Genomic DNA, 282020 nt, shown 5'->3' with positions numbered 1-282020 from the left:
ATCTGGGGGCTTCTCCACCTGGGTTTTGCCTCTCAGGCTACAAACTGTACAGGCTTTTGTCAGGACCAGGAGCAGCCTGACGGGAAGTTCTGCAGACACTATTCAAGGCCGAAGACAATACTCCTGCATCCTTTTCAGCTGTGGCTAGAAAAAATGACTTTATATTTAAGTTGAGGTGAAGCAACCATTAATTGACTACCATTATTAACAGAAGCACAATACCCAATTTTACCATAATTAGTAGTGGTCACCTAGTTTTAGTTCTTAGAGGTAGAACGACAGGGTTCGTATGCAAGAATAAGCACATTTGCAATAAAAGTTTAGCCAAAAACACCCCCAGAAAATAACACAACTTACAGGCTGTACAGTCTGTAAATCTTTTATGCCATAGAAATGTATAATTTAAAAGAAAAGAGCATGTTAAGTGTGCTGTTTGAACCACACACAGCTAAAAACAACAAACTAGCTACACAGCTAAAGCAAGAGAGCTAAATCCAGTGAAAGCCAAGTGGAGATAGCTTTAGCTCTAGCAAAATACACAAAGCCTACTTTTAGCTGTTTCCTGAAATTAAATTAGAACAATTTTAATGAACTAACGTGTCAATGATGTAGTTCGTAACTGACATAAATGAGCTAAATCCAGTCAGCTAAATTAGCCCTGTTTAAAGGTAGCCTACACAGCTAACGCAAGAGAGCTCAATCCAGTGAAAGCCTTAGCTTCAGGTTAAAACACATACTTTTAGCTGTTTCCTGTCATTTAAATATAACAATTTTAATGAACCAACATGTCAATTATTTATCTCAGTTTATCTCAGTTATCTCACATGAATGACGTAGTATCTAAATCCAGTCATGGAGGATCAAAACAGCTAAATTAGTCCTGCTAAAAACCAGCATAGCTTAGCAGGCTACTTAGCAGTAGCTGCCATTAAAGCTTTTGACTCTAGCGTGGTTTAAATCACATATTCAAACACATTACATTGTATATTAATCGATTACCTTCATTTGAAGGTAAATACACTTGATAAATAAAAGCTGAGGAACACTTTTTGTATAGCCTATTGACAGTCTGCTTTCTACTTATATTATCTGAAGTTTTTCCAAAAGTCAATGTTTTTTTGTTGTTTTTTTGCTGTAAAATAGCTCTATAATCACATTTTAAAAGATGAGTCATAACATCCTTCATGTATTACAGTTTACTCAGACTGAAACTCGAAACCATTTTTTCTCAGCTTTAGCTTTATTGTATCCCCGTTACTGCTCTCTGCAAAGTGTAGTAATGCAGTTTGTTTGTTTTTTCACATTGTGAGTTACAGTACTACACGTACATTGTAAATGGCTCAGTACACCATCAGCCTTGACCAGCCTGCTTTGCCACTGCTTGAATAAAAATAAAGACAGAGTGAAGTCATCTCCAGCTCAAGTCTGCCACCTGTAGGAGAGGGTTTGACACCCAGGAAGTTTTCTGTCATAATTCATTTTTATGTCTTGTTATACAGGGACAGTTTTTATCATCCTCTATCCATCCTACTTATGACACGTATCTGTGCATTGTGTCACTTATCAGGATGCCTGCGTCTGTACTTCTGGCCAATCCCTTCTTCTCTGGTTATCTCTCTTTTCTCCCAGCCCATCCATCACCTCTCCCTCCTCTCCCTTGTCATCGCTCCACACCTTCATGTTTCAGCCATTTTTCTTCATCTCGTCTGTCTCTCAATGTTCATAAATGCACCGTCTTAAAATGTAACTCCCTGCACGTCCACCTGTCCTACAGGGCTTTCTCTTTGTCTTTCCTGTTGCTTCTTCTGCTTCTATGTCAAAGCCTTTTGTTATAGGATTTTTCTTAAGCTGAATCGAGGGTCTGAAGGGAGACTGTCATGTTTTATAGCTTGTGAAGCCCTCTGAGGCAGATCTGTGATTTTAGGCTGCATATCTAAAACTGACTTGACTTTAGAGAAGAACAAAGGTGGATAAATGATATGTGGCATATCACTTCCACATATCATGCTTATCACCCACCTTTCACATCAGGGGGTGGAGGGATGTTCAAATCACACCACTGGATATTTATAAGGACACCAGGGGACATCTCCAGCTGTTTATGTGGTGACCAAAACTACTTCTTCTTTTCACCGGACGTCGAACCATCTCCATCCATGACGGTGGCGACCACTGGAGCCTCTCATCTCTCATCACCAACATAGGCCAAGTATAATAAACATGTACAGAAAAGAAGGTGACCACCTCTTTCAACTGTCTCATAGGTCATTTTTAAAATGCATCATCCAAGTTTTTACAAATTAGTATAAAGATATATTAGATGTATTCTGACTTCCTTCTTTCTAGGATTTGGTCCACGTCACAGAGACAGTAAAGGAGAAGAGGAACATCTTTTAACGATGTGAAAATGGCACATGCAGCACTTTCACATCAACAACTGTCCTTTATTTATGCAGACAGACAAGTTGATAACAGAGGTTATGGTTTATGGCACAAAGTTAAGCTGATTTATGGCGAAGAATGACACGTTCTTCATCACAGGTGGTTATGCAAGTGAGATATAGTGAATATCTACAGTACCGAGACATTACAATCCATTTGAAAAGCATATGGTAACCTTCGAAACACAGCACCATTAAAACTAAGACACAGTGTAAAGCAGACTACCCTTCCTCTCCCTTTCCACCTTCCTCCTCCTCCTCCTCCCCCTCCTCTCTACAGTATGTGGAGCAGAATGACTAATGATCAGTTGCTCAGTCACACACCAGAGACTTTCTTTCCCTGCAGCCATATCCAAAATTAGCGCGCGCACACACACATGAATACACAAAGGCACAAATGCACACAGACAAACAGCCAGATATTCAGTGGTAGGTTCATGCACACACACACAGACAAGAGAAGCAGCTCCACCAGAACACTTTGACCTGTTTAACACTGAACAAGACAGAATATGTTATTGTTGTCCGGCCTCGTGTGGTTGTGTCCTGCATGGAGAGGCTGTGCTGTAACAGAAAGGTCAGAAAAGGAGACTTTCACTTTATTAAAAGCTCTTTCTTTCATTCTCTGGAGGCTGAGAAAAAGACACAACCTCTGATCACTGATACAGATGCTGCACAGCAGGAGTATCCATTTGGACCTGAAGTCCTAGTTCTGCTCAGTCCTTGACATTGTTCTCTGAGCTGCAGCTCTCTCTGCTGGATAGACGCAGTCAATACAGATTTCATTTTACTGGATGCCCTGCAGGGAGACATCAGCCGGATTCTTGCTCAAGGACACTTCAGCAGGATGAGAAACATGGCCATCGCAACCTGCTCACTAACTCTGAAGAAGCTCAGAGATCAAACACTTTCATGTTTCACACAGGCCCAGATAACTCTCAGTAATAAGATGATCAAACATCTATAACGAGGGCTGTGTCTGTAAAAAGCTCGGAGGGAAAAGATTTTGTGAGATGTGAGGTTTTGTGGTGCAGATCTGCTCCGCTCACGGCCGTTTGAACAGGGTAAAAACTGAGTAACTACACGTGGTTGCTTCCTGTTTTGACAGACACAGATGAGCTCTGATCTAAATCGTAAGATGTAGGAAGATAAAACCTCTTCTCCTTCCATGTAAATATGCGTCACTGCAGAAACGGCAACAACATGTTGAAGAAGAGGCAGCAGAGAAAGATGTAAACGACTGTTTTATTAAGCTCTGATGATGGGACAAATGCTGATTTAACATATTTACTTCAAAACAATTCAGTTCACATTATTGGAGACTTTTGGACTCTAACAAATTCGCAAGTTTTGGAGGATTACATTAGTTGCATTAAAGGTGCAATGTGTAAGAGTTTAATAAAATTATCAACAGAATGCAAACAAATGTCATTTCACATTGATGTGTTGTGTTGCAGAGATATCTACTGAAGTTAGCATGCTACCCAGCTAGCCCCAGCCTGTACTTTTTCTTAATACCACTCCCAGCTCCCAGTACGGACCACTAGCTGCATGGCTAACTGAGCTAAATAGCTAACAGCAGCTGCAGTTAGCAGCAGTAAGCGCTTACTCTGCTGCAACGAGGCTGCACCTATTTGTTTGGTGTTTTAGAGGTGGCCAATGCTTACATATTGCACCTTTAAGCAAAGAATATAATTTATTTTGAGTTGAATTAGCTCCATTCTGGTTAATCCAGTTTAAGATAATTGTCCTCCCACTCCTGAAACAGGCAGGTCTGTTTGGCTGTTGAATCCTTTTAATATATGCACATATTTTGCATTTAAAACTGATCAGACTCCCATCAAAGGGCCAAACTTAGCTGCTAATTCTTAGTTTAGACTTTTGAGAAGCTCACTGAGACTCGAAAACTTCTCTTTTCCTCAAATATCATCACCAAAATATCTTGTTACAGTAGATATATACAAATAAACAGAGTAGCGTCTGTATGCTATCTTTCACACCATCCTGATATTTCACAGTGTGCAGTCACATGAGTGTCAAGTCTAAAATTATCAACATCAGATGGTTTCCGACAAAATTCTGATGAAGTCTGTGGCTGATTCAAAAAGTAGAAACAGGAAGTCATACGGCAGACTGACATATATCTGACCGTGATGATTAGATAAAACGCAGTGATAAGATAACAACAACAAAAAAAACAGGTCAGTGAGTTAACATGCAGCTGCACGCTCAACTCACAAAATGGAGATTAAACTTCGTGCCCCAGCGGTGGAATAACCTTCAAACTCCGGAGTCTCTTTCCAACTCCCACCAGAGGTGAAAACCTCGCCTCATGAGTGTCTCTCCTCTCTGCTCTAGTTCACTCTAATTGCTATCCAAACATTCCCTCTACCGCTCGTTCCATGTGTTTCGTGACACTTCTCTTGCGTAGTGATTTTGTTGGAGCGCCTTGGCTCTGCCCTTTGGGTGGATATTTTTCGGTGATCTCATTTTCGTGAAGCTTATACTGTTAAACTCATCATAAGTCACTCCGGATAAAAGCGTCAGCTAATGCCAGAAATATGTTCTGAAATGATAAATGATTCATCAGCAGTGGAAAAAGGTAGGTAATAGGTCGAGGTTTTATAATGTCAGTTTTAAACAGATCAAAGTGTCATTAAGGTCAAATTCTGCATGAATCGTGAATAAATGTGCTGGTTTTTAAAAAACAACACCTGTGTCATGACAGGACAGCCTGTTTAGAGTACTTTAACCTATTTGCTCATTGTTTCATACATAAACTATCACAGCAGTGAACTATTAATCTTTTAAGGCAACATGTTTAGTCACATCATGCCGAGAGTCAGATGAGAAGATTGATACCACTCTCGTCACAATAAGTACAAAGCCAGAGCAGCAGCCAGTTAGCTTAGCTTAGCATAAAGAATGTAAAAGGGGGGAAACAGCTAGCCTAGCTCTGTCTGACTGTATCAAAATCCAGCTACCAGCACTTCTAAAGCTCCCAAATTAACTAAAGTGGGAGATGTAATATGTGATTCATGAACTTTTAAGGTGCTGGTGGACAGAGCTAGGCTAGCATTCTTTATGCTAAGCCACAATAACCATCTGCTACCTGTAGCTTCATACATTACAAACATGAGAGTTATCTCGATCTTCTCATCAAACTCTCCCAGTTCACCCAGAAATGAAAATTCTGTCATTATCTACGCAAGTTATTTATACCTGTTTTAAAGCCTAATTGTAGCTGCTAAGCTATAAGTGTTAGCACATACCCCCTCCGAAGTAGGTTGGTATCATCTATTCAAATCAATTTGGGATCTCAGGACTTCCGGAGATTTGCATTGCACAAGTTGAACTGTATTGAGCCACTATGCTTTTTGGGTTGTTTTTTATCGTTTTAAAACAAGTCCCCATCTACTTCAGTTGTTTAGGAGAACGCTGCAATGCTCTTTTGCTGTGAAGCTCCAAAAATGTTATGTGGACTATTAAACTTTACTTGCCTTTTCCATCAACATGAGGTTGATTAATAATGACTGAATTCTCATATATAGGTGCACTGATCCTTTAAATCAGCATGAAGGGTTGGATTCAACATAAAGATGCAATTTTGTGAAAACTGGACTGTCCCTTCACTGAAGAGAGGGAGAAGGAAAGAGACTTTCCATGTCCTTTATAACACATCTGACCAAAAATAACTAAAAACACCTTCAAATCCAGCAGCTCACTAAGAGGACACAGGCCTCAGGCAATATGGCACCGTCAGCACAGCGGGACATACATACAGTAATGAGGTCAGCTCCCAAATGGCACCCAACCATTCTTCAAACAGCGGCAGCATTAGGCTCCATTTGAGCCGTCACCTACATAATGTAGTGCACTTCGTGGCGTTTTCTACACCAAGGCCGGCTTTCTTCATAATGTATCAACTCTGAACTCTGATGTAGCGGGATATCCTCTTTATCGCTGAAAATTTAATCAAATCCAACGGGAAATGTGGAGGAACTAAGAAGCTGTGGAAGCTGCTCAGTGCTGTGTTGAGAGAATAAAGGACATAGTTGCTCTCCGGATCGCCTCTACTAGCTACAAAAAATATGAATCTGATATATTCCAGAGGCTTCTGCATGAATAAAATAAGAGCTCTTCATTGCCTTGAGTGGATTTCAATCTGTATATTTACAATTTTCATCCTGTTAAACTGTTTATTACATTCACTGTTTTCTCAGCTACTAACACTGGTCAGACTTTTTGGCACTATTTTGTTTCCCCATAATATCCCACATCATTACATGTTACACACAGACACCGTTCAGAGGGACCCAGAGGACACACACCATTAAAAAAACAACTGCAACACACAGCCAACCAACATTTTGTTCTCTTCACAGCCATCAGAGGGAGCAGGAAGTGACGTGAAGACAGAATTCAGATTACTCTCATCTTCTTTTAGCATTACTGAAAATAAAAACAACAGGGGGAAGCGGCTGCTAATGCAGAGAATCATAATAACTCCATAGAGGTTTGACATTAACTTTAAGATATACTACATGAGGCTCATGATGCTCTTCATAATTTGAAATAAGTATGTATGTAAGTCTGGAGCTTTGCCAATTCATATTAGCTGGAGATGGACTGGAAAGATTTTAGTTTTAAAAAGTTATTTTGATCTTGTATGTGTGTTACTAATGAAAAACTGTATGTAAAACAGTGATGTCATTAGTGGCTAAGTTGCATTGTGGGTGATGTAGACAACAGGTTTTGAAAAGCAGGTAAATTGACTGACATAAAAAAGGTGATATCTCTGTTGTATAGATTGACCATTTGTTTTGAATCTGTTTATAATGAGTCCAACAGTGTTTTAGTCTACATTACCCATAATGTAACTTTGCCACTGAGTGACATCACTGGAGGCAATTAACAGATTACATGCAGCTTCCTCTGGAGCCACAAAAGGCTTTATACTACTTTTTTCACATATGCAGGAGTGCTCCCCAAGACCTGTAAACACACTTTAATGTGTAAAATTGGGGGATTACCCTTTAACTGCTCACTTCTGATATGTTAAATAATGTCAAAAAAATCATTTTATATCAATTTCCCTCCCTTTTCTTGTCCTATAAAACATTTAAGCCATATACATCAATGTATCCATTCAAATGCTATTTTGGGTGACTAGCTAACATTGGCTTGTGGGTCATAGCAGCTAGCGTAGTAATGTGATGGGTCAGAGGTTTTTGGGGCTCAGTTCAAAGTCCACATATTCCATTACACCCATAAATATGTCACATTACATGAGCTGAACGTGTGCTAACTTCTGTTCTGCTGTAAATTGAATGGGGTTCCCTTTAAGTTGCTTTTGGTACATATTTCATAATATTACCTGAATCAAACCACCATGGCTGTAACTCACTGTCCAAAAATCCTGATCATATTTTCATCGGAGTCAATGATAATGAGGAAACAGCTGATCTAGAAAACTCCACACCGATCTACTCATCTCTCTCTTCTGAGTATCAACAGTTCTGAGAAACCATGAAATGTAACATACTGTGTGTGACCTGCGACACAAGGTCCTCTTCCTCCCCTGCAGCAAAACATCACTTGACTTTACACTGTACAAATGTCAGCCCATCTGTTCGCACACGCATGCAGACGATAATTTCACTGTGAGACACCCAAAGGGCCCGCTGAGCTTCCGTTCTTCAGCTCCAGGGAAAAGTTCATCACATCAGAGCCGAGACATTTGAAGGTCACCGGACCGCCTGGCTGGAGAGTGAGAGTGGAGAAGTCTGCTACGTTTTTTTACTGTCTAACATCGTTTTCTCCACTACTTAGTCCAATTTCTTTCTCTTCTTTATCCAATGTGCCAAATCAGAGCATGAATCAGTCTCTCCCAACATAAACATGAACCTTTTAACACTTTTTACAGATGTCTTCTTGTCCTCTGCAGCTGGACTTGAGTCCATCAGTCTGCGCTGCCCCTCCTGACCAGGCTCTCATGTGTGTAAATGGCTGCAGGTGTGTGTGTGTGTGTGTGTGTGTGTGTTTACATCTATGTGTGTGTTTTATTGTATGTGGACATTCAATACCCAGTACCATTTGCGGGTATGTGCATGTTGAGTGTGGAGAAGCGTGTTCCTGATCCCGGAGCGGTGAAGCTGTAAGCTGCGTACGCCACCGCCGAGCCCACCATCAAGCCTGTCATATAGGAGACTGTCATGGTGTTCCCTGGAGAGAGACACAGAGAGCAGACAGTGACTGTGGAGCTGATACAGACAGAGAATAAAGAGCTATCTTATTCAAAGTGAATGGTGTTAAACAAAAGACACCCCTGGGACAGAAAGGGTGAGACAGTAACAAGACTAAGCAGCCACGTTAGCAGCTCTGTCAGGCTGTAATTAGCTGCAGCAGTGCTTTTACGCTAAATGCTAACGTCAGCATGTTGTTCCTGACTGAAGTTATACTGTTTACCATGTTCACTATTTTAGTTAAGTGTGTTAACAGGTCTTGAGGAGTGCTTCTGCACATGTGAAAAAGGTGGTATAAAGCCTTTTGCGGCTCCAGGGGAAGCTGCATGTCTGATAAATTGCCTCCAGTGATGTCACTGACTGGCTAAGTTGCATTGTGGGTAATGTAGGCACCAGGTTTTAAAAAGGAAGAGGAATGCATTAAACAAACAGGCAGCTGCTGTATCGATTTGATCATGTGTTCTTAAACTGTTTCTATTGATGTAAAAGGAGTGCTAGACCAGTTAACTGTTTTCCATACTTGGGGCCTACATTACCCACAATTTAGCCACTGAGCAATTTATCAGATTACATGCAGCAGCATTTGGAGCCACTTGCTATACTACTCCCTAAGAACTGTAAACATACTTTAATGTGTAAAATTGGTGGAGTTACCCTTTAACTTAACATAAAGAATAGAAACAGGGGTAAACCAGCCCAGTCACCAGAATTGGCATTTTATGTTTCTGCAAACCACAAATACTTTCAATTTTCTACATGTTAAACGTATCATAGTAACATGTCTATGATCTGTGTCATATCATATTCACATTACATCTAACCTATATGAGCCAAGCCAGAGACCACTGTTTGATATAGTGTTTCAACATTTGCATATTTCTTTATATTTGGATCATTTTAATGAGAAATTGGGCCAAATTCCAGCTGTGTTTGTGGGGACAGAAGCATGTAAGCATAACATTAATTTTTATTAAAGTGGTTATCGTTCTAACCAGACCATAAATGCAGCCTTGTTGCAACATAAAATCGAAAACCTAAAGAAAGTTGCAACATAAAAAATTAAGAACAAAACAAAAATTAAAATGGCCATAAAAATGTATTTGCCCAAAACGCCTTTTGACTGCTTCATTTGACAAACCAAGAGTGCTAGACATCTTCCAATTTGAGAAGGTGGAAGCAGTGAAAGCTTTCGGTTGTTGCTCACTAAATGACAAGAACAATTACTTCAACAATTTTCTGTCAATCAGCTAATCCAGTTATAGTTTGATGTGTTATTTTCTGACTTGTTTCAGTCTGAACGTAAACTAAAAGCTGACAAAGAAATCAAAATCCTTTCAATGTTTCCTTAAGCTACAATTATTTTTCCCTCACGGTGAACAGGTCTCACCTGCCAGCTCCCTCTGTTCAGGCGGCACTTTGCCAGCAGCTTGGATCATCGGCACCGACCCAAAGTAGCCATTGGTGACTCCCATGAGGAGGGAGAAGAGACAGGGCCAGGCGGGGTGTGACAGGGTGGGAGCGCTGGCCGGGTACACGCACATGACAAACAGGGGGATGAAGACCACCCTCAGGCAGGAGAAGAAGAGCAGGCGGCCTCCAGACCAGTCGTACGGCAGAGCTGCCAGGATCTGAGGAAAGAGCAGGGGGGTGCTTTAGTGATGCTGGGGGTTAACTCCTCTTCTGCTTTGTCATCAATGCATAAAGTTATAGTTGAAATGAAATGTAAACTTGCACTTTTCTTAACGTTAGACCCTGTTCTGCAGTCATTCTCCTTAGGTCTACTAGTTGCTAATGGCACTCCTCAGAGAGCAACAATAAGTTGAAATGCCACAGAAACAATTTATTTCCACTCTATTCATTGCTCTTTGTTATTGTTCATCCTCTAAGCTACCTTAATTTTTCTTTCCTATTGTCTATCTTATTCCTCTTCTTATCTTTTTCCCCCTCGTTTCAACAAAATGCTAAATTTGCCGTGAGGACAAAAATTCAAAGAATAAAATCAGAATAACTTTCGTTCAGCCAACTTTTTTCCCTTCAAAGTCAAAATAATGACTTCAGGACACCAGATAAGGGTTTCATTTCTGAATATTCAGATAAAGCCTTTGAGCTAAGTGCAATTATCCCAAAATAAACCAGGCTTTTTTTCCCCCATCCTGCGCTCAGGTTTAATAAATGGAGCGACTCCTTTAACAATCTCACAAGGTCAGCTGCTGTGTTAAAGTGTGACTTTGTCACTTTTCTGCTTCTTAAGTGCTGACAAGCCTGACGTGCAATAAAATACCAGGATCTCAGTAAGTGTGAAATGAAATGGGGTCATTACCACTTTTTCTGTGATTGCCAAGAACTACTTGAATTTTGACAGAACATAAGAGATGAGGTAGATAATTATGGATGTTGACATCCCATTATTACAAGTGTATTTCATACTTGAACGTAACAACGCGATTTTCACGAGGGGTGGGGTTGGGTGCATGTCCTCCTCAATGTTCAAAATCCTATTAATGTCTGCCTCACTTTCACAATTTCAATTTGATTCATTCACTAGAAAGACCTCTAAACCCTGTCCTCTTACTGTCAAACCTCCAAAATCCAGTTAATCCAATCAGAATGTTAAAATGTTCATCTGAGTTGTCTTCAGTAATTACAACACACTCACAAAAAATTTTTTTTTCTCATACTGTCCACTGCTGCAGCACCTCTATTCACCCTCTGACTGAACGCACAGTTTTAGTCCCTGTCGCTTTAAGGCTCCCCTGCTCTGATTGGTCAGCTATCACAGGCCTGAGCAGGCACCGCCCATCATGTCTGCACATCCTCTCTGCTGCTGTTTTTGCAACCAGGGCCATGTTAGCGGCATGACTGAGGGCGGTGACCCTTACAGAAGTCCTGATGGCTTGTTTGAAGGCACACTTTCTGAAATAGCATCGAGACCTGCTTTATAATAAAAAACATGGAAACCTCACTTTCTACAACAACGGTCTTTTAAGCTGTGCAAGCAGTAGTGAGTGATTAAAAAGCTTTCTCTCATGTAGCAGACTAGCTTCCCCTTCCTTCTTGGTGGAGTTTGTGGGGTTGTATGCAGCTTGAGAGGAAGGGATGAAAAAAAACTACCTAAACTGCTCTGAATTTTTAGGTTAAAAAAAATCAATTAACTATTTTTAATTACAGATAACTCGCCTAAAATTATGCTACAACTGATTATCAATCAAAGATAAAGACAACTCTCTCCGTAAGATAGATAATAAAAGGTTCATTGTTAATATTTCAAATGGAAGTTTGATATAATAACGATATTTATGAAAAAGAGTCAGGTCTCTTTCAAGGAAAGTTACTGGGTTTTTGCACCATATCAAATCTATTCTGTACATTGTAACATTTTTATTGAACCAGGATGACAAATGTTATCATTATCGATTATTTGGTAGAAGATACACATTTATATAAATGAAGAAAATAACATTTATTTCACTTGTAAAACTATTGTTTTTTGTTATTGAGGAACCTCCGACCTCATTGTGCAATTCTTAAATCTGTTTTTGTTTTGCCACTTGGGGGCAGCAGAAACAAGCTGTGAACACAACACTGACATTTTATCACCCTGTTAATGGATGTGGTGACTGTTTGCAAAGAGGTGCCTTTTTACACATCCAGCAGTCCTGTGTCTGGGTACCGATCAATGAAAGACCAATATTCATCGTCTTTTGAGTCTGTTTTTGGTCTGTAACTCGACATCGTTGTAAATGAGGGCTTCGAGTTTAAATAAAGGTTTGAGTGAATGAAAGAACGAATGTGTTTGGTCTCTAGCGACTCCTGAGGGAAATATTTGCTAAGTAGCTGCTAAATGCTTTGCTGTGTTTGGCACCTTGTCACTGACTGTGTCTCTCTGCTGTTTGATGCTGAGCAGGTAGTGTGAGAGAGGCTTTTCAGAGCTTTTCACAAATAATTGTCTGCTGAAGCCAAGGACAAAGATACTATAAGAGCCATGGGAATGAATCAAGACTGTGAAATTGTGGTTTAAACAATGAGCTACAACTCACTAGAAAGCCAACTGGAGCTGACACTTTTCATATACGAGCAGTCCTGTGATCCATTGTTGAAATAGAAATATTGATGATAGCTGCTTTAACTTTGTCTTTGAAACCAAACTGGAAACCCAGCGCAGGATTTTCTATATCAATTCTGTTTCATTCTATTCTTAGAACGAAACAGAATTAATCCAAAGCTGTACAATCACTGTTATAAAAGGTAAGACCTCCATCTGAGACCATGTTTTATAACATTTACAGAACACATGAAGGTCAAAAAGGTTTCTAAGGGTGTGATTGTGTAAATGCTACATAATACTGAAAGACACCTGCATCTTGTATTCATCTTTAGATTTGGCACTTTCATTTATTAAGGCTGATTAAATTAAATCGGCTGAAGTCGGGTGGAGGGGTGCTGGAAATGACATGAAGTCACAGGAGTCCATGTGTTGGTGAAGTCAAGGACATGTCAATCAAACACAGTCTGTACACAGATCTGTGTGTTCACCATGGGCGTGCAGGGACTTTAAAGCAGCCATCGTTAGTTACCATAACGATAACATTTGTCTATAAAATCATACACTTTCTTTTAGTGGTGAAAGCACCTGAACTTTTGTTATGCAGCTGGAAAAATTCAGGTTGCAGGTTAAGTTAATGAGACAATTAAGCTTGTCTAAAGAGAGAAACTTGAATTCAGAAGTGGTACGGTTGTATTCTTCTGTTTATTGAGGAACATAGATGAGTATTTAATTTCTTGAGTTTATTTATTGCACTAAAAGTGAAGCTAAGCTAAGCTAAGCTAAGCTTGTGAAACGTAAGGACTATGACTGGCACTGAAACTGGCCTCTTAAGGTACAAAGTGGTATTATTTGACAGGATGGCTAGCTGGTTAGCATGCTAACTTCAGCACACATCTCCACAACACAATACATAAATGTTTTTACCATAACTTCAGCACTTTCGCTTCAAAAAGGCCATTTGTCTCACCTTGCCAACAAAGTCCGACATGTTGAAGGTGGCCATGATGAGGATGGGGAGCCATTCGCCTAAGGTGGGGTTTTTTATCTCTGACTCCAGGCCGGGGAACAGACACAGAGTGATGCTGTAGGTCACTGCTATAGACAGCATGTAGGCCCAGATGACGCGGGACACCACGTAACGATGCAGGATCATGTCTGGTTAGAGGAGACACAGGCAGGTTGATGTTTAAAAAACCTTAAAACTCCCTCTTGAGCAGGTTAATTCACTAAGAACTCCCCCCTCCTCCCTACAATCACCAGGGGATGCATTTAAATTTCAAACCCATCTGTGAGAGTCAGAGGGTAATTGAGCAGTGAGTACACGGGATTAAAACAGAGAGTACCTCGGACGCCGGGCCAGCTTTTCCTTATCTTGGCTTTCGGGGCGTCGAATCGCACGTATGTCCCACCAGCAATGTCCTCGACGCTTTCCTCTGTGGATGGCAGTCCTGTCCCACCATTTCCCTGAGGAAGACACAGAGATATTCCATTTTTTTAAAAACAATTTCAAGGCTTTTTGAAGGACATGAACAGTTCATTAAGAAAACACTAGAGGTAGCCATCATGCAGTAAATAACCATATTCTCTTGCCCTGGTTTGTACTTTTTAAGCTTTTCCAAGGTTTCTTCTCTCCACTCATAATGGCTTCCTGGCTGCATGACATCAGCTTTTTATGAGGATGGCTGTAAGTTGCTGCAGGTTGACGTAATGATGAGACTGCAGATCGGACTGAAAGCAAGCCCACACACACACACACACACACACACACACACACACACTAGCACGGCTACAAACATTTCTTCTTTATCCAAACATATAGACACGTCCCTCTCTCCATATGTCTCTGTCCAAACACACACTTTTTAATATGCACATCACACAGGCACATGCCGCACACACACACACACACACACACACACACTCCTATCCATTAGTTGATTAGAGGGACTTGCGGGCCAGAAGGCACTACTCCTCTTGATTATCTCATAATATAGAGTGCTGCCTCGGTTTCCCCCGGCAACCAGAACAAAGAGCTGCCTGAATCAGCCCCCAGACTCAGATCCGCAAACACCAACGCACGCACACACCACTGTGAAACACCGGGGGACACACGCTTGTCTTTTGCGTAACGGCGCTCAAACACAAACACGCACACATGAAAAGATGAGAGCCTGAGGTGATGTGTCATCCTTTCATGGCTCTGAACACAAACACAAACACAAACACACACACACACACACACACACACACACACACACACACGGTCTGATGATCTGCTCCATGTCTTCAGGCTACAAAGTGCTGCTTCACCTTCTCTTCTGTCATTTCGGTCTCTCATTGCCATGACTGATCTGCTCCCTGCCTTCTCTCCTTTCCTTTCTCGCTCTCCTTCTGTTTTAACTGTAATGTTTGTGATGATCCCTCACTCCTCCTCCCCCTGGCTGCCTCTGTCTCCCCCCTTCTGTTTCACCGGCTCAACAGTTTTCTCCCAACCGTTTTCTCCTCTCAGTGTCGTGACTCTCATTTTCTCTCTGTTCGCTGGAGGCCTCAACCTCTCCCTTCCTCTCTGAAACTCCATCTGTCTTCATTTTTCACCCTGCATAACAACTCTCTACCTCTACATACTTCAACCCTACTAACCCCTCCCAAAATCTCTTTCTCTTCCTCCATCAATATTTCTCTTTCTGAGTGGTAGCCAAAAAGGCAGCGCGCATCTTAAATAAATGATTCTGCATTTTAAAAACGCACACAGCCCTCAATCTTTGTGCACACACCCGGGCTGAAACAAGCAAGTGGCACACACTGCTCACAGAAACCAACAAGGAAAGGGAGTTGCATGACACCGCAGTTTAGAGGCCTGACGTTTCCTCCCTGTCATGGTTCAGAAACAGTTTGTTGGTGCAACATTTATGAAGGGTTTAATGAATGAAACGTGTGACTTTAATGACAGAATCTGCTCCTCCATGTGTACAATCTCTCAATCTGACTTGAAAAACTGCAAATTATACACAGTAAGCTGAAGGAAAAATGGATGCTAATGGGTGGACGGATGATGGATTTCAGAGGCTGACCACTAAAATAAAATGGCGGGGGTGAATTATAGTGCACTGTAACGTAAATAGAGAATTTTTGGACATGGACGATGAGTCATGCAAGCAGCTCTTTGGGGCTGTACTTGCACACAGGAGTGCTTAATAATGAACAACAACACAAGTGAGCATGCTAAAAACTAAAAAAAGACAAAATTATTTTTTTAAAATAACACGTCTACTGAGCTTGTAGAAAGCTCTGTAGATGTTTTTTTCCTTAAAAACATTGTGAATCAATAATGTTGGTAATACCAACATTATTAATTCACAATCTTTCACAATTGATCACTGTGGAAACACAGTGATCAAGAGTCTTGATAGTTGCCAGTTTGTGATAAAACACTAAGGAATGGCTAAGTTGCCGTATGCCCCAAGCATACTGTAACGTTCCTGCCCTAATGTTAGCTAGTAGCTAGCATTAGCAACGTTAATGTTAGATTGCTATAGCAACAAGAGCAACGTAAACGTTGGCTAGCCAGTGGAAGCAGCATTAGCTAATGCACAACCTGGCAACCACTTAAGGGGGCAGATCACAACAGTGAAAAAACATTCCTAATTTCAAAGGTTTGTCTTCTGGACACAAGATGTCTCCTACACCACTGTTAAGTCCATTCACAGTGTCTAGTTTCCACATCTCACTTGTGTTTGCTGAATATTGGACCAGGATTGGCTCCCAAACTATTTGTGATGTAACAAATCATGCTTGTAGGCCCGCCTCCTAAAATCTGATTTCCAATGAGCACAGAGAAACTGTACACTTTGGGCCACGAATGTGAAAACAGTCCTCTAGTGTCAAACTCTGCACGGACATCATTAACACAGTGATGCTCAAACATTTGACAGTAGGAATAAGAAGAAAAACCCATTTTGGACTTGAGGTGGACTTTAAAATCCCGAGGGAGACATGAATGTATGTATTAATGTTAAGACATTGCACCAAAAACCATAACTGTAACCCTCATGGCGGTGCTAGAGGAAAAGTGAAGGGATTAATAAAGTCAGCTGGATTCATCCTCCGAGGATCGTAAATGTCTCTACAAAATTTCAGAGCGATTCACAGTAGTAAATATACCAGTCTGGACCATAGGAGAGGAAGAACCAACCAGTTTATAGAGCCAGACTAGTGACATGACTAAAAATAAATATTCAGTAAACTGACTGTAGTCAAGAACCTGCCCACAAACTTACAAATCTTACTTCCTCTGCGGTGACATCATGGTGAACGCGGTATCCGGCCCCGTTGTCACGCGGGTCGTGACACTTGCCCGGACCTTTGCCCGGTGTGTGGCTGGTGTAGTAGCGGACGAATCGGGAGCGGCGCACCAGCAGGTGAAGCAGGAAGCAGAGCATCTCCATGCTGATGGAGACGAGGAAGAAGATGAGCGTGTTCCTCCTCTCGTCGTTGATCAGCAGCTTGGTGAAGATGCGAGACAGGGAGATGATGACCCCCGCTGTACCTGGGTGAGAATAACAGAGGAGATTAAGACGGATGAAGCGAGGAGAAAATGTAAAAGTGAGAAATGCAAGGAGAAGAGAACGAAAGCAGGGATGTATGTGTGCGTACTCACTCTCTCCAGTCATCACCCCCTGTGTGTACCTCTTGGGCAGCATCCCCATGTAACCATAGAAACTGGACTGCTGCACTGGGGAGGGAAGAGGAAGTGGTTATCACTGCCCAACAGTCAACATTGTAACAACACCATTTATTTAGCAGCACAGCTTCCTGAACCTCCACACGCCGCTCAAGCGGAGCTGACTGACCTCTGGACCTGAGCTAATTAAACTGCTCTACTGCTGCTGGCTGACAGGCTCTGTGTTCACACTCGCAGTAACAATGAGGAGACTGGCTCAGTGTATGCAAGACATTAGCAGCAGCTGAGGGCTGAAGCCTCAGCTGTGCTTGTCCTGTCACTGTTGCTTGTTCATTTGACAGCTATGAGTGATATTTCATTGGAACAACAAAAGCACCGACATTTTATATTACACTGTGTTTATACAAGAGGTGGACAGAGTGTCAAAAACTGCATTGTAGTGCAATAAAATGACACCCCAGGCATCTTTTTCTGCATTTTAATCTCCAGAAATTGTTCATAACGACCCATATCGGACAACATATACGCCAATACTGATTCATCTGTGATGATATCAGCTGATAATATCGACCATCAGTCGGGCTCTACTCCTGAGGGAAATATCCGACTCTTTATTATCATGTTCACCAGCTAGACACTAACTTTGTCTGTCAGCTGTTTGGTGCTGGGCGGGCAGCATTGTTATTAGTAGTACCTGTGCATCCGAAGGCCACCACTCCCACGGACACAAGGTTAACGATGTATGCCTGCCTGGTGGTGAACTTGGCCAGCCACACGTCAAACACGCTGACAAAGATCAGCGGCCCGAGAGCCAAGACGTAACCTGCAGAGAAAGAGATGGACAGACAGACAGACAGTGAGGACAATCCACGAAACCAGGTCACGTTCTGACTGCATGACTGACCATATTTTTGACAGGCCAGACGTGCGGAAAGTATGGCTTTCATCTGGAGTCCGATACCGAGTTTATTAACTCCTCGAGCTCTCGCGCAGACACCACACTTCAAAAGACATTTCCTCAAGGATTCAGGAGGAGCTATTTTAAGCTGCAGAGGGTACGATAGTGGAACCTTGCTCGTACATGCTGTATATGTGTAGAGATATCAAACTCCTCCTCGGGGAACATACATTTTTAAAGAGGATTTTTTCATTTTTTGCTCAAAAATATTTTTCACGCTGGGTAGGATGAGCAACTAGAATATTTTCACGTTGCTCTCTGATATCACAGTGTCTTACTGAGAATTATTTACACTGCGAAGATGAGTAGCAGCTTAAAAAAACAGCAAGTTAATGAATAATTTTTGGCCATATTCAGATTTCTCCAGTCTCAGGCTTATTCTTTCACAAACCTGATGCAAAATCTGACTGAATGTGTATCTTAAATAGAATAGTGAGTTCCCTTTCAATGTGTTTGGAGAGCTGAAAACAAAACTGGAGATGACACAAGATTTTAAAAAGTTAAAAGAAGAAAAGAAGGAAAGGAAAAATACCCACACTCTGGAAAGACGGCCCCTCGTGAATTCACAGTCTTTGGCGAAGTTTGTTTGAAACATTTTACGAATAAAAAACCACAGGAGAATTATGGCAGAGTGTGTTTTTCTCTTCCTCTTTATACTGTCTTTCAGCCTTGAGGTTCCCCAAAGGGCCATTATTAAATGAGCAACAGCACAAGTTGCCATAATGAGAAATTTTTCACAATTAGAGCTCCCTCTGTGAGCTGCTTCCTGCCTGACTTACCCACAGTGATTCTGGTGTGCATGCTTAGTCTCTCCACCAGCACGTTGTTGAGGATGACGGCCAACAGAGCCACCAGGATGTACGTCAGACTCATGTCGAACACGATGGACGTCCCTGAAACACACACACACACACACACACACATACACACAAGAGCAATGACTCATGGGAGCTTGGTATTTATGTGTCTGTGAAATTCATGTCCTCTCTCTAAGCACATGCACCGCTTTACTCATCCATATTCATACCTTTAAACTTGTGGTGCAGGTAGTCCACATCCGTGATGAAACTGTTGTAGGGAAGCAGGAAGCCCACTCCAGCCAATAACATCGCAAAGTAGATGCCATGGTAACGGTCGTCAGGAATCGGCTCCTCAAAGTCTGAGCGGGAAGAGAGGGAGAGAAGTGTTAGAGAATTTTAAACACCGATGGGGATGAAAAAAATTGACTTCAAAACATCTGAATTAGGTCTGAAGCAGACTCATTCGATCTTCATTAAAGCTAATCAGGACGAATGGAGCTGTAGCGGCAGCAGTGACGCCTCGGCTCCACTGATGGAGCAGCTAACGCAGCACAGGACCTTGTTCCTGGTGTGTTGGTGGTTAAATTGATCGGGGAAAGTGCTGATGGTGGACTAGCTGCCCGACTGGTTTCAGCTGAAAGCTGGACTTCTGTGTTCTGCAGCTGATTCAGTTAAATGGTTAAAGTGTGATGTGCAGCGTCTTTATATAACTGCTCATAATCCTTTTCTAATCCAGTGAGCCGACTATTAACGGCTCCAAACCATTTCTGACCATTTATATTTTACTGACGACGAACAGGGGGGAAAAAACATGAATCTGTGACTGTTTATTTCACTTGTTGATGTTTTATGTAATGTATTATTATGGTAACCGGGGCTGGTAAATTGTTTTCCTATTTGTCTGCCAAGGGACTTATAATTTGCACTTAGCTTGTCTGCAATTACATATCATTTTCTCATAAATAGATACTGATTTTTATAACCATATACGCAGTGGCAATGCATACACAACACTGCTCCTGGAAGCGTTCCCTTTTCTGCTGTTCTGGTGGCGTTGTTTTTTTCTGGGTTAAGTAAAGGAAGTGAAGCAGTTCCGGCTTTCAGCAGAAGGATTGCTCAGAAAAAAGCAAACTGTGGAGTTAGCATGAGCGGCGAGCATCACCATGGCTGCAAAGACTGAAGGGAAGATCACCGCCTGCAGAAACTCAAACCTCATTAACTGAAAATCCAATGAAGACGCAGCACAGCCCACAATGTGTGACAGACGTTTCAGTGCAGAGACGGCAAAAACCGACAGCGTGGAGGTGTTTTATGATTGATTTTGACTTTAGATGTTAGAGGGTTGTGCAAAAATGATTGGGGTGTGTGAGGAAGGAGGAAAGCAAGATCCTCCACAGGTTTATTCGTGTTTTGTTTAAAACCCTTCCCTTAAACATACAATATGTCATTTCTGCCTTTAGGAGTCTCTCAATCAAAATGAAAGACATAGTTTGATGAAGTAGTGTAGGATCATGGGAGTTGTTGTCTCAAACAAACCACCATTGTAAATGAAAATCTATCTGACGTGACTTAGGCAATTATCAAACACATTTTAATGCGGAAGTGTTATACACTTTGTCTTTAAAGGTCATATAGATAACAAATTGATGGACAAATCCTTTTTTAAAGATACAGAGCTTGTAGAGGATGGTAGGATGAGCCACTTTTTCATGTTACTCTCTGATATCACAGTATTTAACCTGCAAAGATGAGTAACAGCATCAAAAAACAGCAAGTTAATGAATAATTTTTGACCATATTCAGATTTCTCCAGTGTCAGGCTTATCCTTTCACAAACCTGGTGCAAAATCTGTCTGAATGTGTATCTTTAATAGCATCGTGAGCTCCCTTTCAAAATGTTTTGAAGGCTGAATGGCGGTGATGTAAGTTGTCTTTTTGATGTTCCTGTAACTAACTATAAAGCAAGAGAACGCTGAAATCAAATATCCTTGTCTCCCAAAATAGTCAGACTACTCATCCTTCAGTAAAATAAAAATGACACCACCGTCTCCCTTTTCTGACCCCCTCATACTGTTCCTGGGATACACACAGATTGTTGTGTATATATACATGCAGGACTATAAAGACAGTCAAGGATTAATTCAGTCTTTGAGTCTGCCTCTTCACTTCCGTTCAGTCTCTGTAGAGAACGCTATATTGTTGTCTGTACACTGAGATATGAAGACTGATGGTGTACAGGAGAAGGAGAGACGGAGCAGCAGACAGAGGACCCTCGCTGTGCATCCTTGGTCACTTGTGATCTGATTAACATGCCCTTTGTGCAACCTGAGTATCCAGGCAACACAGCAATTTGCTGTTAACAAGGCTCGCATCCTGTTTTTACATACACTTCCCTCATTCTGTCTGTGTTTTGATCTCTCAGCCCCCAACACTGTCTACAAAGACACTGAAAACACGTCCTTAATACAAATCAGCCTGACTTGTGTTTCTTATAAAAACGTGTGACTTGTTCTCTGATTGTTTTTCCTGGGATGTTTTGAAAGTAGAACTGAAATTTGAATTCTCCTCACTTCACAGTAGGAACACATAAACATTAACGCTACTGCAGCTATTGTCTGTAATTTTCCGCCTTTTCAACAGAAGATAAAACCGTTTATGGACGTAATTATGGAAATAATGGCTTCAAACCTCCGGGTGGGTGTTTCCTGATTGACATTTAAGCACGGGTGTTGCTAGGAGAGCGCTGTCTACTACTACCTTTTCAACAAAAGCACCCACGGCTTTGTTTTTGTATCACGTCGTACGTTCATCAGCTGTCTGTCCCTTTACAACACTCACACTCAGAAAGGTAGAGCTAGCAAACTAGGCTAACTAACTTCCACCTGAAAAATAAAGCCGGTTCTCTTAGCATGCTAATGTTAGTGCCGGTTCCCACTAGTTTACACATTATTTGTTCGGACAATACACAATGCAATGTATTGGTAGGGGTTTTTCAGTAATGCAATAGAGTTGCAGCCCAGGAAAACTAAAACAATGAGCTGAAAGTAGCTAAAATCCTCCATAGAGCTGTGAGGAACTGCTGCAGGTGCTAGCACTCTGCACTGGTTCCCACGAGTTTAGACATGACTTTTCATGCTGAGTCATCAGCTTAAAGCATGAATTATATCGCCTGAAGGAGGGGGGCTAGCTAGCATTTGCTGTTTCGTTGTCATGGGTTCAGTTGTTGTTGTGGTTAAATCGCACATGCGACTATAAGCTCAACACCTGGAAAACAACCTGAAGTGATATCAGGAGCTATTTTGGTGCCTGCCCACAGATATCGCTCACATGATAGCACAGACAGACACAGGAACAATACTGTAGACAACAAGATCACTGGAGAAAAATGAATAAAACTTGAATTTCTTCATTTTGTAATTATAGTTCTCACCTAAAAAACACACGTCAAAACAAACAAGAATAGACTGTATTTATACACTGATTTCACAGCAAAAATGTTCTATCTATCCATCTATCTATCTATCTATCAACATACTTTGTTTTTCCTGGTGTTGAGTAGAAGACGGATATCGGTGTGGGATTCGTTTTTCACCTTGATAAATTGTTGTTGTTGATACCTCTATCCTTCTTTCCTTGTGTGTGTCTGTCTATTTATAAAACCAGTACACACACACACACACGCGCACACACACACACACACACACACACATAGTGTGAATAGATAGAAACTCCCTCACCGGGCTCGGACAGAGCCAGCACTCCTCGCTCCGGGGCATCTTTACTGATCTCCTCCTCCTCCAGCTGGTATGAGTCGAAGCTGTAGCTCTGCACCACGCCACTCTCTCTTCCCTCTCTCCAGCCCTCCCTCCCTCCATCCCTCCATCCAGCTCTTCCTCCATCCCTCCACACATCCCTCTCCTCGGGCATCTGGACCGGCGTGGGCCTGCGGCGCTCCGCTCCCACTGAGCCCATCTTTGCGACTGAAGTATGCACACAAATACACACACACACAAGCTACACACTTCACTAGACACCGCGAGCTACACAATGTTGTGAGCGTGCATTTTAAAAACAATCACGGTGACACACAGTGGGAGAGAGGCAGGAGACCTTCAGATGATGGAGGATCTGCGGGGGAAACAGACGCAGAAACAGAATCGAAATGTAAAAGACAGAGGGAGAATAAAAAAAGAAACAATCTGTCAGAGTCACGGTAAAAGTGATGAGAGTCAAGGTTAGACACCTCAAAGAAATGTAGCTGGCTGTGTGAGTGTTTGTGTGTGTGTGTGTGTGTGTGAGAGGCATATTAAATGAGAAGAGGAGAGTGACAAAGGATGCATGACTGGGTGACAGACAAGGTGAGGGAGAATGCAGCTCTGCATTCAATAAACAGGCCCTGCAATATACAACATATATAACTGAGCAATGTAGAAGAGAGGAGGAAATGTGTTCGTCAGCTGATACAATATCATTCAACCGCAGTGCTGATGGTGAAATAACCAAAATATTTACTGGTTGGAGCTTCTCCTGTGTGAGAACGTTCTGTTTGTTTATGTTTTATAACTTTGCATACTGAATATTTTACACTATTTCCTAAACTAAACCAACAAACAATCATCATATTCATTGAAAACTACTATAATTGTTATTTGCAGCCCTGTAGCATACATAACAGTATTGAGATAAGTAATCTGTTTGAGTAAGACTTGTAGTATAAAGGGTAATGAGCGAGAACGCTGAACAATAAAGTCGTTTTAAATAAATCAGCTGACATAAAGCTGTTTAATTCTGGGAAATTCAAAGTGAAGGTAACCAATAAAAACCAACAGTGTGTAGTAATGATTACATTTATCATTATGCAGCTGAAATTAAAGGTCCAGTGTGTACGATTTAGTGGCATCGTCTCACCCTTCCCTTCAAAGGATGTAGAAGAATACAGCAGCCACTAAAAACATCAAAAATGTGAAAGGCCTTCTCTAGAGCTCGTGCTTGGTTTGATCGTTCTGGGCTACTGTAGAAACATGGCAGATTTTCTCTGTAGATAGAAAAAGCCCATTCTAAGATAAAAACAAAGCAAAACAACGATTCTTAGTTTAAGGTGATTACACAAATAAAAAACCTAATTATGATTATTATATTCAATTTCTTTCGGTTGGTTGGTTTGTGAGCAGGATTACACAAAAACCGCTGAGCAGATTTCCACGAAACTTGGATGCAGGATGTGTCTCGGCCCAGAATAGACCCAATTATCTTTTGGTGCAGATCCGGATAAAGGGATGGAGCCAGTCATTTTTTTGTCACTTCCTTTAACATTGCCGGATAGGGCAATTTTTGGACATTCTCTTTAATCTCTCGGGGAATATTGCCTGGTTCTTGATGATGCTGTATGTTTACAATAACAATATTCATAAATTCCCATTGAAATCATTCTGATTGAAGATTGCAGGTCAATTGTCTACATGGCATGGGATCAGTAGGGTCGGGTGTTACATGCAACAACAAATGAGTGATGTTGCGTCATGCATTCCTCTTCCTCGTTGGATATTTTGTTTGACCAGCTCCCTGTCCTGAAGATGGATATCTATCATTTTTTTTAAATTTTGTTTTAAACCAACTATGTTCAGAATTTAAGCCTAATGAGTGAGAACAAAAGGGGACTGTTGGGCCTTTTTGCATTAACATAAATGAAAATATTTGCATAGATCACGAAAATAGTTAATTGATCATTTCATCAACTGTCTTACTGATTCATCGACTAAACATTTAGCTCTGTCATGCACCATCTTTACCCGCCCACCAAACATGGCTGACAGTGTATTCTCCCTTCTGTCATTACAGCAGCTGACACACGGCTCAATAACCTGCTTTCATTAACTGCAGTCAACAGGGAACAACTGTTGAGGAAAATGTTATTATTACAAGCTCGATCAATAGAAATGGGTATTGACACTGCTCCATATGCAAACACAGACACAAAGCTCCTCTATTGTGTGGACCTGTGTGCTGCCACACACTTCAGCTCATCCACCGTGTGGCCCCTGATGACCTGAGAGACACATTTCAGAGACTCAGAGAGGAACTGCTGTGTTTTTTTTTTTTAGTGCCGAGAGCTGAGATCCTATTTTAAACCCGCAGCTGTGTGGAAAGTGGCAGGATGGGATGATGTAAGATGGTTATCATCTCTGTAATTTGCGCTCATCCTGATGCTGATGCAGGGGAACAGGTGATTAAACACAGCCTCCCTCTCCGGGACACGAAACAGTGGAGGAGCCGCTTATTGAATTGCGTGCTGGTTTGAAATCAAATCATGAAGCCAAATTCACTGTGGTCTCCAGTGAGGTTCCGTGTCCGGACTCGAGGAGGCGCTCTCGGCCCTCCTCGGTTCAAATTAAAAGGCTCCAGCCACAGAGCCATAATTGAATTGCGGTCTAATATCACAATGCAGTTTGTGATGCTCACTCACGGAATAATAATAAGAAAATGAACACGCAGAGTGAGAAAAATCACTTTCGCACCTTTATTTCCCAACACACATCTGGGTAAAAACCAGATGTTTGCTTTAAACGCGTTGATTCCAAATCAATTAAGCTCACGTGTTACTACACAGGCGCGCGTGAGAATTATAAACGGTGGTTAATTAAAGGCAACAAACACGACGGCTGAGCTGTGAGGACACACACAGCTGCTCTCTCAGTTATTCCTCTCCAAAACCATCATTAAAACGACCTCCAATCAAGTCCAACAAGCTTTAAAATGTCGCTTTTTCAAATCCGTCCTTGTGTTTTCGTCTGCAACGCCCGCGACCACCGCGCGCTCTCCCTCAGACGAACAACAAAAACACACAAACAACAGGTTACCAATGGCCCCTTTACCTCCAGCGTCTCCCCTCTCGCTCCCCTGTGTCGCGTCCGCTCCTCCGGCTCTGGCAGCGGCGGGGGGGGAGCGGGAAGTCCTTCCTCGCAGGGTCCTCGAGAGGTGGGCTCTGCCGACCGGACCTGATGGTCTCTCCTCCTCCTCCTCCTCCTCAGCCCGTCTCCATCAGACAGAAAGGGAAGCCCCCGGTGCCGTCCTGCGTGCGCTCCTGTAACGCACCATCCAACAGCAGAGCAGAGGAGAGGAAGCGTGGATGGATGGGTGAGGGAGAGAGGAGGAAGGGGTGAGGGAGGGAGGAGGTGGAGGAGTGGGAGGAGGGGGTGGGGTGCTGCCGCTGGCTGCTCGTCTTTTCCAATCAGTCGTTTCAAAGGCAACATGAGAGTGGAGGATGGTGCCTTGGAATGGATGTGAAACAACTTTTTTTTTTTTTCTTTTAATGCAGAACACACTTTTTAGACGTGCTTTAAATTATTAAGAGTATTTTTGTAAGGAGTGGGTGTAATCACACTGGGATTAAAAAAAAAAAAAAACATTTAAAGGAAGGAAACATACCAAATCCGTGACAGGTTTAAAAATAAAAACTTGTTAAAACTTGTGTTCAGCAGAGTGTAATCCACCCAGCACACCTACACACAGAGAAATCTTATCTCTGCAATATATTTAAAAAGCTTATTGCCTCAGCAAGAAATCAAATATGAATGTTACGGCGATGACAGAAGCTCTGCGCATGAATCCCAGGAGCTCCCGCAAGAACATCATGAAGTGTTTCTTCTTTTGAGTCTTTTCATTATTTTCCATTCTGTTGGCTTTATTGGAATAAATGTGAAGTCATGTGCTGCCACAGCTTATAGATAAGGAAAACAGTGGGAAGAAGAAAAAAAAAAAAAATAAATGGGAGAAAAATCTGTGATTGACACTTTTATCAGTTCAATATGCTAATGCTTTATTATTGGCAGGAGCTCTGTCACACTGCACACCCCCACTGTTGCCATAGAGGAGCGGAGCCAGATGGGAATAAGCTAAATGGTGGAGCTGGATTTTTAGGTGTGCAGCACAACAGACCCGCGATCTGCTGCTGCAGCTGCATTACAGGCTGTGAGGGATGTGAATTTGAATCTCAATCCTGTAGTCCCTTTGCAGACTGCCTGATAAAAAAATAAAAAAGGCTGGATGTGTTGACTCCACTGATGCAAAATGTAGTAACTTTTGGCTCAGCGTCACAGAACGCATCAAAGATCAACCGTGTCAAATGATGTAGTGCATCATGTTTGTCTCATCACAATACTGAAGCTGCTCTTTGGTGAATTTTGGTTTTTACAAATAATGTCATGCTGATGTTTAATAGAGGATGTACAGCGAGCATTCCCCCCGATACTCTGGATTTCTAACATCCTGCATACTTGCGACTGCTGTAAATGTTAACGAGAAACTGCACAGATACACGTAGATTTATTAAAATGTGCAAAAAAGGTGATGATACTCATTCAGTGTGTGAATGTACAAGCTGTAGGTATCAGCATACTGCACATGCTTAAAGGATCAGTCAGAATCTACTCACCCCGATGTCGATGGAAATTCAGGTGAAGTTTTGTAGTCAACAGAAACATTTCTGGAGCTTCACAGCAGAACAGTGTTGCAGCATTCTCCTGAACATCTGACTAAAAACCAGCAAAGCAACAATTACATACACAATATATAATGTCCATGCAACGACAGTCCTTACATAAATGCTCATTTTTTCATTATCTTCTTTTTCACCACACACGACTCTTTACAGAAGTTTCTAACCCAGAATTAACCAAAAGTGATGCATACAACTCAAATCACATGACTGTGCTACAGCAACCTAAAACACCAACAACAGAGCAGAGACAGGTTAATGTCAGATAAAGACGACTGGCATGACTTTATTATACAGAGTGTACTTTGCTGCTGCACATAAAGACAAAGAATCAAAGACAATAGTAGAGCGAAAGACAAAGCTGTATTCCAGCACTGTCATATTCTCCAAAGCCATCACAGCTTTGGAAAGACAGCAGACACTATGGTACTGAGTGTGCTGTTGTCACTGTCCCTCAGTGTGCAGCAGCTTCATCCTGACTGCATGCTTCATTGTTGTTTCTTTCACACTTTGAACACAGTGGGTTCAACTTTCTCTCAGTTTGACGGCAGATTTAGAAGGAAAGGAGTTTTACATTATTGACTTGAAGCTTTACTGCAGAAGCCCTTCAGAGGAACACGCTGTATCTTACCTGCTGTGGCTTAACAAGCTGCTGTCTTCCTGTTTGTAGCTGGCTCTAGATATGGCAGTGCTGGTCGGTCAGGATGGATTACTACTAGACAACTAGATGGATTCAAGCTGCCCTCAGAATGTATTGTAGTAACTTTGGAGACTTTATATCTGCTGCCATCATCGGGTTAAAACTTTTAAAAATACTGTGTATTGACAAAATACCTGGTTTAACAAATGACCTTCCCGTCAGCCTCAACGGATATTTGTTTTTTGTGCTAATTGGCTAATGTTAGCATGCTAATAGTTAACAGTATACCTATTAAACATCAACATGTTAGCACTGTGTGTATGTTAGCATGCATTTCCTCCCTCATAAAACATTTGCCAAGGTGATTTTTTACATCCAGCTCACTACCCTCTTCTTCTTCCCCACCTGTGTTGGTGTACTGTAGCATATCCTGGTGTGCGACCACCACCTGTTGGTCAGCAGAACAGTGACAAACCGTTGGCTGGACTGTGAACTACGTCACCCGCGTGCACAAGCAAAAGATAAACAAAATGGGGACCGACTCCACAGCGCTACTAGAGGTCTAAAACTCCACAGGGAGCCTTTAATTGCAGTTCTTGTGTGCTAACTGTGTGAAGAATTAAAAAACTGCACTTGCAACTGAAATACTAATACTTACTTAATACTAAAATCACCTGGTCTAAATTCTCATGTTTTACAGATACTTTTCTTTTTCCTAAGTCTGCTCAATTAAATGAAGCACAATTTAAAGTAACAGTGACGAAAAGATCCAAAATTGCAGCAGTGGAAGACAAATCCTTTGAAATGCCGACCGTTCTTGAAACAGTGCTGTCCGGACAATGAGGCAACACTAATCTATGATTTATCAACTGAGCTGTTCTTTATGAGACACACAAACGCATCCAGTGACACAGCAGGTGTCTTGACGCTGGACCAGGAACACGTTCTTGAGATGAATTTAATCTGCGTGAAATCCTCTGGATCGGGGGGGGGGGGGCGATGTTTCTGGTTGTCTGCCTGCTTATCTCTTTAGCTGGCTGCTTTCTTTTTTTCTTCTTCTACCTGTCTGCCCCTCACTTTACCTGTCTGTGTGGGTTACAATTGAGTTGCCAAATTTCTGTCATCCTGCCGGTGTAGCTCTCCATTTGGCTGCTCGCCTTCCTTCCTTCCTTTCTATCTCTCTCTCTGTTTTTATCTTTTTCTTCTCCTCTGCTCGGCTTGTGGGGGGGCTTGCGGCTCTGGATTTATGCTGCGTGTTGAATAGTAATAGTTTGTCATCCTGTTTTAGCCCACAGCAATCTGTCCAGAAAAGAATGAGATACTGTTGATTTCTTGGTGTGTGTGTCTGTGTGTGTGTGTGTCCCATAAGTATGTTCCCTGGCAGCTCTCTGTTATGAATGTGTAAAAAGGTCAGACCATGTTACGCCTCCTTCACTCAAATAGAATTATTTTTTCTGTACACCCCGCGGGACCGTACTGACAGAAGTGTCTGTAAGTCTGTGCGAGTGTGTGTGAAAGTGCTGCCGTTCAACCATTTTCTGTGTGTGCTACTGCATTAATTTCATAATGATTTATTATTTGTGTATCCTCTATGTAGTCTCTGGCGTTTCTAACAGTTGTGCGTGTTTGTTTTTGTGCGTCTTTCCCTCCATCCACTCATCCATCCCTCCTTCCAGCCTGGTAAAGATGCTGAGCCTCAACAGTGTCTATATTTAGCTGCTGGTTCAATCAATGACGGCAGAGCCACAGCACCATGACTCTGCATACTGATAGTACTACCGCCCATCGCCACCTCCGCTCACCTCTGGAGAGAGAGATAAAGCAAGACGGAGTGAGAAATAGAGGGAGAGAGGCAGGGAAATGGGCAAATTAAAGAAATGACGACGAGAAAATGAGAGCAAAGCCACCAAAAATGACCCAAAAAAGATAATTCAAAGAGCGAGAGAGAGACAGATGGGCCCTTAATCCTATCACACGGTTAGAGGAAGACAGGGAAAAGCCAGAGAAATAGGCAAAGGAGGGAGAAGAAGAGGATGTAATGATGTGCAAGGCAGCCAGGTGAAGAAGAAGAAGAGGAGGGATGAAAGGAAGGAGACAGGTGTAAATGCAGAGGCAGAGGTATCGAGGGATGAAGACAGATGGAAAGGGGTGCGAGGGGGGGGGGCGAAGTAGAAAGAGGAGGTTCACACGGGCTGAGATGAAGATGTGGGGACTGAAGGGTGGATGAAGACAGAGAGAGAGAGAGAGAGAGAGAGAGAGAGAGAGAGAGGAGAATAGCTGCAGTGTCTGAGAAAAGAGACAGAAATGAGTTTCTTACAAATGGAGAGACCGAGGGAAGAGAGAGGGAGAAAGAGATTCCAGGGGAGGAGAGAGGGAGAAGTTCACACAAGAGCAAGTAGAGAAAGATGTAACAGACTGCAGTGTTTTTCTACAGCGAGAGAGCAGAGTGTGCTGCGAGTGGATGGAGGGGAATGAAAGTAGAGAGGCGTATAGAGGAGGAGGGAACAGGTACGCTGAGGGAGAAAGCATCAGGGAGAAAGCATCAGGGAGAAAGAGAGAGTCTGTTGACACTAGAGATGTGACAAAGAGACTCAGAAGATGAAGAAAATGGACACTGTGGACTGGAGAGAGAGGTCAGGATTGAGCCACTGCTTGCCGGTGTTACACCAAATTCTGTCATCCATCAGAATCTGTGGCCTTTTTTAAAAAAAATATTACTTTATCACATCTTCTATTTTGATAGCTGTCACCAAACATGGTTTCCTCCATAACATTAAAGGAATAGTTTAATGTTTTGGGACACATTTGCGTATTTGCTCTTCTGCTGAGGGCAGGATGAAAACATCAGTACCGCTGTCGTGTGTGTGCTTAACACATAGACTGGAAAAATCTAAATTCATGTACCAGCAAGTCAGAAGCTCACTAATTAAGTCTTTACAGATATCGTTTGTTCACACAAATTAAAGAGATGATATGTGTTTAAACTGTTAATTAGTGAGCTTTGAAGATGTGTTAGGATGGAAAATGAGGCAAATATTACATAACAGAGGCATCCACACAAGTTGAAATTGCCTCAACATGATGAAAACCTTTGTGCTCATCACAGGGCTTTATGAATCTGCATCATTAACATTAAGAAACTAATGAAAAAAGGAGAAATAACAGAGATAACTGGAGATCAAGGGGAGTTCTGAGTTCAGTCAGAGGCTGAGCTGAACACGAACACACAGGTCATTCACACAGGTGGGCGCGACAATTGTGAATGTTGTGAATGTCTCAACTTGAGCAAATCTTTGCGCTCATACTGGGGCTTTATGAAACTGCTTCGTGAACCTGAAGAGATCAAAGGAACGAGGAGACAGACTGGAGGGAAATAGCAGAAAGGACTGAAGATCCAGGTGAGTTCTGAGTCAGGTCAGAGGATGATCTTAACAAAAGCATACAGGTACGCTCACATATACATATATGATCGGTATCTACGTTACCAGCTAGCTTAACATCCGTTTGTATACTGGCTGCTATAAATATACAATATGTGTAAGAGTATTTGCAGTGGTAATACGGTTAAAATTCCTAACTGCGTCACAGAATCTGATGGGTCACACAGAATTACTTTCAGGACCAGCTTTTATCCTCATCATTGAGTGTGGGAGCAGATCTCTCAAAATATGCGTAATATTAGTGTGCACAGGCGGACACACACATACAAACACACAGTTGTGTTCTTTCTATTTCTGTTTGCAGAAGGCTGCAGAGATTCACACTCACACAGGGCACATAATCTCTCACATGCACAAATAATCTCTGTATCTTTTTCTCTCCCAGGACTGTACGCATAAAAATGCAAACCCCACTCAAACAGAAGACAGACACAGACTCCTGTGCACACACACAGACACACTTTAAGTCGCTGTGAGAACTAGAAAGCGCCTTAAGCACTTGGAAAGCGCTCACTGTAAATCCACACTATTGTTATGTTTGGCTGTGATCTGTTCTGGGCTGCAATTACATGACAACACAGGCGTAGCCCAACATCTCTCTCTGTCTTCTTCTCTGACACACAAACACACATACATATACATATACTGTATATAAATACATTCAGGTGCAGTCAAACAACACATATAGGTCATGTATTCCTATAGGATAAACTATTGACTACATTCTTCCTCTACACGTCAACACTCCCATTTTTTCCAATTAAGATTACATTAATTCTTCACCCAAAATCTTAAACTTACGTCGGCCATTTGCAGAAACACACTTCTAATTCTCTTTCTTGCAGAGAGAAGGACATGTTACAACTCTCGTGTCTGAACAGTAAATATACGGCTACATCTAGCACCTGGTTAGCTTAGCTTAACAATGGGGTGCGAGGGGATGCCTCAAATCTTTCTTTTCTTATTGTTCCTTTATAAGAATGAGGTTTGTGCTGTCTGGCAAAAAAAAAAAAAAAAAAGCCAGCAGTATCTGCTGCCATAGCACTGGACTACGAGACAGCTTCTGCCCTCAGGCTGTGAGGCTCCTGAGCTCATCCTCAACTTTCCATCATAAAAAACATTTTGTTTGTTTCTCTACTGTAGCATAAAGACTTACATTTCGTTCGACAAGCCTGTGTTGTAGAATGACAATTAAAGAAACTTTGAATACCAGAATGGTATAAATCTTCTCATCATATTCTCATCCACCCATCCATTTTGGCAACATGCTAAGCAAGGTAGTCAAGGTAAGTGAATAGGTATACAGTATTTCCTTAAAAGTCAAACTAGTCCTTAAACTAGATGGATGGATGGACCGATGGACTGATGGATGGATGGATGGATGGATGGATGGATGGATAGATAGATAGATAGATAGATAGATAGATAGATAGAAGGCTGTGGAGAGAAATCCTCTTTAGCAGCTGAGATATTTCTATTCATAGCTCTGCTGCTCTGTTTTGCTGTTTCCTTTTCAAATCTCATCCATGCTCTCTGGAGCGGTTTGTTGCTGTGTGTGCTTGTGCTTTTTTTTTGTTTTTGTTTGTGTGCATGTGTGTGCTTTCTCTCTTACTCAGTTCGAGCTCTTAGTGCTTTGTTAAACACGCTGTATCATCGCACGCACACACACACACACACACACACACACACACACACACACACACACACACACGCAAACACACATCCATAACAAATCCCTGCTCTGAAACTCAACACTGTGTCACCAAAGCCTAGTGGACTCAGAGTTCAATTACTCCCTCCTCTCGCTCTGTGTCTCTCATTATCATTGTCTCCATCTTACAGCCGTTGTTTATTAAAGGTTGCTATGTAACCACCAGCCGCTTTACCATTTCAATTACACGGCTCTGTCTGTGCGTGCACGAATTTGCACCCTCGGTGTGTGTTTTAGTGTGTATTTTAGTGTGTGTGTGTGTGTGTGTGTGTGTGCACTGTAATTTCATTTTCCTCTGTCCTCAGCTGGAGTATTTCACAGTAAAGCAATAGCACCAATCTGTGTCTAATCTGCTGCAGAGGCTTAGGGCCAGGTCAACTTCACCTTCCCCTGCCATACAGACACCGCTCTCCCAGTTCATTCTGTCCTGCACTGTTCAGTTAGGAAACAAGATACTGCTTCAGAATTTTCTAATATGCTGATGATTAGCACTAACCCTACCATTTTCAGCATTAAATAAGTTTAACATCTGCTAATTAGCACAGCTGAGGCTGGTGGGAATATCATTAGTTTTGCCAGTATTTGGTCATTAAACTATTAGTTGAGTTGAAATTTTGATCTGATGATCTCATTTTGATCTGATGATGGCGCTAGAGGAGAGTTACGGTGCAACAAAGAAAGTACAATTGATCCTGAGGGGCATATGAATGTCTGAACCAAGTGTCAAGGCCGTCCATTCATTAGTCGTTGAGACATTTTACTCAAAACCACAAATGTGAAGCTAATGATCGTGTTGGAGGAGAAGTCAGGGGAACACTGAAGTCATTTGGAATAATCCTCTGGGTACAATGAGTCCATTCAGTAGTTGTTAATATATTGTGGTCTAGACCAAAGTGGTGGACCCACTCAAACACATTGCCATCCCTGGAGCGTCAACACCACTGTGGATTTTTTTATTTTAATAGAAGACTTTTTCAAAATAGAGGGTTGAAATGGGTCCCATTTTTCTTCTAGGCAGCCACACCTGTCTCTATGAATGTCATAAACATAACATTAATATTTAGAGATTTAATGTAGGAACCATAAAAAAATCAGTGATAGTATATCCAGCTCTTTATCTAACGGTCTGTGAAGATATGTTTTATAGAGCTATATAACTGCATCATTGCAACATCAATGAAAATTTCCGTTAGGTTTAGGGAATAACAGGGCAAGGGCATTAAAGGGCCAAAGATACCACAGACAGTTTCTGCTCAGGATGATCAACTGAAACTTATCTCTGAGGAAGAAAGTAGAAAGCGTGATCCCAGGACACGCTCTAAGCTTTGATACTTGCACTGCGATCTAATATGATTAAAGTCATTTATTCCTTCACATTTAAACAAAAATAAGGCCATTGATCACTTCGAAAACAAAAGATGTCTACTTGGAAAAGGCCAGTGGTGACAGGATCTTGATGCGTGTATGAATGTTTAAAGGAAATGTGGCTACAGAATAATTGATAAGTATTAAAGTGACTCTGCTATAAGCCACTTTGGGGCTTTGGTTAAATCATGAATCTTGATATATCCTCTGTTGAACAGTTAATGCAAAATGTAAATGCAGTCTGCAGTGATGGAAGCATCGGCTCCACTGAGGTGCCCTTGAGCAAGGCAGGGTAAGTATACAGTGGCTGTTTGACTTTAATTAAACTATACACATTCCTTCATCATTCAGTCAAGTATATGTGATAGAGTCTGTGCCCATGAAAGTCACCCTTGGATAAACCCTCTCATTAATCAATTTGTAAATTACAGCAGCAACAATCGATATTTGTGACAAGGACAGTTTATCAAATAATTATGTGTAATGTGAAAGTGGTCGCTCATCATGATGAACTCCCAAAAGTAATCAAACTGAATCTGCAGCTCACGTTATTGTGGATGCCTCTGGCTTTCTTGCAATACCCATCCTACTCCATCTCTGATTAGCTCAATCTATTGGTTTTCATATAACAAAAGCATTAACAGCTTTGTGGTCCCTGTACTCTGTGCTAAAGGTTTTTCAATGGGTCAAGGCAAGAAAAGTGGCAGAGTGGATTGTGAGTTGTAGTTTCCCTGGTAAACACACAATCTCCTCAGCTGTTACAGCTGCAGGCCAGCAGTGGGGCCCGGTCTGTCTGCTCTGCCTAGCACAGAGACACTGGCAGCAAAGGGCAGCTCCGGAGGATGAGTGACCCCGAGAGGGGCAGCAGAAGACATGGGATGATGCTGTAGATTTTGGTGTGTTTACCAGGGAAACTACACCTCATAAATCAGTGGGATCCATAAAAATGCTGGCGTTCCCCTCAGCTCTTCAGAGCTTTATAGTATCTTACAGCACATTGTTTTGGGGTTTTTTTAAGCTCACAACTATAAGCTATTGGCACTTATAGCATCATCTTTGTCAGCTGTTTCCCCCTGCTTCTAGTATTTATGCTTAATGAAGCATAGCCCCTACTGGCTTGAGCTCCTAATTAGAGATTAATATCAATTTAAAACTGCAACATGGTTTCACACATAGCATAATGAGGCTTTGTGCATTCAAACAATGTATATTTTTTCAACTGGGTGTCATTTCAAATGAATAAAAAAAGTCTGAGTTGTACTGTAGGTTTGCTTTTCATCGTGCTGTTTCATATTCTGCAGAAGTGTAGCCTCGATTAGTCAGTGTGCCATTAGCGCCCATTACATTTAAGTGTGTGAGTGAATGTGAATGGGAAAGTTTGATTTAGTGGCTAAAGCTATTATCGTTGAGGAATGAAACTGTCCCTGTGGAGTGTTTCCACACATGTATCATCTTTCTCTCTCTCTTCAAACCTCTATGTCTATCTTACACACACACACAGACCCATACCTCCTCTGGGACCCTCATCAGGCCAGCGAGCTCCTTTTAGCGGCTCCCCTGGTGATCTCCATATCTCTAATGAGATTATTGTAGTAATAGGAGAGTTGATAAACCCATTACCCACAACCCATCCCTCCTGCCTGACTGCCTGTCTCTCTGTTTGTCTGATTCTTGCCCGTCTGTCCTCCTGTGAGCTCTCGACCAGGACAAAGAAGAAGAAAAAGAAACATTCAGGTCACTGAGAGGAGAAGGAGGAGGAGGACGAGGGGGAGGAGATGACATTCATGACAAGGAGGTAGTTAGAAAAAAGAAGAGAGGGCAAAGGAGCAGGAATAGAGAGGAGGAGAGAAATCAATGTGGGAGAGAGGAAAGAGAGGAAACAGGAAGTGTGAGACAGTTACAGATGGGGTCGAAGAGAAATCGCTGACAAGAGTAGAGAAAAAAGTGTCGATTATAAAAGAAAACACAGGGGGGAAGTCTGAAAAATGACATGAAAGAAGATGTGGCGCATGAAGGATGGATGAACAGGGAGCGACTGTGGAGAGTGGCTGTTTAAAGGTCATGTGTATTAGAGGACTGTGTGCGGAGACATGGGCTCAGTCCCTCCTCTTTCCTCTCTTCTATCCTTCACCTCCCTCCATCATTCTCTTTCCGCTGCCAGTTTCCCCTTTTGTACTTACAGTCTCATCCTCTTTCATCCCTGTCTCCTCTCCCTGTCTGTCTGTCCTCCCCCCTTGCACAAACCAAATCCCTCCCTCCCTCCCCCCCATCTCTCGTTCTTTCTCCCTCTATCTCCCTCCATCAGCTTCAAAGAGCTGTCTGTGGCAGACCTCGAGGGCACCTGCCTCTTGAGGTGGAATAAAATCAACCGTCCCCTAGTGCCTTTGTCTGTGTGCGTCTGTGTGTGTGTGTGTGTGTGTAGCTGGTACAGACTCTGAAGTGCAGTGAGGCCCTAGGCCAGCCTTATAACAAACAAACACAACCAATGAACAAACAGGTGAACCTGGACCAAAGGGTCGTTTCTGCCTATGGGTCTACTCCCTAAATGAGATTATGTTACAGTGTAGTTTCTGACCTTTACAGCCTTAATTAAATCTGCGTCGGTGTATGTGTGTTTATGTTTGTGTGCATATCTTTCTCTGCATGGCTGCTGAGTGTGTCAGTCTGTCACTGTGTGTTCACCTCTCTGTATGTGTGGATCTGCTTGTGTGTAGGTGTTTGATGAGTGCACCTGGGAATCTGCCACATCTGTGGGTGTGTGCTGGCTGCTCAACAGCACCTAGTGAGATTGGATGAGAGCTTCTGGCCCACGCCGTGTGTAAATCAGACAGACGCAAGATGCTGGTTCGACCAAGTGTGCGACTGAGTGTGACCTTTGTGAGGAGAGGAGACGAGAGGAGTGGTGTTGCCAGACTGGGCTGTTTTCTGTCCAGCCGGGTGGCTTTTTATTTGATTTTGAACTACTACAGGCAGCAATGTGTCTCTATGATCCTCGGTTTTCCACGACTTCACCTGTCACTTGATCATGAAGGTGACACTACTGTACAGAGGATATAGGCTGCAGTATAGGCAAAATCTGTCTGCTACTTCAGCGCCATGGATCTCTCAATACACAGCACAGCCCGGCTACTCGTTGCTATAAACTTGTACAAGGGTATGGAAAGTTCAAGCTCATTGTTTAGTTGTGTGGTTCGTAAATTAAATCAGGAAGCTGGTTTCAGCAAAAAAAAAGGTCCAAAAAAAACAAACATTGTACACTAACTGCTCAGCACCACATGTCTGGCAGGCAAACAGAGCAACTAGCTAGAGAAACATAGTGGAGCATTTAGCGGCTAAAGAGATAGATGTTTCCCTTTTAGCTGAAAACATTAAAAATAATAATAATAATAAATGAAATTATCAACTACAATATGAAGAAAAAAGGTTATGATGTTCAGGATGTTTGTGTGCTGTGTTGCAGAAATATCTAAAGAGTTATCTGAAGTAAGCATGCTAGCCAGCTAGCCCCGGCTGTCTTAGTCCAAAGCTCCCGTGCTAGTGACATAAACACGTTAGCAGCAGTTAGTTGTACTCTAGTGGTATGCTGCCCTCTATTTGTTTAGAGTATGAATTCAACAGGTAGCAAATCTGTAGTGTATAATCTATAATATAGCCCAATTAATCACAGGTCACATTATATTACATGCACATTCCTACTATGTTTGTTACTGATAAAACCCACACACACATATTATATTTCATGCATGCACACTTGTATTACAGTTTTTCTCGATTGTTTACACACATTTTCTGAAAGCATGCCTCATACTCTCAGAATTCTACACACAAATCAAAAAACACACACACAATGGGCAAAACCCCTCACTTCTCCTGCAAAATGAAACTTTACATTCAAAACAATGTTATTTCTTCTCAAAATGATATTTTGTTTTCAAATGACACACACAAACCATCATATGAATAGACATTTATAAGAACCAGCTGAACTCTGATGTGCTCAATGTAAAACACTATGATGAATGAAAAACACTTCTTCTCCATTCATCATTCATCTTTTTTGTTCAGTGTTACACTTACTACAGACAGTGCATACATAAGTGTGTTGTAAAGTATTTTAGAATATTGTTTTTATACTCAGAACACACAGTAACAAATATATTTTATTTTTCCCACAAAAACAATGTACACGGTGTACATCCCAACCAACACAAAGTTGCACATACAGTGGTCGACATACAAAACAACAGAAGAATTTGCAGTTACAATAAAAAAAATTTTAAAAAAAACTATGCTGCATCCTCTCTTCGGTTTCGGTCGGGCCACAGCACCTCATCCACATTGCATCATCATGTTGCCCTTTTATGCTAAAGCTCTGATTGCTAATTGTAAAACTGTGTGACAGGTGTTTGCCCATGTGATGAGTCAGTGTGCATAGTGGGGCAATTAACTTTAGAATTTTGAATAACAGTGTGTTCCTTGTGAAAACAAGAGATTTTCTCAATGTAAATTGTGCCAAATGCAGAGAATTGTGCGTAGTGTTCTGAAAAAAGTGTTTTAGAACTGCAATTTGAGTGTAGAGCAGGAATTGTGCTTGTAGTTTAGCAGAATTGGTTCAGGGGGTTGGTGCACAAGTTTCATGTTGAGGTCATTGTGTCTCAAGTACCAGTAATTGTGTCTAAACAATTGAGAAAAACTGTAAATGTCCTTAAATGGCCTCAGATATTGAGCAAAGCCTGGCAACATTCAGTCTGTACTCAAATAACCTCCCTGGCAGATGTTTCATGTGTCCACTTCTAGTTAAACAGGTCATTGTACTAAAGTATTGAAAAAATGCTTTGTTTATGCAAAGTAAAGATGAGTCATCTGCAAAAATCTTATAATAGGGAGTTAGTTAAAGGTGAAGGCCTACGTCCGAGATAGGGAAATTCATGTTATTGGTCAGCTGTGAACTGTATGATGGGTGTCTGAAAGCAGGACAACAGACTCCATTGGTGGAGAAACTGTGGAGGGAAGAATAAGCCAAAAAACTAAGTGTATAAATGAAACTGCATTTTGCTATGTTCCCAGGTTCCATAGTCTGCAGACTGTGGTGCTCATTCTTTGTTAAATAAATAATTAAGGACAAGAGGACAAATTCTCACAAATTGCACCTTTACAGACAGTAAAAATTGGATTTACAGTAGTCAAGAGAAGAAGAAGCAGAAGTAGAAGAGGAAGAAGGAAGAAGAGGAAGAGGAGGAGAGCTAGATACGCTCAACATGCAAAACCAAATGTAATTTCAATTCATTAGCTCTAGGCCTTTAATTATAGTCCCAAGTCGTAGCTCTCTAATAATACATTTTTAATAAAAGCTTCCATCTGTTCAAATAAGTGAAGACTGTTTTTGTTCAATGTCACATTATCCGACAGATTTCCTGGTGATCATTTTTCAATAAAGTCGCTGTAGTGTCAGGTTCACCTAAGTGTGAGCCTGGCACATACAGAAAAAACCCATCTGCAATAGAAACCAAAACATTTGGGCTACTTTTAACGACAATTAGGCCGGTTGAGGGCTCTGATTTGGCTGTTTGGTGTCAAAACTGGCAACACTGGAGAGAAGAGGAGAAACATTTGGGTTAACACGCAGGAAAGAGCTGAATCATCGACATGAAACTAAACCTGGTGAAGATTCATCCATGTTCAACACACACAATGTACTCATGTATCCACCTACGTAACCCTCCCCTCCACACACACACACACACACACACACACTGCAGAGACACTGGCTGTCTCTGCCACGCAAAATAAACTGCATGTACTCTACCGTAACTATAAAAATGTATCAAATTAGAGTGATGTTGAATAACACTCAAATCTATGTCTGTGTATGTGTGTGTGTGGTGAGGGAGAAAAAAACAGATGGGTGGGTGTTGGACATCTATATGAGTCCTCCATCTAATGAAAGTCATTAGAGTGAAGCAGGAAAATCAGTCTAATAAAGAAAAGAGGTTGCTGCTCAGTCTTGGATGAAGGCCAAAACCATCACACACCGTTATTCACTCAGTGTGTGCGTGTGTGTGTGTTTGTGTGAGAGAGAGAGAGAGAGACAGAGAGGGAGGGAGAGAGAGATGAGATGGGATAGAGAGGGGTGTATTGATCGGTGGGCGTGTAGAGAAGGGACCTGAACTACCACAGCAGCACCACCTCCACCACTCGCACACAAACACAAACAGCAGCCTGCATAAGCTCTCAACTATATCTTCGGGTATATTATGTACAGCAGTGCTACTGGCTGCTGTGTTGTGCATTGATCGGCTGCTCAGTCTTGAAAAAAGTATTCCTCTGATAGAGCGTCAGGAGACAAGAGTGTAGTAAACCCTTCAGGTCATGCTGTTAAAGGAGAGAGGTTGAACATCGGGTTGCACAAAAAACTGAGGAATCAGAACATGTTTAGATTCTAGGTGAAAGTCTTTTCAATTTACAGTATATTATGGTATTTAAGATATATTAAGGCATAAATGCAAAACTTACATATGTATTTATATGATATCTATCAATATCTGAACACAAAAATACAAAAAACAAAGCTGTGTAAACAAAAGCAGGCATTGAGACAGTGGTTACCAACCCCACAATACTAATAAATGTCATTTCAATCCATATTTTAGTTGATAAAATGGTGAACATGCTAATTAAAGGTGTTTTTGTTAAATTTCCCAACCTATGTATATAAATAAAGATAGGCTAAACATAAAAAAAACACCTCTCTGTATAATGCAATATAACTCAACAAGAAAACAAACTACATCCTCCAAAATGACCCTACAGATGAAGCAACACCTCTCTAACAAAGTTTCAACAAAAACTGAGCATTATAACCATAAATGGAGGATTAATTGCAGGGCTGTTTTAAGCTAGTTTTAGCTAGATGTACCTAATAACCTGATCACTTTTAAAACATAACTGGAGGGGTTCTTAAACAACTTGTTTGTTGTTGCTCCAGGTTGTTCTGTATGTAGTGTTGTGATAGTGAAGCCATTGGGTCGAGTCCTAAACCGTGTGGTTTCATTTCTTCTGCTGCCCTCTGGCGGATAGATGAAAAAACTACATCTTCTCCCATAATGCACTTCGTCCGTTTTTATACCCATCATTCCCTGCTGCGAGCTCTCTGCACCAGTCAAGATGGCGGACAGACCAGGTAAAACATCGTGTCCTCTGCTTTAAAAATCACAATTTGTCTCTGTTATGCGTTTTGTTGTCGGTATATTTTCACATATTGACAAACGCTGTGTGTTTGCCTGACTGACAATGAGTTCATGACTCATTTTAAGCTCTTCGTCTGACCGAAGGCCGCGCTCAAACCTTTGAGTCACGTCAAGGACTTTGCGTGTCATTGCCAGTGTTTAAGTTAACATTAGTCTGCGTGCCGCTCTTGGACATTTAGCTAACATGTCATGTTCACTCATTAGAAACTGTAGCTTTTACCTCCAGCTCAGACGAAGTTATTACAAATAACCTGTCTTTGCATAAGTTATGTAACGGTTTCTTTTGGCTAGCTTGCACAGTAGCTTGCAAACACGGTGTCTAACGTCACTGCAAACTCTGATATTGTCTGGTTAATTTAATCCTAAAACCAATTAACGGTTTAAAAAATAATGAGGAAAGGCCGTGCTTTGATTTACAGTATGTTTTAAACGGTGGTCTAAGAGTATTTCATTCATATTGTCATGTTGTAGCTACACACCTGCTAAATGTCAAATGTGGCCCCAAAGTGTAAAGTTGGCTCCAGAGGTGGAGGGTAACGTCAGGTGGTGCGTTCAAGTGTAAATATGAGCAGATGCAACTTTATTTAAATACTTTGGGTTTAAAACTATGTAGAGAATGAATAATGTTGACTACTTTGCTTTATTTAGGGCTGGAACTGATAATCTTTCCAGTACCTAGAAGCCTGCAAATTATTTTTTATAGAAGAATGGTAGATTTATCTATAAAATGTCATTAAAAAGTTTTTTTTTTAAATGCAGTCTCAACTCTTTAGGGTCCAAGGTGACTTTCACATTCCCTGTTTAAAGACAAATCTCTTCAGTTAGTCACAATTAAGACAAACACGTGCCACACATGTTTACATTTGAGAAGTTGGAGCCAGGAATTGTTCATATTTGTACTTGTTAATTCATAATTTGAACTTTTTAGATTAATTTATGTCAATGGACTAATGAATGGAGTGACCGATCATTTCAGCTCTGGCCCATTTACTTTGTAGCTGCAGATATTGTTTTATGACTTATTGATGATTTAAGTGTTAAATTACCCCCTGCCTACCAGAACATACACTACCAGAGCTACAGCTTGTTTTGCTCATTATGGATGACGTGTAATCAAACTGTCGTTGCTGTTTACACCAGTTCCCATTATTGAGAAGCGTCTGATGGACGTGAAACTGGGTGAGCTTGGAACCTGGCTTGGAGGTCGAGACTTCACTCCCAATGGCCTCATCGCATCTGTCCGCAGAGGTGAGGAAACCTGTTCGGACTGAAACTTTGTCGTGGATCTGAGAAAACATAACTCGGCAAGAAACTCCCTCGTTGTGATTTTTTTCTTTAGTTCCTGTTGCTTTAAGCTCACTAACATTTAGTATAGTTTACGATAAAGGTGATGTGTGAAATAGACTTTTTTCAAATGTTAACTATTAAGGGAACATAGTTTTTGTTTTTCAGCTTGCACAACATAATTTTCCCAGCCACTATTAGTAACTGATATCAAACAGTTGTGTGTTCAGCATCTTCTTTAAGGGCAAATCATTAGCTGTATTGACAAAACACTGTGAAGCGACAAGTAGTTCCCACCTGGGAGAAAAACACAAATAATTCACAAAGCATTTTAGCTCCAAAACTAGCTGGTAATGTTAGAAGTTGAGGGACTTACAGAGAACTCTTAAGTAACCAGGACCTTCTGCTCGACAGATTAGTATTTAACCCAATTTGTTCAGCAGGTCATTAAGTGTGCATTTAAATAATCACAGCTACAATAAATAAAGTGGATTTCATGACCACCACTAGATTGTCCAGTGTTGTATGTATAAATACCTCATCAAAGAATAAACATTTGTAACTAGTTTTTACTAGAAACACTTAGTTTGGAACATTAAACTGAAGTTTTAATGACATTAAGGAGGGCTCTTTGTATGATACGATACTCTGTGAATACTGCCCCAGTGGTAGTTGACAAATGCAATAATGTATTGACTTTCCCCTTTCACCGTGTTCACTCACATGTAAAAAATCAATGCATGAAGCTTCTGTATTCAGGCCATAAAGAAGAGCTGTGGTTAGCGCATTGTTTTCTTGTCTTCCAGGCCACGACAGATACTACAACAAGTACATTAACGTGAGGAAGGGAGGCATCGGTGGTGTAGCTATGCTGCTGGCTGGCTACGTGGCCCTCAGCTACTTTTGGGAATACGACCACCTCAGTAAGAAATGCAAACACTCCCTCACTGCTTGTTTAAGAATGTCCTACAAGAAAATGTGAACTAGACATTTACATCAAAACACTTTCTCCATCTTTTTTCCAGAACACGACCGCTGGAGGAAGTACCACTGAGGCCCTTCAGCAGCCATCAGACCTTCAGGGGTTGAACTTGAATCTCTTTGTTCCTCCTGCTCTTTCTACTCTCAGCTCTCTGTGTTGAATATATGACTGTTGTGACCAATAAACAATAAGAAGATTTAATGCTGGATATTCTGTGTGTGAGTGTAAGATTCACCTTTCAGGCACATAGCTCCCCCAACACTTTATAAACTGATGCTACCACGCTGTTGTATTGACATGAAAGTATAACAGGCCAGTCTGTAACAAGAACATTTATTTGTACAGATTGTATCCACACAGCAATGAAATTAAGTACTTTTTTTTTTATGAGACAAACTGCAGTACCAACTCGCATCCTTTTAGGTCAAATCTGATTGGATCTGTGTTCAGATCTAACACACGTCCTTCACACACAGCTGAAAATTAATGAATAATTCCAGGATATAAAATACAAATGTGTAGTTACGGTAAGAATCTAAAAATTGTCAAGTGTGACGCTGGCAAACCAGAAGACTTAAAGTGATGTAGCAAGAACATCCAAACAACTGCAGGATGGATTTGGGATCTGATTCATTACAGTAGTTTGAGTACAAACATTAATTTACATTCCTACTACCACTTTTTTATTATTCCATTTACACTGTCAGATTTTTTTTACATCTAGCAGGATAGAAGAGGTCTGGTGTCACTGATGCAGTTACATGACCTGAGGAAATGTGAATATCCTGTAAGAAGCGGCAAAACATGTTACAGCACTGCACCTCTGTTGGACCCTGGGTGTGATGTGTATTTAAATATTCGGTGCGCTATACAGTACAAATATCATAGAAAACTGTAGACTAACCCACGCGTCATTGTCATGAATCCATAATGGAAAAATAGAAATAGTAGCTTTGTTTTTTCCTACTGCCTGTGTCGGTAAACACACAACAGTGGCAGTTAAAGTCTTTGTTCAACTTCAGCCTGTGGAGCAAACAGGCTTCCTCTCCTTTGCTGCTCCTCCTCAGTTCACTTCAGGAGGGGGGGGGGGCTCAGCTACAGCACTGTGGTGACCTCCAGGCTGAAGGTTACTGTCCACTCAGGAAGGCAAGATGGCCTTTAGTGCATTTGTTGGCATAGTGGCCCTTCTCACCACACTGCAGACACGAGGAAGAAACAAGAGTGAGGATGTTAAAAATAAAGCTGGAAATGGCACAGAAAAGATGGAGTGAGTGTGTGTCTTAAGTAGAAATAATCATCAATGGATGGTCAAGTGTGTTCGAGTTGGCACAAAAGCAAATCCTCAAATTTCAGAAGACAAAGTTTCAGCTTTGATCCACATGAGGACATCTGAGCAGGTTCATTTTAAGTACCATAACACATACATTTACATTAAACTGATAGAAAATGATCAAAATGTGTGATGAATCATACAACTGTCCCCAACAACTGATGTTGATTACCAAAAAGCATTGAAGAAAAATCAAGATTTGCTTCCATCCCCACCAATATACTACTCCTGCTTTCTGGCCAAGAGCTAGACAAGAAGATCAACGTCACCCTGATGTCTGAACAGTAAATATGTAGCTTGGCCCAGCAGCCAATTAGCTTAGCTGCTCTGTTTACAGGCAACAAAATAAACTCTCTAATTAAAAAAAGTGATAATTTACAGTTTATGTGATGCTATGTGCTGCACTATTTTTGGGCTGGGAGGTATTTACAGGTATTTAAATGTATTAAATGCACAGTATGTCATTTCTGCCACTAGAGGTCTCTCAATGAGAACAATACAAAGACAACATAGTTCGATGACTTTGTGAAGTAGCGTGGGATCATGGGAGTTTTCGCTGTTAAACAACCACCACTGCCGATGGAAATCTATCTGACGTGCCTCAGACAGAAATGTTTACAGTTTCATTCAAGTTATATTAAGTCACATTCACCAACTTCCTTTCTCACTCTCTGATGCATCATCTGATGTTTCACCAGAAGTTATAGCGACAGGCGACAAAATGAGTTAGCTTGAAATGTTACCTTGAGTAAAAATACGTATTTCTCTGGGTTTGAACATTGTTGGAAACATTTGGGATTTTATTAAAATACATTTCATTTATTTAACTTCCTTTTTGTTTTGTGTGGAAATAACTTTGGTGGCAGCTTCATATTTCCTTATCATATATAAATGGTATTGATCTTGTCATCCAACTCTCCGGCACAGGCTACGGTGAGAGACTGAGTGTCTCCAACAGATTTTGAAGACACACTGGCAGGTTAGCACACTAATGTTCAGATGGCTCACCTTGTAGCAGGTGACCTGGTCCAGTGGCCGAGGCCCTCTGTTGCCAGTCATGTTGTTTTGCTGACTCATCCCCATTGGTGCGTGGTTCTGCGGCCGCTGCCCTGGACTGGAGCTGGTCAGCTGGATGAGAGAGAGCGACGAGCGGCCGATGGTGGGCACAGGCTGCAGAGGGAAACGCACACAGAAATCATTTTTAGTTTTGACCGGACGCTGCATTCTCTGAATGAACGAGACGGCCCGTCGTTTATACATACAGATGTGTGGGTGTTTGTGCATGTATCCTCTTACCTTTGTCTGGTTCTGGGTTTGCTGTGGTAGAGGAGGCTGTTCAGAAGCTCCCATGGGCAACTCAAAACGAGGGCTGTAGAAGAGCATCTCAGTGTTAAATCGGTAAGGTGAAGAAATAGGGCCGCTAATGCTAAAGTAATATTACACACTAAAATGTTTCTATTATGTAAGAATCAAATGAAAAGGAATACATACTGCATAAATTTACAGGATTTTCCTTCTGGACAGAAGCCCACCAGGTAGTTCACACAGATCACCCTTCTTGTGTGTCTGTGTCTGCAGTCAGGACCTGAGACAGGATGGAAGAAGAACAACAGAAAGGAAAAAGTATGTCTAGGTGTTAATATCACCTCTGCATCATCACTACAGGAATGTTCATGTCCACCATAGAGCAGGACGTACCGTGTTTGCAGAAGCCTCGGTCATACCAGGGACAGTCTTTAATCTTGGACTCGGGATCAATGTGCAGGAATGGACATTCCTTGTTGCTACACTCACCTGCGAGGGTCGACACGGGCACATTAACAGAGAACACTCTGGACGAATACAGTCATTAAGCTTATCTGTGTGATTTTATGAAACATCGAGTCTACGAACCGAACTTGGAGTAGAAGTAGCATTCAGGCATTTTGGTCATGTCGTATTCGTGGAGAAACTCGCACTGGTCTCCCTTCTTACACAGTCCTCTGAGCCAGTGCTTACACACCACCGTCTTCTCTCCGCTGATGTGACGGAACGGACACATCCCACCTGGGAGTGGAAACAAAAAGATACAGCATGACAGATGGCACAACTCTCCCGGTGATAGTGTGTCACTCAAAACCACCGCCAGAACTAATCATTCTCAGTTGTGTGCTACAGCCAAGATTTGGTGTTAGATTAATTACAAGCAATGTAAATAAAATAGAACGAAAACGTGCTGTGTTGTAATCAGCTGGAATATTTATATGCATCGTGATTTGAAAAAATGTATAACTAATTCCTCGGATTATAAATGTAAATGGGTTAGTTTGATCTTAATGGGGTGAAAGTAAGCTAAAAGCATGCTTTAGATCTTAGAACTACAAACTTTGCTGAGAAAAATGTAAGATATTGCTTTGTTTTGTGTTTTGTATTTTGGGGTAATCCAAGCTGGTCAGATCTTACATTTTTATTCTGTATATTGTATTGGTAATGTTTTAAATATTTAATGTGCTTTGCAAGATACGATTATTACTATTTTCATTATTATTGTGAGATCTAACACCCCTCCTACACATCAAGATAAAAACACCTTCTATTTTGCACATCCTCTTTGGAGGAAAACCACATCGCAATGTGCAAATCACAAACACATTATCATTCACTGTGAGACAGTGTGAGCCTTCCAAACCTGCGAAAGATTACTACTATTGACCTGTTTTCTTGAGATCTACTCCTTAGGATTTGATGGTTTTTTCCCATCACCCAGCCCTACTGCAGTGTGTTCAAAGGGGCGCTATGTAGTTTTGGAGAAGAAATTCAAACTCAGAATATTTACAATATTAATGAGGTAACAATACAAACTCAGAAATATTTACTTCTCCCATAACTGAATAAACAAGCTGTTCTCAGAGGACAATAAGGTCCCCAGAACACTGTTTGAAGCTAGAAAGGTGGCAGGGTCCGCCACATATAAACAAAGTAAGACAAATTGTGTTGTCCTTTGAGGCCAGTTTGTTTATTCAGAGATGAAATCGAGGAGCATTTGTTTTGTTTTTTTATCAGTGATAAAAGATGATATTGGCTGCATTATGGGAAATGTAGGATCGAGTGTTCAGTCAGTTATCACCCCACTGTTATGTCAGTCGACTTTATTTAGTCATATTACTATTATTATGAGATACTACTGCTAATGCCTAAAATGTTCAGCACACCTGTATGAAGATGTTTCACTGATGTTGTGTTTTTACCTTTCACACAAGCTGCTCTCATGAAGAACTCACACACAGCAGATCCGGATTCTGCAGAGACACATTAGCACAACCTTAATAAAGAAATTAGATCATGGCTACACAAAGCTAACATGAATAGTCACCATCGTTCAGGTGTCGTTGTGAAACCAGCCGTTAGTTTCCATCAGTGTTACCGTTAAGTGTGGTTATCGTTCACCTACAGCGGCTAAGCACCAGCTAGCATCCCAACACTTACTGTCCATGCCGGGGAAAGGCAGGGGCTGCGCTCCTAGCTGCTGCTGCACAGCGATCTCCAGGTCAAACTTGATGTGATCCACGTTAGCCAGTAGGTCCTGCATGTCTGCGTCGGTTTGCGGTGCCTCGATCAAAGAAATGTCAGTTTTGGTTAGCTAACTTGAAGTTAAGCTAAAGCTAGTTGTTAGCTATTTCTTCATCAGCCAGCTAAAGTGGCTAACGAGGCTAGCTAGGCTAACCGATACGCTAAGAAACAAACCACCGAGCTCCCTGATGAGAAGCCACAATAGTTGCTGTTCTTTTGTAGCTTTGCTGGCCTGTTTTAAAGAAAAGACCTGACTACTGGTCGATCTGTAACTTTTGTTGAGTCGCAAACAGCTCCTTGTTCTCTGTGGATGGATTGGAGGCGCGCGCACTGACCTCTGACCTGACGGAGTAAGGCAAGACTAATCGATCCTCGAGCGGTTTGATAAACTCTCACCACATTATGGTGGCCTCACTGCTGATATAAAGAAGTGTCCCAATATTTATGGAAGCAATTAACACTGAAAAAAAAATGCCATCACAGACTTTATGGAGACAAATAACAGGACCATACTGAAATACTGAGCCTCAAAGAAATATATGGAGCCTGAGAGGTGTCATGGAGAAAAAACATTGGTGCAGATAAAAAGGCTCATTTTCTCAAGATAACAAAATAATTAACTTGTGATCATGAGATAATATTTAAGTAAAATAATTGCAAGCACAGTGGTTCTTCACTTCCAGAAGTACAGCTTCATCATTGTGAACTTGTTAGCACATGCTGCTTCTCAGCAGCTGTGAAACAGTTATGTTTTTAACTCATTATTCAGGAAAATGCTCAGCCTCTTAATATTTCAATCCAGGATAGAAAAGTGGAACTAGTCTGCACTAGTTTGCAGTCAAATTGAAAGATCACACACAGTTTCTGTTGGTTTGTTTATTATGGTTATCATAATTAAATGTGACAATTGTGGTTTTATTGTTTTCAAATTGTATTTATTATACTGTATATGGACACAGGATGATGTACAGCAGTCAGTCTTCGTTCTTCTTTCTGCACTACAGTAACTTTGGATTGTAATTGTAATACAAAGATTAAAGCTTAAATGAGATCATAACATTTGAGACCAAAGCTACAGATGAATACAAAACCCAGTCTAAAAACAGGACAGGCACTGTAGCATCAATAACAGGAGGACAATGAGGTCCGAAATCTATCTTTGCGTTAAGACAAATCTGTTCCAATCTAAATCTGTGGTGAAGTCATGATGAAATGTATTGATTTCACAAATTTAAAGGTGTGCACTCAAAGAAATATACACACAAAAAACACACCACAAAAATTGGCAAAATAACTTTTGTTACAATCATCAGTCAAGAATCCTTCAGTGTCTCTACAGCTCAGGCAGGCCAGGCATGGGGAACTGACCGGCAAAAGCCTCCACCTCTGTCTTAATTTCAGACACTCGCTGCTGGAACTTCTCTCCCTGAGCCAGAGCCCGGATGAACTCTCTCAGAGGGGCCTTTGGATCCAGGCTTCTCTGCACCTCCAAGGTCAGCACAATAGCTGCAGAAGAAGGGAGCACACCACAGAAATGTTAGCTTTGTGACTGGATGTTTTTTTTTTTTTTTTTTTTTTTACCAAAGTGCTGCTTGGGAGGTGTAGTTGACTTCTCCCCTTATGTTTTTATGTTAAAAAAAGTCTTTAGCACATTAAGGTTGGACAGTTTAAAAGCAATGAGGCTCATTTGAGTCACTTCTGTTTAACATGGTGGTTGATTTAGGTCAGCTGCATATCGGGAAGTGTTTTGTTACTCACATCCACACCAACAACCTTATATTTATATATTATATTGTATTAATATATTTTATATTGGCACCCACATTCAATGATATGGTCACCTCAGGTCAAAAAATGTTTTTTCAGAGAATATATGGCTAAAAAAAAGAAAAAAGAAAAAAAAAGATTACCTCTATGGATGAACTCGGCCACCTTCCTGAAGTCATCCTCCACCAAGCCTCTAGAGGTCAGAGCTGGAGAGCCAAACCTCAGACCACTGGGGCGCAAAGCACTCTTATCCCCTACAAACACATGGATGTAGAAATATTAAGAATGGCTTTCTGTAGGGAAAAAAGGACTTTCACAAGAATCAGTCACAAAGACAAAGGAACCACTAGGGGCTACACTCGTATGCAAACAAAGCTGTGTATGTAATAAACAGTGCTTAAACACTCAAACTACCTGGACAGGTGTTCTTATTGCAAGCAATGGCACAGGCTTCCAGGACCTTCTCAGCTCGGCCTCCATCAGTTCCTTTGCTGCGCAGGTCCAGCAGGATCAGGTGGTTGTCAGAGCCGCCTACACAGGGAGAGAAAAAGGGTATCAGACATTGCAGAGACTATGAAACTTACAACTGCAACCAGAAATCTGGCATCACAACTCATTTTTCATCACCTAGCAATGCACTGGTACTTACCAGTGACAATCTTGTAGCCATGGTCAATAAGAGAACTGGAAAGAGCTTTGCAGTTAGCAAGAACCTGCATCTGGTAAGCCTTGAACTCCGGTGTCATGGCTTGTTTGAGAGCCACAGCAACACCTGCCAATAAAAAACAAGTCCTAAATGAGACTGAGGCTGACATCATCGAATGACAGCTGAGATGAAACGAGGTGGACAAATTAAAAGGGTGATGATGCGATGTACCTGCAATAGCGTGGTTGTGTGGTCCTCCCTGCAGCCCAGGAAACACAGCCTGATTGATCAAAGACTCCAAGTTGTACAGAATCTCCTTCCCCTTGGCATCCACACTCCGCACGCCTGGAGAAGGGTAATGGAAAGATACAGTGAAGGAAAACAGGAAGCTAAAGAAATCACTGAGTAGTAGTAGGTAATACAAACAAAAATAATATTGATGATAAATCAGAAAATGTAAGTGGCTTGTTTTGGCAGAAGCATCATTATTCCATTCACACCTTTCCTGTAGAAGATGAGGCCAGCGCGGCAGCCACGCAGCGTCTTGTGTGTTGTCGTGGAAACAATGTCACAGTAGTCAAAGGGTGAGGGCACGAGTCCAGCAGCCACCAGTCCACTGATGTGAGCCATGTCTCCCATCAGATAGGCACCATTCTCATTAGCAACCTGCTTCATGCGGGCGTAGTCGAGGTTTCGGGAGTAGCAGCTCGTTCCTGGAGAAGAGGGAAAAAAACAAAAGGTGAATGTGATGGTTATTTACAGGTTGCTTCCGGATATAGACTCCTCATTTCACTGAATTTGTTTTCATTACTGCAAGTTAACAAATAATAACAGAAGCTGGCATGCATCGTGTGTGCATGTGTGGGTGTGATAAAGGACCTGCAATGATGAGTCTGGGGTGGAACAGTCGAGCGTTTTCTTGCAGTCTGTCGTAGTCAATGTAGCCAGTTTCTGGATTCACCTAAAAACAGGAGACCCAGTCTTATCAAATACACCAAAACTGCACCTGATATACACAACATAAGCACAGCACAGCAATATGTCTAAGATCTGTGGTAAAGTTGCCTACAGAAGATGTGGAGTGAATAATTACAAGGTGTTTTCAAGTTCAAGTTTGATTTCAACTTGTTTTTTCTTTTTCCAGTTTCCACCTTTTTGTCTGTTATTTCCCTGAATTGGTCAAATGATGGCCGTTTTGTCGTCCCTCTCCAGCTCTCACGAGGAGCCACAGGTCAATGCCATGTGCACATACTTGCACTAATGAGGAATAATCTTGTTTAACCTCGTCCTGGACTCCATGATCGAGAAACAACTACTACAAACTCAAGTTGTGTTTCAGAAAGCCACTTTTTAACCTAGAATGAACTTTTCTAGAAGACTTTCAAATAACCTCAGTGAAACTTACAGTGACAGAGTTTTAAAGTAACATCTGAAACAAGAGAAATGAAGTATGACTACAATCCATTTTATCCATCAAAGTTTTACTGTACATATTCTCAGTCTATGCTGTTTGTACTACTTCCACATCGTGCCTTGATTCTTATCTATTTAACAGTTATTACTATTTTTTTTTAGTATGTTAGTATTTTGTATACATGTTAAATAGTGTGCAGTTATTGTTCACATCTTTGAGGAATTTCTAGCCGACTCTTGGGACTTACTGTATGCGACTATTTAGTACCTTATACGGCATGGACTCAAAGAAGATGGACGTTGCTGAGATTTTCTTCTTCTCCGTCATGAAGCCGTGTGTCAGATGGCCTCCGTCAGGAAGGTCGAGTCCCATGATCCTGCCATGGGGCTCCACGATCGCCGTGTAGACAGCAAAGTTGGCGGGTGAACCTTAAAGAGAAGCACAAACAAAAGTATGACGGTAAGACAGAGAGACGAAGGAATGAGGAAGAAGTTGCGAGAGGGACAACAACATGAGAGGAAACTGAAAAAGTAAACGCGTAGAGTTTGAGGAGTGAGAAAGTTAAAACATTGATCAGTCAGGTTCTACCAAACAGTTTTAAATGTTAAATCACTATTTTATACCCGAGTATGGCTGCGCGTTGACACCCCATTCGTCGGAGTCCAGCCCAAAGGCCTCCAGCGCCCTCTTCTGACACAGTCTCTCCAGCTCATCAACATGCTCCGTACCACCGTAATACCTGAACACATGGATCTCACTGGTTAATACTGCTATAGTGATTTGCTAATAAATGGACAGGATGAAGCAAAATGATTGATGATGATGATAATAAAAATGATGATGATAATAAAATGTACCCAATCATTGGCATTTCAAGCACAAACTTGATTACTTCTGTACCTCTGACCAGGATATCCCTCAGAGTATTTGTTGTTCATACAGGAACCCAGAGCCTCGAGAACCGCTCTGCTGGCAAAGTTCTCTGACGCGATGAGCTCCAGACCGTACGTCTGCCTGTGCTTCTCATTTTTTATGATGGTAAACACCTAAAACACAAATACTGTATTATTTCAGGGCACAATAACAATTTGACGAACAAGCAATTTAGTGAAAAAATGCATTATAATATAAAACTCAGTTGATATCACTGTATCATCACTGCAGTTAAGACCTTCTCAAGTCCAGTGAACACAAACCTCAGAGTCGCTGACGGACAGAGGCTCCAGCATCATCTTGTTGTGTGAATCCCATGTTTCTTTGCTTATACTGTGGCCATTTGTTAAAGACATGATTGCTGTATCTCTGGTCACGCAAAGTGGAAATCTGAAGAGGAAGACAATTCTTTTATTGAGAGATTAGATAAGAAGACAAGACAAGACAATCAAGACATAAAGCCATAAAAACACCCCAAGTGAGGCAAAATCTGTCTCCTACAAGCTGCATTAAGAAAATATTGTGGCTGCCTTATGGAAGAGTATATAATGAGTGCTGCTGACAAACTTGCTCCTGCCATACAGATCCATTATCACAGTCCTAAGCCTTAAACAAAGGAGCACACATGCAGCATCATCTGTGCTGTCTGCCGCAGTGTTGCAACTCTTTCTCTGTGGCAGTGTATGGTCTCATCGGTTAAACTTTGGACCTGTCCATGGGCTGATAAGCTGCAGAAACTCATAACACGGGTTATTAGGTAACCCAAAATTACACATTTTGCAACTCCATGAAGTTTACAGTTGTGTTTACAGTTGCCAAATCTTTATCAGAGTTTGCTCTGTCCTGCCTGTAAAGTTTAAAGTCATTGCAGGTCAGACATGCCGACTGAGCGCCTGACACCTATTACTGTTACTGGGTCTGGTCGACTGACCCAGAGAGTGAGCAGCAATGAGGGAAAACAACAACGACTGTACATGTTGAAACATATAACATTAAGAGTGAAGTGACCTGTGAAAAAACACCGCTAGCGTCAAAAATATCCACATAGTAACAGTCAGAAAAACTAACTTAGCTAACGTTAGCTTGCTACTTTTGACAGGACACACCTGCACAATGCTAGCACACAAATGTCCTGTCAGTGCTGCGGTACAACACCGCGGGAAAACAAACAAATGAGAGTTTAAACACCAGTTTAAAGTTGACTTGTTCTTCTTGAAAGGCTCTGACAGCACAAACACCAGCCTCCAGTGTGTTTACATCCCCGTGTGCCCATGAAACATTAACTAGTTATGTACCTAGTTGACTCACCAGTTGAGTGGAGGATCCGGCCACTGTCACATGTAGGGCTGGACTGATAACATGTCGCGGGACTGCAACAAAAAAAGCTGCTGCCCTGCGGAGGATAAAGTCCGCCAAACTTTCCACCAATCAACTCGCTTACTTTTCTTCTTCTTGAGTTGATAATCCAGCACATTCAGCGCATTACCGCCTCCGTCTGGTCAGCGTGCAGCCCAGGGCCCACTTTCCCCCTTTTCATACTGCAACAGTGTCAAATATTATAACACAGTGAAATCACAGCTAATATTATTTGCAACTTTTTGTCAGAATTACACCATTTTTGGTAACATTTATCTAAATAAAGTACGATGAAGACATCTGTAGATAGATCAAACTCCTAATTAGATCACAGGATCTGAAGGGTTACAGAATTTGCCGTAACACTGGTATGTATAACTTCTGAAAATGGCCTTAAAAGTGGTCCTTGACAAATTAAAATAAAAACAATGAGAAACAATAACCATTTCAAGTGAGAATAATACCTGGAGGTCCTATCAAATGTATGCAAATGAAATAATATGTTTAATTGATTGTTTTTTCCAAAATAGAGAACTCAAGGGTGAAAACATTAAGATGATTTATTTAGGCTTATTTTTCATTTCTCTGTTTTATAATTCTTTGTCTTTCACACAACTGAATCCTTCACAGCTCATTCAATAAAACACATATTGCACATTTAATCGATATGGATGTGGTGAATGTGAAAATTCGAGAAAAATCTGACCAATGTCAACATTTGATTGTATCAATGTTGAATCTCTCAACGTCACCAACTTTTTTGCACTGCTTAGGAAGTGTGGGTATCGGACCCACTTTGTCTTCTATTAACTTATCATTATACATTTCCAAAATATAGACGCTGTAGTTGCTTCTCATCAATTTTAGCTGTTTTAAGAGACCTCTCTTAAATAATTTGGGAGCTGAGACCAATTCTTAACACTGAGGAGCATTTATGTAAGGCATTTATTTTTAATTGTAAGAATAAGGCAAAATTATTGACTGAACTCTGAGAAGCTTTATACATTCTGACCCTGAGACTAAATCCGACCCTTTAATCCTGTCTGGCTGAGAAAATAAATAAAAAATAGCTTCATGTACCACTTGATATGTTCATCATCATCTGCATATTTACATCTTTAAATCTAAATCTTCTGTTTTTTTCTTGATTATACCACTACTGAGGTCAGGGCCATTTTTTCAACTCATTCATTTAACCGATAACTGTTCCTGTCCAGTTATACTTTTATACATTCTGACATCTGACGCATTCTAATATTGCAAATTAAACATCTGCTATATTGACTCATCTCATTTTGACACAAGTTGACAAGCTGGTTGCTTTAAAGCAGTCACAACAGTTTTCTCACAGGGAACTAAAGCAAATAAAGAAATGGACACATTCCACTGTTTCATCATATTAATCTGAAATATTTCCATAAGTCTGTTATATACAATATTAGATCCCCAAATAAAGAAAGTGGCAAAGCTCAGTTAGCAAAGTGGGAATTGTACAATAAGTATATCATTATTAATACCATGTACAAGATCATAGGTTAGAAGAGGTTCATTCCAAGTGTACGCGAAGACCGTCAGATTATCAAATGTAGCTTTACCTCCAGCAGGGATCAACGTGGCCTTTACTCCATGCCGAAATATACACAACCCCCTCTCCACTGGTGTCTCCTCAAACGTTTTCCAAATGGACATATTTTACAGAAATGTCAACACCATAGTTCCTCTTTTAAAAATAGTCAGATATATATTGCGCCAGTCCATGAACATGTGAAAGTGCCTCTGATAAATACTGTGTATCATTTCAGTGAGAGCGAGTTTATTCCTCTGGCTGCTGCTGCCGCTGCGTCTTTAGCTGTAAGCAGAAAAGAAAACCTCATCAGCTTAACACACTGGACATAGACATTCATACAGTGGTAGTATGTAGACTGTGGCTGCTGTTTGAGTTCTGCATGTAAAAAGTTAGTTACTGTTGCTGCATTCAAGAGTTAATCAGTTACATCATAGATCATACATTTAACACCAGGGTTATAAGTAAGATCTGACAGATGTCAACATAAAGTCACCTTCTTCGGCTGCTTTGCTTACATATCAGACGATCAAGACAGAGGTTAGACTTCTGGTTTATTGTTTTGTATTTTCAAACACATCAATAATGTGTTTGACAAATGTACTGTAATGTTACCCTGGATAACAGGTTTGGCCGGGCCTGCTGGAGTGTTCACTTCCTCAAATCTATTAGAGGAGTACACAGCCGCTTACATTACCCTGCTGAGCAAAGCTGCTCCACTTTGCTCAACTATGACTGGACAATCGCTGCTCAGGGCAGAGGTTTAGCAAGCAGGCAACTGCAAAAAGTCAAGCTCCATTATTCATATTGAAATATTCGTATATACATATATATCTATATATCTATATATAGCAGACTGAGACTGCAGTTGTGGAGACGCACAAAACTGCCCAGATTCCAGTCATTAAGAGTAACAAATAAATCAAATATATTTTATATCATTTAACTCCTCCTGCTTCACTGGGGCACATTCTTGAGATAAGAGAATACTGAATCCCCACACGCCACAAGATAACATGAGACAGCAGTCCATGTGACCTGCCCTATTTTGTGAAGACGGTTCAGTTTCTTCAAAATAATGAAAATATGCCTTCATGGCCACATCAGAGTTCTTATCAGGTAATACAACTTTGAAGCCTTTTTCTGGCTCTGAGCACTCAATATATACTTGGTTTAATGCAACAATTAACCTTATTATTATTATTATTATTGTTATTATTATTATTATTATATGTTTTGCTTACCTTTTTTCTCTTCTTCTTTCTTTTTTGCCGCATCTTCTCTCTGTTTCCTGATGATGGCGAGGCGAGCGAGGTCAGCTTTGGCCTGGTCCGTCTTCCCTGCCAAGTGCATCTTCATGTAGCGCTCCTTCGCTTTCTGCTTCTCGATCTCCTCTCTGTGCCAGAATTTGAGTGTGTGACAAGGCGGGGAAAGTGACATCAGAAAAGTCACAATCAAACATTTTTGACTGGGAATTATTGAAACTTGATGTCATGGACACAAAAGACACACCTTTCTCTCCTAGATAGTTGCTTGGGCTCATCCAGCTCAATCTGCGTCACCTTCTTGGACTTCTGAGCCGCTCTGTTGGGGTTCTCGATTTCTATCAAGCCCTCCACACCTGCTCTCCTCCTCTGCAAACACATCACAATAGCTTATACAGTATAAATTGATTGCTATGAATGTACCACACAACTAAATAAATACACAAACACTTTTATGAATGTGCCACACTGAAAAAAACTGCAGAACGAGGTTCTTCTTAAAATACAGTAATAGTGATATAATAAATACTTTATTATATAGAACTGTGTGTGTGGCAACAGAGCAAGGGAGAGACCGAGACATCGTACCAATGAATTTTCATCATCGCTGTCCTCTGATCCTGATCCAGGTAGCTTCTCCTCTGCCGTGTCATTCGGAGCTGCACCCGCCTCTTCTGCCTCCTGCTCTTGCTTTATATAATGACAGCCAAGCAAGCAGACCACACACAGGAGAACAATATTAGGACAAAGCAACAGGTCGAACACAAGCGGGAATACCTCAAACACTAAGTATGCAGGTTTTATCTCCATCCAAACATCACAGCCCTTCTCCTCTGGCTGATGAAGTATTAATGAGTGCAGTGAGGAGTGGTAGTGTTTTGGGTCTCACAGGGTCACTCCATCAATGTTAAACTCAGTGGTCACTGCACACACTTGGGCTGTTATGGCAGATAATTGAACATACTTAGTGGATGTACACTCTGTACCAACCTTTTTCCTCTCCTTCTCTTCCTTCATCTGGGCGTCTATCTCCTCTGGGCTGGTGTACGTCCTCATGCGACCCTTGTGGCCACCTTTCCTACCTGCAACCATGATGAAAAATAACATCACACACAGATTTTAATAACACATTGTACGACAGGTGTCAGGGACAGCGAACAGACAGGTGTCAGGAGTGGCAGAGTGGTTTATAAACGTACTGTCAGTGCTTGTTAAGTGTTTTAATACGCCCCAAAGCAGAGACATGTAAGTTAGCAAAGCTATTATTACTCTACAGAGGCGTTACGCCTGGATCGCTGCCTGTTGTTGGGTGGCTAACAGCAGGCTAACAGATGTCCAAAGCTAATTTCAACAAAATGTAGCAGGTTAAAGATATTCCTTACCTCCTCTGGGCATTTTGACGAAAGAAGCCTTTTTAAAACTCACTGACAAGAAAATACTGACACAAAACACAAGTGTTAGGGCAGCACCACGAACTGACAGCTGGCTAAACTCACAGTCGAGATGAGTAACACAATACTGTTTGTAGTTCAAGTATTTGCCTTTACAAAATCTTTGGTAAAAGGAGATTTTCAAGCATTAAGTAACCAGATTTGCTACTATAAATGACACACAATGCAGAGATATCCAAATAATTCCCAGATACTTGATAAATAACGTTAGTTCTTAAATAAAACAACCTAAATCCTGTTTTTTTATTTTCAGGCAATTTGCTAGTGTGCTTAAGTGATGCAATATGCCAGGAACGACAGAAATAAATCTTCCTCTACGTAATCTTACTTAACATTTTCAAACTGACCTGAATAAGTGTTTTTATAAACGTATGCAGTGTTTTAGTCTAAAATAAGATATAAGAAGTGATTAAACGCCGATAAATTGAGTATGTTTATTTGAGGTGGTGACGTCGGTCTAGAGACGACAGGGTGAAAAGGACCCCCGCAACAAAATTACGTCAAATTGTAGCGCCTGAGACCAGGTTCGCAAATCACAACGAAAACAGCGTTAGCTTTTGTTCGTTGTTGTACAAAACAGAGCAAAATGCCCAAAGTAAAGAGGAGTCGGAAGCCACCTCCAGACGGCTGGGAGCTCATTGAGCCCACTTTAGACGAGCTGGATCAGAAAATGAGAGAAGGTAGGCCGGTAGAAGATGATGGTCCTCAAACCCATGGCCGTCGGGATTTAGCATTAACGATGTTGTGCAGTTTGTGGCGGTGCAGTAATTTTAACCCTCACTTCGCGTTGTCCTGAACTGTTTACAAATGACCAATTCAGTTTTGTTTTACCACTGATTAGTCCTTGTGTCCTCCTGGGGAAATTACTATTATTATTTTTTTTTGTTGACATTTTGAACATCGATATACTAATGAACAGGCGGAAATTCCACTGGTGGCGAAGCGGCTGTAGCTCAGGCAGATGGCAATGTTAGATGTTTCTGTATTTTAACTTGATTCTTGCATTAATGCAGTCGTAGGTCAAAACTACTGTATGCTAACAACTACTTGACCGTAATATTGTCAACACACAACTGATTTGGGCTTTGCCACTTGGATCCAAATAAGTGAAATCTTAATGTCATTGTATACAGCTGTTAGTGTGCTTCTGTTTTTTATAGAAGAACAGCTGGTGTAAGAATTAATTCTTTGAATTAAAGAAATGTTTTTCTTAGTGTTATGTGGAAGAACTCAACTAATCTTAAGCCCATCCAACACCTTTGAGATGTACTGGAAGTTCATCTGAGACCCAAATCTTATCAATGGCCGACCACTTTTGTCTGTGAATGGGACAACAAATCCCTGCGGACAGGTATTCGCAGAGGAGTGGAGTCAGCATCCCTATTTATATCTAGCCCAAAGAGGCATCTTAATTCCACAAGCCGGTGAAGCATTGATTGCATATCTTCTTACCGAAGTTAACTTATCTCATTTTCCTCTGTCTCTCAGCTGAAACAGAGCCTCACGAGGGAAAGCGAAAGGTGGAGTCCCTTTGGCCAATTTTCAGGCTGCATCATCAGCGGAGTCGATACATCTACGATCTCTTCTACAAGAGGAAAGCCATCAGCAGAGGTAGACAGAGTTTTTACTCTACCTATTGAACTAGTTCATATCTAATGTTTCCGATTTCCTCTTTGTTTATTCCCCCTTTTCTCTTCTGGCTACTTCAAGATTTGATACAACCAGTCCTGTAATCTAGCATGATATATTTGATATCTTCACTAAATTTTAAAAAACAGTTCTTTAATGTTTGAATGATATTTAATCTGTGCAATGTCTGTGATGGACCCTAAAGGATTTGTAAAGTCTGTTAGCTTTTCTGCAAAAATATTTTCCATCTCCCTTCATTTAAGATGTTTATCCCCTTGCTAGAAGCATTTTCCTTTTTTGTATTTTTTCAGACGAATGAAACCCATTTATAGGTATACTCCGTGTACTAGATAGCAAACTGATGTTGTCTTTCTATGTTTGTCTGCTGACAGAGCTGTATGAGTACTGTATAAAGGAAGGCTATGCAGACAAGAACCTGATTGCCAAGTGGAAGAAGCAGGGCTACGAGAACCTGTGCTGCCTGCGTTGCATCCAAACTCGAGACACAAACTTTGGAACCAACTGCATCTGCAGAGTCCCCAAGAGCAAGCTGGAAGTTGTAAGTGTGACATAATTTTTGTGATTCTTGCTAAAGTTGTCAACCTAAAGCATTTTTTAAAACAATCTCAGTGAGAGCTTGTATTAAATATGTGTGAATGGCTTAGGTTGCCCCCTCTGTTTTACAATATTCCTGCTGATGTACAGACATGAGTCAGTACATGAGAAACACACTGCAAAAAAAGCCCACGTTAGAGAAAGTAAACACAATGCTTCACCACTGCACTCTGACAAAGATTTCTCATTCCACCAGATAGTATTTCAGGCTCTTTGATTGGATGAGTGAAGCCTGAATGCCCACTAGTAACTGTGTCAATACTCACTAATCATTGACAGGCTTTGCCAGTACAGGAAGCCACTGTAAAGGAAATACAAAAACATTTTTTTAAAGTTGCAGAATCTTTAGAAACAGGATATTTCTTAAAGGAAAGTAAAAGTTATCCAGTAACCTTCCCAAATGGAGACAGTATGGCACATAGGATGGCCTGTTCATTCATTGTGTGTCCCTGTGTCTTAAGTTCCGCTGTTCTTTCTCTCTGCAGGGAAGGATCATTGAATGCACCCACTGTGGATGCAGAGGATGTTCTGGTTAAGTGCAGTTTTTGGACTGATCTACTTTCTGTTGGCCTTTGGGGCTCACCCAGCCTCCATTTCTCACATCTCCAGAGCAGCATTGTCTTGTTTCAGTCACTTGCATCAGAAACAAATCTCTAATATCTTTAACACAGGGGAGCAAAGGAGAATCCACTGAGAGGGGCCATATTGTATACTTAAATTTGAGGGTTTTTTTTGTATTATTATAATTGCCCTCAACTCCAAAAGTAGGCAGTTATGGAAACTGTTTCTGGATCAGGCCTTTCATTCCAGCTAGGCATACCCACTGTGAAGGTCTTTTTAAATTTGAATGTGTTTCATTTCATTAAAAGGGCTGGGAGGGATATGACTTTTGTTTGAAACGTCATTGTTTTAAACCATAGTGCTGTTTTTTTTTTTTCCATTATTGTTCTTGTAGTCTAATTTTAAATAAAACCATCCTGATTTACTTACTCTCTCACTTTTTGTATTGTATTATGAAAATGTGTGCTGTTTTTTATAAGTGCTCTTCATCTCTAAGCTACTACTCCACTTCATTTAATGGATGTTTGATGATGAATATTTAAAAGGCCGTTGTTGACTGTGGAGTTGGATTTTCACATACTTCATTACATTTAGTTAAATGTCTATTCTTCTTGGCATATCATCCATAAATAGTCAGTTTTTATCTTTAAGTGGAAAGGCACACTTGTTTGCGTCATGAGTCAAACACACAGATCTGCCCACTCACTCCCTGCATATTATTGTAAAGAGTGAACAGTACTGTTTCAGACATTTTCTCGTGTCATTCAATTACTATTTCCTCTTCAGTCCGACACCTTGCCTTCTGCTGCTCCAGCAGGCCAATTAGATGTTTTCACAGATACGCATGTATTATTCATGACTCCTCAAATGCTCACACATCCGTCATCACCACAGTGAGTCACACAGACACGAGTCTGTCTGAGTATTTGTTGTTTAATATTTAATGCTGATCTGTAGGTTGGATTGGTCTGTTTCTTCCAGTATCTCACAGTGAGATCCAGCATAATCATCACGATCACCTGAGCTCCGGTGTTACCCAGGCATCCACACACAAAATAAATGGATTCAAATAATTTAATGGAATTAATGAATATCATCAACATTACATGAAAGCATCAAGACATTCACAACGTGCTTTATTAAAACCACTGGCAACGCTGCCATCGTACAGGGCTGGAGCGACCACGACGCCCCCTCGTGATGAGATACAAAAGGTAGACATGATATGGCAACATAAGGACACTGAGTGACGACATGTTAAGCACACTGTGGTATGGCTTCTTCAGGTTACATTCACCTTTTTGCATTAGAGGAACAATAACTAAAAAATTACATCAGAGCAGAAAAATGTTATTCAAGCAGTAAAAAATAAAAAGACACAAATGTGGCAAAAAAAGAATCATAAAGCCCAAAATGCAGTTCAATAAAGTAATACAGTAGGTGGAATTAAAAATGTGAGGTTACTGTTAACAAGTAAAAGAATAAGCCTTAAAATGAAAACTTGTCTTGTTCGTACAGTAGTAGGAAGGACAGCAGTCATGATCCCACATTGTTTGACCTTTTCACATTAAAACCTTGACCATGCAGTACAGTTACAATCCTAGATACACAAGTTCAGCTCCATCACTGACGCCACAGAATTATTAGGAACAGTAAAATCTAAAATACTCTCAAAGGCCCATGTAACAGAACTTTAAACAGAAAGGTTTTGTACTTGTGAAATTCCTACAAAGAGGAAATCTGGGCGTACTCAGCTAGTTTTTTGTCTTGACGCAATAAATATAGAACCGTTGAGTTTGATATAGTTTCATAAATATAGGCAGCTGTCCTAACTCGAGTGTCAAGCTTAGAGTTTTGCGTTTGATGGCACGGGAAGTCAAATTTTCCCATAATAAAGTCTATACAAACATAACATCACTGTCTCAGCAACATCTCCACAGCATCTTCCTCCAAATATAACAAAACAGAAATATCAATACGGTGATTCACCCCGGCACAAGACAGTCTCATGCTAACACCACAACACCACAACACTCTCACACAACTGTAAGACAACAGTGAAATTCAATACATTTAGGTTAAGTAGCTTTAATGCTCCTGACCGAGTGAGTAATATCCATGAAAATGCTCGCCAGCGGCTGATATCGACAGGTTTTGGCTGCTGCTGGCCCTATGTGGGGTGAGTGTGCGCGTGATGACGTTACTTCTCTTCACATGCAATATCAACGTGGAGCCGACTGGGTCCAATTCACACAGCCAATACACTCTCTCATGCACCACAACCTCCGGGGAATGTTTACTCTGCACTCAAAGGTCAAATCTACTCAATCCAACATCTGTTCTCTATTCGGAATAAAACTGGAGATTCATCCATTTCTGCAGGAATGTGGCTTAAATTGGAATCACAAAATAAAAAACTTAAAGTGGAACAGAAATAATAATTAAAAAAGATAGACTTCAGAAAGGTTTTGGCCTTTGGAAGTTGTGTGGCATGTTTCAAAGAACGAGGCATGTCACAAAACCGGCTGTAACAAGCCTGCATGGTGCTAGTAAGGTGTCATGGACAGATCCAGAGAATCATCTGTTCGCAGCAGGCAGAAAATGTGTGAGTTTGTTTCAGTGATCCTGAAAAACATGTTTACATGTAGCTGATATCATAGCTGACATAACTGCTCAGTGAGCACTGGGTGTTAACACAGAGCTGTGATTGAAACCTGTTAGCGGGTCGCCTGAGGTCAGAACAGCACTTACAACACAAAGACAGCCATGTTGGATTGAGTTTTGTAAGATCAAGTGCGTGTGCGTGTGCGTGTGCGTGGTGAGGAGGTTTGAGGGGACTGACCTTAAACAAGCAACATTTTCCTTCAATGGAAGTGAAAAACACACACAAATGACTCGCAGGACAATAAGTAGAGCTGACCTTCGTCCGCTCTGTTATGTGTGTTTGTGAGTGTCCACATGCTCTGGAACAAATAAACGCAAGTAAACACTCACTGACATTCACCACTTGCTCCGTCTCCTTTTTCCTGCACACAAAGGAAAGAGCAAGACGAGAGAAAAAGACAGCAAGGCAGAGAGAGACTAAAGAATAACCAGTTCAGAGTTCGTCCTGAAACTAAAAGACCTTTTTAAGATCCCCTTTGGTCCAGGAACCAAAGACGTCAAAGATGATTTCTGCTAAAACGTGTGTGGGAATCCTCCTCCCAGTATAATATTAGATCTTGTAAAAAACGCTGGTGGTGTAGTTAAAACTAAAACAAGGAGCTGCCGCGCTGCTCCCAGTGGCGGGTCGTAGATACTGCTGAGTGATGAGCTGGCTGAGGTAGAGCAGTATCTGGCTGTCCTCCTCACCCAGCCCCAGCTGCTCCTGCAGGAAGCAGCGCCGGCGGCCCTCCACGACCTCGGGTCCCTCCGTGAAGCTGACCGGAAGGTGGAGGTGGTGGGTGAAGGTAAACAGGAAGGCCCTGGCTGCCAGACGACAGAGCGTGCTCTGTAAGTGAAGAAAATAGGTGGACCCACGGCGGATGTAGGTGCGGTGGTCAGCGATGTTGGCAAGGAGTTGGCCATGATAGGGCGGACAGCGCAAGGTCTTCTGGTCTGCATCTAGGATGGAGATGTAGCGACTGTAGCGGGACAGCGAGTAAAGCATGCTGGAACCCACAGGGGACGCTACTCTGTACGGGACAGATAGACAGACAGACAGGGAAATTCATATTTTTCCAAGGAGGATTATCAGGTTCATCACCATTTGTTTTGCACATTTGCAGTACTAAGATGTTGTTCTTCAGTAAAAGTAGCAACACAGTTAAGAAATACTATGTTACATGTAAAAGTCATGCATTTTAATATTTATTGAAGTAAAAGTACCAAAGTATTTGCATAAAATATACTTAAATACTAAAAGTAATAGTACTCAATATGCAGAATGACATATTTGAGAAAGCTGTACATTATTGGATTATAACACATTCACCTGTAAACAGTGATTAAACTACTATATATAGTTGACCTGCTGGATATCATCATCATTTATTTGTTTATTTTATCATTTCACTTAAACTGCAAAGTAACTAGTAACTTAAGTTGTTCAATAAATAAGGTTATATAAAATAGCAGAAAATGAAAATACAAGTACAATCCTAACCTTCAAAATTGTACAAATAAAGCACTGTACTTGAGTAAATGTACTTAATTACTTTCCTCCAACGCACATTTGAAGTCAACCATAAATACAGCCTGTATGTCCAATTCTATCTTTATGTTCCATTTTTTATAGCCATGTTTGGTCCAGAACTTTGCCACTGGAGGGCAGTGACAAAATATGAGAGAGTTAACTAAATCTGCACATTGGATATATTGGATATATAATATATGAATATAAAGATTTGTCTGAACAGATATTAATTATAAGCCAGGGGTGTAAAGATGGAGAAAAAACAGTTTCATGTGTCACAGTGGCGTCACGATTCAGTACATTTTGGATACAGCTAAGTGCCTTTAGAATTCTCATTGCATTTAATTTCTCATCTTAAATGTACCTTTAAACTCGTAGGGGAATACTGTGAGGCTCTACAATCAAGTGGTGGAGGCTGGCTTCCCATCAGTGTCTAACAATACAGCATTTTTTTATAAAAGCCAGAAGTGTAATTCTTTGGGGAAACTGGCAACCCACTCTGTCGTAAGAAAGATGAGTGGAAGTGAAAAAGATTCCAAGGACAGACGTTAGGCTTGAGGTTTGGCAGCTGAATAGCTGGTTGTTTGAGTCATCCAGGACTGAGTCAGAGCAGATGAGTAACAAGTGCATTTAAGTGTGATACAAACTACAAAGAGGAATATACCTTTGTTCAACTTCACATTGATGGAGTGTCAAGCTCAATGTTTTAATAAATCTATGTTAGTAACATCATCATTGGTGTAAGAAGGTCCGGTCGCAGGTAAATGAAAGAGTAAAATGGGACTATTTACAGAGACCCGTCTCCACCGCTTCATCCCGGATCAAGCTGCTGCACTTGATGGGCGGACCATGTTCGGAGTGGACAGAACGCAGGATTTTGTTACGTATGATGACAAATAAATAAATATATCACCTTGCACCATAAATGCTTAAAATATAAATTAAAATTGGACATACCTTTGTAATCCAATGAGTTTCCACCTCTGCAGATCAGTAAGGGCAAAGGGACACGACAGCCAGGCTTGAACCATTTCTCCACACTTTCCAGGACCAGGCACAAAGAGGGCCAGAGCAGCAACCAGTCGGCGGACTCTCCCCTCGTCTGCTCCGAGCACCACCAGGGTTCTGCCGCTCAGCAGACACCACAGAGCTTGCATGGCAAACGGGTACTGCCGCACAAACCTCAAGGCTCCCTGTCCAGCCCTCTTCCTCTGACGCAGGGTCACCACCCCTCCATAGCCAAGAGGTGAGGCAGCCCGATCAGACCCAGTAGAAGCACTCATGGTACAGTCCGACCCATCCTCCACTGAGGTACGGGAAACTGCATCTCCAAGGGGGCCCACAGGCAGCTCCAGCCCAGCTGCGGGGCTATCTAGGCATGCAGAACCCACCGCGTAGTCGTCTTGGAGTGGGAGTAGGGCCTGAGGCTCCTGGTTGACCACTAAAGTTTGATCATGTTGTAGGTTGGAGTTTTGGCCAAGGCGAGGAACCGTCTCTGGGGCAGAAGCCTCGTAAAGGAAACCCTCTTGGGCCATACAGCATGCTGTTTCTATTGGAACCAACAAATCAGACTCGATCTCACAGGCCCCATCGGTTTCAACCTCACACTCATCCTCCCTGCCTTCCAGCTCGGACATCACCTCCAGCAAAGACACAGGTGTCTGGTCACCCTCATCCTCCCCAGCAGTGGTCTCAATATCCTCACTGCTGCTCTCCCTCTCCAGGTCAGTGTTCTGGTCAGGATCAGGGGTCAGGTCAGAGTCAGGATCTGGACCTTCTGACGTCATAGCTAGATTCTGTTGTCCCTCGGCTTGACCCATCCCGCTCTTATCGCTGCTAAAGCTTCCTTTGGTTTCTTCCGAGCTCTCCTGGGTCTCCAGGGTCTGGTCGGAGGGCGAGGACTCTAGATGGCTCTCCACAAGCCCAAGCTCAGACTCTTGGGTATGGCTGGTCTCAGAGGCTGGGTCCAGAGGATATGGAGGCTCCAGAGCATCTAGTTCTAGAGGTTCTGGTCCTAGAACAATAGGAGGTGGATTTAAAGTGAGTGTAAAGTTATCTACAGCGTGGTTCACAGCACAGAATGGTCTTAGTGTTCCCCCTTCATCTTCATCATCTCTGAGGTCTTCCTCAAACAGGAAGTTGGTAACTCTTAGTTTCTTGCGTAGCGCCCTATCCAGGCGGCGTGTGTGCAGGTAGCTCAGGTCACCCCGGAAACTCCTCTCCGTGTCCTTCAGGAGCTCTACAGTGGCCTCGTAGAAAGTATTATCACACAGCTCTTGCAGGGTCTTCAGGCGCTTGTCGAAACACTTCGCAGACTTAGCTTTGATCAGCTGCGGCGTGTAGGACGGCCTGCGTTTAACGCCCTCGTCTTCCTCCTCGTCCACTTCTTCTCCTCCTTCATGATCAGTCTGACCCTGCCCTTCCTCCCCCTTCTCCCCTTTGTCACTGTAACTGAAGGGTTTGGCAAGTTTGGCATATTTTTCTAACAGCTTCTCACACTCACTCACGCACTCTGTGATACACTTCTGGCAGGTGACGGCGTGAAGATCTCGGCGGGGACGTTGATGATAGGAGCTGATCTGTCTCAGCAGGTCTCTGTGTTCATAGATGCTCTTTTCCACGTTTGCGAGCTCGTTGGCCTTTTCCACAGCGTGAGCGGAGTACATGCTCTGAGGCCCTGCCTCTCTCTGCAGGCCTTCTTCCCTCTGCAGCACAGAGTGAGTGTACCTGAGGGGAAGAAAACAGAGTTACTGATTCACATATGTATAGCGCATTCCTCCACCAAGACCTAACAGTCCCCTTTAATTCAACAGGCCTAATATTATATAAAAAAAAAGCCTATTTCCGATTAATGGGGTCTATTCTGGGCCGAGACTCATCCTCCATCCAAGTTTTGTGGAAATCCATTCAGTAGTTTTTTTGTAGTTCTGCTGACAAACCAACCAACCAACAAACGGACACGGGTGAAAACATAATAGATATACGTCAGCGTAACTGAGAAACCACAACACAAGGGAAAAAAGGGAACATCATGAACTGTTACATAAGGCTTGGTGTTTATTAGCCAGGTATGTTGTTAGCCATGCTAGCAGCACTATGGATGGCAGGGCAATCCCTGACGTTTCCTGTACAGTCACAAGCGGGTTCACATTATTGGCTTTTATCAAGAAATATCTTGACAACAATTCAATAGATCACTATGAAATTTGGTAAAGATATCCATGCTCCCCAGAGGATGAATCCTAATGACTTTGGCGATCCCTCTGACTTTTCCTCTGTCAACATGAAGTTTGCATTTGTGGCTTTGAGCGAAATGTCAAAGGATGATGAGGCTAAAATTATGTTACTTTGGTTTATTACCAAGTACATCCAAAACTAATGACATTCCCATCAGCAAATGTTAACATGCTAAACTAAAACTGTGAAAACGGTAAACGTTAAAAGACCTTTTAATCATCACTTTTGGCAATATGAGCATGTTAGTGATTTATCTAGGAATATGCACCATATGAGGATATTGTAAACTGAAGCAGTAAAGCTTGTAAAATTGAGTCTGACACAGTATCCCTCTACCAGACAGTAAGCAATTGGCCAATAATAGTGCAGTTACAGGAGCTCTCCCTCATAAAACTTCAGTATTATTTGATATTGTACCTTGGTGCACAGGCCATAAGAAACTGCATTTAAAGAAAGTACCAAAACCAAACCTAAATCCTCTGAGCCCTCATGGAAGTTGCTCACTTTAAGTTCAGTTAGTGATCCTTATTTGTGCTTTTGGAAATGTGTCCAAACTTTTGATCAGTGTTCTTAATTTGGTCTTCAAATTTTACCGACATGTAAGAAACTGAAATAACCAATTACAGATCAGTTTGACAAGAAGTCCTACAGCCATGCTAGTACCTCTATGAAACTAACTGCTTTGAGCTAAATGCTAACATCAGCATACATTACCACAAACTAACTGACACACGCAAATCCTTGGAGTCTGGTGTCTAGACGTACAGTCAAGCTGCTCTGTATAGTATATAGCAGTGTGCGATACACAGAGGACAGTAAGTGTGAGGTAGGGGTAGGGGAGAGGGGCCAAAAGCAGATTTCTGCTCAATGACTGATTAATCCGGCCTATTCATTATTTACCTAAATAATTCAACAAAATATTTGAGAGGATTCATGTTAAAATATGAGATTTGGATTTGATAAACTGTGGAATAGCAGTTAAAAACTTGAAGTTCTTACTCCAGGTCCCGGAGCTTCCTCTGGAGCTCCTTGGCAAATGCTCTCCGGTTCCCAGACTTCAGACACTCAGAGGCCTGTGAGAAGCGGAGGGACAGCTCCTGAAACTGCAGCATGATTTTCCTCTCATCTGCTGAAACGTAGGCCATGCAGAACGGTCGCACAAAGCCCCTCGCCTCCAGGTCGTAAAGGGTAAGGTGATGGACATAGGCGAACGCCCCCTCCTTTGAGTCGCCCAGCACCACCCTTGAGTCCTCCACAAAGCTGAGCCTTGGGTAGCCTGTGCCAGGTGGATGTCCCACGAAGGAGGCCTGGTAGTCCACCGACATGATGCGCAGGGAGAAGTAGTTGAGATCAAAGGTGCCACAGACTTTGGGGTCATCAGGGATGGTGAGGAGCGGCTGAGGGCCCACCTGCTCAGAGAACTCAGAGATGAGGATGAAGTCTTTGGTGAACTTGGCGTAGGAGGTTTTGGCCCAGGGGTTGGAGTCACAAGGTGGATGGAGAGGAACAGAGAACTCCTTGGGGAGATCCCAGGGGTCGGGACTTGTCTCCCCATATTCATCCTCTTTAGTGAAAGCCACCACGTCAGGTGAGCCTATCATAGTGGTGTTGTTGAGCAAGGCATGAGAGACACAACACACAGTGCAGCACAGCTAGCAGTCATAAATCAGCTGTCAGAGCACTGAAGTGGAGGCCAGCCACATAAAGCACAGTCAGACTGTCCCTTCTGCGGCACATTTGTTACTGAGGTTAAAATAGCTGTTGATTCTGGGGACCAGAGAGAGAGAGAGAGTCCACAAAAAAAAATTAAACTGGTTATATAATTTAAAGGGGATCCCAGAGCAGAGTGGGCCCAGAAATACAGCTGTGTCCCTACAGGAGCCAGTCCACTGAACAAGAGTGCTGATATTTGTCAGATAAATTATGAATAACCAGTGTCTGCTAACAAAAGCAATTATCCTGCGCCAATCACAGAGTCCGGACAGGCATCAGACCATTAATGCTGTGCAGAGAGAAAACCCATAAAGCAGCATCAGTGCAGCGCTGCTCTCCTGCTGCTCTTCCTGTCTTCATGCGTGGCGTCCATCGCGGTACTGTGTCCTGGGATAAAATGCGGGACGTCGGTGTGCCAGAGACCGCGTTAACAGACAGAAGCGATATACATGTAATTTTCACATCCAGAGACAGACGCCATGTTTACCCAGCTGGTTGTAGTCTTGTCAGGTGACCAATCCACCACCCCATCTGGAGAAATTCCACCCTAAAACAAATATTTGACATATTTTTCTAGGCCGACTGTACGTTATACTTGATGTGATCACTAAGACTTTTAAGTCACTTAGTCATTCATTGTCAAGCTTCCAGTTTAGGTGGACATGTACAGGGTTTTAGAAATAGCTCATAGAGGTCCCTAAATACATCTTGACATGTTTTATTATGTGGATTTTATTCATAATGTTTATTTAGGTAGCAGTACTGTTATATTTTCTGCAAGATTTATTTAAGTGGAACATTTCCATGGGTCCTGGCGCTTCTCTAGAAATAAAAAACAAATAAAAAAATTCAATAATACAGAGCTACATAAATATCTAAAACCTATCTCCAAACATTGTCACAATTTTGTCACTTAGTATTACATTACATGCGCTTTTCTTCTACTGACTAAATTCTTGTGAAATCACAGACTTGTAAAATATTTTACATTTATTTCACACTGTTTTATTTCTATAACTGATGGCCTTTTCAGAGCTCTCTCCACACTGTAAGGATCAAATTTTGATGGAGCAACTCTAAATAATGTATTTAGCCAAATAGCATTCAAATGTATTACTAAACAAAATGAATATTTTTTTAAATGTAGAACTGCTTAAACACCTAATTCCCAGAGGACATTATCATATAATCAATCTGTTTGTGGTTTGTAGACGTTCAAATGGCAAAATGAAAGATTCTGATTTAGGGTGGATTTTCTCTTTGACACTATAATTCAACAACTATCTACATTATAATTGCTGTTGCGATGATTTTATTGTTTTAATAATACGACATTTGCTACAAGTTTGAACAATATTCAATTTAAATAAACTAAGGTACTTTTAATTATATACTTTTCTAATTGAACGTTTTGCTGGTGACATGATTTTACGACAGTTTTGCGACCTGGATTACGGCAGCATTTGACAGGCGGGCGGGGAATTTGTAAACAAAGCTAACAGCTTCGCTTGTAGAGCTCGATATTGCTCCTCATTATAGTTTTAAATCAGCATTTTCATGTGTTTAGAGTTACTTTTCTCTATTAAATTTATCGGGAGTGAATTTAATCAACTGGTGACCACTTTTCAGCTCTTCTGTAAAAGTTTTAGGGAGCATGGCGTTAGCTAACTACGTCAATGTAACTTGCTAACAGAGTAGCTTGACAGCTTCAGTGAGGCTGGCTGGAGGACACCGGCTCCTTCATGTGAGAGCGGCCAGGCATGGTAGTGTACCTACTGGGGACATCCTTGCTTCGATCAGGACTACAGCGACTAGGGCTCCAACGGAGGTGTTTCTGTGCGGCGCAGAGTGTCCTGAACACGGACACTCCTCATCAGGCAGACATGATCCGCAACCGGGCTCAGATCAAGAGGGTCCTCTGCGTAGCCGAGAAGAACGATGCAGCCAAAGGCATCTCAGAGATCATGTCCAACGGCAGGTCCAGGAGGGTCAGTCAAGTCTTCACACCATCTCAGGGCACTGTCCTACACGTAATGCACATAGTGTAACTTGTGGTGGTGATTTACTTTTGCCAAGTCAGCTGACTGACAGTTCAGGGAGCAGTTTGTTTCCTCAGTGTCAGTGAGCCTTTCCAATTTGTGGCCCACCCCACACTGTCTGCAAGATCACCTTTACATACCTTCATACCCGGACATAACTACATGCATCATGCAAACTTAAATGCTAACTCCACTACACTTTCACTGATATTCACTGATATAAGTCACATCCTCCCCCAAATACTCAATGGAAATGGGTGATTTAGATAAAAAGTTTTCATAATTAGTTTATAAGAAAAAATGCCCAAAAGAATCACAGGTTCTAGCCTCTGAAATGTGAATAATGGCAAGTTGTTTTTGTCCTCTATGAGAGCAAATATGATATGTTTGCGACCTTAAACTCTGAGAAACTGTAGTGTAGATTTTATAGTCCAAACAATGAGTTGAGAAAATAATCTGCTGATTTAACTGGTCAAACCAAGTATTAGTTGCATCCTAACATGCATAATTATCTTTATCAATATTCACAGCAAATGTTAAGTTACTGTCTATGTTATTATCAATTCATATTAAGTCATAGACATTTTTCTGGTCTAACCTCTGTCACTAAACAACTGATCACACATCCCTCAATAGAAATCCGATCATTTACCATCCATATTAAATATTCCCTGTCATAACCTGGCAGATCACTCCTTCCACCGAGCTCAAAAGACTCTCCCATTTTCCCCGAAAACAGCGGATATTAATAGAAATGATGAATGAATTAGATTCTTTCATTTCCCTACGGTTGCTCTAGCACTGATTGTCTTCTTTTCTATTTTAGAGGGAAGGGATGTCAAAGTTTAACAAAATCTATGAGTATGAATATCATCTCTTTGGTCAGGTGAGTGAATCCTATGAAATAATAAGATACGCTCAGATGCAGATGTGTGTCTGTTCTTTTGTCTTTCATGTTGTCTCTGATTTTTCTCGTTTCGTTGTGTCTTCATCCTGCTCCAGAATGTGACAGTAACAATGACGTCAGTATCAGGCCATTTACTCGGTCTGGAGTTCAAAGCACCGTTCCAGAAATGGTAAGTGACAGGTTTCTTTTTTTGTTTTTTTGAAGCGTCACACAGTATTACAACAACCAATATTATTTGTATTTTTCCCCTCCAAAGGCACAGTTGCAAACCAGTGCTGTTATTTGATGCTGAGGTAGAGAAGTATTGTCCAGATAACATGATGCAAATCAAGGTATGTTTATTTACCGTCACAGAAATATAGAAAAATAAATCTTTACCGTGTATTTAGATGAACCTATGGGATCTGTCACGCTGTCTGTAGCCCCATTGTGTGTGTTAGAGTGTTGTTTGATTGATATTAGTATGTTAATTGTGGTAATTTTAGTATTTGGACACATATTCACTTGTAACCAAATTTCAGTACACTTTTCCCTCAAAATCAATCAACACCATTTATGTATTTAGAGTGTTGTTGAATTGTTATTCAAAGGAAATAATGATGAATATGGCAAATAGAAAAGGACTACAGATTTTTCTTACTTCCTCACTCTCCGTCTAATCTTCTTCTTACATTGTTTTCTCCCTCTTTTCCCCGTTCCACTCTGCCTCTCCAGCGGACACTAGAGAAGGAGGTGAGGCAGTGCCAGGCCTTAGTCATCTGGACTGATTGTGACAGAGAGGGAGAAAACATTGGCTTTGAAATCATAGATGTCTGCAAAGCAGGTATGATAGTAATATGTGTGGGTTGTGTTTGTGCAAGTGAGCCTGCGTCTGAGCTGCCTTTTTAAAGGAATACTTCAACATTTTTTTAAATACCAAATACTTCAATATCAGTACTGCAACATTGTTGCATGAATGACTATTGGTACTAAAATATTAACACAATGAGATAAATAATGACCAGTAACGTGGATATAATGACTTAGTGGGTAAAGGCAAGTTTTAGAACAATTAGTACAACAGTCTTGTAAATTCAGAAAATTACATCACATTACTGTAATCCAGCGTTTAAAACCAGGAAAAGACTAAACTTGTGCCATATCGCTATATAAGCACTTTGTGCTGCACGTCTGTGTATGAAAAGTGCTATATAAATAATGTTTGATTGATTGATTGATTGATGTAGTGATATCCAAATTCTAAGATTATGTCGATATAGTAAGCTTAACTTAGTACAAAGACTGGAGCAGGTGGAAAGCCTTGCTCGGCCCAATTGCAACAAAGATCCACCCACTAGTGCCTCTAAAGCTCAATATTTAAAATGTTATATCTTGTTTGTTTAATATGATCAAAAACTGAAGAGTAAAAGTGACATGTTATAATTTCTTGAGGATTATGTGCCAGGGCAGCAGTTTTCTCCATATTTCCTACTTTGAGGTAAAGTAAGTTATGCTAACTATCTAGGCTGCTGTCTGTAGTGTCATATTTACTGTACAGACACTAGAGTGGTATTAGTCTTCATATCTTCTCATCCCAAAAGGATGAACTATCCCTTTAACAATGTACATTATGGCATGTAGAATTAAAATGTTTATACTATAAATGAATATGTGGAATTAGCACCTATGACTGAGTAAACCAAAAAATAGCAGTTTTTGTGTATGTCCACAAATTGCCTCTGCTAAAAATGTGCGTATGTCTGTGTGCTTTTGTTTTGTAGTGAGGCCCAATTTACAAGTCTTTCGGGCAAAGTTTTCTGAGATCACCCCCAACTCCATTCGGAGAGCATGTGAGACTCTAATGGCACCAGATGCTAACATCAGTGATGCTGTCGATGTGCGTCAGGAGCTGGACCTGCGGATAGGTACGGCAGCATTCTGTACTGAGTACATCAGGATGCACTAATGTTGGATGTTGTCAACAGATGAACAAATAGTGACAAATAATGGCATAATCACAATTTAAAGTCTGGATGACGACTTTTATGGAAAGTTCTTAATATGACCCCATCTCTCATCTTCATCAGGTGCGTCCTTCACTCGATTCCAGACGCTTCGCCTGCAGAAGATCTTTCCCGAGTCTCTGGCCAATCAGCTGATCTCATACGGCAGCTGTCAGTTTCCCACTCTGGGCTTCGTGGTGGAGCGCTTCAAAGCCATCCAAGCTTTCATACCCGAGACTTTCTACAAGATCAAAGGTACAAACTCGTCTTTGCACAGACACACAGATCCAACGCAGATTCAAGTATTGAGGTTGTAAACTGACTCGCACTCATCTTCGTTTCTTCCGTTCTGTGTGTCTGTCTTTGTGTCAGTGCTGCACGAGGTGGAGGAGGACACCGTAGAATTCAGCTGGAAGAGAAACCGTCTCTTCAACCACACAGCTTGCCTGGTGCTCTACCAGATCTGCATGGAGGTATGTGCCTGTTTGTGTGTGTATGTTTTATGCTGAGCACATTCATGTGTGTAAATATGAATCTCTTCTATGTCATGTGCTCTCTTAGAGCGTTATAATGAATTAAATCAGGCCTAGAAATCTCTTTAGATCCTCTAATGTAATAGAGTTTTTTACACATGCATATCTAAGATGCCTTAGTACGCTTGTAGGTCAGCTGATGCTGTCTTTCTACAGAACAGTTAACTGGACAAGCCTGAGCTTCTTTCATTGATTTCATACGTGGTGTGTGCTGTTAAGCAAAGGTTTAAACACAAATGAGTTGTTGACATGTGCAAGGAGAGGCCATATTCTTGACTATCATAAGTCTTGTAAAAACAGTCACGTTATTAATTTTCTTATGTAACATTTTGTAGTTCATGTTCGCAAATTTAACACTGAAGTTCTTTTGTCTTATTTGCCTCCTTATCCTTTAGTAGGTTATGGTATAATCTTGTCCTATGCTAATTAAACGTTCCCTAAACTGCAGTGATGCTTACAGCTGCACGCTGCCCCGCTGTAACCACGTATGTTGGTTTACAACAACACAGGGCAGACTCTGCCTCTACAAAACTAAAATGGAACTAAATAACCACTTTACATCTTTGTGAATACGCAACATGTACCTACTAGCCTCCTCAACCACACGTCATTGAAGAAGTAAAGAATTATTACCTTATTTTATTTAACCACAGCATTGAAGTTTTAGTGACAAAATATTGGATAAATAGAAATAAGGTTTTACATCATCTCAAGATCTGTAAACATTTTAAAAACAAACACGACTCTAACCCTACACACTAAATAAACCATTAAGGATCACCACAAAACTGTGTTCGCCAAATCAGGTCAAAACACTCACAAAGTAGTCAATTATTCCATCATCTCATCAAATCTTTTACCTTAATTTATGCATATCAGTTATTCTTGTGATATTGCATTTATAATGATAATAAAGTATGACAGTATCTTTAATTGTTATCATACTATACTGAAGTCTGAAAACACAGCCACAGTTAATATCAACCACACACACTTTTTGATCATTTACAATGATGATTACGTTTTGGTTTTGTTATCATTTGTTTGACAGCGTCAGTACATTTTGTTGTTCAGAAATCTTATGTTTGTTGATCTCGCCTCGGCGTGTTTTTGTTTTAAACCCTGCATGCTCTCAGTTACTGGTAACAGGATGGAGGTGTCGTCTGAATTTATGACTGCAAAACACTCTGGCTCATTATTCGCCGAGATGCTCATAGCTGACGAGCATGTAATTATCACTTCACCCATGTGACTGTCAGGAGCCAAACTCAGGTCGGACAAAAAAAGATACACTATGTCCCTGTACACCAGGGCTCAATCGACAAGATGAAAAAGAGCTCCTTGTTGCCCTCGGTTTCGTGAGTAATACATAATGAAGGAAAACAATAACATTATTGTGTGTTTGTGTTAACACTCTGAAATATTAATAAAACTATCATGTGCATTTGTGCATATTTAATATTTAAATTTTGTCCATAAATTCTACATTAAAGCTGCATCGATTATTGTTTTTACACTTAGTGGATCAAAGTAGTTCCTCACAAAACTATGCAGTTCCCCTCCTCTCTACTCAGCACATTTCTGTATCAAACTGGCAATTTTCTTTTTTTTAAATCAATTAATGGCGCTTTTCTTGTAAACAGAGTTTTTTGTTTACATTCACTAGCCTTTACCAAAACACATTGTGTGTATAATTAAGGCCTAACAAATTTGTACTTAATTTCCCATAAAACATTTGCAAAGCTTCATTTTGAAAACTGCATTGTTTCCATTCATATTTCTGTGCTAGCATTCTTCTTCTGGCACATTTCTGCGATTCTTGCCGCATTACTGCCACCTGTCGATTAGTGTGAATTGTATGAAACCATTGGCAGGAATTGTGTATCGCATCACCATCCAGGTGTTGTGCATTTCTAGTCTCACATGGCCAGACCTATCTCCAGCACTGTGCCAGTTCTCTAATGAGGGAAATACATTTTGGCTTGTTATTTTTTCTTCAAACGAATCACAATCATCTTGGGCGGCACAAAGCCCAGAATGCAACGGCGTTCCCCTTCAAAATAGTGTCATGTCACAGCCTACATCCTGTGAGTCAGACCAGCGCATTTCAAAAACAGAACAGACCCCCACTCATAAAACCATTGTATCACTGGCTACTAGTGGTCAAATACTCCACAGAGTCATTAAGGAGGCTGCCGTCACAAGGTGGTGGCTCTGTTTTTTTTCCACAGGGCTGACTCTTCTTTGATGTTGTGGACTGGTCAGTCTTAGATATATGTATTTGTTGACAGATCCTGTTACCACTGAGTGAAATTATGCACATATGAACCCTTCATGATCTCAAAGAAGTTCAGCTGTTGTTAGGAAACGGAGCACCACTGCTAACAAATACAGCCACAAAGCTCTTGCATAACAGGTGCAAAATGTATTCATACTGAAACGCAGCAGCAGCAGCAAAGCAGCAGGAGAGTGAATTTGTCTTGACAACATATTGATGTGGTTGAGTGGTGTGGTTGTCCTGATCATGCAAATTAGTGTATTTATTTGACATAAATGCAAAAAAACAAACTGTGTTTGTGTGTGTGTATGTGTGTGTTAGTAAGTAAATCCAAACATGTGTAATCTGTCCTCCACCTGCAGCTGTAACCTCGGGAGGACACAGCAGTAAATTTGGATGTGTTGTCGATCCGCCTCAATAAAGTGGGCTAAAAGCCATACATGTAGAGAGGTACACAAGAGAATATCATTTCATTCATTTTCAGGATCCCATAGCAACAATCACCTCAGTAACCAGCAAACCCAAGAGCAAGTGGAGACCGCTGCCTTTGGACACTGTGGTAAGAATATACAGTCAAACACAATACACATGCTGCATCTCAGAACACATCTGTTTATGGTATAACGTGTGTGTAGGTGTTTTCCCAGAACAGTATTTTGTCCTATTCAGTGTCCTGGGTCCTTGTATTGAGAACCCATTCCAGCTCTGAACAGTCCACCTTTATCTGACCAACAGGAACTGGAGAAACTGGCATCACGCAAGCTAAGAATAAGTGCCAAAGAGACCATGAAAATTGCAGAGAAACTCTATACCCAGGGGTGAGTGCATGTTAGGTAATGTGAATGCATGCTGCTATCCACACAGCAAAGTATTGTCTCGGTGCATACATATGCTAAACGTCCTCATCAGTTTATCCTCCCACAGTAATTCTGATGTTTCATTTGAACTCAGATAACTGGCTTACAGCCACCTTATTAGAGGCTTTGTGGTGTCAGTGAAACGGTCAAATGTAGTTTTTGTTTACCGGATTGTTATACCACCTCAAAGTCGAGCCTATTTTTATACATGAAAAGACACCATCTGGCAGCCGTTTAATAGATGTGTTTACCCGCAATGTCACTTCTCCAAAGCGTTCACTCTGCGTTGTTTGTGTGAAGATGGCTTGTGACAGTGTGTGTGTGTTTATTTTTTTTCCACTTAGGTATATCAGCTACCCTCGTACAGAGACAAACATTTTCCCCCAAAACCTGGCCCTCAGCCCCCTGGTGGAGCAGCAGAGACAGAGCCCTAACTGGGGGACGTTCGCCCAGCGGGTGCTTGACCAGCCTGGAGGTCCCAACCCACGGCAAGGCAAGAAATCTGACCAAGCCCATCCCCCCATACACCCCACCAAGTACAGCAACACACTGCAGGTAAGTCTGCGAACACATGAGCTCAGTTTGTGCAAATGTTTTTTCCCTCATAATTTTTGCCCCCTTTTTTCTTTCTTTTCCACCTTTTACCATTTTGAATCTTAATCAAATATTTTAATAAAATGTAAATTATTGCTGGCAGGTCTTTCTGTGGTCAGCCTGTCCTTGTCATGCCCTCAAATGTTGCTATTTGTTTAATAATAAGATGAAAACAATTGGCTGAAAGGTTTTACAGATTGCCTACGGCAGCTCAAAGGTCACAAAAGCTGTATTCTTGTGTGATTAAAAAAAGATTTTTTGAAAAGCAGCATTTTTAGCACCCATGTCCTTTTTAATTTGTTTTGTGAACTTTGAAGTACACGTGTGTGAAGTGTCTCAACAAACATAAACACACTTGAACAGGTGATCATATTTTATGCATATCACACAAACTGGTATTCGTAAGTGAGCACAGACAGTGTGAAGTAATGACTTACTTTTTCTTCTGTGTCCAGGGCAATGAAGGACGTCTGTATGAGTTCATCGTCAGGCACTTCCTGGCTTGTGTATCCCAGGATGCTTTGGGACAGGAGACCGTGGTGGACATAGACATTGCCCAGGAGAAGTTCTCCGCCTCGGGACTCATGATCATTGCAAGGAACTACCTGGATGTTTACCCGTATGACAAGTGGAGCACCAAGGTATGGAGTCTGTGTTTGATAATAGACTATGCACTCAACATACTGATGTTTTTGTTTGAACACATTCACCAGTTTCCTGCTGCCTTTTTCTGTTGTGGGAGATATGTCCTTGTAAACCTGCCGTGTGTGTGTTCCAGCTGATTCCAGTGTACGAGCAAGGCTCCCAGTTCCAGCCCTCTGCTATCGAGATGGTGGACGGACAGACGAGTCCTCCGCAGCTGCTCACTGAAGCTGACCTAATATCACTGATGGAGAAGCATGGCATTGGTACAAGTGTAAACACACACACAGATGGAAACTGTGGGTTTTTTTGTGTGATCCGGACCACTTACAGATCCTTGCGTATGAACACTAAGAGTCGAAAATTGGACTTCCATAACCTTATATATAGTTTTACAACATCAATATACTGTATATTGTGACATTGGCAATCACTACCAGCAGCCCCGCATTCCTTGTGTTTATAATCCTAATAGTACGTTTGGGTGGGGACAAAAAGTAAACTTACAGTGCCGTCTTGCTTCTGCTGCCGTCTTGAAAAATCAACCCGGGATGCTTCCGCCTTGAGTGCTCGGGCATGGCGGTAGTACTGCTGTGATAAGCCATTTCTAATTTGCAACGCACATTAGCACATTGTTGTTCGGTCTCTGCTTAGAACACTTTAGATGATCGTGGGCAAGGGTTTTTTTTTGTTTCAGCTTGCTCATCAGTGGAGTCTATGCTCTGATTAAGCGCAGCCATCTTACATCCTCCACATTGCACCAGCACTAGACTCAGCAATCAAGTATTTTTCTCCGGGAAGTTACATTTTTGTTGCTTTAAATTTAACTGTGAAAAACATTTACATTTAAAAAGGCACTTTGTTTTGGTCAATGGAATACCTGATAAGTCGACGTATTTCCTCACACTGATTCAAAAAGTGCCCTACATTCGATAGATACTATTTAATACATTCCCATCAGCTTTGCACTTATAGCCATAATTCAAGTCTGTAGATGTTTCCCTGTTGGACCACGTATGTGCCCCTGGATTTCAGTCCACATCTGCATGGCCTGATACAAGTTTTTATACGTGCATTGGGGTGTCTTTGGTTTACTTTACAGCACCTTTTTGAATAAAAGAAGAAAAACGTTTACCAAATGCCAACCTTACAACTACTTGTACCAAGTTCAACTACAGTATTTTAGCCCTGATGCCTTGCTGTCCCCGAGCAGACAATCATACATTTTCAGTACAAAAATCACCCTTGCTCGTTGTGCATCAACGTTTTTACCTGTATTTTCTTTTTCTTTCATGTTTGTTTGTTTTTTTAAATTTTTTTACTGCAAATCAGCACACAAACAACTTGTACTATTTGGATCGCGTCATTCCTGTGTCACGTCTCGCATGTGTGTCGCTAATAAGTCATCGGCCTGTCGATGATCTGAGGACTTTGAAAGTCGTGTAGTGTTTAAGCCATTAGTAACCCTTTTGTCCAGTCAACATAGAATTGTTTTGCTCAGGACAAACTGTTCGGTGTCTGATGATGTGTGTTCTTGTATGACCTGTGAATATGACAGGCACAGATGCAACCCACGCTGAGCACATCGAGACTATAAAGAGTCGCATGTATGTGGGCTTGACAGCTGACCAGAGGTTTCTCCCTGGAGAGCTCGGCATGGGACTGGTGGAGGGTATGTACACAAACACACACACACACTGCATACCACATTATCCAGCAGGTTTTAATACATCGGATCTTGAGAGGCTCCCTTATGCCGCTATCCCTGCCATTCAAATATGTGTGTGTGTTTGTTAAGGTTACAACTCCATGGGCTATGAGATGTCCAAACCAAACCTGCGTGCTGAATTGGAGGCCGATCTCAAGCTGGTATCGGAGGGAAGGAAGGACAAACGGAGCGTGCTGCTGCATCACATCCAGAAATACAAAACTGTCTTCATCGAGTCTGCCAGGAAGGCAAAGAAGTTAGTTACATTTGTAGAATTTTTGATGCCTGTACCCAAATGAGCAGAATAATGCGTCATATTTTACGATGATTGATTAGTTACACCTGTCCTGTAATCACTGCAGGCTGGTTGTTGTGGTGACCCTGATAAGAAGTTGTTTTCTTTTGTCTCCCCAGGTTAGATGAAGCCCTGTCTCCATATCTGGGTGCAGCTCAAGAGATCCCTGAAGCAGAGGAGCAGGATATGGAGATCCCGTTGCCGGTCAGGAAGTGCCCTAATTGTGGCCGGGACATGGTGTTGAAGAAGAAGAGGGAGGGAAACGGGTGAGGCCAGACCCAAAGCAAAAAAGCCTTAAACTATATTATCACAGGAACAGAAAGATGCTTTCTGTCTCCTAAATATTATGTTTCTGTTGACTTATCACACATTAAGTCAACAGAAACAGTTGGTTTCATAAGATTGTTCCCATTAACTACATATTAGTTTTAGTTTAGTTTATTAGTAGTATTTTAGGTCAGAGTGTTTCCTTTTTGGTGCTGCCACAACAGCACCCTTCTACCTCAACAGTCTATCTAACTCGTGTTTTATTCTTACACACCCATCCACAACCAACACAGCTTCTTCTGTCCTGTCTACCATGTCTCTGTCCCCCTGTAGTAAGTACCTGTCCTGCGTGGGCTTCCCGGCCTGTAAGACAGCAGTGTGGTTCCCTGACACGGCGCTGGAAGTCAGCAGAGACAGCAGCGTTTGTTCCACCTGTCAGCCGCGTCCTGTTCACATGTAAGTGTGAGCGTTTAATTTCATTTCACACAGCTGTACACTTTACATCAAATGCCGGACACACAACCATTTATGATCAACAGAAGTTAAGACTCTTCACCTGACATTTTTCAGAAAGATTTTTCATTCCACCTGCATATTAATGTAAAAAAAATCACAAGTCCTCCTCAACCTGTGAAAACAGCTGTATAATGTGTGCTGTGACTCTGGAAGGAGCTGTCTAAAGTTTGAAAATATAACATTCTCCTAATTAGAAAATGTTACCATGCTAACACGCTAAACTAAAATAGTGAACATAGTAATGATTATACCTGCTTAACATCCGCGTGTTAGCAATGTGAGCAGATTAGCATGTAGCTGAAAGTTCCACTCTGCCAAAGTACAGCCTCACAGAGCAGATAAATAGGTGTAGACTCAACAGCATTCACGCTATTTCTATGCCTCCGTAGCGGTGACAGTCGTAGCCAGAGGCAGTTTTCAGGTTGACCGTCTGTCTGTCTGCCACATTCTTGTGAAAGTGATATCTCAATAAATGCCTGGAGGGATTTTCTATTCATCTGGCACATCCGTCAACTTTGACACAAGGATGAACTGATTACATTTTGGTGGTCAAAGGTCATTGTAACCTTACAAAACATTTTTTTCCGTAACTTCGGAATTCATGTGCTGATTTTGACAAAATCTCACACAAAATGTCTAAAAGGATAAGGTGATAAAGTGATGATGTTTTATATCCAAAAGGTCAAAGGTCAGCTTCACTGTGACTTTTCTGGCCATTATTCAACGCCTCTACTCATGAACAGAGGGGGAGATTGTGACCGTATTTCACATGTGGTTGGTTGCTGATTTGATGACACTAATTTTGGGTGCCCACCTTGAAGCTGGTTATTGTTTGGATCTAATGAGCTGCCAGGTTGATCATCTGTGAAGCTTTTTCATTTTACAATTTGTAGCTTCTTCATGTTTTATCAGAATCGGCCAAGCATGTAAACACTTACAAGGAGTTTGATTAATTGGTTTTGCTGATGTTGAGCTTCAGGTGATTATTGATGCACCACTTGATGAAGCTCTCTATCAGTCCTCTGCACTCTTCTGTAAAGGTAGTCTCTACATGAAGACAACATGTCTCTCACTGGAATCATGTCAATATAGTGATAACTTTCATTTCCTTCGGAAAACACTTTTTTATTAAATTCCTTCAAAGTCTTCACCACATATACTATATGAGTCTGAACAGACATGGAAGTAAACTGCAACTTGACAGGTTGGCGGAGGCATAAAACCACGAGGTGGTAATTCTTGTTTAATCTGTCTCTTGTGAATCCCCCAACTTCATGGTTTTATTTGTTTGCCTGTAATAACCTAGATGTAAAAGCCTCAGGCTGCGAATGAGCTTCAGCTAGACGCCATACATCCGTTGAATTGCTTGTCTTTATGTAACGATGTTTACCTGCCTGGTCCCTGTTAAATAAACAAATAGATAAAATGCCAAAGTAAAAGACAGCAGTCGACAGTCTGTTTGTTACAGCAACTCTTGAGAACATTTTAAAGAGAAGGAATTGAATTATATCAAAGCATCTAAATATTATAGTTCTGAAAAGTTGACCATCATTGCCAACAAACGCTCCTTTTTCAGTCCCTGGTTGTCATGTTTAACCCGATCAGGAAATAAAGCAGAATTTATGGTTATTGGTTTGAATGTTTCTGCCCTGGTTTCTTCTTGTTCTGCACTGTGTTATAAATACTGTGTGATAGAGATTCTTCATCCATTGGTCCACATCATTTTCTCTCGGCACATTTCAGAACCAAACCAACTATATGTAACAGACTTTGAAAACATTTTGTTGTCAGTGGTCACTTCAACGCCAAGCTTTTTACCATGAGCACACACACAGCTTCCCTGCCTCAGATTAATGAGAAGTGTATGTAGGCTGCACACTGTGCTGTGCAAACACATCAGCAAACCCAGATGAGACTCACAGTGGCCTCGGCAGTGCAAGAAACTTGTCCAAATTCTTGTTTACACAAGTGGGCGTTAACCCCTTGAGCACGTGCCTCAGTTCAGTCCAAATATAGGGCACGCTCACTCGCATCCAGCCAAAGTGCTCCACACCAGCATCTGTTACCATAGCAACCAATCTGGTACCGAGCTCAAAGTTGAACTACAGCACTTACTCTAAAACAATCTCACTGTTTTTTTAATCAGGTCTCACCCAGCAGTTTGAGCTTGTTGGATAACTTCACGCTGTTAACATTTGATGTGTGCAAACAAACATACTTACAGTATTATTTCAAAGCAGCTTTCTACAAGCTGCTTTTACACAATATATGCAGAGTTTACTGCATGTACTGTGGGCGTTAAATGAGGGTATATTACAATTTCCCTGTGTGGCGTTTGCATGTTCTCCCCGTGTCTGTGTGGGTTTCCTCTGAATACTCCAGCTTCCTCCCACAGTCCAGAGACATGCAGGTTAATTGGTGACACCCGTAGGTGTGAATGTGAGTGTGAATGGTTGTTTGTCTCTTATTTGTCTGCCCCGTGATGAACTGGGAACCTGTCCAGGCTGTTGTTTGGATCAGTTTTCATTGTGCTGAAATGAATTTTCTTTAAAAATCTTTCAAAATTCATTAATTATATTTTCACTTAAACTCAACCAACACCAAAACTCAGTGAATTTACAGTCCACCTGTCACATAAACAGTTACATTATACAAAATTAGAAAATAAAATATGTGACACAGAATTACTGTTAATTAGACAGCAATGTACTACAACGTGTTAAAAAAAAGATAGAAAAGACCAACCACTGTTTCTCATTCGAGACAGAAATGTCAGAATATGATAATAATGCAAATACCTTGAAATCAATACAACACGTGTATCTGTATCTGATATCTATGACAAGCCAGCATCAGAGAGTAATTTCAGTTTCAAGTAGACTGGTTTGGTTTGTTATTGTTGAGGTTGACTTCTTTAACATTCCTCTCCCGTGTGTCCTACATTCTGCAGGTTGAAGTTCAAGTTCCGCAGGGGCAGCCTCCCCCCCATGATGCCTTTAGAGTTTGTTGGCTGCATCGGTGGATGTGATGAGACACTCAGAGAGGTGCTTGACCTGAAATATCTCCGAGCAGGGGGAGCAGGTGGAGGTGGAGGAGTAGGTGGAGGAGGAGGAGGAGGAGGAGGAGGAGGAAGAGGGGGAGGAAGAGGGGGAGGAAGAGGAGACGACCCTCGTCCACCAGCTCCGTGGCCCCCCAGACCTAAGCCACCCAGAGCCCAAAGTTCAGATCCCCGACCTTCCCTTCCTCCTATCCCCTCCTGGACCCCGCAACCGCGACCTCCACCAGGTGGCGGAGGTGTTATTGCAGACACCAACAGTGATGCCATCATGTGCAACTGCGGTCAGGATGCACTCCTCCTGACCGTGCGAAAAGACGGTCCCAATCAAGGTCGCCAGTTCTACAAGTGCGGCGCTGGAAGCTGCAACTTCTTTCTGTGGGCGGACCAGCCAAGTCAGCAGGGCGCGCCGCAGACCTCTCAGCCCCCGAGGCCCTCTTTGGGTTTCAGGAACACCCCTGGAGGAGGCATAGGGCAGCAAGGGGGTGCAGGGGAACATGTGGGCCAGACAATGTGTAACTGTAATGAGACGGCAGTGACGCGCACGGTGCAGAAGGACGGTCCAAACAAGGGCCGGATGTTCCACACCTGCGGGAAACCCAGAGACCAGCAGTGTGGCTTTTTCCAGTGGGCCGATGAGAACGCACCTCCACCAGGCAGGGCTCACACACACACACACACACACACACACACACACAGACACAAACACATAATAATCTCCAATACTCGGTCAAGTCTAATCCAATATCAGACTTCATAGCTCTGTATCACTCAAAATTTTAAACCACCCATAACTTCTTAACCTTAATTTAAGCTCACCAGATCTAGGATCTGCAACAAATTGTACTCACTCTTTAATACCAGCCACCTAAATACACCCGATTCTTTTCATACAAGGTGTAATATGTAAAAATTGGCCACCTGTCAAATTCATACTCAAAGGGAGGCAGCATATCTCCAGAGTAACCATTAACTGCTGCTTTGTGTAGTAGCTGCTGCTGGCTAATTTGCTCAGTTACCCCCATTTCCACTGCGCCCGTAATGGCCGGAATACACAATGCTCATGTTTCACCTGTTACAGCACAGCGCATTTCAGCCGTGTCCCACAAGTTGCTCTCCGCTCTGCTCCGCGGAGAACACGCACCAAGTCTGTTTTTGAAGAAAGGGGACCGCAGCCGCATCAACCTGCACAAAGCAGATCTAGCTAGTTAGCGGAACAGCAAAGTGCATCCGTCCATTTTAAAATGAAACACCCGGTGCCGACTTGGGCTCTACAGCGCAACAAAGTTGGAAATATTAACAATAAACATACTTAAGACAGACAAATAACTAAACGACACACCTATGTAGCCTTCTCAACCACAATAGAAGCACAAAAATCAACAAGTCAGCAATATCAGGCAGGCATGATGCTCCACTTCTGAAATGCTCCCGGTGGGATATAAAAAGACACAAGGAGGACAGAACAAAACAGCAGTGTACACACCAGGTAACAGAGACGTGCCTACTGGAATCAAGGGGTTAGCAATGTAGCTAGCGGCACCTTTAAGATCCATGAATTATTCCCTGAGAAATCAATGAAAATGTTGTAAACTTCCCTCAGTCTGCCCCTTTATCCGGATCTACACCAAAAGTTCATGTGGACTATTCTGGGCTGAGAGCCATCATCCATGCAACTTTCATGGAAATCCATTCTGTAGGTTTTGTGTAATCCTGCTGACAAACCAACAAACAGACAGACACAGGTGAAAACATAACCTCCTTGGAAGCTTAGTCTTATTAAGTGAGATGTTATTCTGTATTTACTTTAAATGTTTAGCAGCTACATTGAGTTGAAACTGGGCTACTCATTCTGACTGTATTAAAAATAGATCACTGAAACCCATTGGTTGCATAAAGGACTATAGCCTCCTTTCAAAATAAGAGTTTTGGTATTGGTACATCTCCTGAGGTTATTTTGACCAAGAGGGAACTTTGAGAAAATCCCTTATCAGATTCTTTTGGTTTTGGTTTGTAGTACTTCTCAGGTACTTACTCTTTACCGTTTACTTTCTCTGAAATTTCCCTTGCAGCACAAGCGGGTCCTGTTTTACATTTAGGGGAAACACCCGTTCACACATTCACAGTGTCTGACTGCATTAATCAGGCCGTCAAAACCTTTCCACCATGAGCCTGGTGACAGCTGATGCTTTCTATATGTGTTTTAAAACCATGTTTTTGAAATATATTTTAATGCAAGCGCATAAAGCAGAAGCGATGTACACTCGGATCAAACACTGTAGAGAGAGACAGATCCTTCTCACCTCCATACTTAACAATAATAAAGAAAAGCTGTCACGACTCATAAACAAACACTCCCACTGAGACCTTGAGGCATCCACTTACCAGGCTGACACAGTGCCGTCAGTCCCAGTGCACACAGAAAAATCTTTGGTGATTTTTATCCAGTGACCTCTAATGCCTCATGCTGTGTTCAACCTCTGTTCCCCATTTCAGGTGGTTTTGGTGGTGGATTTAACGGCGGTGGAGATGGAGGGAAAAAGGGAAGGAAGATCATGGGTGATGCCACGGCGAACAAACCCCCAGCTGCTAAGAAAGCTCGTACCTGCGGCATCTGCCACATGCCGGGACACACCCGAGTCACCTGTCCCCAGCGGTGACGGCTCATTAGAGACACTGTGGAGTTATCAGAGTCTATGACTTGAAAGTGTGGAGTGAGATTTGATTTTTCAAATATGCAACAGCTCAGACTGTAAGTACCTACTCACAAATATAACAAAGACTGTGTCCTTCCTGTAAAGTTACATTTTGATAATGGTTCTAAGAGGGCAAAAACAGCTTTGAGCACAAGACTGGGGTCTTGTAATGACTTTATATCCCAAACCTGCAGTTTTGCATTTGCCATTTCATGAATTACGATTATTCAGTCTATTTCCAAGTGTTTGATGAGAAGATTGATACAACTATCTTGTCTGTACAGTAAATATGAAGCAATGCCAACAGTTAGCCTAGCATAAAGGCTGGAAACAGGAAGAAATAGCTAGCCACGCGGTGTCCAAAAGTAAAAAAAAGAATTGCCTACCAGGACTTCTAAGACTTTATGTATTGTGTATACTGAAATTTCACAAGTCAAAAGCCAAAATGTCAAACTTTTCCATTAAAGCTTAGTGCAGCATTCATAAACACTATGTGCTATTTGCTGTAAAGTCTGTTGTTGCCACAGGAAAAGGTCTGAGTGCAAGAGGAGCACATTGAGAAGTTGAACCTCGTAAGAAACAACTGCAGTAACCTGAACAGTTAATGGGAGCTCCAGTCAGCTGCTCTTGGATCAGATGAATCCCCCGTCTGTTCTGTTTATCTGCATCCATAATCCTGAAATCTTGAGATCAGCTGGAGGAGGGTGATTTGGACACAGAAGCTGTCTTGCCTGAATAAATGTGTATTTTAAAAAACAAACTTATTTGCACACAGTTTATTCATAACTAACGGTCTGAGTATTCATAATAACATCATGTGTCTCAGTGATTAGCCAGGTATTTTACATGTGTTGATTTGTTGGAAGAAACTGCAAACTGTGCTTTTGCTCTCTAATTATAATGAGTGCAAACAAAAAAGCTAATTGGCTGGCTCCTCTCTTGGTAATCTGGGGAATTACCAGTGCCAAAGATTTCTATTTTAATATTGATGAATGCTAATAAAAATTAAAATGCTGTAAACTTCCATGTTTATTTATATGATTGTTGGTTTTGGTTTCATTTTGAGTCTTCTTTTTTTTTTAAATGTTCCCTTTTTTGTTCCGATGCTTTTGGTTTCGGATCCATTTTGAGTTTACAACTTTCAGCCTGCTAAACTTTGGAAAGAAACCAAACGCAAAACATCTGTGAGTAACAAAATGAGTAAATAAAAACCCATTATCCCATAATGCATTTTGCACAACATATTCAGATTCCAATAACTAATACTCATCATTGATTGTGAGTTTAGTATGGTCAAGATGGAGCAGAAAGCACTTATATGATCATATTTTCTGTCCTGACAAGACTAAAAGAAGTACTAGTATGTTGATCCTTTATCCTTTTAAAGTAAAAGTAGAAATGCAGCTGGATAAAGGCACTGGGATTATAGGCACATGATGAGGGCTTCCTCACCACTAGGGGGCCCAGACAGCGGGGAGAGTAACATCAACTATCAGTATTGAAGGTAGCCATCAATTTTACACAGTGTGTTTATAGATTTTGGGGAGCACAACATCATATGTGAAAAAACTGCCTCCAGTGATGTCACTCAGTAGCTAAGTTGCATTGTGGGTAATGTAGGCACCAGGTTTTGAAAAAGATGAAGAATGCACGTAATAAATTAGTGATATCTCTGATTCTTCTGTCGATTTTGATTGTTTGTTTTTAAACTGTCCATAAGAACTCTAACAGTTTTATAGCCTGCATTACCCACAATACAACACAGCCACTGAGTGACATCGCCGGAGGCAGTTTATTAGATTACAAACAGCTTCCTCAGGAGCCACAAAAGGCTTTTAACTACTTTTTTCTTCCTGTAAACACTTTATTGTGAGGAATTGTTGGAGTTACCTTTTAAATGTTTAATGTCTTATAACCTTTAAACTGATCTCTGATCTCAAACTTTATTTGGATGTTTATTTATTTTTGAAACATACACAAGAGTTAGTGCCAGTTTGCAGGAAAAGGGTATTTCAGTGGTTTCACCTCATTAAAAGTCATGTTTGCAGCACATGTACATGTAAGTTGTCTGAATCAGTAAAGACACATTAAAATGAAATGTAAAATGTATAGTGAGTATATGAATACTGAAATATATAAGTATATATAAGTAGACAAGTTAAAAAGTATAATAATAATAATAATCATATGGCAGTTAAGTCATTTTGTTTGTTCCCTAGATTGTGCGTGTGTGTGTGAGAGAGAGAGAGAGAGAGAGTTGTGTTATCAGTTCATTATTACCACTGACGCATTCATGTGTTTTCACCAGCTAGAGCAGCGTTTTACTGCTCCAGCTGATGATAATCCAGTGTTTTGTATGTAAACCTGTAATCTTCCACAGCTGTCAGATGTGGTGGAGTTAAATGTACAGCACTTCCCTCTGAGCTGTGGCGAGGTGGAAGTAGCATCAGTGGGAATACTGGGAGTACTTTTCCACCGCTGCTCCTGTATTTTTCCTGCGAACATGCTCACTGTGGGTCTCACTGACACCAAATGAATGTTAATAAGTCTGTAGCACAAAAAGAAACCGGTCAGGAGATCACACGCGTTATCAGATCTGAAGCCTCCTCTCACACAAAGTTTGCAGCTTCGTGTTTCACTGCACGATTTCAAATGGTTTGATTTTCCCAGAAGTGCTGCTTGTTACTGTTGAAGCCAAATAATGTGCGAGCCCCGCGGCGCAGAGAGGCTGGGACAAAGGGAATTTAACCAGAAACGCGTGGATTCCCGGCATTAGGCTGTAAGTTATCCTCATGGTTTTTTTTCTCCCTCTCTGTTGATATTCCAGAGAAGTGGCGGAGATTTTACCGTCACGTTTGGTGACTCATACGTGAGTCATTACATGTGGGTGGGAGTGAGCGCTGTGATCCGTCCTGCCGTGTTGTTTTCTCCATCCTCAGCTCCCAACTCCGCCACAGTAGTATCCGGGCAGATAACAAGTCATGTGATTGCCCTGTTTCTTTTCTGAATTGCAGCAGATAACCTCCTCCTGACGGGAAACGCACACTTTATACATCCCGCATTACATCTGAGACTGATACGGTAAAGCTGCTCCCCCTGGTCTCACTATAGGACTACACTTCTACACTGTAATGCACCATGAGATCACCAGAACTGACCGGAGCTATAAGAAGAGCATCACGGATCACTATTATCTCTGATCAGATAGTCTACATTAATGCCTCCACTCAACTCTCTGCAACTTAAAGGACAACTCCACCAATTTTACACATGAAGTTCAGTTTTCTCCCTGTGATTAGTGCTACATGTAAAGAAAATGCATTATGTCCTCTGTGCTGCTAAAGAGAGCTGTGCAAAGTTGTTGAAATTAACCCCGATGATGTCATGGTGATGTCATCAGGGTCATATCGGTTCGGGCTTGAGATAAGAAAATCCTCAGCAGAGATAGTGTCACAAACTGGAGGTGTGAAGCGTGGAAGACGTGGGTCTTTGCCAGGCAGGAAGGATCTGATGAAAGACACTGTCCAGTTGTATTGTGGGAAATGTAGGATTTATAGTTTTTGGAGAGTAACCAATACTAAGGACTTTAAATCACGGCTCCGCTGCATTGATTTTCACTCTCGTTGTTTTTAACTACTTTCTGGAAGTGACTGACTCACCAACGAGATGCAGACACCAGTGAGGTCAGCAAACAATTCAGTATCCCACCACGTGCACTGTAAAGCCGTCAGGAATAACGTCACATCATTAGAGTTGAAGCATGATGACTTAAATTAAAGCTGTGAGAAGTGTCAGAAAATTAATCCGCAACTGTTTTGATCATTGATTAACCATATTTTTCATAATTTTTAAGCAAAATTCTGATTGCAGTTTCCCACATTGTAAAGAGGCTCTGTGGAAATTCTGTGTTGCAGAAAAGTCAACAACTTAAAGGTGCACTCTGTAGTTTGGGGAAAGAAATATAAATCAGAAGAGAAGGATCTTCATTGACTGATTTTTTCTGCCTAAACAAACTAAGTAAACAAACTCTCTTTGTTTTCACGACTGAATAAACTGAATAAACAAACTGACCTTAAAGGACAACACAGTTTCATACTGTTTTACTTTATTTATATGTGGCAGACCCTGCCACCTTTCTAGCTTCAAACAGTGTTCTGGGACCTTATTTTCCTCTGAGAACAGCTTGTTTATTCAGTTATAGAAAAAAATATATATTTCTGAGTTTGTATTATTACCTCATTAGTATTGCAAATATTAAAAATCGGAGTTTGAATTCCTTCTTCAAAACTACACATTGTCCCTTTAAATGACTCATCCACAGGCTTGTTTAGGCAACTGAGAGTGACAATCTCATTTTCCACGTCACATTACAATCTGCTCACATATGGCCAATAAAATAGTGACTAATACATGTAAATTGCTACAATATGTTACATAGAGCCTCTTTAGTGTTTGGTAATATATTTCTGGTTTTCTTGGTACTGGGTTCTAATAAAAGCTTGATGAAGGGAATTGTGTCGCAGACAATTTTAATAGATCAGCTTGGACTCCTGGAACAGGTCAGGGCTGTGAAAATATCTGCAAGATTATATTGATAATGAAAATAATCATTAGTTGCCGCTCTAATTTATATCTTACCTCACCAGAACGGATACAGACGCCTACAGATTTTTTATTTTAAAGCCTGTAATCACTATAAACTGATTTACTGGACTTAACACCACTTATGTCGTTGGGTATTTCAAGAGTATCTGCTCGGGCTGCTTACATAATGTCAGAACTAAGCGGTCAGAGGTCACAGTTGGGTCAGTGGAGGTGGATCACTCTTCAGCCCTGACTTGTTCATCAACTCTTCCTGCTGTCTCATCATCATCGTCCCAGCTTTTCACCGGTCGCCGTAGAAACAGTTGCCATGACACCCAATGCCCGTAAGTGATGCAAGTGTTCCAGGTGCAGAGAGACCACGGACCGTGTGGAGGGACTGTGTGTGTGTGTGTGTGTGTGTGTGTGTGTAGTTACAGAGAGTTTTACTGTAAACTGATCCACGCCAGCCTCAATGATAGACAATAGGAAATTGGCTCTGGGCCTTTTTTCCACAGCAGTCATTTTACCTTCCTGAGTTGGTCCCACCTGGGGGCAGGACGAGTGGATGTTCAAGTAAAAAGTTAGAAGTGTGTATGTGAATGTGACCGGTGGCTGTGATCACAAGACCGGACAGAGATTCTGAAGAATAAGTCCTCTGTGATGAATAAATGTCGGCTGCAGAATATCAGCATTCATTATCATTACTGAGATCTTCATCTGTGTTGTACCAGCTCGCCTCTCTGCAGATGTGTTGCTTAGCATTTGAGATGTAAAGACTTTCAGCAAGAGTTTAGCTGTTTAGTTCCATATTTGGATCAAACACAACTGGAGGGGTGGACATTTCCACCAGAGAGTGAAGAAAGGCCTTCATCTCAATTGCAGATTCTGATCTGTCCTGCCTTTACTAGTGTTACATAAAAATACATGAGCTCACACTCTGTTTCCAGCTCACACTGGAGTTCAGTTTCTCAACTGCACAACCTTGATTGACTGATTTCACCTGTGAAAGACCAGAACGCCTTTGGATCCATCATAGTAGTCATATTTGTATATCAAATATTTCTGTTATCATACCAGCATGCTGTTCTGTTTCATATTTTAAAGGACTAGTTCGACGTTTTGGGAAATGAGCTTATTTACCTTTTTGCAGAGTTATGGCTTCAAGCAGCAGCATCTTTACCTTGACCTTTAGAGGGGCTAATAGGCCGATTTTGTGACCTTTTGACAGAGCCAGGCTAGTTTGGTTTCCTGACTTTATGCTAAGCTAGGCTAACAGGCTGCTGTATCCACCTTATATTTACCCTGTAAACCTGCGTTTATTGATCTTCTCAACTCTCTCCCCATGAATTAGAATAAGCTAAACTGTTTAAGAATTCCGTTAAAGGTGCACTACGTAGTTTTGGGGAACACATTTTTTCGCGACGTGAAGCAAAGGGCCACCAGTTGGACTCGGTGCAGCAAGGACAAGGGCTCCGTACACGGGACGGATGCTCCACCAACTGAGCTACCGAGGCACCCCGAAAGGAAAACAAGTTTCATGCTGTTTTCCTTTGTTTGCATTTGGCGGACCCCGTTCTGAGGACCTCATTTTCCTCCGAGAACAGCTTGTTGCATAAATATTAAAAATTCTGAGTTTGAATTTCTTTCCCAAAACTACCTAGTGCCCTTTAAAGCCACAAAACGTAACTCCCTGGGGAAAGACGGTTGATTGTTCAGTCTCGTCCCAGCTATTAAGTGGTATTGCTAAAGAGTAAGGTTTGAAAAGTTCATGAAACACAAATATGAGTGAACGAGAGTGCCTTTGACACTCACTTCAATTATTAATCGTGTTTTAAACGGAGGAATTTTGGTGCCGTCCCTCACTGTGCCTCAGTGTTTACTCCTCTGACTTCAGTCTCATGTAACCTTGCCTCTCTGACCCCTCCTCCCTCCTCCTCTGTCCCTCTCCTGCACTCTGCTCTAATTTGCGTGCGCGGCCCCGAGCGCGGTCACGCACATTGGGGGCTCGGCCCTACGCAATGGAAAGGGGGCGCGCCCGGCTTAAAGCAGCGCGTTGTCCTGTGTTGATGTGTCGCAGATTTAAAAAGTGAGGGAGGCAGGCAGCTGGAGTTTGGTGAGAAGGAAGCGCGGAGGCTCGGCGCTCAAAACAAAGTGTTCAGAGCGGGAGCGAGCGGCTGCAGCGACGCTCCGAGGGTTTTCCCCTCGTCCCCTCCAACTAGTTTCATTTCGGCTCTTCGACAACAACAACAGCGCGGATCCACATCCACACGTCCACTTTGTGTCCTGTTCGGAGCGTGTGGAGGAGCGCGCGGCGATGGAGCTGTCATCCATTGGCGACCAAGTGTTTGCAGTGGAGTCAATAACGAAGAAGAGAGTGCGAAAGGTAAGCGAGCACCTGCACTTCATTTAACTTACGCACAACTTGTCCCCCTGCGTGTTTTTGGTCCTAACGGAGCGCGGTGTGCAGCGCAGCATCGCCTTTCGTCCTCATGCGCAACGAAACTAGGCTACGCAGTTTTCCAACTATTTACGCAAATTGGATGCTCGAACAGTCTATGCTTTGAATTATTAACTGCACCGAAGTTTAACGTTGTTGAGTCACATCCTGTACCCGTCCTGTGCAGCCGCCGAGATGCTGCAGCATGAGCGTGTTTTGGAGGAGCCTACGCAGCTGTAGTAAACTGTTAAAGGGGGTGTGTGTACGGTCAGGACCGGGGGAGCTGCGCACTTGATTTAACTTGCGCCAGCGAGCAGAGCGGCGGCTCCTGTGGGGAACTGCTGCGTAATGTCACCGACTGCTGCGTAACGGTGACCAGCTGAGTTTACAGTGGATGAGATGTGGACAAACAGTCTCCACGGTGCGAGGAGTGCGTGTTTGGCGCAGCGTGCTGTGAACATAGTGTACATCCTGTAAATGCGAGCAAAAGACGACAAGCGTCGCCCCCTGCCTCTGATCGTAGGAGCCTGTGATAAAGTTTGGTTTGATGTTATAAAATGCTGAAAGCGTGTGAGCGACGCGAGTCCTCGCAAACAAGCGGCTCTCCTCCACGCCAGGTGAGTGTTCCAGTTGTTTCTCGCTCGGGGTGACTGTGGTGATTGTGTCAGGCTCGCTGGTTGAGCGTTGCGCAACGCCACGTTGTTTACATGTTCATGCCCCACCTATCCGGGCCGACGAGCCCGTGCGTGGTTGAGACCGGCTCGCGTGGCCATGTGCGGTCACGTCACCGCGACTCGGGAGAAAAGCTGGTGTTTGGAGGCCACCCAGCCCCGCTGTCATTGACGTCATCCCAGAGAAAAACACCGTTTGAAAGGGAGAAAAATGTCCATGACCCTCCCCTCCGTACTCCCTCCACGCGTTAAAGCGACAGTCCTCCTTTTCTCCCGCAGCCGCTCGGAGCAGCTTGTTCCTGCAGCGTGCTGGATCCGATCTGAGACGCAGGTTGTGTGTGTGTGTGTCCGGCTGTGTGCTGTATCTCCTCTAACTGCCCCCTCCTGTCCGTCTGTCCTCAGGGTAATGTGGAGTATCTACTGAAGTGGCAGGGATGGTCCCCAAAGTGAGTAAGCCTTGAGTCATCATCCAGTGACCTCATCCCCTCAATATACACTCAGTAGCCTTTTAAAAACATGCTCATTGATACCTGAACACCATGTCAGATAGATAGATAGATAGTTAGATAGATATAATTATTTATTATTCTGTGTGTGTGTGTGTTGGCAGGTACAGTACTTGGGAACCAGAGGACAATATTTTGGACCCGCGCCTGGTCTTGGCCTACGAAGAGAAGTGAGTAATCATAGAAAGCTCTTTTTTATGCTTGCAAAGCACTTTTTTCAGTTTTCTTTTTGTTCTCTCGCTCACAGTCTGTTTCCCTGTGTCACTTTGTCTCTGTCCTCTCCCGCCCCTCCTTTTCCTACCTCTCCCCCAGTCAGGAGAAGATCAGAGCTCTGGCTTATCGCAGGAAAGGTCTCAGACCCAGGAGGCTCGTCCTGCGGGTAGCGACAATTACCTTTCTTCTTGTCTCACCGGTCTTTGTTCTATCCTTTTTTGTGCGAAGCATTGAAGGGTCATTGACTTAGTAGTGCCCTTATATAAAATTGGGGGACTCACAGTAGACAGATGGAAGCAAGATTAGTCAAACTGAAGCAGCAGAGGCCGAGTAGCGTGACTTTTAGTCCCCAGTGTGGGTCAAACTCATTTCCCAAAATGCAACTTTAGAGTATCCCTATATGCTCGATTATTCCTAACTTCTTTCAGACCCCATAAGTTTAATGCAGGGCGTCCGTTGTAAATGTTAAGTCTGAAGAAAAGTATGGTATCATCAGGGTAATTACTAACTAATACAGCCTCAATAGACCAGAATGCAGTGCAGCGTTTGGGAGCGAGGGGTGTGGTAAAACGGACACTCTTGTTCTTCCAGTGTTACTATCACTTTCACAACGGCTGTTGCTCTCCGATTACACCCTCTTCAAGACAGTTTAATGAAAGGAGTTCTGGCACCACTGATGTTATCACGTTGTAAAGTCTTTGACCGAGCGTTAACTCGCAGGCAGGGCTAGCAGGAGAAACACTTACTATTTTATATAACTATGTCGCTATTATTTTATTTGTTTATTTTTGGCGCAGTAGTTTAGTCTGGTTTCCAGATTATAATACAGCAATGACCAAACTATGTCAGGCTTTTGATTTACAGTCAATCTTTGATCCATTTAGTATTTTTTTTCGTGGGTTTTGTTTAAAATAAAAAAACTGTAACATATATCACAGGACTAAGACTACATTTCCCATAAATGTCGTTTCTGTCACAAAGTTGTTCAGCAAGTAAATTTCTTTGCGGCCAGTTCCTCAGAACTCCAACCCAGATGACAGAATTGTTCCTGGAGACAAACTTTTGTAGCTGTTATCTCAAATTGAACAAAGCTAATCTTTCACCTTTGCTCCCCCCCCCAGAACATCTTTGCCATGGACCTCCGCAGTGCCCACAAGGAGAAGCCCCCGCCTCGCCTGCGTCTCTCTCTCACCCGTGCCATGAGCACAGATGTGGACCAGGGCGAGCGGGGCGGCATATCCATTCGTCAGGCCTGGAGGAAGAGAAGGCAGAGGGCAACCAAACGGAGGTCGGAGGGACCTTCACACAAACCCCTCCGTCCACTGAGGAAGAAGGAGGAGCCCATGGAGGAGGACTGGGGTCGCACCAGCGAAGAAGACAAGCAGGAGTCTGAATGCACCACTGAGGAGAGACATGAAGACAGCTTATATGGTTGGTTTGTCAAGTTGATCACTTAGAAACTCAGCAGCCTGGTCTTGAACTTTGACCTTTTTAAAGATGACGTACATTTCTCTTTCTCTCTTTTTCAGGTCAGTCAGAGTGCAGCTCCCCACCCCTGCTGGAGCGACAGGACTTAGAGGTGGAGGAGAAGGTGGACGCTGACCTGTCAGGGGTAGGCACAGAGACATGGACTGACAGAACAGGCAGAGGGACATCGGTAACAAGACAGAACCAGACACTTGCGTGTGACCAATCAAAGGACAATGCCTCGGCGCCTGAGGCCAAAGCAGGAGATGCGATTACAGTGGGTGACGGGTCAGATTGGGACAGGTTGGGTGAGGAGGGCGCGGAGTCAGTGTCGGAGTGTCCCACATTAGAGAGGTGCGTTTGTCAGACCTCTGTGATAGTGTGCGTTCAGGGGAGCGGCGAGATGGCAGGTGACGCCACCGTCTGCTCCACTGCTGAGGCGAGGAAGGAGGAAGAGGATGGTGACAATCAGTCGTTCAGTCAGGCTGCTCCCGCTGCAGCAGAGCATGCTAGGAAGGTGATTGTGACAAACGTGACTATCAACTCTCTGACGGTGACTTTTAAAGAGGCCACGGTGGCTGAAGGCTTCTTTAAGGGATATTGAATGGTGACAAAACAAAATGGAGGGAGATCAAAACAACCATAATTAGACTTGCCACTCATTTTGTACATGTAAATAGTCGTGTATGTGAGATATTTCCACATGTTTACATAAACTCATTTCCTACTGAGTTCGATGAAGACATTATTGCCTTTGAATCCAAAAATGAGTGGTAATTTTATCATTGTGGCTCATTTATAAGTTGTGATAGGAAGCCTGAGGCCCCCAAAATGGGCCCTAATCATCCATTGCAATCCAGGGGACTAAATGGATCTCAGTGGCAGGTTTCAGCCGCACGGCCGCTGGGTTTACCAAAAGCGGGAGACAGATGGCGAGACAGCGGTTGAAGCAAAACGTCACAGTCCACAATACTACTTCCATGCAGCTACTTTTTTCCAGCCGTCCTCAGTGCTTTCCAGCCAGACACCGGTCTCTCACCCTCAGATCACTGCTCGGGGCCCTGTTTCAGCCGCTCCTCTTTCTTACCAGTAACATTTTGTAAAGATATTGCTCTTTTCTTTTTCAGTATTCTCACAGAGCCAACCGCATGCCCTGTCAGTCTGTGCCACACATGCACAAAGCCCTGTCCTGTGGTTTGTTGAAGAGGTTTATTTCTGTCACAAAAGGAATAAAAACAAAGCGAGAGAGTTAATGCCTGCCGCTTAGATGCAGTCCTGTATTTCAAGGAGGATGGATGCACAAAAAGAAGTACACAGTTGTGTTTGCTGTCTGTCTGTCTGTCCTTTTACTTTTCAAGTATGAAATGCTACCTGGTTCTATTTTTGTATAACCAATTGATAGTACACTCTTTTCACTAGCCTTTGTGCATTTCAAAAGAGCTGATGTCACGCTGTGTAAGGTAATGTGCAAATGGAAGCAAATGTACGTTAGGTCAGACCGTAGTGAGCTATTATTTATTGCATGTCACATGTATAAGCTAAACTAACTTATGTCACTTAATGTGTCAGTGAATCAGTCTTTCTCCGACAAAGATGAGCTGTCAAACATGTCTTCTCTTTAAAAATGAATTTTTATTTTCATTGCATTTCCAATAAATATGTACAAAACCATATTTCTGCCTCTTGGAGCATATTTATTATGTTCTCATGTAAATTAAATATCAGATAGAAGGTCGAGGAAGGAAGAAAATACATAGAAACCTCCCACCACAGCACAACTTTAAGACACTTTTACTTCAAACAGGCCTTATTGTGTGGTGATTCTAGACAAAGTGCACCGAAGCATGAAGGCACTCCTGATATATGAACCCATCAGAGCAAGCTACACAGTTTGTTTTGCAGTCAACAGCGCCCCCAAATCCCAAAGCTACTTCTTCTGTTTTATTCATCATAATTTGGAGCACTCTTGAGCAGCACAACTGGGGAGAGCTTCTTGACAGTCTAGTTTATTCAAGTGAGGTTTTACTGTGGGAGTACAGCACACTTTTTGTCAGCATCAGATACTTTAAACTGTGTCAATGACCTGTCGGCAAACAGGAGAAGAGTCATCTGGGTTTCTCTTCAAACCTGCTATTCTGACATAACTTTTTTTACTTTATATATATTTTTAAAACAAAGCAAAACAAAATACTGAACTCTTTTGGATAATATCTGTAAAAGCACTGAGTGTGTTGTCCATCCATTATTACTGCCTTCATGTTGAACAAGCGTGCTGCCATGTGTCACCATTAGAGGGCATGTTCCCCTCAGGAAAGACATATTACTGTAAGTGACGCCATCAAGTTAATAGTGTGAATCATCAGCTCAGTGTATTTGAACTGTGCAGCAGTGGAAGTGAGGGGGTGGAGTGTGTGGGGAACTAACAAGAATCATTTAGGAGACATTAAGCTTCTTGTTCAGCCACAAATTCACCTGTGTAGAATCACAAGATCAGTGAACATCGTGTCGGTGCTGCAGCTGTTTGTCCTGCTCTCCCTCTTGTAACTGTGATGTAAAGCAGCTGTGATCACAGGGGTCTGGATCAGACCTTTGTGGGGTCAAGGTGAATCTACTGCGTAGGGTTACGAATCAATAGTTTCTACATGGTGAATGAATTGTCTTTTGCTTATGTTTTAAGACAACAAATTAACACCATCTTAATATTTCTAAAAAGTTGATGTCTTCGATTATTGATTAAGTAGGCCTACACTAACATTTGAAAGGAATCAAGGTTTTTTTTGTAGTGCTGTGTGTTTTGTATTTCGCTCAAGGTCTTTTAGAAGTATTTAAAATCCTACAAAATTCTATAAATCACAGATGCAGTTGGATAAACACGATACACCCCCCCTCCCCAAGTTTCTATTCCAACAGAGCCCCATCCCTTTTGTACTGTTGAGTAATCAAACAGAAACAATTTCATAAACAACTGCAAGTACATATAAATAAATTGAATGTGACAGAAATTGATAGTAATTATATATGAATAATAGTGGAAAGTAGGAAAGTAATGGTAAAAAACCAAAAGAAATTAATTCCAAAGTTACAAATAAACAGATTACTGTAACATAACAGTACCGTACAACAAAACTGAAATATCCGTGGCGACCATTAGCATACCATTTCAGAGCATATCCTCTTATAATAAAGAAAATTTTATTCAGTGTCAAATGATGTATTGAGTCTTTAATCCATGGCTTTAAGTTTTAAAGAAAGGCCTAGCGACTAACATGTCCAGTAGATCTTGTGGAGCTCCTCCAGGGATACTTCCAAAACATCTGATAAAGGTTTTAAATACTGATTGCCAGAAGAAGGAAATCAAGGTTTACTCAGCAATAATACTCGCAGTGCTTCTTCATAATGTTCTGCTGATGAGGAGGCATATTTAGAAAATTAGTGAAAATGTGTGGAGACTCAAATTCTTGGCAATAATAAACAGTTAGTTTGTTAGTGGAATAAATGAACGCCAATTTAACAGCTTTCAATATTCTATTATGAATTTATATCAATTTAAAGCTGCTATTTGTGACTCCAAATAGCCTAAAGCCATGGACAGATTGTGAGACATGGGTTGGCGGGGCTTTCACATGTCTGAATCTAGTCCTTGTCTCTTCTACATAGGAGCAAGACACAATACTACAAGACGCCATGTTGATTGCAGTCTTTTTGCATGTATTTGTGGTCCTTTTGGCCCCCACCTGGAGGGGCCCAGCCAGATTTCAGGAGGGGCCCTTGCTTTCCTGGCCACGCCCCTGGCTAAGACTATCTGTTAAGTTTTGCATTTTGAATGTTCAGTAGTATAATGAGTGCTTTTGTTTAATTACTCATGATGAACAATATTGAATATTTATGTGACTGCCTCTTTCTACTGGCAGTGCAGAGAGGAGAGGAGAAACTATGTTGATTATAAATTAATCTCAAACCCAAAAAGGTTTTTTTTCTAATAAAGGACAATATAAGGAAGGGATGCGCAACGATAACAGCATGTCATTAGGATCAGCTGATAAAGGCTTTAAAGGTCCCATATTCTCTTGTCTTTGGTGTCTACCAGAAAATGTTTATATCCTTTAATGTTCAAAAAACTAATTTTCTTCCTCATACTGTCAATGTGCTGCAGCACATCTATTCACCCTCTGTCTGACCACTCTTTTTGTGCCTGGCTCTTCATGGGCCCCCCTCCTTATAAGCCCAGTCTGCTCTGATTGGTCAGATCTCACAAACCTGAGCCAAATGACTCACCATGTTTCTGCATGAGCTCTGCTGGTGTTTTTGCAGCAATGGTCATATGACATACGACAGGCCAAGAGACGCCCTGATTGTGTGAACATCACATGTATTTCAACCTAAGAAGTTTAATTACTTGACCATGTGAATGTGAAGACCCCATCTGTCAGTGGGTCATCACAGTAAGAGTAGGCATAATATTATGTTAATTCCTTTAAAGGAGACTTGACGGTCTCTTGCACTAGATGGAAAAAAATACTTGCATATATCAGCATTGGCCACAGTGAGTTGGAAAATATCGGCATACTGGATATTGGCAAAAATCCAATCAAACATCTAATAATAAGGTACTGATTTTAGTTCCATCATCATCACAAAGTTGCCTTATGTCATTCACAGTTGGGAATAAGAGTGTACCATTCATACCATCACTGCTGAGAATGACCCAAAAATGGTAAAATACTGTTAGTTGTCTTTTATTGTGTATTTAATGAAGGAAATTATGCCTTGGTTTGACATTTAGTGCATGGGAGGCCTTGAACAGCAGCAAAATATTAAAAAATATTACTTTTTATTACTTGACTTTATTGTTAAGTCAGCATGTCCCTTTGAGGATCCTGCAGAAATGATATCACTCTTGCGGTGATCTGATTGGTCAGTTGTTGGCTGTTGGCAGGTTTTCATCCGAGAACCACAGATAGTTGGATGACGCACTAATTTCAGTTGGTGATACAGGCACAAAGTGTGTTTGTTGAAAGGAAGATGTATGATATGGCACACGGCTCCTAATCACCAATCTTATTTGTAACAAACAGCCACATGCAGGACACTCACTGTTGGTAATTTTCATTTTATTATAAAAAACAGTATTTGAGTCCACAGTTTGTGTTTCCTTTGTACAGTAAAAAATATTAAATTAAACTCCCAAAGTTCTTAGCAGAAAGATAAAGAGGATGGAGTTTGGGGGGAGGGAGAACAACTTCCCCCATAGGAGGAGGAAGCGGAGGAGGAGGAGGGTATTTAAAGTCCAAGGGAAGCAGCAAAGGGGACGAGGCCGAAAGAGACGGAGACTGAGTGCTCATGTCTCCTCATTTCTCCTCATTTCTGTGCAACACAGTTCATTTGGATCTAAATCTTCTGTTTACTCCAAACAGCAGAATCCTAAAAACACTAAAAGGAGCCCACCCCACCCACTTTTTTCACATCCCAGCCCATGTACTCAAAATGTTACAGGCACACAGGTATGCACCCCCCCTCCCCAAGCCTCCACTGCTCCATATTAAGTGTCTTTAAAGGAAGGAGTGCACACACATTCGAGGGAGAGGGCTTGCATGTTTGCGAGGGAAGAGTCCCTTCCAGCATGAACCGATGTCCAATACAGAAGCTGGCCGGGATGTCACAACATGTCCGTTCAACATCTCACAGCAGACCCTCAACCACTGCAATAAAACACTGACATTTAATTATTCCCACCTGGACAGACCCAACTAAAGACATCTGAAGTGAAATTAAATCTCCACTACCCCGTCTTAACAGTCAATAACAAAAATATATTTCTATACGAATTGTAGCAGTCTCAGGATACATAACACCCCCGCCCAACCCCCCAAAGAAAATAAATAAAGCAAACCCAAACATTTAAAAACTAAGATATGCATCATGTTTGGATTTACATTAATAATAATAATCCACATCACTCTGCAGAACAGAAATAGACAGACTGAATGATGGGAAATGAAACCGATAAAAAAGTTCTTTGCATTAAATCATCTCCTCTTTAATTCTTGACCACTTTTAAAATCTTAAAAACATTTCTTAAAAAAGGCAATTACTCCTATTTACCCCCCAAAACCCCGAAAATATCACCTTTCTTGTATTCAGCAAGAGGTGGAGGTGAGGGGTGGTGCTGAGAAACCATCCCCCTCTTTGTCCACAATTGGCAAAAAAATATATTAACAGCAATAACTTACAATTCATTTATTCTAATTTATTTAACGACTGCTTGATTTATTGTTCATCTCCCATAGGAAGTTCAGTTCAATGCATCTTTATTGAAAACATTTTAAATAACATTTAATAATAGTATAAAAAAGAAAGGCTAAGTAATAACAATAACACTGTCCTGGGTGAGTGCAGTTTGTGCGAAGAATCACGGAGCATTTCAGCTCCACTTGACACGTTAAGCAGACGTCCTACATGATGTCTAAAGGGTTGTGATTCATATTCTGGCCCAGCGGGTCCTGACCATTGCCCCCTGGCCCGTGGAGGCCTGCCATGCCGCTCAGCTGAGACAGCATGGCGCTCTGGTCCGACCCAAACTGCTCCATTGAGTTCTGTTGCTGGGTTGTTGGCTGTTGTTGTGGAGGGACCACCATACCTGGGTGGTGCTGGTTCAGGTGGCCTGGGTGTGGGGAACCCGTCTGCATCTGGGGGGAGATGTGATGTGGGGAGGGCTGGGGCTGCATGCGTGGGGATGGGCTGGAGTGTGGCGGCTGGGACTGCGGTCTGGGTGAAGGCTGTGGGGACCGCACCTGGTTAGCCAGCGATGTGGGCAGCGCCTGGCCCTGCAGGTGTGGGTGTGGGGACTGGGCCATCTGCTGCGGCTGCTGAGGGCTCATGGGATTGCTGTGCTGGGCTGGTGACCCCCCAGGACCAAGATGCTGCTGCTGCTGCTGAAGCAGCCTCTGGTGGAGAGCCTGTTGGAGCAGAGCGGCTGTAGGTGGGGGGCCAGTCTGAGTGGGCTGAGGACCCTGAGGTGGCTGTTGAGGACCTCCTACACCCCCCCCACCTGCATCACCTCCTGGCAGGCCAGCCATCGCATTCTGCTGCTGCATCTGGAGGTGGTGCTGGTGCTGTTGCTGTAGCCTCTGCTGGAGTGCAGCTGCTGCCTGCTGCTGGGCCACTGAGCCTGGATAACCTTGCCCCTGCTGTCCTGCGGGACCCCCAGGCTGCTGAGGGCCAAGAGGCGGACCCCCAGGTGGACCCTGTCCCACTGAAGGAGGCTGCATTCCAGGCTGTCCCATGTAGCCCTGCCCCTGTGGCGGCTGTGGCTGCTGGAACTGACCATGATTGACTCCCATTTGCTGCTGTTGTTGTTGTTGTTGTTGTTGTTGTTGCTGTTGCTGCTGCTGTTGCTGTTGTTGTTGTTGCTGCTGCTGTTGGAGATGCCGCCTCATGAGCAGCTCTCTAAACTGGGGATTGTTGAGATTTCCCATTTGTGGCCCCTGGCCCTGCATGCCTCTTCCTCCCCCTTGCTGTTGTTGCTGCTGCTGCTGCTGCTGCTGGAGAGCTGCCACTTGCTGTTGTTGTAAACCGCTGAGCATCGGCCTCTGCTGCTGCTGCTGCTGCTGCTGTTGTTGTTGTAGCTGCTGCTGCTGTTGCTGCTGCTGCTGCTGGACTTGCTGTAGCTGCGCCATAGTGGCCATGTTGACATTCGTCCCTCCCTGACCCCCCATGTGCATACCTGGCTGGCCAGGACCTGCAGCATTCATGTTCACCTGTGGGCCCCCTCCTGCCATTACATTACCAACAGGACCCCCTGTGGGTCCAGGACCTCCAGGGACACCACCGGGTCCACCGGGGCCTCCCTGCACCCCCTTGTACTTTGAGGCCCTCTGTTTGATAAAAGCAGCCATGAGCTGTGGGTTGGAGCGCAGGATGTTGAGGACTTGCTGTTGCTGGAGCGGTGAGCTGGGCGAGCGCAGAGTCTGTAACAGCTCCTGGAGGGCTGCTTGGGGGATGTTTCCACCCGCAACACCAACCCCTGGGACACCGGTAGCTCCAGGGACCGCACCGCCTGGCACCCTGCCACCTATACCTTGCTGCTGCTGCTGTTGTGCCATATTCATCAATGCAGCATGGCCCTGAGCTTGTTGGTGCTGCTGCTGTTGTTGTTGCATTTGCTGCTGCTGTTGCTGTTGAGCTGCCATCATGGCTGGATGGCCCATGTGGTTCATCATAGCTTGCCTCTGCTGAGGTGGCATCCCCTGGCCTGCCCACTGCTGCTGCTGCTGTTGAGGGTTTTGAAGGGGAGCACCCAACCTCTGCTGTTGAAGCTGTACCTGAGGGGGGAGCTGGCCCTGGGGCAGGTTACCCTGCTGAGGGGGTTGCTGCATGGGCCCACCAGCGCCAACCATCATCCCTGATGGAGCACCCTGTGGTTGATCCATGTGAGCTCGGGCAGCTGCCACAGCTGCTTGGCTCTGTGGTGGCATACCCTGGGGCCCAACCATCCCTACTGCCCCTGGGTGTCCCATGCCCATCTGTTGACCCTGACCCTGCTGATGGTGAGGGTGGGGAGGCATCATGCCTGCAGCTGCCTGGGCCGCTTGTCTCTGCAGAGCCATCTTTCTCTGAGCATCGGCTACCTGTTGGATCTTCATGGCAATTTCTACTGCTGCAGGTGGAGGGCCAGAGGAGGGGTGCTGTTGCTGCTGTGGAATGGGAGGCTGGCCCTGGGGCTGACTGGGAGGTTGTGGGCCCCCAACACCTCCAGGCATGACAGCGCCACTAGGCTGCTGCTGGGGAGGTGTTGCAGAGCCAAGGACCGGTTTGCCCTGGGACTGATGGATTGGGGAGGAGCCCGGGGGTCTGCTGGCATATGGAGGCAAATTGTTTGGGTGCTGTTGGAGCTGTTGAGGGTTGGTCCCTGCTCCACTTTGCTGCTGCTGCTGGACCTGAGGAAGCATTTGCTGCTGATGTTGGGGAGAGCTCATTATCCCCCCAGCCCCACCTCCCCCACCTGCCATCTGCTGGAACTGGTGGTGAAGGGGGTGCTGAGGAGGCATGCCACTTTGTGCGGGCATCCCACCTGGCTGCTGCTGTTGTTGGACTCCGGGTCCAGGGCCTAGTCCCTGCTGCTGGACTGGAGGCATGGCCTGAGTTGGCGTCTGAGGTGTTGGGGGTTGGGTTCCACCAGAAGTTGGGGTACTGGGCGCTGTGGTACCGTTGTTCCCTGGCGATGGAAGTCCTACAACAGGTCCTCCGGGTGGCCCTCCTGCTGGCTGCCCCACTCTCTGCATGCTGGCCATCCTCCTCCTCAACATCTGGGCCTGCTGGAGCCTGTGCTGCAGCTGCTGCTGCCGGAGCTTTTGCTTGATGTTCAGACAGAACGGGACGGGACATTTGTTCTCCTGGCAGTGTTTGGCATGGTAACAGCACAGCGCGATGAGCTGCTTGCAGATGGGACAGCCGCCATTCGTCTTCCGCTTGCAGCTTTTTGTGTGCTGAACGACACGCTTCATCTTCTGGCAGGACGGAAGCGAACAGTTGGCATTGCGACACTGACATGCATGGACCAGAGACTGGATGCAGCGCTGGATGCTGAGACGACGAGAGTCTCCCGGGCTCTGGGTAGCTGCTGCCGCCTGGTTGTTGCTGTCATCGTCCAGTCCAAGCCCCAACTTGTCCATCTTGTGCTCGTGACCTTTAATATTGTAGCAGGTGATGCACAAGTCATAGTCCTGGAGAAGGAAAGGAGAAAAAGAGGGATAAGAAAATAAATATGGGTGTTGCTGGATTAACAATTCTGGTTTATACTTCATCTTTCCAACCATTCCCTACAGCAACATGCCCACACAAACACAGCCTTTTTGCAATGTTTTGCTATTGTAGAAACGCTCACACCTAAAGTAAAAGGAGTGATTCTTCTCAGTCTTCCTGTCTAGATTTTCCAACCTTTTATCTGAGAATGCTAAGAATGAGCACTCCAGCAAAAATAACTATTATTCGGACTGTCACGTCTGCAGCAGTATTGTGTTCCACTGTGCGTTCCAATTAAAACAACTGGCAATGGTGGGAAGACAGTGAGGGATCATGTCTTTCTCACTGCAGTTGCATCGAAAGTCAAGACACTGGTGTGAAAGCTGGGGGTGCTACTGACTCCAAGTGTATCAAAGGTTGCACACGACTTCCTACAAGCTACCCAGGCCAACAGTGGATATAACAAAGACAATGACTACACTACAATGGAATTTGCTGTTCCAAATCAGAGGGGAGAAAAAAGTACATCTCTTAAACCACCAGGCTTCTGTTGTCTGCTTTGAACTAAAACCTCTAATTTATTCAGCTAAATCTTAAATGAAAGAGAAAACCAGTTGATCCATGCTTTGAAATATGGTGTTCCTATATATTACTTGCACTTTTTCAAAGTAGAAATCCAGTGTTACTTCTAAGAATATGGCAAACAAGTGATTAAAAAAAAAAAGCAACAAAAAGAAAAAATCCTGTCTCAGCTCTGTTGGGAGCAAACGAAACAGGCCAGCAGAACAGTACAATGGTCCAGTTGCTCTTTAGGGTCCGGTCCAAACTTAGCCAGACAAATCTTAGGTTGTTGACTCTGAGATGAGAGAGCATTAAAAAATGCTAAATTTGTTTGTCTCTCTCATCTTCTGGTTAACAAAACAAAACTGTGGACAGAGAGGCCAAGTTACCTCGCCTAGCACGTTAAACCTCATGTCACCTCTTGCTCTCGCAGTCACTGCTGAAAATGTAGCTGAATACGCAATTCATGAGGTCTCTTTGACAGAATTTCCAAATAAAATCAGAAAACAATTAAAGAATAAAACATTGATTTGCCCACAGCTTGTAAATGCTACCCATTAACTGAGGCAAACAATCTGAATGTGGAACAAATTGCTGTTTTATGGTCACAATGAGATCATAGAAAAAAGCTGTGATTGGCTATACTGACTTTCAAAATTAGGGATCTCAGAGAGTTTCAGGGGACAAAGAATGTATTTGAGTGTAATAAGAGCAGTTTTGTGAGGAAAACTGAGAGGAAACTTTATTATATAATTTAGCTGGCTTGTTGCGGGCATGCTCACCTGATGATGTAAAACACACTGGAGTATTTAAAATATGTTCACTGTTTTCATGCTGCAGTGATTGATCTCCAGTTAACTTCAAAGAGAGAAACCCCGACTCTCACCTCGCAGACAGTGCAGTGGAAGCGGGTCTCCACGTGGTGTTTACACTCATTGCAGGTGTAGACGAAGCGGTCCTGGCTCTGATTGTGCAGCTCCACCAACATACACATGGAGCTCCACATGGACCTGCGGAGAGAGCTGAACTCCAGGTGCTTGTCCCTGGCCAGAGTCAAGAAGGCGTCGCGGCCGTCCATCAGGTCACAGGCCATCAGGGGGTCCGAGTCAGTGATGGGGGGCAGCGAGTTTAGGGTGGGGCCAGCAATGAGACGGATGACAAAGAAGACCTGGGAAAAAGAGTAATGAGGAGCAACGAGAAGTTTTAAATCAGGCCCCTTTCCTACATACAGACTTTTATACAAATGCCATTTTAGATTCATACATTCATTCATTCATTCCTTGTTTAATGTAGTGGAGTTATTCTTAAACTAAAGCACCAAAAGTGCATCACATGCCTATTATAGAAATTAGATTCAGACCCTTCACAAACAAGTGTCATCTCTAAATCGCAAACATGTCAAAATGTAAATGGGAAGACAAATATCATTCATGGGATTTTGTCAGAGCACTTAGAAACATCGAGGAACTCCCACAGTGTTTTTCTTCACAATAGCAGTCAGTTTGCTGCTTTTTTCACCAGAGATATTTCAGTGCAGAACAGTATGTCATTGTTCTCTTGTAGTTTGTTGATTAACAAACTCAGCAGTCACTTACAGGAAATGTTAGCTGAAAAATGCAGGTTTCATACAGCTTTTTAAGAGTAAAGTTTAAGCCTTTTCAGGGTAACTAAACCAAATATTTCTTGAAGCTTTTATCATCACATCGAAATTGTTTCTGTACATGCAACTGCAAAAAATAAACTTTACGGAACTCCTTCATACCCACAACAATCAATGCGTATTGTCACTTTGTTTATTTTGAGGAAGAGTAGGCTGGTTACATGCACATCACATAGGTGCAAAGTTATCAGAAAATCAAGTGAATGAACCGAATGAAGACTGAAATGGTTTTATTAAACTTCTGTGGCATCAAGTATGTGTGCAGGCATTACCCTATGTTAATTCACACTGTTTATTTTACCGGCTTTTCATATTAACTTAGTCATGTGTTTTGATCATGATTACTTAACACTCGCTAATTTCGATGTCAGGAGACACACTAAGATGCTAGAGGAACGTTTCATTTCAAATATCAAAAGATCAGCATAAGAAAAAAATCCAATTCGGGCATAATACTAACCTTGAAACTATGAATGGTCTAAGTTCAACCCTTTTTTCAAACTTTTAAGACTTTGTATAAACCCTGAAAATGTATAACGTATTTTTGTGATGGGTGAAATCCATTGTTTTTTTGTTTTTTTATAATCAAAGTTTTTTATTGATTTTTGTTTTTCACAAGAAACACATAATATACCATCATATTAACAACTAACACTTTGCGCTATATACGCACTTCACAGCCATCTGGGCAATAAAAACAGAAAGTAATACGATTGCATCATGAAATCCATTGTTAATATGAAAGTATAGATTACAGCTGCATTAAACCAATGACTTGTCTGTTGTCAGTAAAGGATATTTCTACTAAGCTTAGTATACGCTGCATCTTCTCCGCAATAAAACGGCCGAACATTTTCAGACAGCTGCAACAGAAGTGCAGCAGCTAAACAGCAGAGTTTGAATGGAGCATTCAGTGAGTGGAGTCAACATGACATCTCTGAAGACATAAGTCAACGTAATGTTCTTATAACTCGGCCATATAATCCAATAAAAGAGTAAGCAGCTATTGCTATAATCAAATTAGCCTTGCATACCTCCTTATGTTTCTCCATGGTGGCGTAGAGCTTCTGGGAGAGGTCATTGGAAACGTTGGGCATCCCTGGTTTCTTCTTGTTGGCTCGGCTCAAGCTGCTCTTGTTCTTGCTTGTCTTTTTATTGTTCTTCTTTTTGGCATTCTTGCTGTCTCCTTTTGTGGCCTGTGAATGTTTTAATGTCAGAGTCAGTGACCTGCTGTGAAACATAATGATGATAATGACGTGAATTCTTACTCCACTTACATCTGTGCTCTCATTGGAGGTACTGTTCTCCTCTCTCTTCCTCTCCTCCTCCTCTTGCTCCAGCTCCTTGATGCTCTCCTCCAGTACGTTGGGCCAGAAGTCACCCTCAAAGTACGGCAGCTCCTTGGCACTGGTCAGCCGGTCTTCTGTTGCCTGCTTGAAGACGTCCTGAGAGACAAAACGAGAAGTGTTAAAGTGTCCTCATGAGCTTTTTCACTCTTTTAGGAAACAACAAAACATACTTTAGAGGTTTATTCTTGCAGTCGAGAAAACAATCTCAGTTATCATAGAATTATTCATATCCACATTTTTGTTTTTCCTTTTTTTAAAAATACAAACAAGCTGATTTATGCTCCAGAACAGATAGTAAATGGAGCTTGTGGTGAGACTGTTTTCTCAAACAAAGCGGTAAGGCAAACTTCAAGACAAAATTCTTCATCTTTTCCAGCAGTTTGACAGGGTATCTAAAGGTACCAGACACTTAAATTGAATGCGTTTAAAGGCTTTTGACATAGTGTTAACCAGATTTAAGACTCTCTGACAAATAATCTTTGTCTTATTCACAGGTATCTAGTTTATATGTGGTCCCATGCAGAGGTAGGCATTAAATAGGAAGATGGTTATTAGAGTGAGTTAGGCAGGCTAATCTACAGTTTGTGCAATAATAAAGTAAAAAGACAGTGTTGGGTTCAGTGGCAGGTTTAAAGATTTCAGAATTGTTGGCTGTCATGCAGAAAGCCTCAATCACACTGACAAGAATAAATTTAAAGATGGTAGATACAATGATTGTGGCAGTTAAGACCCCTCAAATTTTGATAATTTCCAAGGTTTGATATTTATAAAATTGAATTTAAGACATTTTAAGGACCTCCAGACACCCTGTTTGATGCCATTAAGGACTATGGATGAGTCTGAGTAAATTTTTTGGCAGTGATTAATGCATTAATTCACATTCAAAAACAGAAAACATGTCTCACTTTGTAATCATGGACAATGCGTTCAGAAACAGCCTTGTCCAACATCTTCTTGTACCACTCCTGCAGGCGCTTTGGCTTGGGGATCTTCTGGTCCATTGGGTGACAGTGGAAGATGTAATCATCCCCTTCACTGGGTGGACAGGCCCAGATATGACCCGTTGTAAACCTGACACAGGGAGAGATGCATTTCCTTTTATAGAGTCTGTATGCTTATTATCTGAAAATGGTCTGTAGCAGCACCTGGAACACAAAGCCTAATGGGTACACTGCATAATGGGCTTATATTTGAACGCCTGTACAGCTACAGTGTTATAATAAACTTCAATTTCAGCTGCTCAGTTGAAAGGATTATGTTTCAGAAAGTCTTAATGTTTCTCTCACCCCTGCCTCTTCACATACTCCAGGTAGCCCAGCAGGATCTCGTGGTAGACAGCAGTCCTGAGGTGTCGAGGTCTGAAAAAGTGCACGCTGTCCAGGTAAGAGATGTACACTCGTCTCTGATTGGGAGGCGGGCAGTCCGAGCCATACTCTTGAACGTGCATGCCGAAAAAACACACGTCTGCTCCGTCGATGTCCTCGAAGGCAAACAGGGCTTTCATCCTGTACGGGAAGGACTCGGACATCTCTCCGTTGTCGACAAACCTGGAGGGAAAAGAAACGCCAAGGTGAGGAAAACAGCTGAGATTGTGGCAAAAATCTAAAATTAATCAGCGAGCAATCATCCTAAATATGTTCACTACGTGCTCAAACGATCTCCTACCTGGACTTCATGCCTGGCTTGACCTCCGTCACCTTGTCTGAGACGTGGACCACACGGATGGTGACCTCGCCACATTCAGGGTGGTTCTGCCTCTTGACAAACTCGTTCACTCGTGACTCCAAATAGCCCCCCAACTTTGTCTGAGGAAGCCCTGCAAAGGACAGTAAAAAGGATGAAGAAAGAGGTGGAATACAGTGAAGGACAGGAAGATACGAGAGAGATATGTACTGTTTGTGTCTATGCTCATTGCAGGCGGGACAGAACCCTTGTCTGACAACGTACAATAAACAAGGACATTTTCCTCATTAAATTTGACAATTTAAGACTTTAAGCATTTAGCCCCTCAAAACAGCTCCACACAACAAGTACAGCAGCTGAAGTTCAAAGGACTAGCACTGAAACAAACGCCGCTTCATAAATAGGTAAAAAAGAAAATAAAGAAAAAAAAGAAAAGTGAAAGCCAGGGTTTCTTGCTTGTAATAAGTAAACTGTAATGCTACTTTCTAAGAGATTGTGCCTCATGGAGTATAATGAAATATTTTTTACTAGAAATTAGACGAATATACTTGCAAGATTTAGAGTTTTTACAGTGAGTTCAACATGTTTAATGTGATTTGTTGTCTTATGTCCTTACAGTAGATATCAAGCTATAGCCAAGGAGAAACAGCTAGTCTGGCTCTGTCCAAAGGTAATGAAATCTGCTTAACAGCACCTCTAAAGCTTATTACAGCTCATTATTAACCATAATTAACCACTAATTACAACTCTGTATCTTGTTTGTTCAATCAGAACAAACTGAAGTATAAAAACAGCTTTTTGAGGTTGTAAATGGTTTATATGCCAGACGTTTTCTTGGCCAGACCCAGGAACTCCCGTCTCTGCTGGTTGCCAGGTAAACTCATGGTGACGACAAGGCTTATTTACTGAACAGACATGAGAATGTTATCAGTTCTTCATCTATCTCTATGCAAAAAGTGAATAGGTGTATTCCCTAAATGTTGAACTAATAAATTAACTTTAATATATTATAGATCACATGTATCCTGATGATTGATTTGATCCCTAATATTGCATTTAAGTATCAGGGAATAGAATGATTGGAAACTATCCAAGGAAAAGTTCCACATAAATAAATTGATGACGACTTTAAAGCGATGACTGGCTCTGAAATTAAACAACTGGTTGTACTGCAAGTGATATTTCCATGAGGGAGAAGGGTGCATAAGGAATCTAAGTTGATTATAAAGACAACAAACAGGCAAAATGTGTTCACTTCATGAATCCAGATCCCCAATCTGGGTAAGAAGCTATGAACCAGGCGGCTATGGCAAAATGATTTAAAATAGCCACAACAATGTAAAGAAACAAATTAATTAATCCCTACTCTAGCTTGAGTTCTCAGAAATGTTGGCGACTGAAAGAGAAAGGGACCAAATCTAGGATGCAAAGTGATGAAAACACAAAGTCTAAATCAAAGAAAGCAGGCAGGCATGAAATGAGCTGAGCATTACTCCACTTACTTTTGGATGCATATTTGTTCTCTTTCCGCGTCTTATTGGCCTTTTTGAGGCAGTTGTCACACACAAAGCTGTGGGAGGAGGAGGAAGTAAATAGAAAATGGTTAAATTCTGGTTCTGTCATAATTAACCCCAATCAGTGATTAGATGACTTTAATCAAGAAGACGACTTAGCCTTGCATGGCAGTCTTCCTTTCTTTTTAACAACTATAATGACTTGCATCTTCAAATTACAAGCAGACCACACACGAAAGAGACTCAAACTCTTATCAAGCTGTAGTACTTTGCAAACATGTGCCACACTGGCAGGCATTTTCCGTCCTGATGCAACGATCATTCCTCCTACTCATTTTCAGTTTCAAAACTTTGTCCAAACTGCATCTCAAAATGTGTGATCTTAAGCAACTGGCATGGAAGTGTGTATTCATGTGTGTTTGGACTTAATAGTTGTACTTTTCCAGCACCTTTATTGATGTTTTGGATCATTCTGAAGCTTTGAATGAATACAAAGGCCAAATCCATTTTCCAGACCCAGTCATGCAACAGAATGTACAGAGAGAGTTTGTGTGTGAGTGTGTGCATGATAGCTGGCTCACCCTGATGGCCATATGGTTTCATGATGCAGCACGCAGATCTGGTGCATTTTACGACCGCAGTCAATACATTCCACAAGCCTGAGCAGAGAGAAGGAGAAGACAAAAGACAGACACAATATTTAAAGTTAATGAGGCAAGAGCGTCACGCATAATGGAAATACTCTGTTCCTCTACACAGGCTACACAGGTGCTACGTAAGTTAGTAAAAGGTTCTGACATCCAAAATACTATTGGGAAATAAAAAACAAAAACTTCTATCTAACTTGAGCCGCCTAATCCAACTGGCTCAAATAAAAAAATGTAGCTTACATCATGATAATAATATAATTGACAATCATAGTTAAATGAAAGTTAATGAGTTCAGAACAGGACGTACAACTCAGGGTCAAGTGTGTCGTTCTTCTTTCGCTGGAACTGGTCTTTGTTGATGGACCTGCAGGAAGTATCACAAACCAAATTACAGTACCGAACACAACAAGGTAATCGCAGGACACTGTGGGCTTTGTGCAGAGTCATCCATCTTCAGTTCAGAAAATGCTTTGAAAATTTCAAGGAGACCTATTAGACCAACAGAAGCTCCCCTCTCCCACAGAGACCACTGCTCCTGAAACGCCTCATCAGTAGTTCCACCTTTAATTCTGTGACTTCATGACATCACACTACGTCACAGTCACTGTTGTTAGTGATGCTGGGTCAGACATACATACTGACCAATCAGAGCATACTGGTATAAAGAAACAGGAGCTCCTAGAGCCCAGAGTGACGTCTTTAAAGTGCTTGTTTTGTCTAACCAATAGTCCAAAACCCTAAGACTCTTCATTTAGTATCATAAATAACAAAGTCAAGCAGCAAATCCTTACATTTATGATATAACCAGCAAATGTTTGACATTTAAAAAAAAAATCTTGAAAAATTAATAGAATGATTAATCTATTATCAAAATACAGTATTTGGCAATTTCCTTTTGATTGACTAATCGGTGCAGACCCAAGTCTTCACTTTAATCATGATGAACTGGAATAAGCTGACACAGAATATATATGGAATACTACACATTGGAGATATGAGATGCTTTTTCTAATCCTAAACCTACTTAAGGGGAAATAAAAGGGGAATACTGGATGTTAAAGGGTTTTGAATTCATGCTCGTCTGTTCTCTTTTGGGGGGTTACATAGATTGATATTCAAAAATGATGAGTTTATAACAGCTGTTACATTCAATCTAAGATGTTGCTAATATCAGAATTACATAACTGTCTATCTGCTGTGTGTGAGAGGAAAGCAGAAGGGTTGATGATACTCACGTCTGAGGCTGGGAGGGGTCGTCCCCCAGGGAAACACTCTCGCCTTGGATTTCGTTGAAACACTTCTCACAGAAGTGGTACCTGTCAGCAAGAAGCCCATATTTTGGTGAACTACACGTTCGCCATCAGCACAGCCAATCACAGAGAGGGCACGAAGAAGCAGCCGCCAATCAGGGCAGGGCAGGGCAGGCCGGGGGGCGGACACACAGGAGGAGGCAGAGGGCAAGGTAGGTCGTCGCCAGGAGGAAGCAGCCAATCGTGATGCAGGGTTTTTGTGTGGGCGGGTGTTTTGATTTTGCGCGTAAATTTCGGAGTGGATGATTGGTCACACCAAAACAGGCCAATGCAGACATCACAAGCGTTAAAAAAGGAGGGAGAGAAGGGGAGAAGGGGGAGGGAGATGGGGGAGGGGAGGGGAGGTCAAAATGAATATTAAAAAAGCGTGAAATAAATCGTTACAGGTCAGACGAGGACAATGGAGGGGGGACAGAGAGGGACAGGGGAGGGACATGGAGGAGGGAGGGGACGGACAGGATGTGAACAACAACCAACAGAGGACAGAGAGCCAAGGCAAAGCAAAGATTAGCGTCAGACGTCCAGTGGTAAACAACAACAACATTACAGCAACATGAGAGACCACTAGGAGCTGTGGAGGAGGAAGGGAGTGAGGATACGAGTCTCCAAACATGACAGGGTGGATGAGGAGAAAATAAATAAAGCAACAGAGACCCATCATCCTTTCAGTTCATTTATAAAGTGGGAACCTTTCTTCTGCTGGTGAGAATGGATAACCCCCCCTCCACCCCGCTATCTATGCAAGTAAATATCAGAAAAGGCAAGCTGTCATGTATAGTGCATGTAAATCTAAAGAATGGTGCAACAAATAAAGAATAACTGCTTGAGAAGACAGGAGCCCACTTTATGAATGACAACATAATGGAAATTAAAACGGTGAACTGTGAAGATGGAGATGGTGCCAGGGTAACCAGTTGAAGCCAAATTAAAACTCATCTGTGATTGCACTGATTGATTTAAAACAGTTCCTACAGCAAAGCATCAATGTGAAAAGTACAGCAAGACATGTACGGGCTCATCTCATTGCTGTGTTTTCACAGCAAAATGTCTCAAAATCTAAACAGTGTCTGAATGCTGCTGGTCTGTGATCTGTGTGTGCTTGTGTTCAAATGTGCCCACAGCCCTTACCTGTTCTGGTAGCTAAAATAAGCAGCGTCACGTTGGATGGTGCATAATTGTTTTCCATAGCAGCATAGAGTTTGGGGGGAAAACTCATACTGTAACAATAAAGAGACAAAGAAAAAGTTGTTTGCAGACTTGTTGGACACAAACTTAAAAGATGTCACTTCTCACGCAAGCATAGAGTACAAGGATCCACAAAGACAAACTCGTATCTCAAAACACACCTACATGTTTGTTTGATTTTTATCTAACTGCATTTATGTGTTTACACCTTGCCGCTAATCTTCTCTCTCAAGGGACAGTTCACCCCAATTATATTTTTCTCTCTCTGACCTGTAGTGCTATGTTTTAGTGTGAGGGACTGAGTTTAAGAGATATCCACAGACGTTGTTGTGAGCAGTTTCACGTAGGAACTATTTTCTTTCTATTGAACCCCAACTGCCATTAATCGCTGCACAGACCGAAGCATGCATCTCCCTTTATTGAAGAGAGGCTCATAACAGCGTGGGATGTAAACAATAATGGCTTCCTCCTCGGTTGAGCTGCAACATTAGCTACTTAGTTAGCCATCCATGAGTAGATGTACACTTCCTTAAGCGAGGTGACACAGTTGATGGGTGTGGTGTGGTAGAAAGAGAATAGTTCCTACGTAGTAAAGCTCACAACAAGCTCTGTGGATTATCTTGAGTATCTTGGGTCATGATTTCTGGGAAGAGACATTACTGTCAAGTTTTTCAAATGCAACTCACACCAACACATGGTAATTGAATAAACAGCACACAGGTAAGAGGAAAAACATGTTTTGGATTTTTGGATGAACTGTTCCTTTGAAGAAATAGTGTGACTTTTCAGGGAATTCTCTTTCAGGAGGAGAGTAAGAATAAAAGGTTGAAACCGCTCTTTTAATTGTCCTTTTATATGAAGCTTCAGCCAGCAGCTGGGTAGCTTGCATAAATTGAAGAAACAAAGAGAAACAGCAAATCTGTCTCTGTCCAAAGGTGACAAAATCCAACACCAGGCACCTCTCAAACCCTCTAATTAACAAGTTACATCTTGTTTGTTCAATCTATTTCTTGGCTGGGAGCCGTTGCCGGGCAATCAGCACAGACTACAGAAAGTTACTACTCCTAGCCAAGAAATAGTCACGCACACGACCCCCCAAAAATGGCCAATTGTTGGTTTTACATGTTTTTGTACGGACTAAACAAATGAGATACAACATGTTAATTAATGAGTTTCAGAGGAGTTGGCAGGTGGATTTTGTTACCTTTGAACAGAGCCAGGCTGGCTGTTTCCCCATTTCCAGTCTTTAGCTACGCTAGGCTAATTGGCTGCTAACTGTAGCTAAATAATTACCATGAGAGTGGTATCGGTTCTCTCATCTAACTCTCCAGAGTGCGAATATGCATATTTCCCAAAACTTCAACTTCAAAACTATTCCTTTAAAACACAATCCAGACCATAAATCAGCTCATCTTAAAAAAAGACAAGTGACATTTCTACTCTGTCTGAGACCACATGAGTTTAAAAAAATAAGAACACATGCTTTATGGCTCACCTTCCTCCCACAGCAGTATCCCAGGCCCTGCATGACAGGATCAATCTCTGACTCAAACACCTCAGCCAGCTTGGAGCAGTACTTGTAGACGCGGGACGTCTTGCGGTTGTACAGCCAGGCGTTGTTGAACATCAGCCAGATATCCTCCACATACTGCCAAGGCTCCTGGTACTGTCCCGTGTCCAGCTTCCGCTTGATGGTTGACAGGTCCATGGGGTTCTTCACTATGTCAAAGTAGTCCTGGTTTGGGAGAGGCGCCGTCAAGATTTAAGTGGCAGGTCGAGGTAAAAGTTCAGGAGTTGAGGAAGAGAGCAGCAAGATGGTGGGAGGGTTTGGTCGTCCGAGAGAACCAAGATGAGAGAGATGGGGAAGAAGAGTGATCGTCATCGTCATCATCATCATCATCATCAAGTGTGGTCGTCAGGTGAAGGTGTGATGAAGGCGTCGACCGGGTGGGACCAGAGTAGGGAGAGAAGAGGGTGCAGGGGGACAATGTTGTTGAGCGCTGTAGAGAAGAAGGTTCGCGTGCAAACAGAGAGACATGACAACTTCTGCCCTCCAGCTCTCTGCTTTGCACCCTACAGTTTAAGTCCCTGTCTGTACTGCAGGCAGGGACCAGGCGACCGCCACAAGTCTGTCCAGTCCTCTGCCGCACATATAACCACAGTCACAAAATTCTAAAGCAACAGATAAGATTGCAACTGAAGCCAAGCCTTCTGAAAATCATTTAAAATTTGCTCATTTTGCCCCACGGTGCAGAACACTGTGGTTCTCTGCTTAAGACTAAGAGCAAACAAAGCTTTCAGGACCAGGAAGCGATCAGGGTGCAAAACCAAGAAAAACAGAGCAGTGGCAACAGCAACAGGCAGACAGAGATTTACTGTTTTTAGCAACAGAGCGGTTGGCATTAACAAAGCCAGCAGCGTGAGTGGCCACATGATGGCAGAGTTAAAGCCAACAGTGCTGAGGTGAAGCAAATGTAAAGAGGGACGCAGTCTTTGAGTTGTTTTTCTTTTTCCCGTCGTCTGCGCTCTGCGTCCTCTTCGCCATTTGTGAAAGGAGCAGAGAAGAGGGCGAGGAGAAGAAAAGCTTTTCGGAGATTCAACCATAAAAAAAAAAAAGGAGGAGGTGTGAATTTCAAAGAGCAGGGTCCATCTCGGTGTCACCATGGCAACAAGAGTTAGGAAACAGACCCCCGTCTCTGAACGGAACCACTCACATGAACAAACAAGTGATGCATATTTCCATGTCAGCCTGCGGAGCCAAATTTATATCACAACCTACAGTTTTAATAAACGGCTGAATAAATATCTGAAAAATGGTGCTCAATAAATTACACAACAGTGGAAAGTCACATCACTTGACTGTGGAGGTTCCGGACGAGAGGTGAACCAATAGCCTCGCTCATAACTGCTCTAAAAATGGCGGTTATCAAACTTCATACTGCATGGCGCAGCGAGCAGACGGACTCGGTCACTCTGTTTTTAATACAACTATGATTTTCATGAGCACATACTGAGGCTTATCAAATACTCATTACCCCTTGATTTGGATGCAACGAGGGTTAAGATATTGTCCCATCTCTACACACTGCCCACCCGAACACCAACACACTACTACTGGTGAGGAACTGAACTAGAAAGCTAGCGATGGCGTACTAGGATGAAGACTACAAAAAAAAAAATCATGATTCAAACCAAAACCTAAAATTTGATGTGAAGAAGGCAAAAGTCAAACAAAATTAAAGTGATAAATGAAAGCAATTGGCTCATGAACTGCTGTTAAAGCACATTACTGGAGTTGAAATACACAATGTTGTCATGTCTCCATAGTCTCCTTTTAGTATTTGGGGTGCTATGAAAGACAAACACCTGAGAATTATAATTATTCATCATTTCACTGTCCAAATCTGTAATTACTCAGCCAATTTTTTTTTTTTATTATAATTTACTTTTTGTCCCTAAAGGCAAATGTTCATAAGAGTCATTGCTTTGATTTACAAATGACAAGAAGTTTCAAATAAGAGAGCAAACACACACACGCACACTCACACAAACAAACAAACAAACAAACATACACACACACACAATTTGAAAATCTCATTTTCGTAACTTCTGACATGCAATGGGAGAAAAATCAAGATAAAAAAAACTGGAAGCAAATATTTAAAATAAATTCAGAAGATATGACAACTATGACAAAATGAGAAAAAACATATTCAAGATGAAAAAAGGAAAACAAAATAAAAGCTACGTTTTTAGAGGAGTTGAAGCAAAATGGCAGCCAGTGCAGTCCCTTACCAGGTTAGTTTTGTTACTAGTTCGAATACGTACGGGTATTCCCAGTAACTGGGGGTCCACCGGCTGACGGAAGGGAAGGGACTCAGGGTCCTGCCGGTACAGAGCTTCTAGGGTGGGCATCAGAGCCTGACGCAGCTCCTCCGGCTTAAAGACTGGAAGAGAGGGAGTGAGAAAACAAATGATTTAGAGATGGAAGGTAAAGGGAAAAGGAAGGGAGAGGTACAAACTGAAAGGGAGCCTCTCCTCTCTTAATCTGAGGATGCCTGGCAGTGAAACTCAACTGGCAGCATCATGTAGTGTTGTGTCGTTAAACGACGGCCGAGGAATACCACACAGAGAGACAGAGTATAAAGGATACAGGATCCAAGATGTGTCAGTCCGGGGAGTGATTGTGATAACAGTGGTGCTTTTCTGGTGAATTTCAGTGCATCACGACCCAGTCAGTGTGTAGGACTTCACACAGACAAAACAAAAAGGCACAGGTGTTTTCATGCATATCCTACTCTGTTGGCAACAACGCCACAACTGAATCGCTACAAATTTTAACGAACCACTATCATAAAGTTAGCTCACTTTGAACACAAACATGAGTTTGGGATGTTTAATTCATTTCTTCAGTAGGAACTTCAGTTCTCACAGAGGGAGTTGGCGAGTTAACCATTAAACACAAGGTATGTATTTTCTGCCACTATGGATCATCACACAACAATGAAAACAGAAGATGTAGTTTGAGGATGTCATGAAGTAGCATGGGATCATGGGAATTGTAGTCTTCATTGTTAGATAACCAGTTTTATAGGTGTAATATAGGTCTTGAGCAGATCCTCTGATTGTGGTGATTTCAGTGGAGTGAACTGACTTTGCTGCAAAACCAAGCCTTTTCAAAAGTTATCATATTTAAGTCAACGACACAGTGGTGAATCAAAACTTACTTTTCTTCTTGCTCTGAGCGCTGGCTGGGGAGCTGTTGGTGGCTGTTGACCCTGATCCCTCCTCTTCCTCTTTGGGCTCTTTCTTCACCTCTGGCTTCTTGTCTTCACTTGATGTTTCTGACGATGACACCGAGGATGAAGATGTATCCATTGGCTCTCCTTTACATCCATCTCCTGACGGCTTCTCTTTCTTTATCTGAGAGGAAGATTCAATCGTCAGTTTAATGATTACCTTCTCAATGTGTTTCTCAATAATAAATCTGAATACAAGACCCCAAAAAACTACATTTTCTCAAAACCCTTTAGGCCTCATCAGTTTAGACAATTTAGGATTTTATTTTACTTTCAGACACACAAATTTAAGTGTCGGTGTGGACAATCTTACCTCAGGTTTCTCCTCCATCTTCACGTCAAGCTGACCCTTTCCCGTCTTCCCCTTGCCCTCGCCTTGGCTGTCAGCCCCGTCGTCGTCCTCCTCCTGCTTCTTCACCTCCATTTTGACGTCTTCCTTGCTGGGAGCAGGACCATCCGCCTGGGCGAGCTGGGACTTGGGTTCAGTACTGCTGCTGACCGAGGCTGGAGAGGACATCGGTCCGTCGGCTGTCAGAGAAGGCTTCGCAGAAAGCTGTGACAAAGGGACAGAGATGAGATGTTAAATAGCAAGAAAATGACCCTGTTGTTTTTTGTTGGGTTCCAACACTCACCAGTGTTTTGTAATCCAATTCAAGGACTTTTTGATAATCTTATCCTTCCTAAAACTCATTTGTCCTTCAATACTTTGAAGGACATTTTTCAAAATTTTCAAAAGTTAAGTAGCTCAATTACTACTCAATAGCTTGACTTTTTTTTAAGTTGAAAAACTTTCCTAAACTTTTCCTTTCTTTTTGATTATCTTGTATGCATTTCTCATATTCCCTCTGTGTAACTCTCTGGAGAATAACTCACTCACAGAACCAGAATAAGCAAGGAGATTAGAGCATCACTGAATGCAACTTACACAGGTGGTTTAAGGAAAGGGAGTCAGGATTGGGTCAAGTAATAAAAGCAGGGTCATCTACTCACTGGGGTCTGTGGCAGCTGCAATGGCACATGAGTATTCTGGGTAGGCACTGAAGAAGCCTGACTTGCTTGGGGGCCTGAGGAAGCCCCACCCCCAAGCGTTTGCTGTGGAAGCTGATTGGCCTTCTCAGAGTTCACCGCCTGGCCTGATGGCGGCGGCTGCTGCTGTGAAGCTGGTTGTTGTTGTTGTTGTTGTTGCTGCTGCTGCTGCTGGGGGTGCTGTGGAGGGGGCAGCTGGGGTGTGCCAGGAGTCTGTGGCTGTGGGGTTTGAGAACCAGGTAACGTGGGTGGTGTTTGATGGGGTTGAGGCGTTAAGCTGCGTGCTGGTGAGGGAGAGTTCGTGCGGATGGGTGGGCAGTGAGGGAAGGAGTTGGGCTGCGTGGGGGTGGAGGATGGAGGCAGGTTGGGTAGGGGCCCAGCACTACTGGCACTACCAGGCCCCATGGAGCCTCCAGGGGCTCCTGAGCCTGGAGCGGAAGAGGCAGACTGTGCTGCAGGGCTGCTGGCTGGGAGCGAAGGCGGCGTTGACATCTGGTTCTGCTACAGAGGAAAGGACACAGAGGTAAGGGAAATGCCAGGGATCACTGCTCTTCTTAAACTAGAAAACAAATCTTTATTATTGGAACGCAAAAAATGGATCTCCAGAGTATGGGAGAGACAATTAAAAACAACATGGGTCCGGCTAATTATAGAGAAAGTTTTTACCAGAAACACAACTGTGGAAGGTTTGAGTCACAACACTTTATTTCCGATTGGTCTCTTTAAAACGTGAATTAATGATATAGGGAAGATTGCCAAAAAGCACAAATAATCAGTCTTAAAGCTTCTAGAGAGCCAGTAAAGAACTGCGATCCATTTCTGAGCAGAAAAGACTTACGTGCCAAAATCCTGAAGACAGTTCAGTTAATTATACAGTATTCATCACTATCCATCAATTTCTGCAAAGCTGCTCTGAGAGTTGATTTTTATGTTCATCCTCATTTGCATTCATTCAGCAGGTTTAACTAACTGAAGATATGTTTGAATCTCATAATATGACATACTCTCCACTTTTGTAAAGACCCTCAGCTATCAAAGTCATCTCTACTTCACAAGGTACTGTAACTCAATCCTTACCGATGGCACAGCGGTCTGTGCTCCTGGCTGGTTCATGCCAACAGGACCAGAGCCCCGCCCAGGACTGGACCCAGGAAACTGGCCTGGTGGGAGGTACTGGTTTTGTAACTGTGTGGCATTGGGCTGACCCATCCTTGTTGCTCCCATACCCATCTGGTAACGATACAAGACAAGTGAAGACTTAGATAAATTAAAGTAAAGTAAGTTAAAAGTAATTTCAGCAAACAGTGATTATTTTTCCACAGGTATGCACTTGAAGCACTAAACATGATTCTTCTGCTTGTTGTCTCTTTGCCATGTGCGTACCCTCCTCCACACATATAAGATTTTTCACCGTACTTAGGTTAAGAAAACACCATTGTCTTAGCCTATAGCACGTCTCATTACAGCAGCTCATATAATACCAAAGTAGCCTGTGATAGAGATGGTGACAGTGTTGCTAACCTGGTTCACTGGAGCATTTAGAGGAAGAGGAGGTGTCGATCTCTGACCCATCGACTGCATCCCCATCTGACCAAACTGGTTCATTCCTAGAAGTGAAGGAGGACAGAAGTGAGAGGTAAGGAGAGCAAAAACATACCGTGTTCACACTGGGAACACTTTTTATTTGAAAGTCAAAAACTCTTGTGTGTGAGGAATGTGAGGAAAAACTCTGATCGGTAATGGTCTGTTGGAATTTAAAAATGTACAGCGGGCTGCGCTTCCTATTCCAGTGAGGGTCAGTCTGACCCGTTGCATGCTCTGTTGCTTATCAGTAAGCTTATGAGCATATGTTGCTCAACAAAAGGCAGACTGTAGTAATTACAGTGGCAGTGAAGTTCTCAAGTTGGCTAGCAAACTGTAAAACAGTAAGGTTGTAATGTTTTCATTTCATGTGTTTTAAGGCTGATATAATTACCAAAAGAAAAAAGAAATTGCCACAGAACCCGCACAATACCTTATATCTGCAGATACTGCCTACAGAGTCTGCCCTTGTAAGATCTTGACTGCTCTGAGAAAATGGAATATCTACCAGCAAACTGCGTCCTCTCAGATGTAACTGGTTTTGTTTTACGATACATACTTTGGTTATATACAGTCCATGGTTTGTAGGAATAAAGTATTTTGGAGTTTCCATCTGTTTGAGTACTTTTAATACTTATTAATTCATGCATTTAAACGGTAGCTTTAAAACCAAAACACATGAAACTCACAAGAGTAAAAGAATGAGATGGCACCGACTGAGATTTGCTAAACAAGCTACCTTTAGCATTTAGCTAGTTTTATTTCTCATGAATTATTTAGGTGTTGCCTGGTTAAAAAACCCAAGAGGAACAGTAACATCAGCAAGTCAACAAAACTTAACATGGCCAGAGAGACCGGACTTCACGTGGTGAAATTTACTTGCATGCTGAGGATAAAACATGGTCAGGGTTGTAAGCATAAACATGCTAGCAGGGTAACAACATTATGCACACTACTCATTATTCATTACCCTCTCCAAATGTCCTTGTAAACTAAACTTCTGTAAGTTTGGCCTCAACAAGCCTCAGAAAAAATGTCATTAACATTTTGGAGCTGTACCTGCTGGGTTCTGCATCCTGCTGACCATCTGATTGGGTCCAGTCGGTCGGACCATGGACGGATCGGCGTGAGGACCATCTGATAGGGAGAGAAGAGTTACACGAATCACAGATCTTGTCTTCAGAAAAAACAGAGATGACTAAAAGATGTATGAATGAATGAATGAATGAATGAATGAATGCATGCATTCATTCATTTGTGTCTATGCACATACAGAAGTGTGGGAGGGAGGTTAAATGGTATGTTTGCATACTTGGAGGTTGCCCAGGGGCCATGGGCAGCTGTCCCATGCTGGGCGGCCCCTGAGGGAGGCCTGGAGAGGCGATGCCAGGTTGTCCCGGCATCATGCCCTGCTTCTGGAGTCGTGTCCTCCTCTTTTCCTCCAGCTCCTTTTGGATCTTGTATATCTTCTCTGCCAGTAGGTGGTAATACTCCGCCTAGAAGGGATGTGACACAAGGGAGAGAGAATGTTACAGGATACATCAGACAATGCACAAAATAACTACTTTTATTTTCTCCTCCTTTAACTATAAACTGATGGTTATACCAGAACACCTCACTCTGTGTTGGTTTCTTACCCTACTGTTGGCTGACTCATACATGTCTCCCTCGACTTTACGAGCATAAGCCACCAGATTCTCCATCCGTCGATCTTTCAGCGCAGCTGGATCAGGAGTGGGGAAGATTGCCTGCACGCTGCTCTCACACGTGCACAAACAAGAAGAACACACAGCTACAGTTAAATTGTGGACAGAGGCACCCGGCACTGAAAATGATCTCATATTCAAATTAGTTTTATTTCATTAGCTACAGCCACATCCACACAAGGTTGTGGGAGGTGCTTGCTAGAATACTCACAGCTTGTGGACAAGGTGGTTGCGGAGGTCCTGTGTGATGTCTTCATGCCAAGACTTCCTCATGCCTGCAGCAGAAGGAGGAGTCGCCGTGGGCATGGAGCCTAGGTTCCCCACACCATCATTCATCAAGCTGGGGAAGGCAATAAACAAGAAGGGAGGGAAGAAAGGAGAGAAGACTTTAGCCACTACAGAGCTAATTTTGACTTGGTTTAAATCAGTTATATGAAAGCAGCCTGAATTTAAAAAGTAGCTGTGACCAAAAAGCAGTTCTACCTCTGTGCATTCATGCTGCTGTGCAACATGGCGTTTGGCAGTAGGGGGGACTGCTGGTTGGGGGGTTGCACACCCACTCCACCATTCACTCCCATAGAGTTTCCTCCTGGAAAGAGAGTTATAGAGATTGAAGGGTACAGTTTGTAACTGGGAAATACTGACAACAATGTGGGAACGTATCATAAACAAGATAAAGGAACAATGTGAATCTATCGCCTGAAATTCAAATCAAACTTGTGTGACAAAGTCATCAATGAGGAGTCAATGGTCAGCTTTTTTTTCAGATTATTTTGTCACACATGAATGGTCGAAAATTAAAACCCCTGCTTGCACTTTCTGTGTGGGGCTACATATAATTTCTGATATGCACATTGCAAACTAACCTATGGAGTTCAAAGTCCTCATCCCAGGCTGGCCCTGTAGCCCCTGGTTCTGCATGTTGGCCTGCGATGGCTGCTGTGGTATCTGGTTGCCCTGGTAAGTGAGACCGAGCGCAGCGTAGGCCCTCTCTATGGAGCTGGGGTCGATCTGGTTGGGAGGATTCACGTTCGGAGTGTTGGACTGTCCACCGGGCACCCCTGAGCCTAAAGAGTTCATTAAACCCACCCCTGCACTGTTAACAAGAGCTGTCAAGAAAACAAGAGGGGGAGAGGGTTGATGGAGACAGGGTGGGGAAGAGATAAAAGGGTGAGCATCTGTGGATTCAAGCCGACTGTCTTGCACTTTTTAGTTACAGGATTCTCTGACGCTTCAAGGTAGATTCTGTATAATAACTCAATAGTAAGAGCCGTGTGCATGCATACTGTTCAAAGACAGGCAATCACAGAGGCACTCACATTGCTGATTCCTCTTGTCTCCAGCGTTTTTCAGTGGCAGGCATACAGGACAGTCGTGTCGTGTGCAATTCTTCCAATGAGAGATGATCTGTCTGGATGAGGCACAGTGCGCCACTGGGAGGGAGGGACAGAAATGGACAGAAGTTAAGAAAACGAAAGAAGAGTGAAAGAGAGAAGAGAGACAGAGAGGGAGAACAAGTGAGTTGAGAAATTGTGACAGGGTGAAGGAGGGAGATGAATAATGAGACAAGAAAAGGATGAGAGAAAAGGATAAAGTCAAAGGGAAGAGGGAAGCCAGAGACTGAGAAAGTTATTGTATGAGTCATTCAGTACAATAAAACTATGTCCAGATGAGAAGGAGAAAGGAAAAATTACAGCAGAACAGCCAGCTAGAGAGAGAGAGCAACTCTATCTGATAAAATGAAAAACTGGGGGCAAACCAAGAGGGGCATAAACAACAAACAGGAACTGACAAAAAAAAAAAGAAAGGATGAAATGCTGCAGATACATGACAACTTTAAACACTGCCTAGTGTTTATGATATAAACCCCACACCGTAGAACCAGCAATCAGCATAATTCAACGTCTCACCCTGGCAGGACTTGCCAGCCTGGCAATGAGTCATGTGGTTGAGCACGTTCTTCATGGTGCGGCAGTGGGGCAGGTTGCACTGCCGCACTTCCCCGTTGGCCTGCTCCCTGCGCTGGCACTTGTGCGCGTGGAGCAAGAGGACCAGCTGCTGCTGGATCAGCTTCCGTTTCTCGGGGTCTGCTGTAGGGGGCGCTGTGCCGGGACCCGCCCCCACGGCATTGAGCCCAACCTGGGCCCCTCCCACTGCTGCTGCACCGCCGACGGATACGCCACCAACTGCTCCAGGCTGCTGCTGCTGGGAGGCCTGGGGACAGAGGAGGAATATGGAAAGAATTATTTACAAGACGGCAATCATCAGGTTTTATAGGAAGACTTCCAATGACCAATTTGGTTGACAGCTAATAAATCAATTCAATAATTAAATGCGCCAACAATTTTTGGTCACATTTTCAATGTGTTTACATGTATAGTAGATTTTCTCACTTGAGAATAACTAGTCTGCCCATTTGTAGATACACATATGGATATAGATGAGGGAATAACAGGTCTTAAGGAGTTAAGAGTTAAGAGCAATGATTCAATGATTCAAACGCTCTAAAATAAAAGTCAGTTTCAGACCCATGCTTCCAGCAATTCTGTAATTAACAACAACCACCTGAAGAATGAATGAATGAAACTGTTCTTGTGTGGAAAAAATACATACAGAGCCTAGCTTTGTTTAATTACAGCCAAACAGCAATACGCATTATTAATAACGTAGGCTTGTAATGCAACAGTGCAAGTGACACAGTGACCACTGCCTCATTGATCAGTACTTCCCTGATGTCCAACTTTCATTTGAATTACAGCTTGACCATTATTCAATTTTTGAGGCAGACACACAAGCATTTGAAAGATTTAATTACAATACATGTGCTGATAGGAATGACTTTTAGGTAAAACATAACACTAACAACAATCTTCATACAGATACCTCAGATTAGGCTTCTTTTTTAAAGAACTGTGACCAAGATGCATGCCAAAAGGGACATTGTACAGTTGAAAAATCAATCTCTCCGTCATGGAGACAATGCTTCTAATTAATCTCAAACCTAGTTTGGTTTTCTGCCCTGGACTGGCTGAAAAAAACAACAACAACCACCCCGGTACATTCACATACAGTAGTCAGATTTGAACAGGGAAGTTAGTAGTGACTCACTACAATCCGACAGGGCTGTTCTGGGGCGTTTGGTTGATGTTACTTCAAAAGGATTAATTTCACTGAGGTAGGTAAGATTATTGTAATGACGATTTGAGCTTCTGCTTTACTAAAATCCCAACCATGATGATGATATCCCTCCTATTCAGCAGAGAACTCAGCGTGAGCTGCTTCCCCTAAAATGTCTGTAAGCTTATTTGCAGATGATTTAGCCAACAGTTACAAATTTCTCACCATCTTTTTCAGATTTGCCTATTAGTCTTTTCCTAATGCACACCTGTACACTCCTGATCAGAGAAAAGATAATACAACGGAAATGTCTTATATTTCGCACACACAGAACATTTTCAACATCTTATCCTAAAAACTTGTTCCAACTCAGATTCACAAAACACTCAACAGCAAAACCTTGTCAGAAATATCTAGTTTCTACTTAATAATTGTCACCAGTTAATGAGAAGGTCTGCGTTCCGTAGATTTAATCATTAGCATTAATGATGCCCCAAAAGTTACTATAAATGCTAACAGATTAGCTCTGTTTGGTAGTCAAGTTGCATATGCAAAGAGTGAAACGAGGTCCTTCACACTGTGAGGCTAGAAATCCTATTTCTCAGGATTTAGCAGACGAAAACAAATTTATCATTGTCAGCGGTGGTATTAAAGCACCTGAAACAAATGACCGCAGTTGTCAACACTGTCATCACAGAGCTGTACTGTGACAGAAATAAAGATGGAAAGTTTGACATGCAGTTAAATGCCAACACACATCTTGCTCAAGCAAAGTCGTCCACGACTTAGACGGGTTAGTCGGGTGCAAAAGAGGGTATTCAGCTGGACAGTGACTCGTATACAGACCCTGGTGCTGGCCTGAAATATACCAATAACATCTTGAATCTAAAAAAAGGGGTTTTATCTGCAATTTGTTTACAAGGTTTTGGTTGTGAAGGAAGTAATTCTACTGCCTCTTCCATTCAAACAGGTCCTCACACACTAATAGCATTAAGTCACAAAGGCGCATAGAAAAATCCATCACATAATCTGCAGCAGCATCCGTGGTTGTTTTGCATATGACATCTCGAAGCCGACAGTAAAGATAATGTAATAACATTTACACAGGTGTGTTGCGACAAACTAGTTTATCATCTGATCACTTCTGAAGGAGTGTGCTTACAGCTGTTGCACACAGCCACTATGAAGGGGGTTGTTCGAAAAGCCTGCAGTCATACAGAGGGTGTATTAAACTTGTTTGTGACTTGTTGAGAGAAGTTGTCAAAATTGTCAACACAGAGAAAGTTACAGAACTTGTTGGGTAGTTCATTGTTGGATTTGGGCTTCTGACAGTAAGAAAATGATTGAGTATCATCAGGCTTATCATTTAACCAGAAATTGGAACAGAGATGGAATATAATAAATTGTGTGATGATAAAACATGTATATTTAGTTTAGTTCAAAACTGAGTTTAATCTACATTAACATAAATGACTTCTATGTGGCTACAGAGTTTATCCACCAGTACAGAACAGAAACAACTTCCTACCATCCCAGGCATCCCTTGACCCGGAGGTGCCTTCTTGTCCATGCTGAACTGGTTGGCCATATTGTTGGGCATACCCGCCTTATTCTGGAGCTGTGGGCCCAGCCCTGCTCCAGGCAGCCCCTGGCCAGCAGATTGGCCGTACGGACCACCATAGGGGCCCGCATTGGCCATCATATTCATCTGGAGAGCAGGGGGAGGGGAGGCAAAATAGTTAATGAGAAAGATGAGAGGAGGAGAGATGAATAAAAGTAAGAGAGGAAGAAATTAATAGTTTAGAGTATCACGTCTATTACTTTCCCTAGCCTATGAGAGCACAATTCAAGCAGCTAGTAAAGTGAAATTCAAGTCTGGTATTACAGTGCCATCTTACATAAGTTTGAAGACGACATAGAATCCTACATTAGACTGTTGTAAGATCGACAACAACACTGAAAGGTGCTATGGAGACGACATGGAATCACTTTCCAGGTACTACTAATTATTATTATTCCTCCTTCATAATGACTTTCCACTTTGTCCATAAGGTTACAATATTGCTTTGTCGTTCTCCCAACTTTACCTTGCTGTCCACAATAACTTAACAGAAACAGGTTCTAGGCTTTGCAAAAAAGTTCTAACAACCTTCAGTATTTTCAGCGTAGCTACTTCAGTTTCGGGACAAACTACTCTTTATTTTAACAGCAGCAGCAATGTGAAAGGATTGGTTAATTGTTGTTAGAGTAGAATAAAACTCTTCATCCCTAAGTCTGGACTTCATCAGCTTAAACTACACTGAACATGAATAATGTTAACACTTCACTGATACATATTTTAACTACAGGACAGGAGGAAATCCTGTGTTAGCTGGTGCACACTGCAGCAGTAAGGCAAAGACAGTTATGCTACTACTTATGCTAAACAAGTTAACACAGCTGTTTGCAATACTGCCTTCACACCTTTAAAACAAAATCACAACTGTCGTATGACATATTGACTAGCAAAGAGGTTAACCATCAATACCACAGAGCGAACGGTGATGCTGCTGTGAATCCCAACACATAACCACACTTACGCCTGCACCTGCTCTGGGAACTCGTCTGCGCCAGTCTCACATGAGTAACTACTACCGAGTATGAAAGGATGTGTCTGCCTTTGGTGCCATAAACATGACAATATTGTTGAACTGAAATAAACCCAAGTGTAAGTAGCGTTCTGTGGGGAAAACACAACGACTTTTCCTTTTTGAATGATTTTACTGAACTCGAGTGGTCAAATTTATTAACACATTTCCCCCAATTTTTAGCAGCAATTTTAAACTTGTATATTTTACATTTGTGGGCTATAACAAGCACATGCCCAATAAGGATTTTACATACGTGTTCCCACTACTCCCCAATATCCATGGGAGAGTGTGTAAATTGCACTTACAATATACAGTAGAATTTTAACAATGTCATAACATTTATAATGTAAAAGATTTTGTCAGCAACGGGGACGTTTTTCTATCTGAAGAGACTCAGCAGAGCAAAACCACACTTTGTTTAGACAAGCATTTGGCCATAAAAATGTGTTTTTTCCTTCAATGTTTATTATAAAATAATTGCTACTAAGATGTCAGTTTCTGACTGTAATGCCCTTTAATACCTCTGTAACGCTTCTGTAAGGCCCTGGACCAGCTGAGTGTGCTTACCTTGTTCAGTGCTCCGGGTTGCTGTGGTCTCATCCCTGCCTGACCCCCGGGTCCCATTTGCTGACCGCCCTGCTGCTGCAGGGTCTCCGCCAACAGATTACTGTTGTTACCCATGCCTCCACTGCCAGGGTAACCCATTCTTGGCGAGCCATTCATCACCTGCCCCCCCATCAGGCCTTGCTGCTGCTGTCCAGGATTGCCCTTCTGGGCACCCATCATGGCAGCTGCCCGATTGAGTGCTGCCACCCCTCCAACCATCCCAACCTGCTGCATTAATCCAGGCTGCTGCTGCTGGCCTTGGGGAGGCATGCCCTGAGGTCCACCAGGGGAGACACCGACACCCCCCATCATCCCCATGGAAGCCCCGGGCGCTGTGCTGTTGGAAGTAGGGCCTCCCTGCTGTGCTGGTGCTCCTGCGCGCAAGAGTTCAGACAGCTGTTTGTGTTTTGCAGCTGCATCCTGGCCTCCCAAACCGAGGCCTCCTCCGAGCCCTGCAAGACTGGTATGGAGTTGGTTGACATCCCCTCCGTTAGTCAGCCCCAGGTCCGAAGAACTTATGAGCTCATCTGGGAGGTCGTGCTCCAAGTCAAAGAGTGAACCAAAATCTAGGCACGGAGGGAAAAAAAACAAAAATCTTAACAACTAGAAAAATAAAGATTTAACTTACAATGTTGACAACTTGGAAATTCAACAAAACACACTGATCACAGCCTCAGTTTATGAAGGCTAATTGAATTAACTTGCATCTTTTAAGTGTGACACAGCTCTGACTTCAGTTTGAAAACGATCAACCATTAATCTGGAGCCCATAGCTGGACAGCGCGAGCAGGGGTAGCTGCTGCCTCTCACAGCTTGGACCTCTCTCCTGGGCATCAGCTTGTGGTTTGATGGGGAGCCAAACATGGAGAGTGAACGCAGTAGGGTCAGAGTGAGAAGCCGCAGAGGGGTAAACACTACGGAACCTAGGTAGTGTGTGCAATGGATCTACAGTTATGTAGCGCATGAAACAGAAAAAGGTATCAGACGTCTTGTCCACTGGGGGGGAAATTGTCTGTGATTTCTTTATACTGTAGTGTACTCAATCATTTAGTTCTTTAATCCTACACGATACAGAAAAAGCAGTAATGTCTCTACTTTAACGGTCACAAACTATGCTGTTTTTTCTTCAGATGGCCCCACAAACATATTACTTCAAGAGTTTGACTGTTTTCCCTTTTGGCATGTCAACATCTCTCTAAACTCTCAACATTGACGCCACTGTGTAAACATGCTGTGCTGGTGTTTGACCTGATGCACTGGACTACAGTTGCATCCCCTCCTGACTTTTCTCTTCACTCAATGCTTTCAGTACATTAGGAGCCCACATACTGTAGGAAACTAAACATGAATCAGGCTTGAAATCCACATTAATGCATTTTCTGCCATAGTGAGAGAGTCAGTGTTGTGGCCACCAAACTTTGTACAACTGACATTGAAATGAGTCAATTCCATTAAGTTTCCATGTTATACTTTAGAAATTGATTGTATGAAGGTAAACGAGTGGGATAAAGTGTGAACTAACTGCCTACATCATTAAGGGCGCCTGTGTCTCGTTTTAAATGGATGCAACAAGAGGAGGTGATGCCAAGAGTTTACAGCCTCATGCTCAATATGTGTAAATCAATTCGTTTGCTAAAATAGTTTAATTCACAGCCGAGCTGAAATGAATCCATGTGGTCCGTTTTGATAAGTGTTACATCATTTCGAAAAGTAAACTGCAAAAAAGTGCAGCGCAGTGTCACCGTGCAGAGGCAGACAATGGAGGGGGAACAAGAATGGGCTTTCGTCGGTAGCACAATTGAGAAACTACAAGCCTTTGAACAAAAGACATGAGGGAAGACGTTTCAGAGCCGCTGGCTCAATTTGCCCTTTCATTTAAACGCGGTAATAGTTAAAATGGACACACAGCCACATATTTGTCTGGTAAACAGGGCTTTGCGCAACTTTAATGAAGTGTCGAACAATAGCTAGCTGGTATACAATAGTTCACTACAAACAGTGTCGGCTAACAACACTTGAAGCACACGAAATCCATGGCCCCCAAAGGTTTTTACTGCAACAACGATAGGGGTTAGTACCCACAGAGAGAGTTACTGCTCTGACCAATAATGTTTGACTAGTTATCCATCGTTTATTTTCTTTGCTAGGCTAAAAACCGAGCTCAGCTGAGCCGACCCGGTGAGGTTATCTGCCTAGCTAGTTAGCTAGCCCACTCGGTTACCGTTACTTTCTCCTACAGCTCGTTTAGAAACGACCATTTGTCTCAATGTTTACGGAGTTTTTACGAGGCCCGTTGTTATATGCGTTTGTGCTCCCATCCTTCTGATTTATTAACTTTTTTATAGTTACTTGACAACTTGAAGCAAAATGGGGTGACTCGACTCTTCCATTGTTTGGAGGTGGACCTTATAGTTAGTAGCTAGTTAGCCTGTTGAGGCTAACGCATCAAAACATCCCTGCTGCAAAGTTGCTGCAGCCGCCAACACTACATCATACTTTGTCTTTAGCAAGAACAATTCTCAGACTGGACCTTTTTAACCATGCTACGGATATGTTAGTGTTTAAAAGCATTAGTTGTGGAGCAACTACGTCCAACTAAGTTGGTGTGCAACTCTACAGGGACTTCCAAGACTGACCAGTAATTAATACACAAACAGTGGGAGCTGGTTCATGTTTTATCTCCAGCTAAGTAATGCATGCAATATATTTACCATTTCCATCACTGGCAGACACCGAGAGAGCTGGAGAGGACAGCTTGGGCCTCTTGGCTGAAGGCGGGCCGGACTCCAGGACATTATCGGCCATATTTTTGACGAATTAAAAAAATGCTGTAGATCCACGGAGGGCAAACGTATTTCCCTTATTTGCGTCTCCTTATCCCTTTAAGAAAAGCTTCTGATCGTTCCCCCACCGCTTGGGGGGACGGTAGGGGAGAGGAAAGCAATGTTGAACTCTTTCCCTCACAGTTCTCCCTCTCGATTTATTCCTCTCTGCAGATATCAGTCCCCCTCCCCTGTCGGAGATTTTGTTTCTTCACAGATTTGAACAGGAGGAGGTGGGAAGGTGGAGTCGGCGAAAAAGGCAAGCGTGCGGCCCTCTGTCAACCTCATGTAGCCTCCTCTGCGACTCAAAAAATGTCCCGATATCCGTCCTCCGTGCTGCACTCAGTCCTGTCCGCCATAGTCGGCGGAGAAATCCCGTATTTCAGGTCTGAATCACTTCTGTGGAGAGTCTCTGTCAGGACACGAAGATGATAATGGTGATCCGAGCACACAAGCCAGGAGTATCCCTGTGTTAACTTCTGGAGGCAGTCCTCTCATGCAACAGTTACGAGACCCTCGGTTGCATTTACCATTTCTCTCACCTGACCAGACATCTCGCTGCTGGCAATACCAGCCTTTACGTCTCCAGAGCCATGAAGGCAAGTCCACCGGTGTGTGGAGACCACCAGCAGTAGTTTTTAAAATACAATTAAAGCGTCAGTGGTGCTCTCGAGTGCAATACCGAGAGAGAAAAACTTGCATTGGCTTGTCAGTAACTGAATAAATAGCAAAACAGTTCTGCAAAAAAGATGAAAACACTGGAGTCCCACACTTGCAGTTACTCAGATAAAAAGAAAGTCTATTGCGGGTGTGTACTTCCATGCATGAGTTTTCTTTTGCATGTGCATGCCGACTAAATTGTGCACTTAGTGTTTGACCATGCAAGGCACTGGGTCAGAAAGAGCAGACTCGTATTGCACATTTGGTTGTTGCAACCCTTTTGCGCGATTACGCCTATTGCAGTCAGCAGGGGGTTTTGGCAAAGGTTGGAAATCTTGTCAAAAATCAGTCCTCTCCTGCAACCTCTTCTGGTGCAGACTTTATTTCTTTGACAGATTAGTTCTTGGGGGCAATCACAGCGCGGATTGCCAATCAGCAGCCAGTCAGATTGATCCAATTAGTTTTATTTTGCAGAGGACGATCTGTGGGGTTACTTATCTTGTGCTCCAGCAGAGAGGTTCCTCCTCCGGCTTTCGTGTGGTTTGAACACTTGATATCTCAGATCAGGAAAAGAATGATTAATACTCTTAAAAAATAGATATCTCACCCACTGCTCACAGGATGTCTTAGCAAGGCAAGAGAAGAGAAAAGGGAAAGATCTGAAGCAAAAAAAACCCGGAGCACAGCTACGGCGACAGGCGAAAATGTGATAAAAATTGACGCTGGGTCGCTGAGAAATTATGGCTATTTCGGAAGCGGAAAGCTTCAGATCGGCACACTAATGTTGACACCCCCCCTCAAATATTTTGGGCTGACAAAATCCTCTCATTGACTCTTTGTGATGGAGAATGCCCCCCTTCGTGTTGATCCTGGCAATTTTCCCCTTCTCTTTAAACCCGTCTTTCTTTCCACCTCTCCCTTCTGCCCGGCAGCAATTTATTTATATAATTGTCTATGCGGACTCTTTCCTTCCTCCGCGACGGACACATAATGATTTTTCATGTTGATGTTTTCCCTTTTTCGCAGGTTTTTCCTCGTTATGATAATATATTGCCCTCTTCCGCCTCTCCTCTCTGTCTCCGCTCCGCAAAACACCCCCTTCCTTGGATTTTTTCGGAGTATTTCCTTCTCATGCACACATATATATCACCGCCTCGGTTTTCCCTCCACTGACGTCTTATCTTTTTGGTGATGCTTTCTCTCTCCTGATAACACGGACAGGATCTCGCCACTCTTTCCTCCCGCGGCGGTTCCCGGAGCGGCTGCAGTCGGTCGCCGGAGTCGCTCCTTCTCTCGGTTATCTCCTCCTGTTTCTGACGGTCTGTCCGCACAAACAAAATGGCGGCTTGTTGTTTCTACTCCTCTGATACGGGGGGAGGGTTGGAGGTACAGCAACATTAGGCGTGAAGGGGAGGAGGGAGGGAGGGAGGAAGGGAAGAAGAGGGGAGGTTGTCTTCGTAGGTGTTCGGGATTGTCCGGAAACCGGTTCCGTGCTCTTCAGGCAGTCGCCGATGTCAATCTGTAGGGGACGGTGGCGCTCCACCTTTCCCTCCCACACTGATGAGAAGTAACTCCCTACATTTACTCAAGTTTAAACTTGCTCCACTGCATTATTTGTGGGAAATATAGCATACTTTTACTCCACTGTATTTATAGTTAGTTGATGAGACTAAGATTTACCACATTTGATCAGTCATTACTTATATAAAATGGATAAAATGTGTGTTTAACAATAATCCTTGAGTAAAAGTAAAGAAAACCTGTTAAAATATTACTTTGGTAAAGGTGAAACTCACCCTTACAAGTAGTATTTGAGCAAAAGTCTCACTGATGTTAATTGTATCAAGTATCAAAAGTAATTTCCTGGTAATAGATTTACTTGTGCACCAAAAGCATAAGTAAAAGTACATTTACTTTCATGTATAAAGTGTATTCTCTTTGTTTTCTATCTGATTGCTGATAAAATACATGAATTTTAAAAATATATATTAACTTTGGCTGTGATGCAGTCTGTAACCGGCAAAGTAACTTGAAACCAAAGTCGTCAAATAAATGTAGTGGAGTAAAAGTACAATGTTTGTCTTGAAAATGTAGTGGAGTAGAAATATAAAGCAGCAGAAAGTGGAAATACTCAAGTAAAGTACTGAAGCACAGGACTTCTGAGTTACATTCTATCACTGCAATGCACAGACAGCATGAAGGACATGTATGTTTTTGGTCACTAAAAGTATAACTCAATGCTTCATTGAGTCAACTGAAGATTAAACATTTAGATTCTATGTGAAAGCAACAAGAAATGTGTAATGTTATGGCAAAATTAGCTGTATGTAATTTCATACAATGTTCAAAAATGTATTATTTTTAAATATTATTTTTGCATTCAAGGGTTTTGCCAAAGCAATTGAGAATAAGTGCATCACTTGTCTGATAACACCCTGCACCTACAGTATGACACATTCATCTTGTGTTGTCCTGCTGAATGATTTTCATGGACACCTGACAGCCAATCAAAATTAAGTCTTGTATGTTTGTGGTAATAACACATTAATCCATAGACTTTGTTGTGAACAGTTAATTCCCAAAGTGTTGAGTTAGCCTAAGCCTAACCTAAGTTCTCAATGAAGACTGTGATGTGACAATGTGACAATGACAATTAAATCTGACTCAAACTACTGGCAAACCGTCTTTAATGTGATTCAATTCCTTTGTTTTGTCAACAAAAAGGAAATGAAACACATTTATTTGCATTACAAAGCATGCAAGGGAGAGCAAGTAAAGTAAAGAAGACCTTAAGACAAATCAATAACATATTGCTTCCCTGCACCTCTGACCTGAAAGGGAAAACAGTCAGATAAGATCCATGGCAGTGCCTGTAGTTAGTCGTCAACGACATGTGGATCACAATTTTTAAACGTGGAGGTGACGGTTGTGACCAAAGCCAGTCATAAAATGTGAAGTCTGAAATAATGAAGCAGACAACGGACACCTTTCCCTCTAACTGAGTGGATGTTCATACCCCGTCAGCACCCAAATCTACACCTATGTGACCATCTAACCCTGAGGTTAAAGGTTAATTTCCTCTGGTGTTACAGTCAATGATTTGCAGCCATTATTATTTTTATCATCACCATTTTCAACATCATGTCGTACATCATGAGTAACCTGAGTCAATACAACACAATTTATGTTACGAAAGAAGGAATATTGAGATCTTTTTAATACATACAAATCACATTTTTCTCTCTTTCAAAAATACTTTCCCACACACATACACAACTACACACCAACTCTCGTCAGTGTACACTTTTTAAGCTATTTCAGTGCATTGGTGTAATCATTACCATCATTCCTGTGTTTTTCACGAGCAGCTGTTTAAGATTCCTCTCTATTCATCACGTGTGCATTAAAATGGTAATGTGTTGATTTGACATACTATATTCCATTCTGACGATCACAGAGTACAGTGAGTGCATGTTCAACATTCAGTGTTTGATGTTTTGCCCTGTAGCTGATGTGCCATGATTGGGAAAACCCTAAAAAAAATCCTGATGTGGAGCAAATACTGTAGGTTTAAAGAATGAAAATGTTTACCGGTTGTTGGATCTATTCATTGTGTCTTCAGCTGAATATATACTTGATACAAGTGGTTATCTGTTGTTCCTAGGTTTGCATCTATAGTCCTGGTTGGATTTCACCCACTGACAGCACCATCACAACACAAGATGGTTTAAAGTACATGATCAGAATGTTACACATGGTATTGCTGTAGCCCTGATGTATAGTTACATTTTTCAGGAGGAATACATCAGCTACAGCGCATGTGTGCTTAGGCTCCAAAGCTACACCGTAACCCCCTAACACACAACTAAATCACATTAATCAACTGGTTTCTTTTAACATTTAGACAGACAACAAAAGCACCCACAAAATCTATGATCTTTAATACCAGGCTTCTATATTTCTGAGGCCTTGCCAAGTCTAAAACCAGACTCTTGCACTGTGCTCCCACCTTTCATGTACCTGGGCCCTGAGTCTGATGATGTCATCACCATGGAGACAGTTGAAAAGCACAGCACACGGCCTGCCATCGATTCCCGTGGCTCACTTGGTCACTTGTCTGTCTCTCTGTCCTATCTCTGGGCACAGGCCTGCTCTACATCAGCAATGGTCTTTGGTGCGTCACGGGACAGAATCAGAGGGCCTCCCTTGTCTTGGATCACCACATCATCCTCAATCCTGACGCCCAGGCCGCGGAAACGCTTTGGCACCTGGTCATTTTCCTCGCAGATATATAACCCTGTGACAACAGAGGAAAAAGGAGGAAACATTATGAAAGCAGAAAAGCGTGAAACATAAACTAGAATGAATCTGGCAATGTAAGAGTGGGCTGTAACTGGTAGGGATGAGAGTATTCACCTGGTTCTATAGTGATGGCCATTCCTGGCTGCAGAGGCTGTGAGCGGGACAGCTCAGGAGTGTCATGGACGTCCATGCCCAGGTAATGGCCGACATGGTGGGGGCAGTACCGCCGTGCAGCCTGGGTTGAGCATAAACAAAACTATAGCTTTAAGCTGTTGCATAAAAGTTTGATAACATGAAATTTAGGCCTGTCGCTGACTGAAGGGGTGTAACTGTGGTCAGATCATTTTCTAACTGCCTTAATAGAGCACAATTGAATCCAGGAGCATCTAAACAACAACAACAGAATGGAAATCATGCAATTAAGAGGATCTCTGCATATGAGATCATTTGGACATAAATTTGATGCAATAATTTCAGAATAAAACATTTTTGAATCCCAAATGTAATGATGAAATCAGAGCTTGCCACTGTTTTTGAACAACTTGGCTATTGTTTCAGTCAAAACAGCAGGAAGTAAGATTTCCCTTTAACCTGAAAACCTTTATAAGAAAGAAGGTCAACTAGCACTGCTTGTGATGCTGTGGAGCTCAGAGATACTTGCCAGTTTCATTTGTCAACTATTATTCCTGAAAAGGGAAATTTCAATGACTTGACTTCACCACATCCGCCTCTCCATTAACATCTGTTATGAGAAATTGCAGTGCAGTGCACACAGAGAGTGCAGTTAAGGATGACGTGAATTTCATGGGTAGCTGGAATTTGGTCATAAACCAAAGTACTGGATAACTTAAAAATACATGGAAAGTTAAGGGATCCCCATAATTATTACAATATATCCTGATGGGGGCACGTTTGTTCCAGATTTCATGGCAATCTCTCAAATAGCAGTCGGGACATATCGCTTAAAACCACAAATGTGAATCTGATGGTGGTGCTTGAGGAAGAGTCAAAAGGTCACAGTGTGATACATAATCTGGCAGAATTTGGTCCAATCTATCTCGTAGATGTTAAGACAATGAAAACTTTGACCGGCTGGTGGCAGCAGAGGTCAAATCAAAGGGTCATCAAAATCAGTATGATTCATCCTCTGGGACAAAGAATATCTGCACAATGCCGGCAAAACACACAATAGTTAAGACAGGACCAAAGTGGTAGACCAGAGGGCTGACAACTACGAGTACCGCTTAAAATAAAGGTCTCTCAAAGGGGAAACCCATCATCAATGTCAGCTAATCCAAAAGTGTGCAAAGTTTAGGATTCTTTGTCTTGATGATGAATTATTATCTCAGTCTGCTGAGCATCTTAAACTAACAAATCCATGGCTGCCAAAAAAGTATTTTATTGCCCCACAGTACTTTTTTTTTTTTTTTTTTTTTAAAGAGAGCAACCGGTTGAATACATCTACATTCATCTTTGGCTCGGCTTGCTCTTTTTATTTCCCTGAAAAGAGCCACTGCAGGAAACGAGTGCCTCTATTATTCAGAGTTATACAAGCATATTGTGTTTCATTGAGGGCTGTAATTAGGTCATTTCATCATTTACATTGGCTGAAGGAGCTTATGGCTATTTCCTGACCACAAACCACTGAATCTAAACTCTACCAAGTGTTTAAATTCAGTGCCCAGCTTACATGGTTACAGTGATAATCTGATCATGTCTCGCTCTGGTGTGGTTGATTGATATTCAGCGGCAGGGCAAGACTTTAATTTACATTAGCAATATTAAATCACGAAATACTGTGTGTTTGCCGGGTCTGTACACAGAATGGAACAACTTCTTTGTTCTAAGTTATTAGCAGAGTGAAATATGATCTTGGGCTTGTTTATTTTTCAGAGATCATTTATTCACCAGACCTCTGAACTTAAGGAGCAGCTGAACCTTTGGATCTGGGAAAAATAGCCTTCTTGTCCAGCGAATAACTTGCAACTCATCTTGAGAAATCTTGTTACTTGCAGCACAACAAAAACTTTGTTTTCCAAAAGCCAAGAGCTGCTTATTAGTATTCGCAAAACTGATGAAAGGAATTATCTACCAGCTGACATCCAATTCAATTCTCCGATTATTACCTTCAGTACATCAGCATCACTGGTGCTGGTCTTGACGATGCCTAGCTGCCTGAGCTGTCGTCCCAACAGAGCCAGCATGGTACTATAGATGTGATCCAGGCTGACGCCTGGGGAACACAGAGACAAACAGGAGCGCTGGACCTCCAGGACGGCTTCGTACAGCTCAGCCTGGGCAGGGCTGAATCTGACAGGAAGGAGGTGAGGACAGCAGAGAGTTAAGACATGTTTTACTTTAGGCAGTGCAGTGTTGCTTCATGTAATGTTTTGGCATCTTCATAGTAAGGACACCATAACGTCTGTGGCCTGTGAGGGTAGATGTAATCACCCAGATATTCTTTATTAACATTATTTTTCTTTAAGCAGTTCACCTTACTGCTTAAGAACATTTGGTCAAACTTACTTTCCATTCACTGGCCATGTTCGCGTGATATCACTGACATAACCGAAGTATTCACAGCCCCCATCAAGCAGCACCATTTCACCATCCTGATGGAGGAGAGGATGAGGGGGAACATTTTTATATACAAGTAATTTAAGCTACTAAATCATTACTTTAAATATGTTACCACTTACATCATTGACAGAATGGTTAATGTGGATGTTCATTGCACCAGTTAAGACAGGACAGATCCTTTAGCACATTCAACAGTCTACCTTTACCTTGATAATCTGGTTGTTGTTGATGTAGTGCAGAGTGTTGGCTCGATTCCCTCCAGCAACAACAGGGGGATAGGCAAGGAAGTTGGCGCCATGGATCCGATTCTCAAAATCAAACTGGAAAAAATAAATTATGTTTGAATGTTTTAATGGGACTGTGAGCTTCAAGTTTGCAGTCATATATACTGACCTACAACAGCAAAACGTAGTAACTACATATTTGGTTGGCAAGTTTTACAATATGAAAAATATACTATGGTATAATAATGTGTAATTCCTGTGAAAAGACATTTTTTTAAATTTGCAGTAACTACAAAAATGGAGCTAAAAAACTGCACTCTGTTGTTAATCTCTGAGCTCTAGACACTGTTGTCGAACTAACTGCATTATCTACCGTGGAGAAATGCCAAATAGACCGCCAAAACAACAGAGCTATATCAAGCTAAAGCTAGCTGGTGAGATAACTGGTAAGTTAGCCCTCTTAAGCTAAAACTATGTTATTGATTTTTCCTAATTTATCTGTAAATAAAAAAACATAATTTTGATGAAGTGACATCTTGGGAATGTAGATAGTTATTCCACATAAGCAGTAGCTACTGTAAATTCAAACAAGATGAAGAATAATTACCCCGGCTAATAAAATAATTTTAATCCATTATTTTATGTCATGTCCAGTCCACTACTTCTGCATTGACTGAATAAATCAATGAATAACAATTGAGGTAGCTGTAATTACATTAAAAAGCTGCATCAATTAAAGGTGTGAGGATTATAGAAGCCCACACATGACAGAGAAGCAATGAAGAGCCACACAGACATCATTAAACATTTTACCTTAGCAAAGAGCACAGCTTCATCCATGTCTCCTTGAGACAAAGCCATCGTCCTCCTAAAAGCCTGAAAGACAAGGATTCAAGTTGGGCCAAGTATGCTGTGAATCTGTCTTAAAAATAATCCCAAGTGTTGGAGGAAGTGTTAAAGAGACAGTGTGGGACAGCAATACAAAGTAATGAAAATGTTGTGCTTTTGCAAGCATTTCTTTGGAAATATGATATAAACTATAATGACATTGGCACTATAAGCAATGTAAACACCAACCTGTGCACTGATGTGACCTGCTTCTTGCATGAGCGCCACCTCGGCTGAGCTCTTGACGGCCCTGAGAGAGTGTATGAGGGGCCTGAGAGAGTGCGGCATCGACCCTGCCTCCAGCACGGGACCCACGTGAGTCTGGTGGAGGCGAGGGTGGGTGGGCTGAGAACTATCGTACCACAGCGTAGTGCCTGAAAGAGGATCAGAGCAGAGAGAAAATGGGAACAGTGAAGTTAAGGTCCTCATTAGTTTGTTGTCAAATGTCAGCTGCTGAAACTGCAACTAGACACAGCAGGCCTGCTAAATTTTGGATTTCCCCACATGTTGATGCGCTGTGTGTGGTGGTGTAGTAAGAGCCACAAGCAGCAAAGAGTTTGGATGGTTATTGTTTTTTAAACTTTTTGAAAACCACACTCCAAATCCAGCCAAAATTATTTCAAATATCGCCACATTTGCAAAACTGAAAGTTTTATTTTATGATCATCCTTCAATCCTTTTCTCTTTTAAAAGTGAAACACACTGTGAGAAAATACTAAGATTAATCTAAAAATCCGATCTCTTTGTTTCTTGTTCAAGTGTGTTTTACTATAGTAAGACTTGAATCCTTCCAAGGTTATGTCTGAGCAAATAACATTTTTATTTACAATATCTAGTTTGTCCCCTCTGGGCTATTGTAGAAACAATGCTGGTGCAACATGGCAGACTTCGTTAAAGAGGACCCGCTGCCTCTGGAGATATAAATGGCTTATTCTAAAACAACGAAAACAACATGAAAAGATTAATTATGGGTATTGTATTCCACTTCTGCCAATAGATCCCCCTAAATCCTTCACACTGGACCTTAAAGACCCTTTGGCATGGTTCACATTTTAAGACAAATAGACTCGAAACATTTAAAAGTCAGCTGGGGATGGAAACTTTAGTCTACTTGAAGAGTTTTAGCATTTCCATTAAAATACTCGAGCTAGCTACAGTTGATAAAATCTGCTTGCGTCAGTCTTTATTATAGCAGTCAAATGTGGCTGTTCACATGAATCAACAAAACATCTTGTTAAAAGAAAAAAGACAACAACTGTAGTTCTGTGAAGAGATATTCCTGCTGATGTGTCCTCAAACGCCCATCCACCCACCTTTAAGGCTCTTGAGCACGAGACCCAGTTCTTCGGTGCTATGAACTCTCTCGATGCCGGTCAAAGCAGCCGCCCCATCCTTCCCTGACCGGGGCCCGTCCCACAGCTCTCTCCCTGGGTCTCTACGGGGGACGAACAAGATGGCCTGGTCTGGTCGCCCTTTCCCATAAAGGACCAAGGCACTGTCAGGCTCTAGGATGCCACTGAGGTAGAGGAAATCCTGAGGAACATTAGGCTCCAGGTTAATTAGTGAAGCCTCGATAAAAACACCATCCATATAGACAATAAACTACAAATAAGAGCAGAGTCACACGTAAAAGTGTTCACCTTTGTGACTGAAGTTCGCTAATCTTAAATTGTTACTATTCACCAGCATGTTGTTGCCCAGCAGGGCACAACATGATTTAACAAAGAATGAAGAAAAGCAACTTGAGACCAAACGCACCTGGTTCTGGTGGAAGGGATAGGGGATGTCATTGGTCATATAACGGGTTGGATGAGACAAAATAATGACCACATGGGTGCTAGAGGAGGCAGAAGGTCCCAGCCTGTCTGCCTGGGCCTCGATAAGTGAAGCAAGCCTATGTCTGCGGAGCTCGTATTCTGTCTGGCTCAAGCCTGGGGTCACCTCACCTGAGGAGAAATGATCACATATGTGGTGTTTAACAGCAATTCATCACCAACCTTTACACTGTGCACTGCTATTTGTCTCCTTGTGGTGTAAAACATGGTGTAAAAGCACTCTATAAATAAAATGTATGATAAGCATTACCATTTATTATCATTTCTTTACATGACATGATGATGTGAAATATGTGAGACCAAAAGCCTTGAGTTGTCTGTGATCTACAACGGCTTCTTCTCCTATTGCTTTGTGCTTTCTGTGCTTGACCAGTTCCAGGAGCATGAATCCTAAGTCTTAAATAAATGACTAAATATTAAGCCTTTTGCTGATGTGACTGTACCATATACATTGCAGTTTTCCCTAAAAAGTGTAAATTTGCTGCACTGTAAACAACACTCACCATGTTTGAGGAGGTGTGGATGGGTGAATGGGCTGGGCTGGCCCAGGTACCGAGTTGGAACTGTCTTTGGTTTCAAACCTCCTGGTTTTACAGAAATGTTTCTGCACGGGCAACACACACATCCTACAGACAGCAACACAACACAGATGTTAAAGACTACTGCACTGAACACATATGATGCTGCATGCAGCTGCTTTAAACATTCATTCTGTTTCAGTCAAAGGATGTTTTACAGAGTGGAGCTTCACAGGTGGATGTTTTTATTTACCACAGATATATCAATGTGGCTGCACTGTATATGTCAGCCGATAATTGACAAGACACTGCAGTACAGAAATGTCAAAGATAACGTGCCATGCATCTCTTTAAATAACTTTTGGACTGCAGTATTTAAAGTGTTTTCATAAGTCTGTGAAAAAACAATAGATCCAGGCTCTTTTATGACAATATGTGGTCTCCCTTCAACACCTTAGATCAGTCAAGTGCAAAAGCATTTGCTTAATTTATCATAATCCTCCCTCTTCTATACAATGTATGTGTGAGTGGGGACTGAGGTTTCTCTTTAAAAAGATCTCTTATTGCATCAAACACCAGCATTCAAATTCAAAAGTACCTAGAACATAAGTATCATCAGCTAAATATATTAAAAGTATCAAAGTATTTTTTGAGATTGTTTGATCAATCTGTGAGTAGCACTTTACTGTTGTCAGTGTACATTTCTGTAGTTACGTCCAGTGGTTACAAAACAAGGGGTCAAGTCAACCCCAGAGAGGGTTACGATATAAACGTGACAGGTTATGAGATGATTAGTGCAAGAGGGAATTTAAACAAAGTTTTGCAGTAGGCCTACAGATTTACACTACTCAAAATTAGTAAGGGGGCCTTGGGATATTTTAGTTTTTCATTCGATTGTTTAATCTGTGACATATCTGAATTTTTATTTTGTGTTTTGTTAATAGTTTTGGTCCACAAAAATAATGCAACACATTTATTTGACTTTTATTGCATATTCATGCACATGCATATATGCACTCATATCCGAATATCCCTAACTAATTCTGAGTAGTCTATTCAAACTTTGAACTTTTCACTAAGCTTAACTTTTTGACTTGAGATTTTTATAAAAGGACATGTTAGGGAAACGCTGGTTTTGCAGAGAGGAAATCACTCTCAAGGGTCCCAAACTACACACTGTTTTATGGCAAAGGGTCACAAGCTAAAAGGCTTATGAACTCCTGACTTACACTGTCTTACAAAAGTCTCTCATGTGTTTTTTATATAAAACTTAATGTGAAGACCATCAACTGTCAAATAAATGTAGTGGAGTAACGTTTAATATTAATGACGTTGTAGTTGAGTGTTTCCCTTTGAAAAAGAAGCTGTCTTGGGAGCAGTATGTAGCAGCCTTGCGTAAAATACTCAAGTAGCTAAAGTACAAGTAGCTTTTAAGTATACTTACAGTACTAAGGGACAAAACGTAACAACATTAAAGTGGGCTCACCTCGACTCCAGTTACTCCGGGGCAGCAGTCTGACAGCAGACCGGACCCAGGTGCTGGTTGAGGGCAACATTATTGCTGCAAGTGGAGGACACCGACCTCTTACAGCATGTCGTCCCACTGTACACATGAGGCACAGTCAGTGAAGTACAGAGTTGTCAACTAACAATACATATTTACGGAAACACGTAGCGGTATGTTGTTGACACTTACCAGAGTTAAAAATCTTCTCAGACAACTGTTATATTTCCCTTTAATAGACAGTCAGCCGAGCTAGCTTGTTGCCCCCATGTTGCTAGCAGCATTCATTCGTGATCCGCAGGAATTTAAGCCCTGAGTTTTGCTTCCCAGGCAGAGATTCTTCATCCCGCCTCCTCTGCTTTGATTGGCAGGCACATATCTTCTTCTGTATGGTCTTAAAGAGGAACATTTTATTAAGAAAAAAACATCATGTTCCTATTTCAATTTCTGGGGTGAATTTGTTTAATGGTGTAGAATGAAGAACTCAAGAAAAGCAATGATAGATCAGTTCAAAAAGATGAACAAAAATGGGTTTTTAAGAGGTAGAGGGAGAACAGGGACAAAACATTTGATGAGCTTATAAAATATAATTTAATGTTGCACGTGGATTAAACTATTCAATAACATATAAACATTTGCTCCACATCCTCAGTGGGACTCCCAAAGGGGGCCCTGTCCCTTTTGGTGGCCACCCCAAGTTTTTCTGTTGCACCTTTCTGGCAACATTTCTGGGGCGTCCCTGCACCTACTGCAAAAACAAGCTCATAAAACAATATCATTCAAACAGTTAATAGTGCATTTCGTGGGGGGCCACTGCAGGCTTGGTGCTTTAGCAGGACAGTGTATTTATGTAGGATTGTTTGAGCATAATAAACTACAGGAACCATGCTCTTGGTACTGAAGGAACGTGTCACACAGTGCAACAATGTGGCTCACAGATTTGTTTTTAATAGTTTTTGAAAAACATTGAAGCTCTGTGGCACAGAGGAATAAGATATGTCTTTATACCCCAAAATACAATCAACGCTATCAATTTATTGTTGGTTTTCCTATTTTTCAGGAGATATTGACAATAAGAAAAGTAAAGTGTAGTTTCCACCACTAGACCTTTCCTTTCAGATAAAGAGCTACAGGCCCTTGAGTAATGTATCCTGACTTGGTCCAGTGGCAGCTCACTGTAATCGGTGTGATGAAAGCTATTACTTCTTATCTCCTGAACTTTACTATTGTCCATTCAAACATATATTACATCCAGGTAAGAAGAATATTAAATATTATTGATCTATATGCACTTGAAAATCTGACTTTTAACGCAAACTTAACAATATGATTGGCAGAAGCTGTCTGGTGAGTGACTGCATGAGGGGCTACCTGAAAGCCCTCATTCAGGGAAAATAAATACCCACAACAGAGGTGAGTGACAGTTGGGCGGTAAACTGTGATTCCCTGAATTTGGCCTCGCAGGGAGCTCTGTATTTGCACGTAACAGCAAGCCCCACCAATGACACGCTTATGTGAGGCTACAGGTCATGCAAGCACAGACATTTTAAAGGTCTTTATGCCACTCATACTTACATGACTACAAATCACAATGTGCTTACTTAAAATTGTATGAAAAGTGGTGTCATACAGTGATGTAAATGTCATTCTATGTGATAATACGGACGCTTTAATGTTAAAAAAGCTTTTAAAAATTGTACTTGTTATGAAGAGACAAGATAGGACTCGACACCATACAATGTGCGTCATTTAATAGTTTGAAATCAGCCACTAAAATACATGAATGGCATAACTCAGCTTTTATAACGTTTGAGTTTCAGCCTGACAGGCCAAACCCAGGGCAACAAATCCTCCAGTGTGCTCTGTCGGTCTGTCCGGCTACTCGCCTGAATGAAAACACAGGAGCGACGCCACTACTGGAGTAGCTGTGTTGTAGTGATTTAAAAAAAGACAACTGCAACCTCACTCTGCAGTTTTTCTACGCGGGTGTCAACGGTGTGCGTCTTCTATCAGGTGCGTTTCCATTCGCGTTTTAAAATGCACTGGCCGTAGAAACGAAGTGTTCATCTTGAAGTTAAACACGGCCCGTGTTGCAGCTAGCTAACGACGTTATCATGCGTCAAACAGTTACCGCGTCACGGCAGGATTGTCATTTCTAGAAACTTCTGGTTTGCGACCATCATATAAATGGTGATTAATGCTAGCTGTGGACGGTTGCTTCTCCGCCAGTGTATTAATTGCACATATTGTTGGATTTACGTGGCGTGAACAAAGTGAGGCTCTAACGTTAGCGCACGCTCATTCAATCCCTGCACGTTAGCTTACATAGCCTACGCTGTCATTAGCAGCTGAGCACGTAAACAGCAGTCTTGGCTAATAAGTTGGTGATTGTGATTTCTTCTCGCTGGTTTTCCCCACATGCAGCGCGCTGAGTGCTGGGCGTGACAGAGCAGTATGGACCCTCGAAAGGTTACAGAGTTGAAGGCCTTCGTGCAGATGTGCGAGTCCAATCCCCAGGTCCTGCACCTGCCAGAGATGAGCTTCTTCCGGACCTGGCTGCATGGGTCAGTACACCTCAGAGCATAACTTCAGTGAAGCCTGACCTGTAATTGGACTGCACAAGTATCTTGATTACTACTGAGTATTTATTCTGTAATTATGTCACAACAGTAGTTAGATAAAGTCTCAAACACACTGCAGGCTTACCACGTGCCTACCCCCGTTAGTCATGCCCACCTTTGAGTTAAACAATGGACCACACGCTGTGCACACGTGTGTGTGTGTGTGTGTGTGTGTACACAGAAAAATATCATGTATCACAAAACCCATCAATCAATTAATTTTCAATTAGATTGATCAATTAGTTTTAATTAAATAGTCGATCAGACTAATCAGAATATTAACCTTACTTTCTACGCTTTTTGACAAAGTGATTTGAGACATAACCATGACTCTCTATAGATATCTTAACATTGTAATGCTTACTGATGTTAATAATTTGTGATATAAAGTACTTTTCTGGGAAATCAATTGAGAAAATTATGTCAGATGGAATAAACACATTTGATACGTGTTTTGTTCCATCCTACAAATAAAATATCTGCAGAATCAGCCTCCTTGTATTCTCACTGATTTGATCTCCATCATTTTATATTTCAGCATGGGCGCAACGATCCCTGCCCCACCCAGCACAAAGGGTTCCTGCCAGGTAACACATCAAAATTGTCGTAACACAGAAAAACAAAATATAAGAAAATATTTGGAGATGAATTGTATTCGCAGCTGACAAGTAACCTGTAAGTTTTTACACATGTAACATCATGTAACAGAGCGGTCTTTCACTTGTAGGGTGGCTGTCCTTGTGGCCCTTCACCTACATCAGCTACACCTCCTGAGCCTGAGCCTCCTCAGGCTCCGCTGTCTGAGAGTGAGGAGAGTGAAATAGGTACCGTATGCCCATCTCAGCCTATAACATAGTGTTTCTTGGATCACATGTTTCTTGGATTAGATGTAGATATATAGATTTTCTACAGCCTGAGAATGAAATGAGCTGATGATGCTTGATATCACTCTGGAGACAGCAGCTTCTTAACTTAGCTTAGCATAAAGACTGGCCTTCGGTCTTTTATTTATTCTGTAAATGCATGTGTCTAACCCTACCCCTAACACAGCTTGCAAATATGTCCCCACTTTAAAACGTATGCTGCTTTGTAAGTCTAGTATCTGTTTTATTTGATGGCAGTTTCACCAAATTTAAGCAAAATGGTCTACCTATATTGCTTGAAGAGTAATGGATATGGTTTGTGTGTCAACTGTATCATCTGTTTGCCTTTTCAGAAATCGACAACGAGGGAGTGATCGAGCCAGACACTGATGAACCACAGGAGATGGGAGATTTTGAAAATATTGAAGTAAAATGTCTATATTATCTCTGAATAATGTGCACATATACTCATTCAAACCGTTTTTTTCAAGGAAATTCCATTCCTGGTCAAAACAAGCTAAGCTGTTACCACTTCAGAGAGGATTTGTTTGAACATCAGTGTCCAATTTTTTTCCTCAGATCACAGAGGAGATGATGGATCAGGCCAATGAGAAGAAGATGGATGCCATCAATGCTCTAGGGGAAGGTCGGTTGATATTCTGTTCACAAACTGAAAAGTGCAAACAGACAGTTTGTGTATTATTTAGGTCATTAGGAAGATGCTCAAGATAATTGTTTTCACACTTTATTTTCTTGTATAGGCGACCTGCAGAAAGCTCTGGATCTTTTTACTGAAGCCATCAAGCTGAACCCTTGCCTCGCCATCCTATACGCCAAGAGGGCAAGGTGAGCAACCTCAGTGTCATTCATTCACTTACTCATGAAAGCGCATTACAGTGATACCTAAAAATAATAAATTACATTGAGGGGCTTTTGGTGTCTCTTTGCTTTTATAATTACTCTTTCGTTATGAATGACTGAGTGTAATCACTTGTGCTTTTCATGTTAGTGTCTTCATCCAGATGCAGAAACCCAACGCAGCCATAAGAGACTGCGACAGAGCCATCAGCATCAACCCAGACTCTGCACAGCCCTACAAGTGGAGGGGAAAAGCTCACAAGTACATATCTATTTAAGAGATCTTCCACAGGGCAGACGGTTTCTAATGTGTAAAGTAAACAAACACCTGACTTGGAGCTGCACCTTTTACACATGCATGACATAACCAAACCCTCAGTGTAAACACTCACAAGTATGACACACCTTATTTTGTTTGGCAACTGGCATTTTAATATTTCACCAGCCGACGGCCTGAATCTGAACCCTGAGTGTGTCAGAATTGTCGGACCGGATTCTCACAATGTGACTGTCGCCACAACCCATCTCTACAACGCAACCAATCCAAGTACAGCGAGAAATTAAGCAGAAATCACATAGTAAACAAGACAAATGTTCAATCATGGCTGAAGATTGTTTTTCTTTCACTGCCATTTTAAAACATGGGAGCAGCACAGATGGACGACATGTCTGTGCTTTTATTTTGTTATATATATTGCGCACACATGCCTTAAAATTAAAACCACAGATTGCAACCAAATTTTTAATAAATTGATCGTACAGTGTGACGTTGCAATGCTGTTAAAGAGTACAACGTAAAATATGTTTGAAGATGGGTGACTTGAACTAATGAAGCCAAGATTGTCAGTGAATTGATGCAGGTCTTTCTCTGTGCCATCATGCTGCTTGTGCCATCTGGTTAGTAATCTGATGATACTATATTTTGTGTGTGTGTGTGTGTGTGCGTGTGCTGCTGCAGGCTGCTGGGCCACTGGGAGGAGGCAGCCAAGGACTTGGCCACAGCCTGTAAACTGGACTATGATGAGGCAGCCAGTGAGATGCTGAAAGAGGTCCAGCCTAAGGTATGATACTAGACAGGGAATAAAAAAACACTTTTTAATGTGTTTGTAGTAACCGTGATACAGATGTTATTTTGATGCATTTCAAGCACAGAATAGAGGAGTTATTTGTGATCTCTACACGATCCTGACACACAAACTGTTCGTTCGATCACAGTAGAAGCCTCTAATGGCAGAAAGAGAATCACAGATGACGCTCCCAGCTCTGAGTTTGTGGTATTTGTGGTCATTCATGGCATGGTTCCCTTCTTGTTATCAGGCTAAGAAAATCGTGGAGCACAGACGCAAATATGAGCGCAAAAGAGAGGAGAAGGAGATCAAGGAGAAACAAGAGCGGATAAAGAAAGCCAGAGAGGAGCACGCACGGGCTCAGAGGGTGAGTTGCTGGTGGGGTTTCCTATTTCAGGCAGGGAAAAATACAATAACTGGCCCTTGAAGTTGGACGATTATGAAGTATTATGACCAAACACTTTTGCTTGTATGTTTTTGGTTGTCGAAAGGCTCTAAAAAAAGACACCCAAACTCTTAATATACAGAGTATCACTCATGCACACCTTCAACATGTGAGAAAACTATATCAGACTTGTTGTGTATAGTTGTGGTTGCTAAGCCAGGATTGGACTAAAGAAAAATGGGTTTAGTAAATTGTCAATTGCTTTCTAATTTCCCACCTCGGACTACGAACAAATCCAGCTCCAGGCTATGTCTCTCTACATCATCTCCTTTAACATTTCCACAATAAGAGTTTTTCAAAACAACAGTAGAAACCACCCGTAGCTCCTGAATGCGTCAAACATTTGTAGACTTATAAGCCATTCTTCTGTCTGTCAACAGGAGGAAGAAGCACGACAGTTTGGAGGAGGATTCTTCCCAGGTAGGAGCGTGGAAACAAGCCGATTCATTGCATGATGGGATGAGACGAACCCTCCAGATGTTATTATATGAGAGACTACAATTAATTAGCCTCACTGTTGTTCTGCAGGTGCTGCTGGGTTCCCAGGCGGAGCCCCTGCTGGCATGCCGGGTCTGGGAGATTTCCTGAAGGATCCTGAGCTGCTCAACGCCATGAAGGTGATTTAACTGCTCAACATTATTCCTCTGTATCCCATCACTTCTACAGCTATGTCCCATGACGATCATACAGATCTGTAAAATTCACTTTCTTGCTGAGGGTAAATATTACGCCAGGAGATGGTTAGAGTAACTTTTAGCATAAAGCCTGGAAACGAGGGTAGCATGGCTGCATTTAAAGGTAACTAAATCCACGCACCAGCACCTGTAAAGCTTGCTAATACAAAACTGAAGTCAAATACGCTTTAAACACTATGAAGGCCCTGTGAAGAGTCAGTTTATTCAGACATACAGTATTTCACATGTAACAGGTTGTTGCGGTCTGTCTTTTTGAGAGTTCAGGACAACAAATCCAAAATCATCATCCCCACTCACACAGGGGGAGGAGGGTGATGAGGGGACGGACATGTTTTAATTCCACACACCAGAGTGTGTATTTGAGCCTTTGGCAGTGGCGCATAGAGATGGACTTAGATGCATTATCCTGTTGTTTGCTCAAAGAGATTAAAAAGCGAGAGAGGGAAGGTCGTTTCTACACAGAACAGCCAGGGTACTCTCACAGCCAACGCGCCCTTAGAGGCAAACTCGGTAAGCTCCAGCTGTTTTCTACCCAGAGGACAACAGCTGGAAACAACAGTGTTTTACTGGGTAGAAGCCTGTATATCACTGCCACTCAACCTGACTAACTGGGATGTTAGCTCATGTTCATTTCGTCAGTGTTATTGCTGCTGGTGCAGGCTGGTTTAAGGACAAATGTAGACCTGTAGGGTTTTAAATGACGAGAGGAGGATGGACTGCCCCACAGTCTGTGATCACATTTTATCAGAATTTTGCATGCACCCCTGACAGAGAAATGAGTCATCTCAATTTCCATCTGAAACAGACGGAAAGGGTGAGTGGGTTATGTAAAAATAGAACATGCATTTTACTGATGTACTAATAGATGGTAGAATGATACATGAACATGTTCATGGGACCTTGAACACTGCTCTATTTTAGGTATTTAATAAGATTTATATAAAATATAAATCAAGAACATTCAATATTGACTGAAAAAGCAGCAATAAAAGTTAAAGAGGAGCTCAACTGTTTAAAAATCTTTACATTTTGTGAAATTTGATAAATTACCTCAAGTGATGTCACTTGACTTGGCACTGGTTCATCTCTGCTTGTGCCGAGCTGCCTGAGGCTACATTAGCTACTTCTAGCATAACATACAGACTCTCTGACCAAACTGTCAGTGGCTGTAGATGTCAGGTTTTGACAAAGACTAACAAAAGATGCTATCGTCATGTTATCGCTCAGTTACTTGCATTCTATAATAAACAAAGGAAGTGAACCACAAAGAAAAAAAGAGCCTGGGCCGGCCCAATAAAATGAATACAACCAAAAGAGCACTCACAAGTCAGAATTTGAACAAGTCTAGCTGACTAAATGAAGAAAGAATAGAAATAAAACTCAATCTGAGCTGCTCTGCTCTTGCCTGTCTGAAACCAAAAACATCTTTATTGGATTTCAGTGGGTATAACAGAATAACTAAACCTGGCACGGTCGAATGCCTGGGTTGAAATTAAATCAAGTCTGACCCACGGTAGTTAAACACTGATCAAAATACAAACACAGCTAGAGAGTCAGTGGCATGTATTTGATGGATTAATCAGTAAAAAGGCTGAAACTGCCACTTTAATGGGAAATGGGGAAAAAAATCAAAATAACAAATGAAAAGAAAGTCAATTCCACCAACAAGTTTAAATATACTCAAGAAAAAGTAAACAATGAAGATCATTCACTTTTGGTAAAAGCCTTTAAACATTTTAATTTCATAGATCCATTCCTGGCCTCAAAATCAGTAAGATTTATGCCATTAACTGTATTCAGGTTTAAATAAAGGAGATGTTGCCTTTACTAATCCTAGTTTGTTTATTTTTTACTAAACAATGAGGTACAGCAAGAGCAAATTCCTGGAGAAAATTATTTCGAGAGCCCTAAAATGTTTCAAGGAGACATTATGCTAATTTTCAGGTTCATTATTTTATTTTGGGTGACTACTAGAATAGGTTTACATGCTTTAATGCTCAATAAACACATAGTTTTCTGATACAGCAGCACTGTCTTCCCCCTCTGAGACTCTGTTTTAGTTTCTGTCTCCTTAAGACCCCGCCCCCAAATAACCAGTCTGCTCTGATTGGTCAGCTCACACCCCTGAGCCAGCACAGCTCACCGTGTCTCTGGTTGGTTCTGTCGTGTTTTCAGCGTCCAGTTAGCTTCACTTCTATTGTGATTATAAGCATAATTTATGTAAATGTGTGACACGGTGACAAAGTGTGATGTCTAGAAGTCAAGGTATTAAAGGCGGGACTACTGACGAGACATTTGGGACACTTCAGGAGCAGTGTTTCCTGTAGGAGAATTTTTTAACAGGAATAACATTTTTTAAAGTATATTTTTTTTACTTGTTCTTACTTTAGCTAGCAATAGCAGCCACAAGCTTAGAGACCAGGCTGAACAAGGAGCAAATTAAAAAAGGGATGGGCCAGTTGGACCACCAAAATGTAAGAGTGACTTAGCCAATATAAATGGAGCTGTGAAAAACCTTCACCCACACGACCCGGCAACGGAACAAAAAAAAGAAAAAATTCATAACTGTCTTTAAAGCTGATTTGGACATGCACTTCGTGAATAAAGGTTGACCATATTAATCTGTATCTAACTCCAGGACCCCGAGGTGATGGCTGCCTTCCAGGATGTGGCTCAGAACCCAGCCAACATCTCCAAGTATCAGAACAACCCCAAAATCATGGCCCTCGTCACCAAGCTGAGTGCCAAATTTGGAGCTCCACCACAGCCGTAGACAGAAAAAGGACCAAAGCTGAGAGGGGAGTGGATACGTGGTGGAGAGCTTCAATGCTTTTCAACAATTATTCCACTGTGTGCAGATCAAACAGGGGGAGCGGGTGACGGGTTATTTGGTGTGTTGTAGAGAAAGCGTGGCGAGTTCTTTTTTAAATGTTCTTAATCAGCCTGTTAGCACTGTTAGCAATGTCTCAACAAAGCAACCCGATGGTTAGGGGTCAGGCGTGACAACCACTCCTGACCGGTCTCAGCTGGGACTTCACTTACCTACAGGTTGACATTTGTTAACCTGCATCTGGAAACGCTAAACTGGGAGCTCAAGCATTAAGACACTAGCTCAGAAACGTTTCTACAGCCATTTAATACATGGTAATGTTTTAGCTACCGGTCTTTTTTTTTTCTCTGAGCAGAGCCGAACTCTCACACACAACTTTCAGTACCTTTTTGTTAACAGATTATTAAAAATGCAAAAAAGTTACTGATCTTGATGTCTATGTTGGAAAAAAATGATCCACAATAATAAAACCTCTGTTGCTGCAAAACAGGTCTGACAGTAGGTTTTTGTTTGTTTTGTGTTGCATGTTGCAAAGCTAGACAGCTTTACAGAACGACAACATGCACAAACACTGTTTGAATCACAAGTGATTCAGAAAAACGTGTATTAAGCATAGATGGATGTGTAGTTTTAGAGTCTTACACTCATAATCTCACTTGAAGACTTTCTTGAACTCATTAAACCGGATAGATGTCTGAATTTACACAAACACCAGCTCAGGTCCTGGATAGATATGGTACCTACTCTAAAAGTTACTCTTTTCATTCATCATCATATACTAGTTCAAGATTCTTCATTAACTTGGGAAGTAACGGTAGGCATGTCAGTATTTTCTGATGTTAAAGCAATTTACATGTATTAATGAGATTTTTATTGGCTATATGTGAGCGGATTGCAATGTGAAAATGATACCTTGCCCTTTCAGTTGGTTATATGAGCCTGTGGACAATGTATGGTGTTAAATGCTACTGGACTGAATTTCTTTGTGAAGGACGGGTCGGATTTTCTGTGAGTGCCTCTCTGCCTTTCTAACAGAGCAACAGTAGCTAAAATTTTCATCATCAGTCAATCTGCTGATCCCGCCATCATTTGCTCAAGGATATCAAAACAGTTAAATGTTTTTCATAGTTTCACAAAGCCTGAGGTACGTCATCAAATGACTTCCTTTGTTCGGCCGCTTTGAATGTCTAGGTTTTGACGTGTTCAGTTAACTAGCACAGTACAGAACAGTTTTGAGCAGGAACTCTGAATATACAAGGGAGTACCTACAGGTGCTGCAGCATGAATCAGGCCCAGAGGGAGAGTGGGTCACCAGGCCACTTAATCCTCCCAGGGCATCTGCGTTTCAGCCAGAGGATTACTGCTCTGTAACACATGGTGGGTCCCGGCTCTCATGGAGTCAGTCTGAATCACTGCGTAAGAGCTGATCTGACTGGGCAAATTTTTCACACTGAAGAAAGCCTGTTGTCCACCAAAATGTTGCTTAACCATCATCCAAGTGGTGAAAGTGAATGTTGAACTATGGATTTTCATTTAATACAGTCTCTGGCTTCACAAATCAGCACACTGAACCATCAAAAAAAACCTACTACCAGAAGAAGTAAGACATCTGTTTTGTGACAACATTTAGTTTTATTTGTGTACTTACAATATACTAAAACAAAGACATGGGTGTAAAATAACGAGGATTACAGGTGGGAGGGAACAGAAGCAGTAAGGGTGACTCTTGAAGTAGCCAAGAAAAAGGTCAGCAATAATACAGCTAGTGTCCATATCTGCAAAAACATGACAAACAGAGAGAGAGGGGACATACTGTCAACACAGCGGTTCATTTCAACAAATATTCACAACCAAAGTAAGATTCATTGAACTGTTACAATAATACACAGACATGCATGAGTACCACACTATGAGGTACGGATACTCACTTCTGAAACTCCCACTCCCTGTTGTCAAGAGGGCACACCTGTCTGGTTTTCAGCCAGCGAGAGATACAGTGGAAATGGAAGGCATGCTGAGGAAGAGAAAAATTAAAACAGAGCACAAAGACACGTGAATACATGCACCATACACCTGAGCACAAACAGTAACAGTTTAATGTAACGTTCTTCATAATAACCAGTGTTTCCAATACAAAATGCAACAATTCTCCTCTTTTACTTTAATGTAATGAGTTTGTTTGCATCATTTATGTTTGTAAATACAGGAAGATATACCGCCTATAGTAAGTGTAATTGCAATATTGTAAGCAGTACTCACACTTGTATTCTTGCATACAAATTATTTATATTCCTGAGCTTTTCATCTGCAAGTGAAAGGCTACTTTTACATGTGTCACTTTAAGCAGTTTCATGCATTTTTATAAGACAGATTTGCATCAATTAGCATATTTACTTACAAATTCCTGAAAGGCCCCTACAGTCTCAACGCTACCAACACGGCTAATTTGTCAAAAATGGTGCACAATTATTTGTAGAAAGGTCCCATCACTTGTCTTCTAGGAAACATTTAAGGTGTGTTTGGATGAAAGTGAAGCGACAGTTTGATGTTATTGTTGATTTGACGCGTGTGTGGAATTCTTCACACTGGCTTAAAATGTATCTGGAGCCGTTATCAGAGCAACATTTCCTTCAGCTCATACCTGTAAAATCCACGCTTAATAATAAAAGTCATCTGATTATGACAGAGTTTCATGTGAGTCATTTTTAGACAAAGGATGCAGATGAAAAATGATTAAAAAATTATGATTTTAGATAAGAACATGAAGGTTTCTTACTGTTTACAGGCCAATGGAACCACAATAGATGGCATTTAACTGCAATATTACAATGTGAATTTGTCATTTGAACAAAATCTATTAACTGTACTTTACTTAAAACTTACTTTATACTTTTATACAATTTATATGTGCATATGTTTACTATAGAACTATATTGTTAATGTTTAGTCTATAGGTAAATAAGTCAAAAATGTATTCTTTATTTTCATTTTGGAGATCTCTACCTCTTATACCTCTTTTGTTTGTGACACTTAAAGCATAGTTGCATTTTAAAAACTATTCCAGAAACAATGTCCATGCTTCCTGGAATACTCAATAGACTTTGTGAAAAGCTGTCATTGGGAAATATTTAGCTATGTTAGGGGTAAAAAAATAAAAATAAAATGTACAGCTCAGCAATAATAGACCTGCTGCATATTCAATCTGAAAACATGAGAGGTAGAACAACATGTCTCCTTGAAGTGTTGTGCAATGGGCTTTGAGGTATGTTTTCTCTAGTGTGGTGGATGTTTCAGAGGTGTTACACAATCAGCATCAACATGCATATACCCCCTGCTCTATTAAAAAGACCGTGCTCACAATGGACAACAGGGTGCTCAACACACCACTGTTCCAATTTTTTATTGTCTTGTCTGAACGTGCCCCTGATCAGTGACAATCAGGGGCAGGTATGGAGACTCACGTTGCAGACACCCCAGGCCACAGTGCACTCTTCAGAGGTTGCAGAAGCTTGGTTAGCCTGGCACTCTATACCTGATGACGGAGGAAGAAATGTGTCAACATGGATTTACACAAAACAGGATGATGAAGATATGTTTGATGAAAGTCAGTTTGAGCCTAACAAGTGATTTATCATTCACAGTGTGATACTGTCAAAGGAAGTGAACTCACAGAGATCCATGATGTGGTTCCGACAGATAGCACAGTTATCCACCACAATGTCCCAGGCCCACAGCGCCACAGCATTCCACTAGTGGGAAATCAGAGTCACAAACAAACATTATCTGACTGACACATTCACTGCTGGTCGTCATATTGACGCTGAGGACAAATGAAATGACAGTTTTACCCAGTTCATTTTTGAGACTCAAAAATGTTTTAACAAGCTCTTGTCTTGTTTGAGAAGCACAGCACATAATATGGAAGCAGCATGCAATCCAAATAAATAATGAGTCTACACATCTTAAAGAAGAGTTAATTAATCCCATGAGAGATTATTAAAATACTTCTTAAAAAAGATACTGTTATAAAGTACAGTGATAGCTAGCTATATTAATTGACAATCATATCCTTTAATGTGGGATTCCCAACACTATTAACTAATCACTTGGTGCCTTTAGCGGTCAGTGTGTTTGAAAGTAACCACAAAGTCAATAATATTTATGTTAGGCTGACCAACCATTCTCATATTACATCTGGAAACGTCTTGTTTTCACATTCTGACCAATAACTGTATGGTTTCGATCACTGTGGGAGCTTTCAATCCCGGTAAATGCATTTTGGCTAGGCTAGCTTAGCTTCTAGAATTAAGAGCGTTGTGTGCGGTTACGGTTTTACGTTAGCATTAGCACGGGGTTTTAATTGATTAATCCGTGAGTTGGGGCCGGAGCTCTTCGTCACATCACTACAGATTATTGGTCTTAAATAACTGGCTAGCGCTATGGGCTAGTCCCGAAAAAGAGAAGTGCAAATTCATTCCCTGTATGAGCAAGGCTAACAGCTAGCTAACCTAACTAGCGTTAGCTGTTCATACGCTAGGCTACAGTGAGTTAGCGCTAATGTTAGAATGCTAGCTAATTAATGGCATTGAGCCGTGTTAACCTAATTGACATTTTGGGTTGCTGACTGATTATACAGTTTCTTTACGCCTCAAAAATGTATTACTTTGAACTACCATACCTTCTTAACTTCAAATCGCTTCTTGCTGGCCCCACTGTTTGTGCCGCTCGGCGTATCAACATCCATAGCTGCTGCCATCTTGAAAGGAGAAGTTTGGCGTGACAAAGTAGTTACCCGGAAGAAACACAGCCATTTCCGTCGGTGTACGCACGTTAGGGTGGTATTTCGGGATTGTAGTCGTTTGTGTAATGTGATAATTATGGAGATCACTTAGTTATGTTGGCTAAAAGACGTATATTGTATTGTGTTACTTCCATTAATATGAAGTGAGGAGTGAAAAGAAAAAAAGAAACCATAGACAGGTTCCACCGAGATTTGAACTCGGATCGCTGGATTCAGAGTCCAGAGTGCTAACCATTACACCATGGAACCCCTGTGACAATGCGCAAAATCATAATGAATTAAATATTTGAAGTTGGTGATGATTTCCTTTTAGTCGAATAGTCTTAATCTAACTGGAGAGTAGTACAGGCACAACACAATGCGCACAAACAAATAAATGAATTCGTCATGCATCCATAGAGCGTATGATTGTGACTGGCTGCGTATGATCTTGCTTCTTTGCAGCACTCAGTTAAATATAAAACAGAAAAATATGACCAGACATCATATTTCTACACATACTATACATATGTTATTAAATATGAATTTATTTGATAACATTATTCATAGTGCATTTTTTTTAAAGATGTCTCTGGCAGTGTGAACTCATTGTTCAATGGGGCCTCTTGACTGTGTGTTAAAGGTCATATTTGCCAGAAAAGTTCATTTTTGAGTCTCATTCCAAACACGTCGAAAAACTGACACTTCGGGATTATAGGACAGGTCGGCCGTCATCCCAAATATTGATTTTAGAGTCTCATGAGACTCAAATATATATTTTTCTTACAAATAGCACCTTTAAAGGTGGTGGTTATACTTTCTAACCATAATCGTATTATGCTTCAATAGCAAAGAGTGCATGTAAATGCCACACAGTTATAATCTTAAGCACTTTATTAAAATTTAAAAAATCACAACATCACACTGTAATAACAAACCCACTCATATGATTCCTGGATGACCGTTTCTTTATTTATGACAGCGTCTTCTTGTTCTTTGTCACTTTTGGTGCCACAGGTTTCCTCTGAGGCTTATTCTTGGTTGGTTTGGGTAATTTAGCTTTGGGCTTCACAGGCTTAGCTTTGACTCCGGGAACCTTCGAGAAGCTGGGTTTGGGTTTCTTTACTTTTTGAGGTTTGAGGGCCGCAGCAACCTTTTCGTCTGGAGGAGAGATGCTCTCTGGGCAGGATGTGAAGACGTGGACGTCCCTGACCTTCTGACCTCTGAGCTCAGGGGGGTGCCCACAGTTGGCGGTCACCTCCAAACTTACATTCTCCATCCACCTGAGAGACGGAGACAAAGAGCAGCCAGTCGATGAATTATTGTCATAATGTAGCTTTTAACAGCTAGGTGCATTGATTGCTAGGCTTCCTTGATTCACGAAGCATCACTCAGTTCCCTTTGTCTTTCTCAGGGCTAAGCTAAACAGTAGCTCCTCTGCAGTTTAAAGGGATTGACACGACAGCAGGAGTGCCGCAAGTACAGACGTCCCCTGCTGCCGTAAATTCAAAATAAGCTTGCTTACACTTACATTTATTCACTTAACAACCCAAGTTTTTCCCAAAAAGGTAATGTCTGGCAAACTTTCTCTGCCAAATGATTTGTAAAACCCCAGACTGTGCCGACCTGCGTAGCGGCAGCAGAGGACAGTCACACATCAGGGGGTTGTCCTGCAGGTCGACCACCTCCAGGCCAGTGAGTGGGCTCAGGTCAGGAAGCTCCTCCAGCTGGTTTCCTCTCACAGTCAGAGCCCTCAGACCCGGGCCCAGCCCTGCCAGAGCGTCCCTGGACATCTGTAGTGAATAAAATTAATCCAGTAGTTAATTTCACATACTGTGACATCCACACTACACATTTACAGACAGATGTTGTCTTTTTTAGAACCAAATGCTGTATTGCTCCCATGTAGTGATGAGTGATTTGTTATCAGAGTCATCTCACTCCTCTCTATCTTGTGTTCTTGGTAGAGTCAGGTGTTACATCAGAAATGGTTACATTAAAGGAGCAACCACCATGATAGTGACATAGCATAGATTTCTTGTTGGTGAAATCCCAGTCACAACCTCTGTATTTCTTTAACGGAAAATAATAAAATGATATGTAGAAAAGGAAGGTTTATTCAGAAATGGAGATGTGGTGGGAGGAAGAATACAGGAAAAAACATATGTAATGCGTAGGAAACTTAATGTATGTATAAAAAATACATTTAAAAAAGGCTGTTGTACCTTCTCCATGCCCATCTGATCCATGTAAAGCCTCTTCAGACTTTGGGATATGGTCTGGAATGCGTTTGGTCCCACCCAGCGAATTGAATTGTGAGAAAGGCTGAGCTCCTCCAGGTTAGGGGCTTCAGACAGAGCGTTGGTCGGCATCTCCGTAAGCCGATTTGAATCCAGGTGAAGTGTAACTAAGTAAGCAGAGTCCAGGGCTCCTTTGGCAATAGAAGTTATGGTGTTATTGGTCAAGTAAAGCTCTCGAAGATTAGGTGTTACTGAGGACAGCAAACCACTGGGCTCTAGTTTGGAGATGGCATTTCGCTCCAGGTGTAGCACAGACAGACTTGGTAAGAGCGCCAGAGCTAGAGGAGAGACACAAACACACAGACAGTATTTGAGTTTTTAGTTTCAGTTGTTTGTTAAATGCAAATAGACCCGTCATTTTATTTACAGACCACCAGATTTCACTAACAACTGACCTGATCCAGGGAACTGTGCCAGCCGGTTCCCTTCCAGGTGAAGGTAGGTGAGCTCGGGGGCTCCGGCAAAGGTTTCAGGATCCAATGATGTGAGGTCATTGTCAGAAAGATACAAATAAAGCAGGTTTTTCATTCCCCGAAAGGCGCCGCCTTCAATTTCGTGGATTTTGCAGAACTCCAGGTGAAGGGAAACTACTTGGCTGGTGCCTGGGAAGCTGTTGGCAGGAAGGTAGTGGAAGTGGTTGCTGCGGATGTCAAGAAGCTGCGTCTTGGTGGGGAAGCCTCGTGGGACTTTGGTGTGACCCTGACCCTCACATGTGGCGTGCTGGGCTTCAATCTGAGGAGGGTTAACATCAGAATAGAATATTACAAACAATACATTGGAATATATAAACAGGTACTGAGATGTTTTACTCAAATTGATCAAATGTTTTGGCCAATTGGCAGCAGCAGAAACAAGCTGTGAAAACTTACAACTTACAAACTTTAACACGAAACCAAATTTTAAGTTGATATGCCCAACTTGTTTGCAAAAAGTTGCATATGAGCATGCAACATTAGTGTTCATTTGAAGTTCTGTTTATGGAAATCTGATGAATGTAAAGACATCCACTCTCCCTTAGCTGTTTTTGGCCTCCTCCATCTCCTGAGGAAAATATCTGGCTCTTAGGTTGCTAAATATTTTTCTATTTTCACCAGCTAGTTGCTACATTACTATCAGCCATTTTAGAGCTTTTTTGGCTGAAAAGAGCTGCGGAGGAAAACAATGTGAATAGAGAGATTTGAGTGAACCAAAACAACCAAGTTGGGGGCTGGAAAACTAAAACAGTGAACTAAAAGACACTAAAAAAGTACGAAGAACTTTGAGGTCCAAAAGAACTGCAGCTAAGCATCTGTGTTTCATCACTACAAGCGACCTCATTCACATACAAGTATTCATATGATCCACTGCCCACATAAAATATTGATAATAGCTGGTCTAAGTTAAAGTAGTAATGCCACAATATAAAAGTACTTCTGCAGTCAAAATATTAGTTAAACTAGAATTACTGCATCACGGTTGTATACACCAGTCAAGATGCTATTCCAGAGCTGTGGCGTGGAATAATGGTCAGAACAGTTTTTGCAGAATATTATGGTGTCACAGTGCATTTAACCTCTGACCTTCTGTGTACCAAATGTCATAACTTCATTATTTTATCCTATCAGACATTTGCAAAAAAAAACGTGATAATTTTCGGAGGAATTCTTGAGATATGGCCAAAAATCTGTTTTGTGAAGTCAAATGACCTCTGGCCACCATATTCTAATTTTATATAATACAATATTGACTTTTATCACTGATGCATTAACATCTAGAGCAGCCTTTTAATGTTAAGGTGGATGTACGCTTCGTTCTGTTGGATAGTTTAATTATAATACGATAGAGTATAAAGTTGATCCGATCTTTTAAGAAAAAATCTCAGAAGTAATTACTCATTATAACTGTCAGAAAAATGTAGTGAAGTTGGAAGTACAATATTTCCCTCTGAATTAGAGTGGAGAAGTATAAAGTAGCACAAAAGTGTACTTGAGTAAATCTACCTTGTTGCTTTCCACCACTGATAAATATGGTATCTCCTCTACAGATTTCTCTTTTACACCTGTTATCAAAACTTAGTGGTTTTCCACCGTACCTTTGATATTCTCTAAAAAACAGAAAAAACAGAAAACACTCACATCACAGTCACAGTTAACTGGACACTTGACTTTCTGCTTGGGTTTGGCAGTGGGTGGGGTGCTTCCTGCGCTCTCGTCATCCATGTCAAACTCATCCTTCAGTGTTTCCCCGCGGCTGCGGCAGCGCAGATCCAGAGGGGCCACGGCCTGCAGCGGCTCGTCTGAGAGGTGAGGAGGTCCAGCACAGGCTCCCAGCAGCTTCACTCCACCCGCACTCGCCCACTGCCTCAGTGGCCGCATGTAACAGTTACAGTAGACTGGGTTGCCTTGAAGAAAAATGGATGATCAGGATGTATTAAAGGTGACATATGGTACGTTATTTGTATGAATGAAAAGGGTCAGAAAACAGTTTCTACCAGTCAGGTTGAGGCTCCTCAACTCCTTGGGGCCTGAGAGGGGCTCCAGGTAACGAAGCTGATTGTGGCCGAGGTCCAAGTGGGAGAGGAGGGGTGCACCGGACAGAGCCTGATCTGACAAGTCCTGAAGGGACATGTGGTCGAGGTAAAGGTGTGTAAGCTTTGCCATGGAGATGGATTCTTCCCCAAGGTAGATCATGGGGTTGTGACTCATGTCCAGGCGCGTGACCTCACGCAGTCTTTACAGAGAGGAGAGAGTGAAGTAAAAGTTGAACACTATCTACGACAAGTTAACCGTTGGTAATGTTTCATTGTGTGTTCATGGTAAAACGAAGAAACATGTCAGTATTCAGATTGTCCCACCTGTTCATGGCCTGAGTGGGGAAAAACTGCAGCTCGTTGTGGTCCAGGCTGAGACGGGAGAGGGTGAACAGTCCGGCGAACGCCTCAGGGGCCAAGTTGTTCAGGGAGTTATAGCTGAGACGAAGCCACTTGATGCTGTTCAGCCCCTGGAGGAGGAGTCGGACTGTTGTGGGATCATATTGCCAAACAAAATCATGAATGGTGAAGTGTGTGTGCAGCTGCTGAATTTGAGTACCTGGAAGGCCATGTTAGGGATGTAAACCAGCTGGTTGTGAGTGAGGGCCAGCATGTTGAGGAAACCCAGCTGTGTGAAGGCTCCAGGCTGGATCTCCTCCACACGGTTATGGTCCAGATGCAGCTCCTTCAAGGAGGAGAGGCCGTCAAAGGACTCCTGCAACAGTCAGGTCAGAGGTAGGAGGTAGAGTAAGGGTGGGAAGTAAGAATGAGATATCATACCTCCAAAATGTTTCAAGAGTCAAAAAATGGCATTTAAAAGTATCAGCATTGCAGTTTTTTTTGACCAAATGTGAAAAACATCAACTCTCTCTTCATTGTTGCAGTGTTGTCCTTTACACTTACCTGGTACAGGATGTCAATCTTGTTGTAAGCCAGATTTAGGGAGACCACACGGCCCAGGGTCCGGAAAGCGCCCTCCTTCACTTTGATAATGTTGCAGCGCTGCAGGTTGAGGTGTGTGAGGTAGGGCGTGTGAATAAACGCCCCCCTGGGCAGCTCCTTCAGGTTGTTATTCCTCAGGTCGAGTTTTACTGTAATCTGTTGCAGCAGTGAAAAAGAAAGATGCATCCAAAGCAGAGGTGAAACACAATGCAGGGATAGGACAGAAATCAGGAGGACAGGAAATCATATCTTTATGATAAAGGTATGCTACAGTACATAGCTCTACAGCAGTGTGAATGACATACAAGAAATATCTGGAATGCACCCAGTAGTCAACAGCTGCCATTCAAACTTCCTTCCTCAAACAGTTGTGTGAAGTGAGAGGGAGGCACGACACTTTACATTTGAATTCCTCACCTCATCTATAGTCGGGGGAATCTCCGTTAAGCTCTTGCCAATGCAGGCGACCGTGAGTTTGGAGCCGTCACAGCTGCACACTCTTGGACATTTGCCTGCTTCAACTGGTAAAGTGAGTGCTAATATCAGCAAGATGACCGCAGCAGAGAAGAAATGCATCTGCGAGAGTGAGACATGTTAGAAATATGACATGAATCAGTCAGAGCTCCAGTCAAAAGTTTTCACCGTTCAGTGAATAAGGATGCACACACTTCACTGAAGTTGTCTGCGTACAGAACTAAACAGAAAATACTGAGTGAGCTACTTGTGATTATTTACGAACTACTTCTTGTACTTATTTTCTTAAATTCTTTTGAATTTTTGAATTGTGTTCTTCTGAACACAAGTGCAATTTTCTTGTTTTGTTATTTTTAAGAAAAACATTGTTGATTGGTTGTCAAATACCCTATTTATTTCTATAATAGCTCAAGTCTGTAGTAAAGCACAAAAGGAAGCTCATCAGGTGAAAAATGGCTCCAAGAAAGAATTTAAGTCTAACCTCAAAAACAAACTGAAGGAAAAACAAAAACAAAAAGCAGACTTACCTTCAAGCAGAATGTCACAGCTTGCTTGTTAACATGAATTAAAGGCAGGTTATATTGCAATCTGCCTGTTTAGGCTTTAGTTATCTGCCGGCGACTTTTTATTTCACTCTGACTGTGTCCAGCATACAGCCTGTGGTCGAGCTGGCTAACAAACAAGGCTTTGGTAAATTCTTCTGCAGCACCCCTGATCCCTGCGCCCCCTCACTGCAAATTAACACCTTGGCTTTACATTTTCTGGCCGCTCAGAGGCTGAAACACATGGAGCAGCAAGCAACTGACTTGTCTGTGGAACGGATTTGCATTTGGTGATTTATGTAAGAGATAAACGCACTATTTTCTTTCTTTTTTCCTTATTTGACCCCCGGCGTCACAAAGCAAGACCGATAACGTAAAATGAATCTGGATTTCTTCCTTAAAACCACCTTTTATGAGCAGGACAGAAAAAAAAAAAAATCAAGATAAAATACAGATGAATGTTCTTGTAACATTACATGAATTTATTTCTTTATAGCATTTCAGTGAGAAGGCTGTGAACGACATCCACCAATCAAATCAGCTTTATTTTCCCAACACAAATCTGAAAACACTGCATCTTGTGCCTTATGAAAGGCAGGAAATACATTTATTTCATCCCTTTTGATTGTTCTATTGTACTTTATTTTGATAACATCTATCAGTCAATACATATTTTAACAGCATTGTTTGACCATATTATCAATCTTAATAAACATTCAATATAAAACAACAGAATATTAAAAGGTAGATATGAAATATAGAATGTACAATAGCTGATTGTTTGAGCCCAGATCAGTCCTGGTCAGAGCATTTCTAGTTAAAGTGTAATCTGTGCCTCAACCAATCAGGTGTCACTAACACACAGATCTTAGGTTATGTGGAGGATGAGGCCTTTTCTTACTCACCAAAATATAAAGAGCATTGAAACCAATTTGTCAGTGCTGTGGTTATATGAATGTACATGAAGCACTTCAGCTAGTCCACACCATAAGAGCATAGTCTACTTCAAAACACAAGTCCAGAGTCCAGACAGAGGTGTGTTGCCGAGCTTGTGAAGGGGGACAGCGGTAACACAGTGAAATGGGTCCGTTCTTCTCGAGTGCTCTCTGCTTTATTTTTTCAAACATGAGTTCATGTGTGCTGGTTTCCAAAAGGTCCATCAGTGGTCAGTCAAAGTTCAGTCTGTGTGTGTGTGTGTGTGTGTGTGTGTGTGTGTGTGTGTCCACAGTCCTCAACCCTCAGACCTGACTCTCTGCAGTGTTGACTGGAGGCTGTTTCTGGCATTGCCGCATGAATCCAGGGCCTTGTTGTTTCTGTGAATGAGAACACACACAGTTAGAGTCGAGCCTATAAAAGGGACAGGACGTCTACAGGTATAACATGCTGACATTTATTACGTTTTAAGACCTTTTTAAGATAGTTTTAACCTAATCATCTTTTTCTTCTTCAAGCATGGCCGGTAAGTACAAAGGTAAGTAGTATACCGTAGTGTGGTCCCGTGCAGAGGTAGGTTTAAAGATTTGTGCAATCAGAAATGTGGACTTTCACACAAAAGAGCTTGACTCATTTTGACGAAAAGATTTTTTATTTAATCGACTTAAGACATTTTAAGCCTTTTCCAGGACCTGCAGACACCCTGTACACGCACATACACACACCCACATCGTGGCATGATGGGGAAAGTTCAATTATCAACTGATTTCTTCATTAAAAGAATGTTTGTTTGTTTGGCTGTACAGATACATTAGATCGCTGTTCTGTGGTATTTCTGACAAAGTAGCTGCTCAACAAGTGTTTGCTGGCCCCAGAATCCTGCCACCTGCTGTGTGAAACTACACAGCTTTAAGGATAAATAAAGTCCTTTGCCTTAATAAATGTCAAAGGGAAAGACATTAAATATTTGTCTCAAGTGTGAACCCACTGTGACATCATCAATCAGTTTGAGGACTAACATTTTGAATCCTTGAGTTTGGCATTACCGTGGTGTCTTCCTAGTTATTTGGAGACAGAGGTGACCATATTGAGATGAGAAGGTGGAGCAGGGGAGGATACACATTGCTATGCTCCTATCCTTATTAGTAGAGACTTGTCAAACACAAGCTAGCCACGCTGTACAGTATCCCTGTTTATCATCTATTTTACTCTAAATGGGACCATAGTTTACTAAAATGAACATCAAGCTGTACTGAAGAAGACTTAACACTAAACTCATTAAGAAACTGTATACTATCAATCAGGTGAGAAGTAGGGACAATTTCTGATAAGCTCACATACAATCGGACTTCTTTTTCAAACCAGTATAGTTGCCCCCTGCTGGCCATTACAAAGAATGCAGGTTTGAGGCACTTCCGTCTTGGCTTTACTTTTTAGACCCTGAAGTGCTGTCCACTATTAAAATAACCTATGAATTGACCATTAAAACTGAGGGGTTAAATTACACAAAGTTAACTCCATCACAAAATGAGCCATCACCAGAGTGTGTCCACCACTTTTACCATATGCACCAAGTGCAAAAACATTAGCGCATGTGCTTCATTCCTGAAGATGGGATGTTAATCATCATATTTTGTACCTGCAAGATGTCTGCTGATTGGCTCATTCTGTCACGTCCTTACCGGGACATGAAGGCCTGCAGCACAGCCACGTTCTCTTTGGGGAAGTAGTCCTGTCGAACAACGTGCTCCAAGCTGTGAAGGTGGCCGGGAACCACCAGCACGGGCTTCACCTTGTCCTCACTCTGAGCAGCCAAGAGGACAGGACAGGACAGAGGGAAGGGCGGTCAGGACAAAAAAGAAAGGAGTGAAATGTAGAAAAAAGAAATGTAAAAGGTGAAGACAATGTTTCTGTACTGTAGCAAACATTACTGAATACGTGCAGATTAAGTGTACCTTGATAAGTCCGAGCAGCACTAACAAAGATGATACAAAGTTGTAGCCTTGGAAGGAAGGAGTGGAGAAAGCTTTCCTGAGAAGGGCATCTGTGAAGAAAAAACAAATAATTACAAACTTATATTCAAGCAGTGTCAACAAAAAAGAAAATAATGTGGACATATGTGTCCTGTTAGCAGAGACTCCCAATGAGTCAAACAATCTATTCAGCATCTCTCAACACATGTTGTCGTTTCCATAACAGTGGAGTGGCGATTAAAAACAAATATTACAAATTACAAGCAGAAGCTTTCATAGACAATTAAGCAAGTGTGTTTTCATCAGGTGGAGAGTGAAAGGGAAATATGAAGAAACGGGAAGATGAATGAGTTGTTTAAAGATAAAGGAATAATTCAACAAGCCTAGTGTAAGTGTTAACACATTCCTAACTGATGAAGCTGAGAAATAATGCAACACATATCCACCCAGTAAAACATCAAATTTCTGTTTTATACTTTTGTTTTGTACGGATTAAAACGTACAAAATACAAGATGTTGTTCAGGTATTCTTCTGAGAATCACTAAAAACACAAAATATCTATATACAATAAATTAACTGGTAATGTTTCGAGATTTCCTCCTCGTCAGTCAAGCACTTCTGTCCACAAGGCATATAAAACTACCATCAAATCAACAAATACAGACCGAGTGTCTCACCAATGCTGTTCAACACTGCATTCTTAACCTCGTTATTCTCCTCCTTGTACACAGATGCAATCTTGAGGAAGGCTTCGGCTGTTTTTGCAGCATCCGACACATCCACCTTGACACAGAGAAGAGAGGAAACACTTACTGATGGCCACTCTGCGTTACACATTATCAAACTGATGCACCTTCTGTTCATCTGCATCAAGTCAACACATAGGATACATGTTAGCATCGAGACATCTATTGTAGCCTCTTATTAACATATTGATGTTACCTGCTGCTCGATCAGTAACGCTCTCTTGTCTCCCAGTTTGAGCAGTTTGTCTGGAGATGGAAAGCTGAGGAAGGAGGAGACGTCTGGTGGCCGGGGTGCTGATACAGGGGTGGACAACTGTGACAGTAAAGAGGAGACAAAAGAGAGTCAACTAACTTCCACCGTATTGTTTTTCATGCATTTCTTTGTTCTTATTGGATTGTTGCTCATTTTGTGTGCTTCTTACGTTGATGAAAATAAATAAATGAATAAATAAATCACAACACCAAAGAACAACACCAAAGAACAAACACATATTTACAAAAGAAGCTGGCGCTGCATTGAGATTGCATTTCTTGTCACATATTAAGAGCAGTCTGTTGCTGTGCAGTTTTATATTGTACTTCAGCAATATTAATATCGCAACATATGCTCCTAAATAATGGGAAAGTGAAAATAAAAACTCATAAATGAAGTATATAGTATTTTGGACTCTGCAACAATCATTCATTGCAGCTGCAGCATCAAGCTTGCTGTGTGTTCAGGGGAAATCTAAACTTCACTCAGCTCATATATGCACAGGTAATTACTGACTGCTTTAATGTCGCACACCATCATCATACAGTTCTCTGACCTTGGTGCCACTGCTTTCTTCTTCCTCCTCTTCTTCCTCTTCCTCCTCTATTTCCTCCTCATCCACTTCCTCCTCATCCTCTTCCTCATCTTCGTCTTCGTCCTCGTCGTCATCCTCTGGATCCCCCTCGTCGTCACTGAGGAATAATAATAACACAGCTTTTTAGATGAGATGATATGCATCTTTTGAATCTGACAAATGCTGCATTGTCACTGCACTGTACGGCTCGGCTCAACAATCCTTCCCCTAATGCCAATGGCAAAAGTTGTGGATAGTATCTGTTACTTTGTTTACGTATCGCCTCTGTTGGGTTTCCAAGTGAGCTTAGCCAAAACTAAGAGGTAGAGTTCAAACACTGCAGACCACCGATTGGTCAGAGAGAATCATGACTTGTGCTACACGCAGCAGCCGGGGTCGCCTCATTGTCTGCGCTCTGAAAGGTCAGCAGGTTCTGTATTACCCAATACAACGTGTTTGTAAGTAGCTTGCAAATTCCATTGGATTTTTTTCCCCCTTTCTGCATAAATATTCCTACTCTTGCATTATTTTTTTGGCACATTGACAGCACTAAATTAAGCACCATCTAAATTTATGTAGCGACAATGCAAGGGTAGAATTTGCATCAGCAATGTCATATTCCTCTTGTGGATGACTTAAATTCAAAAGCCCATGTCTTGCTGTTGTATTATCTTGTCTCTTGTTTTAAAAGCCTCAATTCTTTAGAAACACATCATTGAAAATGAGAGGGTGACACAATGGTTCAGTGTTTTGCACCATCACCTCACATGAGGAAGATTCTGGGTCAGAACCAGAGTTTTCTATGTGGAGTTCTCTTGTCTTTGTTTCAGCTTCCTCTCACAGTCCATGCACAAACACATGGACTGGAGCTTCTAAGCGTTTGTGTGTTTTAACTGTGTCATAGACTAGGATCCTGTCCTGCTTCTCACCCAATGCAAGCTGGGACAGGTTCCAGGCCCCCAATGACCATTTACAGAATAGATAAGTACAGAGAATGAACAGCCTAAAACCATTAAATACACCACAGGAGTTTAAGTACAACATGATTACCTGAGTGATCCCAGAAGTTCGGCCATGTTCATGCTTTCCATGGAGTCTTTCAGAGCTTTGCAGCCATCTTCTCCTAGATAGTTACCTGAAAACCAAATAGATCATTTTGTTGTCAGGGGGAGCCAAATTAAACAACAAGAAAATCTGTTAATAACAAATAACAAATGAAGCACTATAGAGGAGGACTAAAGATGAAAAGTCATCTACTCTTTTAAAACCACCGATGGAAAAACTTAAAAGCAGATTTTTGTACTTTTCAAAAACATGGCAGCTACTTGCACCTTGGTGGAAACCAAAATCCTCTTTATTTTTATGATACTGTAAAATAAAAATTCTAACTTCATATGAAAAGGTAGAGGTGTGTGGATTGGAGTGAGCTCTTTGCAAGTTTCTACCATTTAGGTCCAGTTTCTCCAGCTGGCTCTTGTCTTTTACTGCGCCTGCTACAGCGAGAGCAGCTTCCTCTGTTATCTCGCCAAACGACAGATTTAGTTCCTGTTAAACAAAACAGACAACTTGGTAAGAAGAGTAGAAAATGTTCAAAAGGAAAGCCAATAAAAAGAGAAGGAAATAAAGACTTTTCAAAATTAAATTAGCAAGGGTCAGCAGAAAAGTGTACTTCTCCCTCACCTTGAGAATTGGTAGTCCCTCTGATACACTTTCTGCAATAGCTATAGCTCCTGCTGGCCGCACCAGACAGTCTCCAAAGTTTATCACCTGGACGCTGCGTAGGTGTTTCAGGGCCTGTGAAGGACACAGATATATTTTTTGCATTAAAGATTTCATAGCCTGAATAGAGAATCATAAGCATGAGAGAAGAGAAGCATAACTTAGTGCGATGGACAAATTAGTGGATGAGGATTTTTTTTTTTTTAGAAAGCAAAATTCTGGCTTAATTCTACAGTTTGCACTCCTGCCAAAAATAAACCCATCTCCAAAATGGATACGAAAAACATGAATATTTTAATTCCTTATTCATCACATTTAAAGCTCGACAAATCTCTGTTTTACATTAGTCAATGACTATAGAAAAACTAAAAAGGGAAAGGTGAATTTTTTTTGGTGCTTTGCAGCTTGTTGTAGAGTTCTTCTGCCGCCAACAACAACAACAAAAAAAAAAACACACCATGTATTTATTTCAACAACAGTAATGATGTTAATGTCTGACGTCTGTGTACCTGAGCCATGGCGATGGCCCCCTTCTCAGTGAATGTGTTGTCATTGAGGTTGAGGATGCGGAGGCCTGTGTTGTGCTGCATGGCTGTGGCCAGTGCTGTCACACCAGCATGATTGATGCCATTCTGGGGCATGTGAACCTCCTCCAGGCTGCCTATCAACTGGAAAAACAAACTGTTATTGTACAATTACTCTAACTACACAGACACAGAGAACTGCAAAAACAGACTCTTACATCTTTGACAAACTATGGTGAAGCAGTCGAATAACTGACAAAATGAGCTGCATGGTTATAAAGTGGTCTGAGATCAGTATTTGAAGTTAATTATCCAAAGTGTTCCAGGAAGACAAGCTGTACTATATTCACTCACAATGTCGTAACATTATGTAATTCGTCATCTAAGTAGACTTGGCTGTTTCCCCAGATCACTGTCAGTCCAGTGTTCAGTCAGTTCTGTACCTGGAAGGCTTGAGCGAGGGCAGTGGCTCCATCATTCTCCAGTCGGTTCCTCCCTGCAACAAACACCTTCAGGCTGAGGGGGGCGCCCTCTGCGCTGGATTTTTTATGGCACTGGGTCAATGAAGCAGCCAAGATCTGAGGAGTCCATAAACAGAGATGTGTTCCAGTCTGCATCGACACTGATACCGAGTAGGATCTACAAAGCACTTATACACTTGTCAATTATGTTTCTTCTCCCCCTTTTATTCCTGTAGATATTTTTAAGAACCATTTTTGTTTTGGAAAATTATTTTTTCTCCAGCTGCTATCAATATATCAAAAACTTTTTAAATGATTTCTTTCAAATCCAGTAATTAATCACCTAATCAAACAACCAATAGTTATGGAAGAGAGCGAAATGTAAAATACACAGATTAATGTGAATGAAATACAACGTTTTCAAGCAAGAACAATATTTTCCCTACATCATAAGCCTGTTCACTGTTATATTTAACTGCTTTCACTGGTTACACATCAACCGACAATTTGACTGCATTCATATCTTTCTCTTTAACTGATGTATGTTTGTTTCATGTAGGTTTCAGCTCATCACCTTTGAACAACAATAAAAGCTTCAGCCATTTTACTTGCACAACGTCCACTGCAGTATACTGCGGCTACTTCCAGTGCTTCAGCTGACATTGTGTCTCAGTTTTATGTACTGAACTGCCACCGTTTTCTTACAGGGATTTTACTTTAACAGGCACTTTCAGCTCAATTTATCATTTACACTTCAACTGACATTTCACATTTTTGTCATTTCCCTTTACAGACACGAGGGTGGCAGAATAGAAACTCCTCTGAATATAATGCAGTCCACTACAACACCATCCCCCACTATGACCTAAATTGTAAAACATATAACTAAATGAATACCTGTGTGAATCAACAAAAAATTAACATTATGAGCATCATAAAGGTAGCCTTTATGTTATTACCAAACAGTGTAGAGGGAGACATGCCTCATCTTAAAGAAGCATTTCTGTGATTTACCTTTCCCCCTCCGATGCCCATGCCACAGTTGTTGAGCCGTAGCTCTTGCAATGTGTAGCAGGCAGTGCTCTTGAGTAACCTTTCGATTCCCTTCACCCCATCTGGTCCAAAAGCGTTGTCGCTGAGGTCTAAAACAGTTAGCCTGGCACCCGCCAGCATCACAGCGTCACCTAGTGAATTCTACAACACAATAGACAAAATAAATGTCAAGATAAGAAGGGGCAGTGTACCAAAACAAAGACAAGAGACACAGTTACTATGCTTTGCAATAATTCAAGAGTCAGACAGTATTTCAAATAGAAGCCTAAACTTGTGACATTTCTGTTAATGAAGAAGTGCATTACCAAGGCAGCAGGGATCTCAGAGCGCAGGCGACCTGTGAACATGTCACTCCAATAACAGCGCTGGAGGAGAGAGAACAAAGACACAGTGTTAATGTAAGCCAAGAGATAATTCTGACTTATTCTATTCTAACATAATTAAAGAACAACTAGGATCAGTCATTTTCAATTTACTGTACGATATTTTAGAGCTGAAAGAAACAAATATTTTATATATAAATATATATATATATATAAATATATATATATATATTAGAGATATTCAAGAGAAAAATAATCAGCCACTTTTTCTTTTTATAATTACCCACTTATTAAAAATGAGGCAATCTGTTCACATAACCTTATAATTATGATGGCATGTTCCACTTTGTTCTGACATGTTATCTTACAGACCAGTTTATATGGTGGTTGATCGCTGTTAGAGTGTCAAAACGGTGATGAACTTGACTGCAGGACTGAAAATGAGAATAACCAAAAAGCTCAAGAGTAAACACTCCAAACCTTGAACTCGCTCTTTGTCTCTAGGGCCTTGGCGATGGCCTGTGCTGCCTCCACGCCAACAGTGTTTCCCTCCAACCTAAGAGCCTGCAAACCCTCGAAGTCCTGGATCTCCTTTACCATTTCCTCCACTGGAGAGGGGGGGACAGGTTGAGAATGGGAAATGGGACAGTAATTTAAATCAACATGGTGTAAGAATGAGCAGGGTTTCTGGGCTCTAAAAGCACTCCCAGTGACACTCACCTGATTGGGCATCATCCAGCTTTCTTCCCTGGCCTTTGTAGCTAAGCTCTCCATCTTCCACTCCAGTCTTGGCCAGAGAGTCGGCCAACTGTGCAACAAGGTCCGTCGCCATCGTTACACCTGAGGGCAAACAAATTATTCACTTTATAGTCCGCTTCATGGTCAGTCTGGGGCCTGCAACAAGTTGTATCCTTGAGCTTGGTTCCTCTGCTTCAAAGGGAGCGCTAATTACCAACAAAGTACACTGACCACCTAAGAGAGGTCATTTAAACTGCAAAACATACCGTTACATGTGATCCTTGTGGCTTTAACTGACTCGTTTTTTCTGGAGAGTTAAGTCCACCTTTATCAGCAGAGAAACTGCTGAAAGTGCTGTTTTCACTGTGGGACAATCCACCCTAAAACAGTATTTACATCAGCTGCACTGTAGCTTATATTTAATTTATGGATTTGAACGTCTCTTTTTATGATCGACAGCATACAGATGTTAAGTTAAAGATTTATATTTAACGTTAGGCAAATCATGGAGCTCCTCTGTACACACTGAACTAGTGAGAACAACAATGTTGACAAGTAACTTCAACAAAAATAGATGATACTGAAGTCAGTCACTAGTTTAATTCAGTCTCCAACTCCAATAACATAACATTTAGGTTTCCATGGTCCATCAACACATGAAGACAGTCGTTTGTTTTATACACGGTGACTTTACGAACTACATTCATCAAAGTTGTTTTGGGGTAGATTTCCCTGTGTCAGCAGCCGGTGGCTAGCATTAGCCGAGTGCTGCTAACGTTATGCTAACACACCCACAAACACCACCATTGTGGAGCCGCTGACAGATGTCTGTTCAGTAACATATCACGTTCTTGCTAGATATTAAACAAACTTAGTTCGGCAGTTATACGATTAGAAAACAGTACATTTAGTCAGCTAGCTAGCTAGCAGGGTAAGTGTGACAGAGCATGGCTCTTTACTCGGCCTCTCCGGTCGGTCATCAGAAAACCGCTGACTACCAACACTGCAGTTAGTCTGACCCCTCCTGTCCGCTGTTCACGTTCGTTATTACAGAAAGTCTCACCCATTATTTAGTCTAAGCCCGACAGAAGTGAACATAAGCATTACCTCAACACTGCTGTGCTGATTGAATACAGTCCAGGGACACACTCCTCCCGCTCGCTCCTGACGTTCAAAACCATTCAGGACTCTACCCGACTTGATGACTACAGCGCTGGGAGACAAGGGAGTTGTAGTTCAATCAGACTACAACGGTGCGTTCAGGGGCTTCTCCAAATCACTTCCTCTCTAGGATGGAATGTAACTAAGTATATTTACGGACCTTCTATACTTAAGTATAAGTTAGAGGTACTTGTTTTACTTGAGTATTTTCATTCATGCCACTTTCTACTTTGACTTGACTACATTTTAAACGGAAATGTACTTTTTACTCCATTACAATGAATTATTATTAAGCAGCTTTAGGTCACTTCACAAATCAAGATCTTTGCATCCAACAGATAGAAAGTGCTTATAAATATGTTTTGTTAATCATTACTATCCACGAGTTTATATAACTCTAGGATTGGTTAATCACTTTAATCACAATATCAAATCCATTCATGGAAAAGAATGACAGATGTATGTATACTGTACACTAGGGGCTGACTCATTATCAGCCTGGCCAATTATCAGATCCGATTTTTAGCTTTTCTCTTGTTGTTTCTGGGCAGTCTCCATCAAAGGTGTTGGTGTGTAGTTTGGTGATAACAGAGTCCTCGGAGGCAGATGGTGGATGGAAAGAACCTTCTTTATTGAAACAGATTTCAAGCCTGCGTCCGAAACCATTGTGGCCACACCAGGTGTTCCCCATATCTGACAAAGTTATGCCTAAAGCTTTGACGTCTGCTCTAACCAGAAATCCTCTCCGCTCTAGGAGATCTACAAGTGTCCACCACTGACTTTCTCTGTCTGTGTGGGCCTTTTTAAATCCTATCTACTTCTTCCAATTGGTCACTTTGGTGGATTGAGGGTCCATCTATCCAATAGGCGAGATAGTAGTTGAATCCCTGAATATCTCTTTCTGTCTCTATATGGAAATGTATATGTTAAGCCAGATCCAAACAATTGGGATGAGGGCCGAGCTCAGTGTAATACCTTTTAAGGGCCTCATCTTGTAGCTAACATGTAACGCACACACACAGAACAGCTGTATTCCTTAAACCTCACACAGAGGAACACCTTATTACAATTAACTCACAGTACAGAATGTGCTGTTGTTCAGATACCTCACTCTGATCACAAAATAAATAACAAAGTAGGCTACTTTATTTGCTTCCAAAATGGAAATACTCGAGTAAAGTACCAGCACCTCAACATTGTAGTCAAGTAAATGTACTTAGTTACATTTCATTACTGGCTTTATTATAGTTGCAGCTCTAATACTGTATAGTTGTGTTTTTTATTATAGCTATTGTAAACCCTGTTCTATGTACTCCGCGGCGTTAGGTGGCGCTATGCGCCTGGAGGTTTGTACACAGTCCGCGAACAGACCCAGAGAAGAAGGCCGAAGAAGAGCGCAGCCGCTGGCTCAGGGATGGAGCTGCTGGGAATCGAAACTTAACTGGGAGCACTGAAGTCAGAAGGCAGTGCGAGTTTCGTCTTCCTTGGCTCGATGTTTGTCAGCGTCAGCAGGACCTGTTTACCTTTTTCTTTCGTCTTTTACCTCTTCAGACTCCAAATGACACGCTATTAAACTTTGCCTCGGTTCAATGAACTTCCTCGGTTCATCAGGTAGGTGTGTCTGAAGTTGGCCCAGTCGCGCCATGATAGCCAGGGAAACATACAGGGTCATGGGGGGCTGCATGCTGGATGTTTGTGCAAATAATGAATGCTACATGAGCGATAGCACAGGCTCAGTGAGTGTCTTTGAGCAGAGAGGTGGTTATTTGTTGACGTCTACTTTTGGAGGAAGTGGGCGTACAGCCACTGTCTGTTACTGAGATTGTTTTGTCTTCCTTTCAGTTAACGAGCCATGGACCCTGACAGACAGAAACGCAAGAAGGAGATCAGCAAGTCTCTGAAATTTATACAGTGAGATGCTTTTTTTCTGTTCCTATTTGAGCGCACCCATGAAAATGAAACCTACCGTGGCCCTGAATGACTCACATCCTTGATAACTAAGCTGTCTGACTACTTTTCTAAGCATGTTTACATCTTGTGTTCTAGGTCTTCTCTGGCTTATCCAGAGCCTGAGGGCTACCAGGTACCAGCTGTTATTACAAACACAGTGTTGTGTCCGTCTCTTCTCTCTTGGACTGCTGTTGCTTTCTGTTGTGTTTCCCCCTTCAAGCCCTCTGTCTTTTCTCTCTTGACATCCCTCTGATCATTCCCAGCTGCATGTACAATCAAAGACTTGCACCTTTTTCACATATTCTGCCCATTTTCTTCTTGATTGGTGTTGAGTTGCTGTAATCATTCCTTCTGTGCATGCACCAAAGTGATCCCTTTGTAAGGTGTCCACAGTGTAAAACATGGGAGACAAAATCCACATCCTTCTTCTGTGCAAAAAACATTGTCTGCCCTCCTCAGGATGAGTTAATCCCTTTGTTGATCCCAGAACTTTTAGTAAGTTGCCAATGTTCATTGTCACGGTCTTCTGCATGTGCGGGCGGAAACACGAGAAATCTTTCTGAAGATCTAGTGAAGGTGCTCCACTTCTGTACAGGCGGAGAAATGCCCACACTGCAGAGCTGGTAGTTCATCTCTTGTTTCCTCTGTATGGAAGATAATTTTGGCCATTATACAAATTCAGATTCCAAATAAAAGACTAGATGTTACATAAATTACATTAAAAAAGATTATTGTTTTACTACACTACTATAAATAAACAGGCCATAAATAAACTTAAAACAAATAAAGTGAATTGAAAAAGCAAATTTAAAATGTGAAACGATAATGTAGGCTTTGGTGAGCAAATGAAAAAAGTTCAATTTAAAAAGCAAAAGCTGAAATGGACTCGACTACAGAAATTTCTTGATCTTCACTCAGTGCAGCGGAGTGCATACCGACAAACAGAGCTGTCCCAGACACAGTTTCATAAGACATGCAAAAAGGCAGCTAAACTCAAAGTGTGCAGGATGTTATTTTTACTTCTGCTCAACTAGTCTTGAAACAGTTCTGTTTTTTAATCCATTAATGGCCGCCTGCCTCCATTACTTCCTTTTCTTATCATTTACCAGGTCCTTGTGACCCAGCCAGCTCTTCACCTAGCAACCCCAGTGACAGTTTTAAACAAATTTTCCTTATGCCCATACATTCTTGTCAGGTCACTGCCGTCTGTTCTAACTCTCAACACCCAAACGGCTCTCTTGGACTTCAGTAGACATCCCAAATGTGTTGGCTCAACATATCCCATCAGACCGTCAGCCACACTTAGCACTTTGACCATTTAAGTTTTTCCCTGTTTCCTCGCGCAAATCCGGGCGTCAGTCCACTATTGTATTATGCCAATCGGCCATCTTCTGCAAGCATCCTGTTTCATACACACACATGCAGAGAAGCTCTCCCCCTGCTCTAACTTTTAAATTAACATATGCTACTGAGTTTCACACAGCTATAAACAGGGTGAAAGTTTACAGCGACTTCAACATCTTTCAACATAATGCAGCATGTGGATAGTGCATTAAGATGGACTAAGATGGAGCTTTTAAGTCACTGTGCTGCAATTTGTTTAAACATTTTGTCTTCATCAAGTCATAATTTGCAACTTTTTAAAAGTTTCTTATTCTGAAGCCCTGTTAAATCCTACAACAACTTGAAAAACTACATAATTCTCTTTTCATCCACCACCTCCTGCTTGTGGGTGTCATGGTTTACTTGAAGCCATTGTGCTTACTGTCCATGCCCATGTCTACTGTATTCATGCCGAGAATAAAAAATCATTCCTGGGACACAGGGCAGGGTTGTGCCTCACAGGGCAGATAAGAATCAAACTTTTTGGGATACACAAGCAGCATCTTACTCCCATCTTTCTTCCTCCTCCCAGGACTTCCTGACCCAGTTGGTATGCAACCTCCTCGATGAGGGCAACGCCTTGTTCAAAGACGCAGAGTGGGAGCAGGCGGTGAGAGAATTCACTGAAGGCTTGAATGTCTCATGCTACGCTACAGCAGAGGATCTCCACATCCCCGAGGTTTTGCTGGAGAGCCTGTATGTCAACCGGGCCGCTGCCTACCACAGTATGGTGAGATGCATTTCGTCTTGTGTGTTTCTGAGACGGCACGTCTTTACGCAAATGTGTTTAAGTGCAGCTAAGACAGACTATTGTCAAGATGTAGACAGCTGTTTAGTAAAAAATGCATGTGGCTTGAACTAAGGCTGGTAAGACTTGTGAGAAACACTTCCGCACCCAAACCTGATATGTGAGTCAATTAGTTGCGATGCCAGATAAAATGGATCAACCCACAGTAGCTGGTGGTTAAGGTAATTCTTTAGCCTCCATTAAAAAGGTCATATTGATAACATTTGTTGACAAACTTTTAAAAATAATAAAAAGTCTACAGAGCTTGTAGAAAGGTGCAGAATAAAAAAACTTTATTATGATCGTGAATTAATGATTTAAAAATGTTTGTGTTGTGTGTAAAAATTCTGACAGTTGTTTCTTCTAATAAGGTTTGTCAGCCAATAGTACAACGCCCTTCGTATCACGTTGTTATCTGTGTTTCGACAGTATCAAGAGTCTTGGTAGTTGCCAGTTTGTCTGAGTCCACAGTATTCACCAAGCACCTGTACTGCCTCATATTAGCTAGCTAGTGTTAGCCATGTTGGGTAGTGCAACAAACTGGTGACCACTTGAGGAGGCAGTTGATTCGAACAACAGCGGTGTTTTTGACTTGAATGCATTGGTAGGGGGAGATTGAATGCCACATTTAGCGGCTGGATGTAGCATTGGACAATATGTACGATATATATCGTTATCATGATATGAGACTGTGTATCGTGTGATATTTTGGATATTGTTATATTGTGATGTGGCATAAGTGTTGTCTTTTCCAGGTAAGAAGGGCTGCATTAAAGTAAATTGATTTTTTGAACTAACCACACTGTTCTACTTATTCTAATACTTGCCTTTACCCACCTAGTCATTATATCAACATGACTGATGATTATTGATCAGAAATCTCATTGTGTTACTATTTTGTGAAAGTACCAATAGTCATCCCTACAATGTTGCTGCAGTATTGATATCAAAGTAGAATCTGTCATGTAGAAAAAATATGAAGTGCTTTTGTGTGTATGTATATATATTTATATTTATATTTATATTTATATATATATATATATATATATATATATATATATATATATATATATATATATATATATTGTTTATTGTGATATGGCCTAAAGTGATTATGAGGGGCCGTACCGCCCAACCCTATCTGAATGTTGTCAAAAACACATTTGACTTTTAATATGTAATATCCACTACATGCCAGGGGTTAGTCTGCTATAGCTTGTGCTACATTTAAAAAACCCAATCAGAAATATTTTTGAATATATTCATTGTATATAATTTCTATGGTTAACACAGCAGCCCAATTGAAAACATAAGCCTGTTGTTGATGTAAAGAATTCATAACAGCATAGTGAAACATGCCGACAACGCACTGTCTAATGTGAGTCCTCGTATAAACAGACTGTCTACCAGTTTGAAAGCGATCTCAGGTTTCATTCTTCTGTTGTCCATTTTTTGCCTTTTTATTTAGACTATTTGAGTAGATTTCAGGGGATCTCACCTCCAAAGGGCTGTTTCACACAGCACATACTTTAGAGAATACATGAATGATGTAAGAGGATCATGGCCTTCACCAGTATGATAAGAGTCATGGGGAGGTCAAAGCATATTGGGGAGAACTCAGTAGTAAATCTTAAAGTACAAAGCACAGGATTATAATTCATAGTAATATGACACTTAATAAAGAACATAGATACAAATGTAAAAATCAAATACTGGGTTTTATCCATAGTATATTTCGCAGATATGCCTAAAAGCAAATCTCAGATTCATTGCACTGCTGATTTTGGGAAAAACCGTTGACCCAGCAGCTGTCGTGGCAACTGAAAACCAGTCACTTGTCTAGTGCAGATGAGAGTTGGTCAAACACCAAGTTCAACACAATATTTCTTTTCTAGAAGTTCTTTATTGCTTGCAAGCAAGAGTCACACATCAGCAGTGCATAGATGTTGACTGAAGAGAGGCAGTCTTTCTTCAGCCTTTATAGTAGAAAACCAACACACAATTGTAGAGGTCATAACGTTACATCTGGGCCACTTAGAATAACACTCCCATTATCTCCACTTTCTCCACAGGTTAACATAAATTTAACAGGCACGTACATCTCATAATTTGTTTCATACATCAACCATTGTCAGAACACACATCCCCAGGAGAGGTGCAACCTTCTCAAACACATGTACTCTGCAACCATAAAACTGTCACATGACATAAACCACGGGAGGCCCATAGGCACAATGTTTACACTCTTAACACATCTTATATACTCGTTAAGTTTTATATCCAAGAATAACATAGCAAAATAATAAAGGGATATTTGAGAATTTCCCTCACACAGCCTATCAGCAGCAGTGACAGATGATGTTGGTAACGAAAAGGAAAAAATAACCTTTACGTGTCAAAACACAATGCAGTTAGCTGTAATGATGAAATAATGGAATTCAAACTTAAGATGATGCCTAGAATGCGATGGAAGGAGAAGGTATCACTGCAGTTCAAATATATAACAGAGTGATTGATAGTGCTGTCCAAATATATTTCTGTAGCTATGAAGCGATCGCATTGGACTAAATAAAAGGACTAAAAACTCAAAAACAAATGAGGCTAAAATTTAAAGCTGCTTCTAAAGACAATAGCGGTCGGATGCACAACCCCTAAAGGAATTTGACCTGCAATAAATCATCTAGGTGTGTTTATTGTTAGTACCAGGTGACTGAGCTTAACACTGCATACCAAAGAAAACTGAGCTAAGTTGTAAACATTGTTCTTTTAGAGGTCGTGACTTGATATTTATCATTATTGTTTTGGTTACACTGATATTAAATTAAATACAAATGGTTTAATTGTACCTTATATTCTTCACTTCCACGACACTCGTTTGAACTCTTTATTCACCACGTGCTTTACTTTAATCTCTTATGATATCCGCAGGGGGAATATGATCAAGGCGTGAAGGACTGCGACAGAGCTCTGAAAGTGTGTAAGGAAAGCTGCAGGGCCCTGTACAGGAAGGCGCTGTGTTTGAAGGAGCTTGGGAAATACAGGGAGGCCTACAACTGCACCACAGACTGTCTGCTCATCACTCGTCTGGTAAAGGAAAGGGAGAACTGGGAGAGCGGAAGCTCATATGAATGCAAACAGAAATGGATCACTCTTTAAACATCAGGTGGTGGTGGCTGGGTCCAAAATTGAGATGCTTTATGTTGAGTTTACATACGTTTAGTGTTAACATTTAGCTGTAGTATCTCACACTCAGTTGCTGCTAGCATATCTATTGACTGTTCAAAACCCCCCAAAAATGTTGAAGAAATGCTAAATAAAAGATGAGATAATTGTTTTTGTGGATCGGTTCCAGGATGGTAACTAGATGATGAACGTCACTGACCTGTAGCTTGTGCAATGGATTCATTGTTGTCCTTCTCTGTTTAACTCTGAACAGGACAAACAGGTGAATGAGCTGGCACAGGAGCTGGCCGTCCATCTGGGACTAAAAAATCGAAAACCTTATGTCAGCACAAAGGTTAGTAAAATGATTGTTTATATTTTGCTCTTTGAGGAAAACAACAAGTCTTCAGTTCTGTCAAGGTCTGATAGGATGCAGTCAAGAGGTCGACTTGGATAAAATATGATATCACATTATACTTAATTTTATATCATGATATCGACATATACTATGTCTTCGATTATTTATTGTTACATATACCGTATTTGAATAAAACAATAATTTTTGCTTATCATGTGAATTAAATACCTTAAAATTCAAGTTATGTTAATTACATATTAAATGTGCGCTAGAAGCATCCAGAGATATTGAAGAAATGGTTAACATGCTATGTATGCTAAAGACAATTCTCTTGCAGTTGACTTATTTCTGTTATCTGACCATATCTATCTTCATATTGCAAAACTCTCATGCAGACACGAAGCAGATTTGTCCTTATTTGGGCCTCAGTTTGCAGTTACCTTTTCTTTTCCAGGAGCACGCACTTATCACTAGAGATGTTGCCAACGGAAACATGACTGCCGAAGCCATCAAGGTAAGTTCCACATTATGTCGATCAACATTTTCAGATACTCTTCTCAGAAATGTATTTGATTTGTACTTGATTATCCTACAAATGTTTTTTTCCTTCTGACTTCCAGGTCAGGCCTGGTGCTCATTTAGGAAATGGTATGAATCCTCTGAGTGGCCTCGCACCAGGTGTGAATTCTTGACTTTGACTAATAAACAATACAGGCAGCATGTGTGTTCACATTGGACATCTGCTTTCATGATACAAATTCTTGAATGATTTGTACAAAATTAATCACAAGTAAAATCTACATCGATTCCCTCCTGCTTGCCTTCAGTCAGCTTTCCCAGCATGCCTCAGTCCTCCATTCCTTCCACAACTCCTGTCTCCTCCACAGTTCCTGACATAGTGGACACTTTGGAGGACTCTGAGCTGATGGGAGATGACTTGGACAGCCTGCTTGACTGCTTACCTAATGAGCAGGAGCCAAATGAGGTAAAACTGGCGTTCGTCTCTGAAGACCAGCAAACTAACTTTTGTTGATGAAGATTGAACGAAGGTATCTTTGGTTGCCTAGGATTACTGAGCTGGAAGCTCCGTAAGAGCATGTAATATTGCAGATTTAATGTGGACTTAGATGTTGGAGCTTCCAACATTTCAATCTCTATTTTTAGATATGGCTGCTCTGCCAAACAGCGTCACGTTTACAAGTGATTGAAAATGAAACCCAGAAAAGAAGTACTATAAGCAATCATGAAGATCATGAAATGGATAATGTGCTGTCCACTTATCCAATTTTCACTCTCTTTAGCTCTGCGTTGGTCTGCACCAAATATCAGGCACCCAACAAGCTATATGTGTCACTTTCTTGACCAGCTAGACATTGTCTGCCATTGGGTGCTGGTCAGGTAGTGTACAGCAGGCTCAATAGATCTTTCCCACTGGAAGCAGCTGCCTATTACAGCCAGAAATACAGATGAGAGTGTGTGAGGTGTAAAACCAAAACAATAAAAAATGTAAAAAATATTGATTAGTGCAGCTTTTGTCATAAATCTATCTAAATAAATCTTTATGAGGTTGTAGATTCTTATATTAAGTTTATTGTCTGAATAGGGCCGCAACTAATGCTCATTTTCAATATTGCTTAATCTGCTTATATTTTTGCAGTTAATCAACAATAATTTAGTCTATAAAGTGTCAAAAATGTACATCTTAAATTGCTCCATTTGTCCAACCAACAGTCCAAATTTACTGTCTTATTGCTAAAACAGATAATTGACTAATCGTTGTGGCTCTGAAATCTGAAACATGTTGATACTGGCCAGCTATGGTCAGCCACCATCCTTCAAATCCTTCAAATGTAGTTATTAAATTCAGGCACTTTGTTCACAGTTGTTGATATTGTGTCTCATCTAATGTTTTTTAATGAATCTTCATTTAAGTTTCCCTCTACATGTTTCCCAGACCCACAGCCAGGCGGCATTCTCAGTCCCCAGCAGGACACCCACCTCCACACAGACAGTTCCTTCTGTCCTGCCGCCCCCAACGCCCCAGCTGCCCCCTGCCTTCTTCAGCTCGGCCGTCAACCAACTCAACTCCCTGGACTCGTTTTCAGGTGGCAGGCTCAGCACCACGACTTCAACACTGGATACTTTAGACGACCTCTCTGGAATTGGAGGTGGCATGGGCCCTCCAAATGTAGGACCGACCTCCTTGGCGCTGGATACTCTGGATGGCCTTGATTCCCTTGATGACTTCTCAGATACGACTCTGAGTGCTGTTGCTGCTGCTGCTGAGAATGAGTCCAAAGCAGAACTGGAGGCAGGGGAAAAGTCCCTTGATGATCTGCTGGATGAACTCAATCCCCTGGAGACTGTGCCTGATCCAGGTGGTCTGAGTTGTGATGTCCCTAAACTCTGTGTGAAAGCTGTGGACCAGCTCGACTCACTTGATGCCTTGGACTCTTTCCCCTCAGTGGATGGCGTTGTGGCAGCTTTGGCTGCGGTCTCCATTGGGGGAACAGGACTGGACTCGCTCTCCGATTTCAGCTCAACTGGTAATTGTGATTCATTGGTGACTTATAATATTGCTGGCAGAGCAGGAGGCCTGTTCTGTTTAGATGCCATCACAGTTGATAGCTGCTGAAGTTATCAAGACGACTTTGACCTACTGCAGTGGTGTCAACCTTTATTGCCTTGGTGCCTCTCAATTGAAAACAATCTGGAAATTAGAAAACATGTCATGGCACTGTCAACTGTGAGGAGGGCAGGAAACACTTTGAACATGTCATGGCTTGTCTACAAAGCTGTACATTTATGCCAAGTCACACGAGAAAGGTTTGATACAGGTTCGATGTGAAATAAGAATAAACAATACAGAAAAACAAGACACAAGATTTAAATTTCAGGCAACTTGAAGGTTGCATACGTTGCTGTTGAGTGTGAACGTTTGTGGCATCTAGTGGTGAGGTTGCAGCTGAACCCCCCTTGTCCTAACTCCCCTCCACCCCACACACATGGTTGCCACTAAAACACGAAAAAACATGAAAGGGCCTCTCTATAGAGTCAGTGTTGGGTTTGTCCGTTCTGGTAACTCAGAAACATTGCGGTGCAACATGGCGGACTCTGTGGAAGAAGACCCGCCCCTTCTGTAGATATAAAAGACTTCGAAGGTAACATAACAACATAATTATAAATATTGTTTTCCATTTCTCCCCCTTAAATCCTACACACTGCACCTTCTAAATAAGTGCTCCCTTTTGTCAACACCACACTTGTGTTTGTACATGTCCCAGCCTGTTTACTAAAAAGTGTGTTCACATTACAGTTCCACATAATTTGTTTTTTGTTTTCTGTAATTTTTGCCCACAGGTGTCAAAGGCTCTCATGGTGCTGCAGCTCCCGTAATGCGATCTCCAAAGAATAACCACAAAGTAAGACTGACCATCTGACTCAGGTTACCTGCTCTATTTTTGTCCGTTTTGTTCGCATTAACTGAATTATTCTTCTTACCGTGACAACAAAGGAGAAGAACAATCCAGCGCAGGTTGCAGTCTCCAATCCCCTGTCCTCCACCCATGAGTTCCTGCAGGCCTGTTCTGCCTGTTTCCCTCGGAAAGGTACGTCAACAGTCCAGCCCTGTCTCAAACAAACAGTGGAAAATCATTACAATCCTTCTGCTGGTTCTTGCCTTTTAATATTCCCTGTTTGAGCATGTCATAATGTCTTTTCATCTGCATCCCAAAGCCCTTCTTTTACTTTGCTGAAAGGGCAAAAATCTAAAATCTGTTCATAATACATCAGTGGAGATAACAAAACATACTTTTTTTCCTATTGAATGTCTTAATTTTTTGTTCTTTTTCAGGTCAAGGGGTATTTGCTTTTGTTCACAAGCCGGACCTGGTCCACAACTGTGATCGAGACATTCTGTTATGTAGACGAAAGGCAGGTCATCCTTCGGAGTGGACCAGAGTGCGAAAGATTCCTGAAATGGCTTTCTTCAAAGGGCCGTTTGTACTTTGCAGGGGTAAGGATCTCAAAATGAAATGGATCTTTTGTATCAGGATCTCTTGTGGTGGATTGTTTGTTGGTATTCAGCATGCATTGCTCGTTGTCGTAGTTAAACTGATTTATCATTACAGCATAGTGCATTTTGTTTTGTGTGTCTCTTTGTGATCCAAAATGACCTCATCACAGTACGTTTGCAAAAATCACTGATATCTGGTGTCAGATCTAAACAAACAAACGCACACTAATGTTGTTGATGACAAATACATTCAGGGAAACAGTCATGTCAGTCACTTGAAGCGACTGTACAGTTAACGAGGGAACTTGTAGCAAAAATCAGTGATTAATGTAACTGTGTGTACAGCATGTCACACATGGCCGTGGTCATATTTTCTTACACGTGCAGATGTGCTGAAGTCCGGGGATCTGGGTCTGTGTAAGGCCGGAGAGAAATGCACGTTTGCCTACAACCAGCTGGAGATTGATGTTTGGACGGAAGAGAGGAAAAGGAAACTGGACAGAAACCTGCTGTTTGAAACATCAGCTGTCAGACTGGACCCTGTAAACTGCATCATACGCCTTCTACAGGAACACAAGGGCACCTTCATGTACCTCTGTCAGGTTAGTGCACTTGTACAGATTATACAATATTATTTTACAATTTATTTTATTTTTACCATTAAGTATATATTTTTTATTATTCTTTCTTATATTATTTATTGATTATGGATTTGTTGTACAAGCGTTGTTGTTTGCTATGCTAATACATTACTATTCTTGTATCCTGTAATATTTTTTGGATATGATGTTAGCCATCCATGGTGGGCGGAAACAGAAAAGACCAATAAAGAAGTGAATGGATAAAGAAGAAGCTGAAATATAGCTTGAAAATGTATAAATTATTAACAATTAAACTGTCATTGGAGTTTCTGCACAGTAGTAAAGAGTTAAAACATTAAGGTAACTGTACATATGGTGTTTACAACCTTTATTTAATCAAGTAAAATCCCATCTCACATTATCAGACAAAAAATAACTTATTGATCAGTTAATAAACACATACACAAATGCTGCAGTAAATACAGAAATAAATAAATTAATATATATGGTAATTAAAAATATATATAGTTAAATAATATAAATAACAGCTGAAAAGAAGGGTTATTCTATTAATCAGGGTTAATTACATTATCTACAAATGCACACGTACTTATTACTGTATTTCTACATTTCTATATATTTAATTGATTTCTGTATTTCTACATTTCTATATATTTAATTTCTGTATTTCTACTTTTATGTATTTTTTTCTACGAGAATCAGGTACACGTTTATTTGTTTAAAAACAAACAATTCTGTGTTTAACTGCTTTTGAGCACACGCTCCAGTCTCAGTTGTATTGTGTATTAAAAACACTGTAAACCTAAGAAGTACCATTATCCAGTGTTTGTTTTATTCTTCAGGCATGCATGTATTACACTGCACTAATCTTCACGTGCCTGTCTGTCTCATGAACATTTACACAGCATTTTGTGTATCATAATAGATTTATTCATTGATATTCAGTTAATAAGATGGTCATCCTCTTTATCTCCAAATGCGTAGGTTGATCGTAGTAAATTTTCATCATCACGATAATCGTGAATGTGATCACAGGTGTGACTACAAAAAAGCTGTCCAGCGCAATATTTTACAGTCCTACATTGTTTTCCTGATTTATTTTGAAATGCATCTTTGAGTCATTCCACATTCCTAAGACTCGGCTTGCCCATTGTATCCCCATGAGTTGTAACGAGTGTGTGGAAACACCATAGATTGCAAACCAAAGACGAACAGGGAGATGAGGTTCCTACCATTTATATATATCATTTAAAATTGTTTGATTTTTTTTTTTTCACTTATAACTAAAAAAGATGTTTCTTAACAAAATGTAAGGTAGCTGGATTCCTGTATGTTTAAGTGCCATTTAAGAGTTTTAAACTTTTTTTGATGATCCAAGATAATATCATGAATCGCAGTTATTTTGTCCAGGATAATCAGTACATGACATTTTCATATCGTCTCACGCCAAGTATCAGTCTTTCCTTGTGTCTGTCTTTCTTGCATGTTGTTGTTTTTAGGAATGCTATGACAGTAAACCTAGAATCATCAGTAAGCGCTTCAAAGACAACAACACCATCTGCTCTAACTTGGATGCCCGCCACAACTTCGATGCCAATAAGTGAGCGTGTTTACAACATAAGTGTAAAAATCACCTTACCCTTGCTCCTTTCACTCACATGCTAACTCTTTAACTCTCATGTCTTTCTGTCTGTCATAAAAACACTTGCCTCTGTGCCCGTCAGGTGCCTAGCGTTTGTGGTGAGGATCCACAGTGTGAACTACAGTAAGGTCCGTCCACTGAGCGTCCTGTGCCACTTGGATTTGTGCCGCCAAGCCATCCGGTATGGCTGCCAGAGAGAGGACAGTTGCCTTTTTGCCCACTCCGTCATAGAGCTCAAAACCTGGAGGGTGCAGCGAGACACAGGTGCAGTCTATCAGTTAGTTACAGTGTGGATAGGAGCATCAAGAGTGTTTGAATCGTATTTGTTAACTTGAGTAAAAATATCAAAAGATTGGAAAGCTGTTATCTTCAAATGATGGTTAGATTGCAAAATATAAGGTGCTTATTCAAACAGTTTCAGGTGAAAACACATTTGATTTCCTTTAAAGCTGCACAAATCAATATTTTTATACTAACAACAGATCAGATGACATTGTGTGATGTGAAAGTGGTTGTTTAGAGGGATTTAGTGGTTGTAATAATTGTTTTAGTGTACAAGTTTTCCCCTTTTTAATATTCAATTAGAAACCAGAAAATAGCCATAGCTTATAGTGTTTCTCTAAAACTGACTGCTGACTTTATTCATGTGTGTGTTTGTGTTTACAGGTATCAGCCCTGATGAGATTGTGAAAGTATCCACAAAGTATGAGCAAAACTCAAGCAAACAGAAAGGAACTAGAGTAAGAAACTTTGTCCTTTTTTAGCACTTTTACAATTGTATTGAAACAACATAATGTTTCTCTGGCGCGTATACCAACCAGATTGTAAATGTATAATTTCATGAGAATCTGTGTAATTATTGGTGAACTTAAACTTCTCATTGAATTTTAAACAGTTGTCTTCTGGAGGTGGTGGGAGCAAACCAGGAGGAGGGGTTGGGAAGAGTCTGGGCATGAAGATGAAGTTTGCCTGTGCGCAGTGCTGGCGGGACGGCCTGATCAGCGAACCAGACAAAGCCCTCAAGTACTGCAATGCCAAGGCCAGGCACACGTGAGTAAAAATAATACTAATAATAATTTGCACGATTTCTACACAAGTCTAGAAAATGATGGACTCCATATTTGTCTGGTGATTAAAATAAGTCATTTATAAACGTGGCCATGGCATTCAGTATTATCAGAGATCCTATTAAAGATTAACCACAGATTTTTCAGCCTGCCTGAATTAAAGTGAAAAAACTGGTAAATCACAGTGGGCTAAATTAAGCCATGTCTTATTTTCAGCTTCTGTCCTCTTCTTGTGTCGTGATCCTCAGGTGGACTAAAGACAGATGGTTGCTGCTGGTCAAGTCGTTGGAGCGAAGTAAATGGGTTCAGGTCCGACCGCTCCCACATGCCAAGAACTTTCCTGTGCAGTATGATGTAGGTGTGATTTCTCTGCTCTAATGCACTTTAATACAAGCTGTTACAGACAAAGAGTCTTCTTCGATGTCTCTGTCATTTCTTTATGTCCACTCTGTTGTGTATTTTGTGCTTTCAAAGATGAAATTTGTAAGTTTGCGTGTTTGTGGTGATTATAGTGTCTCTTGAAAGATTGCACTGCACATTAAGTTTTCTCCTCGCAGATATGTACCCAGATTTTGAAGAAAAAGAAATGTAACTACTCGGGGATATGCACCTTTGCTCACAGCCCAGAAGAGAGGGACATGTGGATGTACATGAAGAATAATGACTGTGAGTGGCTTGTTAAAATTTAAAAAAAGAGCTTTTAAAAGAGCACTCTGATGATATAACATATTGTTTTTGGACAGTTTAGAAAAAGATCAAAATTGATGCAGCAGAAACAGATGCATCATATTTTGTATTACACACGTTCTTTTTCCTCGGGCAAACCTGGCGCTTACATTACCCACAATGCAGCTCTCCCACTGACTGTTCAGTCGGAACAGTAGCGGCTAATGTAGCGGGCTACAGAGGTGTGGCAGGCTCGCTTCTTTCAAACTCTCACACCACAGACTTTTTCATCCACAAACCAATAGCAGTCATCTGTTGATGTTTAGCAGGTATAATGTTCACAATCTTCGTTTCGTGTGTTTACGTGCTAACATTTGCATTACAACATTAGCACAAAGCACATCGTACAACTAGCTAAAGCTGATGGGAATGTCATTAGTTTCACAAGTATTTGGTCGTAAATCAGAGTTCTGGACAATGTGACCTTCTAGCCTGGTGATGGCGTGATGTGAATGTCTATTCTCTGCCAAATATTAAATGTGGTTTCCTATTGATCTGTGACTTAAATGTGCTTAATAATGAGAGTATTTGTGACTAAATACACAGCATTCAAAGTCACAGAGCAGCATCTCATTTTATACATACAGTATATATATGTATATGTATATATTATATATATAAATATATATAAATACAAATATTGTCACCTGTTGCTTTGAACTGTTGCTATTGTCAAATCTCCCTTGAAGAGCACTTCTGTGCCCATTCGCTTAGACCTTGATTTGTTGTCTGACTTGGATCCTGTCTCTCACTGAACATCTTCAAATTGATAACAGATTTGTATTTGTGATGTAGTGCGGGACATGCAGCAGACATATGATAAGTGGCTGACTGATTTCACTAAGGCCCAAAACCGCCAACCAGATGGAGCCATGCTCACCCAACCCGTCCCAGAAGAGAAATCTATCATCATGCCAACAGACTATGCTGAGCCAATGGTGGGTGTGCATTTGTTTTCAAGTTCAGCAAAGACAAAGACCAAAAAGGCTTCATTGATACCAAACTGACGTGCGTTGTTTCCTGACTGTGAGGAAGCTGACGATGCTCTTTCCTTTTTGTATTTCAGAGTGGCTTCCACTGCCGTCTGTGTGGTAGGCACAGTAACAGTGAGCGGCAGTGGCAGCAGCACATCTCCAGTGAGAGGCACAAGGACCGAGTGTTCAGCTGCGAGGGAGAAGATGAAGCTCTGACGTGGACCTACCGTTTCCCTGGCGCATGCTTTGAACTCTGCACTAAGTAAGACCTTTTCCTGGATTATGGATGTTTGCCATAACTACTTTGTAAGAATACGTCAGTGTTGTGTTTATAGCTTGTTGTAATGCCCTCCAGTATAAATTATATATGTTCTATGGTCTTTTTAAGTGAGTTGTTGGAATTAGCATTTCTACTCAATGCAGAACTAAGATATTTGGTTCAACACAAACAGTGAACACTTTTTTGAATTCAGATTAAAAATGAAAAATATCAGAACTGAAGAAATGCACTATGTTCATGTTTAACAGGTTAGATGGTGGCTGTCCTGACGGTGTGAGCTGCGACTACGCCCACAGTCCAGAGGAGTTGCAGGAGTGGACTGAGAGACGTGATTTCCTGCGACAGAAGCTGGCCAGAGCCAGGGAAGACATGCTTATCATGCCCGATGAGTTTGACTTTGGGATGTACAACTTCCTACTTCAGGACTGAGAAAACGTTTTTTTGACTTTGTGAGCCATTTGTAACTGCCAAAGTAGCTTTTCAAAACCAAAATCTGGAGTTGACGGGATTAAACTAGCAGTGTGCAGAATTTTGCCCATAGATCACTTGAAATAAGAAGCAGTTGTATTTGAATTCCCAAACATGCCACATGTACACATCTACTGTACATGTCTTATCAGATAAAACATCTGTAATAAAGTACTGTGAAAGTAAGGCCTATGTTGGTGCCACAGATACAAACACACATAGTTCATCACTGAATATTCAGTATATTTAACCATACTGCATGCATACACCCTTTTGTTAGCTCTGATCCGTGACATTCACACGCAATGTTGTTGTATTGATTTGTTTGTTTAGTGCTTTCATTCCACATTTAACGAAGAGAGAGGATGTTTAAAGCCTTAACTGATCAGTAAAACATTCACCACCAATTGATTTCTAAATGTTTCAACCTTTAATTCAAATAAAATGATCATGTTCAGATCTGATGTGTACTAAAGCCAAGCCATATGTGTTTTGTGATATGATTCTACTTTTTATGTTCAGCATACATATGTCTCATTCTGGTTCATATGATTTTCATAATGAGAGGAGTGTGTTGCCATATTGGCCAAAGTATTTTATTATGAGACTCGTAGTTTTGTTCATTGTTTAACTATGTGAGAATGCAACCAAGTGAGGCACTGTTTCTCCAGTTAGACCTGTGAACTATGTGAAGGGTTGAAAGCGAATACTTGCAAAAAAGGGTAATAAAACTCAGCATTGTTAAAGGGGTAATGCACTTGTTTCTGTTTGTGAATGAAAGAGTGTTATGTGCTATATACTGTATGGTTGGAAAAAGGAAATAAAGACTAATTAAAATCTTTAACAACAATAATGAGAGTACTAGAAGTCACAGAGGTGTGTAGGTTTGAAGTTGGTGTACGAAAACCTCATCAAGTTATTTTTGTCTTTCCATCTTATGTTAACAGCGGTCAAAGGTTACTTAGGTACATATGTAAAGTTCTTAGTATTTCCATTTCATTTGATATTGTATACACTACAACTCAGTAGGACATGTTGTACTTTTTACTCCACCAAACCTATTGACAGCTATTGTGATGCTAAGCAGTTCAAATTAGCTCAATCTCAACCAACTGCAATAACAGCATGACCAATGTAAGACTAATTAAACTAACTAACTAACTAAATCTAAATCTAAAAACACTCATCCAAGGCTGTAAGTAAACGCAGTTATTGCACCTTTTCAGTGCACTACTCAAACACGTCACTAGATGGCGTGGCGCTTGGCTGGATCTGGCCTCGAGCCTCCTCTTACTCGCACGTGCAGCCGTGCGTGGAGGGAAATGTGCTCGGCTGAACAGGGTTGTTGTGGGTATCATTCGTTATAGCCCTCCCCCTGCTCTCTCATTGGCTCTTCGGTGTGACTGACAGGCGCGTGCTCCGCTGCCATCGAATCCACATGATCCAGGGGGCGTGGCTCCGTGTACTCATTGTAATACAAGTTGTTTGGACACATGGAGGCATCCCCGTGATGATGTGACCTGCTGCAAAGTTATTGAAAAGTGACTAGAGTCAGGAGCTGACAGCGCACTCACACTCACTTACTTGTTTGAGCGTTTCTCTCTCAGTCGGACTCGTCTCTGGTACAAACAGTAGGTAGTTTCACAGGTACTTCATCATGTCAACAGCTAACCAAATCTTCTTTGGGGATAAGAGCGAGGTTCCTGATCTCCTCAAGTCCTTGGCAGACTATCCCTTCTCCTTCCCTGCCTTCGATGACACCGGTAAGAGTATTTTTTGTAATGTTTTTTAGGCTTAAAACTGGCCAGAGTGTTGCACTTGTTATCATATAAGCAGTAAATAGTGTGCATTTGTATAGATTCAACTACCCAGCAGTATGAAAAGTAGCTAAATTAGCTTCAAATCGACCATCTTCAGTAATAATAATCCAATCATATAATAGAGTTTTCTGACCGTGGCCATGCTGCTGCCTTATGAGTGCTCTCACTTTTGATACTTTGAGTTTATTTTGTTGTTAAAACTACTCAAGCAAAGTTAGTAACGCAGGACCAGTATTTTTGCATCAAGGTATCTTTATTCAAGTAAAATATCCCAGTACTTCTTCCACATTAGGTGTAATGTTATTACAACTAGTAAACAACTTGGCTTATGTGTAACTGCAAAACACCTCACAAACCTCATTCCAATGAGATTAAATACCTCTCATACATGCATTGCATCGTCATCATTGCGTTGATTACTGTAGTGAAGGTAATCATAGTTGCATTATGAAGTTAGGGTCCAGGCCTATGTGGACTAAATGTGTCCAGCTGCTTTTATCACTCTAATGTGCACAAGTGATTAAACACAGTGAACTGCATCATGTCAGCAAACTGTCTGTGCAGTTTCTCCATACAGTCACAACACAGCAGCCTGCAACTGATGCAACTACACTGAAACATCCTTCACTCAGGGTTTCATCACACCATTAGCTTCTTTGTGCACTCAGTTCGGCGCATATACTTTCTAGTTTACTTTTTTGGGGGGGTTTTGTGCATTTTATATTTCAATAGTTGACAGTGGATATTGACCGGAAACATGAGGAGAGAGTCAGAGGAGAGTACATGCAACAAAGGCCTCCAGGTTGAATTGAACCAGATATGTTGGGATCACATGTTCTGGTAACTGAGAGGTTGGTCACACCTGTTTTTTATGTGTCGCTACATGCATCTCAAGTGACCACCTGTGATCAGATTTCATTTCCCTGCTCTATAGGCAAATAAGTAAGCACATCAGTGTGACAAACAGACAATGTTTTAGGAATCAAGGAAAAACAACTTAATTTATAACAGCTTCTCCTAACTCACACAATTGCACGATTTTTATTAGTATTATACTGTGTTTGTAGAATTTGACATGTTGACTGTCAGTAAAATGTCGTTTTACACACTTTAGACATGGAATAGCTAACCGGCTGGTACTGCAATGCTGCAACGAAGTGACTTTTTACATGGAACAAAACAACTTAATGTATTGCATTTAATGCGGAATTTGCCATATCCATTTTGCAAACTTTCTCCACAAAGTTTCTCCACTCTCAACCACTCACTACAGATTTGAACCATTTTTCAAGGGAGTCTGGGAGTATTGTAGTTACTAGTTCAGTTGTTAGATCAGTTGAAACAGACAGTGTGTTCCCAAACAACCACTGCTTACCTTGGCGGGGAAGACAGCCCAAACATGTTAATTGCATACAGTGAACCAAATGGATATCAGGCAGTGTGCTTCCTGAGTATGAGAATCCATTTTGCCTGTTGTGACTTCTTGTTGTTTCTCAGCAGATGTCAGTTGTAAAGGTGGTCCTTCAGGGTGACCCTGGACACATTCATGTATGCACTGCTAAAAGAAGGTGGCCATTTGCAGCCACCTTTGAATGTGGTCTGGGCGATCTCAGTGCGTCTTTGGTGCATTCACACTTAGAACAGTCCACTTTTGATCAGAACACCAAAGAACCATGTTAATGACAGGTTTAAATTGCATATGGTCAGACTTCTACATCCAAGTAACACTGGATATATTAGTGTCACCTTAATTTTATGCTCTTATACTATGTTGTCAATATATTTTTTCATTGAGATTAAAAAATATATGTTGTCCTGTTGTTGACTTATTTTGCCTATAAAAGGCTGGTAGGCAAATGACAAATTTGGACATGGCTGTAGAAACATTTCTACACATAGCCAGACTGACCTAGTTACCCCTGCCACATGACACTTTGTTATTATTCATCCTGACAAAGAGGGAGTCTCAAGCTTTGCTCCAGCTCTATCCTACATAGAAAGTCTAAGCAAGTTGGGAGTGTGTAGGGTGTTTATGCATGAACAGTGTCAAAATAAAATACAAATATTCTACAATGCTATGCAAGGAGTCATTAAAAACTTTGCAAATGGTGGTGAGACCATCTGAAGTTCTTCAGGGGAAGAACATCCAATCTTGAGAAGAAAAAAAATTATAATATACTGTTATAAATATTGTATATTGTTCATACATAGTATAGAAGAGAAACATAGCTGTAGTCTACAGTCTGTCAAGATGTCAACAGATATAGTTTGAGTGAATACTCTGTTAACACTGAACAACAAAAAAACGTTGTTTAATGTGCCAGAGTGCACATGTCAACTGGATTGCAGTATAAAAACACAAAAAAATCATATAAAAATCAAACAAGTTATCAGCAATTTTGAATTTTCTGCCTTGCTTAAGGGTACTTCAGTACTGTTGATAAGCACCATGGTTGAAGTCAGTGATCATTGTTTCTTTAGATAGCAACAACATTTAGACCAGGATTAAGGGAGACATAATTTACAGAAAATATAATAAACCGGTTGAATACTCAGGAAATATTAGAGTCTGGTTGAGGCAAGACAAAAAATAGTTGTGTTAATACTGATGAGGGAGTAATTTGGACTCATGAGTGTTTCTAAATCCCTGAGTTTATGTGTAACAGGATGTCTGGTTTTCACAGTATTCCTTTAACATGATGCGTGGACTACCATGTAACAAGACTGACTCATAAGGGAAATTTACACCTCACTTTATATATTTACCATTCCTCTACAGTCTAAATGAGCAAGTCAAGGTAAAATTGTTTTAAAAAAATCTATACATGGTCTAAAACATGATTGCACAATGTTATATGGCTATGACTGAAGGGAATTCAAAAGCTGTAAAGGTACTGGACTTGTATCTGTGTATTGAACTAATCATGTATGTAGGTAGTGTAAACAGAAGCCTTCTTCAGTCCCCTGTCCGTGTTGAGGCTACTGCAGCAGGGCTTTAACTTGCTTCCTCTTCGCCAGGGCAGTTACAGCAGGCACAATGCACTTTGTTTACCGTGTGGTTACTGTGGTGAACTTGGATAAAAACACACATTAGTGGTGAAGGCGGGGTGTTGGGCGGTTTGAACATTGTGTTCCAGAACCCAAACATCCTGCTGAAGACAGCGAAAGAGCCTCGCGCACTCACAGTCGTGTCTAATGTGGTGGCGCGTGCACGGAAACGTGAGAATTACTCCTTTGTTGTGGCACTGCGAGCGTTTGATGTCGAAGATATACTTCGTTAAAGATTACGGTTGAATGAAATGATTAATGGCACATTGAGTTCAAACATACCTTTAGTAAAATAAGTTTGGATTTCAATACAATAACATTTAGTCGTGGAACTAGAAACTAACGTGGTCGAAACATTCTAGTTTTAAAGGAAATCTAATGAAAAGTGTGGCATATTATGATATATATATGATATCGTATATAATATATAGTAGTATTATTAACAAGTGTCTGGTAAACAACGTGTACTCTGTTGCCTCTGGGTCTCGTGCCAGCTGTTCGAACGATGAGCGCGTGCCCGCTCCAGCTCGCCTTGGCACGCACGTGCTGTGTCTGAAGCCACGCCCCCAGACAGATTGTACTTTCACGTGAGTAGTGTGGGGGCGGGGGCACGTGTTTGGCCACGAGTATCTTGTGCTGGATGGGATGCATGCGACTGAAGTCTTTGCCCGAGCACACTGCGTTGTATTTAAGGGTGTATCCAGAGTTATGGGGCTTCAGATGTGCACTTAATCACTTCAAATTTGTGATGTGGTGTTTTTAAGAAGAAACTCATGGACATCCTTTCTCTACGGTTTGGAAGCACGAGCTCTGACATTATCCACTTAAGATATAAATATGCTGTGTGAACAAAACTGTACGTTCTAATGCGGTCCACGTTCCGCACTTTTCTATATAGAGAGTCAGTCTCTATATGGATAATATGCGTCCAATGAGCAGCCGGAGAACTACTAGAGACAAAACACAGCGTCCTGGTACTCTGTGCATGCACAGCCACGGCGATAAACATGATTCATATGGACATTACTGGCAGCCAATCAGCAGCTACCGTTCCACGAGTGGGCGGGGCACGCGACTCATGAATATCCAACAAGCGCGCTCGGTGGGCGAGTAGAACAAGAGCTCTGTGTAGTGTTGTTGTAGCGTCCAAACGCGTTGATATCGATAAACAGGCCTGGAAGCAACAGTAGTGCTGAAACAAGCTCCGTTTGTTTGTGTCGTTTCCCGCTGGAGGAGGCAGCTCTCGGTAACGTTACCGGTACTATATCGCCCCGGTCTGTTAGGAGTCTGACGGAAACAATGCCTGGCAAAGCCGCGGTGACAGTGGCGCTCCAGCCCAGCGGTAACGACGCTACGGCGGCTCCGCAGAAGTCCTTCCCTTTTGTCTTAAAGAAAATCATGGACATTCCGCCTCCTAACATCCTGGAGGAAGGCGACGACGGTAAGATCAAAACGCTAAAACGAGCGCCCCGTCTTCCAGTTTGTTTGTGCCTTGTGAATCCGCTATTAGTTTGCGAGCTTTGGTTGGAAAGCCATGCATCCTACTAAATGTACATAATCTTCGAGGCTGTGTCAAGCACTGCTGGTTGTGGTTGGATTTAAATTATGGTCGTTAATTCGGACGGACCTGCCACATGTCGCACAGAGCCAGTTTGATCTGAGGCTGCGAGGAAACAAAAAAGAACAAAAAGTTCCACCTCGTCTCTGCTGCTCTCGAAGCAGCACACACACACTGGACATAGATTCACAGACGCAGACACTGCTCGGCTTTTCATTAAACACATTGGTCTGGTGATATTTGGTCCTCAGTTTTTTGGGGGGTGTTTTGGGGTGCATGAGTGGAGCAAGCAGGTGTCTCTGTCGTGTTTCTGTGCCTTTCCATGTCTACTTTCGCCGAAGCTTTATTATTATGATTATTCAGCCTTTTATTAAATCTGCAAATCTACTCTCCAACTTTAAACTCATTGACAGGCTCTTTAGCTGTATCATCTTTTTGTTTTGTCGGATGTCACACCACAACCACACCCCCCTTCTACCCAACTCTGCCTCTTTCAGCCTATTGCCTAGCTTTTACACGTGTCTCAGACTGTACGAAAAGACGTCAGATGCCATGTGTACACAAACAACCATTCTCTGACAGCAAGCAGTCATTTATTAAACTGCTTTTCCCTCCTGTCTTTAATGCAGAAATAGAGAAAGAGAAGCTGTGCTCGTCTGAGGATGTGGAGGGAGGCGGGGCTGTGGCAGTCAGTGCTGGTGGAGGTTCAAGAGGAGGAGGCGGTGGTGGCGGCAGTGGAGGGGTATCAGCCTCCTTGACCCCAGCCATTTGGGAGAAGACCATTCCCTATGATGGAGAGACCTTTCATTTGGAGTACATGGACCTGGATGAGTTCCTCCTGGAGAACGGGATCCCTGTCACCCTGGAGGAGGAGGAGCTGCAGAAGACTTTCGCCTCAGTGATGGGCAAAGGCAAATCCATCCCCAAGGTTACTGCCACAGCTACTACTACTACTACTACTACTACTCCTGCTGCTGATGCAGCTTCTGTCTCCGCCTCAGCATCTTCCCCCTCCGTCTCGGCTGCCGTTACCGATCCAGATCCAGAGGAAACGGTGACCGTCACTACATTACAACCAGCTAAACTAGAAGAAGAAGAAGAGGATGAGGAGGAGGAGGAGGAGGAGGAAGAAGAAGAAGAGGAAGGACAAGATGATGACTCTATGTGTGAGGAGGCAACAGCAGAAGTGGAAGTGAAACAAAAGAAAACAGGTGAGGATTTATGATTAACGGTTGATATTTGTTGAACATTTTGGCAGCTGATATGATTCTTTGTGGACGTGTTTATTAGATATACAGTTCCTATTTATTTATATATTTATGATATTTTAGATAACACACCGGTTTGTATATTCTTTCCTATTTTCAATTCCCCATTACAAATTTTTTAAAAAGCAATTCCTGCCACCTACTGCCAACACTGAACAGTGAAGTTTGCGACCTGTTTCAGTCGCGAAGTAAAGTATTCATTGCTCTAGCTATGTAGACCCTGGCATAACATTAACTAACATCACTTTAACATGCAAAAAACTAAAAGCAGACATTGCCAATGCTTTGTTGAGATCATATCACCTGTTGACCAAAACATGTATGAGGTCAGCTACAATAAAAATCTTTATAATGTGCTAATACCAATATCAAATTTACAGCCATCAGTGAAATCAACTTAATATCAGATCCAATAATCGGCAAGGCTGACAGTTGGTTAATCCTAAATCCAAATTTACTCTTTCTCTCTGTGCCTGCAGAACGTAACACTCCTTCCCCCATCGACCCAGAAGCCATCGAGGTGGACATCAATTTCCAGCCAGATCCCACAGACCTGGTCCTGTCCAGTGTGCCGGGAGGAGAGCTGTTCAACCCGCGCAAACACAAGTTCTCTGATGAGGAGCTGAAACCGCAGCCTATGATCAAGAAGGCCAAGAAAGTGTTTGTTCCTGATGAGCAGAAGGTAGGATCATTTTATTATACTGCCGTATTATTAATAATTTTTGGTTCATAAAGAAACAGAAGTTGACATAGTGGCTGTTTAATTCTATTTTCAATGAAGGAACATTTCTGATATTTCCCAAAGACCCATTTCCTTCCCTTTGTTAATAATAAAAAAACTATTAACAATACAATTTCAAAAAACATTAAACACATTGTGATTACAACTGGGCTTAAAGACTGATCAGTGTTCTGGTCAGTCCTAGTAAAGATTAAAGCATCTGCAAACAGAGTTACAGTGGCTTGTGGATTAAAGATCACAGATGTGGGGGATGTTTTCACAACATAGATTGTGATTATGTTCAGCTCTACCTCTCCATTTCTGTCTTTTTCATTCACATTCACTCTCATTCCCTCAGGATGACAAATACTGGTCCAGGAGAAAGAAGAACAACGTGGCAGCCAAGCGTTCTCGTGATGCGCGACGGCTGAAGGAGAACCAGATCACGGTGCGCGCCTCCTTCCTGGAGCGGGAAAATGCGGCGCTGCGGCAGCAGGTGGCCGAACTGCGGAAGGACTGCGGCCGCTGCAAGAACATCCTGGTCCGGTATGAGACTAAGTACGGCCCACTGTAAAGAACTCCAAATAAAACCCACAAAGTCAATCAATGAGTCAGAAACGCAGAACTCCCTTCCCCGCAGAATTCAACACAGACACAAACACCAAGGGAATCTACATTTGCACTGTTGTCTTCGCTGACCTCCAGTCACTGTGTCAAGCTCCGAGTTTTGGACACACACTGGCAGGCAGCAAGGCATGATGGGAGCAGTGGTCACAGGAAGGCCTGTGGAGAGCGCCTGGCTCCTACACTCAGAGAGGAAGGGGACGGTTGTGGATACTCCCGTGGTCAAACACACATGGAAAACATGGCCCGTCTCAAGATGGTCCCAACAAAGTCAGGAAATACGAAAAGAGCAGACAGGTAGAAAAAGAATCGTAGGCTTTTAAATACTACACAGATGAGTTTTTATCACTGCACAGCACTTCTTCTTAGTGGACCAAAGCATGAGTAAGTTAGAAGTTGTGTATTTAGAAAGGTGCACACTTGCCGTCCCTCACCTTTCCTTGTGTTGTACTTATGTTAATGTCTGTCGTGTCCTTCAAAATACTGAGGTTCGGAAGAAGGGTGTTGATGAACTCGTGGCAGGAAAGAGAGGGACAGATGAGTACATGAATAGAGGAGCAGCAGACAAAGTCACAGTGGTACTTCCAGGCTGGGGAGAAAGTAAGGAAAGCCCTCAGGTCGGCAGAGGAGAAAAGGATGAGTTTGTGGTGCGATTCAGTCACAGTTCTTCCTTCTTATAACCCACATGCACGCCTCTGCGCACACAAACGCTGTTTTTAACTGTTTGTATATATATAGTCATCTCCCTGCACCACACAGATATGTGCGTGTATCAGTGTCTACTCCATTTTTGCACTTTTTCTTAAAAAAACACAGAGTAAAGAATTTAGTGATGACAGGACACACACCATAGGAGACACAGTAGCTTGTTAGGGAAAAATACATGCATGGCCTACAGTTTAAAGCTACTTAGTTTCCTTTTCTACTAACCTCAGATCAGCTTCCAGAGCCTCACACACGATTGTGTAAAATAAGACAGATATCCTTAAAAGATGATAATTCTATGGCAAGAGAGAGTTGTAGTTTTTTATGTTGGTTGCTGTTGAAGGCATACGACTGATGATCTCCAGGGCCCTCACTGGTGGAGGGGTATGTTCACATGTAGGGATGTTTATTTTACTGCACACTACAGGTAGAGGGCGCTAGAGCCACTGCCTGCCTGATCATGGTGTAGTGATGGCTGGATTGACTTTTTTATTTTATTTAGGCAGGCCCAAAGTTGACTGCTTATGTAAATAAATGATTGTCTCTTTATTTCCTGAGACAGGGATTCTGACTGTGTCTTTATTAACCCAATACTATTCCTTATATTTGCCAAATAGTCAATGAGTGCTGTATTTATTCTGATGGTAATAATGCATATGTTGATTGTGATGTACAACAATATGTCAGATAATTCTATTTCCTATAAGGAACAATACTTCTAATGAAACCAATGCAGGGAATTCAATGGGTAAACTGTGCTTTTGGATGTTTGTTTTAAAAAACAGATTTATATAGTTTTATGGGATTTTTGTTTTTCTCTATATACATACAATATGTGTCTGAACACACAGAGGACAGCGCACACTCTTATTTACCTCATCCGACACTTCCTTTTTTGAATTGGTAACAGTTTAGGAGGGCTACAAAGTAGTGTTGGTTGAAACAGAGAGCACATGAAAAGCAGCTTAGTTCCATTTGGCAAAAACATTGAATCCGAAAAAATTGAGTTCTTTTTGCCAAAGCGGCTGAGTGTGTCTGAATTAGTAAATACATTACAGACTGTTATGGGACTCTATATCTCAAGTGTCTTGGGCTGATGCAGATTTTGCGATCGGTCGGCTTGTGCTCATTAATCGCCGTAATCTTGGAAAGAAAATAAATGTGGCAATAATACTCTATGATGTAATGCTCGTTTTATTTCAGTGATGATGTTGTATGTAAAATTGCTATGATGTACTAAATAGAAATGCCCCAAAGTCATTTGTGCTTCCAGTTTAGATCCTCTGTAGTCTAGGATCCTAATGCATGTAACCCAGTAAACTTGTCTTCTTTTTTTTTTTCCTTTCATATTTTACACCAAGTGTACTTATGTCTGTAAACCATCACTGAAAACTAGATATGTTTTTGGATGGGTAGGTTGATGGCCTATGGTTCACTTCTGTCAAAAAGAAAAAGCAGAACATTTTTGCTCTGACGTCCGATGTTTATGACTTGCATAATAACGCCTCCTATCTTTGTGCAGCCAGTGCTTGACCTTGGGGCAAACATCAGCTGAAAACAGCATCTTTTGATCACTGTGTGGATTGTTTTCTATTTACTAAAGATTGATCTATATCTAGATACACTGGATCAGATGGTGATTTTGTGTTTTCTTGATAAATTCTGTGTTTGTTTCAATTTCCTGATGGCGTAGTATAACACACGCAATGTGTTTTTTTTGCATTGACACTCAAACTTGACATTGACTGCATTTTGCTGTTTATACATAAATGTAGTTGATGAATGCAAACGTTTGGTTACTTTTTAACTAAATTAAAAATGTTCTGCATAAGGCTGAGTAAAGGTACGGGCCAACGGAGCCTTTTAGGAGACAACAGATCAAGATCGTTTATAGTACTGCATTCACTATGTAGCATTCTTTCTCTTTTTTTGATGCGTAGCACCTCATGGAACTGACTTGCAACTTGCAAACCTGCTTATTGAAGTCTAGCAGGTTGCAAATTCTCCAGGAAAGGAAAAAATGTTTTGCAGCGGTTTAGATCTGAAGATGTAGATATGTTTGTCGCCACCTACAGACAAAAATAGTAATGGCTGGTGCAAAAGTGTTGATTGACCAGTCTTTTGACCAATGAACACTAAAATGTTAACAAAATACAAAATCTGATGCAGGATTGCAAGTGAAAAATGTAAAACATTAAATGTCACACACAAAATTGTTTAAAAACCTGCAGTTGTAACACTTTGCCTGCCGGTGGCACAAGCACGAAATTGCTTTTCTTTACTTTTGCAAATTAGCGTCTATATCCGAGGGTCTAAACTTCTGTTTTTTAACTGTTGGCATTGGTTTTGGGTGCTTCGCATCATTGACACTATGTCCTTGTTTACAATTCAAAGTAGCTTCAATACTCCTGGAAAAAATATTTCAAAGTCTCTATTGAAGACATTTTTAAAGTTTTGTTTGTTTTGTGGTGTTCTGCTTTATTTTCTCTTTTTATATAAACATATGTTGGGTGTTTTTCTATTGTCTAACCATGTATAGGATACATGCAACTGCAGTACCATGTCCTAACTGTATCTTGTATCATGCATATGAAATAAATTGGGATTTAATGACATGTTGGCTCGTGGTTTGACCTTGCCTGAGTCATCGACCAGCTGCAGCAGCTCTAATGGGATGCGCACTGGGAGCTGACAGACAAAGAAACAATAGATGACAAAAGAAGCACAGTTAGGGGGACAAATGGAGACGTCTTTCTAATCCTTAACCTCATCCTTGATGCACACATGCACATTTACATGTGAGTCTGTTTTCTGTCTTTGTTGTTTTCCTCTGTCCCTTTGTTGCCTCGGTCCTGCTGCTCATCAGTATTCCAGAGGAGTAGGAGATGTTGCGTAATGATCACATCGACACACTGGGGAGCAGCGTTGCGTAACAGCGGCAGCAGCCTCAAAGACCAGCGGGATGGGTGTGTGTGTGTGTGTGTGTGAGAGAGTGAGCGCGTGTTTGGAAGATGGAGAAAGGAAAGCGAGGATGCAAGGGAGGGGCTCTGGGAATCAGGAGGGGGAGCTAGGAGAGGATGGAGGATCAGGTGGTTGGAAGGATGGAGGGGAGAGGTGCTGAAGAGGGAGAGGGAGGGTGAAGGAGAATGGGAGAAGAGAGGAGTGGGGGAGGAGATGGGGCAAACAAGACGGCAAGGGGATGGACTTAGAAAGATGGAGAACGGGGATGCAGTTAAAGACATGTGAGCCGAGGGAGGGAGGGAGATGGGATGCAGCGAGTGGGCGATGAAGATGTGGAGGAGAGTAGAGGAGAGCCAAGGAGGAGACCAGCCATGCATGTTAATGTCACACCACTACATGTTACTGTAGAAAGCACAGCCCAGCGTGTTCACATGAGCGAGCCAACCTCACAGCTGGCTGCCCCCGACTGAGACACCAGCACAAGACAGACAGACAGACAGACAGACAGACAGACAGAGGGCTGGATGATGAAATATAAAGTAATATCTGCTGGGATGAGTCCAGCTGAGGTGGGCGGTGAGCAATCTGGCTGCTCACCGTTTGAGAATTTCAGCTCAGCTTTGAATTATTGATCAAACATCACTTGAGTTTGTTTACTGCGATAAGAGGACACATTTCAATCAGAGGCTGTTTTTTTTGTTTTTGTTTTTTACAGGGACACACAGATCCACTTTCCATAATCTCTGATCTGCAGTATGTTCAACACTGAAGTAGACACTATGGTGTATGGAGCTACCTACATATCTGCATTATTCTTCACATTTCAGAGCTCTGCAACAAACAATGAGGACGACACAATTAGCTTATTTTCCATGCTTATTTTTGCCAATCTGTTTCTTTTTATTACAAACTTAAAAAAGAATCTGATACAATAAGAAACTGCAGTAGTAACTCCCCCATTCCCGAGGGGCAGCACAGAAAACAGGTCATTGCATTTCAGTAGTGAAAGATTCATTACACATCTACAGGGTGTACAGATCAGATACAAAATAGGAAAAATAATAAAATACAGGCAGGAGAGAAAGCACTATATTTATACATCATCTGAACTTTAATTATATCTATTTTACTCTTAAATGTTAAATTTTGACATAGAAAATAAACTTCTTTTATGACAATGAAATATTCCAAAGTGCAAAATAAAACGCACACATCGATATAAGCAAAGGACATCAGAATACAAAATCCTTGTTTTTCCTCTTCGTTAATGTTCAACCCTGATTGTAGAATGGCCTGCGTTTAGAGACGACTGGTGGTTTTGTTTGAAACACTAATCTGTTCTTTAAGTGTAAAACACAAACCGCCATTCACTCTTTAAGATGCTAGGGGGAACCAGCTTTTACAATAATCATTCACACCCTCAAATCTCTAACTTCAAGAGTCCGATTTGTTTGAGGAGGAAATTTTACGGCACACCTCGTTTGCACTGAATAATCTGAAAAATGTGGGGAAATAAACAAAGAGGAGTCACTTGGCCTTTCTGAACATGCATATGACTAAAGATCTCTAGAGCTGCAGGTATTTTGATGATTGGCTTGTGTATTTTTTTTAAAAAGAAAGTCAGCATTCTCCGATTCCAGCTTCTTAAATGTGAATATTTTCTGGTTTCTTTACTCCTTTGTGACTGGTTGTGGTGAAAAAGAGACATTTGAAGACGTCACATTGATCAACATTTTTACCGTGTTCTGACATTTTATAGACCAAACAACTAGTCGGTTCATCAAAACAAAATACATCTACAGATTAATCAGCAATGACAATAATCGTTAGTTGCAGCCCTAAAGATCTCTCCTAGACTTTTTAAACACAAAATAAAATGAGAAGTCCCTCCTCATTTGTTTTCCGCAGGCCATCTCAAACAGGGTTGACTAACAACAGATCAGAATCACATTCACAGCACATTCATTTCCTTCATCCTTCCAAACCTGCAATAACACCGTCTTCCTATTGAGAAGATATATTCGATCTATTTTTTTTTCCAGGGTGCAGAGATAGAGGTAGTAACCCCTTGAATCCTTCAGGGTAATTTAAAATTATGGCATTACATTGCACTGGATAGGGGTGAGTATCTGTGTAAGCAAAGACAGTCTGGGATATGGCTATAGTATCAGGACCAAAGGACCAGGCTGATGGGGAGAAGATAATCCACTGAAAAAAGGTGAGGCGAGAAAAAGTTAAATTTGATTGGAAATATAATAGAAGGAAGGTTAAAAGACAGTGTTCATATAAATTTGAATATATCTGGATTTACTTTTAAGAGAATTTTTAGAAAAAGGAATAGGCTTGTTGGCTGCTTAATATGCAGTGAATTCACATAAAAGGGAGGATGATCATTGCACTCAAAAGTGAATCTGAAAAGTGGAGATTTTTGGTTTTAGATGTACTGCCTATGTCAGACTGCCCTGGGAGCACAGAGAAAGTGATCGGCCATCTTCTCCTACACAAACCCACTGTAAACATTCACATCTTGAACTCCAAATCCAACTTGAAGAATGAATACATTTACCCGTCTTATTAGACAAAATGCTGTACAAGGTACAATACACATTCAATACTTTATTCTGTACATCTTTATTTTTGTCTGGGTTTGCATATATATTCATGTTATTTTCTGAAAAAATAACCTCAGCATGTAAGAAACTAAACAAAGAATCTGAACATAAGAACTTTTTTTATATACATATTCCTGGACTTGTCATGTCTTACTCATACAAATGTAAGTGATCATTTGCAAAAAACCAAAAAATATAGAAATATTGGAAATAAATTACAAAACAAAAAAATTATAAATGCATCTTTCCCTAACAATCATAACATTTACAGAGGCCTCCCCACCCATCCCCTTGAAAAGAAGAAAGAAAGAAAACTTGCATGCATATGACGAGCTGTCACATTGCAAAACCAGCGTGAGCACAAGTCAAGGGTCCTTGTTTCGTCTCATACAAAAACACTTATGGGTACAAGTCTAGAAAACATTCAAATAAACGGACACGACAGACGGCGTCTCCTCACCAGTGCGATGCATCGGAATACGAATTAAGCTCCTCTTTGAATCTCTAAAGCATTTCATGACCAGACATGACAAGAGAGGGCAAAGGAATGGGTTTAGCGCTCATGTCTGTGAGCGACACACAGCATCAGGAGCCCAGTAATAAAGTGCTGGACAGCTCAAATGGACATCTGGGGGTTACCCTTTCCCTGTAGTGACAAACCAACAATAGCATGGACTAGGCTGGTCAACAAACCACAGTTACAAACAGCAGACTTCCACGGATCTGACAAGCCGTCAAATGAAGCAACAAGAGCCACACACCAGTAAAAAACATTCATCGTTGTCCACATCACTGCGACTGGGAAAAGACACGGAGCAACCTGGACTGTATATATATATTGTGTTTTTTTTTTCTTTGTTAAGAGCCACAGGAGCAGAGATCACTGAAGAATTTCAAGAGGAGCGAGAGAATAGTGTGAGCGTTTGGCTTCAGCACCATTTAAGCTCACCAGAAACGTGCTCTGGGTTTTAAAGTGTCGTCCTCTAAGCCAATACAGGCTGGACGCCACCGAGGCAGCAGAACCCTCTAGCTGCTTCGCTCTCCCTCTCCTTTCCTTCCGTCTTCCCTCCGCTCCCATCGCCCTCTCTCCTTTCCATGCAGAGGAAAACCTCTCCTTCATAGTCAAAGTCATGCTAAGCCATTTATCACAATCCCTACTGCTTAACTGCTGCATCCCCTCCCCCTCAACTCCTTCTCCGCCTGTTCACCTTCACACACACACGCTGCTGACTGGAATTGTGTATACGTGCACATATTTCTGCCTATGTATGCATCGTCTGTCCATTTGAATACATGTATGAAACCATAGCTCACATCCCCATGTGTATGTTTGAGGACAGCACAGCACAGGGTTATCGTCTTAAAATGCAAAGATCTATTCGTTTTTTTCACATTCACCAAGGTTTCCCCGACCTTCCCAGCCGCAGTTTCCCCCTGACAGGTACAATACATTCTACTACATCACTCCCTTAACACCCCAACGCTCCCTTTCTGCTCCCTCCACTGCTCTCATTTCATTTAAACCCACGTCGTGTACACATTCCAGCTGACGATAAACTGCTTCCAATATACACTGGGTGATAAAAACAAGAGTCAAATTGTGCCTGTGCACGAGTGCGTTTCAAGGGTAACGGGCCCACCGTACAAACAATGAGTCTCTCGATCACGCTGAGACACAACAAAACAGAACAGGACTACACACACACAGAGACAGCAGAGCCCCCCTCTCTCTGTATTTGTGGCAAGTAGGGCAGAGCAGATTGCAGAGCAAAGTGCTGAGCTTTCCACAGCCGTCGTTCCCTGCAGGACTTGGCGAGGTCCTTTTTCACAGCATGACAGTGCAGTGCAAAATGGAGCTATACTGGAGCAGAGTCCATTAAACTAAAGTCGAGAAATAAAAATAATAATAATAATAATAATAATAATAATAAAGTCCCTCACATTAACATTCAATGCAAAATAATAAACATAGAGAGATTGGCAACGACTCAAGGTAGAAAGGAACTCACCTCCACCCCCGCCCACTCCTGTCATCAAAGCCAACACACAGAACATGATGAGTAACAACGATGGACAAAAGGGCAGGGTGGGGTTTGGGGGTTATGGAGGAACAAAACAAATCACATGGACTATTCAGTGTATGTGGTATTTTAAATCTTTGTAGTAAAACTAAATCTTAACTTGTATTAGTATTAGAACAATTTGTTAGAAAAACTGAAAATATCTGGAGCATCACTGTCCCACCTCCTCCTTTGACAATTCTTATCATTACAAATGAAGGCTTAGTTGGCCAGCACAACAGGCTGGAAGGACTGGCTAGGATATTGCAGGTTGTAGCTTCCTAAACCCTCAACGAACGGCGGCTTCTCCATGTAGGGGATTCCTCCATTGCTGCCGATGATGCCCACGCTCTGGGCGGGAGGAGGGCTGGAGAAGGGGTCAAACGACGGATGGGTGTTAACAGTGTGGGGGGGCTGGAATGGGCTGGCGTGAGGCTGCATGGGCTGGGTGTCAGCATCGAAGTAAAGGGGGCCTGGGGATCCTGGGTAGACAAACTCTTTGGCGTTGGGTGAGAGCTGGCTGGCGATGGGACCTCCGAGGGAGTGCAAGGAGAGGGAGAGGGGCTTGTGCTTGAGTAGCTCTGGTGCCGAGATGGTGGTGGGAGAGCGGGAGAGCATTCTCTGGGCAGGAGGTATGACGACCGCAGAGTTAGCTGCCGATCCAGCCCCACTGCACTTCTTCATCTTGGTCGAGCCGAATTTCGTGGCGGCGAAGCTGGCGGTGGTGAACGTGATGGGCTGAGGGCGGGCAGTGGGAAGAGCGGAGGGTGGCTGCTGAGTGGAGAGGTAGGGCAACCCGCCGCTGGGAGGAGAAGGGGTAGAAGTGTTGGAAGAGTGGGCAGCAGGGTCGGTGGGGGTGCTGGAGCTGGGGTAGCTGAAGAGCCCGGGACAGGGCTGGGCAGACATGGGTGTGGGAGAGCTGGAGAGCGACGGCATGAGGGCAGGAGACGCCTGGCTTCCAATTGGCACAAACACCTGAGCATCTGGGTTGAAGCCCAGACTCTTGGCCTCCTCTGCCTCTGGATCTCCTTTACCCTCTCTGATCACCCCCTCAGCCCTCTCGCTGTCACAGCCAAGGCCTGGAGGGTCTTCCAGGTAGAGAACCTTCACTGCCCCCTTCTCTCCGATCTGGTAGGATACCTCGTAAGGGTCAATCCACACACTGAGCTCTGCAGGAACATTTGCACGCACTTCCTCTGTGTCCAGTCCGCTTCTCTTGGCGGCCAACTCCACCACGGGGTCCCTCGGTGCTCCCAGGTGGATGCAGCGAAAGGCGGAACCCCTGAGAGGGGCTTCAGGGTACCAGTGACCCTCAAAACGAGACACCAGTATCCTCTCCAGCTCCTCCCCAAACAGATCAGCTCTACGCCGAGGCAGCTTGTTGTACAGGTAGGACACGATGAAGTTGAGGGCGACCTTAACTTCAAGATGCATGGCTGCACCAGGTTAGCGCCGTCGTGAGAGCAAAGTGATCAAGATGATGCTGAAAGTGAGCCGACGCAACTGTAACAAGGAGTTCTTCCTCTGGCTTATTGTAAAGTGTATGAACCTTTTAGTGTCACCATGGTAAAGGCACCCTGACGCCGGGGGCAGCAGGTCGCAGGCCGTTTTTCTGTCGTCACGAATATGTGACAGTGGTTTCAGGTCCCAACTGTGAAGAAGAACACAGAAGAAAAATGTCATTCTACCTGGAAGGAGGAAGATGTGAGGAGAGATCAAGGAAGATGGATTAAAAGCAAAGGAGGGGAGACACATTTATCCAGCTGTAGACAGTTAATCACACTTATATTCTACGACATAGAAAGCCTCAGTTGTACGGGGGCTGCAGAATACCACAGAAATAAACACAATCATTCAGTTACTACTTAAACTCATTTTTTACATTTACGTTTGTTTGTCTGAACACCAACGGAACGTAGATGTAAGGCAGTTTCCTATTTTGGTTAATAGATGGCGCTGTTATGCTAGTTATGCCCTCAGGTGATACGCACTTGTTGCTTTTTTGTCCTTTACCGGACACCGTGTTCTCAGTTAGTTGCCCGGTGTGGCCGCCATTTTGGCTCAGTCTGTGTTTATGGTTTTTAAGGTAAGACGCACTATCGATAGATCCCGTATCATAGTCAAATATCTGGACCATAAACCATTCATATGCTGTTTTATTGAAAGAATGTGTTCATGGAGATTTTGTTGTTTAACATCTGCCGAAGTGTTGATTGATGATGACCTGGTTTTATACAAATATGTCGGCCGTTATTGTGGCTAGCTGTTTGGTTGTATGTGTGTTAGCTCCGCAGTTACTGTCTGCTATATGTATATATCTTGAGTCTCAGTCTGTGTTTATGGTTTTTAAGGTGGAGTTCAATAAACAGCGCGGTCTCAGCCACGTATAGACCACCCGTGTGTCCGACTCGTCCCTCTCAGTGCATCCAACCAATTCAATCAACACAACGCAGAGTCCCCAGGTGTAGAGAGGCGCAGTATCACACAGGCTGGGTTACATCTTTGGTGCCGTGACCCGGATCGTGGCGCTTCGAGACCGAAGAGGAAGTGAAAGCTGTCGGCTGGCAGACTTGGCGGCAACCTCCACTACGCCGCTGTATTGAACTATTATTATCCAAGTGTGTGTGTGTGACGAACTGAGCTATTAGTGTGAAGGTGCATTGCCAGGATTTTCATCCTCTCCAACATATCCTTTGAAAGTTGAAGTGCATCTTATTGCGTTGTCTTATTCATTTGAGGTCTTTTTATGATAAGCTAAAAAAAAAAAAAAAAAATCAAAGCTACTTGAATGGTAAATGAGTATATTTTGTGTGGAACATTCCCATAAGGATAATCTGTGATTAATATTAAGCAAGTGTTGCTGGTTTATCTCATTCATATTCTCTGTGCTGAACATAGAGTCGTGTAATGACGTTTTGAGTTAACTTTAAGTTTAATGTGAGATTTGGGGGTATCAAGTGATAATTGTGCCACACATTTTATTTTGGTTATTACATTCAAACATAGTTATACTCACTCACCGCTAAGCATATAACAAGTAATTCACACACACATATACATTTAATTTTACTGCCTGAATCTGAGATAGAGAACATTAAAGGTGATGACTGACTACGCAGACTCTCCACTGAAGCAGGGTCCCTCTGCAGCAACATCAGGCTCCCCACCTACCCCTGGGCCTGTAACAAGCCATAGCTATGACTCTCCAAGGAGGATGCATACTCACCTCTACAGTGAAGGAGCTGGCACCAGCAACCAACAGTCATCTATGAGGTCAAAGCTAACCACCCAGTTCTCCGGGTCCCCTAGTCAGCAGCTGCAGTACCACACTCCAGTCCGGCAGCCCACAGACTCAGGACTGCGCGCACAGCTCAGCCCGGCAGCCCCAGTGCTGACACCCTATACCGATGTCCGCGCAGCTCCAGTTCAAATCTCCACATTGTCAGCCCTTGGAACCCCAAGTGCAACTCCTCCAGTGTTTCAGCCGGCTGTAAAGACCACCATCGCCTCTGCCATCCTGCCCCAGACCAGCGTGCACAGGCCCACGGCCCCCCTGCCTACTCAAAGTCCCCCACATCGCAACTTCCCAGAGACACAAGTCATACAGCAGCCCCCCATGAACCAGCCAGGTATCTCCCCTTACCCAACACAGGGTTATCAGCCTAGCCCCCAGGTCCCCACCAGCTATGCTGATCACTCACCTACACCCCAAGCCCAGATGTCAAGTTTTCCAACAGTACACACAGTGAACATCATGAGGAACCCCTCTACAGCTGAGCAGACCCCCCAAGGCACAGAGTATGGACAAATCCCCCAGTTGCACATGTCACAAGCCGCTGCCCACCATTCTCAGGTTCCCCTGCACTCATCTGCCACCAGTGCATGGGGCCCTACTGCAGCTGCACCCACCTCCCTGAATGTTAACCATGCAGCTTTCGACTACACACCTTCTTCCCACACCCAAGCCCCAGTATACCTACAGCCTCCTGCTTCAGTCCCTCAAGTCAGCATGTATCCTGATACAGTCCCCCAACCCGCCCTCCAGCCTTCACCCTCCATCCAGCACGTGCATGCACCACTTAATGCCCCTGTCAGAGCCACAGCCACCCCAAGCCTCCCACCGGCAGCCTATGGCGGTTTCCTGCAGACTCATCAGGTGAAGAATGTCCAAGTCTTCACTGGTAATGCTGATAGCAAGATGCTTGTAGAGGACTGGATTCGTGACATGCAATATCTTCTGGAGGCAATAGAGCTCCCTCTTCACCTTCGCTTCTCCACGGTGGTGCGTCACCTGAGTGGTGAGGCCAGAAAGCTGATCCTGAATCTGCCTCACCACGACCAAACCCCTGAAAAGGCATTTGTGGAACTGAGGGCGGAGTATGGTGACACACAGGGCTCCTTAGACCCGCTAGCCGACTTCTATGAGCGTGGCCAGAGGCCAGGGGAGTCTGCCTGCTCTTATGCTATAACACTGGAGGCAACATTGCGAGCTGTAGAAGAAACCCAAAGAGGTGGCAGGCCTTTCCCTGATCGTGACTGTAAACTTACCCGGCAGTTCTTAAGAGGACTAAATGATGAAGAGGTGTACATGAGGATTGCTCCAATGAAACCCCGGCTTTTGAGCTTCCGGGAGCTACAAGATGAGCTCAGAAATCTGGCAAAGGAAACAAAAAAATTCCAGTCACTAAACAAATCCAAGAAGACCTATGCTCAGGTCCAGGTTGCATCAGAGTGTAATGTAAATTTGAAGACAGAGAAAGCTAAACATACAGCAGAGTGGTCAGAGCTAACGGAGCTGGTCAAGAAATTAGCCCTTTGCCAAGAAGAGCAGATGGCTAAACTGAGTCACCTTGAATCAAGGATTGCTGCTCCCTTTTCTGCCCCTGTCCCCCCACCAAGAGTCCGGCCACCTACCGGACCTACAACTCAGACTTCAACTGTCACATGCTACCGGTGTGGGAAACAAGGACATATAGCCCGGGTTTGCAGAGCAGTGTTCCCAGATCCCAATCAGACGTGGGCTCACCAACCTCAGCCTATGACCCCTGCAGACGGGACCACACCCTATCCGGCTCAGCCTTTAAACGGCTAGAGCCCATGGTCGCCGGGGCAACTATGGGCAAGCATCAAGACCCCCCACTGCAGGTGAACAAGACTGGTGATGGAGGAGAGGGTGCCCCCTTAGTGGGCCCCAGGAATGAGGGGGAGGTGGAGGTCAATGGAATGAAGTGCAGGGCGCTCATTGATTCTGGCTCTCAGATAACCAGTATTACGCACAAATACTGGCGCAACCACCCTATCCTCCAGAAACGAAAGCTCCAGCCCTCTAAAATTCCCATTGAAGGTGCAGCCGGTCAGAGTGTAACCTACCATGGGGTCCTGCGCATTAACCTGAATGTGTTGGGGAAAGAGTTTAGGAATGTGCCAGCTTTTGTTGTAACTGACTCAGAGTATCGCTCCTCTGTCCCTCTGTTGGTGGGCACTAATGTCCTCCGTGCCTCCAGAAGCCACCTACAAGCAACCTATGGCCAGCAGTTTCTCCACCAGGTCAAGGAGAGCCATCCAGAGTGGTACACTTCTCTACTGGAGATTGAGAGCACTGAACCTTGTGATGTGGATGACGTAGTGGGCCCTGCTGTATACGCTGGACGTAAAGTACACATCCCTGGAGGAAAAGAGATGGATTTAATGTGCAAGATAAAAGCTGGCCCACACAGAAAGACTTACACTGCAATGATTGAATGCCACTCCTCGCTGCAGCTCCCCCAAGACCTCTTAGTTGCCAAAGTCCTTGCTGATGTAAAGAAAGGATATGCCCCTGTTAGAGTGATGAACCTGTCCCAGCATGCTATTACCATCAAGCCTCGCACACATCTGGCCAACGTTTCCCTCGTGGACGGTGTTGTGGACTTTTCAGACAAAAAGCAGGGCAAATGTTGCACTGGTCTGGACAAAGATACATGCCTGAGTCTGGACCAGGTTGTGGCAAGTTGTGGAGTGGACTTGAGTGAAGCAGCAGTCGAGAATGAGCGCCAGCGCTCCCTCCTTAAAGATCTTGTGGACAGGAATGTGGGTGTGTTCTCCCAGCATCCCATGGACTATGGCCACACAAAGACAGTGCAGCACGAAATCCCTCTGGTTGATTCTAAGCCCTTTAGGCTCCCTTATCGCAAGATCCCCCCATCACAGTGGCAAGATGTGAGAAAGTTGTTGGTCGAGATGGAGGCTGCAGGAGTCATCAGGCCTAGTAAGAGTCCATATGCTTCACCTGTAGTGATCGTGACCAAGAAGGACGGCTCACTAAGGTTATGTATTGACTACCGAAAGCTAAACTCCTACAGCACGAGAGACGCCTTCCCCCTGCCCAGAATAGAGGAGGCCCTGGAAGCCCTGGGGCAGGCAAAGTTCTTCTCTACACTTGACCTCACGTCAGGTTATTGGCAGGTGGAGGTGTCGGAGCAGGACAAACACAAGACAGCATTCAGCACCCCAATGGGGCTGTTTGAGGCCAACCGAATGCCCTTTGGACTGCAGAACGCCCCCTCCACCTTTCAAAGACTCATGACCTGCTGCTTTGGAGATCTGAACTTCACTCACCTTTTGATTTATCTTGATGACCTCATCATATTCTCTAAAACCTTTGATGAGCATCTGGAGAGACTGCAGCTGGTGTTCGATCGGCTTCAGGAGCACGGATTGAAGTTGAAACCCTCCAAATGCCAGCTGATGAGACAGGAAGTGCAGTATCTGGGTCACTTGGTGTCTGCCGAGGGAGTCCGGACAGACCCAGAGAAGATCAGCAGGGTTAAGGACTGGGTGAGGCCCACAAACCGCAAGGAAGTGCTGCAATTCCTGGGGTTCGCTGGATATTACAGGCGGTATGTGAGTGGATACTCCGCCCTGGCTGCTCCCTTATACCGCCTCACTTCTGGTGACCCCAGAAAGAAAAGGAGGGGCGGGAAGAAAAACCTGCCGCCTGACCCACCCTTTCTGTGGACAGATGATTGCGAGGAGGCTTTCCAGACCCTGAAAGAAAGGCTGACGACCGCTCCAGTGCTGGGCTATCCTGATTACAGCTTGCCTTTTGTCCTTCAGACAGACGCCTCAGGGGAGGGGCTCGGCGCTGTCTTGGTTCAGGTCCAGGCTGGCACAGAGAGGGTTATAGCCTTCGCCAGTAGAGGTTTGAGTCCAGCTGAGACAAGGTATCCTGCACACAAACTCGAGTTCCTCGCTTTAAAATGGGCGGTGACAGACAAATTCTATGACCACCTCTATGGGCGTAGGTTCTCGGTCCTGACAGACAATAACCCTCTCAAGTATGTCATGTCCTCTGCGAAGCTGGATGCTACAGGACAGCGGTGGGTGTCTCGGCTAGCTGCCTTTGACTTTGACGTCCAGTATAGGAGGGGCCAGAGCAACGCCAACGCTGATGCCCTCTCCCGTATGTCCAACCAGGAGGTCACCGAGATCCTACACACATGCCCCCAGCAGGTGAGGTCCAACGGGCCCAGGCATGGCATGGGACTGCACTCACAGGACCCTGTCAGCCCCACAAGCCAGAGCACATCTGCCTCAGAGACACCCCTTTCTCAACCCCCTGGACATAATGAGCCCTTCAGAGACGTAGGGATGGAGTCACTGCCTGCCATGACAAAACAGGAGATCCGTGCAGGGCAGAAAGAAGATCCTGTTATCGGCCCTGTCCTGCATTATAAGAGTCTGAACCGGAAACCAAGCCGCAGCGAGAGGATCGGTGGTGGTGGGCAGGTGTGCCTTCTCTTAAAGGAGTGGCGGAGGTTAGTAATAAGAGATGGTATCATGTACCGCCGCATCCAAGACCGCCAAAGGGGAGTAGTGGAGCAGCTAGTACTGCCAGAAAAGCTGCGTGAATCAGTCAAGACGGCTCTTCACGATGACTCGGGGCACTTAGGTTTTGAAAGGACCGCGCAGATGATAAGAGAGCGATTTCACTGGCCACGGATGTTCCAGGAGATAAAGGCTTGGTGTGAGCAGTGTGAGAGGTGCTGCCTCAGAAAGACCCCAACTGCAGGTGTCAGGGCTCCCCTGGTCAGCATTCACAGCAGTGCTCCCATGGAGCTCGTATGTGTAGACTTTCTGACTCTGGAGAAGTCGAAGGGCGGAATAGAAAATGTCCTCATCGTCACTGACCACTTCTCACGCTATGCGCAGGCCTACCCCACTAAAGACCAAAAGGCCAACACTGTGGCCAGGGTGCTGTGGAGAAACTTCTTCTGTCGGTTTGGGTTCCCTGCGAAATTGCATGCAGACCAGGGGCGCAATTTTGAAAGTGCTGTTGTGAAGGAGCTGTGTAAGTGTACAGGCATCACAAAGACCCACACGACCCCCTATCACCCCCAGGGCAACGGAACCACTGAAAGGTTTAACCGCACCCTCATGAACATGCTTGGTACACTGGAGCCTCATTTGAAGCCCCGGTGGCATGAGTACGTGGATGCAATGACACACGCCTACAATTGCACACGCCACGATTCTACGGGATATTCGCCATACTTCCTGATGTTTGGCAGGCATCCCAGGCTCCCTGTCGACCTGATCTTCGGGCTCCAGACCACTAATGATCCATGTGAATATAGTGAGTATGTCCAGACTCTGCATGACTGTCTGTCACAGGCCTATACCCAGGCTAATCGGGCCTCTCACCAAGCTAAGGGACAACAAAAAAAATACTATGATCAGAGAGCAAAGAGTCAAGCCTTCCACCCAGGTGACAGAGTTCTTGTTAAAGTGTGTCATGTGGAGGGGCGGCAGAAACTGGGAGACAAGTGGGAGCCCCGGCCATACATTGTGGTGAAGAAGCAGCCCAGCATACCTGTGTATGTGGTGCGACCAGAAACTGGTGGCATAGAGAGGGTGGTCCACCGCAATCTCCTTACACAGTGTATGTTTCTTCCAGTGGAGCAGGCTGGTGAGGTGACAAGAGGGGAGGATGAGCCAGACACAGAGGAGGACATGGGGATGGAGGATACAGAGGACATGGGGGAACAAGCCTGTGAAGTGATAATACAGGAAGATGAGTCAGACACAGTGGAGGATTTGGAGGTGGACAACATGGAGGAAAATGTGGAGAAGTGTTTGCCTGAGACACAAGATGAACAGTTTGAACACACAGGAATGGAGGAAGTGAATGTGGAGGCAGGACAAGTGAGTGAAGTAGGGGAGGAACATGTAACAGCCAGAGGCACCAACCTGCGTCCCAGTCCCACTGTTCCAAGGAGGAACTTGCCGAGAAATCGACGTCCCCCCAAGAAACTGTCCTATGAGTCACGAGCCATGGAATCAGAGGAGGATCGGCAGAAGGTGGAAAGAGGATGGAAGTTGTGGCAGAGGGCCAAAGCGAGAAGAGCAGCATGACACATGTAGCTTAACACGGAAGAGCATCCACCTTACTAGGGGGTACATGCACATGTTTTCATCATACATCACTACACACCACACTGTTATTCATTCTTCATGGGTTTTTTTTATTTTTTTTTTTGACTGTTCTCTTTGGTTGTGTTAAGTGGGTGGTCCTTGTTTTATTTCATTTGGTTTGATGACTGGGACGTCATCAATTAAAGAAGGGGTGGATGTAAGGCAGTTTCCTATTTTGGTTAATAGATGGCGCTGTTATGCTAGTTATGCCCTCAGGTGATACGCACTTGTTGCTTTTTTGTCCTTTACCGGACACCGTGTTCTCAGTTAGTTGCCCGGTGTGGCCGCCATTTTGGCTCAGTCTGTGTTTATGGTTTTTAAGGTAAGACGCACTATCGATAGATCCCGTATCATAGTCAAATATCTGGACCATAAACCATTCATATGCTGTTTTATTGAAAGAATGTGTTCATGGAGATTTTGTTGTTTAACATCTGCCGAAGTGTTGATTGATGATGACCTGGTTTTATACAAATATGTCGGCCGTTATTGTGGCTAGCTGTTTGGTTGTATGTGTGTTAGCTCCGCAGTTACTGTCTGCTATATGTATATATCTTGAGTCTCAGTCTGTGTTTATGGTTTTTAAGGTGGAGTTCAATAAACAGCGCGGTCTCAGCCACGTATAGACCACCCGTGTGTCCGACTCGTCCCTCTCAGTGCATCCAACCAATTCAATCAACACAACGCAGAGTCCCCAGGTGTAGAGAGGCGCAGTATCACACAGGCTGGGTTACATAAACATTCTGAAAATTGCATATGATTGCTATCTGCACTTCTGTGAATAATGAAAATACAAAAACAAACACAAATTGCATCACAGTTGAGGTATGCTGCTAATTAATGCACTTTTGGCCATGATAAACTAACTCACAACATCCTGGTGGAACAGTTAATGTAAACGTATCAGCTAAGTGAACGCTTCTGTATTTGGAGGCACACTCGGGCCTCCATACAGGTTGTGTACACATCGGCAGGTTTGAGGCCAGTGTCAGAGTCGCTGCTTGATAAGAGCCTGAGGAAACAGTGCGAGGAGTCCACTATAATGCATTTAAGGAATCAATTGGATTTCTTTTATACTGTACAGAAAAATGAAGTACATTTGTTGTTTCACTAAATCTACATATTGAATATTGTTCATTATGTGGTGAACAAATGTATTTACAAAACCACTGTTCTCATTTAGCAACACACAGCAATCATGCACGTTTTAGGTTTGGGTTATATCAACTGCAGGCTGTACTGATGGATGTGGCAGATGCTGTGTTGTGGGCTGCATAAATCCTTTATAATCTGAATCCGATCCCACGGAGTGCCTCCTGCTTAGCGCTTTAACGCAGTCACACAGTCCATTCATCACCAAGCAGAGTCAAACGGAGTGAAAGATTACATGCAAAGGAAAAAAACCAAAACAAAAAAAACCAAAACACAACAAGTCACACAAAGAAGGAAGTGTAAAATGGCAGGACAGTTAGTCGACTTCACAGAACACCATTTCCCACCATGCAGTGCACGCGATCACCCCCTCCCCTCTTCTAATACGCACACACAAACAATTCACTCACATTCACTTCCCTGCCAGATGGGGATTCGGCAGCTAAGATTAGAAAGACGCCTCCGATTAAAGACAATTCTAATGTTATTACAGATAAAGCTGCACAGGCGGGATGAAGGGCTGCCGGAGTGACGGCTCAAGACGAGATTTACATTCCCCCTATCGCATGAAAAAGGTGACATTGAACAATGAGATGGGGGTTGGTTAGAATGGGCTATAAATAGGGACACATTTTGCATCGTCTGTGGTACAAATTCCTCATTGAAAACAAGTTACGGTGGTTGTGGAAAAGCACAGGAGAGTCCACTGGTCCATCAGCTGCAACAGCCATCATCTCTAAACACCTTGAGTGCACACACACAGCTAAGCTACCTACAGCATCTACTGCATTTCGTACCTCTCATTATAAAAACACAACAGTGAGATGCACGAGATCCAATGTCATCCAATGACATTAGAGGAATGGCTCAGTGACTATGTGCAGATGTGTTGCTTCACGAGAGCAAGAAATGGTCTAAATCAGAAAAAAAACATCTTGCAGTGTCTACAAAAACATCAAAATCTTTCCTGTCCAGAAAACCCCCCGCTCCGTTTGTATGCGTGTTCTTCACCTGCAGGTTTGTTACGCAGCCCGAAGGTGCTGTTTTCATTTCCACAGGCCTGTTGTTGCAAGTCAGGCCAACGGCAGGATCTATAGTTCTATTTTTGTTTACATGGACTCATTATCAGCGCTGCAAATATGTGGCACTGTGTGCTGCAAAGCATCCACTACATGTCAGAATTCATCTGATAGGCAGCAGATCTACACTGCTCTTACAGGAAGCACAAGCTACAATAGATATGGAAGCAAAATTCCCTTGAGAAATATTATAATTGAGGGTTGACAGCAACATATAGAGAGGCCTGCTTAAACAAGGAGGTCACCACACATATATTACCTCAACACAAAAGGACATGAATATTATTGCGATTTTCCCCATTTGTCTTGTTGAATTCAGTGTTCTCCTGATTTAAAGGGCTTTAAACAGATAAATATCTATAGATGTGTGTGTGAAAATCTCACCAGATGCCAAACAATGGAGGTAAATATGTGAGCTTGCTGTGTGATGACAAGCTCAGATAATAAGGGAGCAGGGTCTACCTGGGGATTACTGCCATATGTCAGTCAAAAGGCACTGGAGCAGAAAGGACAGTGGTTTAGTTGACATGCGAGTGAAGAATCCCTCCATGCCAAATTGTCGCTGTAAATTAGATTGTAAAAGCTAATTAGGTGGCGAATAGCCCATCGACCGAGTCTGTGCACTGAGCACAAACATCCCCTGAAAAAACAACAAATAAACACGAAAATGAACGTGACAGCCGAGCAGACCTGAAGAGGGTGACTTGAGCTAACGAATACCGTGCCGAGACAAAAACAAAAGCCGAGTCTCTTTATTTAATGGCTGGACCAGAAGCTACAGTCATTCATTACAGCCAGCGCGTTGTGATGGACGGAGAGAGCTTCTGGAAAGACAAACACCAACACACAGCAACATGCTCTACGGGGACATTTTAATTCAATCAACCCGTTTCATTCACCGGTTGGCATTTAATTACTCACCTATCGTTACTGATGCGCTAGCTTGGTGTGTACTCCTGCGTTTCTGTTTTATTTCCCTGGTGTTGTCTCGTATTTCAAGGCGGATCTGTCGAGTCGCCGGTGCAGATGCTGACCAGAAGATAATATTCACCTCAGTAGTGTTGATTTTTTTTATTTTTATTATTTAATCTGCTGCCCCGATTCGCAGATGGTCCAAGGCTCTCCCAGTTTGTCTTCAGCTGACACTTTGCATGGAGGGTCCAGAGAAACTTTACTGTTTGACAACCCGGCGTATTTATACAGTGTGACTCGCCCACACGCCCGTGACGGCAGGGACTACTTTCTTCATGTTATAGTAGCTGCTGCTGCTTTATTATGATGTTTTCCATATAACGGTTTCCGTGCACCTGCGTCACTGCTGTCAGCAAATAATGAATAACATCCCTAATGAAAATATCCATTTTAATATTAACCCACATACCGAATTAAACAGCAAGATGAATAAACATGTCACCTTGACTCCACACTTTCTTTAGCACAAGATGTCGGTTCATAATCTTCCTCGAAAAGCTTTGACGCCAGAAACACAGAAAATCAGGACGTTTTTTCCTTATATAAAATACAAGTTCACCCAACGGGCTCTAGTTTCATCGGCGGACGGATATTTGTAGTTCCCTACGGTGCTGAACAATTTGCTAAAAATATAAGTGGTGATAGCAACAGAGTCTCTATTGGCTGAGATGGGGGAGGACCCTCAGATTATTGGGCTGCGGCGTCCATTCAGCCGCAGGGCTTGTGGGAAATGAAGTTCTAATCACTAAATATTGTGTGGTAATGAGAATAGGCTATTAAATAATAACACGTGCTTCAGCTGTTTGTTGACTCCAGGTTTACTATGCATTCACTCAATCATACATTTTTCTCCACTGTATGCGTCTGTAGTATCTTAGGAGTTGCAGTGTGATCATGCACTTTATATTTACAAATAATCATCTTGAATTATGTGAATTAAAACGCACACATCCCCAGATCGTAGGTTTACATGATCAAATTGGGTGGCCATAAACATGCCAATTGTTTTTTAATTGAATAGTCTTACTTCACATGGTTTAAAACAAAAATTATTTCAGGCGTGAGGTATTGACACTGCAATACAGCAACCTCATCATTTGTTTCTAGGACAGAGTGTATTTTTATTGTGTCATGTATTGCAGGTAAACAATATTTTTGGATATAAGCTTGAGTTTAAAATTTGAAACTCAGTGGAGCAAAAAGTACAAAATGAGCTGTTAAAACCTGCCCAAACGCAACACATTTTTACTTTTGTATAGCCTACATCAATAATGTCCTTTATTTAACGTTTTTTTAAATAACGAGAGTTTCTTATTTTCCATTAAGCTAAAGAGAAATACTCATAAATTATTTTTATATATGTATATACATCATATTAGAATAAAATAGAAAAATCACATTTTGTCTCCATTTGCATGCAAAAGGCAGACATTTGTTTTTGCTGGTATGTGCAGAAAGACACATTGGCACAGCATATCACATTCAAAACAAGACACATAAAAAAATATTAACATAAAAACACAGTAGGACCTACATTAAAAGCACCCAGGTACTCTTTATTTAGGACTGAATCAGAAAAAGAAAGATATAAAGTGCTTTGAGCTGATAGCAGACCCGCTTCAAAAGGTGGCTGTCCATACTGATTATGCATGGACAAACAATTTTCTATAGCCTAGATGTTCTTTATACTGTAGCACAGGGGACACTGTACCTTTTGCCTTGAGGGCAGCAGCTGAAAGTGGTGATTCAAAGGATGGCTGTGGTCCTCTAAGACATTGCCACTCAAGATATTATTATATAATTTGCATATGCTATTATGTATCCTCCAGTGGTACAAGAAGTATTGAGAACTTTTCTTAAGAAAAGTAACACACTGTAAGAATGCTCCATCAAAGTCCTGCAATTATTTACTGACGTACAATTACAAAAGTATCCAATTTTAAAGTAGGCCTACTCATTATGCAGCATAATGCGGACTGACAGAGTGTTATTATGGCCTATTATTGGATTATCATTAGGCTCCTGATGTGTCACTGTGTGACGAGCTTTCTAATGTTGTATCTGGTTAAAGTAGAGCTACTTTTAGCTCTAAGTCCTATCTTCTTTGTATAAGGCTACCTATTTTATATTATAAGGTTGGGTAATTTAATCTTACAACGCACCATATTCTATTAGATGATTTTATGTTTTGCAGCCGATGTAAAATCTGAAACTGAAAAGAAACTGTATATTAAGTTACTGGTAAATAAAAAGTCACATGAAAACTTCATTTTCAAAGATGCCAGAGAAAAGTTCGAAGAAGGGCTGTAGGAAGGGAGAGATTACAACTGCTTTTATATCTCATCACTACGTTTATGGAACAACAACAACAACAACAACAACAACAACATCAACAACAACAACAACAACAAAGAAAAAACAATAACACCACCACCACCACCACCAACAACAACAACAATAATAATAATAATAATAATAAAAATAATGCATCTATTTTAAAATACATGATCTTTTTTCAATTAAAGAATTAAATAACGGGCTCCTTAAGCCCATGACGTCACATCAGGGCGACAATCATCTTTGTCAGTGAACAAAATGGCGTCTTACTGTTTGACTGTCACTAGGCTACGGGTAAGAAAACGTTATTTTACATTTACAGAGCTGTTAAACTGCCTTGCTGTCGAGTGTATAAGTGGCAACAGATCTGTTCTGTCGAGCACTAAAGCCGCCGTCGCTTAAGGCGGACCCACAGCGGGTTGATGTGGAGTAGAGTGCGCACCGAGCCGCCGCTAGTCAGGTCACAGTGTCCTCGTTTGACTCCTGATAGCAACGCATTGCAACGGTTATAAACCACGTCTGACCCGACAGCAGCCAGTATTGTATCGTTTAATTGTTAAAAACAGTATTAAGGTTAGTCTACGCCATCTGAATAATGGATATAAACGGTCCTATGCGCCGTGTTGTTTGCAAGGTGATCGCAAGGTTACGAAATAGTCTTAATACGCACTTAATGACAGTTCACTCCTGACAGCTGGGACTGATTCACAGCGGTGTGTTTGTGGCCTGGTGTTAGGCAGTGGACCAAATCACATAGTATATGTTTATTTTAAACAGCACAGGGCCTTTCGGTAAGGACGTTTTCACAAAAATATGTAAACACAGTAAAGTATGCTGCTTGTAAAATAACTTGCAGCCTACATTCGTCTGAATTGAGTAGGCACTTTTTATACACCTGTTTTTTATTATACAGAGTGTGTTTTCTAAGTATATGACTGTAAAAACTGTCATATCCTGTAAATAAGAAGTGCATTTAAGGTTGTGTCTGCTGGATGAGGTTCTGCTTCTCTTCTTTCTGTTTAGTCACTGTCCATCTACATGCTTTTATTGATATTTCAGAATACAAATAAACAAAGAAACTATTCTTACAGATTATGTCATCAGCACACATATAAACATGAACATCTACATCGATTGTTCCGATCAATAAATACCATATTGCATGGTATGGTACAGCAAACTCTGCTGCTCAGTACTGTGTCAGTGTGTTACAGTGTTGCCACATCATAGTGTCAGTCCTCTTTTAAGAGCTGTGTAAATGCTTTAAATACACCAGAATACAGTTTGTTTGACTAAAATCGAGATTCTCCTCATTTACAGTGGGCTTAACCCACTCTTACAGAGGCAAAGGACATCCCAAAATGTCTATTTCTGCTGATGAAATACATTAAAGGATAACTACCGTTTTTTACAACCTGGACCTTTTTTCTAGCAAAAGATATGGTCATTTACTCACCCAGATAACTTTGGTGTCATTTGGCGTTGTTCGGACGAAATTAGATCCAGTGTAGCGCCGATATATCCATATAATGCGAGTAACGGGGCAGCGACACACAGCCTCTATAACGCATTATCTGCCACGAAACTAGTTCATTTCACTAATATTTTGTTACGATATGCTAGTGCTATTCCCCTCTGAGTCCGGGCTCGTCCGTTATCAACATCCGGGGTCTGCTGGCAAGTTACGATAAACAATTTCTGGTGCTATGAGAAAGGGTAAATTTCCCAGTCTACTGGTCTAGTTACACATTTACATTTGATCTCGTTTCTAATTAACATTGCTCCTCTGGTTTACTGTGCCTCGACATACTGTATGTGTACACTTTGCAATCACAATAAATATGATTTCATGACTATCCTTTGTGTCATATTGTAACATTTTTATTTAAATTACATGTCAAATTGATCTGCAGATAACAAGTACAGGCATCAAGGAGCTGTTATGCTTCCAATACTGATTTTACAGACAGTATGTGTGTACCTGTAGTGCTCATTCATAGTAAACAGTGTAGCAGGGAAATGTTGAATCCATTCAGTGTATTATCAACAGTGTTGTGGGTGAGGCTATCCCTTGTAATATGAGCTGTATAAACTTAGACCCAGTTTGTTCTGAGCACAGTGACTTTCCACTGAATATCAACACTAAAGGACGGATATTAAGCAAGTGAATATAGCTGTTTCAAAGATTTTACCTTGTGAATCATCAATCATCAGACATGTTTAAATCCAAGCCTATAATGGCTTCCTTTGCTGGCAGAAGACATCAACTAGTAAACACTTGAATGATTAGATTTCTAACATTGAGTCTAATGCTGGCCTTTTGACAGTTTTATGCAACATTATATATATATAATATATATATATTTTATATAATTTTATTTTACCACATAATTAAGCTGTACATTGCACACTTGAAGCACATTAAATATATTGAAATATAGGTCTGTAATGCTTTGTATAGTGTGTGCAGAGATGAGTGTCAGTCTGTTACTGCTGTAGCAGGAGGGTTTGGACAGTATTTTGAAAGCCTCTTTTCATTATCAGCACTAACAATATCCTGAAAAGAGACAGTTTTGAACCAACAGTTTCTCTACTGACTTTTGGCTATTTTTGTAACTAAGTGGCTGTTATTAACGTGGCAAAGCAATGATAGAAATGGGTTATAGTATTTTAACAAAGGCTGTTGGATTACTTTGTTGTCAGCTGGTATAGCTGGAGTACATTGAGATAAAATAAACAATCAACAATAAATGATCAATACAAATATGCCATGTTTTGCTCCAATACTGAGCTTGTAGAGAGACTTAGGACTTTCAAAGTTGTCTGTCTGATTCAATGTTAGTGTTGGCCCAAACTGACTGAAGCATTCATAACCAAAATGGAGGAATCTTCTTCTGTCTGTAGGCCACATTTTTATTGGTGCCAATTGCAAGGCAGGGTAAATATCCTTACATGTGGTCCAATTCTTGCTCTATTTAGTTGCCTTTCTTTCCTCTGCCTAGTTATTATATAGCTCAAACCTCATGTGTTAGTCCTAAACTGTACAATAAAATTTGTTTATGGTGTTCCCACTCAAAACTGTCTTCTGTTTCCTCTGATCTAGCTGTCCCTTGGAACCGGGGCGAGGCGACTTCATGTCTCTGCAGCCTTCAGCGCCAAGGCCAAGGTGACCATGAGCCGCTTTGAGCCGGGCACCAGCATTAACTATGAGAAGATGCACGAGAATATCAACATTGTGCGCAGGAGGTGAGCAGTGTCCCTTCTTAGAAATACACATAAACATATGCAGAGTGCTTGTTGATTACAGTTTGGCTCATGAGGAATGGCTGGTGTTCATTACAGCTGCCCAGTTAATCTTGTGACATTTCCAGTGTTGACTTGTCAGGGCCAGCAAAGCCCTGTGAGCTAACTTTGGATGACCTGTTGTTCCCCTCTTACTAAGTTTACCACATGCTGTACTCCAGGAATAGGAATGGCCTTTTGTGTAGCTATTATATGACTTTTAGATACATGAAGACATTGTTACTTTTGGTGTTCAGGACCTTCACATGATTGTTGGCAGCAGGCGAAATACAGTATTTTTTCTGTGAAACACAGAGGGACACTGCAACAAACACTTAAAATAGATAATAAATGTAAGACTTTATTTAGCCAAACTGTCAAAATCTGTGTATTTGAAGCTACAAAAAATCTTTTCATTTATCTGCCCAACCAGACTTGGCAGGCCTCTCACTCTGTCGGAGAAGATTGTGTACGGTCACCTGGATGACCCAGCAGGGCAGGAAATCGACCGCGGCCGCACCTATCTGCGCTTGCGTCCAGACCGTGTGGCGATGCAGGATGCTACCGCTCAGATGGCAATGCTTCAGTTCATCAGCAGTGGTCTGCCCAAGGTGGCAGTTCCCTCCACCATCCACTGTGATCATCTGATCGAGGCTCAGATCGGTGGAGCTAAGGACCTGCAGAGGGCTAAGGTGAGAACAGACAGATGGAACATTGATGGAGTATGGCACACTGGTCATTGGTTTAGAAGTTTCACTGGCAGATGAAAGACTAAAAAACAAAACTAGGTATGGATGTGGTTGCGGAGGCAGCAGCCTGACACATTTCTCTTTGAGCACAGTAGATGCCATGGTTTGGTTCAAAATCTGACAGTTTGATCAAATTGTCTGTTTAACCACATGCCTGGAGGTCAGGTTGAATAACACAAGCAGCCAAGTTTATTTCTTTTATGGTTATGTAAGGATACTCATGTTACGCAAGCCCTACCTCTTCACTAATTATTCTTAACACAGGAAGTGAACGAGGAAGTGTACAACTTTCTCGCAACTGCTGGTGCCAAATATGGAGTTGGTTTCTGGAAACCTGGATCAGGGATTATCCACCAGGTACAGTTCACTGATTTATAATTTTATAAGGATGCTATGAATAGCTTTTAAACCTATGAAATACAAAATATTTGCATCTTCATAGATTCTGGACTTTTTCATTGAGGAAAAGCAGATTTAATTTTAAGAATTTTTGATTTGTGATTGAACTTTATGATTGAAGAGCCATATCAGGTTATTATTTAGTGCAGAATATTTTTTGTGTGTCTTCAAACATGGAGATCTTTAGTAAATTCTTGTTAATGAACTTGCACACCATACACTGCCTGCAGTGAATCAGCATGCACTTTCTTTCAAACAGTATATTTGCCTGAGTGATTAATAAAACCCTTTTCCAAAAAAGGACATTTCCAGAGAGCTTCTGAATAGCTGTCGAAAGACATTTTAAGTCCCATGGTAAAAGTGTGTGACTGACTGTGAATGCCCGTTTCTTTGGACAGATCATCCTGGAGAATTATGCCTATCCTGGAGTGATGCTGATTGGTACAGACTCCCACACTCCCAATGGCGGTGGCCTGGGTGCCATCTGTATTGGAGTGGGTGGAGCTGACGCTGTTGATGTCATGGCTGGAATCCCTTGGGAGCTCAAGTGTCCTAAAGTTAGTTCTCAACATCTGATATCTTGCAAATAGATTTACATTTCAGTTTTGACCCAGATTTTAGCCACAAAATGTCTCCACGAATGTTTCTGTCTGTGTTTTCCATTTGTTTAAGCATGTGTGCATGTTTCCATCAGGTGATTGGAGTGAGGCTGACAGGAACCCTTTCGGGCTGGACCTCTCCAAAGGATGTCATCCTGAAAGTGGCTGGCATCCTGACTGTTAAGGGTGGCACTGGAGCTATTGTGGAGTATCATGGACCTGGAGTTGACTCCATCTCCTGCACTGGTTAGGATGAGAAATATGGCAAGATTTGAAACGCTTGTGAAATACAAGACAAAGAAAAAACATGACAGCTTCAACTACCATGCATGTCTTGCTTGAGTAGATAATAAATGTCTCACATTAAAGCAGCATATTTTGCTCTAAGGTTAAAATGACACATTGATTTTTCAGGAATGGCCACTATTTGTAACATGGGTGCTGAGATTGGAGCCACTACATCTGTCTTCCCCTACAACCACCGCATGAAAACGTACCTGGACAAGACTGGCCGTGGAGGTCAGTCTCTTACCATTAGTTTTTGTATGTTTAGTCTTTATTTATCTTGTCTTTACTCCAACTTTATCTCTTTCTTAATTCCCTTTCAGATATTGCCTCTTTGTCTGATCAGTTCCAAGATGACTTGGTCCCAGATAATGGCTGTGAATACGACCAGGTCATTGAGATTAACCTGAGTGAGGTGAGTCCAAACACTTTGATTTCCTGGCATTCGCCATGTGATGTACGAGATTACTGTTGGTATGTGTCAAATCCATACTGAATACTAATTATTTACAACAAAATCAACATACGTCACTTTTTATACCAACAGGAAATTCTCCAATAAGTGCTTAAGGATGTCAAAGTCAAACAAACAAATGGCAAATCTCATACTTTCTTTTTCTCCAAGATCGTTCTGGAGCTGTTTCACCATCTAGCACAAATTATTTAAATTTTTCCAGCTGTGAGCAGCTTTTTCATCTCCTTTGTGCATTGCATTGTGAGAGAATTAAATCCATCGACAGCACACTCAAAATTTAAACCTACCTTGTATGCATAATGTCCCCTTTGAGTATAATTAATTGTGTTGCCTCCCTGGTGTGAATACACAACATACTCAAAACCTGTCTAGAACTAGGATGTAGACTGGATTTGGGACACACTGGTGAAGGCAAGAAAAATTTATTTATATAGCACATTTCATAGCCAGAGGAACCTAAAGTGCTTTACAGATTACACTGGAGAAAACATCGTTAAACAATTTAAGCAAGTCAAGAAATGCACATAGAATAAAAACAATAAAAGCAAACAGGCATCAGTACACAAAATAAAAACACAAGACAAATTGATTAAAAGCAAAAGTACACTGGTATCTCTTTACCTTGGATTTTAAAGTAGTCAGCATGTGTCAGTGGTACGACTAACCACTGTGATACATGTTATGAGGCTGACTTTGTTGTCACTTTGTCATTGTGACGTGTGTGTGGACAGATTCAGTTATAATGACGTTATGGAGTAGATGATTTGATTCTAGTTTGGAGCTCAATGCTGCTTAAATATGTGAGCTCTGTTAGCAACAAACACTTCCTATTTACTGTCACACTTTTGCTTTGTCTTGGTTTGCGTCATGTGGCTCTGACGGTGCATGAAGCAGCTTAAGTGCTTATTAGTGTTAACTCTTTTGAAAGTTTCCAAATTTAGAAAGTATTTATAGCACACACAACCATGTCCCACATTACCCCTAGTATCACTGTGCTTCATTATACCTTGTTTCCCTTCTCCTCCTCTAACAGCTGAAGCCCCACATCAATGGGCCCTTCACCCCCGACCTGGCTCACCCTGTGTCTGATATTGGGGCAGTAGCTAAGAAGAGTGGCTGGCCCCTGGAGGTTAAAGTTGGTCAGTGACACAGCTATATTATGTTTCATTTTTTCTGTATTTTTAATGCTCTGTCTAGTGAAATTTGATATTTCTTTCTTTGTTCCTACCAGCCATATTATTGACCAGATATGTTCAGATCACATTACAGCCCTGCCATATGATCTTCCAATGTGGCCTACCAGAACTAGTCACTGATGGAAAAAGTAGAATATAATTAGGACAGTCAAGATACTGTATATAATCACAGACCTGCTCATCTTTTGTGCCTTGTCCTCTTCAGCAATCTTACTCTTATTTCATTTGCATGATGTGTTATTAATGAGTACTTCCAATCTGCCACTGTAACTGTATACGCTCTCGTTTCAGCTTCCTCATGCTCAGTTCCCCTCTTACAAACATTGAACTTGTCTCTTGCAGGTCTGATCGGCAGCTGCACTAACTCGAGCTACGAGGACATGGGCAGAGCGGCCTCTCTGGCCAAGCAGGCTCTGGATAAAGGTCTGAAGTGCAAGGCCCAGTTCACTGTCACCCCTGGATCTGAACAGATCCGTGCCACTATCGAGAGGGATGGATATGTGAGTCTTCGTTTTACATTAGTCATTTATACCCTTTATACGCTTGTGTGTGTTTGACTGATGCAGGGGAGGATTTCTTTAAATTCATGTTGTCCCACTTTCAGGCCAAGATCCTGAGTGATGTTGGTGGAGTCGTACTGGCCAACGCTTGTGGGCCTTGCATCGGGCAGTGGGATAGGTATGAACCACATTTGGAAGGGCTAATAGTGTGACACTTGCAGCAGGCTCATGGCAGTTGATTAATCTCTTCTGCTAACAATTCGGTCCAGAGCTAAATATCTTGACAACCGCTGGCCAGATTGCCCTGATATGGTATTTAGACGTATTTAAGATGATGATTGCTTACAACTTTCAGATCAGTATTTCCACTTTACCGACACTGGTTCATTAAAAGGAGGGACAGGAAAGGAAGGGAAGGGAAAATAATCAAATGTCCTGTGAATATGTATAGTCCCTAGAGGATGAATACAAATGTCACTTGGCCAATTTTTCCAATTTCACACAAGAAAAACAATCTAAAGACATACATTGACACGAAAACATGTTCATGCTAACCAGAACTACTTACCCTACATTTTGGACACTTGATAAACTTGATAAACAATATATCTCATAACATTATAGACAGATTGCCATGAAATTTACAAAGCACATTAAGGCTTTCAGAGAATGAGCCCTCGTAATTGTAGCCTCTATCACACCATGGCTTTTCCTGTAGTGAGACTCTAAGAGCAGGAAAATCGTGAGTTTGTTGTTCATTCCAACACTTTCATATTGTTAGATGTGATCAACACTGCAGCCTCTGAGGGCCACTGGCAGTGAACTGATTTGTATCAGGTGGCTCACAATATAGAATAACAAAGTAAAGTCTGAAGATGAATTGGAAAACTCCTCTGAGCAACGCAGGTAAAACAAGATGAATAACATGCCTTGTTCTTTGACTTTTTACAGGAAGGATGTGAAGAAAGGAGAGAAGAATACTATTGTCACATCCTTCAACAGAAACTTCACTGCCAGGAATGATGCTAACCCTGCTACTCATGCTTTTGTCACTTCTCCTGAGGTAAGAGGTACTGCATGTATACATCAAAGTATGTGCTTAGCTATTCATAATTACATGGGCATCGATGCTTACAGTAGCTCTTACATGCAGCTCAATGAATCTTTTGTTGGTATTCTTTTGCACAATTTCTGTCTCCTAATGTTGGTGATCTAAATGTACAAGTCTAAACTAGGGCTGCAACTAATGATTATTTCCATCATTGATTGTTGTCTATAACATGTAATAAAATAGTGAAACATTTCCATCTCAGTTTCTCAAAGTCAAAGGTTATGTTTTTAAATGTCTTGTTTTGTCAGACCAAAACCCAAATCTACATATCTGAGAAGCTGAAAACGGCATGAAAAAAACAGCTTTAACAACTAATTTTAATATTAGCTGATTATTTTTCTGTCAATCAACTAATAGATTAGTCGACTGATTGTTACAAGTCTAATCTAAGCACATTTAACTGTCACTGTTGCCTAATGCCTATTATGTAATTCAATGTAGATTGTCACCGCCATGGCTATTGCCGGGACCCTCGACTTCAACCCAGAGACTGACTACCTGACTGCACCTAACGGAGAGAAGTTCAAGCTGGAACCCCCCTCTGGTGACGAGCTGCCCTCCAAAGACTTTGACCCGGGCCAGGACACCTACCAGCACCCCCCATCTGAGGGCACCTCAGTCAAGGTGATTTTTTTATGTTTCTTTTACAATATCTAATCTCGACAGTACTGAAACCGACTTTTAGTTCGGTGAGCATCTTCCGTCGTGACCCAATAAGAGTTTGATCCAGTAGATGAAAGAGTAAGCAAGTGTAAACTAACAGCATGATCAGGGCTTCAGAAATGTGTGATGTGACAGAGTTTAGACAGAAAATGTTTTCTGGTCTTCAAATAAAAAATCAGTTTGATCTGGAAGTTATTTGCCCCAGTGATGTTGTGAAAAGAGTCTTAGTCTTTTTGAACCTTTATGTCTTACACTGATTCGATGTTGTTCAGGTGGACGTGAGTCCCTCCAGCAATCGTCTGCAGCTGCTGGAACCCTTCGACAAGTGGCATGGAAAAGACCTGGAGAATCTGAGAGTCCTCATCAAGGTGAGTAGGAAACGTTAGGAAAGTTATGGTGGATATGCAAGTAATGGAGAGCTAGTAGAGCTAAATAGCATCTTAAAACGTACCTTCAGACCATTGTGTGAGCCAATTTAAAAAAATAACAAAACAGCAAGGACATGATTCAATTATTCTCAGCACATCATATGAAAAGATAAAACAACCTATAATGATATGATGTTACTAAGAACTAAGCCTGATATAGCTTATTCGTCAGATCATCATCCCTTGGATCCCCATTAGCTTCCACAAAGTGGTTGTATTCCTGAGATGCTTATAAATATAACAACCATAAGCAGAACAAATTAAGAATTGATTACATTGAACAAGGGCACTTTAGTTGAACGATTAATGTATTCAGTGAAAAAGACTGGGGTTGGGGCTGAGATGCGCAGACAGGGTAGAGAAGTTGAAAAGTGACTAAAACGCTACTTAATTATATAAATGGTGCAGTGTTAAACACGCAGTATGTAATGTAATGTTGTGAAGGAGCATAGGATTGTTAGATTTGTTGTCTTCATTGTTAAAAAGAACAAGCAGCAAACGGCACTGAATAATTGTGCTCCATCACAAGTGAGCAGTACAAACTATAGTTAACAAGAGTGGCTCACTATCTAGTTTGCTGACTTCCTTCCTCGCTCTCTTATATATCATCTGGTGTTTTCAGTGTTTCCCCCAAAGTTATAGCAAATAGAGACACAGCTCAACAAAATATATAACATACTGTAGGTCCAGTTGTTTTTTGACATTTTGCCTTTAAATAGCTGTTGTAATACTTATTTCCTTATCCTCTGTATCTCCTGCACCTCCCTGTTCTCTCTTTCCTCTGCTGCTGTAGGTAAAGGGAAAGTGCACCACTGACCACATCAGCGCTGCTGGGCCCTGGCTGAAATTCCGCGGCCACCTGGACAACATCTCCAACAATCTGCTGATTGGTGCAGTCAACATCGACAACGATGCCGTCAACAAGGTCAAAAACCAGCTGACAGGAGAGTACGGAGGTGTCCCCGATGTGGCCCGCCACTACAAGGTGAGTTTGACTTGGGGTGGCGTCTGATTATTTGTTTTACATTTCTACTTTAGATTGACTTAAATGGCACATATACCATTATATATAAACACACAGTTGCCAGTTTATTAGGTACACATATGCAAAAGTAATGCTGTCCAGTACAATAAATCCTTCCTTCATGAAGGTTTTAATGTTCAGTTTTATATCATTTTGATGGATGTAGTTTGTGATGCTATCAAGCTGTTATTTAGCCTGCCCTCATTGATTAAAAGTGGCAGGACAAAATAACAGAAACACCAGTCTGCTTAATGCAGTGCAATTCAACAGCACCACAAACTAACCTGATCAACACCTCTCTAAATCAGTTTCAACACAAACTACACTGTCCTCACCCTGACGGCAGATTTAAATTTGTCCTTCGTCTTTGCTAAACTGTATAATCCAGGCAAATGGAGAAAGCTGGGTGGTGGTTGGAGACGAGAACTATGGAGAAGGCTCCAGCAGAGAGCATGCTGCCCTGGAGCCACGTCACCTTGGAGGACGCGCCATCATTGTCAAGAGCTTTGCCAGAATCCATGGTGAGTTTCAGGGGAACAAAAGAAAAAAATGTGGCACCACTGGAATCATGCAATGTTGTTACACTTGGACTCAAATTGCACATTTATTTTCTTTGAGAAAGTTATAGGCAGCAAGGAAAAACATTAATGTTAATAGTTGTATGTTGATTAAGGTTCTCAGTCATCCGGGTCATGGTAATTCTCAGTGCTGTATCGTAGGCAACTGGACTTGTTTCAGTTTCTTGAAGACATTTCACCTCTCATCCAAGAAGCTTCTTCAGTTCTAATTAACTGAAGGGGAGTTGCAGGCTTTTAAACATCGTGTGGGAGTGACCTTACAGAGTCGTTAAGGACACGTGTGAGCTCTGAGTTTCGGAGTCGTTGGGGCCACTTGTGGGTTGTTGACTTAACCGGCCTTCATGTGGGTTGCTAAGGCTAGGTGAGTCCAGGTGTGAATGGTAGTTAAGCTGTCTGGAGAGGGAACTCAGTACTGCATTGTAGGTGGGTGATAAGTAATCTCTTAGGCCACCTCCTCCGTTCAGAGACGGTCGTTCCAGTTTGACATAGATGGATTATTTTACTCCTCTTTCAAACCATCTGTCTTCTCTGGCCAAGATGTTTACATTGTTGTCCTCAAAGGAATGATTTTTCTCCTTCAGATGTAAGTGGACAGCAGAGTTAGAACTTAGGAGTTGGCCCTCCTGTGTTGTGCCAATCGTTTATGGAGGAGTTGTTGTTGTCCAATGCACAAATCTGTGCATTCCTGGCTGCATTGAACAGCATAAACTGCATTACTTTGTTTTACTATCTTAATAGTTGTGATTGGGGTCTAAGCAACTGATGATTATTTAGTCTGGCATGTTTACAGTCCTGTCAGCAAACAGATGTCTCTGCTAACATCTCAGAGATTCACAAAGTTTTTGAGTCCATCACTGCCAGTTTGCTGTGTATGAAAAAGAGTGACAAATTAAAGGAAAAACCAACAGTGTCTTAGTTAAAGGGGTTTGGAACAGCTTCAGTGTGCACTAGCAATTATTCTGCAAGTCTCTGAACTCTACTGGATGGATGAACAGCATTCTTCCAAAAGATATTCTTTTGTTTGGTGTTTTGATGATGGTGGTGGAGAGCTGTCCAACACCACCGGCCAAAATCTCCCTCATGTGTTCAACTGGGTTGAGATCTGGTGACTGTAAAGGCCATAGCATATGATTCTCATAATTTTCATACTCACGTTTGAACCGTTGTGCCTTGTGGATCGAGGCATTGTTATCCTGGAAGAGACCGCAGGGTTCACTCTGAACAACTTTGTATTGATTTGCAGTGACCCTACCCTGTAATGGGATGACTTAACCCAGACCACAGCAGCTAAAAGCTTCTCACCTACATGGAAGGATCTATATTTGTTAGACTTTTCCCCTCATATATTTAGATTTTTCCTTTAATTTGTCACCTGTCTGTAGGTGGCTGGAAGTGGGTAGATGAATGTCTGATCTAAGAATTCTTGATTTAATTTGTGTGAAAAGATTTCCTCTGAAGTTCCAGAAACACACAAAATAAATGCTGTTGCGTGTAGTTGATACAGTTTACATAGCTGTATACAAGCTTAGATTTCCAGCTGTATAAATTAAGTCTAAATGGAACATCCAATTAATTATGAGAACTGGTGCTAATCAATAACAACCAGACATACATACTCCTGTGCATTATTCCCCATGACCTTGTATTGCTGTGTAACAGATACACTCCTGTGAGACAAAGAGCCCCTCTCTGGTTACCTCAAGGAAGTACAGACAGATATATATAATACAGAGTCGTTGTCATGCCTCCATGTCTGATATTTCCATATTTATTACCCCCTTCCAGAGACTAATCTGAAGAAGCAGGGCCTGCTGCCTCTGACTTTTGATGACCCCCAGGACTACGACAAAATTCGCCCTGATGACAAGATTTCAATCACCGGGCTGAAGTCCTTTGCTCCCGGCAAGGTGAGGGATATTTTCCTCTAATGAAACATTGATCCACAGGACAGCCTCGCTTCTCTTAACATTATGTAGAAGAAAAATAAATGATTGACACCTGATCTTGTTTGCCTCCTGTGTCCTCCACCAGCCCCTGACAGCAGTGATCAAGCACAGCGATGGCAGCCAGGACTCATTCTCGCTCAACCACACCTTCAATGAGACCCAGATTGAGTGGTTCCAGGCTGGCTCCGCCCTCAACAGGATGAAGGAGCTCCAGTAATTGGTGGGAGAGGAGGGAGGCAGGTCTGTAGGGGCCATCGAGGGGCCTTGGGATAAGAAGGACGAAGTGGAGAGATGTGGGCCTAGAGAGTGGCTAAGTAAAGAGGAAGGGACGATGTGTGTAAAGGAGATGGTAACCAGACTAATGTTGGTTTAGGGACAGTTGTGGTTATGCTCAGTGAAAGAAAGAACACACACACACACACACACAAACACACAAGGTCGCTGTAAAGATGAAAAGCGCACACACACAGACGTATGCACTAGCACATCCACGCACAGACAGGATTACTGTGAAAGCGCGACAGGCAGAATTATTGCACTCAATGCACTCAAACAAGCACACATAACCACAGCTTAGCAGTGTGTGTCTCTGTTAAAGGCAGCGTTGTTCGTCCTGGCAGCACTCCTCAGTTTAAAATCATATTTATCAAGCTTATTCGTTCATTGAGTGTCACCCTGTTGCATTCAGCTGACTATTTCTTACACAGCTGCACACCTCTCTCCATTGATCGGGGTGATAATTTCTTCTTTTTGTGACAGGTGTATTTCTCTAAAGCGAAAGTTGTCACCAAAAGTCATTCAAAGCTTCCCCCCAGAGAAAAAGGCATGTTGGAAGCAGTAAAGCAGCACTTATTATACAACACACTGTATAACGTCTTAAATGACTATATCTAACGGTATACGAACCTGATTCAGACCCTGAATTTATAAAGTTATGTACAAAACATCCTAAAATAAAATTGAGCGTCTGGCTTTAATGACTTTAACTACAAAAATCCACACCAGCGCCAGACCATTCTTTTCCTCCATTTCACCTCCCTCATTAATGCTCGTCACAGTAGTTTCCATCCAAACAGCTCAATAAGCTGACTGAGTTGTCCAACTCACATGAATGTACTTTTCCTTCATTATGTCCAGACCCATCCGTCATCTGAAGAACATCTTTCCCACATGTTCTCTATAATTGTGATTGACCAAATCGTCCGTCATTGTACCGAGCTGCTCGGTTTGTAGCTTTCTGATGCCGTTATTAACAAATGTTTCCTCACTCGCTGTAGATTGGAGCCACATTGTATACTAACTACCACACTCCCTTATTGACTGTAAGCAGCGTCACTAACATTCATCAGCCCCAGCACTGCCATGGTGCAACTGCAGCCCACCATGTTCGCACTCAGTCCGGGGTGTTTTCATGCTGCCGTCTGTGGTTCACTCCGGTACATTTCAGCCAACACGTGAATCTGTGTTGACTCCCAGCTGCTCTTCCTATGCCTGCCTGTCTTTTTTGCATGATATAACAAACCCATTGTGAGAAAACTTTTCTGTGTGTTTATTTGTCTCTGACTGGGGCAACAAACCACAACACGTACTGCCATTGTGTTAGCGCTAGCCTTGCAATTTTTTCATTCCATCTGTGTGCATCTTTGTCTTGTGTGTGTGTTTGTGTGTGCGCGCGTGTGTGTGTGCGGGGTGCATGATTGTTTGTTATCAGGTTAACATCGGTCTGTGTTGGCATCTGTCTGTCCCTCTTTGCTCATCCTGTCTCTCTCTTGGCTCTGACCAGGCTGGTTCATGCAGTCCAAACCACAACCTGATATGTTTGGGCAAACAGGCATTTGTAATCAGACGTTGAAGCTGCACTGGGCAAGATTTTTAATGTAAACTACGGCGTTATGTATAGACACAGGTTGTCTTTTGTGCCCATAGGAAATTGCAGCATAACAGTGTGATAAAACAGCTGTGATTGTACTCTGCCCAGAAAAAGCTCTACACTTCACAGATTGTTTTTTTTCTCTGTGTTCAAGTTTTCCTCACTATCATCTGGAGCTGCCGGTGTGTGAAATTGCCTGGTGTAGCTGTAATGGGAGATGACAGGCTGTGTTTGCCTTTTAGTTGAATGTTATTTCAGGTTGAGGTTTGGTCTGCCATAACATGAGAAGGTTTGCTGTCTTCTTACTCAAACATACGCACAATCTAGTGTCCAGATGCCTGTACACTAGCACTTTGTAGAGTTAGGAAAGTAGTTTTAGGTGTGCTTTGCCACGCTTCCTTCATTCTTTGCAAACATTTCACTCCTTAGCATACATCTCTATTGTGTGTGACTCTATAGGACTGACATACAACTTGTAACATTACTGATAAACGAGTTTTCAGACAGTAGAAAATTTAGTTTCCAGTTCATTCTTGTACTCCAGAGTCTTGCCATGATGTATACCTAGTGTGCACCACTGATACAGTGTGGTTATATATTTTTGTGGGCTTAGGGAGATTTGAGGTCATTGCTTCTGTGTTTTATGTGGGAGTATTGCTTGTCCTCTTCAATTCTCATCATCTTCCAAATAAATCCGTCACTTCTTCATTCTGCTGTCTAGGAAGTAACAACCCTTATTAATAATAACAGTTCCTGAGGTAAATCCCTATGTACTAAAAAGTCACAGTTTGGACCTGTGTGTAAATGATGTGATGTATAGCTGCACTTTGTATAGGGGTGTGTACATAAATAATAAATCATTATATAGATATATATATATATTAACAGAGAGAGAGTAAGTAACATGGTGTATGCTGCCTGTCTAAATGAGAGCTGTTAACTGTGTGACCTCTTGTAACAGTATTTAAACTGAAGCTCCAGTAATCTATTGGTTTCACAAAACAAGTTGTGACATGTGGATTGTGGGTCAAATGAAAGCACATTTATTGAACTGTAGCTGCTGGTTGCAGTTGGGCTTTGACAATGAGAACTGATGTGTAAGGAAAGAAAATACACAATATATTTTACTTTTTAGTTTTGATTTCAGGGACAGAGATTATTTGAAATAACAGCGGCCCAACTTTTAGGACTTCATTCATGACTCCATATAGGGGTTCTCTATTCATATATCATCAGGTTTTGAAGCCCTCATTGAGCCCAGCACTTTGATGGTTAAACACTCCTCATCAGTGAATCAGATTTACTGCCAAAGATGCCTAATGGAAAAAGTGAGATGTAAAGAAATGATGGTTATTGTGTTGGAAAAATGACTCATTATTATGTGACCCTTCAACAAACGATATGTCCATTATATCACCTGATTATGTACAGGGTGTTGTTTGCTACAGCATTCACCAAAATCAACGGTTCTTTTAAAAAACAAAGTACTGATTCATGTGATCTTCCTCTTTCTCGTGTCAGCACATTTAAAACAGCCACTTGTGAAGCAGTTTGCTTATACTGTGATGTAAGATAATGCTTTGTTCTCCAGACATTGAGTTTTAAAACCGCTACTGTAAAGTGACAAATCGAATTATGTTGCGTATGAAGGCATGCCTATTGTGTCATTTTGTACTCAGGTGTGCTCTGTTTGGTCAGGCTTCCTCTGATCTGTGTGAAAATCAAATTTTCAACATGCTTCGTTCAAGCAGATGTCTTCTGATAGTGATGATTCCCCTCACACTCCTGTTTCAGCATTAAACTTGATTTTGTAAATGTAGATGATAAATTAATAAAGATATAATTCTGACGTGACTGTTTTTGTGTTATTCTTTGTTCAGTGATTGTCAGTATGGCTGTGTTGCAGTACATGTACAGACTTTTGGTTGCTGACAAAGAATTGGCTTGTGGATGCTGCCTTCAAGTGCTCCAACCAGCTGTTATCAAGTCTGTGGCACACAGTATTGACAATGACTCTCACATTAGTTGTATCACCCATTTTTCTGTTTTTATCCAATACTGTTCATCTCATCTCATTAATGCTCAGTTATACTTTCAAAACAAATATCAACAGACCTGTTTAAACATCTATACACTCACACTAGTATATAACATGTACTTACTTAAGTGTGTATATATAGATCCTGTATCTATAGATTATTTTTAGGGCTCATCTGGTATAGTAAGGATTTAGGATAAATACTGTATATACTATGCCTGTGATTTTATTCTCATTCAGATCAGAGAAAATACTTTTTCCACTGTGTTTACACTGCAGGAAAAAGATTACTAATGTGCTGATTAATGTCATGGCATGTATTTTTCACCATATCAAAGTGGGATAGAAGTGAATGTAAGTAATTGAGCTGATTATTCCAGGGAAAAATTCACAAACAAAATAAATCTTAGTGGACTGTCAATTGATTTGTTATTTTATTTTCAAATGTCAAAAAGAAGTGAAAAACAAAACAGCTGAGGAGACTTGATATTTTAGACTTGACTATTTTTGCTGTAAATACAGTTTACCAAGTATTTTGGTAATAAAAGTAAGTTATTGAATTAAAAAAATAATAGAAAAACAAATAATAGAAAAAAGATAAAATTAATAAATTAATTAAAAAAAAGGTAAATAGCCAATGACAATCATTTGAACAGTTATATTTATTTAAACAGTAATGTAAACAAACAGAATAAACACACATATGGGTTTGTTGATTTCTACAAATTCAAGACACAAGTTATTAGTGTCGCAGACATATTCTGTTTTCTCTCTGTTAAAAGGATTCAATAGTTTTAACAAATGTTAAAGAAAAGAAAGAAAATAAAGGTTTTCTACCAGAAAATGCGCACATATGTTCATGATATTTGGTTAAAAAATAACAAGATACTAACAAGATAGTGTTTAGATCTGTGGAGTTATGGAAACCAAATAGCACTTCTTGGAAATACAAAGAAAAGTCATTACATACAATAACAACAATAGAGCTTTAGAAATGTGCACTGTACCTTTAAGTTTTGCGACATGTCGTAAAATGTCACTGTCGTAAATAATCACGTGGAGACAACATGGATGCTTCAGAGTTAGCAGCAGACTATTATACTGTCAGTGCTGGCTGTCTTTAGATAGTTTGTGAACAGTTGTTGGTGTTTTTCTCCGCCGTGGAAAAACAGGAAATGTTGTCCTGAAAACAGACGACAGCTACAGCTCAGCGCGGCTGTTTCACCACTGCTGCTCAGTGTGTGTGTGTGTATGTGTGTGTTTGTGTTTGTGTTTGTGTATGTGTGAGAGTGTGTGTCTGGCCACAGTTTGACAGCAGCAGTCTGCATCATGTTCGTGTTGGTGGAGATGGTCGACACTGTCAGGATCCCTCCGTGGAACTTCCAGAGACAACTGAACGACGCCATAGCAGAAGAGCTGAACAAGAAACTGGCCAACAAGGTGTGTGTGTGTGTGTGTGTGTGTGTGAGTGTGTGTGAGAGAGAGAGAGAGAGAGAGAGAGAGAGAGTGTGAGAGTCAATCATCGTCATTATTAATAAATAACTTAATTGTGATACATGAGAGACCTGAGTGCAGCAGAAGAAAACAGCATCAGAAACAGTCTAGAGCTGCAAGGAAATTAATTGGCAACTCTTTTGCTAATCGATTAATTGTTTCAGTCTTTTTCCAATTAAAAAAAGTCAAACATTTGCTGGTTCCAGCTTCCTAAATGTAAGAATTTGCTGCCTCTCTTTGTCATTTGTGATAATAAATAAGGAGTCTTGGGGTTTTGGACTGTTGGCTGGACAAAGGAAGTAATATGAAGATGTAACTTTGGGCTCTGGGAAATTGTGATGAGCATTTTTAACATTTTAAAGACTAAATAATTGATTGATTAATTGTAAAAATAATCGGCAGATTAATAGATAATGAAAATAATCATTAATTGTCGCATTAGAACAATTTTAACAGTTTTAAAAACTTAAAAGTTGTCTGTAATTAATTTTATTTATATGATGCACAGTTCAGTCAGTCTTTACTATAGCAATACAGTAGTTTTGAATTTGAGAAAATATGGTGATATAGTGAGTCACTTACAGAATGAGATTTTTGAGTCTCATTCCCAACTCATCAAAAACTGACGCTTTGGGATGGTGGCCGACCTGTCCTACATCCCAAAGCGTCAGTTTTTGACAAGTTGGAAATGAGACTCATAAATCAGTTTCCTTACAAACAGGACCTTTAATGCCTTTAAGGATTTTAAAATGTTTAGAGCATACGACACACTCTGCTTGTCGACCTTTGATTCGTGTTAGGTAAAACTTGTAAAAAAAAACCCCACCAACATAGACGCAATAGATGTTGTAATTACAGTAAAATTATTCTGTGGAGAAATAACAATGATAGGTAGACTGTAAATGTGAAGCAGCTTCCAGGTACCTTCAAAAACATTTTTCTTCAGTAATTCCAGCATGTCTGCGTTGCTGACCTGGGATTTGCTCTCATCTCCTCAGGTGGTCTACAATGTCGGCCTGTGCATCTGCCTGTACGACATCACTAAACTGGATGACTCCTATATATTCCCGGGAGACGGAGCCTCACACACCAAAGGTATGACGGTGATGATGACAAACATGGCCGTGAAGAGGGCATTCTCATTTTCTCTTACACTTACATAATGCATCAAACCATGTGCTTTATTTTTACTGCCTCATTGCTGAATATTGGAGCCTGATTACAACTGAGCCCTTCCACTTAGATTTTTATTTTTGTTTATGATCAGGAGTCTTTATCAGAGCAATAATTCTCCTCACTCGCCATTCCTTTCTTTATGTCAACATTGCTGATGAATTGAAGAAAATGCTGTGTCAGAAATTCAGCCGTTACCCTGACATCCTGACAGAGACACTGTTGTGTACAGGTTAGAGTGTGATGGAGAGGGTCTCTATTTTCTGCCCTCCTGAACGACATACTGCTCTAGACCCAGAAAATGTTGCAGCTAGTTTACAATCTGATAAAACAGTACATTAACAAGCTTACAGAGCCAAAGAGGTTGACCTCAGTCGTCACAGCAGACCCTCACTTAATGCCACCCCTAGATCTCAAGTTGTTGAGTTGGGTTGATGGACCGTGTCTCAGCTAACTCTCACCCACTGATTGGTTTCTGTCTTCCTTTGGTCTGTCTCTCAGTTCATTTCAGGTATGTTGTTTTTCACCCTTTTCTCGATGAGATCCTGGTCGGCAAGATCAAGTACTGCAGCCAAGAGGGAGTTCATGGTAAATTCCACTGTCCATTTTCAGCCTGTTTGATTGAATCTCATGAAATGTATTGGCAATGTATTCTCAATACACTCAAAAAGACAAACAGAACTTAAGTTAGGAATTAGGGCTGCAACTAGGGCTGTCATGATATCAGATTTCAGTATATGATTATCTCTGCCAAACAAATCACGATAACGGTATTATCGCAACATCTATTGAAAAAAATTATAGCAGTCAGATCAAAATCAAGTCAAAGGTGCTTAAAAATGTTGTCTGGTGCATGCAGAACATTCAGATAGGTTAGTCTTTCTTTTTGTGTGTTCAGTTTTTATGTGTAATGTAAGTTGAATAAAGGAAAGGTATCAAGATCTGTTGTATATAAGGAAACAAGTTAAACTTCCCCACAGTGTGCTTAAAATGAGAAAACATTAAACATATTCTGCCCTCGGCCTGAAGGCTCACATGTCTCTGTGCTCACAACAGACACCATAGACTTACTGTGGTAAACACTGTAACCTTTCTGTTTCACAGTGACCATGGGCTTCTTTGATGACATCCTCATTCCACCAGAGTCACTTCAACAGCCTGCAAAATTGTATCCTGACCCAAAATAATCCTATAGATAAAATAAAGTGCTGTGATTTCATCTCAACAGTTTTGGTCACACACGTGCGTCACATATTAATTGAATTCTGACATACATGATCGTGAGTGTTGAGGCGTCCTTAGCTACAGTCTCAGTGATGAAGCAGAGCAAGTTTGGCTGTGGGAGTATGAGACGGACGAGGGGGCCCATGACCTCTACATGGACCAAGGAGAGGAGATCCGTTTTCGGGTGACGGATGAAGTCTTTGTGGATACGTCGCCAACGGGCCCGGCCGCTGCAGCGACAGACACACCGGCACAACCGGGACAGTCGACGGCGCCGCCGGCGGAGGACAGCGGGGAGAAGAAAGAGCCACCGTACACTCTGATTGTAAGCCAATACTTAAAGACTCACACACATGTTCATCACCAGGACATCTGCCCAAATGTTTCTCATAAAATGTGAAAATGTGAAAACATTATCTGGAAAGTCCTTGTAAAAATCCTTAAATTTGATGTTTAAAAAGATGTGGGGGGTGCTGGTGTCCAGCCTGACCAAGTGCACTGTTGTTTCAGGGGACCATCTGTGAGCCGGGGCTGGGACTGCTGTCATGGTGGAACAATTAGCACCGCAGTGGATGAAGAGGATATTTGGTGGTTATGAACAGATCAACCATCATGACTGATCGGACAGACAGTGGGACGGTCGGTTGGAGACACCGATCCCTGTGATACAGAAGTCAAGACACAAAGTTGAGCTGCTTTCTGAACCAAGAGACTGTTGGTGCAAAGTGACTGATGTGACCTCTGTCATATGTTTTAAATACTGCCCGTAACATACCTGCTTTATGTTTAAATGTAGAGTATATTTAATAACAAAATGATTGATGAACATTTACATTCATTTGTTGTATTTTACTTAAGGTTTTGACCCCTGATTTAAAAGAAAACAATGATCAGGTCATTCATTATTTGAATCAGAATGTCATCACTACTTTATAACGATAGAAACAAACAGGTCACAAAAGCTTATTTAAATGGTACGTGCTGTTTAAAACCAGATGAAAACAGCCTTGGTCAGGAATGAATAAATGTGGTGCACAATGATGAAAGCACTTGTACAGACACTCTGAGTTTTCAAGTGAGAGAGATACGGCTGATTGACTATTTTATGTGATAAATTTGACCTGTGTGTCAGATCTCAAATGCATTTGTACCATCAAGAGCCAAGCAGAGGTTGTCACAGCGACCCTCACTAAGAGCATATATATCACAATGAGATCACAATCACAATATATGTTGGCAACAATAAAAACTTTTTTTGCAGTGGGAGTCAAATTCATCAAACTTAAAAGATGAACTTTTAGTTTAGACTGTTGCCTCCACCCCAGGTGTGAGCGCACACATCCTCAGTTTATTTAACAGCCTTGTCATATTTAGTATTTCTGTTCTGTCTCACAGTAAAAGGACGTATCATCAGCGCGAGTGGTTGTAATTTGTGAATTTGTCATTTTGTGTGATTATAGAAAGTACATAAAAAAAAAAAGGATTAGTGACCAGCCTTTAAATCCTACAGCCTGAAGGGCAGTGAAGGACACAGATCTGCTCTCTGCACTCTTACTGATGGTCAGTGTCTTTTAGCAGCTCGCGCACATACTGGAGCGCCGAATGTAAAAAATTTGACTGCAGATTTCAAACTGATATACTTTCAATATTTAGCTCATTTTCCTCACATTTGAGACATAAATTGTCTCAAATGACATGTTGAAAAAAAAAAGTTAAATGTTAAATCACCTGTAAATGCTAAATATCAAATCTAAATCTGAATGTTAAATCTAAATGTAAATATTAAACCTTAAATCTAATTGCAGTTCACGTGACATCTACATGGTCAGTTGTTTGTCTCAGTCTCTGTTGTGAAACTAGATTGAGGGGAGTTTTCGACAACAAAAATAGATGGTTTGCATGTGACCACTGATGCAGAAATATTGCCTACAGAAAGAGATAATTTACCATGTAAATATCTCCTGCAGACTCTGGAGCCATCCAATGTATATTTCTTGAACAATGTTCTCCGTGGTTTTTAGTGACATATGTGTAGGCTATTTGATAAAGAGGTAAGCTTGTAAAATCCAAAATCCACTGTAGCTGTACATATAAGGCACAATTTATAACAGAACAGCACAAGAGCAGCTGAAGAGTGCAACATGATGAGCATAACATCCTGGCAATGACAAAGAATACCTCATTACACTGAGGGCACTGTTCTCCCAACAGATTACATACATGATAAGGAATGAAGAAGGTCCATACACACACACACACACACACACACACACACACACACACACACACACAGTCGCATCACGCCATCGGAATCTCCGCCAGCTGCGCAGACTCAGCAGCCCTCGCGCCGTCACATCAGGGTTTTCCGTCGGTCCGCGCGGATTTAGTCGACTTATTTATTTAATTACTCGTTATATAATACACACCGACTTTAAAGACACACACTCGCACACACTGGTCGTCCTCAGACTACTAGCGCACCCAATGCAGTAAGTAACATTTCTGCCAATATATGCATGTTGAAGTGCCTGCAGGGGGGAGTGTGTCAGGGTGGCTTTGTTTTGGGGGACAGTGTATTCTCTGCATGCTTGACAGAATAACCGCTAATTAAAAGAGTCAGATTTATTAGATATTACATGAAGCTACCTCTGATTGTGGGACTGATCGATGTAACGCTGCCACCATATTTGACCGCCGGCTGGTCTTCATGAGCGGACCTCTCACCCTGTCACTGTCCAGGTTATATTGTCTAACAGCATTGATTTCTCTCATTTATTTTATTTTTATTTTTATTTTTTTGTTTGAGAGAGATTGCAGCGACTATTTGAGCTGTGACTCAGAGAATAATTCGCTATTGGCTAAAATAAATCAGGAAAAAAATCCGATTTTATGGTTAGGTTCTGTTGAGAAAGTAAAGTGTATAAATTCAACTCCCGGAACAAACTCCACACACACACACACACACACACACACACACACACACACACACACACACACACAATTCACAGACACATAAGCGGTGCCCTTTTACGACGATGGGACAGGGAGAGGAGCCCTGACCCTTTTAATTCTGTAGCGCCATTTCGGCACATCCAGATGTTCCCCAGCTGCTGTCGGTAAAAGATTGTAAACTCTCAGTCGCTCTGATTGTTTGGCTCGAATCACAGTGCAGCAGTCAGTCTCTCACTATGATCACCATCAGTATATTACCGAAACTCAGAGTGTGTGTCCGGACCTCTGTCCACTTCACTGTCAAGTATCCTGTGGTAACGCAGTAATGCATGGAGTACTCCTGGAGGAGATGTGACTGTCCATTTGGAAAAGGGGCACCGACGTCACGAGCGCACCACAGCCTGCTGCAGCTGTTCTGACGTCACGCCGCGTGCAGAGCCCCAGCTCTGCCTGCATCATCACAGGCGGAGGAGTGGGCGTGAAAAAAACATCCTGTACACGCGTGCACACACACACACACACACACACACACAAACACACACACACACACACACACACACACACACACACACACGAAACGACACGGTTTTTGTTGTTGTTCATCCTTGAATACTGAGAGGAGATCAGCCAGTTGCCTCCTTATTCTAACCTTGAAAATACCACTGTAGGGACAAACCAGGCAAGGGGGTGCTAAAGGGCAAGGTCACCTGACTAAAGAGGACATGTTATGGATTTTAGTATTAGTGAATGATGAATGACAGGTGGATTGACTGATAATTTAATAACTGAGAGACTATTACTTTGATACATATTGAATATAGACTACACTGTAGATCATAGTGCCCTGTAGTACACTGCACAGTTCTGAAGCAAGTCAAGTAGATATGAAAAATTAATCTCCACATTTATTAATACTATACTTTGGGTAGCTTCAGAGATAAACCGTGCAGCAGAATAATCACGTGGGATTGCAGTGGAATGTAGACCGCAGCCAACTGAGCGGAAGGGAAACATCCAAGAGCTCCATGGTGGGAAAAGAAAGTGAAATTGAGGGCTGTATTTGAAAACCAATTTTACACCCCAAGATCAGATTACTTGTCATGAGGAGTACTGCTCAGCCCGTGAGAACTGTTGCATCTTGTCTTCAGTGGCTCTTTTTTTGTCAACTCTGAGGAAATAATCATCATGGTGTCATCTTGATGTATCTCAGGTAGAGACTAGGGATGTGTGGAGCTTACCAGGAGGGTCTAATGAAAACATACTGTTGAGTTGCATTCAGGGACGTGTAAGATCCACTGTTTGTGGACCCACATTATGCACAAAAAAGTCCCAGTATCTTGGTCTTTTCTGCAGTGTCCATTTAAAGGATTTGATACCTGCTTGAGGGGTTAGTTGGTCACCTCAACACGTGTTGTCCAGTTTGAGTGAATTTTATCCCACAACATCAATTTTAAATATAATGATCGAACAATGTATTCATAGATACACAGAAAAAACACAGAAAAGGTCCTTAATTCTTTGTGGTTTCTGACTTGAATATTCTTGGCTGGATGACCCCACTCATCCCTCCTTCTACCCATCAGGTCTAAAGCCACATGACAACTCTCTGATCTTCCTCCATTCTCTCTCTGTGGTCCCTCTCCTCACAGCTCGTCCTCCTGACAGACTTGAAGTGACAGAGCTGACCTGGATATATCCACTGAGCCTGTGTCCCACGCAGAGTAAGGCCTCTCCGAGCAGACGGACCCACAGATACACGAGCGGACAGACAGTGGTGTCAGCAGCCCATCAGCAGCCTGTGCCTCGAGGAGTAGCGGCAGCAGCATCCAACACTGCATCCACGCCATCCTCCCCCATCCTCCTCTTCCTCCTCCTTGTCACGTCTGACATGGCAGACCCCAGCCTCACGTCGCCCACTGGGACGCCGCTGCGCTCGCCCACCACCTCTCTCACCCTGTCCTTCCCCTTCCTGAGGGAGAGGAGCCGGGTATGGGAGGAAGGGAAGGAGCAGCCGCTGCCTAGGGATTTGCCCAGCCCGTTGCCAACCAAACGCACCCGCACCTACTCAGCGTAAGTATGATTAGTTTGTTATATTATTATGTAGTGAAAAGTAGACGTTCACTTAAATACTGTAAAATAATAGGTTTTCATTTCATTATACTTGAAACTTCACCACTAAAACCACTATATGGATTGCTACCTCTTTCACAATAAAGCAGCCAGTATAAAGATCTATAAGCTTTAACTAAAGGCTATTATAAGCAGTGACTAACATTGCACAGATGGTCGAGATCTGGCAGCCAGAACACGAGTGCCCATGACATAGGCCCTTTATCCATACAGTTGGCTGCGACATTGCTATGTCATGGGGTGTTCTGGCAACCAGATCCGGACCACCTGTAGACCATGATCTATTGCTGTATTTGGGCTGAGTGTAAGCAGAGTGAGCGGCCCTTCACTGGGAGGGACCAATTCTGCTATGTAGAAATAATTTACTAAAGTTTTAGAGATAAGTACTTTGCTAATGATAAGAACATTTTGAGCCAGGTTGTGGAAAATCCCTTTAGCAGGAAGACCAAAATCTGATCTGAGCCTTCAGTTTCGACTATCGAATTCAAATGCAGGGACTGGTGCAGAAGTAGGCTAACTACAACAGGGTCGGAGTTGTTTCAGAGATCCTTTATTGATTTCTTTAAGAAGAGGGTTTACTCATGGAGGAAAACCTGAACTGAACTTGAGTGATAACAAATTTAGAACAATCTAAATTACTGAAAATCTATCTGTTGTCATTTACTGTTAAATCTCTGAAGGGTGGTGATTATCTGTAATCTTTATTTTTGGTGAATATTATTTGAACTAGCCTAACCCTTACCTGCAAAAAGCCACCAGGATAAAGTAAAAATGTTGCTGTAAAGTAGCCCTATCTTTTTACAGAAGAACTTGAAAATGTAAATGGCAGTTATCAGGGCATAAAGTCAGTCTAACACTAGCATTTTTTAAAGCAAGTCGAATCGTGACCTTGAAATTGAAAGTCAAAATGAATCATGGATTTTGAGAATTGTGACACCGATATTATTAACATTAATAAAGCCACTAATTTTCTACATAGTGAGTATGTTAACTTTTGATGCTTTTGTAAAGGATTTGAATGGTCCCTCCCCTTGAGTTTGTGATAAACCAAACCGATGTAGCAATAGATGTAAATTTGACAAGTTGCTGCATCATGGCTGGTTTGCAGACTGTGGTTGCTACTAAAGAAAGGTTGAACAGTTTACTGTTTGTTCTGTGAGTCAGCAGATTAGTGTTCTCGTCTCTGCTGTCATTGTGTTGTGACATTGTGAGGCGGTATGTAGATGTTGCTCTTTGTCATTTTTCTCACCACCTTTATGAATCCTTCTCTCTGTCCTCACACATCCATTTTCTTGTCTTGTCAAAAGGGCATGAACCTGTATCACATAAAAGAAAAAATATTTCCAAAATGCCCCCTTTCACATCTTATTATTGAAACAAGTACAGTAAGTTATTTTTAAATGAGTGATTTTATGGATAACACAATAAATCCCTTTGTTTTGTCTCTTTGCCTGCAGTACGGTACGTGCTCACTCAGGTCCAGTGTTTAAGGGAGTGTGTAAGAACTTCTCCAGGTCACAAGGTCACGGCTTCCTCCGGCCCTCCCATGGTGGCGAAGACATCTTTGTCCACATCTCAGAGTGAGTGACAATAATACTTAACACATTTTAAGAATCACAGCAGACCAACTTTAAGTGCATAATCTGAAATACAAATAGCAGCACAAACTTGCAGATTTGCAGTGTCAACTCACTGGACTGTAAGAACTCAGCAAACAATATTGTTTACGTGTGGAAAGTTATTTTACCCAACTCTCTCAGGACGCTGTAACACCTGCAATAACATGCACAAAGAGTACAGCAACCTCTCTGCTTGTGCTTTATTCTAACTTTTTGTGCAGGACAAGCAGTATGTCAGATGTTACTACAGCTGCAGCAAAAGCAAATTTCTGAAATTCCTGAGTCCGCAGACTGTTGTCCTCTTATTTAATGAAATACAACATGGAAAAGAAAAAAAACATTATTTTGTAGGGGCTATTAACCATTGTGCAGTTTGGAAGTAGTTTAGATAGAAATGAGTTATAAATCATCAACAGAAATCATATCCTGTCTTTACGTATGCATTAGAACATTTTTAAAGTAGAAAGAAAAAAACTCAAACAAATTCTACTGTAACTGTCATATAAGCTATTTTTTTATTTGTTATGGTAGTACTTGTGTAACACTTGGTCCGTAACCCTCCATGAATCCAAACAACAAGACAGTTCGAAGCAAAACTCATATTCACTTGTACCTCACCCTCATCTACATTTCTCTCCGTTTCAGCATCGAGGGGGAGTACGTCCCAGTCGAGGGCGATGAGGTCACGTACAAAGTGAGCCGGGTCCCACCCAAGAACCTGAAGGTGCAGGCGGTGGAGGTGAAGATCACACATCTCAACCCAGGGACGAAACACGAGACCTGGTCCGGGCAGATCATCAGCTCGTAGGCCCCAGCTCCGGGGCCTGGTGCTGGTGCTGGTGCTGGGGGGGGGGGGAACCATTTACAAATCCTTTTTTCTTTTAGAGAAAAAAAACATGTTTTACGTGCACAGCAAAGTTTCCAGAGATATAAAGTGTTAACAATTAAGTTATAGTTGACAGTTTGTCCCTTCACAGAGCTGATATACTCTGTTTAAACCTGTATGTCTGCTACACTGATGAATTTGCTGTGTATGTAAAACTGACAGTTTACTCATTGTTTGGAAAAGACACATTTGTTTTATTTTATTTTTATTTTATGTTTTTGTCATGAAAGCAGTGATATAAGTCAGATTTGAGATGGGAGGATAACGTGACTGGGAAGAGCTTGTAGGCCTCATTTTTCCACGGAGATCAGCTGTTTAAGACATGAAACTGTAAACATAACCGTGGTGCAGATCTGCACAATGAGGCATGACAGCTGAGTCTATGCCCAAGGAAGAGAGCGACATAGGACAAAAGGCTGAATTCAGTTTTACTTCCCTTCTTTGCAGCTGTTTTGCACTTGTTTACTTTACCAAAGGTTCCAGGATCACATGTTGAGTGCAAGTGTGGGTCAGTTGTTATGATGTTATATCTTTGTTTGCATCAAGTGGAAAGATAGAAAGAAACTTTGAATTCAACAACGAAGTAATGGACATAAAAGCAAGTAGTTTAGGGAAAGGAAGTCAAAAAGATTTAAATGATTGTTTTGGTGAGTGAAAGAAAGTTGAAAGGGCAGGGTGACAATCCTTTGAGCCGTAAATCACAGCTGGTTTTGCTTTTAAATCATATCAAATCAAATCAAATCAAATCAAATCTATACAATCTAAAAGTATATTGCATCATTCTATGTTTGCAGCCTGGACAGGATGTCTCATGACTCTTGAGAGACCCTTTTGGGTTTTAGGTCACCAGTTTGAAAAAAAAAAAAAGAAAATGATCTCAGTGGTCACAAAAAGAGGAAGTTCTATTTTGAAATGGAAAGGAGAACTGAAGGTTGGAGTCAGTTAGAAAAAGCACGAAGGGAGATCAGGACGAAAGCAGGCAGATCATATTTAACCACGTTTGGACAAAAACATGAAGAAAATATATTTTACTGTGAAAAATGCATATCCTTGTTTTAATTGTCTTGTTTGTGGGTATTTATTTTAATAATTTATTGGATGATTCTTTTTGTTAGATTTCTGTGTGTCCACAGATCAAGCTCTATATTTTGGGTAATGGAGTCAAAACTTGCACTTCAGAAAATTGATCTGCCACAGTGCTCAGGACGTCACTGTCAGGTTTCTCTCAAGTTTGAAGGCTCCTGTTTTGAGAGCATCTGGAGCCATGAAAATGGACCTATTTCTAAATCTCTTTTTCTATTATTAGAAAAAAAAACATGTGTCTGTGTGTGATTTATTGAGCGTAGTCCGTGTGATGGTGAATTACATGACTTCATAGTTGGTGCCAATAGAGATCATTGTCACAGAAATGTTGTTTGTAGTTATTCGGGTTTTGCTCAGTTATGTACTGTATGTCATTTTCTATTATGTCTGTTCCATTGAGTCTCTATGCATCTCGTCTGTCTGTCAGTGTCACTGCCTCAATTTGTTCGACGTTAAATTCTGTTTATTTCTGTCACAACAAAGGACACTCTCTTTAGTGGACGAGCCACTGCGGTGGTGATCCGCATTATTACTTCTACTGAGCCTTGAAAGAACAAATAAAACATTTTATGATTTACAGATCTGATGGAAATTACCTGTGTGTGAGACTGAAAGAGGAAGATGAAAAGCAGTATGAACTCTGGTCGACAGAGAGAGAGAAAGTGTCATTATAAAAAAAGGTCACAGGTTTAATTTTGATCGCCAATGTGTGGTGTCAAAGCCTGAAAATCAGTCTGAATTTGTTTAACACCATTCACTGATTTCAATACATTCCTATTCAAAGCATATATGTTTGAATTTCTGAATAAATCAGAGAGGTGGGAAGAGGTCTGGAAGCAGACTCACCCTGAACCCCCTGTTTGCTCACTCACTTCTGAGAGCTAGTTTGGGAGGACATGTCAGCCTTAGTAAAGCTGTATGGACCTCTAGCGCTGCTAGATTATTAGAGGAATGAGACAAAATTAACAATACGAAGGCAAAAAATGGCAAAAAGAATAAAAGAAAGGTGAGATAAATATGGCATGTCATGCTGCCTGAGGAAAGCTTGAAACACGTTGCATCCCAGAACAACTGTAGATAGAAACCTTTTTGTGTTCTTCTTGCCAGTGAGTGCTTTAATTATAACATATTAAGTATATTTTACTCACTTTCCTGCATTTGAATGCCTCCTTTTAAGATTTAGGATTAAGATTATCTTTATTTATCCCACAACGGGGAAATTCACATGTTACAACAGCTCGAGGTGGAACAGTACTATGCCAGCAATGGTGGGATGTTGCTAGTACAGTTTCTAGGCACTTTAACGTCACTTGACTATTTCCATTTCATGCTACCTTATACTTCACAATATTGTACTTTTAACACCACTAAATATCTGACAGCTTTAGTTACTGTTTACTTTTCAGATTACAAATATTAATACAAAATATAAATAAATGTAAGTTTATGGATTAAGCCGGCAGTATATGAAGTAGTTAAAACTGCCCCCACGTTCACCAGCTGCAACATTAAGTGATGAACACATTAATTAAGCATCACTAGTTAGAATTCAATCATATAAAATATATTAGTCTGAAATGGGCGACTCTGCATGATGAGTACTTTTACTTTTATCCTTAATACAATACTTTAAATAGAATTTTAAATACAGGACTTTCTCTTATAGCCAAGGATTTCTACACTCTGGATAACGTTATTACTACAAGATCTGAGTACTTCTGTCACTACTGATCATCAATGACCAGTCTGTGGAGCCTTTTTCCACTGTGTCCAGTAAATTCCTTTTTTCATAAAAAGCAGAAATGCTTTTGACTACAACAGATACAGAAGATTGTTCCCATATTTACTAAATACACTAAAAGGTATATGCACCTCAAACCAGGTTCTGCCTTAATCACCCTTTTGCACAGCAGCAGTTCCGGTCCAAGCTTTACCATCTGTTGCTAAGAAAATAAACAGAAGCAGCATAAACCATAGCCTGACTGGTGAACCGGTGAATAAAAAATCATTCAGGCCAAGAAAGCAATTTGTGCCTGATAAAAGCAGTCAATCTTACAACAAAAGTTTTTTACCCCTTAAAGCTGCTGTTTGTGTCTGGAAAATATGAGCAGTCTGTTGACTGGAGCATGATTTCTGCAGGATACTGGGGACACTTCACACTGTGTCACTAGGTCTTCTCTGTCCTCTGAGATGAAAGACCAATTGTGTGACCTATTGTTAAAAAAGTTCACTCTGGACAAGTGGATATTCCTACAGACGATTAACACAGAGGCTCTTTTGTCTTGTGGTTGCCAAAGCTTACTGCCAGGCACTGCTGAATAACATTAAAAGAGACATTGATGATTTTAAAGGAGATTAAATCATAGATTTGTTTATAAATTCAAGTTTCAGGAGCCACATGTTGGAAATGTATTTTATTTTTTCAGCACGAATTGTTGGCGACTCCTAGTGGTTAAGTTGAGAAGGACACTGTGGCAGACGGAAATATACGCTGGTAACCCAGCAGGTTTAAGAATGACAATGGAGTGAGAAGATGTTCAGAAAGTTTTATTACAATAGACGCAAAACACTTTTTTATCTGTAAGTGGCTGAACAACATGGCCAATCTTACAATTAGCATCAGTGACCCATTAAAAGCTTTTTTTTCTGTGTACAAAACTCTTCTCTACATGATCCTTGTAGTTTTTGAGCTTAAAAGAGTGTTTACAGTCGGACACAGAGCTGCAGCTGATGTATCTTATTTAACAAAGCCCTCACAATAAAATTAATTGTCCATTATGTCTCTGAAACATCACAGGAGGGTTAAGGGAAATAAAAGTGGCAGTTATCACATTTTTCAAAAGTTATTTCAAACACCCTGTTGAAAACAGCAAAAAATTAGCAAACAAGAAACCAAGCAATCACCATCAACACATTTAGTCACCCCGTTTACAACGTGCAGGCCATGATACAGCCCGTAAAAATATTTTACATAAAAAGCTGTCATATTGACTGATAAAAGTTTGTAGAGTGACTTAGTCACAGTAGCTTAACTCACTGGTTAGGATGAATTCATTGAATCAGTAGTGTTCAGTTTTAAATGCGAATCCGATTAATCTTCACTTTAACGCATTTAAAGAACCTAGAGTCGCAGGAGCTTTGTGAGGTTAAATCACGCATTTGACATTGAGGGGATCACACAGTAAACCAACAATACATCACATCCAGCTCAGCACTCTGTAATGACATTAAAACAACTGGAATGATTCATGTACCCTCACATGTAGACAAGGAAACACCCACATCTTCATTAATGCTTCATATCTTATTTCCAAAATGGAAACCTCACCTGTTAGACCGTCCCTCTCCCACTCTTCTCATCTCCTTCAGCAATGATCAATAATAATACCAACAATTGGTTTAAAATTATACCAACATTAGTGCAAAACCTCATTCTATACCTAAGTGATCTGGAGTTTAACTTTCAACATTGCAGACTGTTTGATAATCTCTCTAAGCGTTTTGTTAAACTTTATATTACATGCTACAGTCAAACTCATCTTCTGACACTGTACTTAAAAGTTCCTCAGTTACTGTCCCTTTTTGTAAAAAAGCAGCAGGATTTATTACAGTCAAATCACCCTGCTGCTGTGCATTCATATTTAAAGTAAGCATATTAATAATATGGAGAATATCAGTAGTGACACCTTTTAGCAGTTCAGTAACACCCAGGGTTCGCGTTGCTTCTTGTCAAACCAGCAGAGCCCCTCAGGCGTGGACTCAGAGGGGTTCGTGGGTAAAGAGACTGGGGGCAGTTCAGAACATCAGGATTCATGTGGTGGAGCATCAAAGAAAAGCTCTCGACAGAGCCTGGCCGTGTCCTTCGGGGAGTAGACTGTGAAACCAATGGTCCGTGGGTCGTTGAAAATTTCATAGTCGTTTCCTCCCTAAAAAGAGAAGTTACAAACACAGATTAACATCAATTGAACTGATCTTTTTCCAAATGATGGCCTTTTGCAATTACTATATGTCAAGATGTATGTGTACAACCCTTCTAGAGAGAAGCTGCCCGAGCCATCCTTATTGCTAACAGGTGCATGAAATTAAGCCGTGCAATCTCAATTGACGCAAATGTCATAGGAGGCCACCTTTCAAAGGGGGCCACAAGTTGGAATCGAACCTGGGTTGCTGCCGCAAGGACACAGCCACTGTCCATAAAAGCCCGGTCCATAAAAAATGGTTTTCTAAATTTGGTGCAGAAGAACTTAGCTGTTTTACACATGAGCCTGTCTTAAGAATCAGATCTCAGCACTGTCCACAGTTGCCTTTTACACATTTGGCAACAACAGGAGATTGGAAAAAAGGGAAGAAGGTTTCCCCTTCAGTACTGTGTCCTGTTCTCCTGTTACCATTCCCCAAGATGAACTTACATCAGAGGTCTCGTTGCCAAAGAAGTAGATGGTGTCCAGGCCTTCCCTCTCCAGCACGTCTAGACACAGCCTCTTGTCCCAGCCCTCTGGAAAAACGTCAAAGCTGATGAGACCACCTGAAACAAACAAGGTGACGAACAGGACATTGTTATCACCATCACCATAACTATATAGTCATGTACATTGTGTATTTTAAATATCTTTAAGCAACACAGTCAGTTCACACAGATTTCCACTTCTCTTTCCACACGTTTTTTTCAGGTAGGCGCCGACAAAGCAGTGTACACAAATTTTATGAACCAGTACAGTCAGTATGCTGTTGAATATTTTCCTTTTTGCACTCTGCCTGTATTTACACTCGATCCATCCAGCTCTCCAGAACACACATTATTTACACTGTGCAGCAGCTGTGACTTATGGGGGCTGTTTGAGCTCTTTATCTGGCAGGCTTGTGACTTGTTGAACTTGTTGGCTGAGGGATACGCTGCACTCGGAAAAAGGATGTGTCACAAGAATGGACAAAAATAAGAAAGGAACAAACAACGCCCAGCATTTCCCATATTCCATAAATCTAGAGACAACTGTGATATGTGGGATTATGGCTGCAGCTCAGAGAAAAGGTCACAAGTGCAAAGCGTGTTTTGCAAACATAAATTCTTTTACCAGCACGGGTTCTTATCTCAAAGGTCATAGAAAAAGCTCTATTGTTGTTTTGAGTCCCGTGACTTAAGTGAGCGTTGAACTGTGAAATGTAGCTGAAAAGTCTCCTCCCTTTCAGTCTGCTCTCTTGCCCTTCCCTCTTAAATTCTTTCCCCTGCCTTAATTAAAAATAAGTTTTACAATGAAGGGTTTAAAGAGCCAGCAACAAAGACAACAGCTGAGGAGCGTCCAGCCAATCAGAGGGCTGTTCCACTCACACACCCTCCACACGCCTCCATCCCACCACCTTCAACCCTACATTATAAACACTGCAGTGCTTCAGCCACATCTGTAGCACCCCATCCCCCAGTCTGCTTTATTCACTCCTGAGCAGGGACAAGAGTAGGGCTACTATGCTGCTGACCATACAGACATACACATACACATTAAGGTAAAATCAAAACAGCATATAAGCTCTTCAACTCAGATCACCTGTGTAATGAAAGCACTGAGTGTCCCTTACATTCTGTGCTCTCAGCGCAGACTCGACGCAGTGTCAGGTTTATATAACACCTATTTCAGAGGTGAGCAGTATCATCTAACAAAGGCGGCCGTGCAGGAGCAGATAAACACAAAGGATGGCAAACAAATGAATCTCAAACCTCCGGACATATTAGCCTGTTTCCTCGGTGTCAGAGTCAACAGAGTAAAACCTCTGCAAATGGCCCTGATGCTGCTGCTGTTTTCCACCTCAGCAGCCTGAGTGTGTGTGCACAATATCCACCATCTGGCAAAAGTCAAACCTACTTTAAGACAATTACCAGGAGCTGAAATTAATATTTTACAAAGGTGTGTTTGTCCCATCCTTGACAGAAAAGCTAATAAACTTCAGGCAACATGACATACTGTATGTTAAACTCTGTGAAGTTAGTCAGCAAACGTGAAATACATGCCATGGATCAATAACAGGAAGAGTATATGTAAAAAAACAAGGCCGCCTGTCTGTTAACGGCTTTCACACGTCATTAGCAGAAGCACACACCTTGCAGAGCACGTAGGCAAACATCAGTAACCAAGTCACTTTACTGCTGCACTGTTGCCAGAGAGAGAGAGTGGGAACAGTGTGTTTATGTGTGTGTGTGTAATAGTTAACCGAGGACTCCAACGTCCAGCACAAGGTCCTCCACACATCACAGGTGTGAGGTCGAGGGGTCTTTTTTAAAACAGATAGGAGACAATAGACAGACAGGTATGCTGTAAAACTAGTTTCTCATTAAACTACCCCACTGTTAACATGAGCTTGTTTTTCTTGTTTCTTGTCTGTTTCAAAAAGTCTACCGGGGTTAACAATGTCCAAACACAAAACATGTAAGGTCCACTGTTTGGTTCATGATGGTGAACAGATTTTTTTCAGAATTTTAAATTCAAGTGGCAGTAACAATTTTTAAGGCTACTATGAATAATGGAAATGAAATTAAAGTACAATTCTCTTTGAACACTTTTGACTCCACTTCAGGAGACATGTGAACAGAAAATCAGGGTTCTAAGGGTTAAAGATTTGAAGTTTTCAGGCGTGTTGACAAAGAGGCATTCATATTTTAATGAGTGGTTGGGAGACTTTTCTCAACTGATACTCATTCCAATACCTCAGCTTTGGCCTCTTGCACATACTGGTCTGCTACAGTGCTCCCTAAATCCCAAACTTAAAATCTGTGTACCTCACCTGGGGCAACTCATTGGGGTCAGGTCAGGGGTGGGTAGAAACACGATGCAAGCAACATACACGAGTAGAAATGCATTTCACATTCTTTTCTTTTAAACTGTAATTCTACTGTTAAAGGGGAACTACCGTTTTTTACAACCTGGACCTTATTTCTAGCATAAAATACAATGATTTACTCACCCAGATAACTTTGGTGTCATTTGGCGTCGTTCGGACAAAATTAGATCCAGTGGAGCGCCGCTGTATCCATATAATGCGAGTGATCCGGGCACCGAAGCCCAGCCTCTATGAGCATTATCTGCCACGAAACTAATTCATTTCACCAATATTTTGTTATGATACGCTAGTGCTATTCCCCTCTGAGTCCGGGCTTGTCTGTTATCAACATCCGGGGTCTGTAGGTTGACCTACTACCTCTGACCTGGAGGATGTCGTCTCTGAGCTGCGCGCGCACCCGCGACAGCCCGGCTTGTTTACCTGTAGCTGCTACTGCTAGTTTGACCCCGGATGTTGATAACAGACGAGCCCGGACTCAGAGGGGAATAGCACTAGCGTATCATGACAAAATATTGGTGAAATGAACTAGTTTCGTGGCAGATAATGTGTTATATAGAGGCTGTGTGTCGATGCCCCGTCACTCGCATAATATGGATACAGCGGCACTCCACTGGATCTAATTTCGTCCGAACGACTCCAAATGACACCAAAGTTATCTGGGTGAGTAAATGATCATATTTTATGCTAGAAATAAGGTCCAGGTTGTAAAAAACGGTAGTTCCCCTTTAAGTGCATTTTTGAGCCAGCAATCAAAATTTTACTTCCCTACATTTGTCATTTATACCTTTGTTACAATGACAACTAAGTTAGCTAGCTAATGTCAGCAATGTTCTTTTTTCATGTGTAATGTTAAAGCTGCTGTAAGTGTTATTTTCTAATTAAAATAATTGTTAATTAGCTCTGTATTCCAACAGTGAGCACTGTTATAGAGTGTTTGGTCAGTAACCCATGTCTCTTCTTTTCTGGTATCCTCGCCCACTTTAGCCAATCAGGATCCACATAAAGAGGCGGTCCTGTCTGCTGGGGGAACACGCAGAGAGCAGGATCCTCCTGTTCTGGTAGCCGAACTGGCTATAGCAGAACAGGGAAAACTATAGCAAAACTACAAATTCCAGTGCTCCCAGTGAGAAAGGAGTCATGCAAGTGTGGTGACGTAGAGAGGAGGGAGGGGACTGCTAACTGCAAAACGGACAGGAAGTTATCTAAAAACGACAACGCTTACAGCAGCTTTGATTTATTAACTTATCCTAGCTAATGGTCTGTTGGGGCTTTAAATTGGTGTGCTTTAGAAAGCAGGTAACCTAATGATACAAGGGATATTTACAGGCTGTGCTTCAATGGTGACAAAAACAGTGCAAAACTACTGCATGGATCGTCAGAATCATTTAGCTGTCTGCCACTGAAGTGAGCATCTGTGGGTTGAATATTACAGGATGCGTTCTTTTTGCAACAATCCTGTATGTTTTCATTGAGCTGTGATTTCTCCCACTCATCTGACACATTAATTGAAGCATTGGCTTACTTTACTTAAGAGAGGCTTAAGTGTTTTTTGGACCCCATTAAATAGTGGTTACTTACTTACTAAATTAAACACAGCAGTCACTACAACACTCAGCAGCACTCTGGCTATTTTGGTTTATGTGTCACATTTGGCAGATATGAAGCATCACTGGTCGGCCTTATCACTGTCACATGGCTCTGCCAAATATGATATTTTGGCTCGTGTCCCAATACGTTTTTCTGTTATGCGTTTTCCGCTTTCAACTCTCACCTTTGGTGAACCGTAGTCCCTTTCCAGCAAACTCCTCTTTCAGGGCAGCAACAAATTTCTCCCTGATCTTCTCTCTCTGTGGAGAAAGTGGCAAAGTCAGGTGGTCAGACCTCGCCAGCCTTGTCACTGCACACACAACATGTGTTAATCTAACACTCTGGCTAAGTTTGGTCTACACGTTGTTTTATGTACAGTATGAACGTAGCAGATGACCCGGCTGATGTTTGTAGGTAGCTGAAGGGTTAAACCTCTCCTCCTCTGCTGCTATCTGCTTCCTCCGTACTGCCCAGCTCTGTGAACCATCAATAGACAGCCTGTTAAGCTGTCCTGAAAGCTCAACATTGTCTGACCTCTCTCTGTCTGCTTAATTGAGCACATTACATGAAACAGAGAGACAGAGCGGCGAGAGCCTGTTGTGTAAAACCATAGTTTGCTTAGCGTGGCTGCTAAATTTGGCTACTGTGCAAATTAACAAAGTTCTAGTAGCAGTCCTTTAGCAAAATGGCCAAAGTTGTTATACTAACCTTGCTACATGGGTGCAATATTGTCCCTATACGCACACTGTGATGTTATCTCATGTGAGTTAATCCCTGACTACCATTCACAAACAAAGGCAGTGCAGACAGTAGAAGCGTGATGTGCAAACCCACCTCATAACCAACTTTTTAAGCCTTTAAAGCACAGTGATAAACAGACATAACAATTAACTTTTCCAATTTGGTAATTAATGTACTTTAAGTTAAGTATTTTTACCTTGTCAATTTCAGAGAATTCGATTCGCTCCTCCAGTGTGCAACTCCGACCAATGGGGGAAATGTTGAGCATGCCATTCCTGAACTCAATGAACGTTCCCCTGCAGGAGGAAAGGGACGGATGGTTAAAGAAAATGTTGATTGTTAAAAAGACTTACACTGAAGTAGAAACCTGGATTCCGTTTGCGATAATACCAAGTCTACAAACATACAAACTGTGCCTGACAGGCATGAAGAAGAAGAAGAAGAAGAAGATATGTTAACACCTGCATTTCATTCCTATACAAGAAACAGTTTTTCCTGCTTCATGCTTCACTCATTTCCATGAGTAAGGAGAATTGGCATTCCTGCATACCAGGGATGTAGGTCAAAGGTGTGTGTGTGTCCCTGGGGGTTTAAGTAACCAGTTTCCTAACTATCTTGTGTGTTTGGTCAGAGTCTCACCTTTTCTTTGGCAGCTTGATGAGCCCCATGTAGCTGAGGCAGAAGTTGATCAGGTCCTGCAGCAGTTCCTCCCCGATCTGGTTCTGAATGGCCTGATAGGATGAAAATGTATTTCAATCATAGACAAAATGATGGATTGAACAAGCCTTTTTCATGACAGGGGACTGAAGCTGATAAAAAAAATAAAAATAAAAAATCCTTCAGTATTTAAAAGGAAAAGAGAAAAGAAGAAGAGAGATACCATTTTTCCTACAACATTTTGCAAAGCAACAGACTTTGTAGCAAAATAATTCCTTTAAGGAGAACTATTATCCTTTTTCTTTTTCTTTCATTTCCTTCAGTTTGTTTGTTTTGTTTGTTTTTTCTTGTGCATGTAAAAAGTCTTGAAAGTTAAAAAGCCCAAAGGGAGCTCCTCTCCGCACCAGAAAACGCTCCTTACGTGCTTGAAAAGCCTCGTCAATATGCCATCACACTACGTCACAACTTCACACATTTGATTACTTTATCCCTATATTCACAGTAGAAGTGAAGCTAACCGGAAGCTGAGAACACAACAGAACTGACTGGAGTGAACATGAGCGATGCTGGCTCAGGCTTGTGTGAGCTGACCAAAGTTAAAACTTTGACACTGGAGGAATACAGTGCTACAGCACTGGACGATATGAGAAAACTGCTGTGTTTTTGAGCATTAAAGCATGTAAACTTATTCTAGCAGTAACCCAAAATAATATTATGAACCTGAAAATAAACAAAATACTCCTTTAATGTAGTAGCAAAATGCTACTTCTGCACTGGTCAACTGAACATGGATGTTTCTAGGTAATAAATGATCTCATTTGCTTTATTTCATTGTAAGTACACCTACTTTTCATCGCATATAATATAAAGAGTTTATCCTAAAAAACAATCATCTGCTCAATAGGAGGAAAATGTGAACCTGTATGTAGTACAAGCGTGCAGAATCATGTATTGTTCTCAAGACACAATGTGCTGCATTACTGTTGTCATTTTGACAGAACGTGAAAAATGTGACCCATGTGTCCACTTACATGTTTTGAGATGAGCTTCCCATCTTTGTACTGCACTGTCCCGTTCTCAGAAAACACATAGTCAAACTTGTGTATCACTGCAAGAAAGAAGACAGGTGAAAAGTGGATAAATGTGCTCACCTGTTCCTTTTAAACCTACACATTCAACTCAAGTAAATTAGCAGTGGCTCCTCCGCCGAGGCCTGAATAGGGAATAATAGGACATCCTGCTATATTTACCTGGAAGCTTATTACAGTGTGTGTTACACTGCCTGAAAAGTTTAATCTGTCTGACCTTCCCACTCACTCTGCCCTGTGTGTTCTCTGCCAGCAACACTCGACAGAAAAAGGTTGCAACGCCGCCTTACAAAATAGCTGCTTTGATCCATTTGACTTTAATAACACAGCAGTCACCTGAAAACAGCATAATCCAGCAAGCTGGTGTTCTCTAACCTGGTTAAACAATTTAAACAAGGTGCAACAGATTTTTAACTGTTGGTGTCATAAAATTGAGCAATTTTCACCATCAATATAAATGACTGTAATCATGCATAATGTTACGACAACATGAACAGCTTCTCATCGCATGTCCAAGTGATTAGAAGTTTGATTTCATACAATTTTTGAACAGATCACGACACGCGAAGCTTCAGCAACATCATGAAGAATGAACAGATTCACCTTTAACACACTTGGCATGGTTGTCAAACCACATGGCTCACTCTCAGCACAATACATCTGCATTCCAGTTTTAGGCTAATATTTACTGATGGACAAGCCTGCCCATGCAGCCGTGTGCCAACTCAGCTGGGTGGCTGCTGGCAGCGCAGGGTGAGAGCCAGTGTGCCAGTGTGTTTTGGCAGAGGGTCTGGGAGTCACGTGTGAATGAAGTTAATCAAACCGAACCAGTGGAGTCTTCACAAGAGTTCAGATGTCATCAATGATTCGACTAAGTCTAGTTTGTACATTTTTTTGAACAATGGCCCCCAACCTGCTGTTGCAAAATCATATATAGACATCTATGATGAGTTGAAATGCCGCAGTTAGTCGTCGTGACACAGTGCGTAAACCGTCTGTGGTTAAAAGAAGAGGACTGCTCACCATCATCCCCCTCGCCGAGCTGCTCTGCTATCTTGGAGTAGTCTGAGCCTCCCACGATGCCGATCTTCACTTTCCTCCGCAGAGTCTGGAAAAACTCGTCCAGCTGTGGGTCTATTTTCTGCAAATTACAGGAAAATGCAGCGCACGTTATCACTTTGTGTTAACTAGTCGAGCTCCCTCTCACACACTCATGACTGACCACCCACACACACCCACACCCACACACACACCATCATCATCATCATTAAAAGCATAATTTGTGTTATTAAAGCATTATTACAATGAAAGAAAAGAGGAAAGCTAGCATGATTGTATTGTAATTTGAAACAAATTTCCAGTCATATCAACATATGGAAGAAATGTCTCGGCTGCACTACACAAGGGAAACCACATTATGTAATATCTAGGCGCTAAGCACACACACACACACACACACACACACACACACACACACACACACACACACACAGACACACACACAATCCAGTTGTCCTAGATGAACCCAAGCATTTAATCTCAATGACATAAGGAAGACAGAAAGAAATAATTACAAAAACACAGAATAATAAAGTAGATGATTTCCCCCTTAACCTTACATGAATGTCTAACTGACAACCAATCAAAAATGAGCCTGAGCTACTCAGGCGTCTATTTTAATCTTCCTCCTGGGAATTCAGAGTATATTAATCTAAAGAGCACTAATTACAGCCCACGTGTGGTGACAGTGTCAGGACAGCTTCCATGTGTTTCTGAAGGACATAAATAGGTCACCAAACACCAACAGACCTATACATTACCACACTACATAGCACACAGCCCCCCTCCCCTCCAATCTCCCATGTGTCTCTGCAGCACTGTGTAGGTAAACAGTCAGCGGCAGGAAAGATCTTACAAATATCAAAACAGTGTATGAGGTCAGGAGGACACAGCGTGCTCTTACAGACGATCTCTGCCAACAATCTGAGGCTAATTGAGGCAGATGAGCGAGAAGAGCAGGGGGCTGCAACGCAAGCTTGTAAGAATCAATAACCGATCACGTCGCTGGTAAAGGCTATTATTGATTGATCGGATGTGGGCTCACCTCTCTTGGCGGTGTCAAAGTACCGTCCACGTCAAAGAGGCAGAGGATGTTTCGGTCCGGGGAGAAGCCCTTCGGTTTCTCCATGTCTTCTTCTTCTCTCTGTGTTTTTTTCTGCTTCACAAATCGCTCTTCAGGTTGCGAGTGTCACAGGTCCACTCTCGTGCAAACAAACGCGTAAAAACTACAAATTCACGCGAGGGAAAAATGAATCGAAGTATTACGCTGTCAGTTCAATCATTTAAATAAAATAACGAAAACAGACCTAAAGGTTTTTTAAAATAATGTAAATGATATCTTCTCAAGCGCGCTGACAGACGCTTCTTCTTCGTCGTCTTCTTCTTTTTCTTCCTCGAGTGGTCAGTCTTGCTGTCTCAGCTCAGCTCGGCTCGGTTCAGCTCGGCTCAGTGGACCCGTTAAGCTCACACACAAACACGGCGTGCCGAACGTGTCGGCTGTCTTTCGCAACACTGTAACTCAACCGGCAGCCAATCACAGCCGGGGTATGAGGTGTGACGTCTACAAATGGGCGGGGCGGCCTAATGTGCATGCCGGTTAACGTTGAGTTAACAATTTACCTAGAAGTGAAATGAGGGATGCAGCACAGACTAACTAACAGACTGAACAGCAGAGAGGATGTGTGGTGTGAACAGTGTTTGTTAGAGTGCTGTAACAGCTGCCTTGTTTATGGAGAGTAGGACCTTCGATAATAAACATGCATAAGAAGTAAAGTGACAAAAGTGAAAGTAAATCACTAGAGATATGTTAATATTCATATGCTAATGGTAATTTGTGCAACATTATGAGAGAAATTGTGAAAATGTGCCTTAAAATTACATTAAACTCCTCCTTCCTCTTGTGTTGGATATCTGCAACTTTCTGAGTTTACACTGGGGTTACTGGTGGAGACATCTCTTCTTTCCAGTAAGATTTAACATTATAGTTATAGAGATTTTGTAATTTGTAAAACGCCTTTTGATGTTGTGGAGTGTTCCTCCACAAAATAGATCCTGCGGCACACCGTACCACCTATGTTTGTTTTTCCTAGCACAAATGTTATCCCTGATTTTTTTTATAACTGATCATTGTTTTTGTTGTTTCACAATACTGTAACTACTTGTAGAATTTTGTAACTTCAAATGCTATCCGTTAAAGACATAGTTGTTTTACATTCATCAGACCTGAGCTTTTAGGTCTTCTTCTTGAAAAGGTGATGTAAAATGATGCTGCTCAGCTGGTATGATGCTTTAGGGGACTGATATCAATACCGATGCTGACTTTAAAGGTTAAAAGGATGTCCCACAGGAACACCATTCACTGAAATATGACATGTTAAATGTAGAGTTGCAGCAAGTGAGAGGTGCAAAGCACACAGAGGTTTACCATTCAGAGGTGGAAGACATTGACTAGTTAGTAATGTTTAGAGAACCGTCCAACTTTGTCTGCTACTACAGTCCCATAACAACATCGCTGCATTCTGCTTTATGCAGTAGCACTGATTACTTCCATCTTGATTAAATTACTGCACGAGGTCCACGCCAGAAGGGCCATTGATGGGACTAAATGATAAAAGCCAACCTTTAACTCATGAGATCATGGCCTCAAACAAATTTAGCAACCGGAAATGATCTCATCTTCTGTTAAGAATGCCTCAGAGGGTGCTGTATATTTGATCTTTGCTTTGATTTCATACTTAAAAAATAGACTTTAGATGTAATAACATTTATGATAATTTTGATTGGATTTGGATTAGATTATGTAATATAAGATAACATTAAATCAGATTGAATCCAATTAGGTGATCTAAAATAGGATAAAATTAGATGTAAATATTTGGGATTAAATTAGATGACATTCTTATACATTATGTAACATTAGATTAGTTAAAATTAGATTAGATTCCAACCTAATTTCCAATCACTTACAAATAAAATGTGTTTATCAACAACTATTTTATGACACGTTTCCATGCCTACATAGTCCTTAATACAATCATTTGTTTCACAAAGTAGTGAACCACACCCAATCCTTGCTTGTGAATTACTGGGCCTTTCTAGGACTGTCCCTTTCATACCAAATCATGATATTATCAGCTGTTATCAGTGAACCTGTTTAACTGCTGTGTTTTTTGGAGCATTCCGCAGCATTCCCAGTCTTTTGTTGCTCCTGTCACACAAAATCAGACAACCAACATGTTCATCATCAACACCAGCCAAATGTTGCAGCACAGAACTACCATATGTGTCATTTTCTGTAGATGAGGAATGGGAGGGGAGGCATGCAGGAGACATAAAGGTCAGATAACAGACCTGCTGACTTTCTCCACATTTAAAGTGGAATTGTAGCCTATATTTAATATAATACAATACATGTGTTTGTACTACTTTCTAGAAATAATCTTCGCAAATCAATCAGTCAATCAAGTCAACACCATGTTACCCTCATCATCAGTGATGCTTAATAATCTTTGGCCTTACAGTATGCGGAAAACTTCTACCTAGATGTGACATTGGCATTGTTTTGGTGTATTGAACTAAACAAACATTAATTCATGGATTACTTCATTAATTCATTCAGTCACAACACAGGAATATGTATACCCTGCTCTCATTTAAAACCAAAACAAACCTCATGGTTTAAAAGTCTTCAGCAACATGTACATTTTCGCTGGTTTTGCTAAAATGAAGTTTCAGGATCTTCTCTGCAGCATCCGATCTCTACCGAGCCAACACAAGAGGGCAGAGTGGGTGAGAGATGGAGATGGAGAGTGCAACTGAGAAGTGGTGTTGTGCTCGCTCATATTAAATGCATTGCTTGATTAATTTCCTCAGTTTCGTGAGGAAATTGCGTGGAAATTAAAAATGGTGATAACGTTGATGTGGGTTTTTACATATAATGATCTACAAAGCAAGTAAGACAACATGAATTACTGTCTATCTGGCAGTTGTCCCAATCCAGAACACCCTTGTCCCAATTCTCAATATCTGTATACAAATGACTAGGAGGTCCAGTGATAGCCACATTGTGTTGATTGAAGTGATAAACTGGCTGTCTTTGACAGAGGAAGTCAGGATACTCATACAGCAAACAGCCCAGAGTCTTTTTAATTACATATGACAATATTTGTTTTACATGTGTAAATGAGAGAAATTTAGCTACGTGAGAAATTTCTCACATGTTCACTTGTTAATATGTGCTTTTCAAGATTGTCTGAATTTTGCAGCAACATTTTGTTTTCCATTTATATTTACAAATAAAGCCAAATTAGAAAAACACAACCACTTCAGAATTTGTCAGTAATGCAAGTATGTCTAACATTATTCCTTTTTTAGATTTATATAATAACTGAAACAATAAGATATCACCAGTTGTGGAAGAAGTACTCAGATCCTTTACTTTAAAGTACCAATATTATAACAACAATATGAAAATACTGTCAGGTGTAAGTAGTTAATTCAAAATCATGAAAGAAGAAAAATAAAGTTGCTATATACACATTTAAAAAACATATTTTCAGGACTTTATCTAATTGTTTTTTTTGTGAAATGTTGGAGAGTTTTACCTTGTTAAGCCAAAAAGATTGGGAACCACTTGTTTACTTTCATATAGAAAATGCATTACTTATTTTAAACTAAGCCTAACAATATATCTATATATCTATCTATCTCTAAAATGGAGTTTAAAAACAAAGTAAAGTAATAGCTTGAGTAAATGTACTTAGTTACATTCCACCACTGGATATCAGCATCACTGAGCTGCGGTCAAATTTGCACAATATTGTCTTCAGAATTTCTTATTTTGATGTTTGACTTGGATTGATCTGATTGAATGGAGGTATTTCTTATGCCTTGTTTGTTTGTCCCACAGTCACCTGGACTCTTGTATCAGTGCTGACAGGACCATCAAATGGAGTTCTTTGATAACATGTGATGAAACAGTTTGGAGGAATTCTTATTGGGCAGTTTTGCAACAGGTGACAAGCTTAATACTGGCTCCATAAATCACTTGTATGTTTTATCTTTTCTGCTTTTCACAGCAATCATAAACCAACACTGCATGGACCTGAGGCTCAAAATGATTGATTATGTCAGAACGAAAGCAGTGTGACCCCCTTTGCTCTGAATACATATGTCATGCATCTTGGCCTTTGTAGGTGTATGTTTGTAAATTTTTTTACGACTCTAATTGACCTTATGTGTTTGAGTTTCAGAGTTCCCTTCAGTGTGGCGAAAGCCAAGCAATTTGGTGTCATCGAGGTAAGTCACTTATTTATGAGCCTGATTTATTAGTAAGCTGCCAATTGACAGGGACAAATTGTATGAGGAAGGAGGCAGCAGAGGGGAATTATTGACTAATCATAAACAGACTAATCATTAGCCCCTGAAATTATGAACATGGCTCTTTATCTGACTTTGACCTCAATATCCATGTTCCCTTCAATCACAGCAGACCGGTTCTTAAAGCTTTAACCTTTATTCAACTGACAGAGGTGGCCTTTTCTCTCCCCATTCTTTGTTAATGTCAACAAATCTCGTATAAAAATACTTTTTTCCCCTGTCTGTAAATGTAAACATCAATAACAATACTTAAAGCAACATTATGTAACTTTTTCACCTCAAAATGACTATTTCTACATACACGGCGACTGCGTGGAGAGGGCCCACACCTTCACCTTCCTGGGCACCGCTCTGCTAACTTTTCCTGGTCTGCAAACACCTCAGCTGTCATCAAGAAGGCACAGCAGCGTCTGCACTTCCTGAGAGTGCTCAGGAGAAGTAACATCTGTGAGAAGCTGCTGGTGACTTTCTACCACTCTACCATCGAGAGCATCTTAACCTACTGCATCACGGTGTGGTTCTCCACTGCACCGAGGAAGATAGGAAGAGTCTCCAAAGAGTGGTCAAGACAGCACAGAAGATCATTGACACACGCACACACACACACACACACACACACACACACACACACACACACACACACACCCACCCACCCACCCACACACACACACACACACACACACACACACACACACACACACACCACCCAAGGACAATGTGCAATACTTGTAAAGACTATTTTACTATATATGCTTCAACCTGCACCACTGCACATATTTATTTTTATTTATATCTTTATACTACATTGCACTACTTGCCTTGTACTTTTTACTTACTTACCTTGTACCTTGTATACTTGGATGCTGCTAAAATTTCGTTGTACACTTGTGCAATGACAATAAAAGGATTCTGATTACAGCTTCACAATCATGTTGATGGTACAGTGTGTACTCCACCCCCCATCACTTGTTTCTGCACAATGTAACTTCAGTGAGAAGATGTTTTCAACACATAACATTGTTATGATGTAATGAGTTTTGTTTGTGGTTGGCACCTACATTACGTCTGACAAATTGTTACTGAACTGGGATTTGTGGTGTTCAGTGGTGTTGGACTCAAAAACTGTGGAGGGTGCCAAATTGCACCAAATGCCAATTTCTACATAATGTTGCTTTAAAGACCCAATAATAGGATTTTTTCCCCTGTTTAACAATAACACATATATTCTGTTAGTCAGGTGTGTCTCATGCACTGTGATTCATTCAAATTCAAATGAACACTAAATTTTCTGTCATATATGTTCTTTTATGTTCTTTTCTCTTTAATTCAACCTGGCCTATGTTGTGTATGTTTAAACTTGCTGATCTTACATTTCTAACTACATTTTTCTAGGTTTGAACAATAATTGTCTAAGTGTTTAACTGGGTTGAGGAATTGAGACAGAAGTCTGAAAGAAAATCATCATATAAAATATTCTCTGAGGGATGATTTAAGGTTATACTTCAAAATGAGTTCTTTTAATGTCAACCCTATTGTGTGTGTGTGTGTGTGTGTGTGTGTGTGTGTGTGTGTGTGTGTGTGTGGTTGTGTGTGTGTATGTGTGGCCTACATGCTCACTTGCCTGTGGGGCACTCTGTAGGTTGAGTTAAAGACCTCCATTAAAACAGCCTTCTTATCTACCTTCACGCGGAAGGGAAAGTGCCTAATTGGACCCATTTTCACAGACCAACAATAACAGCCACTGTTAACAGTGTTCAGTTGCTATTACACAGCAGGGATGAGACAATAAAACAAAGAGTCTTGTTCCTTTCAACACTGTACTATTTCCTCTTCCTGATAAAAAGCCAGGGTGTGTCGAAACGAAGAGCCTCTTCATATGAAACTGTAATGGGACTAAATGACTGTGTTCCCCAAGCCAACTGTGCTATTACAACGTCATTCATGTGTGTTTGCTTAAAACGTTTATTACCCTGTGCGGTGGTGGCCAGACAGGAAGCTGATGATGTGCTGTACTGGAAAGACAATTTGGTTGGAAAAGTTGTGCATGAGGACATATATTTATAGTGTTATTTGCTCTTTGAGGTAGAATCACACAGTGTAATATTTTAATAGGTTTTGGTGTTTATTGCATGTTTATTGAAGGAAATGAAATAGCACACTACATGAGTTTGTGATCCTCCACATGTCATTCTTCTTGTGAAGGGCAGAGCTTTTGATGATAAAGTGTGCTCATTTAAATTCACTTACACAAATGTCATGTAAAAATGGCTTTCATAGCAGAGACGCAAAGAGCATAAAACAGTGTGAGAAAGACAATTCAGTCATGGAGTGATAAAAGAGGAGTCTGACACAAGCAAGATTTAGGACTGGCAATAGCACCACGATGTGTTTGTAGAAGACGTGTGAAGAGATAGATTCATAATAAAACAACAGATACAAATTTTGAAAGTACTTTATATATAGTAAAGGAACAGCAAGCACATTAAATATTATAAATCTGTTTATAATAAATATTCATCGTTTTAAATAACAGATTAAAGTGTTTGTTTCAGGGACAACAGGCTGTTGAACAAATGGGCTTTTAATCCAATGGGATATTTTTCAGACTATTGGTGTTTCAGAACAATGGGCAGTCCACTTCCAAAGACGTACCTCTCCATTATGGAAAATTCACTCAACTATGCTGTTAAGATGAGGAAAATGAGAAAAGTCAAATTTGAGCAGATTAAACAAGACAACTTTGGGATTTGTTTTTGAAAATGACCTGCAACAGTTGCTGGTTAACTGTCTGTCAACTGATCACTGCTGCAACCACAACCAGTTTTGGAAAAGACACATTTTCTGAGGCACAAGTCACACTGAGGTGAATTTATTAGTGCTTCACATCCTTTTTCTTATTTTGCAGCACTAACCTGCTCACTGCTAGACATCCATATACAGTCACTAAATCATCAAATGAATGTAATCTTGGAATTTTGATGGAATAATTTGTTTAATTAATTAATTAATGCTTATTGCTTAATGTTTCTCAGTAGACGAGAACTGGCAAACAAAACAATGGATCTAGAGAGGTCCTTGCAGGTTTTTTGTATTTTTTGTGGGCACTGTCGATTCTACTACACACCCAGAAGAGGAGGGTATTAAATCAACAACCTCACTGCCAGATGCCACTAAATCCTTCATACTGGACCTTTAAAGCCACAAATGTCAGCCTCATGGTGGTAATAAAGGGAACGTCAGGCTCAATCCTCTGGAAACCATAAAGGATTTGTGCCAATCCATCAAGTTGATGTTGAGATTTCTCAGGCTAAATGACAACTTTGACCATGGTGATGGTACAGGTTAAGGCACAGGATCATCAAAGTCATGAATGCCTTCCCAAAAGTTGATGGAAATCCATTCAATTGCTGTTGAGATATTTCAGTGCGAACCGAAGTGGTGGAGCGATTGACTGACTGTCAAAAATATTTTGATGCATTCAACTGCACCCAAACAAGGATAAATGGCTCTGTAAGCAGTCTACACTTTTGATTTGCTTATGTGTTGCATCTCAAAATGAGGTGACTCTGGTTT

General features: G+C 41.7%; 22 protein-coding genes across 34 annotated transcripts; 10 read left to right on the top strand and 12 right to left on the bottom strand.

The window, feature by feature from the left end:
- Nucleotides 1-3666: 3666 nt before the first annotated feature.
- On the bottom strand, nt 3667-26286 carry slc29a4a (solute carrier family 29 member 4a). Of its 2 annotated transcripts, none has more exons than XM_084371802.1 (11): nt 26043-26286; nt 22908-23298; nt 19398-19529; nt 19150-19263; nt 18107-18235; nt 17389-17463; nt 17009-17277; nt 14075-14195; nt 13699-13886; nt 10074-10314; nt 3667-8666 (listed from the first exon to the last, which is right to left on the bottom strand). In XM_084371802.1, the coding sequence occupies exons 2-11, from the start codon at nt 23140-23142 to the stop codon at nt 8521-8523; spliced, it is 1650 nt and encodes a 549-aa protein (XP_084227928.1). In that variant the 5' UTR covers nt 23143-23298; nt 26043-26286; the 3' UTR covers nt 3667-8520. The 2 variants fall into 2 exon arrangements, with proteins under 2 accessions (XP_084227928.1, XP_084227929.1); XM_084371803.1 differs by having other exon boundaries at nt 17018-17277.
- Nucleotides 26287-41900: 15614 nt separating this feature from the next.
- Nucleotides 41901-44541, top strand: atp5mf (ATP synthase membrane subunit f). The gene is made up of 4 exons (XM_084372653.1): nt 41901-42000; nt 43208-43315; nt 44158-44274; nt 44377-44541. Exons 1-4 carry the CDS (start codon nt 41985-41987, stop codon nt 44403-44405), a joined length of 270 nt encoding a protein of 89 aa, XP_084228779.1. The 5' UTR covers nt 41901-41984; the 3' UTR covers nt 44406-44541.
- A 109-nt stretch (nt 44542-44650) lies between these two features.
- On the bottom strand, nt 44651-49577 carry cpsf4 (cleavage and polyadenylation specific factor 4). The gene is made up of 8 exons (XM_084372652.1): nt 49129-49577; nt 48891-48941; nt 47557-47709; nt 47362-47457; nt 47155-47248; nt 46960-47032; nt 46672-46833; nt 44651-45529 (listed from the first exon to the last, which is right to left on the bottom strand). Exons 1-8 carry the CDS (start codon nt 49229-49231, stop codon nt 45461-45463), a joined length of 801 nt encoding a protein of 266 aa, XP_084228778.1. The 5' UTR covers nt 49232-49577; the 3' UTR covers nt 44651-45460.
- Nucleotides 49578-50066: 489 nt separating this feature from the next.
- shmt1 (serine hydroxymethyltransferase 1 (soluble)) lies at nt 50067-55363 on the bottom strand. Of its 2 annotated transcripts, none has more exons than XM_084371779.1 (12): nt 55281-55363; nt 54236-54362; nt 53940-54085; nt 53663-53778; nt 53307-53467; nt 52505-52586; nt 52126-52338; nt 51857-51970; nt 51629-51751; nt 51394-51510; nt 51123-51233; nt 50067-50718 (listed from the first exon to the last, which is right to left on the bottom strand). In XM_084371779.1, the coding sequence occupies exons 2-12, from the start codon at nt 54326-54328 to the stop codon at nt 50546-50548; spliced, it is 1449 nt and encodes a 482-aa protein (XP_084227905.1). In that variant the 5' UTR covers nt 54329-54362; nt 55281-55363; the 3' UTR covers nt 50067-50545. The 2 variants fall into 2 exon arrangements, with proteins under 2 accessions (XP_084227905.1, XP_084227906.1); XM_084371780.1 differs by having other exon boundaries at nt 55268-55332.
- Nucleotides 55364-55870: 507 nt separating this feature from the next.
- On the bottom strand, nt 55871-59659 carry pdap1b (pdgfa associated protein 1b). Its single transcript, XM_084371781.1, has 6 exons — nt 59540-59659; nt 59148-59239; nt 58746-58847; nt 58405-58526; nt 58137-58288; nt 55871-57177 (listed from the first exon to the last, which is right to left on the bottom strand). The coding sequence occupies exons 1-6, from the start codon at nt 59550-59552 to the stop codon at nt 57122-57124; spliced, it is 537 nt and encodes a 178-aa protein (XP_084227907.1). The 5' UTR covers nt 59553-59659; the 3' UTR covers nt 55871-57121.
- Nucleotides 59660-60101: 442 nt separating this feature from the next.
- bud31 (BUD31 homolog) lies at nt 60102-62837 on the top strand. Its single transcript, XM_084371217.1, has 4 exons — nt 60102-60288; nt 61097-61219; nt 61630-61796; nt 62338-62837. The coding sequence occupies exons 1-4, from the start codon at nt 60195-60197 to the stop codon at nt 62386-62388; spliced, it is 435 nt and encodes a 144-aa protein (XP_084227343.1). The 5' UTR covers nt 60102-60194; the 3' UTR covers nt 62389-62837.
- A 541-nt stretch (nt 62838-63378) lies between these two features.
- smcr8a (Smith-Magenis syndrome chromosome region, candidate 8a) lies at nt 63379-72017 on the bottom strand. Its single transcript, XM_084372114.1, has 3 exons — nt 70824-72017; nt 67545-69314; nt 63379-66087 (listed from the first exon to the last, which is right to left on the bottom strand). The coding sequence occupies exons 1-3, from the start codon at nt 71423-71425 to the stop codon at nt 65628-65630; spliced, it is 2832 nt and encodes a 943-aa protein (XP_084228240.1). The 5' UTR covers nt 71426-72017; the 3' UTR covers nt 63379-65627.
- A 998-nt stretch (nt 72018-73015) lies between these two features.
- Nucleotides 73016-90930, top strand: top3a (DNA topoisomerase III alpha). 2 transcript variants are annotated; one of them, XR_014624009.1, is made up of 20 exons: nt 73016-73525; nt 74403-74462; nt 74579-74652; nt 74740-74815; nt 75198-75306; nt 76244-76387; nt 76550-76720; nt 76838-76938; nt 79761-79835; nt 80012-80094; nt 80478-80688; nt 81183-81368; nt 81506-81635; nt 82928-83041; nt 83168-83333; nt 83492-83638; nt 83973-84095; nt 87106-87866; nt 89707-89962; nt 90434-90930. XR_014624009.1 is itself a non-coding variant. In XM_084372651.1 (19 exons), the coding sequence occupies exons 1-19, from the start codon at nt 73298-73300 to the stop codon at nt 89868-89870; spliced, it is 3123 nt and encodes a 1040-aa protein (XP_084228777.1). In that variant the 5' UTR covers nt 73016-73297; the 3' UTR covers nt 89871-90930. The 2 variants fall into 2 exon arrangements, 1 of the variants encoding a protein (XP_084228777.1); XM_084372651.1 differs by having other exon boundaries at nt 89707-90930.
- Nucleotides 90931-96518: 5588 nt separating this feature from the next.
- cbx7a (chromobox homolog 7a) lies at nt 96519-101457 on the top strand. The gene is made up of 6 exons (XM_084371475.1): nt 96519-96873; nt 98001-98044; nt 98209-98274; nt 98417-98483; nt 99439-99748; nt 99847-101457. The coding sequence occupies exons 1-6, from the start codon at nt 96805-96807 to the stop codon at nt 100386-100388; spliced, it is 1098 nt and encodes a 365-aa protein (XP_084227601.1). The 5' UTR covers nt 96519-96804; the 3' UTR covers nt 100389-101457.
- A 3421-nt stretch (nt 101458-104878) lies between these two features.
- On the bottom strand, nt 104879-139734 carry ep300b (EP300 lysine acetyltransferase b). Of its 4 annotated transcripts, none has more exons than XM_084370890.1 (30): nt 137614-139734; nt 134864-135468; nt 133195-133374; nt 130460-130763; nt 129869-129982; nt 129416-129658; nt 129033-129138; nt 128761-128889; nt 128481-128598; nt 128156-128339; nt 127903-127980; nt 126784-126869; nt 126340-126492; nt 125227-125763; nt 124550-124789; nt 124165-124360; nt 123233-123384; nt 120933-121172; nt 119381-119469; nt 118178-118288; nt 117250-117306; nt 116874-116951; nt 116281-116348; nt 114761-114911; nt 114382-114642; nt 114001-114166; nt 113024-113191; nt 112781-112942; nt 110973-111254; nt 104879-109506 (listed from the first exon to the last, which is right to left on the bottom strand). In XM_084370890.1, exons 1-30 carry the CDS (start codon nt 137705-137707, stop codon nt 106237-106239), a joined length of 8622 nt encoding a protein of 2873 aa, XP_084227016.1. In that variant the 5' UTR covers nt 137708-139734; the 3' UTR covers nt 104879-106236. The 4 variants fall into 4 exon arrangements, with proteins under 4 accessions (XP_084227016.1, XP_084227017.1, XP_084227018.1 ...); XM_084370891.1 differs by having other exon boundaries at nt 118178-118258; XM_084370892.1 differs by having other exon boundaries at nt 123266-123384.
- A 1849-nt stretch (nt 139735-141583) lies between these two features.
- Nucleotides 141584-150544, bottom strand: xpnpep3 (X-prolyl aminopeptidase 3, mitochondrial). The gene is made up of 12 exons (XM_084370538.1): nt 150428-150544; nt 150218-150334; nt 148717-148839; nt 148137-148324; nt 147692-147911; nt 146568-146752; nt 146304-146366; nt 145473-145586; nt 145213-145298; nt 144813-144996; nt 142801-142921; nt 141584-142681 (listed from the first exon to the last, which is right to left on the bottom strand). The coding sequence occupies exons 2-12, from the start codon at nt 150285-150287 to the stop codon at nt 142515-142517; spliced, it is 1521 nt and encodes a 506-aa protein (XP_084226664.1). The 5' UTR covers nt 150288-150334; nt 150428-150544; the 3' UTR covers nt 141584-142514.
- A 1548-nt stretch (nt 150545-152092) lies between these two features.
- Nucleotides 152093-160103, top strand: st13 (ST13 Hsp70 interacting protein). Of its 2 annotated transcripts, none has more exons than XM_084371620.1 (13): nt 152093-152248; nt 152660-152799; nt 153395-153443; nt 153584-153680; nt 154073-154146; nt 154299-154365; nt 154481-154565; nt 154729-154839; nt 155536-155638; nt 155895-156011; nt 156470-156509; nt 156618-156706; nt 159423-160103. In XM_084371620.1, exons 2-13 carry the CDS (start codon nt 152690-152692, stop codon nt 159555-159557), a joined length of 1077 nt encoding a protein of 358 aa, XP_084227746.1. In that variant the 5' UTR covers nt 152093-152248; nt 152660-152689; the 3' UTR covers nt 159558-160103. The 2 variants fall into 2 exon arrangements, with proteins under 2 accessions (XP_084227746.1, XP_084227747.1); XM_084371621.1 differs by lacking the exon at nt 152093-152248 and adding an exon at nt 152313-152508.
- Nucleotides 160104-161226: 1123 nt separating this feature from the next.
- Nucleotides 161227-164452, bottom strand: rbx1 (ring-box 1, E3 ubiquitin protein ligase; the record flags this gene model as incomplete). 2 transcript variants are annotated; one of them, XM_084371622.1, is made up of 5 exons in its annotated part: nt 164293-164435; nt 163285-163363; nt 163076-163146; nt 161543-161628; nt 161227-161389 (listed from the first exon to the last, which is right to left on the bottom strand). In XM_084371622.1, the coding sequence occupies exons 1-5, from the start codon at nt 164368-164370 to the stop codon at nt 161377-161379; spliced, it is 327 nt and encodes a 108-aa protein (XP_084227748.1). In that variant the 5' UTR covers nt 164371-164435. The 2 variants fall into 2 exon arrangements, with proteins under 2 accessions (XP_084227748.1, XP_084227749.1); XM_084371623.1 differs by lacking the exon at nt 161227-161389 and having other exon boundaries at nt 161539-161628; nt 164293-164452.
- Nucleotides 164453-165291: 839 nt separating this feature from the next.
- On the bottom strand, nt 165292-170721 carry chadla (chondroadherin-like a; the record flags this gene model as incomplete). The annotated part of the gene is made up of 10 exons (XM_084371027.1): nt 165292-165677; nt 166021-166187; nt 166620-166972; nt 167090-167426; nt 168809-169074; nt 169165-169403; nt 169528-169673; nt 169763-169918; nt 170107-170301; nt 170563-170721. 10 exons carry the CDS (start codon nt 170719-170721, stop codon nt 165368-165370), a joined length of 2328 nt encoding a protein of 775 aa, XP_084227153.1. The 3' UTR covers nt 165292-165367.
- Nucleotides 170722-171687: 966 nt separating this feature from the next.
- Nucleotides 171688-181662, bottom strand: LOC311267723 (ran GTPase-activating protein 1-like). 2 transcript variants are annotated; one of them, XM_084370949.1, is made up of 16 exons: nt 181567-181662; nt 180442-180561; nt 180202-180329; nt 179704-179763; nt 179360-179539; nt 178328-178462; nt 177870-178028; nt 177322-177435; nt 177087-177186; nt 176692-176776; nt 175624-175759; nt 175011-175127; nt 174746-174851; nt 174050-174138; nt 173734-173898; nt 171688-172474 (listed from the first exon to the last, which is right to left on the bottom strand). In XM_084370949.1, the coding sequence occupies exons 2-15, from the start codon at nt 180551-180553 to the stop codon at nt 173773-173775; spliced, it is 1647 nt and encodes a 548-aa protein (XP_084227075.1). In that variant the 5' UTR covers nt 180554-180561; nt 181567-181662; the 3' UTR covers nt 171688-172474; nt 173734-173772. The 2 variants fall into 2 exon arrangements, with proteins under 2 accessions (XP_084227075.1, XP_084227074.1); XM_084370948.1 differs by having other exon boundaries at nt 173777-173898.
- A 1336-nt stretch (nt 181663-182998) lies between these two features.
- Nucleotides 182999-199797, top strand: LOC311268441 (zinc finger CCCH domain-containing protein 7B-like). Of its 3 annotated transcripts, none has more exons than XM_084372111.1 (23): nt 182999-183231; nt 183463-183531; nt 183667-183703; nt 185486-185683; nt 188669-188827; nt 189177-189257; nt 189715-189774; nt 189881-189908; nt 190148-190245; nt 191215-191806; nt 192621-192682; nt 192775-192868; nt 193114-193275; nt 193663-193877; nt 195377-195477; nt 195602-195783; nt 196186-196259; nt 196415-196569; nt 196835-196940; nt 197144-197252; nt 198108-198250; nt 198379-198548; nt 198815-199797. In XM_084372111.1, exons 2-23 carry the CDS (start codon nt 183473-183475, stop codon nt 198993-198995), a joined length of 3066 nt encoding a protein of 1021 aa, XP_084228237.1. In that variant the 5' UTR covers nt 182999-183231; nt 183463-183472; the 3' UTR covers nt 198996-199797. The 3 variants fall into 3 exon arrangements, with proteins under 3 accessions (XP_084228237.1, XP_084228236.1, XP_084228235.1); XM_084372110.1 differs by having other exon boundaries at nt 189881-189938; XM_084372109.1 differs by having other exon boundaries at nt 189881-189938; nt 190088-190245.
- A 747-nt stretch (nt 199798-200544) lies between these two features.
- tefb (TEF transcription factor, PAR bZIP family member b) lies at nt 200545-211393 on the top strand. Of its 2 annotated transcripts, none has more exons than XM_084370770.1 (4): nt 200545-200797; nt 206090-206671; nt 207208-207410; nt 207808-211393. In XM_084370770.1, the coding sequence occupies exons 1-4, from the start codon at nt 200692-200694 to the stop codon at nt 208021-208023; spliced, it is 1107 nt and encodes a 368-aa protein (XP_084226896.1). In that variant the 5' UTR covers nt 200545-200691; the 3' UTR covers nt 208024-211393. The 2 variants fall into 2 exon arrangements, with proteins under 2 accessions (XP_084226896.1, XP_084226895.1); XM_084370769.1 differs by lacking the exon at nt 200545-200797 and adding an exon at nt 204809-205343.
- A 1209-nt stretch (nt 211394-212602) lies between these two features.
- Nucleotides 212603-229272, bottom strand: tob2 (transducer of ERBB2, 2). The gene is made up of 2 exons (XM_084370511.1): nt 229017-229272; nt 212603-218062 (listed from the first exon to the last, which is right to left on the bottom strand). Exon 2 carries the CDS (start codon nt 217843-217845, stop codon nt 216634-216636), a length of 1212 nt encoding a protein of 403 aa, XP_084226637.1. The 5' UTR covers nt 217846-218062; nt 229017-229272; the 3' UTR covers nt 212603-216633.
- A 2370-nt stretch (nt 229273-231642) lies between these two features.
- Nucleotides 231643-248358, top strand: LOC311268610 (aconitate hydratase, mitochondrial-like). The gene is made up of 18 exons (XM_084372342.1): nt 231643-231698; nt 234508-234650; nt 235120-235378; nt 235700-235792; nt 236233-236391; nt 236529-236679; nt 236848-236952; nt 237042-237133; nt 238227-238332; nt 238732-238889; nt 238994-239067; nt 239841-239952; nt 240442-240624; nt 240936-241031; nt 241885-242076; nt 242504-242636; nt 244479-244600; nt 244725-248358. Exons 1-18 carry the CDS (start codon nt 231663-231665, stop codon nt 244854-244856), a joined length of 2346 nt encoding a protein of 781 aa, XP_084228468.1. The 5' UTR covers nt 231643-231662; the 3' UTR covers nt 244857-248358.
- Nucleotides 248359-249607: 1249 nt separating this feature from the next.
- Nucleotides 249608-253857, top strand: polr3h (polymerase (RNA) III (DNA directed) polypeptide H). The gene is made up of 6 exons (XM_084371029.1): nt 249608-249987; nt 251040-251136; nt 251716-251802; nt 252319-252382; nt 252529-252763; nt 252949-253857. The coding sequence occupies exons 1-6, from the start codon at nt 249877-249879 to the stop codon at nt 252997-252999; spliced, it is 645 nt and encodes a 214-aa protein (XP_084227155.1). The 5' UTR covers nt 249608-249876; the 3' UTR covers nt 253000-253857.
- An 875-nt stretch (nt 253858-254732) lies between these two features.
- Nucleotides 254733-261687, top strand: csdc2b (cold shock domain containing C2, RNA binding b). The gene is made up of 4 exons (XM_084371377.1): nt 254733-254927; nt 257040-257460; nt 258978-259100; nt 259785-261687. The coding sequence occupies exons 2-4, from the start codon at nt 257279-257281 to the stop codon at nt 259945-259947; spliced, it is 468 nt and encodes a 155-aa protein (XP_084227503.1). The 5' UTR covers nt 254733-254927; nt 257040-257278; the 3' UTR covers nt 259948-261687.
- Nucleotides 261688-263640: 1953 nt separating this feature from the next.
- Nucleotides 263641-274556, bottom strand: pmm1 (phosphomannomutase 1). Its single transcript, XM_084370956.1, has 8 exons — nt 274114-274556; nt 273033-273150; nt 271953-272029; nt 270904-270995; nt 270461-270560; nt 269708-269783; nt 265518-265633; nt 263641-265034 (listed from the first exon to the last, which is right to left on the bottom strand). Exons 1-8 carry the CDS (start codon nt 274195-274197, stop codon nt 264912-264914), a joined length of 786 nt encoding a protein of 261 aa, XP_084227082.1. The 5' UTR covers nt 274198-274556; the 3' UTR covers nt 263641-264911.
- Between the last annotated feature and the right edge of the window lie 7464 nt (nt 274557-282020).

Source organism: Pagrus pagrus, assembly GCF_965226575.1.
Source record: "Pagrus pagrus genome assembly, chromosome: 13".
NCBI classification, from domain to species: Eukaryota; Metazoa; Chordata; class Actinopteri; order Spariformes; family Sparidae; genus Pagrus; species Pagrus pagrus.
This window is presented reverse-complemented; position numbering and strand designations above follow the sequence as displayed.

Excerpts from the sequence above, each read along its gene's own strand:
- xpnpep3 (XM_084370538.1), bottom strand. The coding sequence starts at position 150,287 with ATGTTGCCCTCAACCAGCACCTGGGTCCGGTCTGCTGTCAGACTGCTG. Across the intron at positions 146,753-147,691 it reads CGTGCTCAAGAGCCTTAAAG|GCACTACGCTGTGGTACGAT; the intron begins GTGGGTGGATGG and ends ATCCTCTTTCAG. Across the intron at positions 145,587-146,303 it reads AAGCTGTGCTCTTTGCTAAG|TTTGATTTTGAGAATCGGAT; the intron begins GTAAAATGTTTA and ends TATTTTTTCCAG.
- bud31 (XM_084371217.1), top strand. The coding sequence starts at position 60,195 with ATGCCCAAAGTAAAGAGGAGTCGGAAGCCACCTCCAGACGGCTGGGAG. Across the intron at positions 61,220-61,629 it reads GAGGAAAGCCATCAGCAGAG|AGCTGTATGAGTACTGTATA; the intron begins GTAGACAGAGTT and ends GTCTGCTGACAG. Across the intron at positions 61,797-62,337 it reads CCAAGAGCAAGCTGGAAGTT|GGAAGGATCATTGAATGCAC; the intron begins GTAAGTGTGACA and ends TTCTCTCTGCAG.
- tefb (XM_084370769.1), top strand. The coding sequence starts at position 205,202 with ATGCCTGGCAAAGCCGCGGTGACAGTGGCGCTCCAGCCCAGCGGTAAC. Across the intron at positions 205,344-206,089 it reads CCTGGAGGAAGGCGACGACG|AAATAGAGAAAGAGAAGCTG; the intron begins GTAAGATCAAAA and ends TCTTTAATGCAG. Across the intron at positions 206,672-207,207 it reads AGTGAAACAAAAGAAAACAG|AACGTAACACTCCTTCCCCC; the intron begins GTGAGGATTTAT and ends CTGTGCCTGCAG.
- cbx7a (XM_084371475.1), top strand. The coding sequence starts at position 96,805 with ATGGAGCTGTCATCCATTGGCGACCAAGTGTTTGCAGTGGAGTCAATA. Across the intron at positions 98,045-98,208 it reads TGGCAGGGATGGTCCCCAAA|GTACAGTACTTGGGAACCAG; the intron begins GTGAGTAAGCCT and ends GTGTGTTGGCAG. Across the intron at positions 98,484-99,438 it reads CCAGGAGGCTCGTCCTGCGG|AACATCTTTGCCATGGACCT; the intron begins GTAGCGACAATT and ends TCCCCCCCCCAG.
- smcr8a (XM_084372114.1), bottom strand. The coding sequence starts at position 71,425 with ATGATAGGCTCACCTGACGTGGTGGCTTTCACTAAAGAGGATGAATAT. Across the intron at positions 69,315-70,823 it reads AGGAAGCTCCGGGACCTGGA|GTACACTCACTCTGTGCTGC; the intron begins GTAAGAACTTCA and ends TCTTCCCCTCAG. Across the intron at positions 66,088-67,544 it reads AAACTCATTGGATTACAAAG|AGTAGCGTCCCCTGTGGGTT; the intron begins GTATGTCCAATT and ends TGTCCCGTACAG.
- csdc2b (XM_084371377.1), top strand. The coding sequence starts at position 257,279 with ATGGCAGACCCCAGCCTCACGTCGCCCACTGGGACGCCGCTGCGCTCG. Across the intron at positions 257,461-258,977 it reads CGCACCCGCACCTACTCAGC|TACGGTACGTGCTCACTCAG; the intron begins GTAAGTATGATT and ends CTTTGCCTGCAG. Across the intron at positions 259,101-259,784 it reads ATCTTTGTCCACATCTCAGA|CATCGAGGGGGAGTACGTCC; the intron begins GTGAGTGACAAT and ends TCTCCGTTTCAG.
- polr3h (XM_084371029.1), top strand. The coding sequence starts at position 249,877 with ATGTTCGTGTTGGTGGAGATGGTCGACACTGTCAGGATCCCTCCGTGG. Across the intron at positions 251,137-251,715 it reads CGGAGCCTCACACACCAAAG|TTCATTTCAGGTATGTTGTT; the intron begins GTATGACGGTGA and ends TCTGTCTCTCAG. Across the intron at positions 252,383-252,528 it reads CTTCAACAGCCTGCAAAATT|TGATGAAGCAGAGCAAGTTT; the intron begins GTATCCTGACCC and ends CTACAGTCTCAG.
- ep300b (XM_084370890.1), bottom strand. The coding sequence starts at position 137,707 with ATGGCCGATAATGTCCTGGAGTCCGGCCCGCCTTCAGCCAAGAGGCCC. Across the intron at positions 129,659-129,868 it reads AGACAAGAGGAATCAGCAAT|CTCTTGTTAACAGTGCAGGG; the intron begins GTGAGTGCCTCT and ends TTTTCTTGACAG. Across the intron at positions 129,139-129,415 it reads GAGGACTTTGAACTCCATAG|GAGGAAACTCTATGGGAGTG; the intron begins GTTAGTTTGCAA and ends CTCTCTTTCCAG.
- atp5mf (XM_084372653.1), top strand. Across the intron at positions 43,316-44,157 it reads CATCGCATCTGTCCGCAGAG|GCCACGACAGATACTACAAC; the intron begins GTGAGGAAACCT and ends CTTGTCTTCCAG. Across the intron at positions 44,275-44,376 it reads TTGGGAATACGACCACCTCA|AACACGACCGCTGGAGGAAG; the intron begins GTAAGAAATGCA and ends TCTTTTTTCCAG.
- pmm1 (XM_084370956.1), bottom strand. The coding sequence starts at position 274,197 with ATGGAGAAACCGAAGGGCTTCTCCCCGGACCGAAACATCCTCTGCCTC. Across the intron at positions 270,996-271,952 it reads GGAAGCTCATCTCAAAACAT|GCCATTCAGAACCAGATCGG; the intron begins GTAAGTGGACAC and ends TCATCCTATCAG. Across the intron at positions 265,035-265,517 it reads TTGGCAACGAGACCTCTGAT|GGAGGAAACGACTATGAAAT; the intron begins GTAAGTTCATCT and ends TTCTCTTTTTAG.
- cpsf4 (XM_084372652.1), bottom strand. The coding sequence starts at position 49,231 with ATGCAGGACCTACTGGCTAACGTGGATCACATCAAGTTTGACCTGGAG. Across the intron at positions 48,942-49,128 it reads GCCTTTCCCCGGCATGGACA|AATCCGGATCTGCTGTGTGT; the intron begins GTAAGTGTTGGG and ends GTGTCTCTGCAG. Across the intron at positions 47,710-48,890 it reads GAGAGCAGCTTGTGTGAAAG|GTGGGATGTGTCCGTTCCGT; the intron begins GTAAAAACACAA and ends TTCCACTCCCAG.
- pdap1b (XM_084371781.1), bottom strand. Across the intron at positions 58,848-59,147 it reads AAGAGAAGGAGAGGAAAAAG|CAAGAGCAGGAGGCAGAAGA; the intron begins GTTGGTACAGAG and ends CATTATATAAAG. Across the intron at positions 57,178-58,136 it reads GAAAGAAGAAGAGAAAAAAG|CTAAAGACGCAGCGGCAGCA; the intron begins GTAAGCAAAACA and ends TTCTGCTTACAG.
- LOC311267723 (XM_084370948.1), bottom strand. The coding sequence starts at position 180,553 with ATGGCGACGGACCTTGTTGCACAGTTGGCCGACTCTCTGGCCAAGACT. Across the intron at positions 179,764-180,201 it reads AGACAAAGAGCGAGTTCAAG|CGCTGTTATTGGAGTGACAT; the intron begins GTTTGGAGTGTT and ends TCTCTCCTCCAG. Across the intron at positions 178,029-178,327 it reads CCCTCGCTCAAGCCTTCCAG|TTGATAGGCAGCCTGGAGGA; the intron begins GTACAGAACTGA and ends TTGTTTTTCCAG.
- LOC311268610 (XM_084372342.1), top strand. The coding sequence starts at position 231,663 with ATGGCGTCTTACTGTTTGACTGTCACTAGGCTACGG. Across the intron at positions 235,379-235,699 it reads AGGACCTGCAGAGGGCTAAG|GAAGTGAACGAGGAAGTGTA; the intron begins GTGAGAACAGAC and ends TTCTTAACACAG. Across the intron at positions 236,953-237,041 it reads GGACAAGACTGGCCGTGGAG|ATATTGCCTCTTTGTCTGAT; the intron begins GTCAGTCTCTTA and ends ATTCCCTTTCAG.
- tob2 (XM_084370511.1), bottom strand. The coding sequence starts at position 217,845 with ATGCATCTTGAAGTTAAGGTCGCCCTCAACTTCATCGTGTCCTACCTG.
- top3a (XM_084372651.1), top strand. The coding sequence starts at position 73,298 with ATGGTAGTGTACCTACTGGGGACATCCTTGCTTCGATCAGGACTACAG. Across the intron at positions 76,721-76,837 it reads GACTTTCTACAAGATCAAAG|TGCTGCACGAGGTGGAGGAG; the intron begins GTACAAACTCGT and ends TCTTTGTGTCAG. Across the intron at positions 80,689-81,182 it reads AGTACAGCAACACACTGCAG|GGCAATGAAGGACGTCTGTA; the intron begins GTAAGTCTGCGA and ends TTCTGTGTCCAG.
- st13 (XM_084371620.1), top strand. The coding sequence starts at position 152,690 with ATGGACCCTCGAAAGGTTACAGAGTTGAAGGCCTTCGTGCAGATGTGC. Across the intron at positions 153,681-154,072 it reads GAGTGAGGAGAGTGAAATAG|AAATCGACAACGAGGGAGTG; the intron begins GTACCGTATGCC and ends TTGCCTTTTCAG. Across the intron at positions 156,510-156,617 it reads TGGAGGAGGATTCTTCCCAG|GTGCTGCTGGGTTCCCAGGC; the intron begins GTAGGAGCGTGG and ends GTTGTTCTGCAG.
- slc29a4a (XM_084371802.1), bottom strand. The coding sequence starts at position 23,142 with ATGGGCTCAGTGGGAGCGGAGCGCCGCAGGCCCACGCCGGTCCAGATG. Across the intron at positions 19,264-19,397 it reads CCTGCACCACAAGTTTAAAG|GGACGTCCATCGTGTTCGAC; the intron begins GTATGAATATGG and ends TGTGTGTTTCAG. Across the intron at positions 17,278-17,388 it reads GGGGGTGATGACTGGAGAGA|GTACAGCGGGGGTCATCATC; the intron begins GTGAGTACGCAC and ends ATTCTCACCCAG.
- LOC311268441 (XM_084372109.1), top strand. The coding sequence starts at position 183,473 with ATGGACCCTGACAGACAGAAACGCAAGAAGGAGATCAGCAAGTCTCTG. Across the intron at positions 189,775-189,880 it reads TGACTGCCGAAGCCATCAAG|GTCAGGCCTGGTGCTCATTT; the intron begins GTAAGTTCCACA and ends TCTGACTTCCAG. Across the intron at positions 195,478-195,601 it reads CACAACTTCGATGCCAATAA|GTGCCTAGCGTTTGTGGTGA; the intron begins GTGAGCGTGTTT and ends TGTGCCCGTCAG.
- shmt1 (XM_084371779.1), bottom strand. The coding sequence starts at position 54,328 with ATGTCTTTAACAAATGGCCACAGTATAAGCAAAGAAACATGGGATTCA. Across the intron at positions 51,971-52,125 it reads CCTCATCTTCTACAGGAAAG|GCGTGCGGAGTGTGGATGCC; the intron begins GTGTGAATGGAA and ends ACCCTTCTCCAG. Across the intron at positions 51,234-51,393 it reads CAATAAGAACACCTGTCCAG|GGGATAAGAGTGCTTTGCGC; the intron begins GTAGTTTGAGTG and ends ATGTGTTTGTAG.